At 45.4% G+C, this 279277-nt stretch overlaps 3 protein-coding genes across 7 annotated transcripts; 1 reads left to right on the top strand and 2 right to left on the bottom strand.

Annotated features, from left to right (window-relative positions):
- Positions 1-41245: 41245 nt before the first annotated feature.
- On the bottom strand, positions 41246-74122 carry LOC142777485 (uncharacterized). The gene is made up of 3 exons (XM_075881953.1): positions 74047-74122; positions 49599-49846; positions 41246-46797 (listed from the first exon to the last, which is right to left on the bottom strand). The coding sequence occupies exons 2-3, from the start codon at positions 49764-49766 to the stop codon at positions 46114-46116; spliced, it is 852 nt and encodes a 283-aa protein (XP_075738068.1). The 5' UTR covers positions 49767-49846; positions 74047-74122; the 3' UTR covers positions 41246-46113.
- LOC119175724 (uncharacterized) lies at positions 73492-77182 on the top strand. 2 transcript variants are annotated; one of them, XM_037426677.2, is made up of 2 exons: positions 73492-74742; positions 76128-77182. In XM_037426677.2, the coding sequence occupies exon 2, from the start codon at positions 76214-76216 to the stop codon at positions 76871-76873; it is 660 nt and encodes a 219-aa protein (XP_037282574.1). In that variant the 5' UTR covers positions 73492-74742; positions 76128-76213; the 3' UTR covers positions 76874-77182. The 2 variants fall into 2 exon arrangements, with proteins under 2 accessions (XP_037282574.1, XP_037282573.2); XM_037426676.2 differs by lacking the exon at positions 73492-74742 and having other exon boundaries at positions 76010-77182.
- On the bottom strand, positions 76871-271216 carry LOC119175723 (uncharacterized). Of its 4 annotated transcripts, none has more exons than XM_037426673.2 (32): positions 270828-271215; positions 203778-203841; positions 201078-201124; positions 194887-195258; positions 190399-190543; positions 190202-190353; positions 183472-183663; positions 180488-180606; positions 175374-175635; positions 173948-174157; positions 168260-168469; positions 161286-161495; positions 161012-161221; positions 160742-160951; positions 160026-160235; positions 159270-159479; positions 159000-159209; positions 158679-158888; positions 158343-158552; positions 157965-158174; positions 157497-157706; positions 152774-152983; positions 146456-146698; positions 140979-141197; positions 138231-138467; positions 137485-137742; positions 137015-137236; positions 102022-102269; positions 99505-99727; positions 95771-95923; positions 84212-84370; positions 76871-76998 (listed from the first exon to the last, which is right to left on the bottom strand). In XM_037426673.2, the coding sequence occupies exons 1-32, from the start codon at positions 270856-270858 to the stop codon at positions 76973-76975; spliced, it is 6102 nt and encodes a 2033-aa protein (XP_037282570.2). In that variant the 5' UTR covers positions 270859-271215; the 3' UTR covers positions 76871-76972. The 4 variants fall into 4 exon arrangements, 3 of the variants coding, with proteins under 3 accessions (XP_037282570.2, XP_075738067.1, XP_037282571.2); XM_075881952.1 differs by lacking the exon at positions 270828-271215 and adding an exon at positions 241115-241517; XM_037426674.2 differs by lacking the exon at positions 160742-160951 and having other exon boundaries at positions 270828-271216.
- Positions 271217-279277: the final 8061 nt, after the last annotated feature.

Here is a 279277-nt window from a genome sequence, read left to right as displayed (position 1 = left end):
ACGTTTCGGGATTCATACAGGTTCCTTGTAGCAGACGACAGTCTCCATGTCTAAAAAAGCGACACACGACTCTTGCAACATACAACCCCTGCCTGCTTAGTGTGAACAAGGAACCTTTACGGATCCCGAAACATGTACCGCATCTACACATTCTCAAAGAGCACATCTATTTGGGTGCACGTTAAAGAACCCCAGGTGGTCTAAATTTCCGGAGCCCTCCACTACGGCGTCTCTCATAATCATATAGTGGTTTTGGGACGTTAAACCCAACATATCAATCAAAGAGCACATCTACCGTTCATTTCGAAAACGCCTATAATGACGACAGTTTTCCTCGCATTGGGAGACAATGATAAGGGAGCGTCGCTAAGTGACCATGTGGTAGGAAAGCGTTGGCACAAAACGTAGTATCAAGATTTACGGTTGACCACGGTCAGGGAAACTGTGTTGCAATTACGGACGTTTTCCAAGTGAATGGTAGACGTGTTGTTTGGCGCATCACTTTCGGTTTCTCCTGCTAAATTAGCCATATTTCATCGCTCTGCGGTGATTACGAGTGGTCACTTTTTATGTTTATAGCAAATGTTGAGCTGTCCATGGCTTCTACGGTTAGGTGATTTATTGCGTAAGCGAAGTAACCAATGAGCTTTGAAGTGAGCGATCACGCCCTGGATCCCGTATATTTCGTTATGTTTAATGATGGCTATAAGATGTGTTTTCGTAAAAACAAGAAAAAAAGTAGGGAATTGCAAAACCATGGGCTTACTTTTGCTCGCAGTCTTGCAGGCTTTGTGCGGCTTTCACTCCACTTGGAGGCCGCTTTTCCCGAACAAAGTATAAGTCATGTCCGAGTTAACCGAACGGCCACACTACAACAGCTAGAGCACCGTAATTTGCGAGCATCTTTAGATGCAACACTCATTATATTCATTTAATTGTCACGGTAATGTGAAGCACATTTCTGATAAGCTAACCTTCATTAACATCGCAGGAGTGAACCATATTCATCACATGATAAAAATGAAGCGCTCTTCACAAGTGGAAGTTTTACCAACTCTTTACATCTTTTTTTACATCCGCAACGCAGGTGCAGCTTATTTCGCAACTTCTACGCTAAATACATTCTGTTCGTATGTTTTTGGACCACGTTTTAAGAGAGAGCAACGCTAAATTTTGTAATCACAACAAAAGCACGTGATCTGATGCTAAGGTATTTAACAGCCGATTATCACACACGTGATTTTTTAATTAGATTATACTTGTTCTTTACCTCTATTTAAGTTCATGGTCTTACACCAACTACATTTCCAACAAACATAAACGTCATGCACCCATTGTACAGCGTTTTGTTTTAAAAGTTGTAGATGACACATAGATAATGAAAGACCTCAATCGCTACTTTCAAATCGTCTCTATTGTCTGGTTAACGAATTCCTGTTAACGAATTCATGCTTAGAAAGCATCAAAATAATATCGCTTGATCACATCATGACTTTATGGAGAAAACTGTTTAAACTAAAATGCGAAATAGTTGCAGACTCCTTCGTCTTCAAGCTGTCGCTCTCGTTATCATGCGCCCTCTTGGACCTTGGACCTGGTCTTCTGTGCCGTTTTTTTTCCGGTTTGCGTGACCCGCGTCCTAGCCTCGGCGCCTTAGGGGAAGCGAAGTCCTGCGAGGCCACCGTCAAGAATACCGCCGATTCTCGTGGCAAGTTATCGATCTGTGCATGCATGTCATTCCGCAGATTTCAAGTGCTTGAGGTGCCCGGCTTGTCATCCATTCATGATTCTTATACCAAATGATCACGCTAACAGTAAAGCGCTCAGTACAGGTCATAACAAGCCTTGCAAAGCTCGAACCTGGGAAACGACCGTGCAGGTGAAGCAGCCCGAACTGCTCATGATGAGGCCCCTTGTGTAGCTATACCATTATCAAGAACGGACGCCAGTGCATGGTTTCGATCACTTGCACGAGAACTGACACTCGCTCAGTGGAATTCACTGGCATTCACCAACGTCCGCCTTCATAATTTGGACCCACACCTACAGCTGCGTCTTCCATCAGGAATAACCAGAGCAGAGGAGACGCTTTTGTGCCGTCTGTGGATTCGGGTGGCCTTTACGAATGCTTATTCCTTTCGAATCGGAATGGCCAGAAGCCCGATATGTGACAACTGTGGCTGCGCAGAGACTTTCTCCCATCTTCTCGGCGGCCCCGCCGCGGTGATCAAGTGGCTAAGGTACTCGGCTGCTGACCCGCAGGTCGCGGGTTCAAATCCCGGCTGCGGCGGCTGCATTTCCGATGGAGGCCGAAATGTTGTAGGCCCGTGTACTCAGATTTGGGTGCACGTTAAAGAACCCCAGGTGGTCGAAATTTCCGGAGCCCTCCACTACGGCGTCTATCATAATCATATGGTGGTTTTGGGACGTTAAACCCCACAAATCTAATCTAATCCATCTTCTCTGCGAGTGTCCCCACTTCAGCGTGCCAAGAAAAGAACTGTCGAAAGCTTCAGATGGAATAGGCAATCGCCAATTGTCGGAAGAAAGGGTATTAGAACACTGGCCGAGACCGTCCTCTGCACGCAAGGCATTGAGAGCGTTGTTGCGCTTTCTGCGGTCAAGTGGTCTTAGAGACAGACTGTAAACACCGTCGTGGATCGTATAATGACCTTCTATCTCCTTTTTTTACAACGTCTCTTTTCTCTCATCCTTTATCCCCCTTTATTCCCTTCCCCAGTACAGGGTAGCCAGCTCCATGGTCTGAGAACTGGCTAACCTCCCTGTCTTTCCTCATTCATTCCTCCTACTCCTCCTCCTCGAACCTGGGTTAAAGGAACCGAACAAGACCTAAATTTATATAATTGACAGAAACCATAGAGTAATATAAAACGCGAAGAGAGGACACTTCTATGGGCCCCTGTGGCTGATTTGGTTTCGCAGCGCACCAAGCGGGTGTGGCGAAACTTTGCAGCCTTAGAGATGGCAGACCGCAAGAAATGTCTCGATGGCATACTTTAGTTTTTTTTTCTTTTTTTAGGAGGGGGGGCATCGTTTGCATGCATCGATGAGCTTCGTGTAAGCTGCACCGCTAGAGCGGCAAGCACACGATGCCAATGTGTGTTCATGCACACAATATAATTAAAACTTGAGAATTATTTGAGGAGCGAAAAGTTTTATTTTCAAGTGATATTCTTGGCAAGCAAATGCCCGCTTTGTTCATGTTTGACAAACGAGGCACAAAGAGAGGTTAAGTGCACTGCGATACGCGAAAATACAGGTGCCATATTATGATTATAAATTACACACAAGAAATAAACAAATAGGCAAATATATAACGAGAACTGCAGCTTAATAAAACTGCATTTAACGCACACGACTACTCATACAGTGCATAACGCGACACGACAGCCTCAGCACTTACCTCATGCATGAACTGGAACAAAAAAAAAATGTTGGCTACGTTTTCCTTCCCACCTTCGCACTAATTTTATCTTGCACACTTTACATCGCTCTTTCACGAAAAACAGCCACAGGCAGTTGCCGCAGCAAAAAAAAAAGCAATTTTATGTGTCATGTAAGCCGTTAACGAGGCAGGAGTGGTTGCTCAAAGTTACGTCCTAGCTTTAGCTAGCAAACATTTTTTTAGATTCAGTGCTTCAAGCAATTTACGAACGGCACAGACAACGATACTGAGCATAGCTGCACTTTTCACAAAAGCTCATCCATGCAGTGAATTCTAATACATGCAGCACCTGAACAAAAACCTAACAACGCGAGCGGCGACTCAATTTCTTGAGCCAAGAATTTTCTCGCAAACGTGCTGCGAAGCGTTCCTGACAGTTTTCTTTCGTGTGAAGCAGTCCACGAAAACAGCACGCGAAGTGAAGAGCCCAAAAATGATCTTTGCGCGGAACAGTACATTGCCAGAAACGTTAGGTTAAGGCTTCAATGACAAATGCAGTACGCACTTAACATATAGTATTGATGGCGTTCGTACATACCAACCATCAGCCAAGCTTAGAGGCAGACGAAAACCACGACGAACGCCGGGCACTTTATAGCACATCTTTTGTAACACATCCCTGCTGCTGCCCGTACATACTTCTTCATTGCCGGAAATGCTCACGAACCTGGAGCGTGACAACGTTGCCGTCGCGTCGACGCCATGTGCACTCCTCTCGCGTCCGATTTATGCCTGATCCCAGCTTGACGTTATCGCACCGTACAATCGCAGACGATAAAGACAGATTCAGGCCACTATCGCATACGCAAGAACACGTATAGACGTATGATGCACTACAAAATGTGCTGTAGTAAATAACTAGTGCGTGTGTTTCTTTGAAGCAGTAAGTGATGTGTTGCCATCTTACGGCTGGGCTGAAGCTAAGTAGCTCAGCCGATTTTTGGCCCGTGGGACCACTCTTTTCGTTTTAAATAAGGAACATTTCTTAGTGAACTTCGGTGACTTAGAGCGTATCTATCTATCTATCTATCTATCTATCTATCTATCTATCTATCTATCTATCTATCTATCTATCTATCTATCTATCTATCTATCTATCTATCTATCTATCTATCTATCTATCTATCTATCTATCTATCTATCTATCTATCTATCTATCTATCTATCTATCTATCTATTTATCTATCTATCTATCTATCTATCTATCTATCTATCTATCTATCTATCTATCTATCTATCTATCTATCTATCTATCTATCTATCTATCTATCTATCTATCTATCTATCTATCTATCTATCTATCTATCTATTTATCTATCTATCTATCTATCTATCTATCTATCTATCTATCTATCTATCTATCTATCTATCTATCTATCTATCTATCTATCTATCTATCTAGCCGCTTACGTTTGGGGGCCCTCGTGGTCACCCCCTTAATTTGGCATAAGCCAAAAGTAGCATAGGAGGGTAAGATTGTTTGACGAATATGCCCCGCTGGTCAGGAAATGAATATTGTCACAATCCCATCGCGTACGTCGTCAAACACTTCCCGCCAGATAGTGGCGCATACCCATGGGCCGGTATGTGCCGCTGGTATACGGGTGTGTGCCTCAGGTGATTGACACTGAATATTTACGGGAACGACGAGAACACACATGGGCAATTTGAACGAGCAAGCGTTATGAAATACCCGACATCGGTAGCGTCGACCCGACGAATGTAAGGAATAAATGTTAGTGTCCTAGCTGGAATCAAACCCAAGTATTCTGCGTGGCAATGAAGCATTTTACCACAAAGATACGACCGGTTTCGGAACTAGTTTTCAAATAGACGCTCATCTTCGTGAAACGTCAATAGTTGTTGCAGTGGTGCCTACGCAATTTTATAAACATTACATATGTACTCCTTTGATACAGCCATCACGTCCGGTTAACGTCTATTGGGGTTAGTTGCACTGCGCTGAAGTTGATTTATGGAGCAGTGACCAGGGTCAGTATCCTCGCGAGCATAAGCGCTCCACCGCAGTTACTGGTATTGCTAATACGCGTGTTCCAGTTGGCATCGTTGCGCAAGTGCAAACAACTGGTTATATAAAAATCTGCAACTCTTCAACATATGTCTGTGCGTGCAACATTTGCACATATAATTAGCGTTATTTCATGACGTGTCGCTCAACAAAAAACTGCGACACAGTCACCTTCCCTCCGCATGCTTCGCATAACGTTGATTCCCAGGTACCTGGAATCGGCCGATTTCTTTGTGTTACTCTATTCAGAAACAGTGAAGAAAAGATTGCATACTTAAAATTGCTCGAATGTTACAAATACACGAGACTGACACTTGCGGAGCGCAAGAGAGGGCACCACACATCGAGTGAGCTCAGGTTCCTGAAAAAAAAATTAAAATAGCGCCATTTGCGTCAATGTGCAGGCTCCTCTCACCTCGCGTGCATAGCTTTCGTGAAGGTAACACAAACGCCATATTGTTTGTCAACTTTCGCGAGTGTGCGCTCCACGAGGAGACGCCACCGGCATTCCATTTCAGCATACCTGACGCACGGCCGCACCCTGAACACATGGCGCAGCAGTGGGTGAGCTGCCCAAGCATCTGGCACATCCTGGTTCAAAGTGTCAGCGTGCTTTCGCATTCGTAGTTTCCTGGTGGACACTCTAGAGGCGCTGCTATGGTTGCTGGGAGAGTAGGTAGAGGCGAAGGGTGGTGGTGGTGGTAATGGTTAGAAGAGGAGAAAGGCACCTAATTTCTGCAGCCCCGTCGGGAGCATGGCGCAGTGCGGTTGGCGCGCGGAGCAAGAATACTTTAAGGGAGCGAACGCCGGGCCTATCCGCTGCCCGATAATCTGCTTCGCTGGGAGCTTGGGAGATGGCGCTAGAAACTTTGCCCCGGTAAAAGGGGCTTTACCCCGGCTTCTCCCCCCCCCCTCCCGTCTCGGTGTAAGAAAGCCCCGTGATGTAAGAAAGTAGCGGTGCTTACTTACCGTCACGACAACACCCTCGCCGCATCGTCAACCTCCTCCCTTGTCACCCTCGCGGCGCCGCTCTACGCGTGTCGCGTGGTTGATATCGCGCGATTACCTGCTGGTTTTCTCGTATTTGGAAACCGTCGCTCACGTGCCGGATGTGCTTTGCGGAATTCACAAGCAGCCCGCCACGGTCCTCAGTCCAGCGAGCCATCTATCGGCGTGCCACAAACGAGAACATAATCGGTCCCTCCCCACCAAGCGCTCGCTTCGCGTCGTTCACTAACGTAAAGTATTCTTGCCCTGTGTGTGAGCGCTGCTTCGGTCCTCAGTGTTGCGAGCCATCTATCGGCATGCCGCAAACGAGAACATAATCGGTCCTTCCCCACCAAGCGCTCGCTTCGCATCGTTCACTCACGTAAAGTATTCTTGCCCTGTGTGTGAGCGCTGCTTTAGTTTTTTTTTTCAGGGACTTAAGCGAGAGTGAGTGTCCGTCCCCCTGCGCCGCGTCTGTGTCGGCGCGGCGCTGCATGCTACGTGACTACATCTGCTGACGGTAACAGCCTGACGGAACTCGGTGCAGACGACGCGTAACACCACAACAAGCATAACCATAACAAGCAGGAAGTCGATAAAGTGGAGCAAAAAGTCGCACACACATCGCACACAGAGTTTGTGAGTCTGCCTAACAAGATTCTACTCGTACCGGGGAAACGCTATGCACATGCTCACGTAACACATTGGCTTCATTGACGCTTTTGTAAATGGAGCAGTGGCAACTGTACGAACGGCAATCACTGGGTGCCCGTGCGACGCAAAGCGTCAGGTTTCGCAGCAGTGTAGCTGTGATACGTTTTGTTCAAGAAGGCTAAATGTTCGGCCCTGTTGGTGAATCATATATATAGTAAAAATCGTTAAGCACCAGCACAGAGCGGAATTGGAGAACACCGGCGTGACACGTACGTGTTATGCGATCTTTCTTCACCCCTTTCGACATCTGTCACTCTATGAGGAAAGCCCAAGCCCTGTGTGAAGTATGTTATGGGCACAATGTTCAAGATAAAATAGCGAACGCTGGTGCCGAAATATCCGGCACTGAATTGCGCAAGTACAAGTGAGTGCTCCTTTGAAGCGTAATGAGAGCAGCATGTTGGGCAAGTTGGGGATTCATAACGCGAGTACGACTGCGTAGCGAAAAAAACACGCACACCATATAGGAAGACACACCTTTCAATAACCTTCAACCTAACTGATTGTGCCACTGGGTATGCTTATATACATTGGCACAGTATACATTATTCATGCGTGTACGTACATGGACGCAATAAAGAATGCACTTGCACGTACATTGAATAAAGCAGACAGTTACAAATTGGAAGATGCCGTCACCCAGAAGACACTTTCTCTTTTGGCGAGGGCCAGTAAAAGTGAACTAACACACGTATCACTCTATTTCGTAACCACTTCAGCATCTGTGGCTTCGCGAACCAGCCGCGTTCTCTCACGAGATACAATCATGTGAATATTAAAGTAAGGTAGACAGCCGTATCTCGGCCATCCATTGTAAAAAAACCACCTGTGTCATTCATTAGAGGTATATTATTGACATGTTCACGGGGCGCGTTGTTGGGGCATCACCCGGTTTGCTCATTCTATTGCTTCTCAAACGAAAGTGGGAAGCTGAAAATCACACTTTCGGTAGACTGTTTCGGTGCCGCGTAGTGCACTTCTCCGGCGGAACGACATCTGGATCCGTAAGCTTGCATAGTTTCCCGAGGTTTTTGTGGGAACCGAGAACGCAATCTTTATGTTTGCGTTCTGGGCTAACTTCAAGGTATTGGCAGTGCTCGTATGGTACAACACCTATTTTGAGGTGCCTGCCCAAAGCAGCATTAGCATTTAAGCACTGCGTTGCGCTTCTCCTAAAATTCATTTTGCACCGTTACACGATTAGGATATCCTACCGAGGACAAACGCACAGTTTTCTGCACGAAACTTGCGCCCACCCCGCGGCAGCAAGACTTTCTGAGGGCATTTTGGAAGCAAAAACTGTCAATGGCCCTCTTTATAAGCTTGAAATGTGCAGACGTGTGCAGAGAAAAAACGTGGTTGATCCACCTTTTTAGGAATCTGTACAACAGGAAAGTGAAACGAGTCCTCGCCGAGGTAGTTGAGCATTCCTTGTGCATTGTTTTGCCAGAAGGGAGAAGGAATGAATGCTGCAGTCAGGCGAAGAACGGCAAGCAGCTCAAAACTTGCAGCGTGCACCTCAAGCAGAAAGTACGCATGAAAGAAGCATACAAAGGACGAGCACTGTCACAGCTAGACACTTAAAGCACGCTGCTCAATCCGAAAGAAACACGTACGAAACAAGCGCAAAAGTATGCACCTGGACAGGCGCGAACAACGGTCGCGATTCTTACTTCTTCGTATGAGCAGTGGGCTCTTTTGGTAGAAACGGCTGTGACAGCCAGTGAAGTGACGTTCGTGCTTTCTTTAAATACCTTAGGTTCAAAGCATACTTGAGGTGGAAGCGCAAGAGGTACAGAGCAGGAGCGCGCGAGCAAGCCACTATACGCTAGATGAGATCTACGCCCCGCCGCGGTGGTCTAGTGGCTAAGGTACTCGGCTGCTGACCCGCAGGTCGCGGGATAAAAGCCTGGCTGCGGCGGCTGCATTTTCTATGGAGACGAAAGTGCTGTATAGGCCCGTATGCTCAGATTTGGGTGGACGTTAAAGAACTGCAGGTGGTAAAAATTGCCAGAGCTCTCCACTACGGCGTCTCTCATAATCATATGGTGATTTTTGGACGTTAAACCCCACATATCAATCAAATCAGGTGACATCTACACGTACTACGTACTTGGACCACGCCATGTGGAGGCACGCGAGCACATAACGAGCGGGTGCCCAGCACAACGACCTTTATAGAGCGCGCGTGCCCTACGCGCACTCGTCATGTCATCTCGCTACTGATGACGAAAATGCGCTGAAGCGCCGAGCTCTGAGGACCGCCAATGGTACATGGTGTATATAAATGGCTTGCCGCTTAGCGTAGCGGAAATGGGCTCCTAGGTGGCTTAGTAGTTAGTGTTGCGCGCTGAGGAGTGCGGGGTGGCTGGTTCGAGGCCCCGTTGCGGAACTTTTCCTTCTCGTATTCTCATTGCAATCAGTTAGTAAATATCTTACAACGTCATATCCGTGACTACAATACGTTTTAATGGAGTCGTGGTGGAACCCGGCATAGAACCCTGGCGTGTTAAACTGGTTAGTTGGCTCAACGCTCGTACGACCAACAGGAGTAGCTATCCTCAGTTTTCAGGCTATAAACAAGGAAGCGAATAGAACCTTCCACCGGCAGCTCATGTGTAACCTGAAGAACGCCTTTAGTGCGTCTACAATGTTTTCTTCTAAATCATTCTGCAATTATCGACTGCCCTTCAGACTGTTTCATGTGTGTGTGTGCGTGTGTGTGTGTGTGTGTGTGTGTGTGTGTGTGTGTGTGTGTGTGTGTGTGTGTGTGTGTGTGTGAAAGGGGGGCAGTCATGCTTTTTGCCTGCTTCGTTCGCTGGATGTCCGTATATATAGTGTCTTTTTCCTCTTCAAATACGCAGCAGACTGGCATGTTCTGCGCATCAACAACTCCAAGCCACCTTTCAGGCCAGCGAGCAGAGGAGGCATCCCGCCGCTGCCACTAAACAGCCTGCTCTTCAAGCGTCACGAGGTCTTCAACAACATTCTGTAGAGCACCGAATGCGAAAGGAGTGCTTGTTGAGGAAGCATGGCTCCTCAGCCTGTATGCTGTTACGAAAGACGGGCGACGCCAACACGGACCCGAAGGTGCCACTGCTCCGATCTCCGCCGACACGGTCACCAGCCGTTTGGTAGCGTAGGTTTCTCATCTCGCGACTGCTTCTGCACAGAGCTGATAGACGAGCTGGCGATACGACGGTGAGTTTAAGCAAGGTTTATGTACAGCATAGTCCATATTTCCCCAGAAGTTAAGTTTATTATCTATGCAGATGACACGAGTATATTTGTCACCTCATCATCAGATGTTATTCTTTCTAATAAAGCTAATGACGTCTTACAGAAGTTAGACAACTGGACAAGTAACAATAAGTTAAAAATAAATGCAACTAAAACAAAAGCGGTAGTTTTTCATTCGAAAGGTCAACAAGTGACTTTGAAGAATAATATTGTATTTAGAGGCTCAGATATAGAAATAGTGAAGTCAGTGAAAGTACTTGGGGTACATTTCTCCAGTTCTTTGCAATGGGATGACCACGTAAATAATATTCAAATAAAATTAGGCCGGATAACTGGAATACTCAGCCGTATCCGGTACCTCATCCCCAATTCGGTGAAGTTATTGATATACAAATCGCTGTTTAGTTCTTATCTTAACTATTGCTATTTGGTTTGGGGAACAACTACAGAAACAAACTTAACAAAATTACTGAGAATACAGAAGAAAATACTGAGGCTGATAGACAACGCTACAGCTCTAGCACCTAGTGACCCACTGTTTAAAAAATATAAGATAATCAAAGTGAATGACCTATATCAATACAGACTACTACGAGAGTACTGCCTTAGCTGCAAACGCGCAAACTTTTTGTTTACGGAAATGGCGAATCTTTGCTTAAAGGAAAAGGCGTATGTAACAAGAAATACAGAAATGTGGAACGTTCCGTACTTTCGCACTAATTATGGTTTTCAGATGCTTCGATGTACTCTACCGCGAATTCTGAATACTTATATTAGCAAAGGTATAGATGTGTCTCATTTAAGTGTCGCAGAATTAGCGGCTCTTTTTGTTCTATAAACTATGTAGGAAACTATGTTATATGTTCTATAAACTATGTATTTATTCAGGTGCAGAAGATTGCTGCAAGTTTCTTTGTTGTGTAAGCTATGTATCAACTACGTTTTCAGGTTTCCTTCCTTTGTGGCATGATCTTTACGTAAAACAATGTGAAAGTGTATGATATTGTGATGTCCTTCATCTGCTGCCATTGTTCACAAAGGGGGCGGAGGATCCCTCAAGCCGTCATTACGGCTTTTCCCTCCGCCTCCTGTTACACTGTACTGTGACGAAGCAAATAAAGCAATCAAGCAATCAAATAGAGACGTTACAAATTGGGCACTGGGGCCGACAGCTTAGAGACTCGAAGAGCCGAGCTCTCTTCTCAGACACACAGGTCTACTGCAGGCGACGCGCCGCAGGGCTGTTTTTAAGGCACCGGGTAGATCCTTTGAGTAACCAAATGTCCAACCAGAAGCACCGCTGGCCGTGAGGTCAGAATCCTCCAATGGGGCTGACCGCTGGGCCACGTCATGCTCAACAAATCCGGAGCCGCTGCGCGTGGTTGCAGCCAAGGACGAGTGACGTCGCCACGCATTGCGTAAGACTCGCCAGACTGTAAGGCACCGATTGCTTCAACAGGCTCGTGGGCTGAGGGCTCGCTATGCGCTGCGCGACAGACCAGCGCCACCGCGTGATGACGCCGTTGAGTTGTTCGCGTCAGGTGGGCTCGCGTGCTGGCCTTGGCACAGATTGCCTTTTTCAGCAGCATGGACGTTCGGTGTGGACACGCAGGCGTAACAGCACCCCCGCCGCCAGACAATGCGCTGGAAAGACAAGCTGCTTCCACGTGGCTCAGATGTCAGGCACGCTCGTTCGCCAGGTCCCTCCAGGTTCGCCTTCAGGGCCATGGGGAGAATGCAGCTCCAGACCCCGTTCCGTGAACACATCCAATTCTTGAGGACGGATCCCAGCTCCACTGGCTTGTCGCCACAACTTGCCGTGCAGCTTATCTCGTCTCTTCTGACGATTTTTGGTCTCAGAACTTGTCAATGGTTCTGCAACTTGTCAAGAACAGTTCGACAACACACAACACACGACACAAGCAAGTGCCCTTGGTCACCCGACAAAACACCAGACAAAGTATAATACAACATATACCTAGCTACGTGTCTATCGAAACTTCGTTTCCTCTACATCAAGAGACACATGTGGGACACAAGACTCTTAAACTGAGAACTCAAGTTTTCACACGTACAACAACGTAACTAAATATAATATAACATAAAGTTGGCCCCTTGACATCACTGTGGACGAGAGCGCTCAGCTAAGGCCGTGATGAGGACAAAATTTCGCCCCGAATTACCAGCGAGAAACCGAAAGGTGGAGAAGGTACTAGCTAAAACGCACGGCTCAATGCGTCTGCATTATCGTATAGTTTTCTTTTTTTTTGTAGCGAACGTCAAAGTTGTGCTGTCGGAGTATCATGCTCCACTTCAGTAACCGGCCACTTTTCGGCGACATGTTATTTAACCAAGTTAGAGAACAGTGGTCCGTTTCGACCGCAAACATCGAACCGGAGACATAACAGGCTAGTTTCTAAATAGCCCAAACGAGGCAAGCGCATTCCTTTTCAGTGGTACTGTATGCCTCTTCCCTGCCGCGCAGTTTTCGACATGAATACAAAACTGACCTTTCGTTACCGGCATTGTCTTCCTGGCACATTATAGCTCCCATGCCGCGATCACTGTCGTCGAATTGAATCGCCAATCTCTTAGAGAAATCGGGTGCCATGAGAACGGACTTTTCGCTTAGGGCCTGTTTTAGCTGGCAAAACACATTCTCCTTTTCTGAGTTCTCCTTCTGGACTGAACTTAACGTAGGCACTAGGTTCAACCACTCCAAGATTACCTCCGATCCCCTTTCGATAACATCACTAGAACTAAAATTTCTGCTCCCTCTGTCACTGAAGCATTCAACAGCAGATTTACGATCGCATGACGTTGAACGTATGGTTTCATCAAGCTACCGTGGTAAAGTTTGTTCAGCCGCCTTCCTAATTTCACTTTATAATTGGTATCAGAAAGCTTCGATATTACTTTGGCGGGCCCTTCCCAATGAACCTCAAGCATGTTTTTTTTTTGTAAGGCCGCAGCAGCATTACCTTACTTCCTATACTTCAAAAGCGCGCTTCTTTGCAGATTTGTCATAGTACTCCTTCAACAACAATTCTTCAGCCTTCATGTGGCTTTCCACAAGATCCTTCGTTTTTCCAAGCCTCTGAAGGAGGTCTAGAACATACGCAGCTACATTACGGTCTTCATCGAATCCCTCCATGGACTCGGGTAGCATTCGCAATGGTGTTCTCAAACTCCTGCCATTCGTCATTCGCCATCTAGCCCGTCACCGCTGGGCGAAGAAGATAGGAGTCTACATATACGCTGTTTTCAAGCTAGCCGCTTTTATCTCGCCCCAAGCCACTGTGTAACCATGATTACACTGAAAATAAATAAACGAATAAGCGAACGAATGAACAAGTTGCGTGAAGCGTAGTCGTTCGCCACTGTTGGAGCCCGGTGCAAAGTTATTCCGCGTACCTCACTTTAGGTAAATCGGCTTCTTCTCGCTACGCCTCATGCATGGCAAACGCATTTTCGCACAAGAAACTACGCAGTGCCAAAAACAGTCCGCAAAGTGTCGTGGGAATAGAGCGCATCATTCGCGGTAGCCGCTTGCGCCTCGCTACCGCCTATACACCACAACACGCGCGCCCCTGGCAGCACAATCGTACTACGGCGCCGCTAGTAATCGTGACCGCCACGCCACCCGCGTCTCTGGCGAAGGTTTCAAACTGAGTTTATTCCAGTAACATTGCATCAGAATAGAAACACGCTATTCCACTGTTTTTCGCGGCTCGAAAAAGAATTTCAATCCCGAGCCGGCGCACCGGGAAATAGGTAGTGAATGGCGCTTGTGAACACAAAAAAAAAAAAAGCATTCTGTGACTACTACAGATACTTTGCATTAAAAGTTCGTCGTTGCCACGGAAAATATATTTTGTGACGGAGCAACAATGTCAGAAAGCTGAAAAGAGGTTACCATGGCGTTTAAAGAATCGACACCTAACTAGCGACATAACTGTGGATCTGTACTGCTTCATGCGATGATAGTATAGGGGCGAGGCTGCATCCAATGCGCAGTATCAGTCACCCTTCAAACTTGCTCACGGGACGGCTTTAAGCCCTCCCATAGTAGAGTACGCAGTACTTTAAATCGTTACCCACTTTTTCTAAACGCATGCGCGATGAGGGCTCATCAAGTGAGAGGCTCGCAGGACGGCTTTCCGTATAAGTCCCGTGCGCTAACCAATTGCGCTTTGGGGAATACGCAGGACGGCATTCCGCTCTCCCTTAGTTGAGTATACCCAGTATTCTAAATCGTTACGCTCTTCTTCCTTCTGAACACATCCACGTTACCGGGACAGCTCGAAGCTTTCCCATAGTAGAGTAAGTCGTACTCTAAATCCATAAGCATCAGTTCTAAACACAGATTTTTAGGGACAGTTAACTGATATCCGGTAACGTTTCTAGAAGTGCGAGACATTGTTTAAGACAATGTCGGTGGTCTTGTGAACAAAAGAAATCGTCAGTTTTACTGCATAAGTGAAAGCAGTAAGTCGCAGGAGAAACTAAAATTCATTTGGCAGCGATGTCACGAATGGTCCCCATTGGCTGCAAACGTACATAGGTGGGGAGCTAGTACTGATTCATTGTTGGAAACTTTTCAGCTCGAGTGTGACGGAGCACAAAGAAGAGGACAAAACAAGCGCTGTGACAACTGAAGTTTATTAACGGAAGTTGCAACCACTTCGAACACTAAAAGTGCATGCGCAGAAATTACCTGCAATCAAAGAACTCGTACAAGTTACGTAGTTCACAATCTAAACGGCAAACAGCCAGCTTAGATGTGGAACCTTCTCCCACATCTTGAATGAAGGACTCTTACACGAGTTTCCCTGCCGTTGTATCAATGTGCATGATGACAGTGCTATCGCAGTACACGTTTGTGCCCTCTTCTTTCTGCTCCGTCTCAATCCCGCTGAGAAGTTTGCAAGAATTCATTGGCTGTGTTATCAGTTACGTTGTTCGCAGCATCGTACCCAATCACACCCGCCGTAGTCAGCGTTTTTAGTGACGTCGTTCATCTTGTGTCAGCCGTGGCGTTAAGCGCGCGCTCATCAGTTTCTCCTTAAACCTCCACACCGATACGCCACGAACAATTCTAAAAAACCGCCGAAACAGGCAACGTGAGAGCTCGCATTTGCCGGGCAGATTGTGCAGTCCGGGCGTAAAAACAGGCCCGGGAGGCCGAGTGCTGGCAGCAACTGCGTACCGATGACCAAGCAGCCTTCCAAGCCACGCTGAATAGCGCAAAAATGCAAGCGCTGGTGGCTGGTGACTCTCTCAAACCACGCCATCAAGGTAGGCCGCGAGGTCAAGGGCTTTCAACGTCGTTGCGGTGGCAATGTGGTGATTGCGTGAGCGCATTCACCGGGGTGAACGCCTCCTTTCAGCGGGAGTTTCTCCAGCGGCACTTTGACTTCAGCTGTGAAGTCTGCGACCACCTGGAGTTCGAGAACAACCACTGTGATTAACGCATTTGACCAATCGTCACACTCCTCCATGACCGTGATGATGCGAGACAAAATGTGAGGTATCTAAAAAAAGACTGCGGTAAACCCACGCCAAACGTATGCCTAACCTTATGGACAAGCACAGATATGTAACCAATATTTGTGAAAGGCTTCATTACCACGTCCAGTTGAACCCACCGCTATGCACCGATGCCACACGTTTCAGCATTCGTTGGTTAACCACTTGTACGTAGCGCTTGGGCGTTTTTTTTTTCTCGTATACCATCTATAGATACGCGTGATTCAACCGTCCCGCTTACGCTGGCGCTAGGAGCCCCCAAGAGTTACGGATTCTGCAAAGGCCACCGAATACTTCTGCAGATAACGTAAAATTGCGTAATGATGGCGTTGTTACGTCATCTGGGCAACAGTAATAGCAGCCACTCGTTTTTCGCCCCTCTTTCCCCCCAACTGCAGGTGCCGTTGTTTTTTTTTGTTTTTTTCCCTGCGGGCACGCGCTGTATACACAATCAACATAAATGACCTGAAATAACAACGAAAATTGGATAACCCACTTGTATTCTAGCGCACTGCCTTTTCTGTGTTTTTTTTCACCACCTACATGTCGAAGTAAAAATTTACTCTCGTGCTAACTGATTTTTTTGAACGTATAGGAAGGAAGTAATTTTTTAATCCACAGATAGTTTCAGCGGGTATAGAGAGAATTTTTTTTACTGCCTTCACAAGGTTTTTGAGGTAATTTCTGAGAGTTATTTGAACAGGTAAAGAAAAAAGGCGGCCGCACAGAGTGTCGACGAATTTATTGAATATCAAGTGACAGCTCAATTGATGACACATGGATTCACATGCCAAAAACAAGCAAACGCTACCAGTGCACAGTAAACCCCGCCAGAACAGACTTCACGCGTTACCCGACCATACTTTGACAATCCGGTATTTATACGCACGACATGGTCACCTGCCATGTAGTGCTGGTAGGAAAGCTGATTTTTTGCATTGACGAACAATAACCGTTCAGAGTGTAAGCGTAAACCTATGGTGGGCTGCAAGACAACACAAGTCACACCGACCTTTTATTATAAAGCCACGCAATCTCACTTTTTTTGATTATCCAATAATTTGCCGGCGCCCATCCTATTGGCCTCACTCCTGTTAGCACGGCTGATGCACAGGTCCGCAAAATATGCCTGTGCACACTCAAACGATGGCAGTTTAATCATTTTCATTGCGCGGCGGTGCACAAACACAGTAGCAGCATGTATTCAGGACAACGGGTGTAGGAGACCGGTGCCACGTCTGTACCGATGGCACACTAGGCCTTTTCGAGGAGCACAGCTATACGCTGAAAGACAGCTGGCGATCAGAGAATACACCTTCTGTGCGAAATTCGTTGTCAATTCAGACACAATTGGAAAATACGTGTCCACAATCTGCGGCGTCTTACGGGGCGAAGTACGTGATTCCAACGAAGGAGACGGACGACCATCCGGGTTTTCGCCTGTGCTTACTGGCGGCTGCTCGTCTTCTCCGTCTGCCTCGTATCGGTGCTCACCTTCGCGCTAGATGTTTGACAACGGTTGGCGCATGCAGCGGACAATCGGGGCTGCACTTTACTCCAGCAGACATCGTCTTCTGTGGAAGCAAATCTGTGCGACGATTCTTTCACCTACCTCGGCGACGCCCTCACACTGGCCGACTCATTGCCGATCACATAGTGAACCCTCTTGTTCATCGCTTCGAAGGTTGACTCCAGGAAGCAACCACGGATGATGGCACCAGCTTTGTTACAGCAGCAGGCAGCTCTTCTCGGTTCGGCACGGAAGCGAAGTATCCGTGACGTAGAAGTTCGGAGGCTCGCGTTCGGACGGTCGCTCGATGATGTAAAAAGCACGCGTGATCCGTCGGCTCAACCAAAAACATCAGCACGGGCTTCTTACACAAGCTGTCTCTAGGGCCACCCGACAGTAATAGCCAACGATTGGCGAAAATCTGGAAGACAAATTTCCAGCAGGTGTTTTTTTTTTCTTGGAGCAGCCTCCCCCCCCCCCCCCTTATTTTTTTTTTCGTTCACAGAATGCTTTCCTCGCTCTTTGTGTTTATGCTGTTCCCAGTTCCAGTTAAAGTGCGTTAACTCGAGGTCAACCATCAGATGAGGCAATCCAATAATAAATTTTGAAAAAAAAAATATCTGTGGCCCTCGCATGTCTTCACGATTCACTGAGGGCGCCACTCGTGCAAATGGGGTGAAGGGGGGAGGGGTGATAGAGCAAAACCAGCTTAAGCAGCTGCCGCTTGCTGTCACGTGGTAAAAAAATTCTGAAATGCAGGTATAAAATCACGTGATGGAAAACTCCCCGCGAGCTGAACCTGGATTTTGACATCCTTTTACTACTTGCCCTAGAGGTAACGCTAAAGCTTTGTGACGTACCACCTTTTCCTCCTACACGAGGTAGTAAGTTTAGACGCGAGAGAGTTTTCAGAGGTCGTGAGCCCCAAAAACCCCAAACTCGGATACTTTTTCCTTGCAGTGTACGGTCGCGTCTTCGTGTTTTCCCGCGAACGCCAGCACTTCCCATTACCTGTCGGAAAAAACTTGCAACTGTGTGTTACCACGGCCTGTCTGGAGGCATGTGCTCGCTTCCTTCTAGGAAGGCATCAGGGCGCCTCTTTACTGGTGTTACAACCCTTCAGGTCCCTTTCGTTTTCACGCGTCGGGAAGCGCGCGCTGTGCGTGAACCCGCTCCCCCTTTCCTCGCTGTCACCTCATGGTGAACTACCACAACGGTGATGCATTACGAAGGGGTTGACCCGGATCAAATTTAACTCATTCCCGAACTTATGGTACGAAAAAAGCAGACGACTGGCATGGGTTACAGAAGTGTGCCGGAAGAAAAAGGAGAATTTTATTATTAAAACTAAGCAGGTACGGGATACATGCTTTCAAACGAGAGATAATACTGCGTCACCACTCCTCTAGTCTTTGGAGATATACGGTTATACACGTGTGCATATTAAAAGCGCAAATCAGCATAACATGTTTACCTTCCGTCTTTCAAGCACTGTAAAAAAAATTGCGAATCTATGTGTTTATGCTGCTACTTGTTCTATATTGTTAGGAACGTACTTGCCGGATCTGTGCACACATGTGGTATTTATTATGTCTTATGTATTTTTATATCTACGCGGCACTGAAAGAGTTGTGTGGCCGCGAAAAATTGACTTTAACTTGTAGCAGAATTTTTGTGGGAATCTACAGAGGTGACTCAAGCCAGCACCCTTCTTATGTACCGAGAGCTTTTCCAGTGGATTACAAGAAATAAGTGCCTAACGCATGCAGAACTTGCGAGAAGTACATAGTAAACAGTGAAGCGCATAACCGGGCATGAGTTTGAACGCTGAAGACTGTGAATTGCTCAATTCACGCTCCGCGAAAATTTGTTGCGAGAACGCACATCAAGTCAAACGTGGCTCTTAAACCACCGCGTTTTAAGGGTAATTTTGACAGAGAGCTAGTATGCAGTGGCATAGCCAGGAATTGTGTTCGGGTGGAGGGGAGGAGGGGGGCTAAGGTTGCAGCGCGGCCCGATTGAGTTTTTCGAAGGACTAGGTACATGAATAACAGATACAATATCAGTGCGATTTTTCATTACACCTTCCAATCACTTCTTGAAAGTAGTGCCCATAGATGAACGAGAAAAAATGCGTTTTTTCATGGAGGAATAAGGCATGTTCAAATCACTCCAGGAATAAGTGTGATCAATATTTTCCTATTATTGTATTTTTTCGCGTAAAAGGAACAGAATATATCCCGAATATGACGTAAACTTTGGGACTGCATCCGTTTTAAACTCAAGACGACCTGCATAACAAAAATGATGCCTTATCTGCCAAGTGAATGACTATGAAGGAACGTTCTCCCGGGATTAAATATAAAATAAATGAAGACTTCGTACATCCACTCGACCAACTTAAAAAACTGGGGACCCTTAAGCTTTGCCTTTAAAAGTTGAACGTGATAGCGAAATTCGCCCCTTCAACGAATGGGTGCATAATTATGAATATGTTTTCTTGCACACACACACACACACACACACACACACACACACACACACACACACACACACACACACACACACACACACACACACACACACACACACACACACACACACACACACACACACACACACACACACACACACACACACACACACACACACGCACGCACGCACGCACGCACGCACGCACGCACTTCGGCCGCTTATCAGCGATTGCCATAGGCGGCATTTCTCAAGTTCTAGGCCGTCTAAAGAGAGTCAAGTGTATCTCTTTTGGCCAGGCTACCCTCAGCCCTAATAATAGACAATACGTACGTAGGAGCACGCCACCTATATGCTGCCCGTTCTCCGGCACATGAATGAGAGTGTACGTCACTAGAACATATGAACCTGTCAATAAAAGAATGATATGCAACAAGAATATTTGGAAGCAATGACCATGGCAGAACCAAAAGACACAAGTTATTTCTTTTGTAGCAGTAAACTGAACGGCACTCTCTCCCCTGTACACAAGACAAAAAAGGGGTTTGATGAATGTTCGTCCATCGTGCCCCCACCAATCCCACTGGCCCAGTCAGCCGCGGCGACTGTCCATATACCAATTGCACTCGATCACGCCGACGAGGGAGGCGCCAGAAGCCCTCCGAATGATACGGTAAAGATCAACGCTACTGGAACAAACTCAGTTCGGAAGCTCTGCCGCAGAAGCGGCCGCGTGGCGGTCACGAGAACTAGTGGCGCTGCAGTACGATTTTGCTCCAGCGACCGGGATCGCGCGTGTTGTGATGGGCGGTAGCGACGTGCAAGCGGCTACCACGAATGGTGCGCTCCATTCCCACTACACTTTTCGGACTGTTTTTGGCACTGCGTAGTTTCTTGTGCGAAAATGCGTTTGCCATGCATGGGGCGTAGAGAGAAGGAGCTGATTTACTTAAATTGATGTACGCGGAGTAGCTTTGCGCCGGGTTCCAACAGCGGTGAACGACTACACCTCTCGTAACTTGTTCGTTCGTTTGTTTATTCGTTGATTTATTTTCTGTCTAATCATGGTTACACCATGGCTTGGGCCAAGGTCAAAGCTGCTAGCTTAAGAAAATTGTATTTGTAGACACCGATCTCTTTCCCCCAGCAGTGACGGGCGATAGCAGACGAATAATCGTAAGGAGATTTGATGTCTTGCCTTGCACCTTACCCGAGAAAATTCATGTTGTAGTGCAGGTAGAAATTATATTTCTGTTCATATTATGATTAATTATATTATTATTATATTTGGTAGCAATTGGCGGATATGACACACGGGACGCCATTGAATACTATGTATATTGTGTGACAACTAAAACAGACAGAACAATTACAAAAATTGGAGGACGCTTGAGCTTAGCCTTCAATGGTAGACTGCAATAGCGTAACCGCGCTCTGTGTGAATCACCATCTCAATCGCTAGCCTAGCTTCCGTCTCGGTGTGTGCCTCAACAACCGTGCAGTGAGGGAACCTACGACTGTGCGTGCAACACTAACTGTTTCAAACTATCGAAGAATATCTACTGAGAGTACATCTGCGAAGTGCTGACAGCACCAATATTGTTCCTTTTGCGAATCAGCAAAGGGGCCTTTACGCGTGCGTAAAGCAACACGCGAGCATAACTTAGAGCGGCCTGTAATGGCTGGGCCTTTTTGACGCCCACTCGTTGCGCGTTTCACAAGCTAAGACTTTTGGCGCGATTCTACGCTTATACAACTGAATGTTGCGTGGATTGAAGAAATTGCTTCCACTATATGAACAAAAGAAGTGTAAATATAAGGCCTCGCTTTTTTTGGCTGGCCACAATCATAATGAGAAATGCTTCTAAATGTATTTCATATTGTTTTCTTTCCTAATCAGTTTCGACCATCAGCGTGCCTCTGTGTTATAACACCTGATTGTCACGCAGAGAGCCTAGGTTCGATTCTCAATCGTTCTGAAGTCTTTTGTTATTTAATTTACTGGCACGTCTCTTGATTTTTTTTTTGGCACTAGGATAAGATGATGTCTTGTCACTCATAACCGGCGACGATAACAGCGACGCCCACACAGGATTTTCTGTGAAACGAGCTCTTCAAAGCTATCAAATTCAAATAATATATAAAAGTATGGTGTAGGTGAAGAGACAGCCGTTATCCTACCACTTAAATTGAGGGCATGATCAAAGCATGCACTGAAAAGTAAGTCTAACCTCCAACAAAGAGGAGTTACCAGATAATCACGATAATTTGAGTCCATGTTACTACAGTAGTACTTTAAATCACGTGTCGTAAATTGAATCAATTGCCTGCCATCAATTATTCTTGATTTTGTCGTAAACTAATTACTGTTGACCTTGACCTACCCCAAAAAAAAAATCTGGCACACATCAAAAGGGGGTAACAAGCGTTGCGTCGCAAATATGGAAAGCTCACTACCAAACGCCAAGTCTATGACGTGTATATGTGAGGAGGACGGCATCGTAACGCACCACCATAATGTTTAGCTGAACAAGAAGTTTTGATCTAACGCGGAAAGTGGTAGCTTGCACCCGGTACCCATTCGTGCTTGTTCCCACAAATACCAGCCCATATATCGAAGCCGAAATGTTTTTAACCAAGGCGGCCATTCCCCCCCCCCCCCCCCCTGAACTCATGGCGTCTCTCGAAGGCTCAGTGCCCAGTTCGCAGGAGCCGCTAGAAATAGAACAGCAAGACGAAAGGCACGTGACGAGCAACGCTATCGATACTTAAGAGTTGCATCACAGTGACATTCGATCACTTGTCAACTGTCTCGCTGCCTGAAAAACAGTGGGTATTTTTGCTTTAATGTATTATTACATTATTATCAAACACAAACGTATGCAAATGGTCGGTTTCACCACTGGCCAGGTTTTGTTACCATTCCTTCATATTAGAGCAGTAGATATTTTTTTTTTCAATCGCAGTGTTCTCATTTCTGAACCTTAGAGCAAGTAATGGTGGCACATGTCGGTGTCACTTGACGGTGCATGGAAGCGCACAAGGAACTAGCACACCATGACTGCACTGCATCGGTAGGTGCCTTCGTAAAAAAATTGAATAAGTGACAAGGCGCAAAGAGGGCCTCTAGCTTCTCTCACAAGTAGCGCTGGAGCAGGCACGCTCAAACCACACGAAAGTGCACTCATTCAGATGAGGTGTTTTCAAGAAGGCTGCTTAGATCAGTTCTTACGCGGCTTTCTTTCTACATTAAAAGCTGTTGACAAAAACTGTCTAGAGGTTCTTTACAAAAACCCCTTGGGTGATGACCTCTTTTGAATTGTGCTCGAAAAGGTGAGTGGTTGCCACTGTACCTTCTCAGTTATACCACTCATCATAACAACGTGATGGTTATGTTGTACAAAGTGACGAGAATATGTTCTTTTTTTTCAAGAACACCCATCAGGCGCTTTCTAAGAAGGTGGAAAATGCGAGAAAAGAGGCGAAGTTGCAGTAACATTTTCCACTCCGCACTTGATTGGTAGCCCTCGCAAAGAGCTGTCTGAGTAACAGTGTGAAACATGAGTACTTTTTAAAGCCTTTTTTTTTAACTAGTAGAAAACATGAATACTCTTTTTCTAAGCGTTTCTGTATTCTAGTAAGTCAACTTGTTTGAAGCTTTTACAGACGTTTCGGGCCGTTTTCCGTCTAGGAAAGATGACAATGGTTAACATGGTAGTTGTCGTCATACAATTTTACGCTGAAAATGCTCATTCACGTAGAATTTTAAGTACTTGTAGGTTAAACCGAATAGAGACAGCGCACATGTAGGCAAGACATCGGTCCTTAGCCAACTAGCAATGAGCAACACATGCGGGCCCATTTATACGGGAGACCTTGTGTGTGTCCACATAAGAAGTCCACAAATGTGAGGCGAGAATGTCGACTGAAAGCGCATGATGAATGGTTATGTTCAAAAAAATTGCCCGCAGCTTCTCTCGGGGGAACACTGAGGAGGATGCGGACCATATAATTGGTTAACGGGGTGTTAAAGTGCGACTTACTTGGGTCGATGGCTAAATTGGTTAACGTGGTTGTGAAATGGGGTGTTAAATTGCGACTTACTTGGGTCGATGGCTAAATTGGTTAACGTGGTTGTAGGAGGGGGTGTTAAATGAGTGAACACGTACACACGTATGCGAAAGGGCGGCGCTGGTCGAAGGGACGTCGATCATTGTGTTTGTGGATTCGTTGGAATTCATTTCACCGCGACCTTGGACGTCGACGCGCCGTACAAACCAACCGACGAGCGGCAACTGAGCGAGCGAGCGCCGACCTTGAGTATATATACAGCACGACGGCGCATGCACTGTCAGCTGTTGAATGTTCTCGAAGCGCGACGCCACATGGAAACCGGCGCGAAGAACATCGCGGCGAACCGCGGCACTACGCCGCCGTAGCAGACGATGTACCGAGCCAGCGCCTCCTCTATTTTTTTTTCAGTGCCGGGCGAAGGACCCGATTTCAATGGGAAGCGACCGTCGGTGCTAGTGCTGCGTTACGCCGCCAGACACCGCAACTGGAGTAGAGTTGCTGCCGCGTCGTCTCTCGCGCAAACTAATGCCGCAGCTGCCATAGACTTTCCTAATATACACTAGAGGGAACTCTGGCGCTAGTGTCTATGGAAGCTGCTCCACACGGTGCTTCGGCGAGCATCGAATGGATGGGTAGTACACACATTTGTCTAATTTTCGTACTTCTGGCCTGCTTTTGGCTCCGCGCGTGTCCGTGTGGCTTAGAGCTTTCTTTTTTCAAAAAATAAATTAGTAAATGTTCAGCGTTTGCGCTTCACAACCTTATTGTTTTAGGCTTATAATTTTGAATCGAGTCGCAATGTTGAAAAGGGTTCATTCTTTCCTTCAAAACAAAACCGTAACCAGCAATAAACGAAGCCGCAAGTATGATTCGCCACCCGCGAGTACGAAGACTCGGCACATGTGTGCACTACCCGTCATTCTCATGGTCACTGAACGATTTCAGCGCCAGAGTACCCCTAGATAATTTTAATAAACTCTATGGCGGTTGCATTCGAAGCTGCTATACGGCTCAGGTTTCAGCTGCATTCACATGGTTTAAGATGTAATGGAAACTTGAAAACGAGAATCGTGAAGCACTCGTTGTTCTGGGCACCCAGCTCATTTAAAAGGCATGTGTCGTTCGCTACTACTTGATCGAGGCGCTCGTGCGTCGTCTGCTAAGTCGATACGAAATAGCTGATGCCAGTAATCCGCGGAAGGCGGTTTTGTCACCATGGCGTTCGCTTGACTGAAAGTTGTTTTTAGGCGCGAAGCTCCTTATAGCGGCACCCGTTCGTCCCTCGTAGTCGTAGTAGTAATCGTAGTGATTAACCAGTATTACATTTTGACCTCCAAGGTTGTGCTGGTGAGAGATTTCTTCTGTGCATTGTTGAATAATAAAAGATAGTGCTCAATGTACATGCCAACAGATGCTAAGGGGGAATGAGAGACAGGAGAATTCGGCTTTTAGTTAACGCGCACGCTGCGAAGTTTCTGTTGTTCTACAACGCACAAAAGACAAGAAAGGGTTGCTACGTTATACTCGCTGAGCGTAACCTCCTGGGTTTTAGAAAGGTTTAGCGAGCGTTGGGCCACAGTGCCATGAATACAGTGAACTATTGTATACCATGAACTCGAGTTGGTTAAAGGTGGGAAAAGACACGAAGCGCAAGCTGTGAGAAAGTGTGCGTGTGCCTCATCTCGTTCAGTCCTTGGAATGTCCACTGGATGGCGGTGCTTCTATATGAGGAATATATGATGAAAATATGCGAGATAGTTGTACTTGCAGTGTTGAATAGGTGTATGAACAAAGACAAAGACAGATGCATGAACGGACGCATGGATGGCTGCACGGACGGATGGACGCATGTACGGACGCAGGAGCGGCTGCATGGACAAACGCAGGGACGAACGCACAGATGGACGTGCGGACGCACGAACAGACGCACGCAAGGACGGGCGGTTTGACGCACGGGTGGCCACACAGACGCACGCATGGACGGACGGAAGCAAGAACGAATGGACGGACGAATGCTTCGCCCCACTCTCCATCATTCACTCCGTGGATATGCTGCCACTTTTTCGACTAACCTTAAGCCAATATTTGAGGGAAGTTTTTGGCAGGAGCTAATATTAAAAGCTTGTGTGCCTAATGGTCCCCCTATGCTTGCTTAGTTCTGAATCAATTGACGTAAAGAGAAAAGTCGGCATCATGCTTGCACACAATGGAAGATACCTTGCTACAACGCTATCGTTTCAGGGAGCTGAGTGAAAGCCACGAAAAAGAAAAATGGGAACATTCCGCGTTTTTTGCGCGTATTCAAGTGTTTTACCGCATAAAGCTAGTAGCACAAAGCTAGTTTTATGTGAGGAGGTATAGTTCGGTTGCACGTGCACTTTTGGTTGAGACCAAGTGAACATTTCTCATCAATTATGACCTTGCCCTTGCAGATTGCATAATAAAACCTCTACGATTGGAGTACTTTATTGCTATCAAGTCACAGTGCAACTGAAAGTCTGCCCGAACAATGACGTGTGCAAAATCGTGTTGCCAAGTTTCAGCATATCTTACAAAAAATTACTTATTGCATATCACAAGCATGCTTGGATGCGAGCAGTAAAGTAAAAAAAATTATTCTCTAAAACCTATCACAGCGTCAGGTCTGCTTCACATACAGAGATTACCATAAAAATCATTCCCATAAACATGAAGTCACAAACATTGGCAGTAAGAAATTTGCTCAGCAAAGTAAGCAACACCGACATGTAAATATGAATGTACAAGAACATGCTGCGTATACTTCTTATTCCTCGTTGTAAACAGAACCCTCCTTGACCTGCGAAACGCACTTCGCCCCGATGAGGACTACGCCATCTACGCTTGACAGAGATTAGTGATTAACGATGACTTCTCCGATTGGGCGGGTCATCACAATAATGCATTTTCGAAGACTAGTCCATTCAATGATGCGACGAGTGGCCGTTGCTCTAAACGGTCACTGTACCTGTCGTTTACTGTATGTAGAGCACTTACAGTACTGCCCCGCCTCCGTGGTCTAGCAGTGAAGGTACTCGGCTGCTAACTCGCAGGTCTCGGGATTGAATCGCGGCTGTAGCTGCTGAATTTCCGATGGAGGCGAAAATGCTGTAGGCGCGTGTGCTCATAATTGGGTGAAAGTGTAAAAACCCCAAGTGGTCTATATTTCCGCATCCCTCCACTACGGTGTCTCCCATAATCATGTGGTCGTTTGGGGACGTTAACCCGCAGGTCGCGGGTTCGATTCCCGGCTGCGGCGGCTGCATTTCCGATGGAGGCGGAAATGTTGTAGGCCCGTGTGCTCAGATTTGGGCGCACGTTAACGAACCCCAGGTGGTCGAAATTTCCGGAGCCCTCCACTACGGCGTCTCTCATAATCATATGGTGGTTTTGGGACGTTAAACCCCACAAATCAATCAATCAATCAATTGGGGACGTTAACCCCCATATATCAATCAATCATTCTTACAGTACTTTTACTTACTCTCTTCCCAACCGTACGCACGGGGAGAGGGGAATCTCAGGACTTGATATACATGTATGCAATCTGTTTGAAAGTACCACCGATAGTGACGTCACAGATAATAGCTGATGCCTGTGTCTCCCTCCCCCCTCCCCCGAAAAAAATTTGTGGCTATGCCCCTGGTAGGCGGCTGGATAGATAGATAGATAGATAGATAGATAGATAGATAGATAGATAGATAGATAGATAGATAGATAGATACGCTCGACGTCACCGATGTTCGCTTAAGAATGCTTCGTAGTGAAAAGCATTGCTGGGTTGGTCGTTAAGAATGCCCTGACAAAATCCTGTGCCCACTCTGATTCGTCCAGTATCACCAAACAAGTCTGGCGCTTAGAATGTGCAGACAATCCTCGCAATGTTTTAAAGGGGCGCTAAAACACTTTTTTGAGCGACCATGGAATTCATTCACTGGAAAAGCGTATTGTCTCCCAAATTTAACGCAACAAAATTTTTGAGAATCTGTTCAGTACAAGAGGAGGTAATAAAAATTTGTCACACGCTGAAATCGCATTCTGTCTTTTCTCGTCCCGACGTTAGCGATGGAAGCTAAGCAGGGAGGGATGGAAGGGGCAAACAAAAAGACGTCACGCGCGCCTCGTGACCGTGACCACTTTTTTTTTCTTCGAATACGCGGCTTTTCAGTGCGATCGCGCGAGCACGTGTGGACAAGTGATGGCCTCTCGTGGTGATCTCCATAACGACCGAGCGTGCCCTGTTCAAGTCAGCCAATGGCTGATAGATGGACACTTTACGTGTGATTTTTGAGAGTCTTCTGTCATCTGTGAATAAAAGAGAAAGCAATCTTTAGCTGGTTTTAGTACTTCACTCTGAATTTCAGGCCACGCGCTGTGCTATAACATTTGGGCCTCGCGTTATCGGGTGCCTCTAATAACGATCGGCAGCGTTTTCTGACCATGCTGAAAAGTGTTGCAGGGCCCCTTTATTGTTTCTGGCGCGAAAAACGTTGAAATACATCAAGGATGCTCATGATGCTACAGCAATTACTGGTGAGACAACAGAAGTGTGAAAAAAAAAGTCACAGTAATCGCTTACTTGAATCGAATTAGCCATAAATTGGAGCGCGTTCAAGCGAGTTGGTGTAAGTGTTGTTTTTTAGCACCCGAAAAGCTTCTGTAAAAGCATTATCAGGTGAATTCGAATGCAAAAACCAGAAAAATGTGCACCTCCAACCATAAGTATAGGTATGTCTAATGTAAAGAATGTGTGGTCTATTGTACCGCTGTCACAGTGAATATGTCGGTCGGATCTGAAGTTGTCCTGATGACCGTCTTAAGGAACACAAGTAGAATGTAAATAGGGCTCTCAGTGGGTACTGAGGAATTCATTGCGGAAATGAGGGTGCCAGATTTTTTTCGATCACACACGTGTGCACGCAAGATGCAAACATAGGACAGCGTCCAAGATCAAAGAAAACAGGAAATATTGAACCGGGATAAAAAAGTGCATGAGTGTAGGTTCGCTTGCTTTTTCGAGCAAGAAAAGTGCATTTTTATCACGAGACATGTGATATTGATGATGGGCTGCTCGTCTCTTGATTTAATGTTCGCGGTGTTCGTCTGCTCTGTTTTTTCCGCTTTTTTGTGAGAAGCGTATAACTAATGTAGAGAAATAAAAGCCAGTTATAAGTACAGCACTCTGTGTGGCTCCTCTTTGTTCGTCCTCGTTGCTTGCGCTGTGAAACAAAGAAATTCAACACTGAGTGACCGTATAGGAAGCATCAGGAAAATGACGGAGTATACTCGAGACCAGTCCTGTCTTTTCGTCTACCCCAACAGAGCGTAATTAATTGCCACGGTGATAAAATGATACGATTGGCCTTTAGAAATGTCACAAAAGTAACCCTTGTGGAGCCTTGAGATGCATGCGCTGCCACCCGCCTGTTTGAAAACACTGAATTAAAGGCATGCTTAGGTACTCCCACCATCTTTGTACTGATACCGACATTAGTGCAGCTTCCGAGATTAGGCGCACTGTTTTTATATCGAGTCGTCTTTTTTATTATCCGCGGAAGTTACCAGGCGGCTCTGCTAACAACTGCAATAATTTTTCTTTTTAGCGGTCCTGTCATGCTCTCTCCCTTTTTTCGTTTCACGTATATCTTTAATAAGCAGAAAAGCTCTGATTCTTTATAGACAGAAAGTTAGAAACTGTTTATTGGCTCGTTTGGCACATCGATCGATTCTTCTCTCATAGGCGTGTGCACGAAATGGGGAAGGGGTTCCCTAGTCACCTAAGAGGGGGCGCAAGGTCAACCCCACACATTGACATAGTAGGGGGAGGGGGGCACTGCAACTAACTTCCGCCCCCCCCCCCTTTCTCGATGGGGAACCCTGCGCGTGCCTATGTGCCTTCTTATGGTAATTTTTGGTCAGCTTCGTTGGTTAGAAAATTGGCTGATTACGCCTGCGTTATTAGGCAGTTAGGCGTAACAAAAAAAAAATGATGTGACATATTTCAAGCATTTGATCACGTGATCTTGTGGTGCGTCGGCGTATTTTAAAACTGGCTGGAGTTAGCTGGGGCACCCCGTATGGGAGCCGTACTGAAATGGTGTATTGTAAATGGTCAAAAATTATTTGGCTTGCTCCGCGTGCCTCCAATTTTGTGCAGCAGCAGATGCTCTTTGAATCTGCCGCTCAGTTCACTATGTCTCCACTACCAGACATGACGGAGAATGTGCGCTTCCCTCTTAGATTGAGCGAGGAGTTCGGCGATGACGCCTTCAGCAATTCTCACAGATTTTGCAGCCCTCTAGCAGTAGGGTCATGTGTTCGCAGCTCAAGGCGAAGGCCATGGGCATGCGTACGCCGTCCTTCTCCTTTTTTGTAATTATAATCTCGCGGGATGATTAAAGCTGTGTGGTCTTCCACACACAGTTAATCCCCTGCACTTTACCATGCAGTGGAAAGGGGGAAAGAGGTCGGGGGTTGCGCTAAGGTGTAGCTTCGCTCCTCCTAATTTATTTTATTTATTTAACAACACTGTAGGCCTTCTTCGGACCCATACAGGAAGCGGGCATACCTCATCACAGGTAACCAAGTAGATACAAAGTTCAGGAAATACAATATTTTGAGGGACAATACGCACAACAGTGAAACACTTACAATAGCGCGTATAACAATACTACATTGGTGCTCTTCCCATACACGAGAAGACTAGAAAAAATCAAAAAATAATAGAAACCACATATGCAATAAGGAAGCACCCTGTGCTCCTCTAACAAGCACGACAAACATCGCTGAGTGACTACTGAATTTTTAATTTCTAATCAAATGAGAATAAATAGCATATTAAAGAACCAGAAGACATACAACTATTTCGCTTGAGCAGGATAACAAAAAAGAGAAAACGCCAAAGAAGCGGCTGACTTAACAAGAACAAAGCAAAACCCATAACCTTTAGAATTAGTACGATAAGACAAACGCCTGCGATAACGCCTAAATTGCCTGTGATAGGCCTAACAGATGTTGGCTGATGCTCCTGTCTCCTTTCAGTGACATCTGAAAAGTCTTTATGATTTTTCTTGTGTGCTGATCCCTATGCTGATGCAAAATATATTTCCGATCAAAACGTGGTGTACAAACAGTTGTGCGTTGATGAAGAACGAAAGGAAAATCGGTGCAATGTTTAAAGAAGTGACATTAACTTGACGCATGTCGCGTTTTTTGCGTTAACGCATTGTTATCGATTCCATAGTTAATATTTGGTACTAATTGTGCATCAGAAAGACGAAAAAATATATGTAATATCGGTTAAGACAAGAATCGAACCCAAACTAAAAAGGGTACTAAGCCCGCCAATTTTCAGTGCTGCCAGCGCTGCCAAGCGGCCACTTCCCGTAGCGTCACCCCATCCGATCAAGTGGCCACAAAAAATGGTGGCGCGAGTTTCAGTTGACACTCCATCTGTTCAGCACACACGTGGGTAGACATGTCTTCGCCACACCCGCTGTCGTCGTCGACGTCATCATCGTCCACAAGGGATAGTGGAATCAGTCAAGAATAAGGCTAACGTCAGGAATATAGAAACCTGGCGATTATTGGCGTGGCGAATCATATTCGGTTAGATCCTGTTCTGAGCAGCGATTCTGAAATTAACACCGGATCGAGAAGCTACGAGGCAGCTGGAGACGCACACTTGGACCTTGCTGGATGGTAAGACATATGAACTCAGCGTGCGTGTCGTTTGTTCGCGATGACCGTCGCTTCAAATATTCACATTTGAGCTCAAGACTCCACGAAAAATAACCCGAAGCGGCACGAGAAAAACGCAGAATTTTCACGAACATGCTGCATGAGCCAAGCAAAATAAAGTATGCGCAAAAAAAAAAAAAAAAAGCGGCGAAGCCGTTGCCAGGCACCCAGGCTCGGCGTCATAGCTGCTCGCTCATCGTCACGAAGTATTTGAGGCTAGGAGCTCGCTAAATACGTCAAAATACTGTAAATGTCTCATGTTTGCGGGAACACGCCGTTGATCTTTTAGACGTTCTTCGGGGTCGAAATAAAATAACTTCTATGTAACGGTTGCTATTCATACTTCGCTGAAAAAAAAATTGGGCATACCGGGCGATCGAATGAACGCCACATCTCGAGTTTGAAATTTGGAGTCACTGCTCCCTTAACATTTGGCGCTCAATATGAGATACTGATATTTACACACCGACGTATTTGCCCTGTGTAAATGCTATCTGAAAAGCATAGTATTTTATATACTACTGAATTTGACAATCTACGTATTTTTTCCGATGTCTGGACCATCTTCTTCGCTGTTTCCCACTCCCTTTGGCTTTCTGTGAACAGCTAGAAATATCTGCCGATACTTATTCCCGACAGTAGCGACAAAATCAAGCTGGTATCTCCTTGTGCCAGCATCGTATCGATGTCACCACATCCAGAAAGCGACGCCCTCATTGGATCCAGTTGGTGGTGGCTCATTGAGCATGCATGTAATGGACTATTCCATACTATTGATTTGAGTGGTACGTGGCTGCTGAGAAGACACGATAAAGCTATCGCTGATGACGCGTGCACAATTGCCAGCGTACTGTGTTATCTATAGGGACGTAAATCATGGGAAAGGCGTTTGTCATGGGTAGTCCTGAAGCCCTTCGATCTAGGCTGGGGTGACACCTCATGCAAGCTCGCCCCTTTAATATTTTGCTTTCGAACATCATACTTGAATTCGTCGGTAGTTAAAAGCTCACATGAACATGGAAATCACCTTTCACAGGGCCTTCGTGATCGACCCCAAGAAGCGACGACGTCATGCGATGACGTCATCACGACACGTTCTGTGGCGTTATAGTTACGCCATGATGATGTTCGCGATTTGTGACGTTACGCTGACATCGCATGGCGGAGATTTTTTTTTTATAACTCACGATGAGGCCAACTGCAAAGTGTCTAGTGTGATGAGGCACCTAAGGCTATCGCCTTAATATCACTGAACGCACTCACCGTACCAGCATCTCCAAAATCTGAAGCTTTTTCAAATAGCAGAATCGAAGTACAAAAGTGAGAGCTACTTTCCATTTCAAAAGACATGGTATTGCCGGGGATTTCTAAAATGCGCCATGTGATTTTGACGACCCGCAAAAGTTTATTATCTTTGGCTTTGAAATGCAAAGTAAATAAAGAATCCTCAATCATCTTACACTATTCACCTTTGTCGATGGTATGACGGACGCCAACTGCGATAAGTTATGAATGTGATTGCTTTATTGTGACTGCGATAATTAAAAGAAAATATCGCCACCCAAGCACTGCGTACAAACGGTTAACCAGCGAAACCGGAAACGTGCGGCCCCGTTGTTGAGCAGTGGTTGCAACCCGGCGCAACACGGAAGCCCTTCACAATTATATGTTACATTTTCGTGCTTCTTAATGAGGTTTGACACACGTTCGACTTGGGTTTACCACAGTGTCTGTTTCACACGACACGCATTGTGCCTGACATGATGATGGTGATCGAGGAGTGTGATGAGCGGTTAAATGCGTTTCGCAATGCGTGGTGGTTGCCCACGAACCAAAGGTGGTCAAAGACGTCACAGACAAAGCCGATGTGCCGCGGAAAAAAACTCTTGCCGAAAGCGAGCGTTCGCCCCGTCAACCGCGCTCCCGAAATCATCACGTTAACGCCGCAACGGCGTGGCACGCGTTGGACATCATGAGCTAACTCGTCGGCGTGGTTTGCATGATTCGCCCGCCATCAGCGCATGCATTCCCGCGCGCTGTAGCGCTGCTTGTAATGCTGTCGGATCATTGGTACGCACTTTGCCAGCCGAGGTTGCCAGGTTTGACTGCTTTACGCCAGATTGGCTGCTTTTAAAAGACCGCGGTGACAAAAAAAAACAGTGGCTGTACTTGGCTATGTTTTGGCTATTATTCTGGCACTGGAATCAGCAGATAATATACTCTAAAACCAAGCGCAATTATAAAAGAGTATCAAACACCTTCATCGTCCATTCACATCACGTAATACCAAGCTTGATATATATATGTGAAGCTCTAGGGAAATCGCCGCGAGCGCATCATGAGCGTGTCATGTAGTCATGTTCTTACTTGGAACGCATGTCATGATTATTATGTTTGCACGTGTTAATTATCTTCGTCATACTTTCGCGCCACGTAATACCAAATTTGGTATAGGTTAAGCTAGCGAAACGACCGCTAACGAACCATCGCCGGTAATCATGACTTACATGACATGTATGTCATGATTTCCGTGTTAGGGCCTGTCACTAATGTTCGCCATACCGTCATGTCATGCCGTACCAGTCTTGCAACGTGTCGTGTCAACAAAACCACCGCAAGGGCAGCAAGATCATGACATTTAAATCATGAGATTAACAACATACATGTTCATGCTATAGTATGACTAGTCACTTATGCTTGTCATACAGTCATGTTAAGCCATACCGATTTCGGTATATATCCCATCATTGAAACGGCCAGGAGAGCTAAAAGTCGTAGGTGGATAGATAGATAGATAGATAGATAGATAGATAGATAGATAGATAGATAGATAGATAGATAGATAGATAGATAGATAGATAGATAGATAGATAGATAGATAGATAGATACCCTCAAAGAAGCCGAAGTTTGCTAAAAAAAGCTTCGCACTTAATGCCGAAATAATTGGCAGGCATTGTTTTTCAAAGCTAGAAAATGTAGAGCGTGATGACTTATACCATTTATTTGTGTTCAAGTCTGTCAAAAGTTCACCTTTAAATTTGTGTTAATGCCTTTATTGGGCCCTAGGTGTGATCGCAACTTCACGCGATGTTCGGTGGTGGGGAGCTGGAGAGATATATTTTCGATGCGTCCACTGTCTATTTCATCCGCCGCTAATTGACTGAAGCTTGGCGAGTAGTGCTTCCTATGTTCCCGGTTCTTCCGCGCGGTCATGTTAACGTTAGAAAATTTTCAGAGAATTCTCATTTTTGTCTATCGACACAAATGAGTAGGACGGAACGCTTTTCATGGCAAGGATTGCACCGCTCAGAGGTTCGCTATTGGACGCACATTTCGGAGGTCGTGCATTAAACGCAGCCATCCACCTATTTGTTTGATATGTGGGTTTTAACGTCCCAAAACAACCATAAGAGTTTGAGAAACGCCGTAGTGGAGGGCTCTGGATTGCTGCCGCCCACTTGAGCATCTTGAATGTCGGTATATGCGCATTTCCTGCATAGGGATCGTTCTGAAGCATGTGAACAGATTCATATGCAAGTTCGGATTTTTCAAGTTTGTTTAAGGGTCCTATGATTGTACACTTCGTATTCTTGCTTTCTCTTTCCGCTGGGAAGTGTGCTGGCAGTTTCGGTGTGTTGACGTGGTCTGGAGTGCTATGACGTCACGACTCACTGGTTTTTCGAGTAAGTGAATGCGCTCCTTCCAAGTGGACATGTACTCAAGTTGGGCGCATAGAAAATAGTTTCCTTTGTTGCCATTTCCGTGAACGATAAACGTGAGTCAGAATGAGCCTTACGTAATTAAGGAGGCTTATTTGATTTTGCGGCGCTATCGAGTTTACATATTGATCCAATTCAAGTTGTTCACATACCGTTATATATCAGTTCTACCAGACGGAATGGTGCTCGCATACATTGCGCCCGTACTTTGCAAAAATGATTGACAGCACAGCTATTTTTCGTTGCTCTTCCCACATGTGACTGTCATAAAAGCTTCTACGAACCCCGTGCAGGTATTTCTAGTCTTCTTGTGACGTTTAACTCAGTACAAAACAGCTACTCTGGTGCTCGGCATGCTTCAGTGGCAAGAAAGTTTCCGCAAGTGGTTTCTTTTCCGAGTTGGATTAGCCTGTGAAATGCATGGTGACGCGTCACCGCGTGTGAAGTGCATAAATCAACAGTGTTCCGATGCAGCGTACTCCTACACTTGCTATGGAACAACAACAGCAACAACAAAACAAACAAACAAACAAACAAACAAACAAAAAGAAGACCTGCACCCAGTGCCACAGAAAGGAAACGACGTCGACTAAAAAATCTCGTGACAGTGAACGTTTCAGTATACGGAAAAGCATGCCAGCGTGAAGCTCAACACCTTCGAGAGTTCGAAGCGTGTGCACTAGTGAAATCTGTGTACATCGGAAATTTGTGAAGCTGAGTGCATCGCAACCAAAGTCGCTGTCAAAACAGTATAGAGTGCTGAATCAAAATGATCTTATACCTCCACCAAAGCTTCGCCAGCAGGACACCAAGGGCCAGTGCACTGCTCCCCAAGCAAACCTACGAGAAAACCACCGGCTCGCAAAATATTTGCCGATGGAGGCGAAATGCTACACTCTTAAAAAAAGGCAGTGCTACTTTCTAGGTTTGAGGTAGTAATTTGTTGTCACAACATTCACTACCAAGTAGTTACTGCAGGTAGTAGACCACAGACATTTACTGCCTCTGGTTGCTTCTAAGGTAGTAAACGTTTGCGGTCTACTCCTGCAGTTACTACTTAGGTAGTTAATGTTGTGACAACAATTTACTACTTTAAAAGTTAGTAAGTACCACTGCCTTTTTTTAAGAGTTTAGAGGCAGGTGCACTGCGATTTAAGTGCACAACAAGAAACACCGGTCGGTCAAAATTTCGAGTCCCTCCTCTACAGCATCCCTCATAATCAGATCATTGGTCTGATTATGACCAAAGCCCCAACAATTATTATTAAAGTGTGTGCCTTTCGCTGCAGTGGATGACGAGTCTGGTGTTAGGTGAATTATGTTAACTACCACCAGGGCGTGCTCATTGCCTAATTAAAAGCGGCTATTGTTGACAGTTGGTGTAGATATCGAACAATAAAAGCGGTTTTAAAATAAGAGAACAGGACGAAAGAGGCGTTGGGACTCGGAGCAATAGAGGTGTGTGCAACACCAAGCGACTACAGCGCTGTGTACTCACCGAGCCAACGAGGTCAGCAAGTCGCTGATATGTCACTGCGTGGTTTTATACACAAAGGGTTTGCGCATGGTCCAGCCAAAGCGCAGCTTGCATTGTGAAAAAAAAAAAAAGGTACAGTTAGCTACTTTGATTGGAAAAAGAGCTGTCTAGCGGAGCATGCACACGGAAAGATGTCATCGCCGGGAGGAGCGCAAAGCTTCCCTGCGACCGGCAAAGCCCCTTCGCGACTACACTGCGCGATTTTATTATATAGGCTGCAAGTGCTCTGAAAACAAGAACATTGAAATGACGACAAATGCAAAAGCCGATAGTACCACACACAAACTAACGTATTTTCATGGCGCCACATGTTTTACGATAAGGGTAAAAAACACATAGTCGACAAAACAAGTACGCCGCTTTTCCACTTTTATTCACTTGTTAGGTAAAGCTGCCGAGTATGGTGCATGAATTTTTTACAGTAATAATGTAAAAATCTACAAAAACCTGCTAGATTCAGTTTTATCCGACGGCTGGATCCTTGTTAGGCATGATTATATACAACCAGTATTGATACACCAGCACATAGCCCAGCATGCAATTGGCTTGTGTAGCAATGCATGATCATTACACACTGCAGCATGCTGGGCGTCAAGCTGTCCTTATTAACATGCACTGAAAAAGCTATAAATATAAAGTAGAGTATCATCACGGTCAATATTTCGTTATCACACACAAAAAAAAAAACTTTCAAGCGAGCTCATGCTCGATGTTCTGGAGTCGGAATGTTGAGGCCTGCAGACACACAACTTTCCTCAGTTTTTGTTTCTCGCTGAAGGATACGCTAAAACGATAACTACTGCACGTGAGGCATAACTATGTGGAAAAAGTTTTACAGTGCGAATGAAGGATTTTCGTGGATGGTCCTCTCGGGCCTTGGTAATATCGCGGATGTTGATGAGCACGCACACAGATTAGTGCATTTTCTTACGTGTAGGGGTTAGCCAGAGATTTTCCTCTGGCTGCACAGACAAAAGTAAATTACGCTTTTCACGACAATTAACTCATTTAACCCACTTATATTGGCCAAAGATCTGCATGACTACACCATAACGCAGCAGAAATTTACTCTATCTTTCTATTAGCAAGTTCATTTGTGGGGATAGTCAAATTGATTACATATCCACTCAACATGAGAGGCCAATGTTATCTGCATTCTTTCCGCGAAGTTTGAATGCAGACCATCGGAATTAGTATGCCTTAAAACTTCTTAGCGACAACTTTTTCTTATACGTCCGCAACGCGATGTAACGACGATTCAACTTGTAAAAATGAAATCAATGTACTACAAAAGTCAGTCATCTTCTGCGAAATCGAGGCGTGATAGCATAAAACTGCTTGTAACAGGAATTAGTCGCTGACGCATATTGTTCAGAAAGCATGGCAAAACACAGGGTGGCTGAACAGACCTCGCAAATATAGCTCAAAACTGAATAATAGCCTTATGTCAGCACATATATAGCAACATTTACACAAGAATCAGTAAGGCGAGTATAGGCAACGTAAGCGACTGATCAACGGGTCTCGAAAAAAATCTTTCTTCGTGAGTACCTCTGCCTGCAAGAAGTGGCAGTGTACTTAATGACATCGAGTAATCAGAAATGTGACAATCGATTTCTGCAAAATGCCTTTGCCTTCTTGCTTATGGTGTTTTATAGCTCATCACGCAGACATCTAACCGGAAAAGCCCTGGCAGAAGACCTTTACGCATAACCAGGCCGCTGCGCACGAAGCTGGTTTTATGGGCAAAAATTTACTAATTTGCACGCTGAATTTAATGTATCTAAGAATATGCAGAGCGTCTAAAGTTAAATTGTATGCACAGAGTTTAATTGGTGAGGAAAATGACGAATCGGAAAGTTATACAAGTCTCGTGGAGTAGAGAGACTCCAAGGTCTATAGCTTTATGTCTACCCGCAACGACAATGTACTGACTTAATATCCACTAGGGAGGTACAATAACTTCGTGGGATAAGGCTGCTAATTAGGACCGCGTCTGAGTGCTTTCAGCAAACGGAGGTTCAATGTTTTTCGATGATGATCGAAGTTAGAGTTTCATAACGCGATAAAATGCAAAATCAAAGAGAATTGAAAAGAAAGAGAGAAAATCTGCGCAAACCATCGTTTTTAATGGCCGTTGCTTGGTGAGAGCTTTTCTGCAATTTTACTTTTTTTTTCTTATACGTCACGCCACAGGGCTTATCCCAGAAGTAATAAGTCCCAACTGGTGCACCTTCGCGGAAGCCGATCGCGAAGAATAAAAGGAATGGGGTATGAAGGCCACTGCAAATACAATATACAAGTATACAATGCTGTATTTGACGTGGCCTTCACACCCCATTCTTTTTATTATTCGTGATTGGCTTGCACGAAGATGCACAAGTTGTACTTTACGTGAACTTTATTAGACACATTTAAAGGGTAAGGAGTAACCAGCCCCTATCGGCGGCCAAAATCTTCTTACATTACATCAATTTAAAAAAAAGAAGGGGGTATGAAGGCTATTGTAACGAAACACGTCCGTTGAGATTTGTGCTGACTTTCTCAGCAACGCGGGAATTTTCATAGGAGTGATACGTTGGTTTAGCACTCATGCTAGGTTACGTAAACTTTTGTAAAACAATGTTGGTGCCCCATTTGAACCGGTGGTGACAGGAGAATAATATCACTGCTACAGTGTTTTTCTGACAAAGCCGCCGCTTCGTTACAAAAACAAAAGTGACCACATGAGATTAGATGCAAGTTTCGCAAGAATTCGCGAATTCTGACAATAGGACTATCGCACTATAGCCACAATAAACCTATACGTACTACGTCCGCTGGTAATAATGCTTGCGCACACTATCGCTGAAATATAAACTTACACAGTGATACAGCCATTTAAAGCAAACTACCGCCGCTCTGTCGGGGCATCGAACAGCTGACGAACACAAAGGCAAATCCAGGAAGTTTTGCGCGTGTTGCCACCTCAATGCACTGAAGTGCTTCCTGCGAGCCTTTTTTTTTGTGTGTGTGTGGATAGTTCACAAAACGTAACCTAAAAGAAATGCTGACTGCGATATTTTATGCTACATATATTGTTTCCTTCGGTTAAATAGAGGGTTGATACCTCAGGAATCAAAGAAGAATAATGTAGTGTCTCAGAGCCACCTGAATGTAGTATAATGTACAGATTCGTAAAAACTATGATAGGCATATCTAGAAAACGACTTTTTATTTTTCATTCGAAACTTGCATCTTCCTCTTTCTGCCGTTTTTTTTCGGATTTTTCTTCAATCCCTCTCGGTCTTGTTCTTTAAGCGCATACTCCATCATTATGTCTTCGCCGAAAACGAGATTCCGCGAGAGTGGTAAATTGGGGTGTTACGACACTCTCCCCGGCTTGCTCGGTCACCTTTTGCTCTTGAGTGAGCCGGAGTGATCGCAAAAACACTGCAATGTATACGGCTCCTACATTACCGCCATCTGGGTCGTGATTCTACGATAGACACCCACGAAACAGTAAACTGAAACTCCCTTCTCAAGGAGACATGCTGCAACGGAAATACGAGAGTTGGATAACGAAGACATAACGTTCTTGTAGAACACACCATGTTTACAGCTCACATGGCTGCATAGGATGGACCCCTCTCGTCGACTTCGACCTCCATCCGGACTTTCTCGACTCGAGGCAACAGTGCTTTGCCGACTGCGGCTTGATGTCACTATCACAAATCTTTTGACTTCCGGATCGTCATAGATGACAGTGTTGCTTGCGACCATAGCGGCAGCGATGAAATGATAGACCACGTTGTTTGTCGCTGCCCTCATTACAGTGCGCACAGACTGCCACTAGCTGCTGTGTTGGTCCACCTAGGCGACATACCCTTGCCAACAGTCTGTGCTTGAATGCCGACACGAACTGCATTCGCACCAAAAATTACGTGAAGCGTTATTGAAATTTTTGCGTCGCAGAGGCCTAGCAAATAATCTATTCTACTCCCACTCTATGTTTTGCTTCTTCACTTTGTTCCATGCGTCTACTGTTCTCCAAGTGTTCCTTCCCATCTTTCTTTTCCTCTCACCCTCCCCCTTGTGTAGAGTATCAAATCGGATGCTAGAAATCTGGTCGACCTCTGTGTTTTTCTCTCATTTTGTTCCCTCTGTACTGAATAAAAACTGTTAGATAACATTACTTAACGTATTCTGATGTATGACAACACCTTTAGATGATTTTAGGTCTCGGTCCTTTATTAGACTCTAAAGGTGAAAAGTCCGAACAAAAAATGATGTCACAACCGTATTAACGAACAGGAATAATTGACCCACACACGAGGACAAAAATATATGAATGAAAACAGGGTCATATGCGCTAAACAATGCTGCAGCTCGGGGACATGAATCAGCACGTGGTATGGCACACTATATGCTAACTTATGCTTCCATACGTCATAGCTAGTGTCTTTCTAGCTGCTACCATTTAGTTTCTTCAATAAAAAGCGAAGCAAGAGTAGTTCCTTCCTTACACACTGGATCGAGTCACCTGGAACATTCGTCTGGGCTGTCTAATGCTGAAGTTTACAGCATGAAACTTGAAGCAGAAAATAAAAGTGGACAAGCGCTATCAGGAGAAGTTATATAGCAAGACAACGTGTGTTTTGAAAGACAAGGGGAAAGTAAATCAATTTTCAGCTTTTGGAGTAACACAGAAGGCTGCGCTCCACGCATGTCTTCTGGCTAATGTATATAGAATGAGTCCGCTGTTTTACGAATGGTTTTCTCTACGTACTTCAATGGCTAAAAATTTCAGAATGGGGACCCTAGAGCTTTGGAGACCCAAGAAATTTGCGAGCCGCCATAGCTCATGCGCAGAACCTAAGCTAGTATTGGTATTGGGTTCTTACGTTCGCAATGAATCGAAACACCCCCCCCCCCCAAAAAAAAAAAAAAAAAAAAAACTAGTGCGGGTCGCCAAGGCGTCTCCCGGCACCAGCGAGGTGACGGGGAGACTCAGCGCGCGCCAGGATGCAGTGTGGCCCACGTAATATATAACACGTATCATTTTCCTATGTGTAGCTTCCGTACGTTTCGCCCAGTGCCATTGAAGATGTGTAAAGTTCTACCATCAATTGATATATGCTTTCCAGAACAGTTCGTGCTTCGAAACGTTATCGCTGCATGTGGAACTTGTATGAGGACTTATTAAATTGTACATAAAAATATGAAACGCAAAGCCACATTTAAACTTTAACGACTTTTGAGTCAGTTACGACATACAGCTAATTATCACAGATGAATCTAAGAAATGGCTCCACAGCACCAAAAGGGCATTCATCTACAAGCTAGTAGAAAATGTCAAGTAGATTTTTCAGGGCCAACTTATGCTAGCCAATTATTCTACTGTGTTTGCCCGTAGCGGCAGCAATGAAATGGTTCGTGGCAAGGAAGTCGACATTCCCAATGTGCCGCAAAGGCTGCTCTCTACTCTTGGTAAGCCAAATAAGAAATGCATGCTCTCAGAGTGGATTACTCTCACCAGAGTGGATTACTCTCACCAGAGTGGATTACTCTGCTTGGGTGAGAGCATTAGGAAAAGTTCATAGCTGTGGACTTTTTGCTTTTTCTGGCACATGGTGTGAGACAGCTGTTTCCTATTATGGAGTATTTAGCAAGTTTATACCTTGTGATCCCACCGCACATGGTAGATATATAGTGAGCAAGACGATTCAGCTTTGAATCTTATCAAGACACAACTGAGAATTCGCCTTGAAGAGGTCATTGAACTGCCTCATTCATATTGTTTGGGGAGGACCTGATGTCGACAGCTGCCCATACGATGACGATGTGGTAGCGTAAAAGTAGACCAAGTTGAAGAATCAGCGGCTGCAAGTGTAGTACGTACAAAGTGCAAAAATTGAGTGTCCTGTCTGTATTTTGTGGTGTTGCTTGAACACGATTGTGCCCATACGACGTGACGTATGTCTCTCTCCTATCAGTAATTTCAGTGGCGTAAATTGTAGTACGTAGCGTATTACCGAAGTGTGGGTAGAATTGGAGACTTTTTTATGCTATGCAAATCTGGCTGGTGCACTGGCAACACAAACCAACGTTCATTTTACAACCTGGCAACTGGCTCCCTTTGGAGGCAGCGATCAGTGAGTGCAGCGCAGGCAGTGCACATCGAGAGGTGCCACGGGTGACAGTAATAATGGTACCTGGAGGGATTCTCAAAGACATTTCTCCATGCATCAATTAGCGGCATTTTCTGTAGACGACCCTGCAGGTATTTTATACGAGCAAAAAGGCTGTAGACAATTGATGCCTAATGGCCTGAAGAACGCCCTGTTCCCACACTTAGCACATGGTTTGATTATTGTGCACACTGTTCCCGTTTCTTTGCATATGCGTCCAACAGGACCACGCATGACACAAATAGAGTCCCGTGAACGAGTCCTAAAAGGATAACACTATTCAAGCACCCATGTTTTATTCGTGAGTTGTGTAGACTAAAGTACAGACAGACTAATGTAGTAAGAACGGTAGTGATAACGGCACGCAGTCTGAAGTTAGTCGACTTGGAAAATTCAAAATACAAGAAAAAAATGCTCACCACGTACTCGATTTTCGCTTGGTCACTTCACCATATTTCACTCGCCCATGACGTCGAAAGGCTGCCCCAATGAAATAAGCTGGAAGCGCCTATGTGGGGATCGCTCGCACCCCATTTTTTCTTATTTTTTTTTTCAAAGTAATGTTGACCTCGTGCCTGACACCTGGCTTGCCAGAACGTGAGCGGCAGCTACTGCGTCGAAGTGAGGTAGTTTCTGCAAGATACTGAGTCCCTCCCTCCTCTTATTCTGAGAAAGGAACTTGTGGAACAACCAGGAAAGCGAAGTATTGTTGACCCTTCGCGCGTTGTTCAGTGAGCCGCCCGACGAACAACAATGGTGTATGGCACTTCTTAAACAGCGCACGGGTGCAAAGAGACGGCTCGCAAACTCCCGAAAGCAAGAAAAGGGACGAAAGAGAGAGAGGGGGGGGTCTTTTGTATGGATACCCGACACGCGCTGTACCACGCAAACCAAAAATACAGTGGCGAAATGGCAGCCAGCATCTCTGTTGGGCTTTGTAGTCACAGTGACCTATTTTTTATTGTTGTTGTGGCCAAGGTTCGATGAAAAAACACATAGAATATTATGAAACAGCTTAGTAACACGAGTTTTAATTAGTGTTCTAGTACACTGTAGTTTTGATCCTACACTAAGATCGCTTCTAACTTTACATTTATCCAATCATATGGCGGCAACCTGCCGGCGTAATTTCCTCCCGCAAAGTTCTTGCGAGTGCCAGTACGTGGTGATGTGGTCGGCAGCGATGTAGCCACTTTATTGTGGGATTAAAATACTGAATCATTCGGTATCGGCGTTTAGACCAATGCTAAAATCATCTCCAGCTATAGGTCCATGCAAACCATAAATAAAAAAAAGGTGCTTCAATAGTGTTGGAGGGCTCCTTCAAGGTGGACGTACAACAAAGTAAGCATAGTGATTAGGCTGCGCGTAAAGCTTTTCTTAACTCCGCGCAATAGATATTGAATGATGTACGTTATACACTGAATTAGACCGGCCGGTTTCATTGATGAAGGGGCCTTTCAGTGGCCCTGAGAAAACTTAAGAATGATATTGTTTCGGAAGTGCTGTTGATAAGGCAAGGCAGCGCTTTCTAGTGTGCTATGAACGAAGTGGTGGTGAAGAGTGGTATGGAATATGCCGTTAAGTGGAAGCGACATGACAGTTACTTTGAGCAAATGGGACTTGTTCGGAAGTATTTTCAACGTGTGCTAGCCTGTTTGCGGTGATTATTTAGGAGAAAATTGTAACACTCTCCCGGATTGTACAGGGCACATGAGGGTCACCAGTGCTGAAACGCTGTATTCTTTCGAAGGCTCGTCCGGAGAGTTACCCCTACTAGAAGACTATCGAAATGAAAGCAATAGTAAAGAAAGCAGGTATACAATTACGAAAAAGCTGATACACAGTAGTAAAGCTTGATGAGCACCAATATTTGCGTTAAATGTAGAGTTTTGGCCAATCAGGATTCAAAGAGTTTGTCCCCGTTGGCCATTACACAACTATCATCATTTGATCATATACACGAGCCTTCCTTACAAGCTCCACAGCCTAGAGAGGCGCGTCATGCAAGAAACATAAAAAGAGGTTCCTGCCAAGCATCACTCTATCAGTAACGACGCTTAATTACTACAAAATGTAAAAACTGCCTTTGTACTACAATATCAAGGCGAAAAGTTCTTATCATGACTATCTCCAATAGTCAAATCGCTTCAAAGATTTGCTCCGACAGTGAGCACTCAAGCCAAATCCTTGCTGCTCGCTTGTACGTCTGTACACTATACCCCATTCTAAGGGCATATCAGTCACAGCTACATACAGTAACCAGTCATCAGTGTCAGACCATTGGTGTAGTTGAGGACCAGTTACGCAAACACCCCTCAACAATGATCTGAGGTCATCTGCAGGTTTGGCAGGCACTCAACCATCTCTCTTCAGGTAAGTATGTGGACAGGGCGTTAAACTCACCAAGTTCCACACTTCTTGAGACTCAGCATTGATATCAAACGTGTGCTGCGCGGACTTCGTGCGTGAATATTTTTAGAGGTAAGATGGGCTTTGTCAGTGCAGCCGGACCTTAAAAGTAGAGTGAAAAATCGTTCACAGCCTTTTTGTACTGGCATAGGCCACGGGTTCATTCACAATGACGTTTGTGGACAGGGCAGCCGCGTTGCCATTTAGAGCGCCTCGAAGGTAACAATTGAAAGAAATATACGCACTATTTGAGTCTCCCAAAGAATTTGGATCTCGTATACAGGCGCTGCAAACTAAAAGGAGAGTTCATGCAATGATTTTGGCGATGGAAGCGTTGAACGTGCCGTAGGTGTTACAGCTACGTTATCAGTGTCGCCAGGCCGTGTAAGCAAGGTACTCTTCGACGAAGAACACTTCTCTCCGCTGCATACGTGAATCGCCTGCGCAGGCCGACAGCGCAAAACCGATTCCGCAAACGTCAGTGTGAATGACGATTTAGGCCACAGGTGGATCGGATGATTTGCGTGCTGCAAACGAGGTGCTTGGCAACGTTTGAGTGGCTGATGGCGACTGGTAGCTTGCCAGAGACTCAGCATCCTGCAATGACTCGGCATCCGGCAAACATTCGCAGTGTTGTTTCACTTGAGCACAAGGGCTAACTCCTTGGAGATCCTCTGTTGAGGGCTCTAAGAAGGTGACAGTCTTGGCACCGTCAGCCTCGGAGCGCAAAACGCACAGCATCACCACCTTACTGGAACGGGACTCGTCCTCTTGCAGGCGCTCAGGCGCAAATGAGCGGTTTTCCGTGAAAAGTGACTTGCATAGCTCTACGGCCGCGGAGCTGGAACCGAGGCGTGATCGTGACGTAAGCTGCCCCAGAAAGGATCCACGTTCTTCGCGTGAGCGTTCGGCGGCGCGGCGACCGGCCAGTGCGTACAGCGCCACGAAGAGCAGACCGAGCAGGCCTAGGCCCAACAAAACTAGGCCATCATCACGCACATAGCGTGGCGTGCGCTCCGCCAGCACGGAGCCGGCGCCTAGCAGGCCGGCGCAGAAGACCACCGACGTCGCGTAGATGCAACAGCAGCCGAGCCGCGTCGATCGCACAACGCTCTCCCAGCTCACGAAGACCAGGCCGCAGCAACCGCCGAGGGCGAAAAGCACGGCACCCAGGAAGACCTGCGAGACGGAATGATTAAACGACGCGTACGCACATTTCCGAACCTGTAGCACAACACAACCATAGGCGAAATAAGCAAAACACTTGGCCAAGTCAGCTCTGCTCCCTTTGTTTAACAGCAAGGGTGGAGAAACTGAAAACTCGCGACACGCGCTCTCTTCTTACCGACCGCTTCTGCTTTGATCTCAGAACACGTGCGCTGAAGCGACGGGTAAACGAACACGTGCAGACAAAAATAAAGATAGAAAATAAAGAGAGAAAAGGGTAAGAACGACAACATTAGGATTGAAATAGACAAAAACAAGTAGAGAGAAAAAGGCATCAGTAGAAACAGGCACAAAAAAGGCATAGAGAGAAAAAAAGCAAAAAAAAAAGAAATAAAAGAAAATAGACAGGAAAAAATAAAGAGAAAGAGAAACAAGAAAATGAGAAAGCAAAAATAAATGGATAAATACAGCGACGTTACGAATTTGTAAACTTTAGGCTTAATTTTTAAAGAAAACTTTGTACTCATTGGTAACTTTTGTAGTAAATTACAGGCCTCAAATCCAGAAATCTTTCACTCTGCAAAACAATAAAAATTGGGGGTATATTTACTTCACCTTTAAGACTTGAACGTGATAGCGATACCCTGCACCTAGTGCGTACTAAGTTCAAAATGGCTTGTGTCACTGAAACCTACGTCTGCATTATGTGTAACGAGTAGCATGGTTTAAACGATGGACAATTTCGCGCGTGAATTTGTTTCGGACTTGCTATGTACCCATCAGGTGGTCTTAAGGGAAAATGTGCTGTAACGAGTGTGCCTTTTGTATAGTGGGTGACTCGTTTTGAACCATGAATTCATAGTAATCGCATGCTCTAACTCATGATGGTAATGTGCGCTTGTGCCACGCATTAGCACTTCAATATTACATGTTGCATTGTGAAGCATGTATACAGGCCCGCGCGTGTGTTCGGTAAAGCATGCAAGTTACTTTCACTGCGTTTTAAACCAGACGAAGTTATCTTCACTTTACTCCCAAGCAGACGCACGGCTCTGTGGTAGAACACATACTTGCCTCACAAACGAGCCGGGTTCAATTTTTCTCAGACCCTAAAGTTTTTAGTATTTATTTTATTTCAATCATTGTCGATTTTTCGCACACAACCAATGACGCCGACACCGACGCCGACGCCGGAATTTCTACGAAACTAGCTCTCTAATGCTATCACGTCAAGAATTAAAAAAATAAAGGGTCCCTTTTGCATTCGCCGAAGATGACTCTGCTTTTTCTTCACAGTACTTACCTCGCCACCACGTGAAAGTTTCCTGCCCCTCACGTTGTTAGGACCACCTCAGTGATCAGCCCCACTTTTGGCCAACCTACGATGTCATTGTAATGAAATCGTCATGTGACGTCTTCATGTTGTCATAATGACATTACAAATTTAAGCAATGTGTGCAACAATCATTTTAAGCAACAATAATTTTTTTGGCATCGCTCATCTTGTCCCCGACGTCAGGTCATGCCGACGGTCAATATTCGTGCTTGATGAGGTACCTAATACCTACCCCTTAATAGATTAAGTTCTTTGAACTGAATGTGTAGCACTTCAGTTTGGTATATACCGGCTGTTCAAAATTAAGATTGATTGATTGATTGATTAGTGGGGTTTAACGTCCCAAAACCACTATATGATTATGAGAGACGCCGTAGTGGAGGGCTCCGGAAATTTCGACCACCTGGGGTTCTTTAACGTGCACTCAAATCTGAGCACACGGGCCTACAACATTTCCGCCTCCATCGGAAATGCAGCCGCCGCAGCCGGGATTCGAACCCGCGACCTACGGGTCAGCAGCCGATGTTCAAAATTAAGCTTTTTGTTTTTCTTAAATTTCAGCCCTGGTAGGTACGTGCGACCTTTGCAGATAAGTATATGTATCCAGAAGGACACAAAGTGAGGCAGTAATTATAACTGGACGTCCACCTTCCAAATGACTAACTATGCACCCAATCTGAATTAACCTGGCCTCCTCCCTTGTTGATATTAGGCCTTTCCCCAACTTAGAGAAATAGGAACATTTTGACCATGGGATGGTTTGCTGAAAAAGATCAATGTCTCTTGCACAAACTTTACAAAAAGTAACAGAAGACAGCGATGAAAGACGTACAAAAGAAATCAGCGAGAACTGATAACTGCTTAATACATGTTTATCAGCTGTTTTCAGTTCCTTTTTGTAAAGTTTGCAAAAAAACTTTCATTATGGAGATAAAACTCATGCAACTGAACGTATAACATTCTCAAACCACTCACCGATCAAAATTTAGACATCGTATTGCAGTGGTGCACTGAGTGTGCAACAGACACACAGCCACGAGAATTTTTGCAATGGTGCCGTAATAGCGGAGTTAGGCGCGTTTCATGATACAAAAGTACCTCTCGCTCGTTTCGCTCTTGGGTTGGTCGGCTCTTGGTTGAGTGCTGTGAGAGGGGTAAGAACAGCGAGCACGTGGCCAGACAGTGAGCCCGACCAACAGGCTCTCTCAGCTGCTGACTGGATGACCATTGTGACGTCATGACCGAAACGTCCAGAGCTTGGAATTTGTGGCGCGGCACGTACAACGCTGCGCTGATGATCATGACGGCGTTTTCAACTCACCTCACGTGTTCACTTGGAAGGTTAAAAAAATTATCGGGATTGGTATAGAGGCCCCTAAAGTGTTCCTGTGACCTACCCTAACTTTATTACTCGTCAATAAACAAGAAAACGTCTGTAAAGTACGCATGGTCACAGTGCGTTTTACGGCGTAAATACCTGTGTGGGTGTGGGCGGCGCCCAGAGCGCGAGCACGGCCACGGCGGCGCCGAACAGCGCCAACATGAAGAGTAGGTAAAGGCCCCGGCAGAAGCGACTGCAGAAGCCACCAAGAGTGCGTTCAGATCTCTGCAGAGAAGGCTGCTCGGATGCCTCAACGTCGTCCATGCGGCCAGATGCGGCCGCAGCCAGCGTCTTTCAAGAGCCGGCCGCCGCTGCTGCCACTGGCCGATCCCGGACGAACTCACCTGGGCAAGGCGATGCATGCTGCGCTAAAGAAACTCAAGATATTGCCCAAAAACAAAGAAACGCCGTAAATACCGATAGCAACTCCACAGCTTCGCTTAAACTTATACCTTTTACGCTTCATAAACAATGCTCGACAGTGCGGTGTTTCACAAGAATGTCTTACCTTATTCAGTAACCTTGGGCGCCTATAATGGTCGAACAGTTTGCCCTCACTACACGGTATTTTAGCCTCCAGGTCAGGCGTTGGTCCCACGTTCGATCTCAGGTCATGAGAGTTTTTCTCCAATTGTGCGCATTTATTTAGCAAGGAGTCCGTAAGTATTTCGTTCATATTGACTTGTTCTGCTACGGTCTTGGAAGACCAGGAGGACCAGAAGTGCTGTAAAGGTGCATCTCTTGTGGTCAAGCGCGGCAATAGTGCTGTATGTTCTCGCGCACAAGCCCGCAGCATTCATACTGCGTCGGTGACCTTGAAGCAGGTTGCTCGTGACATTAAATATGACACGCTCTTATCAGCCACCATGTGGAGCAATAGTAATGTAAGAAGCTCTGGGTCTGACGTCATGCATAAGGCGTTCGTAGGTGAGACCACATTTTAGAACATGCCAGCTGTCCCGACACAATATTAACGATGATTGATTGATTGATATGTGGGGTTTAACGTCCCAAAACCACTCTATGATTATGAGAGACGCCGTAGTGGAGGGCTCCGGAAATTTAGACCACCTGGGATTCTTTAACGTGCACCCAAATCTGAGCACACGGGCCTACAACATTTCCGCCTCCATCGGAAATGCAGCCGCCGCAGCCGGGATTCGAACCCGCGCCCTGCGGGTCAAAATGGTTGATTGGGCGAGTTGGTGATACATGACTAATTATGAAATGGAAGCGCACAACGTAGAAGCAGACGGAAAGACAGGGACAAGCGCTAACTACCAACTGAAAGTTTATTCGGAAAAAATATGAAATATATACTAAAAGATGATACAGTGTCAAGGCACATACGATTTTTGGTCTGTGCTTTGGTGTTATCGTATGTGCCTTGACACTGTATCATCTTTTAGTATATATTTCATATTTTTTCCGAATAAACTTTCAGTTGGTAGTTAGCGCTTGTCCCTGTCTTTCCGTCTGCTTCTACGTTGTGCGCTTCCATTTCATAATTAGTCCTGCGGGTCAGCAGCCGAGTACCTTAGTCGCTAGACCACCGCGGCGGGGCCAATATGAACGAGTACGTGAAACCTACAGTTTATGTACGTTCGAAGTCCGCCGGCGCCATGACTACAAGGGGCTGTTGATAACAGACCCAACAAGAGTATATATACATGTACCCATTTCATCAGCATCCCCATCAACGACCTTAGATTTATGACCCTTGCAGGACGGAGTACAAGTCCCGACCATCAGTGCATGCGGGGAGCAGATTCTGCTCCGAAAACAAGGACAACCTACAAGATATTTTTGCGTATGCACAGAAACGGTGCTTGAATATAGCTTGCTGAGATGATGGGGAAGGAGCTACAAAAAAGCTTCTTTCGCTTTTGGTCGGGAACGTGATTAATGGTTCTATAACGCAGGTCTTATAATTCCCGGAAAAATCAGTTACAGGTCAGGTGGTGCATGCGTTTTAATGACAGCGACGACGCAGCGTAGCGCGTAACGTTTGTATGTCGGCTGCGCTAACAGCAGCTATATGAGATCTCCGAGTCAGTTCAGTCTTTATTTTCTAAAGCAAACATACGAAGCACGCGATCTCCATGAAGTGAATGCGTCAAGAGCTGAAGCACCAACAAGCGAAATCGCGGCAAAAGATACTGTAACTTTTCACATGGAATTAGTCAACTTTGCGATCACGGAAAAAGCGGTATTCTAACATATACCACATTTACAATTACACAGACGTGAGTTCATCACTATTATGAGTGACCAGTCCCCCTCATAGGTGCAGTGACGCAAACTTGGCCATGGGCACTTTTGTAGAACCACCGAGAGAAGCGGTATTGCCAGAACAAAAGTATCCAAAATAAAGAGGAGTCTCTCCACTTTACCGGGAAGGGTGCTTCTCGAGCTTCCTCGCCGCGCCACTAATACATGTGCTTACGTGGTGGTATGGAAAGCGCTGCTAGGTCATTGGCTGCGCACTGATGACGTTTCCCTGACGTCGTGTCACTTGCTGAAGTGGGCGGAGTCACGACTATGGCGTACGCCTTCTTCTACGTATGGCTACAGTGCTATGGCGGAGATGAGTGGCGTGGCCATGCGAAAATTTAAAACCAGCTGAAAATGATGTTCCAACCCCAGTAACGGCACGTATTCGCGAAATTCATATGGAAGCATGTTTCCGTAGCACAAGTGCGCATATTTCTCTTCAGCACATTTTTTTGAAACTCGGCGCTGTTTATAGGCCCTTTAAGCCAAGACTGCAGCTTCTGGCCGATGAAGCTGTTAATATTTCGTCATGTCAAGTCTTGATGGGTAGAACACGTTGGCGGGCAAGGTGGCTGAGTGCCGCTGATAGAATGTGTCAGCGCGACTGCGCGAAAACGTAGAATGAAACACACACATAGTTGAATGAAGTGTTCTGTATTTGTATACATCTTCGTGAAGTCACTATTCTAGCTTGCCAGGCATCGCCAAAGTGCTAAGGTTAAGTTTACAAACCAGGAAGTCATCGTAACAAGTCTCGTCATGGGAGGCGTTGAATATACCTTCGCACTTATCTTCCTCATGCAAGAAAGGTTTGAAGATGTATATTTTTTAGAAAGATGTTATTAGTACAGGTAACATTTCCTGACTTATACATAAAATTTAAGAATACGGTAGAATATTTTGAAACTTCCACGAAGGATTGATGCAAACTCCAAAACGTTGTTTGTTATTCTCTACTACCGTGCAAGCAACTGAACTGGCACTTGAGCTGTGAGCTTTCTTAAAGGAAAAAAAAAAAGAACACGTTACCATAATCGTAACTATACAGATTTCCTCACGAAAAAAATTGTCACGCAGGACGACATAATGGCAAACAGAAAGGTGGGGCTAGCGTCAATCCTGTGTACCTATCTGTCCCTGTGTCGTTTTGAGCCGCAATTTTTTTCAAAAAGTCATAAACCAAATAACCCCCATAAAAAACAAATACACAAACAAACAAGTTTCGTAGTACTACACAACCACAGAACTGAATAAATGTCAGAATTGAACATGCTCACACCTTCATCGCAGTGTTTTTATATTCCGTTGCTAATCTGCTCAATCTGCTAATCTGCCCGCTACGCCTCTCTACCATCTACTGACGTAGCCAGTGGGCATATAGATATGTTTCAGTTTATATATATATATATATATATATATATATATATATATATATATATATATATATATGTATATATATATATATATATATATATATATATATAAAGGGAAAGAAGTGTATACGTAAGGGCTCGTGTATATATATATATAAAGGGAAAGAAGTGTATACGTAAGGGCTCGTTTTTCCGTCTTTCAACACAATATTAATGAGATCTAACAGACAGTAATGTCAAGGAATGTACAGGGGAAGTTATTAGAACCAATTGAATGTAAATAAGAAGACAGAAAAGTGGATGAAAAAATAACCAGCCGTGAGCAGGAATCGAACCTGCGAACTTCGAATAACGCGTTCGATGCTCTAACCACTGAGCTACCGCAGCGGCCTTCCCTTCATCCACTTTTTTGGGTTTATATGTGAATTTAGAAGTAGGAGTGACAGTCAGCGCCATCTATAAGCCAAACGACGAGTGTGAAAACACTCTTATGCGCATGTTTGGCGTCACGTAGCACGAGAACCTATTATGAGCGGGCATTAATTGTCCCTCTTATACAACCTAAGAGGGACAAGTAATCAGCTGCCCGCTCATAATAAGTATATATATATATATATATATATATATATATATATATATATGTACATATAGCTATGGGATATGGCACAACGGGAGCGTTGTCAACAAGGATAAATATATTTATTTCCCAACAGTTTCGGGAGGGGTCCTCCCTTCATCAGGGATGAGTTATACTGACATGAACTTCCCCATAATGGGTCGGTCGGCTCTTTACCTTTGATCTTCGTCCGTTTTTCTTCAATGGTCATCAAGTGGTAGGCGACCATTCAAGGGAAACGGACGAAGATTAACGGTAAAGAGCCGACCGACCCATTAGGGGGAAACCCTTCCTTTACGCACGCCGCACACCGACCGACCCATTACGGGGAAACCCTTTCTTTACGCACGCCTTCACGGACCCTCCCAGCACCACGGCGACAATCTTGGGTGGCCCGACACACGTCGAGAACTGAACAGCACGTGATAAGAACCGTATGTGGTTGTACACAGACAGTTGGTTTCGTTCTCAGTGTTGACAGTGGTTCTTCCTCTTTTCTACTGTCTTTCTTTTCTTTCTTTTTCTTTTTCGTCTTTTTTCTCCCCCTTTTTGTTTTTTTTCCTTTTTTCCTTTTTTTGTTCCCTCTCACTCTCACAAACCTCTTTCAAGGCGACAGGGACGCGGCAGCAACGAAGTTTGGAAGTTCATGTTAGTATAACTCATCCCCTGATGAAGGGAGGACCCCTCCCGAAACTGTTGGGAAATAAATATATTTATCCTTGTTGACAACGCTCCCATTGTGCCATATCCCATACCTTCACGAAGACTAACTGGCCCATTAAATTATTACTCCCACCATATATAGATATATATATATATATATATATATATATATATATATATATATATATATATATATATATATATATACATATATATATATATATATACAACATGGAATAGAAAGTTTTGATCGGTTGGTTGGTAAGTCGGTGCTTTGCGTAATTCTGTTCGTTTACCGAAACATGAAGAACTATAATTGATGTATGGACTGAATGGCACTCCGAGGTAAATGATAAAGAGCCTGCCTCACGGATTTGCTGCAGCTGTAAGCCGTTAGTAGCGTGCCATTGCGGCACTGTGCGGGATCGAATGTTTAACGCGCCGATGGCTTGTAAACATATTGCGCCCTCGTCATTACTTGCGCTGTCTGCAACAGGGAGTTGCTTCTTCAATGAAAGACAAGCACTTAACTTCCAATTAAGTAGCGCTTGTGTCACTACCATGCTCAGACTCTTGGCAATGCGCGATTCTCTGCACTCGGATGTTGCAGATTCCATCAGCGCTATCGCAACAACAATATCAAAAAGAATGCACACCTACACGTTTCGCAACGTCGAAATTGTGAAAATTCGCCGAACAACAAGGACGTTTGGAAGGTACCGGTGAAGTGCAAGAGAATTAGCAGAGAGGCGTGGATTATAGTCGTAACTCCACGTTTTATCGCTTTAGCCATTTAACTTCGTTGGTCGAGCTCGAGGGTGTTGGCGGCATGCGGTACTATTACTGTTGGCGGCATGCGGTACTGTTGGCGGCATGCGGTACTATGCATATTATCCACTATAGTTGAGCTACATGCAATGCACCAGAAAAAATATGCTTTCATTTTGACCTTGCCGAAGGTTATCATACGTTATATACAATCAAAGTGACTTACAAGCATGAAAAAAACAATAACGCACGAGTGGAGGTGAAGTGCAACTCGGTACTCGTGAGTTATCAGCTGATCGCTCATTGTCGCTGTCGCTTTCGGTGCCTTCTACATCCAGTAAAAAATCGTCGACGTCAGCATGGTTTCTTTGAACATCACTGCTAACTAATCTGAGGAATTCTCTCTGGCGAACGACTTCGACACCGCCACGGCGTCACTTACCACGTTGATCGGGGCGCGGAGAACGTTTTGCTCTAAAACCCGGTAACAGGATGCTGCCATCTATCAACGAACGTAAAACGAAGTGGCGCAGCGTTGGCCAAGGTTCGGAAGAGCAAATCGCGAGCGTGCGCTACTTTACGCGTACAATGACTGTTATGAGGTTTCTGAACTACAGAAACACTGAATAATACTATACGCACATTAAACAAGGTGAGTTCCAACAGCTAAGGTCAAACGACAACATTTAACTATCCAACGTGGCTTCAAAAAAACTCGTGAAGCTGATACGTGTACTCCGCGGGCCATTACCGGAAGTGCAAGTTGCCATGTATTTTAACGAAAACTTCGCGTTTCGCAAGAAAGAGTAGGATTTATTGTGTCACGGATGGTCCGGTATATATTCACTGATGCACGAAACATATAAGTGGCTTGTGTTCTTTTCTTACTAACGCCTTAACATTGAGGCTAGTACAACCTAGCAAGGCAGCGTTTGCCTGGTGACTATCCTCTAGAGGACGCTCCTAAATTCCGCTTGGCGGCGTGACAGTATATGAACATTGCGGCACACCGCCTAAAATTCAGAATGAATTCAAGAAATCGTGCCCTCTTCTCTCTACAAATAATCCTACAAACCATAATGATGGTGCCGTCAACCTAGAGTTAACGGCCATTGACTTTTTTAAGCGTCGTGTGTGCACAGGTGCCGTGGGATATGCCGCCATGCGCCCACGCTCGCAATCACATCTAGAGTAAGCCGTCAGCTCGAAGAAGAAAAAAGAGAAGCACGTACTCAAGCCCATGACACTCTGACGTAGCCTTGGGGGGACTGCGTACAAGGTCACCAAACAACTGCTGCTTCACTCCACGCATCAGGTATCGCACCTTCTTCTATGCATGACGCGCGCTGGTGAACGAATCCTTTTTTCATACCCCTCCAGCTTTCAGCGCGCTCACACGAAAGGTGAGAGTATTAATATATATAGGGTTTAGTGTACTAAAAGCACCATAAGATTATGAGAGACGCCGTAGTGGAGGGTTCCGGAATTTTCGACCACCTGGGGATCTTTAACGTGCACCTAAATCTAAAGTACACGGGTCTGAAACATCCACACCTACATCGAAAATGCAGCCGCCGCAGCCGGGATTCGATCACGCGACCTTCAGTTTTGCATTCAAACACTATAACTAGTAGACCACCGCCGAGGCGCGAAAGGAGAGAAAGACAGAGCTTAGGAAGTGTGGCAAATTCGAGTAACTCCACTCTTATTTGATGGATTCTAAATTTTTTCGGCTCTTGTCTATTGGAGACCAAATAAAGGTGTTTCACTCGCTCACTAGGATTCGATTAGTGAGGCAATAAACGTTTTTAATGACGCCATTTATTGAATACATAAAAAAGTGTTGCAAAACTTCTTTGAAGGGGCCCTTATACACTTTTTTAAGTAACCATAGAATGAATTCAGTGGAAGAGCTTATTTTTTTACGAATTCAACGCCGCAAAAGTGTTAAAAATCCCTCCAGTGCGAGTGGAGTTACAAATTCTTCTCTCGTCTCGTCGAAAGCGCGGGAAGCTAAGCAGGGAGGGATGGGCGGGGCAAACAAAAAACGTCACGCGCGCTTCGCGACCTTGAGCACTTTTTTTTCTTTTTTTTTCTGTTTTTCTTCGAATGCGCAGCTTTTTTAGTGTGATCGTGCGCGCACGCGTGGACACCTATAGCGGCCTTCCACGGCAATATCTGTAACAAACAAGCGCGCCATGTTCAAATCAGCCAATGGCTGATGGATGGGTCGTTGACGTGAGATTTTTGGGCATAAAACGTGATTTGTCGAGAGAAGGTAAAGCAATTTTCAGCTGACTTTGATACTTTATTGTGAATTCCAGGTCGCGTGCTGTGTCATAACAGTTGGCTCACGTGTTGTTGGGAGCTTCTACTACCGATTGGCAGCGTTTGCTGACCATGCTCAAAAAGTGTTGCAGGGCTCCTTTAAGAGCAAAGGCTCATCCGGGATGCCTTTTGTATAACTTTAGAATAGTTAAAGGAGCACTGACGCAAATTTACTTATGCCAAGATTTTTGCGTTAGCGAGTAGCTATAGACCCTGTAGCAGCGATTAGCGACCTAAAACACAACTGAGGGATGAATAACTATCACCTTTATTGATTTATATCACTGGTATCTAGCACTATTCAAAACGGCCGGCAATCCCGCCATTTTCAGCGCTGGGAGCACCAGCAGTGGCGCTACCTTGCGGTCACATCCAGGTCACGCTACAGCTGAATACTTCTCCACAGAAAAGAGTGACGTCAAGCTCAGCTGCTCCGCAAGCATTTCGTCTGCTAGGCAGACACATTCAGTCACGCCTTGTCACCTGCATTGCTGCTGTCGCCCTACAAAGTGTCGACTCGGGTTCAACGCAATAGTCTGGAGCTTGGAATCCCCGTGATTCGTGACGTCGTGAATTATTTTTGCTTCGATCAATCTTTTGCAGAACAGTGATTCCTAAATGGACACCATTCCAAACAGTGCTACAGAGGTGCCCGCGGATGCACGCTTCGGCCATGTTCACTCGTGTGTCTCAGTTAGTTATATTGGTGTGTTTTGGCATGGAAAGAATTCAGGTATACATATCGCGAATGAGCATCAGCAAAGAAATAGAATACGTTTACTGCTTGCCAGGTTCTTTTCTGCGCCTCCAGATAGCCCCACCTATCCAGCCTCTCACAATTAACGGTATTACTACATTTAAGTAGACGCAAAGTGTACAGATGAACTAAAATTCAACGATACTTGCGTGTTACTTCTTAGCAGAGATATATGACAATACGCTGTTCCACTTTTGATAGCTAGTGGTCGTGTTGATGAGTAACATATGCGTGATATGAAAAAAAAAACACCCTCACTGCGCTTTTTTTGTGCTTCCAACTAGACGACAGCAACTCACCTGCAACTCACATCGATTACCTGAGATGATGACCGACAAACACACATTTAATCATGCTCTTTTTTCAAACCGTTCTTTTAGAGGTAGTTTCTATCTTGATAATTTCACGAAATCATTAAAACCAGTGGGACCAAGATCAGAAAATAAAAATAACTCTATTATTATTATTATTATTATTATTATTATTATTATTATTATTATTATTATTATTATTATTGTTATTATTATGGACGCATCAGATATTTCTCTAACGGGGTAGCTACACCAGAGGGGAGTCAATCTACTTATTTGGAAGGCGCCCTGTGAAAACAGCCTAGGCTGACCGAGGAGCACCGTCAGTGAGGTCATTACCGACGATGCTTAAACGATCCGGCCGCCGCTGGCAGAGTATACAGCTCTTATAGAGCACGAGATAGTGTAGCACATATTTATCAGAAATTAATAGCACGCTATACACTGAACGCGGGTCCAATACAGAGCAATATGTGCATAGCAACATCTTGTGGCGTCTTGTCAAACAACGACGCGTCAGTCATTTTTGTGCTACGGGAAAGTGCTTGATGAAGCTATGGAAAACCAAAATGTCAGCTATGTAGTCGTCACCATCGTCGTGCGGCACACTCTGAAATCGCTCGCAGCTAATTTAGCCGTGCAATTATAATAAATGCTTGCAAATGAAACAGAGCTTCAAGTGTGAGTTCGCTAGTAAAAAGAAAGACGAAGCTTAATGTCAAGAATAGTAAAATACTAATCAATCAATGAATCAATCAATCAATCAATCAATTAATAAATCAATTACTTAATCAATCAATTAATCATCATTTAAAGTGCCCAGAATCAACCATAAGGCCTTGGTGCAGGCACACAAAAAATAAAACATTTAAAATAAGTAATGCAATACAGACAGTCTCCACATAAGAAATCAAATAAAAAGAGCGAATACGCGCAGACAAAAAAAGATCAACGCAAAATGAGAAGGAGAAAAAGACGAGACACGAATAATAGAATGGGAGTGAAAAATAACGGGGAATATACATAACTATGCAGAAGTCTTCTTAAAAGTCTTCTTAACTTGCGTGGAATTCTTAAATTATTACCGCTGTGAAATAAAGGACAGGATATCTTACCGTGAACTAGCCTATAAAGAAATAGCAGGTCAGCGCGATTTAGTCGGCAGTGAAGTGATGGCAGTGACAATAATCTAGCTGTGTTAAAACGAGGTCCAGAATCATTTCTAGCGATACGGTGGCCGTAAATGTTAATGAATTTTTTTCTAGACTCACTCAGTGGTGTTACTGCTGGACTTCGCAATGCCATTCTAGAACACAGATGCATGCTCAGGTTGAGGAAGATATATTGCGGTGCACACTTTGTGGAAGGCTGGAGGAGAACTCAATTTTCAGGAGATTCGTAAACACAGTCGATAGAACGAATGCCTCACGTGGCAGCACGTTTAGCGTGAGCAGAAAAATTACGCATGCCATCGAAGACAACACCAAGATCACTGATCTCATAAACCTTACATAACGACACGATACTGACAGGGTATAGAAATGACATGATGGATGTTTTTCGAGATATGCCCATGAGTTCGGTCTTTGAAGTATTCAGCGAAAAGTCGTTGTCGTCACACCATTCGGAGAAAGAACACAAATGAGACTAAAGCAAGCGACAGTTGTTCATTGAATGATTTTACTTAAATATCTTGTCATTGGCATACAAGAAAAATAAGAATAACAATTAGCAAAAGAAACATATTTATTGTAAATCAAAAATAAGAGTTGGCCTAATACCGACCTTTGAGGGACCCCACCAGTCACTTTGTACAATGAAGCAACATAACATGATCTATTAGGCAGATAGCTCGGCAGGAGATTCACAACAGACGAGTCAACATCGAAGTTTGCAAGTTTCACCAAAAGCAGTGGGTGGCTGACTACATCAAAAGTTTTGCTGTGGTCGCAGTAGATTACGTGAACCTTTCCTCTCTGAGAAATAGGAGAACAGATTTGGGTCATGAAACCAAGATTCATGGTAGTTGAGCGGCCAGGGAGAAACTCGTGTTGATTAGGAACTATTGAATTGTTCACGCTAACAAACAAAATGATGTGAAGAGCCAACTCAAAGATCTTCGACGCGGCACAGAATAGAGAAATCGAACGATAATTAGAAACACCAGTTTTGCAGCCCAACCTAATTACTGGAATAACACGCGCAGTTTTTCACCTACCGGGAAATGTGGAAACGTTCAGACAGTTATACAATACTGTAGTCAGTTGTGGGGCAAATAGACTAACATAAGACTTTTGTATGGCGGAAGGAATGCCCTCTGGCCCATACAATACGGACAGTTTTAAGCACTCAGTGCATGAGCAGATGAGCTTTTTATCCAGCGATAGACCACTAGCTGTGCTAACTGCATTGTGCTGTTGTCCTATCTGAGTCCTATAGAGTCTGAAGTCTTGTGAACGGATGAAAAATGTTTGGCAAAACAGTCTTCAACGGCATGCACTTCGACACCGTCCGAGTACAGTATAGTCTGATGGATTACCCAAGTTTGCTAGACCATTTGCGCACATACTTCCAAAACGCAGCTAGCCTGCCAGAAAGATGTTTTTCTAATAATGAAATATACGAACTTTGGTCCCGTTTATAAAGGCACTTAGGGACAGCTCTAAAAAAGTGGTACTATTCCTGCCAATGGAGAAAAGTTTAGCCTCTAGTGCACGCGATATTTATGCAGTGCACTAGAAGTTCAATGGAGAACAAGTCGGCATATTTACGATGTTTGGGTGTATATTGTGGCATAAACTTACGCATGCTGTTTATTGGAAGCTCCGTAACTGTTTAACTTCGCCATCGACATTTAGTTTGTCGGTAACCTTTGACCAATCAACCGCTGACAAGGAAATAAGTATTAACAACAGCAATAATAATAATAATAATAATAATAATAATAATAATAATAATAATAATAATAATAATAATAATAATAATAATAATAATAATAATAATAATAATAATAATAATAATAATAATAACAATATTAATACCTACACTTTTACTCACAAAGAACCAACGTAATGATAACGAGGCGCGCCATAATGAAGCTCTCCGGAAATTCCAATCAACTGGTGTTCTTAGATAGACGGGTTCCTAGCATTTCGCCTACACTGAAATGCGATTGCGGGGGACAAGGATGATATTAGGCATTTTTAAAATAGCGCATCACGAGCCCTTGCGGTGCGGTCGCTGCCACTGCGCATGCGTTGTAACGTGAGTCGCCGTTCGCGTTCACGGCCCGCGTGCAAAAAATCCGAAATAGCGTGCGGCAATCCGGGTCCCCATGTGGCCCGCAAACGCTGGTTTCGAGGATATACGGTGTCGCTGCGATCGTGCCGCTTACGGTTTGCAGTAGGGCAAACGCTATTCCAAAGTTCATATGGCGCCCGCTACGCCCGCAACGCCCACAGCGCTTGCAAACGCTATTCTAAAACTCTCTATTCTAAAACTACCTATTGCCACGTTCCTTTCCTCAAGTTTTGTTATCGCCCCGTTACACAATGTTCAGCGCGAACCGCGCCTACGGGGTTAGAGAAGCTTCGAGGCTGTAGTAGATCGTTTCGTTAAGATTACGCCCCCTTCATGAACCTTTCAGAATGTTCGGGAACTTACGTCGCTGCCAGCGATAACGCTAGAATGTTCGACGGCGAGTGTAGAAATGCCGTCGCGCTTCACCGCTTGTCAGTTGATCGACGGCCGACGCTGCATTCACCACTATCAGTGCAAGTGTGCTCCTGTAACCCGACTTCCCTTTTGCCGGACACAGGTTCGCCCAAATAAACAGTATTGTCTGACCATCCGTCCGGCCTCCTAGCTGCAACCACGTCAAGATCCCGTGACAGTATGAACATATTGCTTGCCTAATCAGGAATGAAATCCTGTAGTTAAGAATACGAAAGCAAATAGAAAAATCAAGGTTTTTGTTACGAATAAAATAAGCTTTACGTTATTCGTGTCACAGTGTTCTTGTAATCATCATATATGCAGAATCACTGAGTGATTGATTGATTGATTGATTCATATATAACGTCTTATAACCACCATATGATTATGAGAGACGCCGTAGGGGAGGGCTCCGGAAATTTCGACCACCGGGGGTTCTTGAACGTGCACCCAAGTATGAGCACACAGACCTACAACAGTTCCGCATCCATCGGAAATGCAGCCGCCGCAGCCGTGATTCGATCCCGCGACCTGCGGGTCAGCAGCCGAATACCTTAGCCACTAGACCACCACGGCGGGGCTATGTAGCATCACGACGGCGAGGTAATGACATCTGCTCCTGAAGTGTATACAGAGAGAAAGAAAAAAAATCTTGTAGTCTAGCAGTGCATGTAACTATGCACGGCCCTGTACGAAGTTTCTTGGCAACATTACAATTTGGTAGGTTATAATTATATCTCTCGTATAGCATTAATCAATGTTCGACCTTAAAACGTGCGTGGTGGTAGTCTTAAAGCCGTATTTGGTAGAGGGTGTATATCTGTTCATCCAATGTCCAGCGAGCATACGATTAGCAGTTGCGTAGCTCATTCTCAAACCAAACACATACTCTATACACAGCATTTTAAGCCTTAGTGAAAGATACCGCAGGCATGCAGTAGTTGGGTTTCTTGAAATTAAATAAGCGCGTCCGCTAGGGGGTGGGTCTAAACGTCACACTGAAGATGATGCGCAAATAATATATCCTGCCATCTTGACATTTCCGGCTTCAGAGGAGAGCAAGGCGTCATAAAAAGCTGCACAGTCAAGGATTGGGTCCCATTTTGCTCAGACGCAGGTCTTGAAGTACACCTTGTCACGTACCTGCAAAATCTATATTTGCTTGCACGCTTTTAGCCCCGCGGGTTCAAATCCCGGCTGCGGCGGCTGCATTTCCGATGGAGGCGGAAATGTTGTAGGCCCGTGTGCTCAGATTTGGGTGCACGTTAAAGAACCCCAGGTGGTCGAAATTCCCGGAGCCCTCCACTACGCCGTCTCTCATAATCATATGGTGGTTTTGGGACGTTAAACACCACATATCAATCAATCAATCAATCAATCAATCAATCAATCAATCAATCAATCAACGCTTTTAACCCGCTGTGGCAAAATAACGTTACTATTGAGTGGCCATTAATGGGAGTAGCTGACGTTGATTTAAAGTTGTCATTTAGAAAGATATCACTAATCGGCTTTTAACCCCTACTTCAGGAAACCTGCGACCTTTTAAACTTGAGCAAGCGACTCCATAGAATACCTTTGCTTGTAACAAATCTTGGAACCAGCACACCCTCTATGTTCATCTTCACCATCGTGGTAGTTAGGTACACTGTATAACAAAAGCCTCTTCAAGGACCCCCCCCCCCCAAACCCCTCAGAAAAAATTTCTGGCTGTGGACGTGCTCTTGAATCCTTCACTTTTCTTGTTACACGTCCTGTATCCACCACATGCATATCACACACAACTGGGTTCCATGCTGCTTATGTCAACAGCTATATCGGCCACTGCCGTTTTTTTTTTCGAATTATTTCTGCTGTTTTCACATTTTAACGTTACACAAACTTGTTAAACAGTTCGTTGTTCGACCCTTAATTACAGAATAGATGTCAAGGTCGAGGATCGTTGTGTGTTATAGATGGAGAATTGTCGTCATGTACAGGCGTGCTCCATCTTCGTCCGCCTCTTCATCGCCTTGCTCTTCTGCTTCGCAAGACGTGCGCCAATTTGCATAACTTGACGGGCAGAGATAGAGAAATAATGTCAGGAAAAAAGAAATAGAACGAACGATAAAGAGAGAACTTATAGGTGAAAAAAAGATTTCTTTTTCGCTGAGGCGATTTTAACACGCATACACACAATTCGAATGCCTGTTTCCTAACCACTCGGCTATTCATGCATGCTGGCAGAGCAGAGCTTAGCCTTGTATAGTAACTACCGCAAGGCGGTGGGAACGAGAAGTGAGGGTCAGCAGCAGAGATGGCAGGTTAGGTTAGGAAGAAGGAAATGATGATGACAGAACTAAAAAATAGCGAAGCGAAAGAAGGAAGCTATGGAAAGAAAGAAATAAGAACAGCGAAATATATATAGTGAAAGGGAAAAAATAGAGACAGGAAAGTAATAAAGCAAGAGATAAACAGAAAAAAAAGAAGGCAAGAGACCGACTACACATAGAGAGAAATAGAAAAACAAATACATAAAAAAGAGCAAAAGAAAGACGAAGAAATATATATGTAAAGCAAGATAAACAACAAATAGGAATAAAAAAAAGAATATATTGCCATGTAGTAGTACAGTATAACAAAGTATATTTTGCCGGGTGGCTTTAAAAAATGATCATCTCCATGAATCAGCACGTGCTCACTCTGTTATTTTCTTTATCTTTGTTCTGTTCTTCATGTTCTTCTCGTCCGCTATCTCTAATGGGACCAAGCTTAGAGTGACTTCGAGCAGTTGCGCTATTTTTTTTTTTAATTGCACAGGCGTCGATGTAAGTCTCCAAAACTCTGCCTGAAGTGTTAGTAAACTTTTCTTTGATAGCGGTGAGTAGGTGCTATTATCGTACTAGTTGCAGCATGCACTCCTATTTTGATTCTGCCAAAAATATTTTACAATTTTATTAAATGTGTGTAGCTAGTATTGATATTGCCGAGGCAGACTTTAAGTTAAACAACACATCTTCCTCGCAGAATTGTCTTGACCATTAACACACTGTTAATAATCAACGTTACATTCACATACTTGTCAACGTAATTTATGAACCGCAGCTTGTCGAGGTATTCAGAGTTAGACCTCTCTTCCACAATCCTCTCCAGTGTGCTCTAATGCTTTAGGCATGCAGTGAATAGCATGGAAAGACTTCATTGAGCTTGCCTAAGCCAGTCTTTGCTTACCTTTATACGCTTCATCTGTGAATAACTAGGGTGGATTTGGAATCCCTATAGATGTTTTAAAAAATTCACGTTGTGAAGGTGGCGAAAAATCGGACCATACCACAACTGCTTCCGCTTGGCATGATTGTAATGTTTCATTCCGTGCGCTTAAGCTTCGAGCATGCGTGGGGAACTCGTTACTGCGTGAAGGCTCCATGACAGATGGCATGTGTGAATCCCATAACAGCCATTGGCAGGTCTCCTATACTTCTTGTATTACCAAACTCAACGATCTCTGTGATGAACGCGATCAACTGCTGAATACCTCACCCTGGTGTAGCTATGTCGCGGCCGCTCGATCTCCCCAGCGACCGTGGCTGTGTCATGTACAGCCGCGTCAGCCCGACTACTAAGCCGCGAATGCTTCTGACACGCCACGTCAGAGCCCGAAACTGCCTCAAGGTGTCGCCTCGTAGAACGAAAACCGGCTGCTCACGCACTCTATACACAGACGTGGCTGGGGCAGTACATTGACTGAACTACGGCGCTGCATTGATTATATTGGTACTGATTTTGTTGTACACACAACCTGTAGAATATATTGCCTAAAATGATAAGCCTATTATGATTAAGACAAGGGGACACAATCTCCCCAATATTATTTACTGCGTGCTTACGAGATATTTTCAGAGACGTAGAATAGGAAGAGTTAGGGATAACAGGTAATGGAGAGTATCTTGGTAACCGGCACTTCGCCCGTGACATTGAATTGCTGAGCAACTCAGGGGACGAATGGCAACTCATGATTACTGAATTAGACAAGCTGAGCAGAAAGATAGGTCTTAAATTAATCTACAGAAAACAAAAGTAATCTACAACAACCTCGTAAAAGGACAGTGTTTCGAGATAGGTAATAGTGCACTTGAAGTTGTAAAAGACTGCGTCTACTTGGGACAGGTCATAACCGTGGAGCTGAACCACGAGAGTGAAGTAACTAGAATAATAAGAATGGGGTGGAGCACATTCGGCAAGCACTCTCAAATCATCACCAGTAGATTGCCACTATCCCTCAAGAGGAAGGTATATAACAACTGAATCTTGCCGGTACTTACCTACGGAGCAGCAACCTGGAGGATTACATGGAGGGCTAAGCTTAAATTGAGGACGACGCAGCGAGCGATGGAAAGGAAAATGATTGGTGTTACTTTAAGAGACAAGAATAGAACAGAGTGCATCAGCGAACAAACCAGGTAAGATATCATAGTTGACATATCATAGTTGAAATAAACAAGAAGTGGTCATGGGCTGGGCATGCAGCGCGTAGGCAGGATAACCGTTGGTCATTAAGGGTAGCAGACTGGATTCCCAGAGAAGGCAAGTGGACTAGGGCAAGGCAGAAAATTAGGTGGATAGATGAGATTAGGAAGTTTGCGGGTATAAAGTGGCCGCATACAAGCACAGGACCGAGTCGACTGGCGGAACATGGGAGAGGCCTTTGTCCTGCAGTGGCTGTAGTCACGCTGATGCTGCTGCTGATGATGATCATGGTGATGATTCACGATTCCATTCATATCAAACCATACGACGATATTACTCTACTGAGACCCTTGTGCAGTTGTAGACTTGAGGTATTGTGAAATAGCGAATACCGGGTCGAAAACTGTTCCAGTGTGACCCCTCCCCCAGTATTATATCAAACTGACTGTTGCTTCATCTCCTCCCACCACGATTTCCTTGAAAAAAATCCTCGTTAAACTCATCACTAATTATGCCTCAAAGGTTTGCTTTTCGTTCGTCACTACTTCCAATAAAGGTTACCTCGCTGCCAGTATGACCACCATTGCTCAATATAAAAGTGAACTGCTCCAATTATGCAATGCATCCATATTACTTATTGACCGCGCCATGCTTCTTTTCCACTGCATGCAGCATTGAGATAAGCGCCGTCCCATATATGGCAAATTGAATTGTAGTTCTCTATCATAAGAAACGTTCCTTCATAAAAGAGCAAGGAAAACCTGGAGCAGCAGTACTTTTCACAGCGCAACTTTGCATCGCAAATCTAAAAAAAAAGCTCAACCCCTGCGCACAACGCACAGCACATTCACAGCGAAAGCTGGAAGGGCGGCTTTTCAGAGCCTTTTTAAAGGGATTTTGCACAACATTTTGCCACCGAGATTCTCAACCAAGTTCAAAAATTAACTGTCACGCCTAGCGGCCGCTCCGTGAATCAGTGGAGGCAACGTCAGCTCCTTCATCGTTTCCGGTAGCGAACGGTGCTTCCGACTGGGGTAAACCATCTGCGCTCTTGTGGATGGGGGAGTGGGATGAAAGAATAGGTAGAGAAAGGAAGGAGGAGCACGGGAACACGCGCTCCCTCGGAGATTGCGACGTCACGGCTTGCGCTCGCGTGCTGCCACCGCGTGATGACAATCCATCAAAAATAGAGCCAACTGTTCAAAAATACGAGAAATCAACTCTGCTACAGAAACAGTAGCATTTTCCGAGTCCAATTTTGAAGTTTTGTTAGTAGTTTTTTTCATTTTTGTTCAGTATTTATTTAAATATTTCTTGTGTAACTGCAACAAGCACACTTGCAGGGTACCCACTACGCCATAAATCATCATAATTTTGGGTACTAGGCAGACATTCACTATACCTTCTTCTGTCATTATTCGGAAAAGCGTGATACCCACTACACACCTGCAAGGTATTTTGTGCAATTTTTCATGCAATTTCTTACGACGGTGAAGAATTATACGTGAAGTTTCTTTAGTTTTTATTAGATCCATATATTAGATAGATCCCCATAGTTTATTAGGTATTATGTTGTTTTTTTATTACATAACCTTCATTATCCTAAAAGCTAATACTATTTTATAAAGCCACTCATGGCCATGGCCGATTCCCTCACCCCATATACAGTGGGTGTGCGCCACAGTTAATAAGTGAACAAGAAGAAGCTTTAGTAATGGGTTGCAGTATTCCAAATTCACTTTAAATCAAATGCGCCGCTCTATTGCATTACCCAACCGATTACTTACTATTCAACTGTCAAAATCGTCCTGTCGCATCTTTCATTTTTTTTTTCTCGTAGATTACTCTTAACCTGTTATTAGGGAAGTAATTGATGAAAACTCTCTGGTTCTTGGCCAATCTTCCTGCGTGGGTGTGCGCCACACCGTCAAGGATCTTTACTTGGATTGATTCGGCAACCCATGCGTTATGCAATTCACATTATGTGACGCCTAGCTGGTTCTTTTTTTTTTGATGTTGTAAAATGCTTTATTAATAATGCTAAGGCGATTCTTTTCCCTACATCAAGGCTGCCTATACGGCCAGTTTGCAATGGAGTTTTAAGCATAGCCGTGGCTTTGTGAACCTTGATAGATTATTACTCTGCGACCTACACATCTTCTACTGAATTTCTCTCTTGGTTGTTTTTGACAATAGTTTTGTTGTCTTTGTAGCATTCTAGTGTCACCCCTAGATACTGAAAAGGTTTCGTCCTCCACTTAATACTGCGAAAAATTCAGGTCTTGATGGCCATTCTCCGTGCCGAAAACCCAAGCCCTTTTCACAGTTCACCCAACTGCCAGTTGCATTGCCGAAACTCTTTATACAGTGATAGCCTCTGCAACACTCTCTTTGTGCGATAAACTTCGACATCATCCGCATATGCCAGAATTTCAAATTCTGACGACTGCCACCTGAAACCATGAATGCTGCTGTTTTCACTGATTGCTAAGCATAGCGTTTTTAAATACAGATGCTGAACAATAGAGGGCTAAGCGGGCATCCCTGATTGACGGAACGCCTAATGTTAGTGGGGGCACCTGATGAATTATTAACTACTAAACGTGCCATGCAATTTCGATATGACAAAGCCACGTCATCTCTCATTGCCGAACCAATATTCGCATGGTATAGTATGACAAGCAATAGGACATGAGCGACATAGTCCAATGCCTTTTCGAGATCGATCTGCATGCACAAACGCCACGTGACTTTCAATGGCGTTGCAACACTCGAGAACACATCGCAATTTCTGCATGTTGGTCACAATGAAACGTCTCATAATGCCCCATGTTTGGTGAGACCCAACCTGTTCCTTGATACCACCCTGAAGTCGCTGCGCTGGTACTTTCATCAAGATTTTGTAGTCGAAGTTAGCGGGTGATATAGGCCGATATGACGAAACTAGTTTTACCTTTTCTGTCTCTTCGGTTTTCAGTATCCAAATAGTATGTACCTCACTAAATGACCGAGGCAAACTATCTAGTTTATATGAGTTGTTCAAGACTTCCGTTAATAGTCCGGATAATTAACATTTTAACACAACCCTGAGGCCGTCAAGCCCCAGTGACTTATCAGGATTGAGCTTATATCTGGCCTTTTCTAGTTCCACTTGCGATGCAGGAAATCCTTACGCTACTTTTGTGTCATCGGACAACCGCAAAATTCCCCTGAGAAACGACCCTTTAAATACCTTCACATCAACGGGTTCAGTAGCTAATAGTGCCTTGTAGTGTTTAAAAGGCCTTTTCGATGCTATCATTGTCTGTCATCTCGGCGTCACTGAATTCAATATTTTCTATATGGTTCCACATGGAGTGACTATTCTGGAGTCCAAGCGCACGTTGGGTTGTGATCTAAAGTTATTTGCATTGCTTTGTCTTGCACTAGGGCCCCTAGACAGCTACGATGCTACGGTTTGGAATTTGTTCTTCGTCTAAAAACTGTGATACGTAATGTAGGTGTTGCATGGTTCACGGGCTAACATACAAAAATTTCATCGTGTCTTCGGATTGTTTGTGCCTCAAGTAGGGAACAATGCAGTCGAAGAGTTTAGTAATCTGTTTAGGTGAGTAAAGAAAGGTGGTTTGGGACTATCCCACCTATTCAGCAAATCATAAACAGGTTCTTCTGTTTTCGTAACATGAGTGATCCTTTCCTGCGTAATGTGTGCCAGCTGAGGCTCATGAGGGCTTTACCTGATATTTAGTTGGTACAGACCACATGTATGACATGGTCCGCGGATATCTCAGGGAGGTGATCTTAAGCATACACTTTTCGTCTGTCAGATTTCTTCATGAGTACCTGTTTTGGTGACACGCAAGAAGCTGTACAGACAGGTGTGCGATGCAACTTTTCTGTTACAATGTACAGGGCCACGTACACTGGATGTCAAGGGCAGGACGTGATAAAAAAGGTTAAAAGAATGCAAGTGGCTCCTGCCACATCGACTTTTTTTTAGGCTTCACACTGGTACTTTGCCCGTCAAGGTATTTCTAAATGAGCAGAATGTCTTCCTGTCTTGGGGGCCTGACTGTCTCATTTGAAATAAGCCAGAAACTATTGACCACATTTTTTTTACAATGCTGGGAGTAAGTTTAGTTTTTAGATGTATTGCAGAGGACAATAAAAATAAAGGAATTCCCGCTGAACCCATAAGGTATCAGATCTCTCGCGATAAATGATGAGGATGGTTTTGCATTTTACTTAATGTTAACAGGCCTCCACTATTTACGGTGGGCCCATATGGCAGGATTTCACTGGGATCCAGATTTAAGACCCGCAAGAATGTACTTCCGAGCGTGCATGTCGAAATCGGTTGAACTTCAGAAAGCACAGGAGTCAGTACCTGAGTGAATGTGAAGGGTGTAAACCTTGACAGCCCTCAAGAAGTTTTAAAATTGGTGTCTGTCCAGTTGGACTGACGGTGTTTGTTGTTGTGACTCTTACGTCACTGTTGATGTTCAGAGAGTCTGGGATCCGGTAAAAAAAACGAAAAAAAAAAACAGGCACGCCTCTCTTTGTGGTAGAATACTCGTGGCACGCAGGCGACCCAGGCTAGAATGCCCGTGAGTTCTTGTGTTTTCTATTTACTTAGTTTTTTTTCTGATTTCGCTTGGTAGTATATAGTTACGGACACCGGTGGAGGCGGCAGCGGCAACTACGGCGCACACGAATATTGTTGTGATCTCATAACAGCTTTCGCTGTAAAAATGCTGCGAGAATCACCCGCTCCAATTCACCTACCTGACAAATAAATATCTCAAGAAATTCTATTGCTGGCACACGTATTATTGCAAGTTATCTTATAAAACAAAAAAATACACCTGAGATAACAGAGCGTTTCGACTATGTGTTTCTCGCTTCAAAAACTTCAAAGTTCAAAAACTTTCGAAAAGGTTTTTGTAATCTTATGATAACAAATTTGCCACTTCATCGAAGTGCTATTTTTCCTTCTGTCTTTTTTTTTTTCGTAACATTCACGCGCTTTTATCACGATCCCTTGTTGCGGCGCGTTCCCTATATCTACACGATTTCTGTTGCTTATCGGAACAAAATAGTTTCCTAAAAACAAACTACTGGGTCTGCGCGGAACGCCTAGTATACAGTCAGAGCTATAGCTGCAACAGCAGCCTTCCTAGAGTGTTTTCTAAACACTTTTGGGGTGACTAATACAAGCACTCTTGCATTGTACCCACCACGCCATAAATATTCGTAACTTTTGTGCAGTGGTGAAGTGTCAATTTTGTTTGTTTGTTCGTTATTTATTTGTTTTTAGCCCGGATACCATGTCACATACCCACTCTGGAAGATAGGTACAAAGAAGACATATGGTAGCCTATGGATGGTAACCGCACTATTACATACGAAGAACAATATTGTACAAGAAAGAAAACATTACGAAAGTAAAGGGCAAGAAAGTGAGCAAAAAAACGAAAAAAAAACGCCAGTAGTACCGAAACGAAGTGCTATTACAATAACGATAACCTGATTTTTGGAGTCGACCAGACAGTTGAGTCTACTTAACCCGATCAATTTTGGATGTATGTGTTATAATTCATACCATTTAAGAATTACTTCCCGGGTATTTCTTCGAGTATTTATTAAACTAGACGTCATGCTGAAATACGTTTTGTGGCTTGAATCCAATTACAGACCCTATCAAATACATCTTTTCGGCAATGTTGTAAAACGGAGGCATCGAAATATATAACAGTGTCTGCTGTTAAACTTAAACCTAGCTTCACAAATGGAATTGCTAGGAATCTTTTTCTAGTTACTGAATAATTAGGACATGATACAAAATAATGTTCAGTAGTTTCCAATTCCTTGCAGAATGGACAACTGGGGAGATATCTTCAGATCAGCTATGTGTAAATAGAACGGGTAGACATTGCACCAAAACTTGGAAATAATAATTAAAATTTTTTGACAGTACCATCATTCACCATTCTTCGGAAAAAAAGTAGTACCCGCTGGACCCTTGTAAGCAATCATGTGCACTTCGTCGACGGCCGACGATGATGAAGAATTATGCCTGAGGTTTTGTAATGGGTGGGAGCATTCCATGATCAACACATTACGCAATTTGCATTGTGTGGCACCTTGTTGTTGCGTTACTGTTCTAAAACGCTTTATTACACTCGTTAACGCGATTCCTTACCCGACATGAAGCCTGCATAGGATGAGTTTGCAACAAAGTTCCAAGCACAGGCATAGTAGCTCTGTGGTATAAACTGGGCTGCTACGCCTAGGGCTAGGGTTCGTATCCTGGGTTCCATCTACGATATTTTCTTAGTCCTTTTTTATTATCGCATGGTAGTGGTACGGACCCCGCGGTGGCGGATGACGACAAAATCGGCCCTTTAGTGATCTCATAACAGCTCTCGCTGTAAGAGATGTTATACAAAATGCGCACAAGTCTGACAGTCATCAGCTTTCTATATGAACATGACATTGGAAACGTTCGGCAGGTGCCACACCTTGTGGGAAACGGGGTCATGCGACGCAGTTTTTTGTGAGCGTAGTAGCGTTCACACCGTGTGTACCCGACCCCGTACTGTCTCGTTACCTGTCTCGCCATCTGGCGGGAGGCACCCGAGTAGCGATGGCTGACACTCACCGTATTAAAGTGTTCACAAGCGTGACGATATACCGGAAGATGGCGTGGCGGATGTGTGGCAAAACCCTGCAATCAGAGTCCGTTGACTTGTAGAACGTGATCGCTGCCTGCCACTAGACTAGAAACCACGCTTTCAAATTAACTTGCACATCTTGGTGAACTGCGCCGCAAATACCAGTTGCATTCGATAAGCCGAGCTTTCGTTCGATTCATTCTGAGCATCCGGAAGAAAGAATCCAAATAGCGCGTAGTTACTGGTTTCGTTCTTATGATCCCTGTGGCACTTTACCTCGCACCTGTATTATTCACACAACAGCCGCGCAGTAGCTATGAGAAAGCACAAATACAACCGTACAGTAGAGTACATAAGAAGTATGCAACTAGCTATGCTAGCTATGTAGAAGAAGCGCGACCACCGCGTGGGCACTTCCGCATTGAAACTCAAGCGTCCAGCTGCAGTGCGTAGCTTGTTACCATTTGGCTGCATGTCGCGTGCCATCAGCTGAGCTGCGCCTGCACGCGACGCCACTGGGACAACACTGCCTCAAAAATATCGGCCATTGCTGTCCTTCACGATTGCTCGAGCACTAACGTGGGCCGCCTGTGCAGCGCGTCCGCAGAGCAGGGCCTTACCATGAGGACTTTTCGGGACGGAATCGGCGCCGCTCTCCAACGCCTGCTCGGCGGCCATGGCTCGCGTATACCACCGCGCTGCTCCTGTCAAACGCCAGCGCCACATAACCGATCGATGGCGCTTAGATTAGAGCTGCGCTCACGAGAGGGCGTGGCAAGACCATCCATTTTAGGAGTTGCGCTCCCGGCTTCCCGCTGTGAGGGAGCGCTTCATCGAGTAGCTGGACTGCGGCAGCGCCCGTACACCCGATTGAGTCGAAGACGAGTAGCAGGGGGAAAAAAAGGTGTCGCCGCGGCAGCCTGACTGCGAAGCAAAACTGGGCCGTTACGTGATTACGTGATGCCCGTCCACCGTTGATATGTAGAGTGGCGGTTGACGGGCCCGTGTGCGCAGCCGTGGGTCGGTGTTTTCCGCGACGCGCTTGGCTGCGTGCATGACTGCGACGGCGGTTGGTTCGCGCCTCGATCGACTGGACGCCACTGTTCAGGGTCTGCAAGCAGCAGCCGGCAGTGAAGCTGAGTGGTCTAGGCACACGCTGTCTTGACACCCCATCTCGCTCGCTTGGTGGTCCGCTACTGCGCGGGCCGACCGGCAGACCATGTTCCATTGCCCCTATGAAGCAGCACTGGTAGGGTCTGCAGGCTTCGCAGTGGCGCCAGCAGATGCCATGGCTGCAATGCCATGGCCACGATGAGGTGAGTTTTCACACTATTTATGCCCACACAACGGGCTTATGTTGCCGTTGGTGTGATTAGTGATCTGTGCAGCGCCACAATGTCTTATTATCTGTGGGGATGTTCTGGTGTACTGTCTATGACAAGCGTCTTGAGTAAATTATGTTTAGAGTGAAACGGGAGAAGTGGCTCAAGAATACCGTGTGGATAGATAAGGTTGAGGTGCAAGCACATTTCACGAGTCGTTATGGCTGGCTTCGAATTCATTAGCACTTTGCCACCAAGCGCAAACATCGACTCAAGTTCTCCTCTTTTTGAATTGTGGGTGTCCCCATTAATGCGTGTGGCCGCAAGCCTTGACTTGCCTGAGAGTATGCTAAAGGAAAGTGCCTATTGTGAAGAGATACGGGTGTTGCGAGAAAAAAAGAAAAAGCTAGGGATATGACAGGGTTATCAAAATTGAGCTTTTGTTATAAAAAGCAAGACCGGATCATGACATCGCAGGTGAGGAACTGACTGGCTAAGGCACTTGTAAATATCAAAATACTGGAACCAGCCTTCGCACGATACTCCTGGAAGAGACGTTCTGTGTAGTCAGGCTATAAGCTGTATTTCTCGTGACAGGGTGCACGTGATATATTCACGCTTATGACGAAAATGCGACAAAAGTGCCGATGCATTTATAAAGAGTGTCTATAATGCACGTGGCCGCTGCCTTAGTGATCGCGCTCTCTTAACGTATCTGCTGTCTGCGCTCTACCATGTGTCTATTTATTCTTGTTGATGTACCAACACTGTAAACATATTGAAGGGTAAATTTGTTGTCAACATATTTTGCGCTTTTCAACCATTGCCAAATCTTTTGAGACGACGCGCTCGCTATAAAGAACTGGCCGATGAGCATTCATCGGTGATGAATTATTCACCGCGAGTGTCGCTGCGGTGACAGGTGTGCGACGGATCGAAGGCCGCCAGTATGACGCCCTTCCGGTTTCGAATTGCGCCTGCGGTTGAAGACGAGCGAGAAGGAGTCTCTCTCGCGCGTCTGCTGACTGCCTAGGGGGCGGCGTCCGCGCGTCTCCATTGGCCGGCGCTCGGGAAGGGCAGTGTGTCAGGAGTTCTTTGTTTACGCGAACAGGGGAGGCGCTGGAGAAAGGGAGCGCGTGGAGGTGGGATGCGCGGGAGACTCCTATAAACAAGAAAAGGCGCGCGCACCAGGTCATTGGCAACGCAGCCGGCGCACGCATGTGTGGCGCACGCCAGTGACCTGGATTGCATGCTTCCCGCGGGAGACAGGCGCGCGGCATGGTCTCGGCGGATGCTTAAAGATGAGAGCTCTCAAGGCACTGGTACATTTGATGACGTGACACATTTTCTGACGCTATCGCAACACTGGCGACTTGCAGCGGCTCCGGCGGTGGCGTGCGTGCCCTGGGAGATCAACGTGCTGGCGGGCGACGGGTCATCGTGCCGGGCCGCCAGGCATGCGGTCATGCAGCTACCGCGCTGGCTGCTGGCTTGCGCCCTGGTCAGCCTGGCGGCAGGCGTCACGGGCATCGTGCTGAGGCGCTGGTTCCGCAGCTACGCTATTGGCGACATCCTCTGCATCTGCGGCATGACACTCTTCACCACCATCCTGGCGAGCATCGCGCTCAAGTTGCTGGGCCGCGCGCTCAAGCGTCGCGTGGCCTGCTCGCGCTTCTCCGAGATCCTGGGAGTGGTGACCCTGCGCTCGGGCACGCAGCTGGTGGAGCCGCAGGACGTGCGCCTGCTGCCGGCGGGCACGCTCGTCTGCGTCGTGCCACCCACGCAGCCCGTGTTCTATCCGGACAACGCCGGCGACATGCTCACCATCTTCGAGGACTACGCACAGTTCCCCCAGCAGCCACCCAGGATGTTCGACACGCACCGCCTGTCGCCGGTGTCCACGGCCAACCACGCCCTTGAGCGTCGCGCCGACACGCCTCCTGTCGTCATCACCACCTCTTCGTCCGAGGGATCCACGCAAGCCGAACCGCCTACCACTTCGGAAGAGGATGACGACGTGACTTCATCGTCAGACCGACCACCGTCCTATGCCCACCTGTGCGGTGAGCCACCGCCACCTTATAAGACCGACAGCATGTCCACCCTGAACGACGAGATTGGCTAGCTGCGAGATGCCCTTTATTGGTTCACTCCCCGAATCAGCACTGGGTCCCGCCCGGAACAAGGAGCTGCCGTAGTTGAAGACCCGCTGCGGGCACCGACGCTACGCTGATTCCTCGCAGTGGCGACCTGCAGAGCAAATGGTGGACAAGACTGAACTGCGCGCGCCGTGCATGTATACCTGAACACCTCTCCCTTTCTTTGAGAGACCCACACCTCACCCAAACTTGTGCTAAGCGCTCTCATAGGCCACGTTTTATTGTTGTTGTTGATGTTGTGAAGAAAAATATCGGAGATCTCTTCTTCTCGTTTACGAGAGACTCTGCGTTTTATTGAGCACAGTGGACTTCTTGTGGACATAGCGGACACTAGCATTCATTTCTAGTGTTCGGCTAAGTGGCCACAGAAACCACTGCATCCCGAGTGAATTTTAACGAAAAATGAAGCTAAGGTTAAGGTACCTTAATCCCACGGAAAACCTTAGAACACCCTAATGTAAGCTTCCAAACTATACCATCATCATGTTGATCAATCGGCAATATTTCGGGGGTTTAAACTTTGGCAATATTACGTGACAACAGTTGATATTTAGCTTCCTTGATACTGAATTGTCTCAATTAGAGTGCACATAAAAACGGGCATGAAGGCGCCTGTCGTGGTTCCTTCCTGTCCGTCTGTGTGGTACTTTGGTGCTCTAAACTATAGTGCGTTTTCAGCACGACAATAACCAAAATAGTGTCACTGCAGACAGACCCCTGCATCACTCCAATAGATATCTGACTATCCGACTCACACTTGTTCGTTTCCCGTATTTAGGCTCGTCTTACTGTCCCATACTAATAATTTTGGCTATCTTATCGCACTGTGTAATGGCGTACTTGTTGCAGTAGGCTGATGGTTAGGGTCACACACACGGGGTAGATTTCGACAAGAGTTGAATGCATTGATGATAGCTGAGATAAACATAATCTGAATTCATCTTTGAGGCGGATGTCACTGAAGGCCTGGAAAGTATCCTTTATACTGCTTTTACGGCCCTGTTATCAGACTAAATCCTCCTTGTTAAAAATAGCTATTGGCCCATAGCATCCCTGCTATCGAGTGTTTCTTGCCACTGGCATCGTGGCACGCATGGCTGTTAGGCGTGTAGGCCCACTCTGCAAAAAGTCAAGTATATAGGCAGGACGAGCGCCTGTCTCATCCTGCCTGTTTTCCCTTTGTCTCGAGCGCAATACTTATGAAGCCTCTCAGAACTTTCAGACAGCCTCTGATGCTGCCGTTACAAGGTTTATTATACGAAACATTATCAGTGCAACGCGTGGTAACTCATAAGCTATACAGGGATGTGCAATGAGGTCTGATGAAGACATTCACTAGCGCGAAAAGACGGAACACTTAAGAAGACACACACACACAGTGTTGTGTGTGTATATTCCTTCTTAAGCGTTCCATCTTTTTGCGTTCCATTTCTTTGTAAATCTGTAGTGACTATGAACCTATCATCACGAACTCACCCGAGCCGCAGTTTTATCCGAGTTCTGATCACTTAAGCTGAGGTATATGACATCACAAGCTGTGAATGCACGAATTCACTACATGCTATTATTCAATGCTTCTCGCTGCATCAATTCCTTTTTCATCAACGCACAATATTTAAACAGCATATTCGGGGGGTTGTCGCTTCAGTGGCCGATAGTCCGGTGAGCCCGACTGAAGTCCTATACTGCCTGACAACCTCTGATGTGGAAAAAAAAGAAGGGTTCGTTAATAGGGATATCTAACTTACTGCACAAATGGAAGGTGGAGAGAAACTGCACAATAAATTACTACGTGGAAGTTTGGCGAAACTCTACAAAATAACCTTTTCGTGAAAATTAGGCATGGACGTTGAAACTGTTGATGAAGTTTGGCTAATCGTGATTTATCATGCAGTTTTCGTCCGCTTTTGTTTGAGCTGTAAATGAGGGACAACCCTTCGTTTGTCAACAGCAGTGGTCGTCATGCGAGAGAACTTTCGGTCGGGCTCACCGGACCGACACCCACTGTATTTAATGACCCCCCCCCCCACCCCCCGGAATATGCAGCGTTTAAGTATCGTGCTATGATGGGAGGGTAATGACTGGTATCGTGCAGTGATGATTAATAGTAAGTTAAGAACTTTTATGCCAACAGCCCGTAATGCCTCAGTTTACGTGATCGAAACTCATCGCACTTCACGTATAGGCAACGAGTTGCCATGCGTTCCATTGCTGATGTTCCATTACATGGCAAACTAATAAAAAACCTTATAATGACACCATCACAAGATGCTTCAAAGATGGCAAAGAACCAACGTTCAAGGTGTTTATTCACTAGAAATCTCGATAAATAGAGGATATAGGAAACCAAGCATGGCGCAGAGTGCTTGTGAAATGTATTAATGAAAACGAACAGTCAACAGAAGTAACAGGCAAATAACAGATGTCTGTTAGTTCTCATTAGTGTAGTGCTCTATCAAAGAAAAACGAGCCCTTGACGCCACTAAGGTTGCGTAATATTGACGTTTACAAATGCTCTAAAAAAGGAACGGCATAACAATGGCCATCCCAAAAAGCACTCCTAGTCATCAAAAAACATTGCGGGTGCCGTGCCTGTATATACCTGGGCGCTGTAAAAGTTGCGATAGCACCGAATGTTTTCGTGATTCACTTTGTCTAGTCTGATGTCTTATGACTAGCTGGTACAAGAATTTGCCGAGTCTTGCCTGATAAGCAATCAAAGCGGCCACCTGGGACAGTAGCGTTGACAGAAAAAGAAGTTTGAAGGATCCTTGTCATGGTATTTTGAGCACGCGTGCGTGCCACTACACTTGAGAGTGTGCTCGGTAAAATTGACTTGAAATTGATTGCTTGATATGTGGGGTTCAACGTCCCAAAACCATCATATGAATATGAGAGACGCCGTAGTGGAGGGCTCCGGAAATTACGACCACCTGGAGTTCTTTAACGTGCACCCAAATCTGAGCACACAGGCCTACAACATTTCCGCCTCCACCGGAAATGCAGCCACCGCAGCTGGGATTCTAATCCGCGACCTGCGGGTCAGCAGCCGAGTATCTTAGCCACTAGACCACCGCAGCGGAACATAAATTGAGTTGAAATTGCGCGTCTGTTCTGCTCTGTTCTTCCCATTACCCTACTGATCAAACCAACTCATATTATACACCTACTGCTGAAGTATAGTCGACGCATTTGGTGTTCAATGGTTCAGACGTTTTTGGGTTAGGTTTGCTCGTTGTTACTTCCCTGTGGAGTTGCTAAAATATGTGTGCAGTGCGGCCTCATGAAAACGGTATAACGAGCTCTTCACGCAATTGAAATTCCGCAGCCAAACTTCATAAAAAAGGCCAATTACGATGATGAATACTTGCCTGTCACGAATCAGTTATATGATAGTGATAAAGTTCCTCATCAAACATCTTAACAATTTCTTGTGTTTTAATAAAAGTGCCCAACTCTTTCTTTACGCCAAAATGACGTTGAAAGTAGCCTATACAGCTGGCAATTATACATAAATGTAAGGCATGAAATCTCCCCTTGCTTTGTTTGTGCTCGAATATCGCTTGTGACGTCAATCAGGACAGTTGCCACATGCAACTCGCATTTTTATGTGTCACTCACGGGGTGGAAGCTCTTTCATTGTGAAAATTATTCCCTATTTTGAAGCACGCCATCCAATAATTACTCAGCATTCTAACTCTCTTGTGCAACGTTTTCTTTATCTTTACTCATCATTAGGATACCATTCATTGTTTTATTCAATTTGGAAGTCTCACTCTTTGAACGCCCAACGAAACTCATTCTTTATATGTTGGGGGACATTTTCTCTAACGCTTCGAGCACTGGTATGCCACAGCTGCTTCTTGTTGTGCATGTAGTCTGCAGATACTTGTGAAGTGGCATGGAAGGTTTATCACTGAATTCAAATGCACAAATGTAATATGCATTGTAATGTTGTCGTTTATTGATTCGCGTGGTTAGAAATTTCGACAACTGCTCGTAGCGATTTACTGCGCAATTGACGCCATCAATTAGCTTGTTTAGTACGACAACATTTATGTGCTGAAAAGAGGTGGAAGACCACACTGCATATGACGTCTCGCTGCCGAGCCAGTGGATGTAATTTACGGACGCAGAGGCCGCATTCGCACATTTATAGAAATTAAAAAACAGTAGAGTTGTTGTTCTCAGTACCCCAGTTAGTGAACTCGGAGCCAAACACTACGGAGTCCCTCGTAATCATACTGTGGTGGTTTTGTGTCGTAAAATCTCAACATCTATGCTATGAGCAAAATGACCATGCACGCGAATCGTCGGCCTATAGCCGATCAAGTATACCGGCGCTATTATGTTGACGTGTGGTGCCTTTGCAAAGACTGACACGCTGCAGGCGATGCCTATAGATCCACGACCGCTCGTTCCGACGCAGGCACGGTTCTTTAGGTGGGAGCACGGTGGAGAGTGCTGCAATACGGTTGCATGTGAGCGAAGTCACAAAGTTGTATTTCATAATTCGTGGGCTTCCTTTAAAACGTCACAAAAAAAAAATAATCACGCAGCATGTGTTCTGCTACAAAAAAAATTAGATCAGCCGTTTTGGATTTCCCTCTCTCTAGAGGGTATGCGAGACGCACTTGTTCCTAACGTAAATATTAGAAATTTTGCATCAACAATCATTGTTAATTAACTAATTAAGCATGACATACAAATATCCCTACGGGCTAATATACCATTAGTTGGATCGAATTGCGGTTAACTAAATTTATTTCGTTCATGTGCTTCGTTCTTGTTAAGTGAGATAGCCTGTGTATGTATGGACGCTCTTTTAACTCTGCTCAGCCAGAAAGCCTTTATGAGGCATATTTTCGCGCTAGTGCCAAGTGGTGAATGGTAACTACAAAAGGTAGACGTTCTTTTGGTGAAGGACGTGACACGGCGTCATGTGTGCATTTCATGGCGCTTTTTAAAGCCTGCCAGATGCCCCGCCGCGGTGGTCTAGTGGCTAAGGTACTCGGCTGCTGACCCGCAGGTCGCGGGTTCAAATCCCGGCTGCGGCGGCTGCATTTCCGATGGAGGCGGAAATGTCGAGGCCCGTGTGCTCAGATTTGGGTGCACGTTAAAGAACCCCAGGTGGTCGAAATTTCCGGAGCCCTCCACTACGGCGTCTCTCATAATCATATGGTGGTTTTGGGACGTTAAACCCCACAAATCAATCATCAATCAAAGCCTGCCAGATGGTGCAGAGCTGATGCTGTTTGTGTCTCGCTGCCACGAGAGGACATTGATAAACTAGAGAACCTTAAAACACCTGCGAACATGGCCAAACACACCAATAGTTAAATTTTGCACACCAACTAATTTTACTCTCAACGCTTGCGTCAAAATGTCACCGTTCATACAAAAGTAGAAAAAAAACTATGTTCACCACTCATTACTTTTCCTCGCAGTTTGTTGTAAAGCCATATCACGGGCACGCGCAGGCATACTGTTGTGTGAACTTTGTTTGCCTACCGCTCTGCGACCATTCAGACAATGGTCGGTGTTTGTGTTGTGAATTTCCTTTATCTAGTGGTGTATTTGTCTTCACTCCTGTCTTTCTTTTTTGTGTGTGTGTGTGAAGATAAATTTTTCCCAACGATGTATAGCTCAACTTTCTGTGGTTTTATGCAGAGCAGGACGCTTGAGCTGACAGGTGGCGAAATGTTCCATAGACGATAGGACAATCGTGGCAGACGCTGGAGAGAATGCAGCCATAATGGTTCACACCTTGCAAGTTGTCAACTTCGCTATACATGTGCGATGTGTTCAGCGAAAACGCTTCTAATATTTCTGAGGTGTAGGGGCCTTTGTAGACCTGACGGACAACACGACTGCGTGAGCGCGTGTGTGTGTTTGTGTCGTGATGTGTTTTGTATGGGCACTCGAGTGATTTCTCTGTTTAATCACATTTTCCCCGTCTGGAGCAGGCATAGCCACCAAGCAAGTTCAGCATTTCTAGCTTTTATCAAAACAGAATGTCTCTGATTTTCTCAACGCTCTCTCTAGAATCATTTATTCACAGAGGCTGCATGCCTTAGGAGGTTCGTTGAAATAGGCTAGCGTATAGTCATTTAGGACGACTGCCAGTTGGGCGTGTTGGTAAAGGTTCATGATGAAACAAGCGCTAAACATACACACACTCAGAGAGGACACAGACAAGCGCTTACTAGCAACTGAAAATTTTATTTCGAAGCGAACACTAATAAATACATCACACGCATGTACCTCACTCCCAAGTTCTCCTGTCATCATCAACATCGTGCTATAACAAAATATGCACTCCCATAATCCATGGCACACAACCGGAAACAAACACGTGTAAAGAACTAATAAAAGAAAACGTAAAACAGAAAAAAAACAGAAAAGAAAACGTAAAACAAAAAACAGAAAACACTGGGTTATGAGACGTCCAAAAAAGTTTGGACGTCGTATAACCCAGTGTTTTTTGCTGTTTTTTGTTTTACAATTTTCTGTTTTTTGTTTTTTTTGTTTTCTGTTTTGTTTTCTTGATTCTTGACACGTGTTTGTTTCCGGCTGTGTGCCATGGATTATGGGAGTGCATATTTTGTTATATCACGATGTTGATGATGACAGGGGAAGTTGGGAATGAGGTACATGCGTGTGATGTATTTATTAGTGTTCGCTTCGAAATAAAATTTTCAGTTGCTAGTAAGCGCTTGTCTGTGTCCTCTCTGAGTGTGTGTATTTTAAGCACTTGTTTCATCATGCATAGTCGTTATTGCCTTTTGAAAAATAATAAAAAAAGATGATGTTCACGATCATAGTGCCAATCTTTTTCTCCAACTTCAGGGTTTTAGGTGGCTTTATCTGTTTATGAGGCACTGTGGCAGACTGATGTTGAATACCGTGGGATGTTTGACGCGCACCCATTACACGCTACATCAGGTATGAGCAGGTGCATCTGAAGCAACATTGAAAACTGGCGGAGTCCACGTGGTGACATATCGCCATGGGCAGGATATAAAATTAATTCTCTCTGTCATTTTCGATCTTCCTCTCTGATGCCTAAGGGGCCCGCCTTACGCACCGGTACTGCTCATAATGAATGACTATAAATTAATTACCGTCACTTCAGCAAGTTTTCTTGTGATTTGCAAACAACTGGAATTATCTTTCGTTCATTGTTGACCATATTGAGTGAGATGTGGCACGCACTGCTGATACTTCAGTGCGTTGAAAAAGTATTGCAACTCTATTTAGTTAGCGTACATTAAAGAGCACTCAAGCCAAAGAAAAGTGTGTACCTCGATAGTGTTGCTGGCAGAGGCAGGTGTAACCACCCCTCTGTAGGTAGCAAATGCCCTGGTTTTGGCACGGATTCGGAGAGCAGGGTCCGTGCCTCTCGTATAGTTGCCTCGTAGGAGCATCCCTGGCAGGAGGAGGCATGTATGGTCCGCCGAATTCTGAGAGGAAGAAGAGCAGGCATCAAATCTAACGCACTTATTCCGTCTTGGACATTTGTTCGTGGTTCATTTCAAGTCCTTTCAACAGTTGAGATATCACTAAGTCTGCACCGGTGAGCTTTAGCCTTTAAATTCTAGTGATGCACCAAAGGACTTCACGTTCGTGTTGATCTTGAGTCGCTTCGTAGAATCAGCAAGCGTCATAGTGCTTGTTCCAGAAGAGCTCAAATTGAGTGTTAATTTACCTGTAATGACTTTTTTTCTAACTCAAAGGTCTTGACATAGCCGTTTCTTCAACGTGATTGCGGCCATATTTTGAAGAGAGAGTATTTATGAGGTCAACCTCGGCTAAATTTGCCGAGATATTTCTCATAGTCTGTGTGAACAGTGGACTGACGGCGGTTCCAGTGATGACTCTGCGAATCAACACAACTCTTCGAGCACTCTTCTTTGCTCTGGCTGTCGGATTATGCGGAGTGAAGTTTTATGATAAATTTTGCAACGCCTAACGTTTTCCAAAACACTATTATTCGTTATTGGTTGCTACACTGAGTACTTCGCTCACTATTTTTAATGGTGCTATCCATATCCAAGTTGCGTTTCGTACGACTACAGCTGTGAGCAACAGAGCATCCAAAACCCTTTATTTAGGGCAACTTGGGCAGACTCGACCGTAAGCTCTCATAAAAAAGACTACCTCGTCAGCTGAAATGTTTTAGTAACTGGAACGCCAGTGGCCGAAAGCGGTGACCCCAAGGGTCTGACGCGAGTAAATTGCTGCTCTTGGACGTCCCCTACCCCTTCGCCCTTAATGTCGGATCGTCAGTAAAGTTGTTTCACTGCTTCACTTAGTAAGTATGTGCATATTGCGAATCTGAACTATGTTGCCACAGCAAATTAAGCTATTGTGGTTTTCTCGCGCGTTAAATGAAGACATTAACATAGTACAAAAAACAACAAAAAAACTCTAGGACTGTTTTGAATGTATCCAAGAGTGGTCGTGAGGATTCCTTATTCTTCAAACGAGGCAAGAGCAATCCACCTTAGTTAATTGTTGTGAGTAAATCGCCATTTTTGAACCTTTCCAGCACGCGGCATGCAACAAATTTTCGTACCATAGTATAATAATGTCTATACTACTAATAACAATCTTGTCCCCACCCATCCTCTATGTAATGCCCTGAGAAGAGTTTTTAAGGCACAATAAATCATAAGGATGATTGATGAACAAAAAGCAAATACAAATCAAGCGCTGCTGAACTTCGCAGCAAACCGACTGACTGCACCGTTGACACAATTTAATGTTCTGCCACTTCTGGATAGGATCTATAAAGACTTGTCGACTTTCGCACCACGTAAGGTTAAGAATGATCACTGAAGAGTTTATGGGAGAACCAGGACTCTGCTTATGGTGCATCTGTGCTTTATGTAATAGAAAAAGAAAGCATTCATCTGGCTGGTGCCGCCTCTAGTTGAAATTTTAGAATAGTACGACGCACGAAACAAATGCGCAATATGTGCATGTTTCTTGTTTTTTGTCCAATAACTGATCTCACAAGAATTTTGAATCGGCAGTCAGTAGCAATGGCCCTCGAAGAAGACACACGCCTCTGTACTTTCCTGCGCTTCACCCCCTCCCCCCGCGACTTAACTTGCTATCTGTTTGCATATAGGTGACTAGAACATTTATCATTCATGTTTTGCTTAGAAGATACAGTGAGACCTGGTTTATACGAATCTCGTGGGGTCACCAAATATATTTGAATAATTAGAAATTCGTATCACCACAAAACATGGAAAATTAGCATGCGAAGAAAGAAAATTGGCACACGTTTTCGTTTAATATTTCCCGGGGCCACATTAACGTCATTATAGACAGCTCTGAGTCACTGCAATAAAGTTTTTAGATGTAAACGATCTAACGTATTTGTAAAAAAGTTACAGATTTACCACGAAGGCGAAGCAATGAACGCGATAGCAACAAATTGGAAGGTCACGCGCATGCAAAGCGCGCTTTTTTCCCAAACGTAGACTGTGCAATGATTGCAGTGAGCTTTGTGCGCCCGGTAACTAGAACAGAATCGTTCTGATAAAAGCCGAACGCCAGCCAAGACGTACGATCCTCCCTACTGCGAGATAAGGGCGTGCGACGGAGCGCCGACCCCCTTGCTCTTCGCGGGGTAAAGTGCGCGAGGGAGATGAGAGTGTGGCCACCGCGTCGTGACGATGTTGCTACGTGCACTCGTTGCGCCATCTTGCTGGTAATGCTGAAAACAAGATAGACCCCCCCCCCCCCCCCCTGAGAAGCTCGTCAGCAGCGGTGAGTGGTAGATAAAGATAGCTTGCAGTTTGCACAGAAAGAACGTGCTACTCGGTGGCTCAGTGATTAACGCCTCGCACTCACAATTCAGAGGACCGCAGTTCTATTCCGCGCAACAGGGTACTTTTTAGGAACTTTTTTCTTTCTTGCACTTTTCATATATAGATCCGTATACATGTACGGTGAGTGATGGCGGCGCCGACACCGGTGGCAAAATTCTGACGAGAGTGTCCATATAATTGCCATCGTAATAATACACGACACGTGCGCGCACGTGTAATTTGCGAACCAGATGTGTTGTGACCAGTGACATATATACCGGGTGTTCAAAATTAAGCTTTATGATTTTTTTAAAATTAGGCGCTCGAAGGCACGTGAGAACCACTTGTGCAAATAAGTTAAGCGGCCAGGGGGACAGAAAGTTAGATGATAATTATCGCTGTCAGCAGCCCAATTAACTAAAATTTAATAATTAACTTTTTACTGGCTGCGGTAAGTTGGCATGTTTATATTGAAAAAATGTAGGCAGTGGTGTTTGTACACAGTTTCAGTTGGAAGATTTTTTCTAGCACGCCTGTGTTCCGAGATATCCGGCTCCAAAGTTTAATTGTCTTTCGCACGATTACGCATGCAAGAGGGTGAGGGTCCGCGCAAAGCTCCTCCCTAAAGTGACGCATCTGTTGCGTGTGGTGTTTAGTGTGTGAAGAGGGTGGAAGCGTAGGCATAGGTGATAGCAATTACCCTTGCCCTCTTCGGCCGTCGAAATCAAAAATCGAAGAACGCTTGCAACCAGTGTCGTAACACGCAACTGCAGAGCCTCTAACGATAGTGGCAGATACCATGCCGAGATAATGGTGCGAGCGGAGAATCTGGATGCCAGTGCGCGTGCGTAATAATCACTAGAGAAGCATGCGTGGTCGTTGCCTGGGCTACGCGAATAGCGTGACTGCTGATGTCCGAGTACTGTAACTTTTATTGAAACAAGAGCAACAACTCCACCAATAATAACTGAAACAGTTTTATCCTTGCTAACGCATATTTCCTGCTGCTACATAAGCATATTTCGGTCATGCACAAATCTCATCGAAACTCTTCACCTCTCAAGACGTCAATGCCCCAAAAAGTGTTCAAAATGCCTGCCTTCGGCAGCAACGCAAAGCATGAACCGCTGTCGCGTCGACTCGATGACTCGGCGCAGTACTTCTGCAGGAATACTCGCACAGGCAGATGTTATCCTGTCCTTCATGTCATTAACATCGCTGGGCTCTGTTACGTAAACTCGATCTTTAACGTAGCCCCAAAGGAAAAAGTCGAGCGGAGAAAGGTCAGGTGATCTTGGTGGCCAAAACATCGCTCCTGCGCGCCCAATCCACTGTTGTGGAAAACGTCTGTCCAACCAGTTCTTCGCCCTGGTAGAAAAATGTGGTGGTGCTCCATCGTGCTGAAACCATACTTGGCGCAGGTCATTCAGGGAAAGACTGCAGACAAGATCATCAATGACAACACCTAATATTTCTTCTGTGTACATCTTTCCGTTCAAGTTGTCCTCAAAAAAGTGAGGTCCGATGATCCTGTCCCCGAGTATGCCGCACCACACATTCACACTCCAGCGAACTTGATGCTTGTGCTGCCTCAGCCAGTGTGGGTTTTCTTGTGCCCAATAATGGGCGTTGTGAAGATTAACACTTCCATTTCGGCAAAACCGAGCTTCATCAGTCCAAATTATTCTGTGCAAAAAGTCATTTTCTTGATCAGTTTTGATGAGGCCCCAATTGCAGAAGTCAACTCGCCTTTCAAAGTCCGCCTCATTTAGGTCCTGATGAAGGTAAACGTGATATGGATGGAACTTGTGCTTTCTTAAAACATTTGTGACTGTTCCGATGCTGCGACCGCACTGATCGGCAATCTGTCGGATGCTGAGCTCTGGCATCGAGGTTACGCACGCGACAACGTCGATTTCAAAGTCTTCATCGACGATTGCCTTCCTGGTCCGTCTCGGAAGGTGGACAGAGCCTGTTGTGCAGAAGCGTCGAAACAGGTTTGTGAAAGTGGGCCTTGTTGGAAGGGGACGGTGTGGGTGGCGAGACGCGTAAAGCTCCATTGCTAACGAAGCGTTGCCATTCATTTCAGCCATTGCAAGCACCACGTCTACTTTTACTTTGGTAGAATACCTCACGCCAGAAGCAGCCATATTAGCTCGAAAGGACTCCACGTGGATTTCCTTGGTAGACCTTCAATGCAGAGACGCTGTGCTCTAACCGGAGGCACCCTAGTGCAGGACGGTCCTGCTAACGCGTTCACAAGAAGATGTCTCAGTGTGATCTAAAGTCACGAAAAAACGTCGCGAAAAATGGTCTCCTGTTATCGCGTTCATCAGGATCATGCGTAAGGCTCATGGCGCACCGCGCTGTCACATTTTGATTTCGCCGGCCGAAGAGGGCAAGGGTAATTGCTATCACCTATGCCTACGCTTCCACCCTCTTCACACACTAAACACCACACGCAACAGATGCGTCACTTTAGGGAGGAGCTTTGCGCGGACCCTCACCCTCTTGCATGCGTAATCGTGCGAAAGACAATTAAACTTTGGAGCCGGATATCTCGGAACACAGGCGTGCTAGAAAAAATCTTCCAACTGAAACTGTGTACAAACACCACTGCCTACATTTTTTCAATATAAACATGCCAACTTACCGCAGCCAGTAAAAAGTTAATTATTAAATTTTAGTTAATTGGGCTGCTGACAGCGATAATTATCATCTAACTTTCTGTCCCCCTGGCCGCTTAACTTATTTGCACAAGTGGTTCTCACGTGCCTTCGAGCGCCTAATTTTAAAAAAATCATAAAGCTTAATTTTGAACACCCGGTATAGCAGCCCCCTCCAAAGCACAGTATAGGCGGTTTAACATGACTCCAGAACACTATAAGAAATCGACCTAAGGAGCGATTTGCACGCGATTGTAGAAGGCCAGAATATTTAGAACCACTGGCATTTTTTGTTATTTTCTTATCGGGGTGGTGTTAGGGATGTTTTTCGGGAGATCTGTGCCCCCGGAGGTTTGCTCGAAATTTGGTAGTTTCCCGTGCCAATCAAAGTGTGGGCAGGTGCTCGTGCATGCCCGCGCTTGGGTTCCCGTGCATGCGCGTGATTACTTTGTCATCCGTGCACAGCGCAGGCAGCGCCTGTTCGTACGTACGTGGCAGCTTAAGTTTGTATCAAACGTCTCAGGGTGAAAACTGGTTCGCAACCAACCGTAACAGCAGCCTAATGGGCCTTGAACGCGACCACAGAAAAATTCGGATCCCCTGAAATTTGTACGAGCCGCGATCGTATCGCTGGGCTTCCTCTATATGTTTCTGCTTTACTGTTCTGAAGAAGTGGAAACTAAGAAGTAGAGGGGCGTATAGAAACAATATGCATAATTTTTGTCGGTTTGGATAGTTGCATAGCTATGAATGTGCTACACAAATTAAGGAGTGGTATTACTAATTTCACTAAAAAGCAGGTTTATTACTTTGTTGAATTGAAAGCGTCAAATGGATGAACGAGCGATAAATCCGGCGTCTTGAACAGTGAAACGCTACCTTAATTACGGTTGTCTGCGCCCCGTCAGAGCAGAGCGAGAGGAACGTTCACTGTCAGCTTGCACTCGCTCGCAATGCTGTTATTCGTCCGAACAGGCTCACCTCAGCGTTCCAACTTAGCCATGGTCTCGCTAGAGTGAGAATTTTATATACCAAAAGAGTTGGGAAATTTTACGCTGTCAATATCTTGTGCAGTGCAAAATAGTAAAGTAAACATGTTGACTCAATCGACCGCTGAAGCCGAGGGTACAATCCAGCATGCGCCCGCAGGTGTGCATGCATGCGTGCGTTTTAGACAACATAGATCGTTACAAAACTACAACGACAATCCCGCTCATGTCGTTCTCGCACACAAACAATACGTCGATGAGAAAGCACGTTGCTCCGGCTGAAATGACACTGAAATGATTAATTGGAACAATTTCATTCATCAACACTTTATTTATGAGATTTCAGGCACTTGTTTATATGGGGATGTGTAAAGCCGTCCCAATTAGCCACATACATATTTTAGAAATCATAAAGAAAGGGATTCATTTGAAATATTCATAATATTTTAAGGCAGATGTCGAAACTGTCCGGGCCCGACGCGCAGAAACCACGAGAGCTCTGTTTCGTGAGAACATATCATCTTGATCGGGATGAGAAAGTGGCGGCATTTGAATTCAGGCACGTCGAAGGAGAAACTGGTCAGGAGAAACGGCAAGTCGTCTGACGAGCACATTGAGACCGGAGATTCTTTGCGTGCTATGTGTAGCCCTTATGTCTTTGTTTCTTAAAAAAATACACGGGAGCAACATTTTCTTTCGCCTGTATGCGAGCAGAAGCACTGCAGTGGCAATCAGTAAGTTTAATGTTTAAGAGGGGGAAAAACGTTTATATTGCGGTCTTCCTGCGCACAGCTCGAAAAAAAAAAAACAGGCAACATCACCCATGAAGGTAAATCAATTCGTTGTTCTGAGCGAGATGAATGGCCGCTCTCCACGACAATTTCCAGCAGTGGCCAAAGAGATTATTTTAAAAAATGGTAGAGTGAAAATTTCGCCCCGAAAGTGAAGCCACTTCTCTCATGTTACCGGTGGGACGATAAAACGTTAGCCTACAACAAAGAAAAAGGCAGTGATTATTCTCACGACACACCATGTCACGGTGGTTCTCAAGTGACTGTGTAGCGATTTGGGGGGGGGGGGGGGGCGGGTCCCATTTTTAACTACCCCTTACATCCCCCCTTCAAAAAAAAAAGGTAGCCAGGCTATGTCCTGTGAATCGTGACAACAGCCCCTTCCAACTTTTTTTATACTTTGCCTCATAACAATTCCGAATAACGGCAGAGCTAGTTTATCTTTCTCCTTCAAGTTGTATAAACTTTTTTTTAAGCTTCACTGCACAACAAGATTTTATTGCGGTAAAGCTGACTTGTGTTTTCCTCTTTCGTTATGAAATGGTTGTAATGCTTTTGTTGTAGTTTTCGGTGACATATCCACGCCGTTATACTATTTATAGCCTTGCATAGTTCAATAGAAAACATAGCTAGAAATATGTTAAATTGTGGCTGAAGACTGAAGAAGTCATCGACAACCAATTAAAATCGAATTGGCGTGGTACTTAGTTTGACCATTCCTTGCCAGGAAGAAACGAAATGCCCCCATCTAACATGGCAGATTGTGTTAATTTATGACTCATCACCACCTTTTCTTTTTCTCTCACAGCAAGAGGCCCCTGAACCTTCCATGGCTGATAACCACTGTCCCATAAACTTTAAGATGCGTTCCGGACAAATAGTGCTCAGCATCTCTTTTGCCCCGCTGCGGTGGTCTAGTGGCTAAGGTGCACGGCTGTTGACCCACAGGTCACGGGATCAAATCCCGGCTATGGTGGCTCCATTTGCAATGGAGGCGAAAATGCTGTAGGCCTGTGAGGTCAGATTTGGACGCACGTTAAGGAACCTGAAGTGGTCGAAATTTCCAGAGTCCTCGACAGCGTCTCTCATGATCATATGACGGTTTTGGGAAGTTAAACCCCACATATCAATAAAAGCATGTCTCTCTTTGTTACTAGTTCCCTTAAAAGACCTGGAATTCTTAGCAAATGCAATTCGTGAGCCCGTTATTACACCCCATACAGATAAAACACTTTCGTCGGGAAAAGTGACCTCTCATTTTATAATTATTTGCAATGTGTGGGATTGTGACCGTTGTTTTCTTAATTGGGGATCGCTTGAAAAATCTATTTCGAAGGTAAACCAAGTCTAGTACTGCCTGCACACTTACGGCGCGCCTTATATAAAATTTCACCTCTTTGCCATCGGGCATCTGATGTAACAGAGTGGCCCCACTTTTCCCGCACCCCATGTGCGGTAAGCTTCGGTGCCGGCCTCAAGATTCGCTTATAAATGCCTCTAAATAGGTCCGTGCAATTTTAAGGGCTAGTTTTTTTAGACACAGTATTAATGAGAACAGTGGTGCGAGGGAAAGTATAGGAGATGATATTTGAAGTAATTGTAGTGTATATAAATGTGAAGACAGAAAAGTGGACCATACCATAACTTGCCACCGGCAGGATCCAAACCTGCCACCTTCGAATAGGTCCAACGCTTATGTTTGCTTAAAAAAACAGGCATGCTATAAATTGTTATAGCCTAAAATTTTGAATTGTAAACGATGAGCCCCTCGAGTGAATATTTAGGAAGTTTTTATGAATTTTTGTTAATAAGTCACTTTTTGTCAGTTTACCGTCGCCTATATATTTCCATCATGACGATGAGTTCGCGCGCAAAGACGACAGAAGCGTGGCTGTCGTAGCATTTTTATAAAATATCCATATGGGCAAAAAAAGTTCATGCGACCCTGTGTAGGTCGCATGAGTGCCTGTACACTCTGCTTCATCACGGTGCTGCTACTTGGATCTCTGTTTTGGCGTCACAGCTATCGTCATGACCAGCTTGGCAATGGAAATTTCTGTCCATATATATAGGACGACGAATATAGAACAGAGTGCTCAGGCCTAATGTCATCTGGCAGTGGTCATAATGTTTTTCTCCCAAGCCATGCAGCTTCATAGGCGTTGATGGCCATCTGTCGTCGCTAAGGATGCCGGCGACACTAGTCGTAATGAAACACTTGAAGAACCACTCAGCGGCATTCAATTGGGCCCAATGTTTTTGCACTCACAACTCGGGAAGTTTTTTCCTCACATTTTTCGCATTCTGTACTCGAAGACTCCTTTCGCAGCATTGTGGCTTGTCTCACTATGCAACATTCAATCACGTGTCGTGACCCTTTTTCGCATGAGAGGGCTCACTCTTTTTTCATTGTGTAATCTGCAGTGTACTTGTAGTGTTAAGCGTTTTCTGCTATGGAGTCGTTCGCAGAGTTTATGTTTTCACTGCACGGATTGATTGATTGATATGTGGGGTTTAACGTCCCACAACCACTATATGATTATGAGAGACGCCGTAGTGGAGGGCTCCGGAAATTTCGACCACCTGGGGTTCTTTAACGTGCACCCAAATCTGAGCACACGGGCCTACAACATTTCCGCCTCCATCGGAAATGCAGCCGCCGCAGCCGGGATTCGAACCCGCGCCCTGCGGGTCAGCAGCCGAGTGCCTTAGCCACTAGACCACCGCGGCGGGGCTTTTCACTGCACGGAGATGTTGTATCTGAACTGCATAGTGATGTTCGTTGAATTATTTCATACCGTCGCTGTTGTGTCGTTCTGCTCATTCTCTCAGCGTGATGGACCAAAGCAGTCGTATATCCTACTTAGCTGTATGAAATTTGTGAAATCTGATTCAGCACTTAATGTTTTCCCATTTTTATTACCATATTCGCAATTTGTTATTATCTAGTTCTACTCATGGTTTCATTTCTAAGAGTTTTTTTTTAATGCGCTGTAACAGCCAAACCTTTTGTAGAACACATTACGAGGCTTTCCTAATCGGACAAATCAACAAGCGAAATTCACATATGCGATTAAGTCACTCAGTGCTTGTGGACAGTTCCTTTGTGTTCTCCGAAATGCATTAGGTGTGACCAGGGCTCAGCTACAAATTATGATAGCACCGTCACTTCCGAGTGTGAGGAGAATGCACAGTTACGTTTTACTGGTAAACATGTTTTTGAACTTTGCTATTGCATGTGTGTACAGAATGATGCATGCAGTGTTCCACTTTAACATTAGCAATTTTAACAGAGTAGTGAATTCACACCCGCTACTATGGGGCATGATCATAGGTGTGTTACATAAAAACAATGATAAGCACTGTGGATACGAAACTTTAAAACTTCAGCGTTGTCGCAAAAAATAAGAAATATACATGCCAAAGAAACGAAACTATTCAAAGGAGATTTGATCACGTTTTCAATTTTGCGATGATAGCTTGAAGAACTTTGCAAGTCATATAAGAGAGTGAAAAAAATCAGCTTTCCTATCACCTTACAGGGTCCATCAGAACTGATTTGTATAAGAAACATAAAAAAAAGTGCAGGCATTTATTTAAAGCAATAAAAGAAACAACCTATGGGGACATCGTAATACCTCTAACATACGGAATAACAACAATGGACACATTCCAAGAAGACATAGTGAACACTAGAACATGGGAGGCTGAATATGTTGAGCAACCACCGAATAACCTGGAGCTCAAACGTGCCCTCATCTACACGAACATTAGCCACTCTACACAAATACGGGATACTGCCTAAAAGTTACCGTGTGCAAGGGCTGATTATTGTGACTTGTTCTTCCAAAGGTCATGCGCGTCTAATTCTAGCGTAACATGAAGTTGCCGTGCTTCCTATAATCTGTCTGTATGTATCTTCGTTGATGAAGAAAAGCAAGTACAATATAGGTTCGTTGTATAGCACGAAGTTTCTTCTACCCGATAGGCAGAGGCAATCTGTTTCGCTGAATCATGAACGCACTTGTCCGGGTGCCCTGGTACTGTTGCTGAATGATTAAACGCCACATTCTCGCGCGTGATTAGCGTTGCATAGCCTGCCGGCATCCTGTCGTCATCAACGTCCGACTCTGCAACTTCTCCCTACATAGGCAAAAACAATGCTACGAATGAGAATAGTTGACGAAGGACTTCGCATATGCAGAGTGAATGCATTCCTTTGGTTCAAGTTAACTATGAGTTGCCAGCAGTTACTAGCAATGTTTGCTTCAGTGTTACTAGAACTTTCTTTTATTCAATGCCATAAAATCATATTATGTTTCTGTGCTTATTGTATTAGTATACACAGATCAGTTTATTTAGACAAAGCAGCGCCAAAGAACTTGATAACGAAACAAAAATGACACAGGGCATTGCATTGTCAATGACACCAAACACTTCGCGTCCCGGCAGAGCCATAGCATTTGATAACCAAGCACTTGAGCTTGTTTACGCTGTGGTCCATACGTATACAACATGTCGTTTTTCTTTCTCTATCACTGCAGCCCTTTCGGAGTGTTCATTCTGTTTCTAAGCGAGTGTGAGAATGCTCACCTGTGCAGTCCTTAATCATTTTGGCCCCTTTGAAGGAGAACGTGTGCTTGGGGCAAGGCTTGCAGCTTGTCTGCCCCTCAGAGTCCTGGTAGTGGTTTTGGGGGCACAATGAGCACGAGCCGTGCTCCTCGAATGTGCCACTCGGGCATTGCACTGCAACATGGAAGGCAGCGAATATGACAATAACGCAAAAGGTAATGCCCAATGTGGGCAATGTACTCAGTAGCCCACAGATTTAAAAAAAAATGATATCAGTGGACTTTCTTTGCAACTAAGAAATTTATTTCAGATTTCTCGGAGAATCTGAGGAGCCAGAAGATACCACCCTCCATCCCCTCCCCTTGACAAAGAAACAAATGCCTGAATGGTGTTTTTAATATTAAATTTGTAGATACACGGCACAAAAAGGAAATGTACAGTGATATGATTAAAAAACTGTTCAAAAAATAAAACATGCAAAATTTCCCCTGTATATGCCTTTTTAAAGGAGGAAATCTGAACACAGACCAAAATTATTAAAAAGCAAAGGTATTAATGTTTCGGATACCCCACGAAAACCTTGTTCACAGTAAAAGAATCGGCCTAGCTTTTTAAGGGGGGCGAATGACGTGACGAAGACACTTGGCATACACTGGAGGAAGATTACCATCGGTGCGATTTAGATAGTGCGGCGTGGTTTGTAGTATCAACGACTCGAGATAAAGGTGAGATAAATTTTCCTCCCTGGCAGTCACATGAGCGTTTTTCCAGCTGGTAGTTTTCCAGTTAATTATACGACATGTATGACAGCTTCTAATAAATTCAGATTAGGCGAAGGCAGCCATACGGCAGCATTACCAGGTGATGAATATTGCCGACGTATTTCTGAATTCTTTGGACGGCACACCCCTAAATCAGAGAGAGAACATTATTGTCAAAAGGTTTGAAGCGCTATTTTCTTGGGTTGTCGTGATGCATAATGTTATGCAGGTTGGCATTTAAATCTAAAGAGTATGTTTGGGGTCGGGGCAAGCCAGTATACCCGTCGTTATGGTTACAGCTTGAAGAAAACTACACTTGTCTGTGCTGTGCCTTTTCATCCTGTTTCTGCTTTCACGCTGTTCTTGTCATCATCATCGTTAAAAAGCTGTTTACAAGAGAAAAGGTTCTCCTCCACTAGCTGATGCAGTTTCGTGCACTGCTGATAACCAAATTTTTGCTTGTAAATTTTGCTGCTTAATGAGTCGGTTTTTGTCTGATAATAAAGTATCGAAACGTCATATACTCAGACGTTTAACTGCTTGTGTCATTATATTATGATAAATTGTGGCGTCACTTCAAGACATGCGCCATAAATTTGAAGAAACTGGTGCCCCACCATCGACAGTCACAGATGACCGGCGCTAAAAAGGGCGATTTCAAGGAGCACCCTTGTTCAACTGGGAGTTTGCCACTGCACCATAGAGTACCTGTCATGAAGATCTAGGGACCTTTGAACTTCAAGCTGAAAATTCCGATAGAGTGATCGGGCCGAGCGCGCATCGTTTTCTTATTCTACTGTAGTCTCGGAGGCGCCATAACCACGCTGCGAAGAAATGGACGTGTGTGCGTGTAACATTGGACGTATTAAGGAATGAAGTGTAAATTTAAGTACTTGTTTTCTTTGTTAGACGCAATAATAATGAGCACTAACAGACGTATTAAACTCTCCCAGAATGCATGTCTATAGGGCAAACCCACTACGCGATAATTAATACTACTGCGAATTGTCAAAGTACCGCTACGCGTCCATGAAATGATACGCTCAGGTCCACACTTCGTTGATGCTGTTTGTGAGGATGATCAATTATGGATGAGCACTTTGAAATAAACGCGCTTTCAAACCACCCACTCGTTGCGCGATTCACATGATGTGACGCCTTACGCTATCCTCACCTCCTACAGTCCAACCCCACGATACCCAACTGGGGTGAATCAAACTTTCCTGTGTATCTAATTATTCGTGAACAAAAAAAAAAGCTTCATCATCAACGCACATGAAAATATATGGCTGTACGAAAAAAAAATTGCCCGAATACATCGAGCATGGGAGGGCGCTAAACGCCTCAGGGAGTTGGCTTTCCCTCCGAATACGTTGGCGTGTGCTTTTCATGGGTGCTTCCTCTCATTCGTTCTGATAACGCCAGGGGGCGCCGCGCTACAAGAAACGGCCGCTTGCCATCCCGCGTTTTCTCCCATGATTCCTCATCGTGGTTGGTGCGCGGAAGTGGTTCGCTTCTCCGCAATTCTCCGCTCCAGTTTGTGAACGCAATGGGTGCCGCGAAGTACCTATCGTTACTCGCGAATTCGGCGGTGATCAGCACAGTTTAATGAGGAGAATCTGAGGTCACCTGTGCGCACAGCATCCCAGCAAGCACGCCGAGTACAACTTTGGAGAACAATTTGGGTTATAGAGTGCACCAGAGGCTTCCGGTGTTTGACGGATACGCACACGTGCGTATCGAAATAGGCAGGCGTTGTTTACACGCGATATTTGCTCGCGCCATCGCTCTACATAACCTGCACCTTAACTACAAAGCGCAAAAAAGCAAAAAGGGTGGAGGGGATCTGACATACTGCCGTGAAGCCACATTCCTTCCATCATCGGAAAGCAGTGCCTTCAACTCAACATGCGCACCAACATTTGCATGCAAAATATGTTAAATTCTTCCAAACTTTTATCCTCTGACTTGCTGCTAAGTGTGTTAACTCGCACTGTAGGACGACTGTATGTTTTTTTACTTTCAAGCACTGCCGTGGCTTTGTGGTGAAACTCCTGACTGCCACATAGCAGGCCTTGATTCTATTCCCTCTCGAACTCAGGTGTTTTATTCATTTACATGAACCTCAATCTTTCGTCACCTTCGAAGGTGCCGGCACCGGCGCAGGAAACTATGCGATGTGGTGTCTTTCACGGTAGCGAGTTAAAATAAGGCGTTACGCACCCACGGTTGAGCCCCAAAATGACGGTAAAGAGTGGTGTCCCCCTAATACTGTACTAGGCTAGGCCACCAAGATAGCGAAGGGGAAGGAAGGAGTACAGAGGCTATTCGGTCATGACTTATTCTTACACCGTGCGTCATGTCCCACGCAATACAAGTATACTGGTGACGTTGAGATTTTTCGTGAAACCGGCGAAACGTCACAGTGGGACGATAGTTCTAGCGCGAGAACAAAACGACGACACAGAGACAAGAAGGACACGAAGGACTCTGTGTCTCTGTGTCGTCGTTTTGTTCTCGCACTAGAACTATCGTCCTGCCATACCAACTAGCCCAAGCTGCCACACTTATAAGTCACAGAGGGCTCATGTAGTCACTAAACGGGCCATGTTGGTGTCACTGTCGGTATGTGCTGCCTGCTCAGATGAGTAACACCTATCACCATTAATAATGCATCAAATATGTAGATGAATCGAACGAAAACATGGCGACTTCAGAATTTTGGTGTCAGAGGTCTTTCAAGACTCCAGCGTGTGAGATGCCATTGAAATGTTGAAGCACTTTTGACGCTGCAACTTTACGCATTTATTTGAAGGAGCAGAAAACGCATTTTTTATGCCCTTTGTCGCAAATGTTGTAGATAGGAAAGGAAAGAATGTGTCACGCCAGCCTGAAAGTTTCGTTTAGGCTATGTAACGCACGTGACGAGTACTGCTGTACGATAGCTTTCGGCTTTTTTTGAGCTTTCTGATATGGAAAGAAGAAGATACCCACCGCAGTGAGCCGTGTGATCATCAATGGTGAAGCCACGGCTGCTGCAAACCAACTTGAAGTCAGACTGGTGAAACGAGTCCCGCCAAAGGTCACCACCGACCTTCGCGATCTCTTGATAGAAGGTTGGGTCCGAAGTCACTATGTCGTGCGTGAGCACCTGAATCTGTTCAATCATGGTCTCTGCCTCGGGAATGTCGTAGCTTTCGTTGACATTGTGCCGTGCCTGTCAGGTAAAGTGTACATAGCGGAAGCAAAAACAAAACAAAAAAAGAAACATGTTTATTCCTCCGTCATAGGAATCGGTATAACACAAAAGTGAGACGTCCTTACAGTAATATAATGTTTACTGTACATTAATATAAGCTTGCACAATGTATCTTGACGTTTGACAAATATAGCATCGTTTAACATGAACGCACCCCCATTGGTCTAATGATATATCTCCATTCCGACGACTAACATCCATCACCATTGATTAAACTAACCCTTGATTATATGAATAATTGCAGTAGCTGCAGTAGTTAATGGTGAGAGCGGAATCGGAGACAGCAGTGTGACAGCTGGGCGAGCCGTCACTGAATGGACGCCGAACTTAGGCTAAGTGGCGAGTCTCCTCCTCGCGGCGTGTATTGAACACAACTGCCCCACTAAAGAGAAACGCAAAGCGCACCGTGCCTATGCTGTTGGTCGGGCGCAATTTTTCATGGGGCAAGCGTAACTGGAGAACGCGAAGTTACAGCCAGGCGACACACAAATACGTTTGTTATGGATGGATGCTATGGGCAACGCCGAGGCTAAGGGTGATGTCGCCACCTGGCGTTGCGCTAATGCATCGACCATATTGCACTTCTCCTGCTGGAAGCGCATGAAATCGGGCGGACGTGCAGAAACAACGCGTTGAAGAAGTTATCGTGAATGACAAGCTCATGATGCATTACTTAATTTTAACAAGAGCCCTTATAAAACACAGTTTTAGATATATAACGCGCGTCTCTAAAGCTTCTAGAATGTGACCGTGGCGAAGTGGGATAGCGTGCCCGGCCTCGGTTGTCATGGACCAATGTATCGTGGGTTCTACTACAGATGACGGAACGTTTTTCTTTGCTTTTTGTTGCTTTCTGATTTACGTATTTTTCGCCGTCATCTTCGTGAGGAAAACGTGTCACTGAAGTGTTCGTGAACGTAAAACACTTTCGTGTTAAAAAACTTGGTATACGTTTGGCTTGATCACTATACGATTTTCTGCGAAGAAAAACAGGATGAGAACCTCACTTCATATACTGACCGTCAGGTCATAATACATCAACACTTTTGCATGATTTAGGGTATACATCTGTTATTTAATGTCAACATAATAAAGTTGTGTAGTTAGCCAACAAAAAAAAAACATTTCAAGTAATGGTTGCCATTGGTAGTGGACAACACTTCGCGCTTAGCAGACAGGGCCACTTTATTCTGTTATGCTATAAATTTTACATGTACTTGAATGAAGACAATAAAATTTAACGTCTTGAAGTTAAAGTCTTTCCATGCTGTTCTCGTGACTGCATAAATTGCTGCGGCAGGTGCAAACATGAAAGGCTTATAGATCGCAATTGACAGCATTATTTACACTTCAAGCTTGGCGTACACAAAAGGGTATTTGTGGTATTGTGACCTGGAATAAATGTACCAAGGACGTTTAGGTACAACAATGTCACCATGGTAGCTGGTTGTTTTACAACCACAACGTTTGTTACCCACAGATTTTGTTACCAAGTAAGTGCAGGTAGTATTCAAAAACATTATTCGGTACACCTATTTCGTCTGTTTCTCGCATCTTGGGACAATATGGCAAGGGGTATTTGCGAGAGCGGTTGCCAGAAGGGGCCAGTATGACAGCAGCCGTTGTTCGAATTGTTGCTTGGCACGCATATGATGCGCCGAGTACTGTTCGAAAGCAATAGAACGTCTTCAGTGCCTTAATACAAGCAGCCTAATACAATAAAACCTGTCATGCATTTATGAAAGAAAATAAGAAAACTAAGCAGCCCGTTCTCGCTCTGACGCAACTTGCCAATATAGACCATTGTAGGCAAATGTAGAACCAGCGCGAAAGCAATGCCATCGCTTAAGCCTAAAAATCGGTCATCATAGAGCAATAGTTATCACGTATGCATAAGTGCCCCACCACGGTGGTTTAGTGGCTAAGGTACTCGGCTGCTGACCCGCTGGTCGTGGGATCAAATCCCGGCTGCGGCGGCTGCATTTCTGATGGAGGTGGAAATGTTGTAGGCCCGTGTGCTCAGTTTGGGGTGCACGTTAAAGAACCCCAAGTGGTTGAAATTTCCGGAGCACTTCATTGCAGCGTCTCTCATTATCATATGGTGGTTTTGTAACGTTGAAACCTCACATATCAATCCATCAATCAATCAATCAATAGCATAAGCAGAACTCATTACGGTTCCGCAGTCATTAGTAATGAATACATAATCAGCATTCATGAGATTGCTGCAGCAGATTGTATGGCCGACTGACCTGAACAGTCCAGACAACCTTCATAGCATCCGACGTGGAAGTAGGATCGGATATATTGCGGCGAACGCCGGTCTCGCACATGAAGGTCACGTTGTCGCAAACGGCTTGCAGGCACACGTCGGCCGCTCGGTCCAGAAGTGCCTCGGTAAGCGTGGGCATGAAGTCCGCGTGCAGTTCCTCGAGGGTGCAGCTCGGCAGACCCACGTAGAAGGTGAGGCTGCTCTGGAAGTAGGTGGGCGAAGGAAGGCCTGCGCCGAAAAAAGGCCTCGCTCACTACCCACTGCTTGGGCCAGCAAGGAACATTCCGAAAGTCCGACTGCAAATAAGCGAACCTCAATTATTACTGTGCTAAAGATTAATTTAACTTCGTGATTCACCTTATCTTGCCCTGTACAGGCATTATCAGAGCGTGCAACTTGTGTAAGCTCACCATCCATATGCCGCATGACGTATGAATTCATTTTTTGCTATACGCGCAAAGGTACAGCTCTTCTGTATACAGGGTGTACCAAATATCACGAAGCGTGATTTGGAAAAAGGGGAACGTCGTTGCGCGAAGCTGATCTACTGCATATTGTTGTTAGTGTAACGTAGTAATAATTCATCATCATCATCATCATCATCATCATCATCATCATCATCATCGTCAGCCTGACTACGTCCACTGCAGGACAAAGGCCTCTCCCATGTTCCGCCAGTTAACCCGGTCCTGTGCTTGCTGCTGCCAATTTATACCCGCAAACTTCTTAATCTCATCTGCCCACCTAACCTTCTGTCTCCCCCTAACCCGCTTTCCTTCTCTGTAAATCCAGTTAGTTACCCTTAATGACCAGCGGTTATCCTGTCTACGCGCTACATGCCCGGCCCATGTCCATTTCCTCTTCTTTATTTCAACTATGATATCCTTAACCCCCGTTTGTCCCCTAATCCACTCCGCTCTCTTCTTGTTTCTTAAGGTTACACCTACCATTTTTCTTTCCATTGCTCGCTGCGTCGTCCTCAATTTAAGCTGAACCCTCTTTGTAAGTCTCCAGGTTTCTGCTCCGTAGCTAAGTACCGGCAAGATACAGCTGTTATAAACCTTCCTCTTAAGGGATAATGGCAATCTACCTGTCATAATTTGAGAGTGCTTGCCGAATGTGCTCCACCCCATTCTTATTCTTCTAGTCACTTCAATCTCGTGGTTAGGCTCTGCGGTCATTACCTGCCCTAAGTAGACATAGTGTTTTACAACTTCAAGTGCACTATTACCTATCTCGAAGCGCTGCTCCTTTCCGAGGTTGTTGTACATTACTTTCGTTTTCTGCAGGTTAATTTTAAGACCCACCTTTCTGCTCTCCTTGTGTAACTCCGTAATCATGAGTTGCTATTCGTCCCCTGAGTTACTCAGCAATGCAATTTCATCGGCGAAATGCAGGTTACTAAGGTGTTCTCCATTAACTCTTATCCCTAACTGTTCCCATTCTAGGCTTCTGAAAACCTCCTGTAAGCACGCGGTAAATAGCATTGGGGAGATTGTGTCCCCCTGCCTTACACCCTTCTTGATTGGTATTCTGTTGCTTTCTTTATGAAGCACTATGGTAGCAGGTGATCCCCCGTAGATTTCTTCCAGAATGTTTATATATACTTCATCTACGCCCTGATTCCGCAGTGTCTGCATGACGGCTGATATTTTTACTGAATCAAACGCCTTCTCGTAATCTATAAAGGCTATGTATAGTGGTTGGTTATACTCTGAGCATTTCTCTATTACCTGATTGATAGTATGAATGTGGTCAATTGTTGAATAGTCTGATTGAAATCCTGCATGTTCCTTTGGTTGATTGAATTCTAATGTTTTTTACTCTGTTAGCAATTACCTTTGTAAATAGCTTGTACACTACAGAGAGCAAGCTGATCGGCCTGTAATTCTTCAAGTCCTTCTGATCTCCTTTCTTATGTATTAGGATGATGTTAGCGTTCTTCCAAGACTCTGGTACCCTTCCCGTCAAGAGACACCTCGTAAACAGGGTGGCTAGTTTTTCTAACACAATCTGTCCTCCATCTTTCAGCAGATCTGATGTTACCTGATCCTCACCAGCAGCTTTGCCTCTTTGCATGCTCTCCAAAGCTTTTCTGACTTCTTTTATCATTACTGGTGGGGCGTCATCTGGGTTACTGCTAGTTCTTATAGTATTAAGGTCTTGGTTGTCTCGGCTACTGTACAGATCTCTGTAAAACCTCTCTGCTATTTTAACTATCCTATCCATATTGGTAGTTATTTTGTCTTCTTTGTCCCTTAGTGCTTACATCCGACTTTTGCCTATCCCAATTTTCCTCTTCACTGCTTTGAAGCTTCCTCCGTTTTTCAGAGCGTGTTCAATTCTCTCCATGTTAGACTTTTTTACATCGCATACTTTACGTCTATTAATCAACTTCGAAAGCTCTGCCAGTTCTATTTCGTCTGTTGTACTTGACACTTTCATGATTTGACGCTTCTTAATTAGGTTCTTCGTTTCCTGGGAAAGCTTGCCAGTGTCCTGTCTAACTACCCTGCCTCGAACTTCCACTGCACACTCCGTAATGATACTCGTCAGATTATCATTTATTGTATCTACGCTAAGGTTGGTTTTCTCAATAAGAGCCGAGTACCTGTTCTGCAGCGACACTCTGAATTCCTGTACTTTCCCTCTCAGTGCTAGCTCATTGATTGGCTTCTTGCGTATCAGTTTCTGTCGTTCCTTCTTCAAGTCTAGGCGAATTCGAGACCGTACCATTCTATGGTGACTGCATCGTACCTTGCCAACCACTTCCACATCCTGCACGATTCCTGGGTGTGCAGTCATTATAAAGTCTATTTTGTTCTTATTTTCGCCATTAGGGCTCCTCCATGTCCACTTGCGGTTTTCTCGTTTTCAGTAGAAGGTATTTAAAATCCGCAAATTTTTGCGTTTTGCGAATTCTACTAGTAGCTCTCCTCCGGCGTTTCTAGTGCCGATGCCATAATCTCCTACTGCCTGGTCTCCAGCCTGCTTCTTCCCTACCTTTGCATTAAAGTCGCCCATCACTATAGTATACTGTGTTTTTACCTTACTCATTGCCGATTCTACGTCTTCATAGAAGCTTTCAACTGAAGCGTCATCATGGCTGGATGTAGGCACGTAAGTCTGTACTACCTTCATCTTGTATCTTTTATTCAGTTTAATTACAATACCTACCACCCTTTCATTAATGGTATAATATTCCTCTATGTTGCCAGCTATGTTTCTGTGAATTAGGAACCCCACTCCCAGTTCTCTTCTGTCTGCCAAGCCCCGATAGCAAAGGACGTGCCCATTCTGTAGCACCGCATAGGCCTCATCTGTCCTCCTTACCTCACTGAGCCCTATTATATCCCATTTAACACCCTCTAGCTCCTCGAACAGTACAGCTAGACTGCTAGACTAGATAAGGTTCTAGCGTTAAACGTTGCCAAGTTCAGGTTCCAATGGCGGCCTGTAGTCCAGAGATTCTTAGCACCCTCTGCTGCGTTGCAGATCTGACCGCCGCCGTAGTCACTTGCTTCGCAGCTGCTGGGGACTGAGGGCCGTGAGTTATTTGACGTATGCATGTGGGAGGTAGTGGCCAGATACTGCCCCAGAGTGGCCAATCCTTCTCTGGTGAGGGAGTGCGTTCCCGGCGGTGGTTACCGGTGAGGCCGCACCCCAGGCCTCTTAATGTAGTTCCATCAACACGCGGATTTTTTTTCCGGTTGGGAACTGCGCGGCACCGGGATTTAAACCACGGTCCTCTTGCATGCGAGGCGGATGCTCTAACCACTACGCCATCGCCGCACCCGGATTGTTATGTTCTAAATGTAGGTTTCAGCGGTGTCTCAGTCAAGTTTGTGGTTATTTTATAAAATGTTTTAATGAAATGAGATTTCTGCTGATTACCCCCTTAATTAAGGGTCTAGAGAGTACGGTTTTGGACCTCCGATTATCCTATGGTGTGCTGTTTATCATTATATTAAGCAGACAAAACTTAAATTCGTTTGTGAGGTGATGTTACCAAATTAATCTTTTTAGTGATTAGGCCTAATTTTGGTCACGAAATAGTTCCGGTACTATTACTCCTGTCCTGATGAAACCTGAGCGGCGACAGGTCTACAACTAGGTCTCTACACTGTATGAGTTAGAAGTTTACCGGTAGGTTACTAGCAAAGTTAAAAACAATCGTAAGGAAAAAAAAACACGTGGTTCAAGACTTTGATCTGACGGGCGTACCTTTCTCTCGAGCAGTGAGCCACCCTCCTCCTCTGAGCGAGGGAAGACGCGGGCACCACACGTTTATTAGCGGTTCTCGTTATATTCTTTCTAACTCTGTATCTTCCGGTTACCTTAAGCTATCAAAATTATTCTTACATGGAAAAAATCGGACTGTTGTGTTCGAAAAGTAGATATTAGCTATTTTTTCGGTGGCATTTGTAGCTCCTTTTGAAAATTTGTTTTAATAAAATGAGCTTTTTGCTGATTACCACCTTAATTAAGGGCCTAGAGTGTACGGAATTGGGCCTCCTGGTAGCCTATGGGGTGCGGTTTATTATTATATTAAGCGGATAAAATTTAAATGCGTTTGCGAGGTGATATTACCAATTTAATCTTTTTAGTGATTAGGCTTAATTTTGATTGCGGAATAACTCTGGAACTATTAAACCTAGCCTGATAAAACTTCAGTAGCGTCAGGTCTACCCTAAGGACTTTCAACTTTATAAGTAATAAGTTTCCCGGTAGAATATTAACTAAGTTTTTGTTAATTACATTCAAACAATAAGATTTAATTAGGAATTTGACTCGACAAATCATCATCTAAACATTGCGATGTTAAAAGAGGAACATGCAGGCATGTTCAAATGACAGCTGGCAAAGCGAATTTCAACAGCGTACTGACTGAATCCTCGTTCTTTGTTTTCCTGATTAAAAAAAAACTCGCGAAATCTAAAAAATGACACGTGACCAGACTGAAGCGCCCTCAAACAGGATGACTGTGAGGTAGCAAGTTCAGAGTATTGGCTTGCAGCTTCTGCGGATGGGAGCGTAGTCACGTGCAATTTTTTTAGATTTCGCGTGCTTTTTTATCAGTCGCGCATTGCTGAAAATAGCACAGTTAGGTGTCGTTTCAACACACCTACGTATGATTATTTAACATTTTAGTATATACGTGAGCATTTGTCGAGTTAGACACTTAATTACGTGTAAAAACGAAACCTAATTAACGAAAGATCAGCAGTGGTACTACAGTAAACTGAGAAGAATATGCACTGCGTGATTCGCGCAACGACGTTCCTCCCTATTTAAATCATGCTGCGTGATATTTGGGACACCCTATATATGCGGCACACACACATAGGCATTGCAGCACACTTAGAAATAATTTTGACCATCTGCGTCTCTTTATAAGTACACGGCAGTTGTCATGCTTGGCACCATGAAAATGACGCCGCTTTGGCGGAGATCGAACTCCCGACCTGGAACTGAAAGCGTGTTGTGAAAAACGTCTGTTTCAATATATGAGAAGGGCCCGATATGATATCGGCAATAACGTCCGTTACTTAGGCAATAACGTCCGTTACTTAGGCAATAACGTCCGTTACTTAGATAAATGTACCTATAAGGCTACGCAAGCTAGTCGAAATTCATCCGCCGTTGCTGGCTATGGTATGCTTCATAATTGTATAACTGTTTTGGCTGGTAGAACGCTCCAATTATATGAATTTAAAGGCAATGATGCAGCAGTAATGAAGGTGAAGGCGCGAGAAAGACTGCTTGCAGACAAGATGTCCTCTGACCAGCCATGGGGCTCTAGTAGTTATAGATTACTGACCTGAAGGTCACGGGATTATCCATGGCGCATTTTTGATGGAGACGAAAATGCTTGATGCCCGTGTAATTAGATTCAGGTGCACGTCAAAGAAACCCAGGAGGTCAAAATTTTCTGAGTCCCTCCTCATTGACGTATATCGTGGTTTTCGAAAGTCAAGCAGCTCTGTCATATATAAGATATCCACCCGACCACATAGGCGTCAAGATGTATGCACTGCTGAGTATAGGAAGCGCGATAAGCGGCGCTGTATGGCGAACGGTGATTTTTATCGCCCCAGCGGTGAACGCTAAGTGGTCGCATAGAGGCAAAGTTCTTCAATACTTCTTCTATATGCACGAAAGTTTGCCGTCACACTATGGGGCAGTTTTATGCACTGCCCAAAGCTGCCGCAATGCAGCTTGCTGTGCCAAATAGGGCTAGGACGCCTCAATGTGCACCTCCGGTACAGGGTGGAGACAGTGCCTTTGTAGGCGCCATTTTGGTTCCACCGTTTGTTGGAATTGCCTGGTTTGCTCTCATAAACAGCTTTCAGTGAAATAAAAAGTATTTTGGCTCTGTTTATCTCTTCCGATGTTAGGGCTTTCACGTATATTGTTAGTGACCACTAACACTAATTATTAAAAGCCCTATTACGCTCTAGTTATTAAAAGAGCGTATCTGTCAGTTTACCTATGAAACTGGCCGCGTAGGCCTTAGTGGTCTCTCGGCTGATTGATGTAGACCAAATTGGCGTGGTATTACGAGAAAATATGCCGAACATCAATAATTGGTTATTACGTAAAAACAATGACCTCCACGTCATGTGAGCCTTGAGGTACAAGATGAGGTCAATGAACCCTAATAGCCGTTTTATAACTTGATGCGCACCGAAATTGACAAGGTGTGATAACAGTGCGTGGTGAACATAAATGACTGCTCATAAATAAAAATCTCGTCATGGATGTTATGTGTGCCATGACATACTTGACCCGCAATCATGGAGTTCTAACGGCATTAATATTAACTTTCTGCGTACTAAAACTTATTCTGCATGATAAACGAATTACTAACATAAATGACTTGCCATAAAACTGACTCAATTTGTATTGGCTTTATTAGGGTACGTGCTCGTACTCAGCCACACAACTGGCTACGCTATCTCATTGCACTCAAAATTCAGTTGTTCCATATTTGTTCGATTCGCATTAGCGAAATTCCGCGTAATCCACATGGGCCTATTATGGCCATACTGTCATTCAGCTGGCTATAGGCAATCTCAGCTTACTCAGAATTTACTTGTTTAGTGTTAGCTTAATTTGGATTAGCGTACTTCTGTCTACTCCGCGTGGTCTTATTTAGGCATAATCATTCAACTGCCTAGGCAATCTCAACTTACCCAAATTCGCTTGTTTAGCTTAGCTTGAAAATCCGCCTTAATATGGAATGCCTTCACTTCGTTTCAATAAAGCATCCAACTGCCTAGGCAATCTCAACTTGCTCAAAAGCCACTTGTTCGCCATTTTCTTATTCCAGATTAGCTTAATTCTACTTAATCTGCATGCGTTTAATGTTGCCATACTCAGTGATTCAAGAATAAGAATGGCTCTTTGGAATAGTTGGCTGAATTCCATGTTAATAGGGTTGCAGCGCAATGTAAGTATTGAAAGAAAAATTATGCTGTTCCTGAAAGTAAAGTATCGCATGCGCTTGCCAGCAACATGGCTGAAGCATCGATGAAACAAGCTGCCCATATCCATCGCGCGGAAGGGGCATGCAAACACATCACTCTGCGTGCGATGCCGGCCGTCAGTTGCTCTTCACCTAGAAAGGAAGCACTCTCTGTCTTTCGCTGGACGAAGGAGTGTGAAGAGGCGCTGAGGTAGGAGGCTGCGTGGCTCGATCCACAACTGTGAGCTTTGAATATGAGGGCGGCTGTGCACGTGATACTTCAGCAGGCATCAGAAAACCGCTTGTGTACTCGCCTACCCGCTATGTTATCACTGCATGAAAGCTGATTTTTCCCGGTAGCGGCCGTATTCCCATACACCAACGTTTTGCAGTTTCGCGATATCGGATGGAAAAAAAATTAGCTGCAGCCTTAGTTTCTTATGGAGCTGCGTGCTCGTATCGCATGGTGTAAGATGGGAAGTCATCGAAGGATTTTCTGACCATATAGCTGTTGAAGTTGCCTCGAACTTAACGTGTTCCTTCCCAATGTTTAGTCATCATTAGTAAAGAAGGAGGTCCCGGAGTTACGAAATTGCCGGGTGTTTTCCTTAGCGACCTGAGATAACAATGATCTGTAGGTGGGTTTTAAGCCCCGAAACCACGATATGATTATAAAAGACGCCGTAGTCGACGGCTCCGGAAATTTCGATCATGTGGTGTTTTTTAACGTGCCCTGTATCGCACAGTGAGTCATATACCATTTCGCCTCCATCAAAATGTGACCCCCATGGCTTGTAGCAAACCCGCGACCTTTGGATCGGCATCCGAGCATTCGATAGCTACTGATCCACCGAGATGGGCTGCATAATCTGAGTTTAAAACTGTTTTGAACTATTTCTAATTCTGATGACACTTCCATAATGGACACTTTCACCTCATCTTGTAAGGAACATTTTGAGAAATCGAATGTTGTAGGAAATTTCGCAATGTAGATGCGGTGCTTTTTGAACTTGGGACATTGTGAGTGAATGCTAATCAGTGTATGTGCCTTAAAATATATTGAAGGGAATCGATGACACGCGCGGTATAATAGAGAAATGCTTCATCTCACTCGTCCCATAAAGCAGTTACGGAAGAACCATGATTTATAGTGTAATGATAATGCTTATTCATTCAGTGCACCGAAAAGTAAATTAGAAGCTAAAATAAAAGGGGCTAGGAACTACTGATGCAGCAATTTTTTGGCTGAATTTATGAAAAAAAAAATATCCATTCAGGTTCTACACATAGATTAGCCCGGCATCATCTATGCCTTCACTGTTTATTCTTGATGACCAATTCTCCTCATATCCAAAAGCTATAGAAAATGCCTTTACCAATTACTTAAAATCTATTTTTTTCTACCGATAACAAAATCAATCCTTCATTTTTCGCGTGCAGCAAACACCCTCACCTTCCTAATCTTGAATAAAATCCTCCGGAGTGCGTAAACTTGTACTAAATCTTGATCTTACGGAATGTTGTGCTTCAGAAGGCATTTCAGATATGTTTTTATAAGGGTATTCAGAATGATGTGCTAACTATCTTACTGTATTATTTAAAAAAATTAATAATCTCTGAAATGGTTTCACAGCAGTGAAAATTAGCAAACTTCGTGCCCATATTTAAGTCTGGAAACAATAAAATAATACCAAATTAGCCTATAGGTCAATGTCTTCGCTTTCAACCAGCCCATAAGTTTTGGAACATATCATTGACAAACACACTGTAAAATGCCTAAATGCACAAAATACACTTTTCCTGTCACAGCGCGGCTTTCGTACTGGCTATTCTATACTGTTACACAGTTGCTTGAATTTGCGCACAACATTGCTTCTTCTTTTAATGATCGAGAAAGATTTGATTCCATATTTATTAACTATTATAAGATCTTTTACATGATTTGCCATGCTAAATAGTGAGCCTCTTCACACATTGTTTGGCGACAACAAGCTGGTTGATTGGATAGCAGATTACTTGTGGTCGCCCTCACAATAAGTTAAGTTTCACCACGCGAAGTCATCCGCTGTAGAGATCCCATAAGGGGTGCCTGAAGCCTCGGTGCTTGGGCCGCTTTTGTTTATTATTGATATAAATGGCGTATCAAAAACTATAGGTGAAACCCCTATTAAACTTTGAAAGTATGCAGACAACTGCGTTAGCAATAACGCCATCTCTAATTCTCAAAGTGAATATCCGCCAAATAGTTATTTTTCGTTGTTTCGTAACTAGAGTGAAACATGGCAAATGTCTATTCAATTCAAAAAAGTTGGTAGTGACGACCTTTTCAAATACACAAAAAAGCCACTTCATTTCACATATAATAATGACAGTGTGAGCCTAGCACGTGTCATGCATTTTAAATATTTTGGCTGACTCTCACAAAAAATTTAAACACGCACGTCAAAACACAAGCTCTTCGAAAACTTTAGTATTTCGGACGCAAACTAACAAACTCGACAAAAAAATGCAGACAGGGCATACGACTTTGATCGGACTGCAATATGTCTCAGTTGTTTGGTCACCTCACCACTGATAAGACATAGGTACATTAGATTCTGTTTAAACGAGCAATAATGTTTATATTTTCTCACTTTAGGGCAAGCGTTTTCCGCCCGCTTCACATGCGCATGTTTTATCGCTGCAGCCCCTCTCGAACATCGACGCACTTGTGACCCTGCATAAGATAGTTCACACCAGTTCAAGTGTTCTAGCAACCACATCTTTCATTCCATCTTCTGCATATTATAACCGGCGATTTGATCCGCTAAATATTGCGCCCTTTACATTTATTCTGAATTGTTTTCAGTGTTTTTTTTCCTCCGCAGAACGTGGGTTTATGGAATAAGCTCGGTGAGAGTCTGGGCAGACTGGGTACTCAGCAATTCGAAACAGGATTGCGTAAACATGCATTTTGTACAATTGTATTTTTTGAAGGGTCTGAAATTTGTACTTGCACCTGCTATCTCTCAAAAACTGAGACAGCACAATTTGTAAATAAATAATATAAAGACATGTTTTCCCCTCGTTAACTGCTTAGCCCTTTCGAAGAAACAATTTTTTTTTCGAAATTCAAGGCACAAATTTTTATCCTGGCCAACCCTTGAATCTCCCCCCTCTCCTCCATTCCCCCCCCCCCCCCCCCCCCCCGTGCCGCACCACCTCCAATCTGATGAACCACGCGCCATTGACGCGCTGCCACCGAAAGAGGAAACACCGGCGCGCCACCACCGGTGATTTTGGTAACGGCGCACAGGTGTGCCTCCCATATTTTTCTTGGCTAAATGTTACGAGGGATTCGGACAGAAACGTAACATGTCTGTTGGCCTTTCGTATGTGAACTGGTGTACAGTGGTACACAGGAGTCTGCCATTGACTGATCTCAGTGAGTTCAGAACAACGTGTTTGCACCCCGGTTCCACGCTAGCCACTGCTCTCTGCCTGACACTCTTGAACCAAAATGGCTGCCTACGAAGAAGCGGCGGCGCGGAGTGGGCCAAAAGGTGTCTCAGGCTGGAAGCGGATGCGCGCGCATTGATGTACCCTATAGAGAGAGGGCAGAGAGTGCGTCGTTTGAGTGCGGAAACCCTTGTGTGAGAGAGGGAGAGAAAGAGAGAGAGAGAGAGAGAACTCTTTGATGAAAGGCAGAGAATTCAGCCGACGTGGAAACGCTTGTGCGGTGTGACACGTTCTGATGGGTGTCGTGCTTTCTGAACATCTCCCACATTATTAGAACGTTATAGTTTACCCTTATAGTGTGATAGTGGGGGTTAAAGTATTAGCGTTACCGTGCCACAAATGTTCATTGCGGACAGTGGCTTATAGTTCAGCGCGATAGCGTTTACGTGCCCCAGCTGAGATGGTGGCGCTACCTAGCGGAGGGCAAATAAGTTAAACAACAGTGAAAAGGAAAATAAAACCAGAATGTTTGCCTGTGTCACCATGAAGAGCAATGTTACAACTTTCTTTTTTTAGTAATGATGAAAGTAAATAAGTATGAACCACGCACCAAACACTAGTATCTATGTTGCCGATTTGTTTACATGTTTTTCAAGTTAGGCCTAGGGACGTTCGAATTGTGAAGCTATATAAAAACTACGCAAACTTATCCATATTACTCAATGACCGCAGCTAACTGAAAGCAAGCAAGGCCATTTTAAACAGTTGTTTGCTGCGAACAAAGTGTATCTTACAACTATGCCAAAATCACTTCAAAGCGGGTGTCCAAAACCACCACCATGTTTCACATACACTACGTAAACCACGCTAACACAGTAACGTTAAATCCGACAAATAGCGAGCGTACTACAGTGTGCACTTTGATCCCGCTATCGTGGTAAGCCTGATATCCGCTAATTCCGGTAAACTATAGCTGTCTATTTTGGAAACAGCTGAAGTATGAACGTGGGACGATGATGCCAAACACGTCTTGCGTGTCAGCGGGCTATTCTGTTCACAAGAGAACAATTAGAAGGCGTGTTTGGTTTAGCCAGTAACAAGGAGCAGCGCGAGATATCAAAGGGCCTTGGTGGAGCCAGACAGGGATGTTTCCAATACTCAATAGATGTACAAGCGTAGGGGCACAACGCACGTTGATGCTTCTGACAGCGTCGCTCAGTGGCGTAGCCAGGAGGTAGCACACCGGTCCCATAACCCCCCCCCCCCTCGATTTTTTTGGTCATAGCATACTCTGCCCAAAATGACAATCGAACACATATGCCTGCCACGCCTCCACTTCAAATTAAAGTGCCGCCCCCCCCCCCATCATCTGACACCCCATGCATGGCTACGCCCTGCTGCGCAGTCAACGAATCGCAAATTCTTAAGCGTGAATGTGGATGCAACAACCTAGGCGCTGACCTCTTTGAAAGTTCCACCACTGGGGCGTTCTCTCGGGTGCGCAGCATTTCGACTTAGGCAAATATTCCAAAAATGGAACCTATGACAGCATGGACACTAAGGGCGCTCACCAGGCCTCGGCGGGCTCATTTTGCTGATGGGAAAAAAAGTAAAAGAAAATGATCGTGTATTTTCAATAGTTTAGTACTTTAGAGCAGGGGTCTCAAACAGACCTCGCACAGCGGGCCATAGTCACAGAAGGGTCGGGGCCTCGAGGAAAGTCGAAGCAAGGAGGGCGGAGTGTTCTTTAGCATAAGCAAGGTGACAGCTAATTTTGTCATTTCAATGAACGCCTTTCTCAAATTTCATATATTGGTCATATCTGAAGCGGTTTGGAGTCAGTAATCGGGAAACATATCGATACTGATCTACAGAATGACCGAAATCTGTACACCTGCTCTAAAAGAGAGTTTTTATTCCCAGGTTATTTTTCAGCGCATGGTGATTGCTCGAGATGCCTCAGAAAATGAAAAAAAACGCTACAGACCAGTCATGTCTGCATAGCTCATGAACCTACTTAGTAGAAAATTAAAAGAAAAAGTTACGAGGACGGCTATACGTGCCGCGCGCCGCATGTTAGGAGACCGTGGAACCGTATGCGGACCGCAGGCTGTGTGTTTGAGACCGCAGTCTTAGATGATAGATCATGGATCTACTGTCTCCCAGTACGCCGTGCCTCATAATGGTGTAATGACCATGGTACTTTGAATTCAGAATTGTTGTGTGTTTTAGGTTGACACCACAGTATGCTACTCTATTTGAGCGGCTACTCTTTTCGCCCGGGTGCTTATTTCAAGACTTACGACGTACTCAGGCACTCATTTACGGATGTTGCGCGCCAAAAGTAGCTACAAGGTACACGTAAACTGGTAGCGTAACTTCAATAGAAGCCCATGTATCTAGAAACTAGTGGCACGTTGCTACCGTTGTCATCTATATGTGTATATGAAAGAACTGACAGCAAACAAAAAATAAAAAAAGAAAATATGATGTCACAACCAGAAGTGGTAGCAACGTCGTGCACCTGCTTTACATGGCACAAAAGTGAATTTTTTCCTTATGGCTCACCTTTTACGTGCCGTTATAAACACAAGATTTTATTGGGCCTGATGGCTCGCTAATAGCGTGCGCGAGAAAAAAGGAAGACAACAAGAAAGGTTGAGGAAGCAAGGTTTTTTTATTAGCCAATCAGTGTGCTTGCAATATACACCGATTACTTTGAGGATGAAATTGTGACACAACTGTTCACGAGCACAATAGTATATAAGTTCGGAAACTCACTTTACCCAGTCGTGGAAAGCCACTGCAGAGAGACAGCAGCCCTGAGACTATCACTTTGGCAACCGTATAGTACAGGGTCTAGTTGCTTGGCGTGTCGCATTCAGCGTCACCGAAGGCGAGGGCACGCACGTCATGCGCCAGTAAAGGCACTCACAGGAGCGCTCCTATCTACGCATTGTGAGCTAGTTGAGCTCGGAGACGTCACGCCAGTGAACAGCACATGAGCAAATAAATAAACCATCCCGCAAAAGTGAGAGATGTCTCGTTGACCCGGCAATGCACCGAACTAAACACAAGCCCTAATGGCAAACTATATCTGTATACACCCCCCCCCACCTCATTCATTACACTCAGCCAAAAAATGAGGCAATCAACCAATCAGCTAAGTGTCAGCTAAACAGTAAATTTATAGTTAACTTTGACATATATAAAATCACGACTATTTGAGAAAAGTTTACACTGAGTTTTTGGCTATCCCCCCCCCCCCCTTATCATCTAGTCACACTTCAATTGTAGGCGAGCGTTGATGCCTGTGGCAGTAGGTTCCAAGTTTCATGACCGATATAATTTGACCATGCATAGTATACGTGAAAGTAAAGCGACCGTCGTGGACGTTTATGAAGCTAGAACACCCTGGCTGTTCCGCACAGAACCACAACGATAGCAGCGTTTGCAAACGCTCTCATGCAGAGCTGCGCCTCTGGCGGCGGCCGCTGGCTTTATGTGAAACGGAGGAGACAGTTTCTGGATCGTAAAAAATAATTATTGAATTTTCAGCCTCTGAGGGACTAAGAGGGACTTTTCAGCCTCTGTTTGCTGTCTTTCAGCTGCTCTGAGCTACGGTTTCATTTAGCTAAATCGCTACATAGGCAATAAGAAACAAAAGTGGTTGTTAGTATTACGTGCAGGGTTTTAAGCAAGTCTCTTTTGAACGCGAAATCTGCCGTGTCCGTGCTTAAACTCACTCGCTTATGCCGATTTCTACCGTCGTAATAGTAAATGCTACAGACATGGGCCTGTTCAAGATGATGCCAAGATCCACACACGACCCGGCGCGCACATGAAAACCGTAATCGCGTCGACGCGAATGGTGGACCTGTTATGGCTCTGACACTGGCACGCAAGTTTCAGTTGAACACGCTAACCTGCGAACTTGTCTCAAGGAGGTCTTCATTCCAGCCCGATCGCCGCTGTTCCGAGTTGCTGATGGTGAAACACCGACTGATACTGGCGGCTACCCATCTCGTGCACGTGCTGCCGGACATCATGCCCATACATTTTATTTTAAGTTGCATCTTGGAATTCTGTCTTTACAATTTAATACTGGGGCTTGACTTTTTGTCAGCACATCTGGCACAGATTGATTGTTTCACAGACAGCCGCGCAGTACTCTAGTGGTTAGACTCATATTCACAAACCAACCTTGGTCTTAACTCGGATTTTTCGCAAGTTCCTTTACTATGTACTTGCGCTACAAAGGCACACAAACGGTACCAGGGTGAAATATAAGAACAATACGGGTTCGTGTATACTTGCTTACTTTGTTCATTAAGTGCAACTAAAGTTTAAACCAATGGGAAACTCGAGGAAAGTATGTGGTTGATTGGTGATCACGGGCCTTAGTGTTTGGGTGTTGTATCGAAAAACGCAGAATTGATCCCGTCCTCGATGGTGGCGTTTCTATGGAGGCTATGGAGACATTTCTATGGAGGTCTGTGTCATTGCCCAGCATACCAGTCTGAACGACGTATTATGGAAGCGAAGCTCCGTCAGCTGGATTCACGGCCGCTTACAAAAGCGAAGATTCTGGGACCTTGGCCGACGGTCTCCCATACACGCAACGCCACGAAAGCCCTCTTGCACTTCTTAAGGACCACCAGACTTTACGACCGCTTGTGAAAGAACAGTGTGACACCATGCTGTGTAGTCTCGAGCTGACTATTCATCTTTCAATTTCTTACTCCTCTTCTTTTCTACCTCTTTCCTTTCTGTTTTCTCTTTTTCCCCCACACCAAGTGTACGGTAGCCAACTGAACCAAGCTTGGTTAACCTCCCTGCCTTTACTTTCTCTCTCTCTCTCTCTCTCTCTGCGGAGGCAGAATAATAGGGGCACGCATCTACTGTGCGTCCGGATAACTTCTTGGGCAAGTTGGTGTTTGCAAAACATATCGTAGTACCAGGCAGAAAGATAAATGGTTCACTTTAGCAATAATTTACAGCAGGATGAAGCAATTTCTTGTGGTGTTGCAAAAATGAACTCTCTTCACGGCTTTTACATGCCCATTCCTAAAACGACTAGAAGCAACAGCCTTGTGGCGATAATAAAAATGATCACCGCATAAGTGTACTCAGTCACAGCTGCTGGGATTGAGGCATGAACTGCATTCACTCCCACAATCATGTCTTGCATGATGACGAAGTCGGAGCTGCCAACATTCCTTTATCGCAGTTCGTTCATGATTCAAAGAGATGGCGCAACTTCGTCAAACATCAATGAGTGCAGAGTTCTGTGAATGTGTAGCGCTTTCGATTGTCCTGTTCACTCCTAATTTTGCTTTAATGTCACTTTCTAATGTAGCTGCGCTAAAAAAAAAGAGGACAGGACAAGTTGTGTGCAAACTTGTCCAAAACCTTTTTTTTTTTGTTAGATAATTTTTCGTTAGATCATACAGATTTTGCTCCGCGCAACTACATTAGAATGTCGTACCAACTAACTGATGCTGAAGCATTTCTGGACGTCATTTTTAGTCACGTCGAGCAATAGGTGGTCTGATAAATTATTCCGCGTGCAGAAGATACCATAGGAAAAAGCCAAGTATCCAAAACACTTCTTTTGTGTTGTTGTACAAATGCCAAACTCGATTTTATGAGCTTCAAACGTCATTTGTCCGCCATGTTTTGATACAACATAATCGAATTTCAATGGCTGTGACGTTATAAGGTATTGATAATACAGCTCAAACAGAGAGGACAAGAAAGTAGCCCAAATCCAGCAAATTAGCAAACGCACTTTTTCTGCCGCCGCAAGCCTGAAAAAGTTCCCTATTCGCGCAACGTAGCAAAGCTTGACAACCTTGACGCACGAGCAAAAGCATCGACTTCATCGGCTTTGAAACCCGAAGCTGATAGCCATGGCACATAGTAAAATTAATGTCTAAGAGATCTGCCTGTTGCATAGAGCTGTCGCATGGGCGCGGGCTCATCATCGAAAGTCTTTCCACGCCATGCTTCATCTGGTGTGACGGCGTTACTTTTATGTTTACCGCGTTTATAAATCGACGTTTGCCTTGATATAAACGAGAGCTAGAAGACTTCCGAGGAAGTCCATGTGCACTCCGTTTTGTTCTGACAAAAAACTTTGCTGCTGCCATCACGAAACTTTGCCACTACCTCCTTTATTATACTCTCTCTGGCAGCAATCTCGAGTTACTGAGGGTCTGGGGAGGGGGGGGGGTTGCTCGGAATTCCACGGTAATAATAAAGAAAATGAAAATGTTTAAAAACACTTTTTTGTCCATTACCGGTGTCCCCACTTCTACACATCGCAATCCCAAATAACGATGTGTCTGTAGTTTTCCTGTTACATTTTTTTTTCTTGGGTGTGGGCTCGGTGGCACTACCATGATGCGGTCTACTAATCAGCTTCTGTTCATCATGCAGATTATGACGTCCTTCCTCATGCGAATGTTGCTGCCCTTTCCGCGGAATCAACGAGCGCTTCGATAGCCCAGGTGAACCCGTACCCTAGCCGTGTCATCAATTTGCACGTCGGAATCGGCAACCAATCGTCCCGTTCAATAGCGCCACCAGTCCAAGCATGGATCCTTAACAAGGAGCCGTTAACCCTACCGCCATCGTCAACAACCCGCCAGCCGCCTATAAAGGAGCAGCTAATACCCCCCGCTCACTGTGGACTCAGTGGTACTGCCAAGATGCGGTCCACTAATCTGCCTCTGTTCATCATGCAGATTATGGCCCGCTTCGTCATGCGAATGTTCCTGCCTTTCCCGCGGAATCAACGAGCGCTTCGCCAGCCCAGACAAACCCGTACACCAGCCGGTCATCAAACCGTGCAAAACCCTGCTGTAAGGTTCATGCACTCAATATTTATATCATGTCAGCGTGTCGTCATTGCGAAGGGACTTGGGCGTGCCGACCCTTGCTTCTCGTCGCCGTTTATAATCCCAATCTCTCTTTCATAAGTTTTATCATTATTCACTAAATCTACCGTCGTACATTATTCCCGCCAGCAGAAAGTCGCATCGAACAGGGCACATCAACCAAGTGGGCCACCCCCAAGCTCATACTACCACCTTTTCAAGTTTTTTTTTTTCGTACAGCCACAGATTGGAACAGCCTGCCTCACCGAAATGCCACCCTAACCAGCGCAGCCGCATTCACACAAGAAATATCTCATCATTTTTCAGAATACAAATCACTGAATGTCATTTTCACCATTACAACTTCTTGTGAATATCACAGATACATGTACGCATGCACCCATGTCCTGTTTAATAATGCTAATGGAAATGTTTCTAAGAATGTGTAATAAACATATGTAAACCCACCCCTTATGTAATGCCCCAGTTGGGCTTTTAAGGTGATAAACTGAAATAAAACATACTACATCAGGCTGAAATGCATTAACGAAAATGAGTGCGTCCAACCTCCCGAGTGCAGGTGTTTTACGTTTTCTCCTCTCATCTTACCGGGTGTAAGGCCTTAAACAACATCCTCTTATTTATTTATTTAAATTATTTAAATATTTATTAATTTTTATTTTAAATATTTTCAGGGTTCAAACGTACATTGAAGAGAGGAGGGGTAAAAGTTAGTACAAAATAACTACTTGATTATAGGTACAAAATATAGAAGAGAAAAAATCATGGTGGCACTTGACAATTGTGAATCACAAAGCAAAGGCAAAAGTAGGCGTAATATTATTGCAACAATCGAAACACCTAATTATCCCGGGTGTGTTAGAATAGAAGCTCGTTGAATATACATACGCTCAATAAACTGCCGAGAGGTAAAAACATAACGCGAATATAGTAAAATCATGATAATGGTGAAAAACATAATGCGCACAATTAACAGTTTTTAAAACAAAATTTCTTGAAGCATAGCACAAACATATAACAATCAACGATGTAAAACAGTGATATGAATTTGAGATGAAACTCTGAAGTGCGATTTTGAAGTTTTTCGTGTTATTTATGCTTGCGAGTGTCGCAGGTAGGTTGTTCCAATCCCTTGTGGTTTTGGGAAAAAATGAACAAACGTTCTTGGACAAACGTCTATTGTTAAAGCGTTTGATTAACGCCGGTGATGCCAGACCAATCCATCGGCTGCCCTACTGCGTCTCTAATGCTGAGCGACTCATCATCCAGAAAGATGACAAAACGCTTTTTGGGAATATCATATATTTTTCCAGAAAGCCATGGAGACTTCCTTTTGTACTGATTCACTAAGGACCACCATCAGCGAGGTTGCGTTAATTATCAGCCGGATCACGAAGGACGTCCGCCAAGTTTTTATGACACTCTAGATATCCTCCATAGAGAACATTATTGGGGGTCACTAGCTAAAGGTCTCCTTGGAGGAGGATGGAGTTCTGTGTGCAGTAACCGTACTCGTCCGCAGCCGGGCAGACAGAACAGAATCCCCAGTTCTAATAAGACAAGAATCCTTTACTTACACTCGTGGATCGCAGAGCCGGTCAATCAAAACGCACACTTGCCTTGGAGGCACGTAGGTCTTCAGTATATCACACTGTCCAGCCATGCGCATGCGCAGTTCCCATTGCTCATATCTCCCTTTAGACGGCGATTAACAACTTTCCCACAGGCGGGTGACGTGTGCTACATGCATTTTACTGCAATGCCGAGCCACGTCAGCTGGATCGATTGGTACGCGACCTCTGTCACTTGACGCGAGAAGTGGTAAGCGTCTATAGGCATCGTGAAAGTAGTGTTTTCGAATGGGGTGCGGCGACCGGGACCAATGTAGTATCTTGGTGTTTAGTGGGCGTTATGGTGGTAAGAATTCATGTACCGCTGGTTGTATCGTGAATCAATAGCCGATGTCGAGTAATGTAGCGTGCTTCTTCGGCCTTCGCTCTGGTTTTACTGGCGTACATCAATGTTCGCCACTTCCATCAAAATGCGGGCCAACTGCCACGTCATTACGTCGATGAACTAGATGACGGCTAGCCTTTTTATCAATGTTCTCTATCTCTCTGTTTAGAGACACAAGAATGCACAGATGGCGGGATTCTTTCAAGGCAGAAGCTAGCATTGATGTACACCCGTATGGTCCGAATGGCATGTCATATTATCCCACGTCGGCCTGCGGACTCGCAGGATAATCATCGACGCCTATATGACGCCCACCATTGTGAAGTCCAGTACTAACAGGTGTTCTACTTTGGTCCCTGATGCAGTACCCGAGGGGAGTGCCGCGAAATGGCTGTCAGAAAGTCAAAGGCGGTCTCTGTCCACATGTTGCCAGCGGGAAGTCCCCTATAAAAGCAGACGCCAACGATGTCGATTGGTGTGGAATGGGCACGGCAGTGTTTGCTGCTGGCAAGAGCTAAAGCTGCGCTTTTATGACACTGGCACAGAGTACAGAAAAAGTCTTACCTTATTACGCTATTTCAGCGACCAGGACAGTAGAACTGACTAGTACATCAGAGTTGGTTTTGTCGAAACCCTAGTAGCCAGCAGTGATACAGTCGTGAAGTGCCTCAACGACAAAACCATGAAGGGAGCGTGGTATACGGGATTCAAGCACTGACCATAAAGATGTTTCGACAGAAGATGCATTTTTAAAGCTTAATTTGCGTCAGATTCCAATGAAGCGAGTAGTACACTGGTGGGAAACGCCACGCCAATGCAGAAAAGGTAAACGAGTTGGCAAGATGCATAAACACTTTATTTAGTACGTCAACGACGAAATAAGGGGAAAACGTTAGTCCAGGGCTTCGCTGGTACCTTTTCACCATGATGTTGATGATCTCCACCACTCTTGTGTTTGGAAGACGGCTCTGTCGGCGATGCAGACGATGCAGCATAGGGCGCGGATGGAAGAGAAGGGGAATAAACAAGGGGGAAAAGGTGCCACTCTGACTGCACTGCGGAATGATCGTGAAATGTAGGAGTTCATAAACGAAAGCGTGACGAAGGCGTGGTGGTGTCAAAGAGCGTATATCGTTTAGTGTTACAAGTGGTACGGATGATCAACCGCAACAGTGTTCAGTGTTTACAGCGTCCGCACCAGATACTGCGTTCAATTCTGAGTGCCGCAAGGTGAGACCCAACCTGTCACCGCCCTGTCACTCGGTGTTGTGGGAACTCTTTTCACAAGAGGGCCTTTCACTCCCCTCCAACGAGGGCTGCGCCGTGCTCCCTTATGTGTTGCATAAAAAAGCGTCTTTCTTTTCCTCAGACCTCAACTTATACCACTTAATAGGACGCAAAAAAGCCTGCCACAGTAGTACAGTTTTAGCATGCCCTTTCGTGCGATTGAAGGAGACGGGAATGCTTTCAAAGGGTTTCTCCTTTAACCTAAAAAACATTCCATTTTCCTGCGACGCTTATTGCATTTTCCAGTTTTAAAAGGAAGCCAATGGGTTTACTCTCCACTTGAGCCACGGCTGTCGGTGACTAGAGCAAGCTTTCAATTGCACATGGAAAACGTATGGCGTGCGGGGATATGTTACCAACATTCATACGGGACTACACAACGACGGGCGACTACAGTTCCCCTATAGAGTGTCCATATGATTGCTTCGCAGTTAAAAATTATCATATGATTGCACGTTGAATCAGTACGGTCCTACAGAACCTTTTTGGCATAGGGTATAGCGAGGCTCATGTAAGGACGCCGTCTTTACCTAATTAAAAGTGTACGGACAAACTTTAGAAGGATGGACAACTTGTGGGACATATTTGTCTGAACACACACGCATCATTGACGAGTTAAACGAATAATATAGCTTAGAACATATTTGAAATTAATTTCAATGCGCGAGTCGCAGCACGCACGCTGAGCAGTCTTTCGGTTTTTCTCGTAATACGCCAACCAATCAGCACCTGCGTCATGAAGAAGTTTTCGTTGCAAAAAATTTGTCCATGCGGTGCTCATGTGCACGCAGTTTTTTTTAGCTCACGTAGCCAGCTATGTTGACACGAAAACCACTCCTCTATGTATACATACTGGTTGACCTCGGTAGATCAGCGGTGCTAGGGTGACCTGCTGCTGACCCGAAGTTCTGCGGATTTGATCCCGGCTGCAGTGGTCACATTTCGATAGAGGCGAAATGGTTGATGCCCTTGTACTGCACGATGTCAGTGCACGAACACCAGATTGTCGAAATTTCTGGAGTCCTCCAATATAGTGTATCTCATAATCATATCGTGGTCTTGGGACGTAAAGCTCCGGATAATAATATTCTTACTCTGCGTACCACCTCACTCAGTGCTCTCTGAAACCGAAAGTGCGATTGGGCGGAATGAAACCATTTCCTAATCATTAATCGTCTCCTACTCGAACAAACGAGTTTTCTAGCTGTGATAAGTGAATGGTTAGCGACTTACTGCAACAAAAAAAAAATTGGGATGCCAATTTTTGTGTCAGTACTGCTATGAGACAGTACCAATAGCAATTATGACGCCTCGTATAAAGCCTTACTCAGGTGACCACATAATAGCTTCCTACTGTTCATCGGGATATATCTATACAAATACAAAAACAACAGCTACTGCGAGTTCTGGCTATTCGTTGCTGCTTTTATAATACCCTCCAAATTGCATAGAAACATTACCTCGAGATTCAGCGCTGCGTATGCTATAGCTTGCCGCACACGCCATCGAATCAAGGTCATTCTCAGCTGATGTGGCCTCTCTCGATAAGCCTACAAAAAAAAAAAGCATCTCTGACTCATGACGAGTGGGTGGGTGAAGCACGGGGTTTCATGAAGGCATGTCACCACACGTGACCTGCGCGTTGCTATACTGTGGATGTAGCTTGAGTGACATAACGTTATGAAATAAATCGAAGAGAGCGTAAACACCTCCCACATCCCCCTCCCCTATGCCCATCCATCAGAATTGTGATAGCTATTGATTTAGGGAACATAGTGCCTTCAGTTAATATTTCATTTCATTTTCAGTAAGCTACTTTAGGACTGTTTCGAATGCTGCATACGATTTATATGATACCTCATAATGGTAATCGCAACGTTTTTCGACTATACCAGCTGTTTTCAGTATACATGGTCTCAATTTGCGTGGTGCTGTGCCGTGACACCGGACACCACGGACAAGCTTCGACTCTAAGGTGCTTCGCCCCCGAAAGAAAAGTGCAGTTTCAATCGACTTTCAATGTCTCAAAGGCTCATTAAGCGGCGGAGCAAGTGGCATCTGCTTTAGCTTGGCCATTGTCCAACATTCCAGAATGAATCCGAGACCTCAGCCTTTCCGCGATGATTATGAGTCGGTTCTACTCTTCACACCACCTGCTTCGTTATAATGTGTGCGGTTTTACGTCCTAAAACGAAGATGTGATTATGAGAGATGCCGTAGTGGAGGGTTCCTGAAATTTCGACCATCTGGTCGAAACGAATGCAACCGCCGCGGCCGGGATCGAACACGTGACCTCCGGGTTAGCAGCAACGCACTGGAGCCCACCGAGGCGGACTATCTCCTTCGTTTCATGCATCGTTTCGCCTTTCCTTTCATGCTCTGCCCAACTTCACCGTCTCCCCTACGCAACCGTTTGCCCAACTGCGCAACGGTAGGTTTCCCTCTCTCCCACTTTAGCCATGCTCTTCCTCTCGTCAGGCTCCGGTCTCACAGCTTGGCTATAGTGCCTATTCTAGGCACCATAGCTTGCCTATTCGGCCTTATAGAGCTCGTCTGCTTTTAAAAAGAAGGAACTGATCTGGTGTACCGCGCGCAATATAGCCTTAAGTCGAACAATCTTGATAGACGTCTAAACAAATGCAGCCACCAGTAAACAAAGAAAAAAAGGGTAATTGGCAGTGGCGTGGCTAGGGCGTGGAACGGGTAACTGCGCATCACAGCGGTGGTCATCGCGCGAAAAATTGCACATTTGAAACGAAGCCGCGTCTGCCGGTCGCGATACCGCTTGATCAACACGCTGTCGCTTGCATGTGAAATAGCTGTACGCAAGATTTGTTCATCCAACTAGGCATTGTACGCCCTGTGTGGGCGAGCCAGTGCTGGCTAATACAGATATTCTGGGCAGGAGTGGGAATGTGCTTGCCAAAAACTCGTAAAAGCTCAAGACATTCGAAACAAAAAGGTCAACGGTGGTAATGTATGTCTACTGCACTGTGCAGCGAAGAAAGACAGTTTTTATGAACTTCTTACGCTGCAGATAGTGCCATCATTTGTTGTTTCGGTGACGCAGCGATCAAACACTCAACAAAGCAGAGTTACGGTGGCATGCAGGGCAATTCCGTTTTCTGCGCAAGCCATGGCAGCGTTCGTAGTGAGCGCTAACATTCGCAGGTTTGCATGCACATACAAATACTCGATAAAAGTCGATGAGAGGGCAAACCAGCGCCGTAGCATGGGGTGCGCCATTCGATAGTAACAGGTTTGGTCCCTGTGACAGGGACTGAGCTTATTACCACAATACAATTAAAACAGTACAATTAACGTACCCCACACTTTCCCTGGTTTCTTTGTCAGTCCGTTTTCTTTAACTGCGTAGTGCGACTTCTCGTTTTCAATCCATATGATTTTCACAAGCTCTCAGCTGCTCCTCGCTTCACTTTGCACACGATATGTGGTCCTGACAGAGCACCGGTTAACTGCCCAGCTCCACCTTTTTCTCGTAGTGTCTTAGCACATTTTGTGTTATAAAATTAAATGAGTTCGCACAAGACAGGTTATAACAAGAGAAAGGTGAGCTAGTTCATATAATTTCAACGTAGTTAAGCGTATTGACACAAATGCAAGTCGGGACAGATAGAGAACAATATATACGTGCAACGGGGAGTGATGGAAGAGAGGACTCGTTCGTCTAGTGGACATAACTGGACAGCTGAAGGTGATGAGACGCACTTTCAGGTTCATTGAGTAGTCAAAAATACCGACGCATGCTTACGACTGCATGTGCAATTATTTAAAGAAAATGTGCAACGTAAGCATAGCAAATAATGAAGCAAAGTCTGAACAGAGCAGCATATTGCTTTGACAGGTTGGGTCACGCTGAAGCAACGTTTATAGAACTAAGTAAGAATTGCAAAACTCCCCGCGTCAGACGACCCGTCACACAGCGCCGAGACAACTTCCGGTTTGGTGGCGCTGGCAGCGCAACAAGCTTCCACTATCAGACGAAAGCGCGCAGTCGTCGTGGCAAGACGCTGTGGCGGCTGTTCTGAAAGAGCTTTGCCAACAGTATATTATCGGGATTCCTTGTTGTGCTGCCGCAGAAACTTAATACTGCGCAATATTTAGCGATGTAAGGCAAATACAGTATATTTATGGCTTTCTGAACTGCCCACCGTAAACGATGCTTGATAGTATAACATACGAGCCTGTCCGTTGGTTGCTAGTTAGTGTACGTTCGCAATGAGTCTTTAGGCGCGAAAAACACAATTACAATGTATTGTATCCCCTCTTGTGACTGTGTTTTTCGTTCCTTAAAATAAATTACAGCTCTGTTGCGCAATCCGGTGGCTTTCGTGTGGTTCCGTAGTCAGCATTTTTTTTTTTATGTCAGTCCCATTCCTAAGCAACTTGGACCGTCGAAAAGCTGCGCGTGTGGCGCTTTTCTTAAGCATGTCTTCCCTCTGCTTCTTCTTGAGTTCCTCTAATGAAACTTGTTAACAGAGCTGAAGCCAAAGCTTCGAGCAGGTACCGCACTTTGAGGTATCGGTGAGCACTTCGTTGCCATTACTCACGAGGCTACCTGCTGACGCATTGGGACAACAAACACACTTTCAGTTTTTCTATGTCCTCCAGATGTTCAGCCAATTGGGTGATGATATCTGCATTGCCGGGCGACTTGGCTAAGCGATGGTGACGGCTGCTAATGGTGACTGTCGTGTCTTCTGCGACGACTACACATTTCTCCACAAATAGCGCTCTTTTTTCTTCTTTGACCTCTAGAAACACTACAAGGCGTCTTGTCTCGCCATTCTTAAATACTTTCGCCAGCATGCAACAGGCAAACAAACGTTTTCTATGTCTTGAAGTGAAATTATGATGCCACTCTTTGACGACATGTCGGAACTTAATTCACCGTCTTCGAGCTCAGTGCTCGGAGATAGTCTATTCTTTTTCGCCGATGATATTATGGAAAGTACCCCACTCCTATCGGGCAGTTTGCGCTTCTTTGTCACTGGTTTTAAAAGATAAGCGGGCCAATTCGGGAATATCCATGAAACGCATCCTTCGACGAGGTCCCACTTTCCTCTGGCAATTTGTACCTTCTTACTATTGATGACGTTAGTGAAAGTCTTCCGGATATCCTCCTCATGAAATTGCATATCACACACGTGATGTGCTGGGCAGTTTCTTATCCGCGAGGAATAGCGTGGTTCCATGCCTCCCGCTGCTCAGGTACACGCGGGGCACAAAAGAAATGTCGTGGTGTCTCTTATTTTCTGTAACCACTCGTACGGCCGGGAACGCCACATGTGGACATGATGAAAACGCGCAACACATACAAAGCAGAACAGGGCACACTAAAGCACAAAACTGTTCTCGCAGAAAGAAGCCTACACGAATAGCGACGCACTACAACATGCACAGGTGACGGAGGTTACGGGAGTGACACGAGCGAGCATGCAGTGAGTGAAACCGAATGCGACAGCAGTGCCACATTTGTCGCTTGCAGCGGCGGCGGCGCGCAACATCACTCAGTTTTGCAACTTACCTAGTTATAGAAACGTTGCGCAGAAGTGTAGGCCGCAGCAAACTTGATAAATAGGTGATGAAAAAGGGATATTTTCTCACAGTTACATCGTAGCGCGTGATAACATGAAAAATAGAACAGATTGAATTGGCTATTGATGATATAAACGACGAGGGGAAGTCTGAACAAAAACATGCATTTTATGTAGCCTGCCTTTCGCACCTCAGGCATATGAGCCAGGAGTATATCACTTGAAAACTGTACTATTGTGACGCAGTCACAGTGCGAAATAAACAGCGGAACAGGTAACACTACTACATGAAAGAGTAGCCCCGCCGCGGTGGTCTAGTGGCTAAGGTACTCGGCTGCTGACCCACAGGTCGCCGGATCGAATACCGGCTGCAGCGGCTGCATTTTCGATGCAGGCGTAAATGCTGTAGGCCTGTGTGTTCAGATTTGATTGCACGTTAAAGAACCCCGGGTGGTCGAAATTTCCGATGCTCTTCACTACGGCGTCTCTCATAATCATAAGGTAGTTGTGGGACGTTAAACCCAACGTATCGTCATTACATAGAGGAGTGTAAGCAATGTGCAACACAGCAAGATCTTGGGTTGCTTGGGTGCATATGGTCTGCGGCGGTGGATCAGTGGCTACCCCAGCCGCAGCGGCCGCATTTTCAATGGAGGCGAAAATACTAGAGGCCCGTTTGCTTAAATTTAGGTGCACGTTAAAGAACACCAGAAGGTGAAAATTTCCGGAGCCCTTCATTACGGCGTTTCTCATAATCATATCGTGGTTCCTGGATGTAAGACCCCAGATCCCACGCCTTTCTGCACCGGTGTACATCGCTCAAGAAAACAAGGCAGCCCATGCGTCGTGACCGGAGCCAGGGTGGGATCAGAGATCTCTAGCAGGAAAGGAAAGATCGCACATGGCCATCTCTGGGCACAATACAAACCGTTCGAGCAACCAAGCAACACCGCACGAGCTGGACAAAATGACCAGCTTTATGCTAACGGTAGGCAACGCCTCTTTCACCGTTTATCATTGTAGAAGGGGGGATGATAAAAAGAGGTCATCAAGCATATTTTTATATTGCAGATGTAACAGTTCTTTTTCTGCATGCCTAACACATAAATTGTTTATCTCACACCGTATATCGCGCGGCAGGGCACAAAAGTGCAAATATCCAGGATGATAACGGGTCGGCGGTATGTTGAAGGTGTGTCGACAGATTGATAGAAATTTGGAACTCATGCTTCGCTCTTTGAGTTCTTGAGGCTTGCGAATCAGCAACCTATCGATACTCCCACATGCCCTGTGAGTTCGTCTCCAAGTTTGTTTTGCACACGAGACCACTTGATGCCAAGCTGTGATTGACTGATCACGTGTTAATAAAATGGTGAGCACGTTATATCGACTTGGTTACGGTTACACTGCATAAAACTTACGAGTAAGTATACGCTGAGACGACGGGGCTGAAGTTTGAAAGATTTCATCACTTCCGAAATAAAACCTGTACTATACGTACAATGGCGGCGAGTTGCCACACCTCCAAGAAAACACCCTTCAGTAGCAGCCAGTACCCAGACTTTCTTAGATATGTTGGTTATCGCTGTGGAATGGGCTTACTTAAAAATGAATCTTGATCACGAAGTGCCAGCTTTTCTCCTGATCAATGATTCACGTTGGGCTTGGTAATATAGAATATTGTGGGATAAAGGTGTGACGCATTCAGCATAAGACGCAAGGAAACATGAAACGGACACACACTTGGCACGTAGGAGTGTGTTCTATGTTTCCCCTTTTAATTTTGCTCATATAATAAATAGGTAGATTAAGAAGAATGAAATAAATGGGCACACAAGAATACAACTAAAGGTGTAGTAAGCCCAGATTATCTAAAATTGTCTTGCGTTCTACACCCCCTAGCATACGTTCATGCTTATTCTATACGAAGTGTACCTAAACACCACAAATGATTTTCCGTGGGTACATGTTCTAGGAAGTACCTGAAACATCCTGCACGTGTTTTTCTTTTTTAGTGTAGGATAAATCGTTCCGACAAAAGAAACATCGCTCAGCAGATGCCTCTTCTAAACGTGGAACCTCTCCATGGAACATACATCCTGGCTCTCCGTTCAGCCATGAGCTGCCTCAAGACAGTTAAGCTTTTAGGCATTAGCTTGCTACTTGACGACATATGTCGTTCTGTGTGTCCAACCACGTGCGCATAATGAACATCTGTTTTTTCAGTCTTTTTCAGAACCATTTCTTCTTCGTCTTGATTTAGAGTATGATGTCCTTAACACACGTTTGTTTTCTAATACACTCTGCTCTTTTCCTGTGCCTCTGGGTTACACCTATCAATTTCCTTCACATTTCACGCTGCGTCGTCCTCAACTTGAGTTAAATCTTCTTTATAATCCTCGAAGTTTCTGCTCCGTAGGTAAGATGAAGCTGTTATATACCTTCCTCTTGAGGGGTAATGACCGTGTAGCATTCATGACCCTATGCTTATTCTTTCAGTTATTTATTCTCGCTTTTCGGTTCCGTGATTACTATCTGTCCTCAGTAGACGTACTTCTTTACAACTTCATGTGCACTGCTACATATCACACAGCGCTGTTTTTTCTGAGGTTGTTGTACATTACTTTCATTTTCTGCAGATTAATTTTAGGACCTACCTTTTTACTTTCCTTGTCTAATTCGGTAATCATGTACTGCAATTCGTCGCCTGAGTTACTCAGCAAGTCAATGTTATAGGCGAAGTGCAGGTTAATAAGGCACTCTCCACTAACTCGTATCCCTAACTATTCCCATTCTAGGCCTCGGAAAACTTCCTGTAATCATGCGGTGAATAGCATTGGGAAGATTGTATCCCCTTGTCTTTCACCCTTCTTGATCGGTATTTTGTCGCTTTTTCTATGAAGCACTATGGTGGCAGTTTACCCACTGTAGATTTTTTTAGGAGGTTTACATACGGTTCCTCGACTCCCCGATTCCGCAGTGTCTGCATGACAGCTGATATCTCTACTGAATCAAATGATTTTTCCTAATTTATGAAGGCTATTTATAGTGGTAGGGTGTATTCTGAGCATTTCTCTATCATTGAATTGATAGTATGAACGTGGTCGATTGTACGAACCCTGCTTGTTTCTTTGGTTGATTGAATTTTAATGCTGTAATAATTATGTCAGCGATTACCTTTGGAAATAGCTTGCATACGATGAAGAGCAAGCTGATCAGCCTCTAATTCTTCAACAAGTCCTTGTCTCCTTTCTCGTAGATTACTACAATGGATTACGACGAATTTCTTTTGAAAATCTGGTACCCTCCCCGTCTGGAGACACTTCGTAAACAGGGCGGCCAGTCTTACTAGCACAATCTGTCCTACGTATTTAAGCACATCTGATGAGCACACCTGATCTTCACCAGCAGATTTGCCTATTTGAATTTCCTTCAAGGCTTTCCTGACTTTTTTCATGACTAGTGGGAAGTCATCTGAGGTACTGCAAGTTCTTACATTATGACCTTGGTTGTCCCAGCTACTGCACTGTACGGGTTTTAAGGACATCGTAGTCGAAATCAAGAAGAAATAGTCATGAACAGTGCAAGTAGCACAAATTCAGTATACCCGCTTGTTGTAAGGGCCCTGCAACACTTTTTGAGCATGGTCAGAACACACTGTTGATCGGTTCCCACACTGTTGATCGGAACACACTGTTGAAGGTTCCCAAGAACACGTGAGTTAAATATTATGGCGCTGCATGCTGCCTGGAATGCGCAAGAAATTATCAAAGTCAGCTAAACATTGCTTTCTCTCTTCTCGACAAATGACGGAAGACGCTCAAAAATCACTCGTAGAGGCTGTCAGCCATTGGCTGATTTCAACATGGTGATTGGTCGTTACAAGGATTGCCACGGGAGGCTGCAACTTGTCCACGCGTGCGCCTGCGATCACACTACGAAAACCACGTATTTAAAGAAGAAAAAACAAGTGCTCAAGGTTACAAAGCGCGAGTAACTTTTTTTTTGCCCCTTCCATTCCTTTCTGCCTAGCTTCGAGCGCTTTCATCGCGTCGAGAAAAGAGAGCGCGTTTGCAGCATGCGACAAATCTTTGTAACTCCACTCTTACTGGACCGATTCAGATATTTTTGCAGCGTTGAATCCATGACGCAATAAGCTTTTTTTTAGTGAATCTATTCTATGGTTACTTGAAAAAATGTGTCAGGGCTCCTTTAATGATCACAGACCAGATTCCAAGAGAAGGCAAGCGGGTGAATGGGGAGATAGAAAGCTAGGTGGGCAGATGAGACTAGCAAGTTTGCGGGCATAAAGTGGCAGGAGGAAGCACAGGATCAAGTTGACTGGTGGAACATGGGACGGGCCTTTGTTCTGCAATGAGTGTAGTCAGACTATTAATGATGATGTCTAAAACCGTAAGGGGAGGTGCCACTACATTTTGTGTCCGGTCTCCTTTATAGATGTCATGCGCGTGCACGGTGTATGGTAGTGTGGAAGTAATTTAGACTATTTGAAAGTGTGCGGCCAATTGCGCGTGAGTGCGGTGTGATCCTCACCAGGATCACACCGCACTCACGCGCACTCACGCGCATTAGCACAAACGGGGCCTCGCATTCACGCAAAAGCCGGCTGTGCCGTCACCCAAGGCTCGTGTTCCTGGGAGAAGTATTCACCCGGTGTCATTGTGTTCCTATGCAGCCGAGCTGTGCCCTCGGTCTATGCTGTGCTGGGCGACGCCTCGGCTATTACTCGGCCAAAAACCACGATAAAGTCGTCCTGTGGCCCAATGTACAGTTGCTGTGCCGTCGCCACAGCGATAGACGCTAAACAGGACTTTGTTCTCTGTGTTTTTGTGCAACAAGCCCGTTTGTCCTGGCCCGCGTCGGCATTAAAGCCTCTTTGTTTCCAAGAAGCATTAATTGTGTGCAAGAGGCCTGAGCCCACATCATCCCAGACAGGTATTTGTTGGATATCCAAGGCTTCGCATTTGCACTTCCCACCAGTGCGTTTGAAGATCTCGTGGAGTTGAAAGTATGTAACAGAAAACCTGAGGACATACAGCAAAAGGAACCACTAATGCAGCCTTACGCGCATTACATGGTCCATAACTTGACCCAAGATGCAGACAGGCATTACAGCGCTGTTTTTGGCACCTAAAACAATGTCGAATCTTTGCGGCCGCATTTAATCTAAAAAAGCCAATCTTTCGCACTAAAACACGCTATAGGCCAGTTGAGCCGCGAAAAAGTTTACATCAGCCAGGCGTTGTGTCAATGCCAGCCTCACGAAGCACGAATTATCCATTGAGAATGGCGTGGGTTCCCTCCTGTGATTTCCCTGCGGTTGGGTATCTCCGCTCGCTCTGTGTTGCTGTGTGTCTCTGTTCAGGGACATACGGGCGATAGGAATAAGCGGCGAATCATTAGAACATGAAGTTCTTAGAGGGTTTTTCTCTCGCTCAGATTCATGTCTATAGCAGCTCATCACAATATGAGAGAACAAGTAGTCAGCACTTCAGGAGCCATGCGCTACGGCGTCTGTCACAATAATATCGTGATTCTCGGACGCGAAACCCGAACAATAATTATTATTACAATATGGTTTGTTCGCGTACCGTGCATCATATGTATCTCATCCTCTTCTTCATTTTTCTTATTTTACTTTGCACACATCGCTTAACCAACGGTTTGTGGCGCAAACTCTTGCGGCATGACACCATGCTAAAAAACATATTCCCAAGGCCCAATTTCGTGACAACTATCTGCGCTAGTGTCACTGCGAAACCACTTCCGTAAGGCCGTGCATGGTCAAAGTGTGAATAGGGAGTGTGATCCTATGTTTAGGCTTTTGAAAGACCACATTTTTGATGCACTTAAAATGATACCTCTGCTTGCGCAGAAGCTGAAAAAAAAGCAAAATCTAAAGGACTCAATGTCTTGCATGAAATACCGCTCTCATAGCATTTACTGTGAATACGATTGGTACTTGCTTAGATGATGAAGCTCAAGCAGAAATACTCGCAAAAGACAGACTAGATATTCTTATATAGCGATAAGCTCCTATCACATATACTACTATTGATAAGCAATTATCTATATGGATATGCAACGCCAAATCGAGAACATCATTAAACTTGATCAAATGATCTTTAATGTGATATTTTGAACAAAGTGGCTTATTCTCTGAGGTAAATTTGTAGGCCGCCGCTGTTGCCACTACTTTTGAAAGTCTATATCTATAGAGCGACGCCTGCAATGTAAATCTATTCATTGGGATAGAAGATGAAATTGAGGTGGAATGTATACAAGATTTATGCTAGGTATGTATGCTAATTTTGATGTTAGTGCTGCCATGTGAGGGCCTTCAGGCACATTCCAGCTGCATGATGCAGCTTTTCGCCTGACGAACCCCTAACGATATCGTTGGATAATAAGAACCTTTCTAATTCTGAAGATTACGCATGTACAATATGTCATAAATATTGGCCGATAAATGCGAGATAAGAACGGTATCCAACGCAATAATAAGCTTGTTGGTGAGAAAGGTATTCATTCCACTGTGGTACCCAAGCTTATGTCTACTATGCATACTACTGGAAGGTGCTCAAAAATTCCTTTTATATTGTATACGGCTTTGCGGTTATCTAAATCGTTAACGGGCTAGAATTCTAAGCATAAACCCGCATTCGCTGCCGGTTAGCCTATAGGATAAGAAGAAGTGAGGATAACACTTCCGGCCGATCCCTTTGGTGCTTGTGTATAAGTTTCCTTTGTAGCCTTTCTCCAGCGGATATCATTAGATAATAGAAGCATCAAGAAAGGGCACTGCAACGATCGATGTTTGGGGGGATGCTTTCTTATAGCCACCTTAACTGCATAAGTTAGCGAATCTCACAATGCTCTACTACCGTGATGATTAAAGTGTGTGCAAATACCCTTATTAAACATGGTTGAAGAAAGTGGTGGTGGCCTTTATCAGTTTCTTGATTCCTGTCGTGCGCTTTCAATAGGTGAAATGTCCATTCGCACCTTTCTCAGTACGTCTTGTCTCTTCGTGCTCACGTTCCTGTTTGTGTACTTGACACGATTGTGCGAAAATCATGGGCCATCAACACATAGGCTAGTCATAAATGTTGTTGAAAAAATTGTCAAAACTTAATTTAACGAAAAAGGTAATTCCATAAAAGTTATTTCTTGCTGCTTTTCCAAGAACACTTTCATTTCGCCCACATACGATAGCGTTGCTGGTGAGACACCATTGTACAAACTATGAGGAAGTTTCACCTTGAACTGACCATAACCTTCCAAGATTTTCGACGTAATCGCAACAGCTGCTGAAGATTTCATCGTTCTCACCTATAAAACTACACTATCATTTCACAATTGCTATTTTTCAAGTCTCCGCGAGTTGTGTAATCAATTCATTCAGCTATAACTGCGAGCCACGGAAATATACAGACGCAGTGCGCTCTCGGGAAAACATGAATGCTATACAGGGTTTATAAACAAAATTGTGTCCAATAATAAAGAAGTACAGCACCTATGTATCTGCGCGCTACCTGTGACGTTACCTTTCCTGTGTATAAACATTAATTACGGCAGGGATTATAGAACTTCAATAATCAACTTTTTAACCAGTGGAAATAAGCGGTCGAGTCAAATGGGTGCAGTCCTTCTTGTGAATAGTCGACAGCCACATTGAAAATTCTAAAAGGCGTCCATGTGTAATCAGAGCGAAGCGGGGAAATCTGACTAATTTAGCAGGCGAAACCAACGCACCAAACAGCGCATCTATCATTATCAACCGCCAATCTTCATACATGGTTTCATGGCAAGGGCCATCTGCCACTTATAGACGCTCGCTTATCCTCCTCCTCAATGCGAGAGAAGAAGTGTCATCATTATGGGCGTTTTCGAAGTAAATGATAGATGCACCGTTTGGTACGTCGGTTCTGGTTTCGCTAGCGAAAGTAGCCAGATTGCATCACTCCGCGGCGATTAGCAGGGGCTGTCTTTCAGAAATTGCAAAGTAACTATGGACTAGTCGCCAGAAGTCCTTTTGTTCACCCATTGGACTCGACCGCTTATTTCCACTGGTAAAAAAGTTACTTCTATAATTACTACCGTAATGAATGTTTGTACAGATCTGAAGATCCCTTCTGCCACAGTAAAGGGAACGCCGCAGGCAGGACGCCGATACCTCCTTTCTGCAACTTTTCAATAATAATGGACACATTTCTTGAAACACCCTGTATATGTATATATAAATAGCTATGCGACCACTGAAATGGCAATACAAGGAAGAGTCGTCGTGAGAGGCAGGGTGCAACGGTGTTGCGCAAAGCCCATCGGGGAAGGTGCACTCACGCGTGCATGCGGGCAGCTCGTCGAGTCCGTACTCCTCCTGGAAGTCGAAGCGGTCTCCCTGGGCGCGGTCGCAGACCACGTAGCCCCTGGCCAGCAGGGGAAGCGACTTTGTGTTCATCACGTGGTCAGTGAGGCACGAGAAGCGGCACGTGATGAGCCCCTTGCGCCGCTTGCACTGGATGTTGCCGTTCGCGGGGGCCCGCAGAGACAGACACTGCGACTCTGGAAACGACGCGCCAGGTTCAGTGCGGGCAGCGAAGCGCGCGCGCGCCCCGAGAGACGACCATCGGTCTGTTTACGCCGCCAAGGGTCAGCCAAGGCGCACCCCGGGAACACCAAGCCAGAGCAGGCCCGACAGTGAAGCGCGACGTCGGGCTCAAGCGCAGGCTGCGCCTGGAGCCATGCGCAGGCGCTTTTCGCGGCAGCCATGAGCGGCGGTGCAGCCATGCAGCCAGAGCGGTTCTACTCACCCCTGAACTGCTCGATCTGCCTCGCGTTCACAACATAGGAACATTGCGTTTCTGCCTGGGTTTTATTGTCTCTAGCCGTACAGGTGACGTTGCACGCGCCGGGCCCAAGCAGAGTGGCCGGGTCGCAGGTGACCAAGGCGACGCCGCCTGACGCCGCCTCAAAGGCGGGAAGCTTCACGTGGGCTGGATACTTGTCGTGAACCTCCTCAACGTCTACACAATCTTGGCCCGGTCGAAGTCGTCGGGGTATAGCGTCACCTGCAACGACAGATACAGGGCCATGAAGCAGCCATACACTCGACGCGGGCTCCGCAAACTTCTCACAGCAGCGAAGGTGTGCTGCTGTTGGCCAGACGTGGGCGCTATGCCATCCCTGTAGCTTAGATGTGCTTCTACGCCGTTCATTATGTGTACCACAAGTGTCGGTTGCGACTAGCACTCCTTACCTCAACAGACTATATTTCGGCAAGTTTGGGCGAGAAGCGAAAGTCCCCTTTTCTGCTGATATAAATGTGACAGTTGAGTGCGAGTATGAAGGTAGTTAATTCGAGCGAATGTGAGCCGTTTATTTTAAAGAATCCACGCGGATGCTTTGTGCTTTCATTCATCATTTACCACCGCGTGCCAAAGTGGAACCGCCTATATGCCACGATCAGCACGCGCAAGGCGTTAGCATCACATCTCCGAATGCTGGAAGAAAGTTTGCTAGTAATACGTGCCGTGGTAATCTACGCGCGAGCTCCTACCTTTGACTATTACCTGAAACACGCAGGGCGTCGACGGCGACCTCAGCTCGGGGTCCTCCGCAACGCAGGTGACGTTGTACTTGCCGTAGTCGGCAAATATCTCCGGTGTGCAGGTGGCGTTGACTAGTTGTCCGGAACCGGTGCGGAACACGGGCAGTGGCACGGCCGTGTTGTTCGGCTGATTGGTGCTGGTTTCGAATTTTTGGCAGCCACTTACCAACACGGGTTTCAGTTGCTCTGCATAAAGCAGGGTGCATTCGAGATCAGCTAGGCTACAGGAACAAAATACGTTCTCATTCAGAAGTACTAAACAAGCTGTACTTTCTGTGGACTAGAGCTGATGTCGCTACGAGATATTATGCTAAAAAATATGTGGATGTATCTCAATATCGAGGCCCACAGGGCTAACATTATTTACCACTTTAAAAATGTCGCCGTAGTTATTCCCCATAACAACATTCCTAACTCATGTTGAAGCGTACTACTACAGTTGATGAACTCACTATTAATCTAAGCTGCGAAAGATAAAAAGCAGTAACCGTTTTTATGTTCAGATGACGGCTAAAATACAGGGCCAATTACTAAAGCTGACACATTATCGCTATAAACAGCGCAGCAGAGTTTGTATAGTTCTGATAGATTTTATGAGCCAGATAAATCTCCAGACACAATGAGCTAAGGTCACAATTAAGCAGCTCATTTTAATGAAAGAAAAATAGAGAGACTATTCGCCTGTTCATTGCGTTCACGAGACTCAAACAGTAATACCGCATAGTGGTCATGCCACAAACACCAACCGCGAGTGACTAAGCTGCACCGAAGTAGAGAGGTCAATGAACTGCCCAGCACAGGAGTTGTACGGCTGTCTCATGAGGCCGGAGTTGTAGAGCACCGGTATTTCCTGGGAGCTTACTTATTTAGTGCTGCGCTGCGGCAGTCATTGTAGTCTACAAGCGTGTTCCAAGAAATCCGTCTGAAAATCCGCAGAGCCGAGGGTAATGGAAGAAATGGCTGCCACCTTCATAATTACTTTTTCTGTAGCGGTAGACATACCAAGATATTTGGAGACATCAACCAGGCCAACATTAAAGAAACTTGAAATAATTAGGCTTTCAATTAGTCTAGATACGCAGTTGAGTCGAAAGAGAAAACTGGAGCTTTTTCTGTGTAAAGCCCACTGCCGCTTTGAGATGTCCGAAAAACCGACCGCTGGTACTGATGTTCGCCGCCATCTTGGGCTGAGAAGCGATCGTTTGGCGGTTTTCTACGTTGTAATATCAAACTATCATAGTCATCAAACATGAAATATGCACCGGCCCAAGCATTTTCGTGCCTCTGAGTTCGCCGTAGCACTATTTGTTTATCTGATAAGGATACAAAAAATGCGAAAGTGCTAGTAATACGGATACAAAAGTGCATACCAGCAGTCCAAGATGGCAGTGCTTGAGCGCGTCAGGAAAATGGTGTATAGCAGAGTAATGAAATCTGACGAACAGAAGAAGCCGAAAAGTGGGACAGTACAGCTACAATTTGTTTCCGAGGCGCTCATAAATGAGCTAGCGTAGTTATATCAGCATCGATGGACTCGTCCCGTTGTGTGTGCGGGCTGCACTTAGGGTTGTGGAAGAAATGTATCTCCGTTACCGTGAACAGAGATCTGGTTCTTCATTGGTGCTTTGGTTTCAGTTTGTCCAGTGAATATTGGCGAATTTCTTTGCTCATAAATGATTACCATGGGTCACTTTTTTTTTTCGATATTTCAAAGCAGCGATGGTCTTTTCCCAGGAAAGACTATAAATATTCTATATAAGCCAACCACTTGTCTCCACGAATGAAAATTGTAATTATATTTACTGATGTAATTGATGTCTCTGGCCATCTTTTTCTGTAGTCTGCCACTACAGAAAAAGGGCAATTATAAATGAAAGAAGCAAATATTTCATTTTCCTCGAATTTTGAGGGTTTCCTTGCACATTTCTTGCAACACCGTAAGGCAATTCTGACTAATAGTTTAGTTTCGTTCGTCGGACAACTTGTATAGCTTTATCTGCACTCTCTCAAGAAGGAGTCGCTAGCGAGAGAAGGTGCGACAAAAGCCTGTGCGTGCAAAGGCTCGTCTACCAACTTCCCCGTGTGCTTAGATTTAGGTGCACGTTACAGAGCCCCCCGGGGGGGGGGGGGGGGGGGGGCAAATTTTCCGTAGCCCTCCACTACGATGTCTCTCATAATCTTATCGCAGGTTTTGAGACGTCAAGTACATCAATTATTAGGTCGAAAGAAATAAATACTCTAATCACTTTTTGATTCTGTTTTCTCAGCAGTACACACAAGCCATTGCCATCTACATATTCCAAGGCGCTAGAAATATTGCGCATGGAGTCATCGAGTCATGGAATGAGGAGAAAAATTATAGTGAGCATGTCAGCAATTTTCACCGTTACAAGAAGGTAAATGCAGTGCACACAGCGTCAGGGAATGCGTCATTCTTCGTGTCCATTCACGTTACTCGAGACGTACAAACCATACCGAGAAGTGCATCAGTCACCATACCGAGAAGTGCATCAGTCTGTTTTTGAAGTTTTCACGAAAGAAAGAGCGTTGAGAAACAACTTTATAAGAACCCTTTCCTGCATTTTGCGGATTGAAATTTAGTTCCAGATTACGTTGCGTGCGACAGTCAGCTACGCCACTCAGCTATTCGTAGCGCCGCGTAGAAGACCGACACAAAAGGAAGGTACTCCTACATACTCTGGCACAGATTGAAGTCGTCGTTACTCCAGGAGCCGTTGGGCATGCATTCCTTTACGGCCGAGTCAACCTTGCTCTGAGGAATGACGTAGCCGTGTTCCTGGCAGATATACTCGCACACGTCACCCACTGGGTGCAGCTGACCCTCGGTGACGTTGTGATCGACAGAGCAGGACACCCGGCTGTACGGGTCGCTTTGAAGCGGAGGGCATCCGGAGGCTGCATCAATCACGAATACTGCCACGTTCAGGCTACACATGCAACGTCGGCTGCTGTTCTTTTAAAGTAGCACGAACTTCTTTAAGCACAAGACAACATACAACTCGACTTGAATGACAATAAACGCTACTTATTCTACAACATCGTTAAGGCTTTGGTGAGGAAAAACATGCCTAGTTGTTCAGGGAATAGATTTGTCTGATTCTGCACTGAAAAAAAAATCTACCGAGAAAAGCTGAAAACACCAACGTTGTTTACATCTCCTGGGAAAACGCTATATCTCTGATAATCGTAATAAAAAAATCTTTTCTGAAACAGGCGTCCTGATACAACCAGCAAGCCATTTTGCAGAATTAAATTCTCGTCATAACCTCATCTCTTCTAATATTCGTAGAATGCAAAAAAACAGTACAATGAATATAGTGAAACTTATAGCATTAAAGTTCTCAGAATGCAGTTCATCAATTTAAACAAAGTAATCGTTGATCTTTAATGTCCCTTTATATACATAGTAGTTTTGGAAAAAAACAGTTGGATAAAACAGAGTAGAACTTTCAGAATACTTGGTTAAGGTGTCTTCTCACTGCGCTACATGCTCCAAAAGAGGTGTTGGTGTAGCCTTATTTGTAACTTACGTGGTTGCATGGGCGACTTGGTACGACACGATTCACATAAATAACAGCGCCAATAACAAGGGACATTTGTAAAATCTGGTATATCTTGCACTGTTATTGCTGATTACTCAAACTCGTACTCATTTCAGCTTGAGATCATTGTTTCTAGATGTCAAAACGAAGTAATAATAATGGTGTACCGCACCCCCCGGGAAATGTTATCCGAATTCATGCATCATTTTGAATGGTTACTGCAAGTCTACAACACATAAATTTGCTCAAGCAATAAAATAGTGATCTTCGGTAACTTCAACCTACATACCTTAAAAAACAGCCCATTCAGAGTATTCAATGTATTCAAAGTATCGTCATACGAGTTTCATAACGTTATTTTTGCACCAACACGTGTCACACCAAACTCGTCCTCTTGAATTGATCCCATTTGTGCAACATTGAGATTGAAGTAGCATGGTGTGCTAGTCATGCAACAACGATATGTGTTCACTCCCCTACAAATATTTTATTCGCCGTCACAGAGTTTCACCGCATCAAGTGACGAGACTCCAATAGTCGTATTTTTTTTCCAGCCTTTTGTGATTGCCCACAATGGGCTGAATTCACTTATTCTTCAGAACCTTTGCAGTCTGTTGAATTATCTATTGCAGATGTGAATGCTTACTATTTCATTCTATGTAAAACTTCGAGTGAGGCTTTGATGCAATTAACAAGTACTAAGGTAAGAAGATATTATAGAACAATTTTCTCGTAAGTGAATTGGCACATTTCACAACAAATCAAGAAGAAAGGTTTTTTGTATCGAAGAATAAAAAAAACATAAAACGATGACTGTTTCAGCAATTCAGAGTGACTTGCATTAATGTAACGACACACATTCGAATAAGAAAAAAAAGATATCACGAAAACCTAATAATGAGAAATTAGAGTGCCTCACGAATAGTTTGGAGTAATACAAACTCGATTCTTGAACGCTCTGCAAACTATGACCATGCAAAGAATACATTGAGAACCCTCCTCTCAATCCTAATACATTCAAGTTTACCGATAAACAGCTAATGGAATTGTAGCTATAAAGTTGTACGCCAGTGAAATTTTCAGTCAGTTGCGGTAATATGCCTTCTTTAGTGGCAAAGAATGCATTTATAAACTTTAAGTACCAATTGAAAAATCTTTGATTTATTCTGTTATACGTCTACGTACCCTGACTTTCTCAAGTTGCAAAAAATTATCCCGATTTACAAGGCCAGTGACAAAAACATCCCAAAAAACTACCGTCTCATCTCCATTTAAAGTATCGTAAAGACATGTTTGGAAAACCAATAGTCAAACGAATCCTTGTCTTTCCTAGAACACCAAAATATTCTTACACCCTGTAAACATGAGCTAAAAAAGGGTAAGCAATAGACACATCTGTTTTGTCACTTTCCGAACCTATAAATTATGACCATAGAACAGTTGTAGGTATATTTCTTAATATAATGAAAGCTTTTGACACTGTTAACCACAACATATTATTAAATAAACTTGAATGCTATTACTTTAGTGGAAGGTGCCTGGAGCTCTTCCACAAGTTATCTTGAAAACCGTAAACAGACAGCACAGCTAGCCGATACCCAATCAGAGTTCCCTAAAACTACAATAGGAGTACCCCAGGGTTGAGGCCTTGAACCAATGTTTTTCTCACGGTATATTAACGACCTATCTAGAGTGGTAAAAACTTTCCGATATTTATCTGTGCTGACGATACAGCTTTCATATGCGCTCAAGGTTTTTTAGACCATACCTTAGTTTTTTGCAAACTAAGAGCTTGTTATACACAAGTGGTTCCCTTCAAATAAAAAACCTTCAAATACACGAAAACAACTACACTGTGTCTACTTCACCGCGCAAAACCCTTGAGGAGAACACATGCACACCCACAATGAATAATTTAGCGCTAGAATGAGTTCATTCGATAAATAGGCGTTATCCTTGTTGCAAATTTTAACTGGTACCTCATATTGACGATGTGTGCAAAAAACAAACAAAGTAAAGCTTGTTTTCTTTTACACAAATCTCAAAACATTTTTGACACACCAACCGTGCGAGTAAGTTAGCGTATTTAATAGCCCCTTTAATAACTGTGCGATTACCTAAGGTCACACATACCGCACATACCTAGAACCAGTAATGAAACTTCAGGAGAAAGCAACCCGGTTTATAAAAAAATCGGACTATACGGCACATGGGCTACCACTCTTCCGAAACCTAAATATCATGCCGTTCCGTATGCTAATAAATTATAAAACAGCACATAGGGTCTATTCTAGTATTAACACCAACTATGCAGTTTGCTTTAAACTTTTCTCACGTTCTAGCTGTGAAAACCGCAACAAAGTAGAAAGAAACTGTCGCACTCAGCAAACAAAAGACGTATGCAGTACCAGAAAACTTAGAGATAATGCAGTCGCCGTGCGGAATAACCTTCCACAAGAAATACAACAGAATAGGAATTTCTCTTTTGCACTGTTGTATTTTGTTGTAGTACGCAATTAGTACTTTGTTCAACGTAGCACAAATAGATGTCGCATGAACATACGCACGTCTGCTTCATTGAAATTTATACACCTAGGCGAGCACGTCTTGAGTTACAAATATAAAACTTACTAACTAATTAGTTGTCAATAAGGAAAAATTGTAGTGGCTCCTACAGCATACTGGGAGCAATATTCACTACGTTTGGTTCAAGTAACATCATTGGTCTTTTTTTATCGTGCTACGTGCTAATATGCAGGGTGTCCCACGTAACTTTAGCCACAATTTATAAATATGCCGGAACACGTAATTACGACGTGACTAAATGCATTTTGCTCACCGTTGCCTCGAGTTAGACTGTTTTTTGTGTTCTCAAATATTGTTTAATGAGATCTGTTTATTTAACTTTTGAAGGAATGAAGATGGATAACAAATTTCAGTGAGGATGTTGTAGATCGGTTTGCAAAACGTCCAATTAGACAGCTTTGAACTTTATATATGTTCAGTATTGGTGTTTTTCTGCTAATTACAAATGCCCGCGAAATAAAAAAAATACCACGTGACAAACCCGCTTGCGCGTCAGTGAGCACGATGATTCTAGTGCTCCCTAACGTTCCGCGTACGAACGACACGCTTCCCTCGCAACGGTTCATGACAGCGATAAGCAGTCACAGCAGTTATCATTTTCGTGGCCGATAGCAAAACGTGTTCGTCATAAAGCCACCACCATCGTTGCGGCCCTGCCGAGACAGCACAATGTGGCAAACGCTATGGTCGTTCGTACGCGGAACGTTAGGGAGCGCTCGAATCATTGTGCGCTCTGGCGCGCGAGCGGTTTTGTCACGTGGAAATTTTTGTATTTCGCGGGCATTTGTAATTAGCAGAAGAGCGCGAATACTTAACAGATATAAAATTTAAAACTGTCTAATTGGGCGTTTCGCAACCCAACCTACAACTTTCTCATTGAAATTTTTATCCATCTTCATTTCTTGGAAAGTTACTTAATTAAACAGATCTAGTTAAACAATATTTGAGAACGCAAAAAAAGTCTTACTAATTCCAGGCAACGGCGAACTACATGTATTTGGCCGCGTCATAATTACGTGTTTAGGCTTGTTTTAAAATTCTGGCTGAAGTTACGTGGGCCAGCCTGTATAAAGGTGACTTGTGTGACTTTGCACATTCGGAAGCCCATGTTCAGCAAGGCAGTTTCTATTAAACAGTTGCAATGATATTTTTCCAGTGATAACACCACAGTACCTCAAATGACGGGCTTCTATTTAATTGGCCAGTTTAACCTTGTGCGAATGTACCGACTTCGAGCATTTATATTTTTACAAAACTAGTATTTATTACACAGTATCTCTATCACATCTCTTACTTTGCCAGAAAAAAGCTATATGCCTGCTATTTGCCATTATGCATGTCTAACATTTTATATGGTGAATTTAAATACGTAGCTCGCGTAGTTCACCCAATAATTATAAAATGTTCGAAATTACGTATACATGCAGTTTTGAGTTTCTTGCATACATAATCTTTTGCCGAACTTAGTTGGTGCACTTCGCACTTAGATCACGTTTCAAGGGTGTATTAGATGTGACGCAACAACGTTTCAAGGCGTGTGCAGGTGAAGAATCTCCCTGTCCCTAACGAGCACTTCAGTCGAAGTGTCACACGCGTTGTGGCATTTAGACTCCACCGAATTGCGGCCACCATGATCGGGGATGAAACATTAATCGATTTCATAAGTTGTCCCTAAATTTAGTGGAAAAGATTACCGTGTTTAGAGCCCAGAGGGCACCAGCAACCGTATACCTCGAAATAAGTTTTAAATATAGAGAACGACGCGATTTAGGTAATTATTTGCACAGGTATAGTTAGGCCAAGAACCTGAACGTTTCGCCACACACACTATCTCTACGATTATAAACAAATATGAAGTATTTACATTGCAGAATTGTGGGCTTAAAAAAACGCTGGGGTTAACGTGCCTCCGAGCTCCAAAAAATTCAACGACACTGCCACAGCTTGCCGAGTGTATGGTGCGTTTGTCGAGGTGCGCGTCAAGTAGTCACAAAATTATCGATGCAGGTAACGGAACAGACTTACCAACCACCGTAAGATTGTAGGTGCAAGAGGACATAGACAGTAGCTCCGAGTCGAAAGCGTCGCAGACGATGATGTGCGTTCCGTAGGTCATCACTTGTGTGGCGGAGCAATTGACAACAGCGTTGGTGCCGTTGAACGCTTCGAACATCGGTGCTTCGGCGACGACCGGGAACGATACGTTACGTCCGTCCACGACAACCACTTCGTGCTTGCAGCCTTGAGACAGCTGGGGATCCCGAAGCTCTGCGTGAAAGAAGATTTTCGCAAGCAGCTACACCCGCAGAGCAAACGGCCACATCATTTTGGGCAGGATGTGACGCGACACAATAATCCGCCTCTTTAGGAATTGCCTCTACGAAAAACTATCCCCCGCTATTTTTACGCTTGAATAAAAGACTTCTGTGAAAGCGCATCTTCAGTCTTTGACACGAAATGAAGGGCTTTCAGTTCATTTTTGTTATGTGCTTTATCGGACACCAAAAGAACTTGTATGACTACCGTTTGCTGTGCCAACGCACCAATTAGACAAGTGTATAGCTACTTAATTTCAAATTCATGGTACATGTGTGATCATAACCACTTTGTGCTGCAAGAACGTTCTCGTGGCTCACGCAATGAGACATTACCAAGTTAGAACTCTGATTTATTTTTGCTCTATTGCTGAGACATAGCATTCGTTACACAGGTTGAAAACAAGGTACGTGCAAACGAGTAACTATAGGTACTTCAGCGTTGAAGTGGAATGAGGGTCTTGAAAGTGCTTATTATTCTACGTTAGTATAGGCAGGCATGTTAATTTATAAATGGTGATATCAAAGTTTTGATTGAAGAAAAAAGTAATGACAAATTTCTACATTGTAGGAAAGAAGTGTAAAATTAAGAGGTCATTGTTCGTTAGATGCAGTATTAATTAGAACATACAGACAACGTTGTCAAGGAACGTATAGAGAATGCTATTAGTAATAGGAGCAATGTAAATAAGAAGAAAGAAAACTACCCGAAAATATAACTTGCCGCTGGCAAGGACCGATTTTGCGACCATCGAATATCCCCTCTGATACTCTACTAAGTGAGCTACAGTGGCGGTAATTCCTGCATGCACTTTATGGTGTATGTCAGTTAGCGCCACTAGGTGCCATGAAGGCGAGTATAGAACACCCTTTTTGCGCTTGTTGGCGTCACGTCGCACGTGATGTTATTAGGAGCAGGCAGATGACCAATAATCTTCCGCATACTACCGAAAGGCATCAATTCTGCCAGATCGAGACCCCCGCTATGAATGAAGGAAATGAGTGTACATTTAAGGGCTCGTTCTATTTGTTAGACACAATAATAATGAGAACTAAGAGACAATAAAGCTGTATAGGGGATGTTATAAGTTTTAATTGTAAGATGATGTGTAGTGTTTTGCGGCGCAAGGGCCATTTGACGACCAAAGAGCGCCAGATTATAGAACAAGAGATGTGAACATTGAGTATATTGAATGGCTATATAAGGGACTTAATTCCTCGCGCTAAGGCGGGTAAAACATAGAAGTAATAAAATCATGACAGTGACGTAAAATGTGTAGTGAGAATGGGTGGCTGAAGGTTGCAATAGTAAACGCATGGTGAAGATATTTGGCACTAGCACAAGTGCCTCGTCAGCGTCTTTGTGTTGTTGCGTTCAGCGCCTATAGGCTTACAAGGTAGCGGCGTTCTCTTGATCTCCAATCAAGTCGCCGATAGGCTGCCGGCCTATATTCGCCATGTACTGTCCCTACCAGCCGAAAGGTGAGGCGTCGTACCGCCACGACGCCTTAAGCCGCCTCATGAGACGACGACAAGTGCAAAATCTCCCTAAGAGACAGCGGCGACCGACAAAAATTACCCCGCTAATTGAGCGAGCAGTCTGGTCTACCTTTTCGAGCTTCTGCGGCGGCCCCTTTGATGTATACGCTGTCGTGAGCTTGGGACCCCTCGCCCAGTAGCACACACACGACGAGGAAGAGCCCCGTTGGTGACACATTGGAGTGCAATGACCATGCCTCAATATTGGACGTTTACGTGGGCCCTGTATGCTGGCCACTCTCGCAGCTTGTGTGTAATAGTGTAACACGTGATTGGACAGCGCCGTCTACACGTATTCCCCGATCTAGGGATCTGGGGAGAATTTACTCATTATAATGAGCCACCCGGCTCATTCGAAGGAGTGTCACGTTCTAGATAGTGCGATGTAGAGAAGGTCGCCATGTAGAGCGCACCACGTAAAAGAGCTCGCCATGTAGGAGAGCTCTTCATGTACGAAAACTCGCTAGGTACATAATGAAATCAAACCCTCTTTAAGTCTCCTTTCCTCTTGCCTCGGCGTCTTCATCCCAAATATCGGGTACCTGGAAACCACGGTCGCAACAACTGGATGGCAGCGTTGGGATGGGACTCAGCGACGGAGAGCGACATGGACCGGAGGTCAGCCGAAAGCCCCAGCCCTGGAATTTGGCGGGATCAACGCGGCCTACCACGACCGCATGTAATGGGGTGAGTGCCTGGCTTTGTGCTTGAGATGAATCGAGTCCTTTAGCCTAGACCCGTTAAAAGATAGATAGAGCCAACAACTGTCAAGCCGCTGTGGTTGTTATCTCAACCCGGAGCAGCACTTCATAATTATCTGAGCGAGTAGGTTAAGCAAGAAAGCTTAGGTAATTCAGTAGGAACACGCGCAAATTTTCCGGAAGTTTTAAGGGCACGTTGCAGCAAGGTTTTGGGATGTTCGACAGCGCAGAGGAGTGAAAAAAGGGAAAAAAAAGAAAAAAGAGGGATGTTTGCTACGTGGTGCTACTTGTGTGTTTATGCCTTTGGTCACCACTGTGGGATTTGTCAGGCTTCAGTTTTTCCAGACCCAGAATTGAAATTGGAGGGTTTATGTTTTATTGCAGCTGAGCCAAAGCAGAGTAGTCACAATGCACCTTATGAGATCGACGTGAGATAACCTCCTAGTCTTGTGTTGAGATCTTGATTTAGAATTTGATGATGATATGCCTGCATTTAAACTCCGTGATGTAGTTCTCCAAAGCAAAAGTAACAGAGCTAATGTTGAGTACTTCGGAAATAAGTACCTAATTGAACAAGAACGAACAGAAAATGAGAGGACAAGGCTTGAAGAACACAGGAAGGCGATGCAAGAAACAAAGGAGGAGATTAAAAGAGTAGAACACAGGTTAGATACAAAACAGCAGAGTTGCCAATTTGTAGAGGTAGCACACGAGAATTGCGACGAACAGTTTCGCGCGGGGCAATTCAATGCCACAAAGGCTGGCACATGTATAGGTAGTAGCAGGTTCACGATTGAGCAGAGGTTCACAGCAGTGAAAGAAGCTGTGCTAAGAGGAGAGGCCGACGAAGGCCAGAATGAATGCGGCGAGTTGCTGTGCCAGCGAAATTTTAGTAAAAGAGCTAAGATAGATGGATCTTGCCTGCGGAGTCCAAAAAGATTTCGACCCACTAGGCAAGAACACTGGCATTAGGCCAGCAGAGTGTGAAGAAGTAGCAAAGGGTAGAGTAATTGTGGGCAGCTCCCAGGCATGTAAGCTGGGTTCACGTGAGTACGTCGCCACGGTGGATCCTGCATACGGCGTCTGTCCAAGAGGATTTCGGCCCACTAGGCAGGAACACCGGGGTTAATACAGGAGATGAAGCTCTGGTAGAGATTATTGAGTGCAATGCAGGTATGGACTACTCTCAAGATTGCGAGCTAAGTTGTTTGGAAGAAAACAGCTGCACTGTTACTAGTTGCGTTGAGCTGTACGCCAGTCGTGATAGTGAGGGAAAGAATGATTTAGGCGCAAATCTTTTAGACTGCGCGAGCGAGACAGCTAATGAAAGCAGCCAGAGTTCTCGCGAGAAAGAGAGGCGAGTGGAAGGGTCAGAAATAGGCCCCAAGAAGAAGTGTGGCAGCTTGGGCTAGTTGGTATGGCATGACGATAGTTATAGCGCGAAAACAAAACGACGACACAGAGACAACAAGAAGGACACGATAGACACGAGCGCTCGTGTCTTTCGTGTCCTTCTCGTTGTCTTTGTGTCGTCGTTTTGTTTTCGCGCTATAACTATCGTCACCTCAAGAAGAGGCGTAGACGGAAGCGGCGTCGTAAAGGCAGGAGTGCGACAAAGAGCACAGCCTGCTTGAAGAAAGGCAGTAGACATTTGAACCTAGTAAGCCGAATAAGACGTTCTTCGTTGGCGCCGCAGGTGTTTTGCATGCGTCCGAATCGCCGGACTTGGAGAAAAAGGGCGCATTGGGCGAAGATGCGGACAGAAGGAAGGGGACAGTGAGCTTCCCGTCGTTCCATCCACGATACGTTGGATGGGGTGCGGGAGTACAAAGTCAGCGGTCGTCAAGAAATAGCCGAACGAGCGCAAGAACTCGATTTACCAGCGACGGGCTTAGTGGGGTTCAGAGACAAAGCGAATTGCTTTCGCGATTATTTAGTCCCCGCTCGGTAAGAAAGGCCCACAGAGCGCAACCACTGCGAGTACGGCTGAAAAAGGAGCGAACAGCCATGAGCTTTTGAGAGATGATCGCTTGTGAATTTGTGTTTTTGGTTTTTAAGTTCTGTTTTGACTGTTTAAGTTGGTTTTGCTTTTGGAAAGTGTTTTGTAAGTATTTAGGCTACGAGCTGGCGTTTAGGTAACAAGTGCTAGGTTTTGTTTATTTCTTAAGCTTTGTATGTTTGGGTTTGAAAGGTAAGCGTTGTGCAGTTGCATACCGACGCGCACAGGAGCGTTTGTCCAGGAAAAGCGACGTTAGAAACTGATTTTTAGTGAGCGCGGAGACTCAAGGAAATGCCTTGTGAGATTTTTCAGGGCTCGTGCGAAAGTTTTTTTTTGTTATTTTAATGTTTTGTTCGCATGTGTTCAGTGTGGACGTAAGGAAAGTTAGTTCGTTAGACTACGTGTATGTTTTGAGAGTAGTAATCACCAGGGAAACTTAATTAGTAGTTAATTTACACAGGAGCAATATAACGTTCGATTGTGAACGTGTAGAGTGAATTTCCTGGTACTGGTGCAGCACGACCGTTATCTCTTCGTCGGCTCAAAAAAAATTCACTTCTAGATTTGGGGGCACAACATTTTTGGGCCTAAAAACGGCAGCGTGAAGCAAAAAGTTTGTTCTTCGGTATAAGCCCTGGTAAACTGACAGCGTGTAACTGACGCTGGCACACAACTATGACACGGAGAGTGCATCTATTGATAATTCATTTTTTAAAGCAGTTTATTAGGAAGATTATTCGCGCATCGGGATTGGGAGCTTCGGCGAAAAGTCAATGAAATGTTCCGATCGCTGCTTTGTGTTTGATTATAATACTTAAGGAAGGTTGATTTTAGATGATTTTCGAACTCGATGTGTCTCAGTGCGGGCAGGGCTTTCTCCCATGCATGTGATTGTGTGTATGTGTGCGTATTCTCAGGAAGAGATCAACAAGGTACGAGCCGGTGAGTCCTTGGCTGGGTCATCAGCAGTGGCCTGGAGGACGCCATGAAACAATGACGCATCGGGCAACCTGCAGGTCACCCCCAGGTCGAGTCTTCCGCCGGCGGACGAGCTGTTGCATCCGGCGCCTAGGCTGACAAGGGAGCGGCGTTCTTTAGATCCTCAATCAAGTAGCCAGTCACCTGCTGGCCTATATCCGCCATGTATTGTCCCTCCTATAGCCGGACGGTCGTACCACCGCGACGCCGTGAGACGACAACAAGCGCAACATCTTCCTTGAAAGAAACAGCGGCGACAGCCGCAAATCACCCCGCTAGTTGAGCGAGCAGTCCGGCGGACCCTTTTGAGCAACTGCGGCGGCCCCTTTGATGTATACGCTGTCGTGAGCTTGGGACCCCTCGCCCAGCGGCGCACACACGACGAGGAAGAGCCCCATTGGTGACACATTGGAGTACAGTGACCACGCCTCAATATTGGGTGTTTACGTGGGCCCTGTGTGCTCGCCACCCTCGCAGGTTGTGTGTAACCGTGTAACACATAATTGGACACTGCGATCTGCACGCTTTTCCTGATCTAGGGATCAGGGGAGAATTCACCCATTATAATGAGCCAGCCGGCTCATTCGAAGGAGTGTCACGTTCGAGAGAGTGCGATGTAGAGAAGGTCGTCGTGTAGAGCGCGCCACGTAAGAGAGCTCGCCACGTAAGAGAGCTCGCCATGTAGACAATAATGTACATAATGAAACAGCAGATTGCGTAGATGCACGTTTAACGTTTTGTTCCATCGCGATGGTAAGTATAAAGAGAATACGCAAGCAAGCACACTTTGTTTACGATGATGAGTTCTTACCGACGCACTGGAGGTCGTCAGTCTCGTTCCACTTTCCATTGTCATGGCAAATAAATTTGTTCAGATCGCGTTGGCTTAGTGGAATTACGAATCCTTTATCACAGATATGCTCGCAGGTTGTCCCGGCTGGCCAGTTGCCAACTACGTTGACAGTTTGAGAGCACTGAAGGACGGAGTTTTGCACAGCGCGCGGACTCTCACAACCAGTTTCTGTAAGGCACAGAAAGATTCTTTATTAAAACGAATCTAGGTGAAGTGCTATGCAAATACTGATTCCAATAAAGCGTAGTAAACTAGCACTGCTCGTGCAGAAATCGGGTAGTACGTTTTCACAAAGGTTCTAGTTAAATGTATCCTACAATAAGACTACTGAACATATGATAGTTTCAAGGAGCAATATTCATTATATTGGTCCTGCCGTTCCCAAACATATCTAGTAATGTCATTATCAGAAAACATATTTTACTTCGGCTGTCTGGGTTTTCTATTATAGATTTTAACATGCCAGATTACTCATGCTATTAGAGACGCTGTACTGGAGGGCTTCGGATAATTTCGACCACATGAGGTTCTTTCATGCGCGCTGAAATTGTACATAGGCCTGTGTTTCATGCACACGTGATTCTGGTAATGGAGATAAAGACGTGCAGTTCCTGAACAACTGCTCCCTATATAATATCATATAAGTACATACTCCACAGCATATCTCGTGTAAAAATGAAACACAAATATACCCTGCCTCAACAGGACAATACCAGAGACACTAATGGCCTGCTAGTTATGTTTATATCAAATTATGCACTTCTTTATTGAATTATCTACCAAGTCTCATTGCTGCATAATTTTCAAATAAAAAGGCTGCCGCATACCAATGTTCTTAGTAAAAATTTAAATATAATATAGTTTCAGTTAGGTTTTATGCACCGAACGATCAAAACAGAAACAAATCTGTTGAAATTTTTTAAATACGCTGCCTAAACCTCAATTTATTCACGCGATGTCTCCAGTTTCAACCAGGAACTGTGTAATTCACATCGTGCAGCCTTATCGATTCGTAGTACCTGCTTAGAGCTATGGCCAGTGCCTAGATGCGACACCTTCAAGAAGCTCTACAGGTAAATAGTCACATGCATGTCACTTCGCAACACATTTCTAGAGGCAGTAGAGCTATGCGCTGCTTCTTGGCCATGTACAGAAATCTACATTCCCTATTTCATCAAACGTCCGATGTATAGCGCATCTAGAGTTGTACAGAGCAAAGTGTACATAACCCCCCCCCCCCACACACACACTGCGGTAGCTTTTAACAATGCAGTTCACTCCGCGAATCAACAGTACATATACTCTAACCCGATGCGTTACAGGCAACGGGCTCAAACAAACAATCGTACATGTAATGCATATCATCAGGCCATACTAAAATTTTCTACTTTTGCAGTTGATAATTATACAAACGTATACGGTGACTTCAACAGTGTGAAGGGCGGGTCGAACGAAAAGGGAGCAAACACACGGCGCTGGAATAATGCACGTGCTACAAAGCTTGTTCAAACAACTCCGCTCGAACAAAGCCACGCAAGCGTGCCCTCTACGCGGGCAAGTGTAATTGTGATCCCCTACATGCATCGCGTTTCACATAACCTTAAAAATTGCTTCCATGGCGTTGCAACGTGCATGTTTTCTCGGCGCCGAACAAGCTAAACAGTCTTTGCCAAAAGACGAAACCGAGGTGCGCGGGATAAGATGTGTGCGCGATAAGAGAGACTTTTAGTTTAGTGTACGCTAGGCTGTAAGTCCGCAGCATGCTGGGCGATGCGTACGCTACGTCTAAGGCTGCCTCTTACAGCATTAGTTTGCCGTGCGCAACATCCGAAACATGTACTCCACCTGAGTTAAAAAGGCTTAGCGTTGCCTCACGCCATCTCGTAGAGAAGCGAAAAGATGCAATAACCGATAACTCGTTCATGCAATACATGGCACAAGTCAAGGCATGAGACAATTCGATCTCTTCCGAGGACGAGGGGTAGTTTTGGGGTGTTGAAGCTAGGTCGACTAGCAGATCGAGGGAAAGAGACGGCGAAGGAGATCGCTTAGTGCCAATCTAACATTTATTGATTGCAGACATTTCCTAAGATGACGAGAGAAAAAAAGAGAGTTCAACTGGGATTGCTAAACGCTAAATAAAAGAATGCCCCAATTGGCCGCGGCGACTTCATTTGGCATTTTTCACGTGCTGTGAAAGCTGCTTCCACAATGATGAGGGTATCGTGTGCGAGAAAAATCATCCAAGCTTCGTAGAACACGGACGTGCATCCACCCGCATGAACGCTAAATGGATGGTTATCTTTACTTTTATATCGATAGCAATATTATAGAAAGTCTCAGCTGGTTTTTTGCCGTCGCCGCCGCCACCGCCAGCCTTCACCGTATATGTATACATATCTACATATACGAAAGCTCAAGAAAAAAATTGGCCCCGTATCTGGATGTTACACTGCAAATGTCATCGAAAGACGATAGTCTTGCGTCTGGAGAGAGTGAACAAGACGTTTGTTTGATGTTCTGTGCAATAAAATCAATGAATGGTATTCTGGAGGCGCTGCATGCATCAGAGTGCCTCTAGCGTGTAGCGGAGGTGAAAGAACGCAGCATCACGTCCCACGTGAGACATGAGCGCCATCTGGCAGTTATCTTGGAAAACGAAGTGCGCGGCATGTGCGCCCGTCTTGGAGGCGATAAGGTGTAGAACGCAAGACGATGGGTAAGTGCCGCCACCGTGTCGTTTTAGCAAAGCGTCGGAAACACTTTCCTTTTTGAGCATCGTGTTGCGCTGTCAGCGCAGCGTGATAAACGCTACGGTCGTTAGAATTACTTATGTGTGCCTTCTCTAGTATAAAGCCACACATAGAAATTATCAACGTGCTATGGTGCATCAGATATGCACAATAATTGCTTCCAAATTGACAATCGCACAAGTACGAACGCTAAAACTTGAGTAATATTGGCGGGCGCTGCGGATGGGATCCACCGTTTGGGGAATCATTTGGTGTCGTTTGGGGTACCGTTAAGGGTGGACAAACAGACAAATGTACAGACAGACAGACCAATTTTTTTGCGTCAAATGTCTCGAAGAAAGACTATCGTCTAAAAAAAGGTGCCCACGCTTCGCGCCCAGCTCGTCACGCTGCGCTGACGCGTGCTTATTTCCCTCGCGTACTTTGCCCCGCGAAGGAGGGAGGGGGTACATGCTTGTGCGCACGCTTATCTTTCAGTGGGGAGAATCGTCTGCCTTCGGCTTTCACCCGAACGATTGCGTTAGTTGCTGGGCCCACAAAGGTTACTTCGCTCGCTGCACAGGCGCGAGCGCGCTTTTCATATACAGCGAAGTATAACAAGAGGGACACTAGTTAGTTTGCACTCATCTGTACTTGTGATTATGTTTCGTGTGTCATTTCTGCGTGAGCAGCGTGCTATAGACGTTTCAATCTGCTTGCCATTGTCAGCGTCTTATTCCAAGTTGTTGCTATCGCATTAATTGCTACACCCTTGTGACAAAACTGACTTTTTTAACACTTCGAATGCCTTTTCAGGCAGTTATTGAGACATCTCCCAGTAAGACACACGCAGCAACCACCAAGTTGAAAGGAATCACACGCACGACGCCTCATACACAATTCACAGATGCGTCGCGGTGCTTCACGTCATCATTGGGTTCCTGCTTCTTAAATGACTTAGTCCGGTCGTCCAGCGTTGTGCTCCAGCGAAGCACCGATCACAATGCACTGCACCTGTTCACTTATGGGTTTCAGGTTACTTAAGTTCCAAATCTACCGAAATTCACACAGACTTCATTCGCTGCCACGACGAAAGGTAGTATTGCCGGTCGCAGCCATTTTTTCTGTTTTTGTCTCGGCAGTTTGAGATCTCGTGAGAGCTGCCGGTAAGGTAGACAACGGGAGTAGTGGGTGCGACGCAAGTGCCGAGACCTAGCGCACGCATCCTACGCATGCGCAAACGCACGCATCTCTATTTGGTTCAGCGCATGCGCACTCTTGCTCCTTTTCATGCATTGCGTACGCTGGCCGTTGCGCACGCTGAACTAAAATTTGCTAGGAACCATCGTAACAGGCTTGTAGCGTGCCGCACAGGAGTCATCTACCAAATCCCAAAAACTTGTGGCGCATGCTATGTGAGAGAATCCGGTAGATGCGTCAACGAGAGGCTCAATAAGCACAGGAATAAAGTCGTAAAGGCGCAGCCAGAGGGCTTTTTCTCAATTCACTGCAAGGAGTGCGCATTATAACCCCTCTTTATTCACACTAGCATCAATGGAAAGAGCAGTTACGAGATGACAAGGATAATTATCCAAGCACAATTCATCGCCAAGTTTGGCAGCACGTGCATTAGTAAACCCTCTGTATATTTATGAGCTAAAAAAATAGAATAATTGAGTGTGACATGATGATAGGCATCACATGTACGATTGTTTGTTCGAGCACGTGGTTTGTAAATCCCAGGGTTAGGGTATATGTACTGTTGATTCTCGCAATGAACTACATTGTTGAAAGTTAGCGCCATGTGTGCTTGTGTGTGTGCGTGCGTGTGTACGTGCGTGCGTGCGCGTGCCTTGCTCTGTACTGTCCTAGATGCGCTATACATCGGATGTCATGGAAAACCAAAAAGCCCACCTGCAACTCTAGTTGAATTCATCAAGCATGCTTACTTAGGCATAGCAACTCCTCCTTCTGACTCCAGGAACCGTCTTCGGAACAAACAAATTGGTTGTGTTGTTCTAGGTCCACAGGAACGGCAAATCCTTCATTGCACACGTATGAACACACTGTACCAAATGGACGCTTCCCTAAAACATTAAAATCGGAGGAGCAGTTGATAACTGAGTGTGGCACTTTTCCTGGTTCTTGACAACCGGTTTCTGAAAGAAGGAAAGCCCGCCGTTTTTATCACTGTAGAAAATGAAATGTTCAGAAATAAATTAGAATTGTTTCAGGTCTGAGTGCATTATTCCGGTGAACGTGAGAATTATGATTTTATGTAACGGACTGAGATCCTGAACGCCATTCTTAATGAAAAACTTTAACACTGTTCTTTACGATTCTATCAAACCCTGACCATTGCCTTTCGTGCAGTTACTCTGAGGCCTATTGAAAGTAAAAATACATTTAGCACTTACCCCGACAATGAAGACCCTCGGTTTGATTCCAGGTACCGTCATCAAGGCAAATAAATAAATTGAGGTGAACTTCATGGCGAGAAACTGCGTATCCTTCATCGCAGACATGTGAGCATTCAGTCGCCACAGGCCACCGTCCTAATGTATTAACGCTTCCTGAGCAGTTTACCATAGAGAACTGGACCGCAGAAGGATCCTCGCAACCAGTTTCTGGTGAAGAGAAATATACAAGCGCACCACATAGAAGCTTCTTAGCGTGATGAAATTCAGAAAACACACGTTAAAACACAGCCATTTAGTCTACTGAATGTCATTAAACTGTTTAATTCTTCCTGTTCTCACTAATGGCAGCTGCTATGCTCTAGCACAAATACGTACTTTGACAACGTAGTTTTTCAGTATAGTTCCATGTGCCATCATCGTGACACATAAAGCGGTTGAAAAGAAGCTGGCTCTTTGCGAGGCCATATCCTTCTTTGCAATCATATGAGCACATCGTGCCTGCTGGCCATCTTCCTAAACTGTTGGCCTCTGACGTGCAGTTGAGTATAGCGTCTTCCACCTGCGTCGGGCTTTTACAGCCTGCTTCTGTTGAGAGGAGAAAGATAAGGCGCGATGCTCTTAAGTCGCGCCACAGTAAAAAAAAAGAAAGATGTGATTCTGACACATAGGGCTACTTTAATGAAAAGGAAATTTTGAGTAAAGTGCACTCACCTTCACAGAACAACTGGTCGGTTATGCTCCACGTGCCGTCTTCGCTACAGACAAAAGAGTCAAGCCCATCTTGCATTTTCGGAAGAGTATATCCATCGTTACAAACATATCGACACAGCGTGCCCACAGCCCACTTTCCATCTTGGCTGGTGCCGTTAGAACACTCCAAAACAGCATTCGCTCTGTTCGGTGGGTTATCACAAGTCACTCCTGAAACGCCAGGCTTCTTGTTAAAACACACCGGCACAAAGGTTGGTGCACCGGAAAGAAACAGATTACACTGAACGTTTCTATGGTTGACAGATTTGCCTGAGTACTCACTGTGACATTCTAAATGCGTATCGTGGTCCCACGTACCATCCTCTTGGCAAACAAATTCGCTAAAAGACAGCTGGTTCGATGGAAGTGTATATCCCTTGGAGCACACAACTTTGCAAACTGTGCCAGCAGGTCGATTGCCGAAGCCGTTGGCCTCGTTGGAACACTGAAGCGAAGAGTCACGTGCCGGATCCAAATTGGCACACCCGCTCTCTAAAATGCAACGTATATACAATCACACACTTTTAGAGCAAATGTTTTACGACCACTCACTGAGGCAGTCTAAGTGTACTGTCTGGTTCCACATGCCGTCCTCTTGGCAAACAAACCGGCTAGATGATTGAAGGTCTAAAGGGAGCGTAAATCCTTCATTGCATTGTACTTCACATAGCGTGCCAGTTGGTCGATTTCCAAGGTGGTTGGCGTCATTGGAGCACTTCAGTGAAGAATCGGGCACCACATCAGGATGAGCGCATCCAGTTTCTTTAAAGAAAAACGGTTATTCTCTCTCTCGCATTTTTCTTTACAAATACTGCTGCTGGTTTATGGAATACACTTCCTACAGAAGTAACCTTATCATCAATTCAGCATTTATCTAATTCACTGCGCCAGTACTTACTGTGCAACCGCCTAATTAAAAAGAAGCTTAGTTTCCCTTCATGTATTGTGCACCGTCCAGCCTTTTGTACATTTTCTTCTTTTTCACATCTTTTCTTTCACGGTTTGTATAGTCTAGTTTCCTCTTACATATTGCATAATAAGTTGTTTTCCTTAGTATCGACCTATGCGTAAGACCTTTTCACGCGGATATAAATAACACCATTTGTCATAGGGACCCTTTCCATGACTCAGCCGAGTTCTGGGGGTCCCAACTAAAATATTAGTCGCTGTCCTCTATTTTGTTATGAATAATGAACTGATTGACTGATCTCTCCACCCTCTAAAATGTATGCAAATATAATGTAACGAACGCATAAATAATATTCCATGTAGCGTGCCGCATCTTAAGATATTATTTAGGGTACTCACCACGGCATTCTAACTGTGCTGATTGGTTCCACGTTCGATCTTCCTGACAAACAAATGAGCTAAAAGACTGCAGACTTGGCGGAAGTGCAAGCCCATCGTCACATACCACATGGCAAGTTGTGCCTGGGGGCCATTTTTCAAGGTCTCCAGCATTTTCAGAACATTCAAGAGAGGCGCCAGGCACTGCGTTTGGACTTGAGCATCCACTGTCTAAAATGCAATACATAAAAATTAAAATTGGTATAACAGCAGTGCAAAAGCCATACTCGACCACTGACATTGAGAAACTGATAAGTGCGTGCCTTGCTCACAATTTAGTGGCGGAGAACATCCCTTCAATTTAAGCAGGTTACATACAGCGTAGCAGTGACCAAACATGCCGCACTATTACGCGGTAGTGTATTCACCATTGTATACTCACTGGGACATTATAGCTGTGCTGATTCCATGTTCCTTCTCCCTGACACAAAAAAATGGTCAAGGGACTGTTTGTTGTCTGAACGGAGTTGGGCATTGAATTGGGACTCGGACATCCGTTATGTAATGCGTTAACATTGAAATGGTTATAGAAATGGTGTTCCTGGGGCTAAGTCATCCGAAAAGGGTTTGTTCACTGAGAACCTGGATAACAGCGCTCGTCATGTACAGGACGGACTTGACGTGCTGGTCACGAATCACAGCCGTATTCGCAGAAGCAGACGTACTGGTGTACTCACTGCGGCATTCTAGCTTATCCGTCTGGTTCCACATGCCATCTACGTGGCACACGAATCGATTAAGGGATTGAAGGCTCGATGGAAGCGCATGTCCGTCGGCGCACACTACCTTGCAGATTGTGCCTGCAGGGAACTTGCCGAAGTGGTCCGCGTCCGTAGAACACTCCAGCGAAGCGTCACTCACTGGGTTCGGACTTGCACAACCGACACCTAAGGTGCGATGTGTTTATTTAGAGTAATGGAGAAACAGAAAGAGTAAGTTTTACTTACTGGAGCATTCAAGAGTTTGAGTCTGGTTCCATGTACCGTCCTCTTGGCAAACAAACTGGTTAAGGGACTGCATGTCCGGTGGAAGAGCAAGTCCCTCTTTACACACAACTTTACACAACGCGCCAGTCGGGTAGCGGCCAAGATGGTTAGCTGTCTCTGAGCATTCCAGCGATGAGTCAGGTACTGGATCTGGACTTGCGCATCCGCTCTCTAAAATAGTAAGCACACCGGATCAGAAAATTGCGTGTCGGTAAAACCTACCTTAATAACTCACCGTTACATTCAAGTTGTGCCGTTTGGTTCCATGTTCCGTCCCCTTGACAAACGATCTCGTTGAGGGAGTGTTGATTCGGCGGAACTGAAAACCCTTCGTCACACATAATGTTGCATGTAGTTCCCGTAGGCCAGTTTCCGGTAGGATTGACGGGGTTTGAACAATTGAGCACGGAGTTTGGCAGAATGGCGGGACTGGCACACCCGCTCCCTGGAAAAAAAAATGTATTTAGGAAGTCACAGTGAAGTTGACTACATTAGCAACACGCAGACGGGTTGCACATTCATCCCACTTTTCTAACAGTTTGACAAATTTCTACTTGCTTTACAAACTTGCTCTATGAGCATTCTCAAAGGTTCTTTTGTTGATCAGGTCTCAAGAAATGACCAAGGTAACTTAGTCTTATATCGTGGCCGAGTAAAGGCACGAACGCCGGAACCAGACAGGAACAAATATGTTTATTTTCAAAAAAGGCTTCAGTTTCATAACGCTGATCACGACATTATTACTTAATAGCTAGCTTGGTAACCCATGTCACACCTGGGTTCTATTTGTTGCTACACTATGTATGAAAAACAAGTGGTGCATCAGCATTCATGTTCGGTGGTTTTATTTTCCCTAATGCGCATGGAAAGAAGAAAAAGTGACTAAGTTCCGATTGGGTAACAAACGAGGTTCTGCCTAACACATGCACGCACGCTCACACAGCACTCCTTGGAGCGACCAAGTATTTATTTTAGTCGTTTAGGTTTACGAAAAGAAACAGCACGAAGGGTTTTCTTCGCACACACACACAGTGGTAGTTGCTGAGCAGGTACAGGTCGGTTCGCTGTTAGAGGGAACACGCGAGCACGTGGCGCAGCGCCGTGCAGCGCCAAGTGGCGAAATCCAAACGCTTGCGCAAACCGACGCGGAGGCGGCACATTTCCCGCGTCGTCTGCTATACTAAAATGCTCCTGTCATAGCTCGCGTGCGGCCTCACCGACATGGCTCTGCTCCCCGTGCAATCGCCCGTCAAAAGTCGCGAAGTGGCGTGACAGCACGCGGGAGCTATTCGACGGCGTGGTGGGCCGTAGAAAAATGTTTAGTGACACATTTCTATTTCTAACAAGACGTGCTAAACAGAGAACACAATATTTATTTAGGCCTCTCAGTACAAAAAAAAAACGAAATGCATTCGTACTGATGAAGTGCTGCACATTCATCGCACTTTTCTAACAGTTTGACAAATTTCTACTTGCTCTACAAACTTGCTCTATGAGAATTCTCAAGGATTCTTCGGGGAAAGGAAGGACGCAAAAATTTTCACCAAGCCCAAGATGAGAGGCAGACGACAACAGCGCTACACAAGTGAAGAAAAAGCGCTGCTGTCATCCTGTATACGTCTTTTGTTTCATTATCTGTGTCACACTATTTCTTCACCTGTTGCAACCATGCACCAACCAGCCCAGGACTGAACCCGAGCAAACCTTATCCTTGAGTGGAGAGATCCATATGTAGTATTTCACGCAACGTTTCCGCGCGGCTGTTGACGCACGATATCTCGGCAAGGCCTAGACAGCGCCGCCACGCTTTGGCGAAGGAGTGCTTTAGCAGCGGACGACGTGTCGCATGTACCGCCAATGCGTCACATTGCTCATGCGCTTTGTTTTCACCGCTTGCTGTGCAAGGCACTGCGCAGAACGAGAGCCAACGGGCTGACGTGTTCCCTCTAACAGTGGAGCAACCTGTACATATACAGTGGACGGCTCCGGAAATGTCGGCAGCCTGGTGTTCTTCAACGTGCGCCTAAATCTAAGCATACGCGCCTCTAGCATTTTGTTCTCCATCGAAAATGCGGTCGCCGCAGCCATCATCTCTGGCTCCTTGTAGCATAATCCCAACAAGGTAGCCCAACAGGACGTGCTTTTGGTGTACGAAGACGGCGTGCCTCATACTCATATGATGGTTCAGAACGTAAAAGCACACATATTATTATTATTATTATTATTATTATTATTATTATTATCGTCATCATTAGAGAGAAGGAAGTAAGTGGTATGAAAAATTCTAGCGCGCAGTGTACGAAAGTGCACCGAGCCGCATCTCTTGATTTCAAGCGTGTAAACACTCGCGCTTACGGACACAAATCGGTCGAGCTACGCTTCTGAGGCCATGGCTTGCTTAGAAGCTGAGTTGTAAATTTGGCACAACATATTTTACAGCAGGCCACCTTCTTTCGTTCCTTCATAGCGAGGACCTCTTCACACTAGACTTGATGCGACTCGATCGAAAAAACAGCGTTTCCAGTGTCTCTCTGTGCGTTTCAGTGCGCTGGGTGACACTGGAAACGCTAAACAGTGTGTTCCAGTGTGCTAAAGCATGCTGGAAGCCACTGGGACCCACTGTACAGCGTGTCCCAGTGTCTTAAAGCGTGCTGGCACGCGCTGGTCACGCTGTACGGTCTCTGCCGCGCACTGGGAACATTAGCGGCAAACTGGAAAAACTAGGCGCGATCCCGGTGCACTTCCTGTAAGATATCATATTGAATCACGAGATGTTGAGCGTAAAATTTACCGAATATGATGGTATTTTTATCTATGTGCTGCACATATATAGCTGAAGGTTTAGTTAAGCAACGGATGTGCGAGTACGTTAAAGCAATCATCTGTCAAGCTCGCGGGTCAGTGGGCGGAGCCAGGATATTTTTTCTTGGGAGGGAGAGGGGGCAGGCACCCACGACAATTGTGTTCTTTCAGAGGAGCAGGGAGGCACAGAACTTATGCGTCGTGTTTTCACTATGCTTGATCTTCGTGAGGTGGGGAGGGAGTGGTAGGCGAAAATTTTCGGGAGAAGCTCCAGCCCACCCGTGCCCACCTTGGCACGGGAGCGCTTTGCTTGAAGTGTGACTGAGTTTCGTCAATGTATTTCATAAACCGCATCGATAGAACTGATAATTCGCAACACAGTATGGCAGTATAGTATTAGTCTGATAATCAAGATGAACCTACTCTTGCAGTCAGTCAATTCAGATCGTACTGCAAAAGTCCACACGTCCCCGGTAGCAATTAGCCACTGAAATGCCCAATATCGGTGTTTTTAGCATATGACTTGTGTAGTAGAAGGTGAAAATATGACCTCTCGTGGGCCAGTTATTATCTAAACTATATTTTAACGGTTATTAGACTCTCCGTAACTGAATATCCACGATGTTCACAACGATAGTGGCACACGAAATATCCGACCCTAAGCCTAATGGTCGTTTCGGCTAGAACTACTGCGGCTGTTGTACGCGGAACGTAAACCAGGAGGACAGAAAACACTTCCAAACGAGTGACGATATCTACAGTGTTCAGTGAGCAGTTCAGATTCACGCTGTTTTCTATATTGATATGACTACCTCATAGCGAGTCACTGTGATTACCGTAACACATCTGCGGTTACGCTTACAAGTTTTACGGCATAACGTGCGAGATAGGCGTGATCCACGGGAACCCAAAACAAATCGGCTAACAATCACCTCTTAGGTTGGCGTGAGCACAAAGAGACGAAACTCTGAGTTTCTAAGCGACAAAATGAAGGTCTTGTATACCCGAACTAGGTTTAGGAAGAATGAAAAATACATCTATCTCGTCTTCAGGTTTGGTGTAGTGGACAGCGTGTCGGACTCGGTATGCGTGATGTGATAAGGTGGTAGGCTCCACACCAGCTCACTAAGTTTTTTGTTTAAATTTTTTTCTTTTTCTGCTGTGCTCGTGTTTCAGCCTTTATTACAATGCGCACATGACCAAATTGAAAAAAATAATTTAAAAGCTGGATTTTGGTCGATAACGGGTGTCCCAGTGTGCAGCGCGCCAGTGTCCAGCGTGCGTCCTGCACTGGAGCGTGCCAGCGTCCTAGTGTCCAGCACCTCCCTGCTCCAGTAATCAGGTATGGTGCTGGGACAGTGCCACTGGGTTTTGCTATAGCGAAGCATTTTCTGGTTAGCTGCCGCCTCGTGAAAAGTAGACGACGCTCTCTTGCAAAAAAAAAAAAGGTTTCCACACTCGCCATCTAGACAACGAAAGCTACTGGCCAATAATAATAAAATCTGGGGTCTTACTCCCAAAATGATTATGAGGGACACTTCAATGGAGGACTGATGGCATTTAGATCATCTGGTGTTCATTACCATGTACTAACATCACACAGAACATGGGCCTCTAGCAAACGTGTGGAGAGCTGGGCTTGTTGGTATAAGTACATAATTAAAAAACAGCGCGAAATACCACACTACGCATAGGAAGGGCACGCATACAGCACTGACAGTGCGTGACAATTGTGTCAGCACCTCGTCGATCGCATTATTCCTTGATGAAATAGAGTATCTACGGAAGCGGAAGCGGTTTTCGTAATCTAGCTGTCTTGGTTATGCTGTTGTTGGCCTATCTTGCTATGTCAGGTGATGTAGTGCTATGCGTGTGGTTATCGAGCGTATTTATAGGCGATCAATTTGTTTTTCGCAACGAGTTTTGGAGCCAGCGCTGTGGGCGTCCCCTTTTTGTGTGTCCTGTAGTTTTCTGCATTGTTTTCTGATCAGTGCCTCTACCATTTCGCCCCCACGGAAATGTGACCGCCACGGCCGGGATCGAACCAGCGGCATTCGGGTCAGCAGCCGAGCACTGTAACTACGGATCCACCATGACGGACAGCCGCTGGCTATATTAGTCTCAGGGTTCATATACACAGAAATACCCCACAAAGTGAATAAATAAGGCGGGTGGGTCGCCCGTCATCGTAACTGAATTGGCAGAGTATCGGATGCATATTTCGGAGGTATTCGTTCGGTCACCACGAGCGGAAAGGGTGCTTTTGTTTTTCGTTCCATTTATTCCTCTAAATTTACATCATGATGTTCCCTGTGCTTTCCTTGGAATAACTGTCTGTTGTTTTTAGTTGGTTGTGTCTAACACAGTAGCAATTATCACGAAACCCTAGTGTACTGAAGGGCAACACGATCAATCTTCCAAACGACTGAAAAAAACTTATGATTTAGCTCAGCGCACTACTCGGCTCTTGTTTATGAATCTCCATTGCATATGTAGTGTCACAGGCTCGTCTTGGAGTTTCATCATTTCAAGGCTTCTGTTGCAGTGTAACACTGCGCGATATGATAAGGTGATTTCGAATAGGGGCTCGCTTTGGGTCATGCACTTGCATGCGCTCGCTTTGGATCAGGTAGGGGCTAAGAGTTTTCGTATAGTGTCTGGGCGCTTTCTACAATTCCCGCGCTCTAGGTCACTATAGTCTTGGCCCAGAGGCGTCACTTCAGTGAGTGAGTGTTTGTTTGACGCGAATCTCTTGGGGCAGGCTTCGGAGCCCCCACAAAGTTTGAGAAATAGTGTCCCAGTTACTCGCTTCCACCAGCGAACTGACGACCTCAGACATTTGAATCGACTCACCCGGAGAGTATCTGGCGCTGGTGGTGCTTACGCAGATTTTAGCTTTCATTTTAACGCTTGAGCGTTAAAGACCTCATTTCACCGAAATTACGTTGTCCGTGTCAGCGACCTTGGTCGTAAGTGAAAAAAAAAAATGGCCCCGTATCTGCATGTTACACTGCAAACGTCGTCGAAAGGCTATAGTCTTGTGTCTGGAGAGAGTGAACAAAACGTTTATTTGATGTTCTACGCAAGAAAATCGGTGAATGGTATTCTGGAGGTGTTGTGTTAGAGTGCCTCGAGCGTTCAGCAGAGGCGCATCAAGTCACGCCACACGTGAGACATGAGCGCTATCTGGCCGTTAAGTGCGCGCGCCCTGCGCGCTGGTCTCAGAGGTGATAAGGTGTAGAACGCAAGGCGACGGGTAGGTGCCTCCACCATGTCGTCTTAGCAAAGCGTTGAAAACACTTGCCTTTTCGTGCAAGCGTTGCATGTCAGCGCAACGTAATAAACACTACGGTCCTTAGAATTACTTATGTATGCCTTTTCTAGTAAGAGACACACATGCAGAATATAACCTTGTTGTTATGGTGTCTCAGATATGCGCAACAATTGCTTTTTAATTGACAATCGCACATGTAAGAATGCTAAATCTTGAGCAATATTGGTGGGCGCTGCGGATGGGGTCCACCGTTTGGGGAATCATTTGGTGTCGTTTGGGGTACCATTAGAGGCGGACAAACAGACAAATGTACAGACAGACAGACAGACAGACAGACAGACAGACAGACAGACAGACAGACAGACAGACAGACAGACAGACAGACAGACAGACAGACAGACAGACCAAAACTTTTGTGTCGAAGGTTTTCAAGAGACTTTAAAAAATCCACGAATCTCCACAAAGTGAATGACGACGAGTGGGCGAAGCTTGGTCTGAGGGTCGACAACGTTTACGTTAATGTCACCGATTAGTATAAAGGACGAACAGACAGTGCAGGTGATAATCTATTGTGCCGTTGTATAATACTTGATTGATGTACACATGAAATCGGTTTTCTACACAGATGTTTAAGCTTTTCGTTGTGCAGGTGTTCAGTTTCGGTTTAGTGGAGCGTGGCGGAAGTCGACAAGACTGGGCCCTAAAAAGCTTGACTTGTAAAAGCAGCGTTGGCCACGAGCTGAAATTCGAGCTAGATTCAATAAAGACATAGGTGCTGAAGGGCGTTTGCACTTTTGTGTCCATGCGGTTCAGCCTCCACCGAGACGCGAAGGCAGGCTAGCGATTGGGAGGGTGATAATGTGCGTGTGCGTCGGTGAGCATGCGTGCGCGCGTGTGGGCGCGTCTGCATGAAAATAGCAATCACGTTCAATTCTTAAAGACGAATCATAAGGGTTCCCGAATTTTTAAAGTATTCTCCATTTTCAGCCCAGCAGTAAAAATTACGATGGCCAGCAATCATGAATCACATTAATGTTTGTTAGTCAATGAAGTTTAAAGTAACGAAAAAAAATCATTCACCTGTGCAAACCAAATGCTTTTTTTTTGGTGAAATACAAAAACTTAGGACTCACCGACACACTGGGGTTGATCTTGGCGGTCCCACTGTCCGTTGGCGAGGCAACTGACTTCAGCCAATGGCAGTTGACTTGGGGAGATCTCGTAGCCGTTGTCGCAAATGTGCCTGCAGATGGTGCCGACGGGTCGCATGCCCAGTGTGTTGACATTGGCCGAACATTTAAGTGCAGCATTCAGCCCGGGCTGTGGACTGTTACATCCACTCTCTGCAACAGCACGCGAAAATGCTCATGTCGTACGCAGAAAACTGCTACTGTTACACATATGAAACATTTTGTGCGATGCTCTCATTAAAAGAAGGGGGAAATAAAATAAACAGATGATACAAAAAACAAGCACCATTTATAATGGTGATGTACGTGTCACAAGAGGTGGAGACGATCACTTGTCTGCAAGAAAGCTGATATGAAAGTAGGGATAATGAGTACGAGCCCTCTCCCCCTGCCCCCCCCCCCCCCCAATGTAATTCTAAGTAAATAAATGATGGCATCAACGGGCCTACAAACCAAAATAAATATCACACTCCGAAATTGGCCACTCCAAAATTGGCATGACTCGGAATCATTCCACATTTTTGCAACCCAAAAATGGAATTGGAATAGAATAGAAATAGAGTTTGTGCACTTTTCAACGAATGGAATGAAAAATGAATTACGTCTTTTTCCGAAAATGTAGCACGTTTTTGTTCATGCGTTATTTTTCAAACATTAGTAAGCGAAAACCTAAGTTAAGGGTAGGCGAGGTGTAAAAGTATTAAAAGAGAGAATGAGTCGTTAGTTGATTCATTATCCCGGCAGAAACTGAAAGGAAAAACAAAGGGTTGAATGCTCTATGCACAGCCTGATCTTTATCTAACGACCAGTTCAGCACCTAACGCACGTGAATACATTTTTGACAAGGAAGGCATTGCATTTCAACGCACAGGCGAACAGAGAAAGTTCTGCTTCCTTTCTCCAAGCTTCCGAGACACGCTGGACATGCGCGAGTGCTGATGAGCAGTGCGACCCACTTTTCATTATTCGAAGCAAAGGAAATGCCCGAGTAGCGCATCGTTCCAACTAATATCAGCAGATGCAGATGGTTTTGTACCTCATACACCAATCTTAGTGTTCCCCATATTAACGACCGCACTAGAAGCATAGTAAAGCTGTGCAGTCTTCTCAAACACTACTTTTTTTAGGAAAAAAAATACGATATGTCATCATTTTAGCATTAGAACATATAGGCTTAAACAATATAAAACATCACCTTTCGTTCAAACATGCTAACCACGCAAATACTGGAGGTAGCGCGAGAACAGCCCCTATGAAAGTTAGTAGGGTGCTTGTACTGCACGAGATATGTTAAGTTACTATGCCTCGACCTTGGTAACGTACTTTGCGCGCTTTTGCAGTTAATTCTTAATACAAACGATGGCATCATCTTTATGGGTCGTTCATTCTTAATCTGATAATATCATCAAGATTTCTCTCTAAAGTTGAGGAATTACCGGGATGGAATTGAACTACCTGGCAATTCCAGGAGTGAGAAAGGGCTAATCTTTTCATTCCGAGGAATCGAAAGGAATAGGATTGCGGAAAGCTCGAATTATCCGGAATTAAATTTGATTGAAAGCACCTATTCCGCAATACTGCTGACAACATACGGTCGAGACAGGCAAGCTATGTGCGTTTCCGTGAGTTATGTACATCACGAAGTAATATGTTGATACATGTAAGAGGCTAATTTTTTAATTTTGTTAATGATAAAAATCTCTGCACAAAGTACACACTGCCAAAATCAGCATCAGTGAAGTCATAAAGCTGCTGTCACCTATAAAGTAAAGCGCTACAATATTAAAACTTTCTAATATTCATATCAACCGTAACAGCAGAATAGGAAAAAAATTCACCTATGTAGCGTTACCAATCCCACGCCACATCAATAAATACTACAAAGATATTTCAAAAATATTTGGGGAGCCCCTAAGCTTTGCCTCTAAGAGTTGAACGCGATAGTGATGTTCCGTCTCTATAGTGCGTACTTCAGCTTGTGTCAGTGAAGCTTTCGCATATGACTGTATTCCGAGTATTCAGTAGCATGCTTTAATGAACACATGTTTTTGAATTTGCTATGCACTCACTACTTGGTCATAAGTGAATACTGGTAGTAACAATCTCAGTTCTGGCTCCCGATCACTTGTGCCACACAATTTCACTGCAATATTACACGTTTTATTGTGAAGCCTGTATACCTGATTCGTGTGTTTGTAACTAATGAAAGTTATTTTTTCTGCATTGCCAAGCAATACCATTATCTAAGGTTTAATGTCCCAAAACAGCGACATGAATATGAGAGACGCCGTAGTGACGGGCTCTGGAAATTTCGACCAGCTGGAGTTCCTTAACGTGCAACTAAATCTTAGTACACGGGCCTAAAACATTTCCGCCTCCATCGAACATGCGGCCACCGCAACCGGGATTCAATCCCGCGACATGCGGGTGAGCTGCCGAGTGCTTTAGCCACTAGACCATCGTGACCAGTAACTTGCGGTAAACTAAAATTAATTTGAAAGCGTAGAATAGTCTTGCTGGTCATGACATGAATAATGTCACAATCCCCTCGTGTACGTCAATAAACTCTTTCTGCAATGCGTGTGGCACATACACGCCGGCGAATATCTGCCACAGGTATGCGGGTATGTGCCACAGTTTATACCTACCCAAGAACGGCGAGAACACACAAGGGCAATTTAAACGCGTGAGCGTTAGGAAAAAAAAAAAGAAGCCGACATTGGCAGCGTGACCCGACGATTGCAAATAATAAATGTCAGGGTTTTAGCAGGAATCGAGCCCCAGCGTTCTGCGTGGCATTCAAATATTCCACCACAGAGCCACGCCAGTTCTCTGAACTACTTTTCAAATATACCCTAATGTTCGTGAAACTTCCAAGTTGATTGCAGTGCTGGCTAATTTTATAAACATTACGTATGCAGTGCAAATTTTTATGAAAGGAAACACGCAAGCGCGTCACCCGTGCTTTGTCGGGGCTGCCTACAGCACCGTCAACCGAGAGATAAGAAAGCATGACCGATTTTAGCGTCATCTGTTAGCACACGAAACAAGCCATGACCATCGGACAAGCGCTGCTAAATTATTGCTCCCGCTCTGGTCTCGCAACGAGCAGTGCCGCCTAAAACAGACGCGCTTTACTTATCTGTCGGCTGATGCTGCTGTATGCGCAGCCGCTGCAGCGCACAGGCCACGCGCTCGAGCGTTTCTTATCATAAAAATTGATACTGTACTCCTATGATACAGCCGTCACGTCAGTTTAACTTCGATTGGAGTCGGGGGCGATCCGCTGAAGTTGATTTATGTAGCAGTGTAAGTCACATCAGCTTACCGCTTCTGGTGTTGCTAATATCGATGCTGCTGTTGGCATCCTTATACAATTACTAAACATTAGTCATAAAAACGTATGCGGCTGCTTAACGCATGTCTGCGCATGCATTTGTGCACATCTTTAGCGCCACTTCGTAGCGTTTCACTCAATAAAAATTACAACACAGTCACCTTCCATTCGCATGCTTCGTGTGACATCAATTCCCAACGTATGTTGGATTTGCAGAGTTTTTATTAGTTATTTTATTTGCATATTTATCAGTTTTTCGGTCATGGACAAAATTTTTCGCTCGCAACTAGTGACGCCGATGCCGAAGCCAGAATTTATGTTTTTAGCGCTATCACGATGAAAAAAAAAAGACAAAAACGCCAGGCCTGGGCGGAACGCGCCGCGCAGTCAGAGCGAAAGCTAGAACAGCGGCCTTTCAGAGCCTTTATGGCGAAGCTCCTCTTAGTCTAACCTTGTCCTGCGTCACGCGTAACCGAGAGAAGAATAGACGATAAAGAAGGCAGTATATTCCGAACAGTATATAATAGACGGCGCTGTGTCATAGAATTACATAAAAACTGCAGTTAGGTCAGGATATTCTAGATGGCGCTGTGCCGCTACTCTCCCATTGGCTGCTGCGCGGGCTGTGCTTGGGTACGCGGAGAACGAACGCCTCTCTAACCCTCGTATTCACAAACGCTCCTTCACTCAATGACTCTCCTCGACTTGAAAAAGTCGATGGGAGCGCCGTCTCATGGCAGAACAAGTCACTGCATATCGGCAATATTCTGCAGCGATTCTTCAGAAGCGCAGCGTCAGTTTCAGTCGAGCAATGGCGCAGTGCTCAACTGAGTCAAGTGAAGGATGGAATTGAGTCGAGGAGCCTTTCTGAATACGGGGGTAAGTCTCCTGGATAGCCACCGTACGTGGCGGATCGTTGGTGACACATGGACGAAGCAGAGCTGCGGGCGTGTTGAAGACGCTTGCGCTCGTATTCCTTGGCTCGCGTCCAGATGGTGTTACCCGCGCGCCATCTGCATTCTCGAACGTGATCCAACGCTTGGACGCATGCACGGACGGACGGACACACGTACGGATGGATGGGCGGGTGCTTCGCCCCACTGATCATCATTCACTCCGTCGATATATTGCGATTTTTTCTAAGCACTCTTTGGGTAACTGCTACAAGCACACTTGCTGGGTACCCACTTCACTATAAATAATCACAATTTTTGTGTAGTAGGCCTGCACTCACAATGCTATTCTTCGTCATTCTTCGAAGAAGCGTGGTATCTGCTACACACTTGCTAAGAATTTTGTGCAATTTTTTTTGTGCAGTGGCTGACGATGAAGCATTATACCTAAAGTGGGTATGCACCACAGTCAACAGGTGATCAAGAACAAGTTTTTAATTGGTTGGAACATTGGACAACCCACTCGTTACGCAATTTACGTTCTGTGATGCACGGTTGTTCATTTGATGTTCTAAAAAGCTTTATTACTCATACTAACGCAATTCCCTTCCCGACATCAAGCCTGCCTCAAGCCAGTTTAGAAGTGATTTCCAAGCACCGGCATGGCTCAGTAGTAGAATACTGCACGGGCACGCTGTGTGCACGGGTGCGAATGCTATCGTGTCCTTAATTTTTTTTTAATTTACCGAGTGTTTTTTGTTATTTCTTGCGGTACTGCAGATGCACGCTGTAGGGTTGTAACGGAGCTGTTTGCAATACCATTTCTGACTCAGAGGAATGTGGCCTAGAGCTACTTAGCGAAGTCATCAGTACTTGAGACGGTAGGCCCGAGTTTTCTATTGAAACGACACAAACGCAGAAGTGGGTCACCCGAATATTACTCGTGAATCGAATGGGCAAACAGCGTCCATGTCGCCTATGCCAAAAGAGAAGAAAACAACAGCAGCCACCAAAGCCGTGGGCGAACAGAGCCTCGTCATGTAAGCGCCAATTATTTGGGTGGTTTTATGCATGACTATATACTCTCGATATGACGGTATAGACTTGTAACTCGTTTTCTTGCTCTTGAGCAGAGTTGTTCAACCGCAGATGCCATTTGGGCACAGCTAATGTAAAACGCGAAAGGGGCTGGCACAGTACAACGGTAGGCCATCTACTTCCCTGGCGCTCCACGCACGTCGCACTGCGGTGTATACATTAGCCACTGCGGTGTATACATTGGCGTTTTTGTACATCGCGCTTCAGTGATCGCTTGAGAAAGGGCCACGTGTCCAGACGATCGATATGTTTGAAGAGGTGTGTACAGAACAGCGTCACGTAATGGACGGCTAATGGTCTTACTCTTACAGACAGGCACCGCCGTGTGGTTCCAGTGCTCCCCGAGGCAGCGCCTGGCGAGCTGGGCGGGGTTCTCGGCGACCGGCTGGTAATCCTGGTCGCAGACGAACGTGCACTCGGCGCCCGGCGCCACTAGCGGTCCACCGTCCGGGCAGCTCCAGCGGCCGCCCGGAGTCGTAGCCGGAAGTGCGCATCCCCGGGGGGCTGGCTCCTCTGGAAAGACGCCTCATTAAGTGATGCGCTTACTCTTGCTTTTTAGGCCTTTTATGTCTTGCTTCTTACACCTATACGCCTGCGTGGTGAGCAGCTCAACTGGCACCTCGCTTTGAGTTTGTGTTATCACTTAACAGAACGTGAGCTTCAGCATGTTGGTGTTGCATCTTAGCATAAGTACAAGGTCAGATTTTTAAGATCGAAGCCACGTGTGAATTATGTGCAGCCAAGGATAGCATGAAGGGATGGAAAAGAAATGTTGACATGAATACCATGTCATGTTGAAGAGCACATTTTCAATTCACTAGTCCTCTCCACGAGGCAAAGTACGCGTGGGAGGTGAGGGCGCGCGCCGCCGCGCACTCGCTGCGCCGTCTTGCTGTTAATTCTAAAAACACAATAGTTCCCCTCCGAGATGCCCATCGCCAGCGGTAAATGGTAGATATAAATAGCTTCCCGTTTGCACGTACAAGGATGTGCTTTCTGGTGGCTTAATTGTTAACGCCTCGCACTCACGACTATCTTGTTTTCAGCATTACCAGCAAGACGGCGCAATGAACGCACGGTGGCGCGTGATCTTTTCTTCTGCGTGTACTTTGCCTCGCAGAGAGCAGAAGATGTACGCTCGCTCGCGCGCCCTCATCCAGCAGTGGAGAGGATCGTACGTCTTGGCTAGTTTGTGACTTTCACCGAAACGATTCTGTTGTAGTTACCGGGCATACAAAAGTCACTGCGATCATTGCACAGTCTCCGTTTGCGAAAAGAGCGCACTTTTATGACACATAAGTAACAACTGAGACGCTTATTCAAGTTCGTCAGTATCTGTCAGAACGTTTCAGGCGTCATTTGTTGCTGAAAAACACGGGGCACCTTTCGATCTGCTTGCTGTTCTGCGCGCGGCCTTCCCATTTGTTGCTATCACGTTCATTGCTTTGCCTTGGCCAGTTGACCAGGTTGTATGACATAAATTGCGATGAGAGGCATGGGAACTTTTTTTCTGTTATCTTTAACAAAGTTGTGGTCATTTCCCACGAATATGCAATAACATGCCATTAAACGACGCTCGCTGAACCGCATGCGGCACGTCACTTGCATGCGGTTGCCAATTTACACTCCTGAAAAACTAATTGCGGAGCAGTTCACGGTAGAAGAAAGCACAAAATCTCGGCTATATTTAGCCTTTCCCGAAAACTAGACGTGGGTAATTAGGCCCAACCTGTTGTCTGGGGCAGCTCCGGTGGTGTCGCACAGTCCAAGACTTTCCTTCCTTGCCATACACCCTCGACGCAGGAGAAGTGTGTCACGACGTTCAGAGGGGCCCATCGGCACCCCTGGCGACAGCGGGTGCCTTCCCGGGCCACGACCCGGGCCTTGCGCGTAGCGCCGCGATCGCACCACACCCATCCGTGCGGCGGCGCCTTGGGCCATCGACAGGCCAGCTGCTTCCGGCGCTTCGGCGGCCGCGGGGTACGGGTGGACTGCGGCGTGGACGACGAAAACGTGCAGACGTCAAAATGGCTCCCCGAAGAAATCCACAAAGCAACTAATGCACAGAAGGCAGACATGCGGTACACGCCCAGTTGAGATGAACGACTTCATTGGCATGAGTCCACTCTTGACAAGAAGCCTTTTAAGATAATATATTGTTTTTTTTTCTTATCTTTGTGCTTGCTGTCAAGATTCTCACGTGGCGGCGATTGCTCAGTTCATCTGGTTCACTTTTCGTTTCTTTTTATGTTTCTTTATTAAACTTGTAAGTTGCGAGAAGGTATTGTTTCTACTTTGTGCCTTACAGTTTGCGCGACTTTGATGATGATGTTTGATGTTTAGCGGCTCAAGGGCCATTTCACGGCCAAAGAGCGCCAGTTCATCTTACTAAAAATATGGACAATTATTGTGATAAGCGGCTGTATAAGGGCCATAAAATTCCTCGCGGTGAGGCGGGTAAGGACATACAAGTAATAAAATCATGACCATGCCGTGAAGGTGTGTGTGGTGTGAATAGATGACAGAAGTTGGTGATAATAAAAGACGATGGTGGATATGTATGGCATTAGCACAAGTGCCTCACTCGTTCATACCCTTGCGTCCAAGGGCCGTGAGGCAAGTGCTTTCTTGTGTAGCCACAGTTTGCGCGACTTTAAATAATATAGAACAATACCAATTAGCCCAGCTGTCGTACTAATCGCTCCACAAAACTTGAAACTCCCTGACATGGTCCATTTTCTCTTACCACTAAGGAAGTCGAAAATCCCAGAAAAAGGCGCAATTCATTCTTTATAACATCACTGCGCCTGTACCAGCGTCGAGCGTCTGCATGCACCTCATTCGTCATCAACAACAAAACGAGCAACAGGAAAGGACGAAGGTGAACCCCTGTTTCAGGAAACTGCCCTGTTCAAGATTAAGAATGAAACAAGCCCAGAGATTGTTGATATGTGGGGTTTAACGTCCCAAAACCACCATATGATTATGAGAGACGCCGTAGTGGAGGGCTCCGGAAATTTAGACCACCTGGGTTTCTTTAACGTGCACCCAAATCTGAGCACACGGGCCTACAACATTTCCGCCTCCATCGGAAATGCAGCCGCCGCAGCCGGAATTCGAACCCGCGCCCTGCGGGTCAGCAGCCGAGTACCTTAGCCACTAGACCACCGCGGCGGGGCGGCCCAGAGATTGTTGAGGCGTATCATGCACACATATATCTTGAGCAGAATGTCTATCACATCGCACCGAAAAGAAATAGAATTTCTAAATGGCTTGTTCCCTCTTTTCTCTTGCTCATCCGGCACGCAGCATGTGACCTAAATGTATTTGCTTGCGCGCGCAATAAGTCCAAGTCTGTTCTTCATTTGTACCAAACTAAACGTTTACTCGTAACTCGCCAACTCACCCAGCTTGTCGTGGTAATGAAAGTGAATACAAAGCGCTCCGAGGATGTCTAATGGGAAAAGAGGCACCACTGAAAAAAAGCTAATCACCGCCACCGAGATGTCACCAGATAGTATTAGATTGTATATGCGCGACGCGAGTTGTGTAGTACTGTCTGGAAGCCACACGAATTGTCTCGAACCTTCGATCATCCGCAAAAATTTTGGAAATACGCGCTATATTAAGGAAGTTATGGGGGTTAGAACATTCGTTTCAGGCGGTTTCAAATTTTCGCGCGGCCACTCGCCACGCTTCTCCGCCGTCGTCGTTACTCCACTCACTTCGGCAACGTCACACGACGTCTGTGATACGCCATCAGCGCGCAACTAACGGCCGAGCCTTCGTCAGACTGCGCGTACGAAAGGCATTGGTCAGACGGGGAAAACAGGCGCGGGATAGTTTTTTGAAATGGAAAGTCTGCGCAGCGCCGAGCGTTGTGCCTTTCGACAAATGTGATCTGTAGGAATTGGAGATCTTGTTTAGGGGTGTAAAAAAATTCGGAGCCTGTTTACTGGCACATTAGCGTCCCAAAACCACGATACGATTATTAGGGGGTGGAGGGCTCCGGAAATTTGCACCACCCGGGGATCGAACCCCAGCTGCCGCAGCCGGGATTATATCCCGCGGCATTGTGGTTGTGGACTGACGTAGCCCTCCGTGGAGTTCGCACAAATTAGAGAAAAGCTCATCGCCACCGAGGGCCCCAAGAAATGAAATCATGCAAACAGCTGTGCTGAAATTGTGCATTAGGTAGTGTTGCACAGGCTGAAATTTTTTTTGCGTGTGTGTCTTTCAGTGGACTTAAAATGCATATGCAAGTCGCCTTCAATGTATATCGTCTAGCTGTTACTATTTCAGGAGCTCTGAAAGGTGGGAGAGTGAAGTAATTTTGCACGCTGAATTTCCTTCTAGTGTCTGCTTTAGCACTGTGGCATAATATTCTTCCATATACATGTGCATAAATGTCTCGGTTAACACAGACAGCTTACTTATACTCCATCGCAGAATGGAAGCCATCAGTAGTTATCGTTTTTCGTGGTCTCCTATATTGAACTGAATAAGCACACTACTATACCCTGCTTCTGCAACATATCTACAACAATCGTAGTCATATTCATCAGTATACAATCATGTTCAGTCTTGATTTCACTGTCCAGTGGCCGGCGAAGGCTTCCCCAGTGATATCCATGGTACCGTTTTCACGAGCCGATCCCATTTTATTCCAGCGGACGTCTTAAGTTCATCGCTTCATCGAACACGCTGCCAAACTCAGCTTTATTGGCCACCTGTTCTAACTATTCTGTTCTAACTGGCCACCAGCTGTTTCTCTTACGCATTAGGTGGCCGGCCCAGATCCGTCTGTTTCGCTTAATCTCAACTAGAACATCAGCTACCGCTGTTCGCTTTCTGAACCATTCCATTGACTTCCAAACTTTTACTTTTACGCCTAACATGTTCTGTTCCGTTGCGCGTTGCGTGGACCTCAATTTTTTTCTCGTTCTTTTCTAACACGGAAGTGTTTTATGCCTGGGTCCACCATAGCACAGCTGACGTATCTCCATCACGGATATGATGTAAAATATACAATAACAGATTGCAAAAAAAACGAGACGGGAAAGTTCCGCAGCGGGGTGTCGAACCAGTGACCTCGCGCTCTCCAGCGCGGGACGTTAACCACTACGCGGTAGAGCGAGCCTTCTTACTGTTAACGGCAAGCCATTTATATGCACCATATACCTTGGCGGTCTTCAGAGCTCAGAAGTTTTAGCGCGTTTTCGTCATCAGTAGCGAGAAGGCACGAGGAGCGAGTGTTGGGCGCGCGCGCGTTGTAAAGGTCGTCGTGCCACGCCACCACGCGCGTCATACACGCGCGCGCCTCCGTATGGCGTGGTCAAAGTGCGTGGTAAGTCCTAATTACGTTCTGTAGCGTGGTGGCTCATCCGCGCACGCGCTTATTTCGGGATCCGGACGCTTTGTAACTCGTGCGCTTCCACCGCAAGCTTGCTTTGAAGTTACAGAGGTTAAAGAAAAAGCGTAAACGTCCCTTCGCTCGCTGCCGCGGCAGCGTTTACGAAAGGAGCGCGCTGGTCGCACACATTGACATTCACATGCGGAGTTTGATTTCCCATAACCACCATATGATTACGAGAGACGCCGTAGTGGAGAGCTCTGGCAATTTTTACCACCTGCAGTTCTTAAACGTGCACCCAAATCTGAGCATACGGGCCTATACAGCACTTTTGTCTCCATAGAAAATGCAGCCGCCGCAGCCGCGTGCACTGCTCGCGCACGAAGTAGGAATTGTCACAGTTGTTCGCGCTCATGCCTAAGGGTTAATTTCGTGCGTCTTTTTTTCTGTTTAAGCAGCGTTATCAAAGTGTCGAGCTGTGACAGTTGTTTGTACGCGCTCGCCTTTTGTATGATAATTTACCGCATGCTTTCTGCTTGAGGTGCGCTGCAAGTTTAGAGCTGCTTGCCAGTCGCGCGACATTGCAATTTGTTGCTGCAGCATTCATTCCTTCGCCCTTGTGACGAAACGATACAAAATTAACGCTCAACTACCTCTGCGAGGAAACGTTTCACTTCAGTGTGTTACCGCAAGTCCTAAAAAAAAGATAAGCTGTGTATTTTTGTACTTTTTTGACGTTCTGCCCTATATGTTAGGGAATTAAGCAATGATCGCATGCTTTTCGTCTTATGAACAGTGGCAGATTGCCATGATTTGAGAATGACGGCCCTATGCACTCTATAGTATCCTTATTCGTTGGGGATAGACCCACAGATGTGACATAAGATATATCTTGCTTAAGCGTTGACACGCATCAGGAGGTATACATTCCTCAATCTTAAAGAAAGTGTGATAGCATAGTATCTAACCATATCACGCTACCAGTTTGATTTATATGTGGGGTGTAACGTCCCAAAACCACCTTATGATTATGAGAGACACCGTATTAGAGGGCTCTGGAAATTCGGACCACCTGGAGTTCTTTAACGTGCACCCAAATCAGACCACACAGGCCTACAGCATCACGCTACCAGTTTGAGCATCCAGGAATAGAAATATGAACACTAACTTTTTTGCTCTGCTTTATCATTTTTGCTCTAGTGTAAATTATACCTGTGACAACTTTCTTTGGTGGCTGTATGAAGCAGACAGCGTCGTAAACATGGAAAATTTCAAAAATCTAAGCGGTGTGAATGACTAACTGCGGCCCGTGATTGAATAGTGATTCTCGACGGCAGCACATTCTGCGAAGCGTCTAAGGGACTTAGCAGCCATGTTTAGACTATGAAGCAAAAGACCAGGTACATTATTCACTGAACAATCTACTATATTACAGTATGGAAGAACGTATAGAATAAACAAACGCTAGTGAATAGTAACACAAAACTTACGGGAAACCTTTTAATCGAAGTCGTCGTGGGCACGCTAGGCTCGGTTGTGGGCCGAGTCAACACGACTGTAGATGGAACGACGGCGTTTGTGACAGCGTTTGGTGATGAAGCATTCTTATCTGAAAATTTGAGGAAAAATATGAAATTAAGTAGAATATATTCTACTGTTTCTACTTCTGATAGCATTTTATGTAGCCTGAACGAAGAATCCAAGAAGATAGCACAATATATTGCTTGAGCTTTACGCCTTAAAACCTGTGGGAACCGCGCTCATCAAGACAGTGTCACGTGTTGCGCAGTGGCAGTACGCATGGCCACTTGCACAGTTTAAAAGGGGCAGCCTGCGCAATGCCCATGGGCGAGGAGGTTGGCCGCCTGGAAGCGCGGACGCTGCCACCCGCGCTGGCCAATGGCTGCTTCCCGAGACAATGGTCGCCGCCTCACTGCCCCGAATACCTGGACCCACCCAGACGCATGAGTCGTATAGCTTTAAATAAATCATCGTTTGTTGATACTTGAAGCCTCCACCGTCCTGGCTTAACTATACGGACGGGATGCAGAAAGCCCATCAACCATGAAACAATTACGAGGATTGCCAAAGTGCGCGACTCCTAATTATTTTTTTCCCTGCTGGGCTAGGCGCATAAAAGCTTTATCTGCAATAATGTACCAAAACTAACACACAAATTTAGTAATGTTATGTCTAACAAAGAAAAACAGCCCTTAAATTTCCACTCGTTTCCTTCATTTATTGTGTACGAATGCGACTCGTGCCATGAGAGACCCCTTAGGTCCGTATCCACAAACGACCCTCGACTTGAAACCCGACCTCAAGGGATCCTTGAGACTGTTCACGTTGCAGAAATCGCAATACGAAACACTCCTGAAGGATTCCTTCTAGTCAAGTTTCGAGTCGAGGAGCGTGTGTGAATACGGGCTTTAGTGAAGGTTTTCTGATGATTCCGACCACCTGGAGGTCTTCAACGTAGACTGACATCACACACTACACGGGCCTCGCATTTCGCCGCCACCGACGTGCGACCGCCGTGGTCATGCACCGATATACAAGTATGCAGGTGTCCTTGCATTTCGTCACGATTGGAGTGCAGCCGCCGTGGCCAGGAACGAAATTCGTGACCCCAAGCGGTACTGATGGTAGGTTGGCCCCAAGCGGTACTCATGGTAGCTTGGTAGCTTACTCACGGTAGCTTGGCCTTACGGGCCTTACGGGCCAAGCTACCATGAGTAAGGGAATCAAGCTTTATTGTCAACGATGGTCACAAAATTTATTTCGTGACTTACGTGACCAGTTATCGCTATATTCTAGCACACGATTATTGTGAAAACAAGCTTAGGAGCCAGGGTGCAGCTTACAAGTCCACAGTTATGTGCGCGTAAACAGCAGCAGCGCAAGTACTGTGAATATGATTATCAATAAAAATATCTTGCTCCACAAAAACTACCATAAAAACTACATACGATGCATGAAGTATTGAGATAACAGAATACAGTACGTAGAATACATTACAAGCACAACAGAATAGTTAAGATTAGTTAAGATAGTTAAGAATAGTTAGGTTAAGAATAAGTTAAGAAAGTAGTTCAAAATAGTTAAGATACGAAAGTCCTGTGCTATAAGCGATGAATAAGACAATGGTAAATATAAAGTGCTTCAACAAATTTACCCTGCAATCCGTAAATGTTGATTAAAAAATTAGATGAACCCAGTACTCTCAAACATAGTTCCATTCGTGCGAACGAAGCAAGTGAGCGAGTAGCGGCGCGATTTGTCGCGTTTGAATCAGGTCATGATCTTCGGCCCCAGTAAATCCTGCGTGAGCGTGCTACGCGGCAGAATTTAGGGGGATTCTCCAATGTATTCACCATTGTTAACCACACCTCCGTTAATTTGCAATCTACATTTAAAGTTTGAAAGATACTTCTAGCGTCAGCGCGAACGCTGTAAAAGTGTTAATGATCATATTTAAAGCAAGCTTCTGCTAATAGGTGAGAATTTAATTGATCGTACCCTTTTCTTTCTCTCGTTACGCTCTATCGCTATTGCGTTGACGCATCTGCACACAATGCTTGCAGGTATTGTTGTGCGATATTGCTAGTCAGTGCTCTTCATGTTTCCTTGTATTGGCCTACCGTATTATCATTTCCAACTTATTTTAAATATGCCCTGATTTGATTGATATGTGGGGTTTAACGTCCCAAAACCACCATATCATTATGAGAGACAACGTAGTGGAGGGCTCCGGAAATTTTGACCACCTGGGGTTCTTTAACGTGCACCCAAATCTGAGCACACGGGCCTACAGCATTTAAAGATGCCCTCTGCAGAATGAAGGCGCGTCCCAATGACCACCACTTTGTGTGCCATATTACGCCTATTTTTTGTCACTCTTTTCAACCCTCTGCCATCCCTGGCTATAGTTCCCCCATTCTGCTGCTCTGACTGACCAACGGTTATCTGTCCTTCGCATTACGTGACTTTCCCAGCTCCACTTTTTAATGCCATGGCGGCAATCCTTCGCGTTCTTCAATTCATTGTTTTCTGTTCCCATCTCGTAATGCTATGCCTATCGTTTTTATTTCCATTCCATCGCACTCTGCGTGGTTTTCCACTTGTTGAGTTTGTCCTTGAGTCCATTTAACATTTTTATACAATCGCGTGCCACAACACATGACGCTCCCCCCCCCCTTCCTGCTAGCCAAATGAGCATATAGCTTGCTGTTAAATGACGTTGCTACGCTATAATAATGTCCCGGATAAGTCAGCTCACTTGAATTAGTGACATCATTTTTGTGGAGAACGAAGAAACAAAACAAACGCACGCAACGAATTGAAACAATAAAATCCGTGGCTATGACGAAGCTTTCGCAGTGAACGGTGCATGCTTCCAAATCTAAAGCTCATGACCACGGTGCATGGGCATAGAAAACTGCCTAGACAGCCAACAAAATTACGCAATCCTCACCTCTGCAAATGGGTGCCGGGTGAGGAGTCCATGTGACTTGGACGCCGTCATGAATGGCACAGCGAGTAGCCACCCGCTGTTCGAGTTTGTAGCCCTTTTTGCAGAAGAAACGACACCGGCTGCCCCAGTGTCGGCCACGGCTGCAGCGCACACCTCCGTGCTGCGGTCGCCGTAGTGCTGGACAGCGACGCACTGCGAACAACAATGAAAAAAATACAATCATAAACGCAGAAGACTGACTGGCCGCAGAGCTGCTTAACTTTTATAAAGCTTGCAACAGCAGCGGCCTCGTCAGAAACATGTTGTGGACTAATTTAGCTGGCGAACATATCAAAAACACGGCCGAATAAGCATCTGTAAGTATGCTTTTTTGATATCCGCGATGAGGACCACCGGGTTTCATCGAAAGATGACCAGCAGTTGCACAATATCTACTCCCAGACTCGTACCCTTGAACAAGACATCATTCAGGCAGGTATGGCCAGGCTCTTGCGAGGCAGCGTCAAACACCACCCGAAGTTTTGTCGTAACCGCCTCTCTTCGTATGACGGCATGATGAGGCATATAATACACATTTTCTCTTGGTAGTGGCTCTCCTTCAACTCGCTCTGCGTGCTCCTCGTTAAAGTATGCCTTGATGATCCTGTCATACTGCTTCAGGAATTCGGGCTGTGGTTTAGATAGATTTGTGGGGTTTAACGTCCCAAAACCACCTTATGATTATGAGAGACGTCGTAGTGGAGGGCTCCGGAAATTTCGACCACCTGGGGTTCTTTAACGTGCACCCAAATCTGAGTACATGGTCTTACAACATTTCCGCCTCCATCGGAAATGCAGCCGCCACAGCAGCCGGGATTTGAACCCGCGACTTGCGGGTCAGCAGCCGAGTACCTTAGCCACTAGACCACCGTGGCGGGGCTCGGGCTGTGGTTTGAACCTATTTAATTGTGCTTGCAGCCAGCGCTCCGCCATCCATCGATTGTCACCGCCGGCAGGTATTCCTGGATCTTTTAACATCAGTGGCACCTGGTAGCGCCCGTTTAGCTTGATAATTCCCTATTCAAATGCCTCAAGTTCTGGTGGATGCTTGCTCTTTTCCTCAGCAGGCGCCTTGATCCCCATGACGTCGAGACGCCACATCGCAGAAAGATCACCGTCTGGAACAAACTTCGTGCTACAGTGCAGAATTGGAGCGCTCGTGGATGCTGAAATTCTCTCGCGTTCCATGGTACCCTGAACGGTCCAGCCAAACTTGATTTCGACGGCCGTTAGGTTGCTGGTTAAATGATCAACCCTTCCAGTCGCGACCTTCCAGTAAGCGTCGGAACCAAGTAAGACGCTTACTTTCTCTGGGTGCCAGGAGTCGGGATGAAAGATGTTTGCAGCATCAATAGTTCTTGTCACACAAAAGCTGAAAAACATCAGAACTGAGCGGCGGGCTTGTGACTGCACACACTTCGGGTACCTCCAAGGCCTCCACGGTTATGGCTATGTCCCTACGTTGGCCTCATAGCGTCAAAGCTACCCGTCGACAGCGTTTTACTTCGCGGGGCTTCGAGTAGCCGAACGTAACAAAGGAAAGTTCTTCGGTTCCGATAACCGAGCACCTGAGATCCTTTGAAACATCTGCTCGGATAAATGTGCGCTGACTGCCGCTGTCAAGAAGAATGCGCACGAGACGCTTTCGGGACCCACACTCGATCCAGACTCGTCCTGTTTGAAGAAGAACAGCGTTGATTCCGCTAAGGACGCTTGGAGCTGATGTTACTGAAGGCGTGCTAGTGCCTCGCCTGGCGATGCGCGGGTCGTCCTGGTTCACTGTCGTCGCGTTTGTACAGCTTGGGGCTGCCTGTGTGAACAATTCACAGAGGATAGTGAGGTGTCGTTGGTTGCACTTACTACAGGTGATGCTGCGTGCACGTCGACAAAAACGTGCCTTGTGGTTTTGCAAGCCGCAATGGTACCAGCATTGAGCCGTGCGCAACCGAGCCCGTTTTTCCTCAGCCGAGAGTTGAACAATGCAGTCCGCGATGGTGCGCTGACAACTGCTGCGTAAAGGGCAAACCTCATCCGTAACTGTAACATATTCGGCAGCAAGTGCGGACGCCGTAGGCAAATGTCCCATCGGTGCCGACGGAGGTTCGACCTCTTCAGGTCGCGACCGTGAGAAACCAGACGCCGTTTGTTCTGGCCTGCTTTCCTCCCGAACCCCAATCTAATGCACAAAAAAATTGAGCAATTCAGCAGCCTGGTGAGCTTTCTGTTGAGGTTTCATGATGCCGGACGTTTCCTGCGGCGCTTCCTGCACCTTCTGGCGGTAGAGAATCGCAAGATCGACCGGCAGACACTTCATCAATACGTGGTTGAGGACCACGTTGTACTGGTCAGGTGGGACGCCCAACCTGATCAACGCGGCGACTCGGAAGTTGACCTTGTCGTAGAGCAGGCGAAGCTTCTCCACGTCTGCCGACGACTTGACCAGCGCTAAGGCAAGCAGGTGGTCAACGTGCTCGTTGACAAGCAAGTCGCGTCGACCAAATAGTTCTGTCAAGATCTTGATCGCGATGTTGTAATTATCCTCGGTTAGTCGGATGTCCTCGTTTGCTCTCTTTGCTGCACCGCTCAAATACGACTGAAGGTACTTGAACTTCTCGATCTGTAAAGGGTCTTCATTCATGTGAATCGTGGCACCAAAATGGTCCCAGAAGGACTGCCAATCGCGAAGTGCGCCGGAAAACGTGGGGATCTGTAGTTTGGGCAGGACCACCGTGCGATGACGCGGCATCGTTCCTTGACTGGGTATCGTATCGGCTACTCGAGAAGAGTCACTGACCTGACTCTTGGCTGTGGTGCTGGCACCACCGGCGTCGGCGTTGGGTGATCTAGCCATTGACCTCACAGCATTCGTTACTGTCGCCTTGTTTGCGGCCTCGCGGAGGAAGAAACGCCCTCTGGACGCGGCGTAAGAGACGCTTCGGTCGTACTCTTCCGCTACCTCGAGCTCTTCCTCGTAGTCATTGTCGTCAGTCGCATTGAAGATTTCTTTGTTTAAGGTGACGAATTCAGCGTTCTTCTTAGTGAGGTAGGCAACGTGGGAGTCGACCTGACTGGCATCGGGAATGGAGGCTTGCAGCTCGTCGGTCAGGAGCGTGATAGTTCGTGTGACGCTGTCCCTGACGACGCCACGATTCTTGCGCAGCCGCTCCAACGACGCCATCGGAAGTAGAAGTCTTGGAAGGGCGTTACCGGGGGGTTTTCGGCATCAAAAAGATGTCGCGTGCTGAAGACCCGAGCCCTACACCAAGAACGTCCTTTTATTCCGACAGCTCATGCCTAACTTCCTCTTCCGTTCTCCTGCTCGTTGTCGCGCGGCCGCAATCATCCGCAACAGGCCTCTCACCAGTTCACATAAAAAATTGTGATTGCACAATGAAATTTCTTGCGTGCCCAATAAACAGCGTTGTACCAGAAGAATTTTTTACATTGCTTCATTGTATACGAGCCACGAAACCATAATGCGATGAGGCAAGCTTGAAACCCTTGCCATTCACGCTGTGTAGCCAAGCGCCATTCCTTCCATCCCCTCTTCGGTGTCGAAGCAAGAGGATCACATGATGAATACGCATCAACACGTCGCGCGCATGCGAGGTCCCATGACATGTTGGCATGTCCGCGCATGACATGTCCGAGGCTGCTTGTGCACATACGTCATTAATGTGTTGTCGTTTTGACGTTCTCGGTAATGTATTGCCTGTTTTAGTTGCGAAGCAGTCCCCCGATGGCACGTTCACGTTGCTCTTCTGGAACTCGTTGCTCGACTCGTCGCACTAAAGCGAGAAGCTCGGCTTTTTTAGATGCGAAGCAGCTTATGGTGGAGTTCAATCCGGTGCTGTGCAGCGTGACCACACGTACTGCACATGCGCAACAGCTGGCCCGAGCAACGCCAAAGCGCGCTCACGCTCCCGCCTATGTAAGGGGCTGAGTAAGCCGCTGTGGCGACTCCACCTGACACTTTCTCACCAATGAAGCAATGGCGTCGGGAAACGAGATTCTGCAGACGCGCGCTGAGCCAACGCGCTATATCCTAGTCAGAACGCGCTGACACGCGCTAGCGCGTTCGGAGTTGCGTAAGTGGCCGTGTAAAAGAATGCGACTTTTTTCTCTTACACTCTCTCAGCAATCACGTCATGGCGTCAGGGAACGAGATTCTGCAGACACGCGATGAACGCACGCGTTGTATTCTAGTCAGAACGCGCTTACACGCGCTAGCGCGTTCGTGACCGCGTAAGTGACTGTGTAGAAGGTTGTGGCTTCTCTCTTTTACACTTTCTCAGCAATCACGTGATGGCATCAGGAAACAAGGATCTGCAGACGTGCGATGAACCCAGGTGCTCCCGCGTGGCGAACTCCAACAAGAGTTCGGGACGAGTAACAGCAACATAAACTAGAGTGAATTCATGGTGTGCTCCCCTTGCAAGGATGGGATAGCATTGGGCAGGGGGCCCGTAGTGAACAGAACTTTATGTCTACCCATGCGCTACTTCGCACGCTATTCATGGTTCCGCTTAGTGGGAGATGGTGTAACATTTGAAGGACAGAGCCGCCAGGTTGAATATCTTTGGAAAGACTGGCACAGATCATGTGTCTTTACCGCGATATGCCGCGTCGCACCAGAGGTAGCTGTCAGAGACAACGCACCAGAACATGCCAAGCGTTGTCATGGCTGGCGCCGGCACGACATGGAACGGGGAGAAGACGAACGCATGTGAAACGCCGGCCGATTAGTGTATAGCGCATTGTGGCAATTCCGAAAAAAATAAAAATATCAATAAAACAGCCACATTCCGTTTTACTCACATATATACCCTGAAATAGTTCTCGCAATGCCGCGTGCTACACTCTCAATCAGGTCCCGTTTAAAGTGTTACGACACGGGACATTTTTCGTCCGGTTTCTGGATATAGCCAGCATTTAACCAGGACCCAATTAAGAGTCTGCGGTGAGCGACGACAGAGCCCCAATGTATATATAAAGCAGCGATATAAGAGCAGGATTATTATTTGTTGTACGTCACCCCTTCCACCTTGGGGTGCGACCCCATGCAAAAAAAAGAAGGAAAGCGACGTTCGTTTTGAAATTTCACGTCTTTCTGCAACGTCTAACGTTGCAAATACTGCCATACATTATCGTGAGCACCCAGTGCATGCACCACACTTGCGAGTTTCAAGCATAGTTAGAATAAAGCTAGTTCACGATAGGAGAGAAATAGGCACTACGCGATTACAACCGGCTAGCACGAGACATCTCTCACTTCTGATCTTTTAGCAGTATGCCCATCTGCTCCTGTGCTGACCTTCTCAACCACAACGAAAAGAAAAAAAAAGACTAAGGAGTGAATAGGGTTGATTCGATGGTGAACAGTTGACTAGCCATGCAAAAGGAAAGGCTGTGATCTGCAAACCGTGCACGAAATTGACGGCTACGTTGAATCATTGGCGCCTTTGTGCTGTCATAAACAACATTTTTTTTTGCTTCTTGTCGTAGATATTTGTCACGCACGTCTTTGTTTGAAATTCTTTTATGTAAAAATGATTGCGCCTATATGATTTAGGAAGCCTCAAACGGCGTTTTACTTGTCTGTTTTCAGCGCCTAAAGTGCGCTTTCAAGTTAGTGCCAAGAAATAGAGCCAGAGTTATCACATAGTGTCATAGTTACCAGCTGCAGGCGCACTTAAGCGACGAACATGCCCCCATGTCTTCTGCTACATCTAGTGCTAGCCTAAAATTTCCCAAATAATGCTTTTTTCTTCTTTACAGCATCTTTACAAATCATAGTCGGCCAGATGATGCACAGCGCACGTATAACAATAGTGGTAAAAGATCATTACATAGATATTACATGAATAAAAGCCAAATGCGCATATTTTTCGCCCTCGTCGCTTCTAGTTGTTGAAGCACAGTTAACCGATTTTTACCCCGAAACTGCGAAATGTGGGGTCGTAAAACTTTGTGTTACAACCACACGCACTAAACAGGTTATTGCTATCTTAACGTGCCACTTAAATGCATGTGTTTGTATACATTTTGACATAGCTTCACAACACTTGTTCCCTTCGGCTATTGGCACGCAAACGAAAGGAAAAAGGAAGTTATCGATTGCCACCGACCATCATTTTCGAGTCTTAATTATGCATTATAAACTGCCCATTTATTAACTGCAAATTTTCCACGTGCCAAAAAAAAGGTGGGGGTTGATAATGCAAACAAGGTATCTGCCAAATTCTTACGGACTGTTGCTATGCTGATCACATTCGATTACTTGTGCCAGTCACGAAGCACTGTGGTCTTACGCACAGGATGCCAATGAAGTTACCACCACACCCGTGCAATGCCTGTTTGAAGATACAACTATACGCGCTTCATTCACTATGCTTTTGAGCCATCGCTTATCGTCACGTATGATAACTTCGCTGCCAAAGGGCCATGGCTCGTGCCAAATGAGGCGCCATGAGCGAGGATAGCTTGAGTGTTAACGGCTCATCACCTATTGCGCAAGCTACCACACAAAAGGATCTGCCAGAATAGCTACGCCACGCTGCGTTTACCATAAACAAGTCAGCCCCTTCACGACGGCCACAAGCAGGACATGATGGTATGATATGAAACAAATAAAACCAGCGTTTGCTCAACTGACTTCACAAACGAATCCACGGAACTCACGAGAGCTCACCTTTGACCCTTAGCTTGTAGTGACAGCTCTGCGGGGCCATGCCTGGCGCCTGGAGTGTAAAGCTCATCTGGTAGACACCCTCCATCACAAGTGAGCCCGGCTGCGGCCCTACGGTGGCTGTAATGTGCACGTCCCCTGGAAGAGACATACGCCTAGAGAATGGAGCTCAGCGCTGCTGCGCCCTCAACCTGACCCACCTGGAGCATGGACGCAGCCGAGGCTTGGGCACCTCGGCGCACGTGAAGCCGGGCCCCACCCACACGGTGCGGTCCTTCGGGCAGCGGAAGCACGGCCGCAGTTGGGAAGGTGTCACGGCGTTGGCCGGTTCCACAGCGATTAGCACTGCACGCACACAAAGCCTGTCTGAAGGTTTCGCGACGGCAAAAGCCTTTACTGTATGACAGCTGAGTTCGGGCACATGTACATTTTAACGTCAGTGAGTCTGATTGAAGTTGCTGCGAACTGATTTAGGATTCTTATACGGCGTATCTGCAGCTTCGAAGCTCTTAACTTTGAAGGTGATGGTTGTTCTTCAAAAAATTGCGAATTTTGGTACGTGTCATTTTCTATAACGGGGTGTTAGTTTTGGACTCAGGCCGGCTGCTTTCGCTACAAGGGTTTGACAGTGAGCATCAAATAGGCTGTAATCACGACTGGCTCTGAGGGGCATGTGTCCTTGGCGCTGAATGTTCGAACGTATACGACCAAAACAGATAAGAAAATTTTGGAGCCAGATTCCTTGTTAACACTTCTATATTTCCCGAAAAAAAAAATAGCTCATGCTGACTCGCCAGCGAATGCGTAAGGAAGCAAAACGCGTTTAGCATCGTTATAGCTCAACACGAGGTGGTAGTTTCAGTTACGGCCAACCGAGGCGTCATCCCAGTGGGTTGAAATGCAAAAATTAATTTGTGTACAACACCACGGGCCTGTCAAAGAAATACCGCTGCTCGATTTTACCCGGAGAAATAGTGGCGTTTTTCTTTGCAGCAAGAACTGAAACAGCCCAGCTGCAATTGGAGAAATGTCTGGGATGTATTATAAGTGTAAAGTGATCATTATTTTGTAGACTACTGCATGCCCGTATGGCGTGCAAAAAAACAAAAAACAAAAACAACGAGTTGCCCGCACCACCACACGAATAAGGCGGTAGGGCTACTATTTGCCTGATGGATACTTGTTTGTCATGTGTTATTTGTTACACTCGTTGTGTGTACAATAACCTTTACGTGAATTATATGTACACATATATAAGAAGTGCTCGTTAAATTTACATGTCAAACAGCAGCGATATTTACTTAATTAGCTGGCTCTCTGCATATGTCCACATATCACACAAAGAAATGAATTATTTCTGAGGTTTTACGTGAAAACCACAACATGATTATGAGGTGCGCAATAATATAAGACATGGGACAATTTTGATCACCTAGGGTTCATTAGCATGCATTGACATCGCATGAGTTCTTTGCATGTTGTATCCGTATAAATGCGGCCGGGATGGGATTCCCGTCTTTCGACTCAGCACTCAGGCGCCACAAACACACCACGACAGTGTACCACGAATTAACAGAGATCAAAGCGAACAATCTTTTGAATTCAGCAATATCGAGCTCCTTAACGTAAATAGGTGCAAATATTGTGGTCTCTCAAATCTCACTAACTCGATGCGCTTGGAAACTGTAGCCACGAAAGCTATGAATAAATTATTTTCCCGAAGCACACCCACAATGCCATGCTGACCATCACAAACGTAGGGTCATCACATATATAGCATAATATGTTGCATGTGACTTCACATACAAGTTTCGGCATACGTCACACATGCCACACTGCTCCTGGAATACGCCAATCTGGTTACACAAAAAGTTGATTGAACGCAATTGAACAGCACATGTCGGGCTTCTTGGTTGTTCATCATCACAAGGTAAAACAGCTCGCACATCACGCGGAGAGAGGAAAAAAAAAACACGGCGAGGCACGACACTGTGCGAGTTCGTGCTCCTTTTCTTCACCCCCATCAAGTGCTTCCTTTGTCTTGTGATGATGATCGATGAGCTTGAAAACGTTCAGCGGGACGCGGATAGGTTAAATTTGAATTAAAATGTTGTAGGCCCGTGTGCTCAGATTTGGGTGCACGTTAAAGAACCCCAGGTGGTCGAAATTTCCGGAGCCCTCCACTACGGCGTCTCTCGTAATCATATGGTGGTTTCGGGACGTTAAACCACACATATCAATCAATTAGGTTAAATTTGAATTGTGGTCGACTTAAAAATTTCGCAAGAGAGGTATTCATACGAGTAACATAAGTCATACACAACGTTGTCAAAACTTTGCTGTCTAAAGTTTTTATATATGGTACTACGCAACTGCTTTGATATCGATCACACGAAATACACCGGAAATATTAAAACAAGGCAAGCACGACACACAGATAATCTCGTTCTTCAAGAATAATATGTTGTAGCAGCACAATTTTTAGAAGGTCTATAGGAAAATAAAATATTCTCGACTGGCAAACAGTATAGGAACGTTCAATAGATGACTTTTTAGTACTGGTAAAAAAATGTGGTGCTACCTATCATTCATTTTACACATCCTCATGAGATACTTCGCAAACGCATGCAAACTTGTTCTGTATTATTTGCAATTCGATAGAATAAACAAACTAACAACATAAATCATAAATTTAGTTATTGAGAACGTTGGTAAGAGATTTTTGCACTCCTGCCCTCACACCAATGATGTCCAAACTTGAAAAAGCTTAGAAAGCTTTTCTAACACCGTGAAATCACCGCCAGTCGCTGGACCGGAATAATTCCGCGTTGTGATGGCTGGAAATGCCAAATCGCAACATGGCAAGATACAATGGAATCTCGTTGATACGATCTGCTCGGGAGGTAGTAAACAACACACACCATCTGAAAATCATCCAAACCAAGCTAAAAAAAACAGTGTCAAAATGGGCGTACTCACTAGGAAATTCGATAGCTTCGCGAGGCGATTCATATTGACGCAGGGGCAGTGGCTCCTCTACGGTGGAGATTTCTCGCAGTTGCTGTTCAAAATAAGCAGGGCCGCAGTGCGCGGAACGTTGTTCGTGGGCTGTGGAAACGTTCTTCAACCCTTTTGCTACCGAGTTTTTCGGCCTAAAGCGAAACAAAAATAAAGTTGTTTTTTTTTTCCTTTACCTATTGATTCTACGGGTCTTGTAAGATAAAAAAAAACTACTCAAAGCCATTTTATTCGCAAGGTACAGGCAAAATACTTTTTTTTTGTCTAATGCGCAGAGGATGGCCGTCACTGCAGTGCGCCACGCACAAGGCCCTAACCTTTGCAGTCTTCGGTACTGAAAGAGTTTCTTTAAAATTCAGAAAATAAAGTGCATGTGTCCATGAAAAGAAACCTTGGACGCCCAGGTGGGGTGTTTGCCTACATCTAAGGGCATTCACTGCCGATACGTCGAGACGTGGTCGTCGTCCTAATCTGATGATTAACAGAAACTATGCTGCTTTGTGTAGTCACGCTGTCGCACACTCAGTAGGTCTGTAATTTTTATTTCACGGAATTTCGGCAAACGCAGCCCCCCCTTTTTTTTCAACGAAGCTTTTTCGGCACACGCTCACCGCTCACTCACAAAGGAGGGTGCCATTTTGACTTGATTTGATATGTGGGGTTTAACACCCCAAAACCACCATAAGATTATGAGAGACACTGTAGTGGAGGACTGCAGAAATTTCCACTACCCGGAGTTTTTTAACGTGCACCCAAATTTGAACACACGGGCCTACAGCATTTTCGCCTCCATCGGAAATGCAGCAGCCGCTGCCGGGATTTGATCGCGCGACCTGCGTAACTGCAGCCGAGTACCCTAGGCACCGGACAACCGCGGCGGGAAAGGCTGCCATTTACTGATTTCGTTTACTATAATGAAGTGCTTATCGACCAAGCGCATGCTTTCAGCGTGTTTTAATTACTTTTCAATTACGGCGCTGTCTGTTTAAATCACCGAACACTGCAAAATGAATCAGGGTAGCTTAACGGCGGTGCCCATCAATGCTTGTTTCATGGTGGACGAGCCCAGCTTGTCTCCAGTAGGAGTAGTGCTCTTGTTTAGACGAGCTCAGCTCGTTTGTGGTAAGGGAAAAAGTTAAGCTAATATGAAACTCCAATACAAAAGCTAAGGGCTCTAGAAATAAATTGAAGGCCCTTCGCAAACGAATTATCGGCAGGAAAGCTGCTGCTATGGGGCTTCAATTGGTCTAAGAAATGAAAAAAAAGGGGGGGTGGGGGGCAGCTTCGCTTGGCCGACACTGATGAAACAGCGAATCTGGTGGCGTGTTATGGGGTTGGACGAGCTGGTATGATAAGGGTGGTGGAAAGAGTGGCGAGAGTAGCATTGGGCGTAGTGGTTGGGAGTAGTGAATTAGTGGTAGAGGTGGGAGGAGTGGCACATATCCGCGGGACTTACCCACTTCCTGTGGAGAAATACCACGATCCCCGACGGTACGCGAACACAAAAGCCTCGACCATAAACAGCTTCATTGTTAAAAGAAACGTTGCGTACCAAAACGTATATTTCTGGTTCTCATAAACATCGAATAGATAAGATTCCACAGTATACTTTTTATTTAGAACTCTCTTTCCGTGGTTCTCCGACGAAGCGAAACGGTATGGTACTGTACCATTGGCGAAGGCGGTTCCCTCCGAGAAGTGCTCCTGTTGCCGCTGGTGACGTGGCGGCGAGGGTGGTGGCGTCTCTCGATGCCCCAGCAGAGGCCGCAGTGGAGAGTGGCGCGGTATCGTCCACACGTCCACGTAGCCGGTGTAGGGCCCCACGCGGTACCCTTTTCCCGGGTACAGCTTGGCCGCCGAGTGATTGCCGAAGCTGTAGATGATGTCCGGCACCCTGCGACTGTGCAGCCGCCTCCGATGCCGATGTCTTTGGTGTCGCCTCGTACTTCGTCCCGGCGGCGTGCTCTGGGCTACGCCTTCGTAAGGCGTGGTGTGTTCTGCTGGGCGACCCAAGCCGATATGGCTGTCTTTGCCGCTCGTACCTGCGCATACCCCAATCACGGAAGGCATGAACGCGTCACTGAGAAAGAAAACATATATTGATATTCTTTATTTATAGTCGGTATTGTAGATATCTTTAGGTGGTTGTGACAGGCTATAGTGAAGGTAATAAGGACTTGTCACCTGATAATCGGCTAACACGCATAGTACAACGGCGAGCACTGCTCGTCGCTCACTGATTCTAGAGTCTGACCATCGGTAAAACGCGTTGGGCTTTACAAGTGCAAAATCGAAGATTTCAGCAGTACCGTTGTCGCTCGTGTTAGTTGCAGAGTAAGCTCATTTATTCGCGTCGCGCGTGTTACATTATCCGAGAAGGCTAAAAAATTGTTGGGAAGGTTACCAAACGTCCCAGTGGCCACTGTGCCGAGTGCTCATTACATGCGTATAAGGTCAATCACACACACACAAAAAAAACACCAGAAAAAAGCGCGTGACCACACTAAACGAGCACAACAAATGTGTCAGAGAAGTCATTGATAGGCGTACTTGCAAAAATTCGTCACTTTTAACGTACAAGTGTTGTTGCCATAATATTTCTTGAGTGTTGTGAAACTATGCGTCCTGGGCAGCGGCACTAGAACACAGTGTAGCAAGATCTGAATAAAACTCCCTCGAACACTTCCCTTTTATTTTATGTCCAGAGACTGTTTCGAAATTCACGTCCTTTCGCTGCTCACAGGCGCTAGATAAAGAAGCAAGCGCTACATTAAAGAAGGGATAGAAGTGGCACGCTACGTGTTAAGCAGGTCACACAAACTGCAGTGTTTCTGCTGTATGTCATATCAAGCGAAAGCGGGAAATCATCCTGGACATCAACAGCACACGAAAGCATAAAAACACCTGCATCAAGAGAAGGAATGCACAACCGGGAAAAAAAGTACGAACGATTCTCCCGACTGTGAATTGATTTACTACGATAGTAGCCATTTCCCACACAGTGGGCAACCTTATTTTTGTTTCTTTTATTATTTTCTGACGATGTAAGGTATATGCGTCATTCTTATCGGTTACAGTAACGCTTCTTGCGGCTCCCGATACACGTGCGCTTCCAGTATTTCTGCACGGCGAGAAAATATAAATTAGTAATCAACGAACTCCACGATTAGGGCGTCCTCTTTTTCAATATACACAGAGGCACAGCAGACGTGAGTTGTAATACCAGATGATAGAAGTTTTGCTTTTACCTTGTAGAGAAGGTGAAGCTGCGGTGGTGGACTGACGATGACGACACTTGCCGATAACGTGATCTATACACGATATTTTCTTTTTCACGCTGACCGTAAATATAGTGTTGAGTTCTAACTCCTTATGCAGTGACTTAGACGCAGCGACTTTGTCGGTATATAGGCGGTGCAGCGATTTAATTAGCGCACTTGCAGCCCGACACAAGTTGTTTCACGTCAGTTCTTATGTGCTCAAAGTTCGTAGTACATCCACGGAAAGGCAATCTCGGCCACTCTCAGCGATAAGCTAATGATACGCTTTAAGCTCACTAATTTTTTCTGTGCGCAGCAGGCTATATTAAAATACCTTAATTTTAAAAAACGGACACTTCAGAGGATGTAGATCTCTGCGTGGCGTAGAACGCATGAACTTGTAATGTCTATTTATCCTAACAAGCGGCTGAATGTTTAAAACTCTGCACGGTGAGCACTCCAAATTTCCTAGCACAATCTGTCTGTCTTCCTTTCTTTGTTTCCGTCTTTCTTTTTTCTTTTTTTCGTTTGTTTGCGTTTTTTCTGCGGAGTATCGACGTTAAGGTCTTCTTCGGATTGCGTATTCATTTAACCCGGATATTAGGATGTTTGTATAAAAAGCACGCAATTCTAGCTCTTTGTGACGATTAAACAAATTTACATGGTACGATAATACAGCACTGCCCTATACAATAAAGCATAAGTTATTAAATCTGCATCCATATTCCCAGCAAAGCTGGATAACTTACGCGAATTCTGCACACTTTATCGGCACGCTATAAAAGTAGCTTAGGTGAGTGTAAAAAAACACCGACGCACCACGCTGACCAATGTGAAAATTAAAACACACAGAAAAAAAAGGGAGTTTCAGATCCAACAAGAGATTGTTCAGAAGTAAAATTAGGCTTCTCTGTGGGATTCGAAACACTATTTTCTGTGTCTATTCATTTTCACTTTGGTGAGCGCACAGCCTCAAAAATTTTTTACCATCACCATTATAATCCCGCCCAGACGGGCTTACGACAAACTTTATAGTAGCATTGTTTAACAAGTGATTAATTAGAATTTCAGATGTTGGAGGTTGCCGGCGAATCTAACCTAGCGAAATTTGCAGCCGATTGCTTCGCTCGGTATCTTCTTGTCTCACTGTATCGAACTAATGTTCTTTCCAAAGCGACGCGCGGGCATGCTTTTAGAAAGTCGCGCGCAGCGCGACGCAGCTCTGCACAAGCCGGCAGCCTGTGAACCATTTTGCATACAGTGTTGTACCGGATTCCTATATAACGACACCACATTCCAATATAATTGTCACTTATCACCAGTCACATGCGAGGTCTGCAGCGATTAGAAACTTCAAGGGTAGTCGCGACACCCGCTTCCTAAAGGTCCACTGACCATGCGGAAACAATATCACACTGTCACGTGGCGAGCTTGAACGTTGTAGCTTTTATAATAAACATCGACTTTCTTGAGCTCACGACATTTAGCAAATAATGTTTTAGATCTTCAGAGGTATTGCAAATCGGGCTCAATATAGCGTCGCGTAGAGGCTGATCTTGTGGAGTCAAGCTGGTTTAAGCGCTTACCCCTTCCGGGTGTAATATTAGAGCCATTTTTCTCTTGTTAGCCCTTTTGTCACAAATGACTGGTGAGGTGTCAACCATAAAGAATGAAAATGCTTGTTGACAGCTTCTCTCAAAGGATGCTCGTGGTCTCTTGGATTATTCTTCGTTGGCGTAAGTTGCAAAGCAATCTGGGTGAGTCTGTCGGCCGTCTCATTACGCGCTATACCGACATGCGATAGAATCCACTGGAACTTTATATATAGTCCAACATTGTGCAGGTCTTTAAAATTTATTGCGGTCTTTGAGTGCACTGCTCCAAAACCATCTCATGATTTAGCCGCTGCACAGAAGGCTTTGTCCGAAAGCAGCTCGACTTGTTGCTCTCTACAAAGCTGCACTTGTTTCAGGGCTGCCTGAATTGCCAGGTTTTAAATGCTGTCGACAAAGCAACGCAGTCGAGTCACACTGCCCAGGACACCTTTGAAGACGGGGTCACAAGCGCTGCTGCGCTCGCTCCGCGCTCTCTGTCAACCGATCCGCCGGTGAAAACTCAGATAATTGGCGTACTTTTCTTCATTGTATTCAAGCACCGCAGAAAGTACTTCCACTGTGGGTGTGGAGCACACGCGATTGATTAAATGTCGGGGCTTGTTTGCTCAAGCGCAGAAAAGCAGTCCGTGCGTTTTTCATAGAAAGAAAGTGCCATTAGGTCATATAAGCTGATTTGCGTATTAAATGCGAAGCAATTCTGAGCAAAATTTGGCGTCTTTGAGCGTGCGCATCCATGCCATTTCATTCCATTCCATTCATTCCATCCATTCCATTCCGTCTATTTCGTTCCATTCCATTCAATCCATTCCATTCCATCCATACCATTCCATTCCATTCATTCTATTCTATTCCATCCCATCCATTCATCCATCCATCCATCCATTCATTCCATTCCATCCATCTAGCCGCCTACGACTTTCAGCTCTTCTAGCCGTTTTGATGATGGTATCGATACCAAAATTGGTATGGCATGACATGACTGTATGACGAGCATAAGTCGTAAGTCATAACATGAAAAACATAACATGTATGTCATCAATGTCTTTATTTTCATTTAATGATCTTGCTGCTCTTGCGGTGCTCAGTTCACATGACATATTCCAAAACTGGTATGGTACGACATGGCTGCATGGCGAACGCAAGTGACAGACCCTAACGTCGAAATCATGACATGCATGTCATGACTATACGCTCATAACGTGCTCGCGGCCGTTTCGCTAGCTCCACATATACCAAATTTGGTATCACGTGACGTGAATAGACGATGAAGCAGATTTGGGTGCACGTTAAAGAACCCCCGGTTGTCAAAATTTCCGGAGCATCCGCTACAGCGTCTCTCACAATCATATGGTGCTTTTGGGACGTTAAAACCACACATATAAATAAAATCGACGACGAAGGTATATGACACGTTCGAACATAATAATCGTGATATGAAAGGCATGTACGGCATAATTAACGTCCACCTCGTAACGTTGTGCTGATTTCAAAGTGACACATCAACCTTCCTCATTCGTGAATCGATCACCTATCATCAATTTCCACTGTACATGGGATCTGCCAATTTTTCAAACGTGCTGTTGTCACACAGCGAGGATTAATATATATTACTGCAGGCTGTGCAAGCAGCCATCGTAAACTAATACAGCACGCAACTTATTCATGTTTACGCGTACCATTGATGACCATGTCCACGCAACTGAACATTTATACTTCAGTCCGTCTGCCGGAGCAGCTTCTGTAGGGTCGCACACATCATCTTTCCCTGTCATTTCCGAAGCGTCTGCTACCAGAAATACCCATGATTTCATACTTGTTTTTTTTTTTTGCTAAAGAATAGGTTGTGCCTGCGACATTGAAGTACGCTTATTTAATGTTTTTGCCCTAGTTGAAAACAGCTGCTACTCTGAACATTTGTGACGTGGGGAGTTGCTTTTTTTTTATTTGTTCAGACAACGGCCATACATTAGCCACTTAAATTTTGTGGTCGAGTGGTAAAGATACGACGAAAAAAAGAACAAAAACCTCACCACAGGTGGTTGTATTATCGGTCTGAGGAACCGTAATAACTAACTTTGCTTTATTTCATTACAGCTAAACTAGTTCTATTCATGTAAGCAAAGATCATCTAGACTAAAACACGCAAGTACAAGCGCTTTCCCGAAGGAAGTATTTTTTTTTAAATTTTATACCAAAAGAAAACAAAATAGGTTTCAAACGTAATGGCTAAAATGCCACGAAATCCACGAAATGCCACGGATGGAGGGCCACTGTAATGGCCCTCCAACCATCTAATCAGTACGAATGTGTATATAGACACGAATGGCACTCTCACACGACTGCTTGTCTGTCGAAATCCAGTTGTTTTCAACACCACACGACTACCGCAATTGATACACTTTTGGCGGAAGGAAGTACGGTGTCCGCATTGATTATGGAGAAGAGCACAGGCAGCGTCACCTATCTCCACAGGTGGGAAACCTCGATAAGTGAAGCGTCTGCAACACGCAATGACATTTATTTCTTGCTCTTTTTTTTTCCGGGTTACTGCTTACACAAAGCAAGCAAACGCTGGCATGTGCTTGCCAGTTTTATTCCAGTTTCCTCTTGCGGTCGCATTTGTTTGTATTCATAAAACGGCAAACGGTGTGCGTGCGCACACACACGCACACGCACACGCGCACACGCACACACACACACACACACACACACACACACACACACACACACACACACACACACACACGAGCCAAGCCGGGTACTTCTTTAGCAAAAAGTAAGTCGGAGTAGGCCTGCTGCAAATGTATGAGCCTCTAAATTGCATCCTAAAGATACGCGTTTAGTGATACGCCGTTTTTATACACTTCAAACGCCTTCAGATAAACAGCTTAGAAGTGCTCCGCAAAGATAAGGATTACACGCACTAAATCTGAAATGAGTGTGAGTTTCGTTTTTAATTGCAACTAAACACAGACCACAGCTTACCATTAAGTAGAAAATTGCCTAGGAATGGGTGATGCTCTGCATGGAACCTGAAAAAGATAAGCAAAACTTTTATTCCAATCAACTGCTGATAAAATCTCGCTTTCCAAGGACGAAGCGCCTGACACCCGTCGATTGCAAATGCGCATTTTTATGCGTCTCTACGTACGCCGGAAACGTGAGACGAATAAGCAGAAGGGGGAGCACATGTTTTTTTTCTTATTGTTGCCTGAAAATTTTATTGCACCTAACAAATTTTCGATCCAGAACACGATTTGAGTTGCTACAAAACAAACCAACACCGAGTGACAGGTAGGAGAGCAGCTTTTTTTTGCGTTGACTAATATTATTTTCTTTCTCTTTGCGATATTGTGTCACTGAATTTTCATTAAGGTCGGATACCGTTTCATCTCTTATCATTTAATCTCTTATGCTGGAAACTATATAAATTCATTATGTTGGAAGCAAGCAACGACAGAGCGGAGGGATACGTTCTTGTGCTGCAGTTGGTGTTTGATTACAGGCATAATTAACGCAGCCGAAAGTCACCACTAAAAATTAAAAAGAACACTCGGAAAGGCATTTTTATTGTGATTGCGCCTTCGTGCTGCTGTAGCAACGATAAAGGCCTAAACCTAGCGTCTCCTAGTCTTTCTTGTACGCATATGGGTGCTTTGAAGTTCGTAAAATCTCTGCAGTCTTAATTTTGTGATAGCATCGAATGCACACTGAACAACGTAAACCATAAGTGAAGTCCGCGTCCCAATAAAGTCTCTGTAGTAGTGTTGTAGCTAAAGTGCGGCAGCTTAAATTGCTGTAAGTGTTGCAGCTAAAGCTAGGTTCTTCCTCAGCGCAAACAACATTATTCACTGTGGCGGACATGATAAACGGTCTCGATTATCACCGATAAACCTGCTGGTGCATATTGCTTCACTATCACTTTTTTTTTTCATTTCCTGCATGTTAGTGGTGTATGAAGGTTGTACACCGCTCAAATTATGTTTGCTGAGTAGGATTAATTCAAGTAAGAGCAGCAGTTTTGAATATTCAGATTAGCGTAGAAACGGCCGGCTCATTTAACTTCGGTTTTCCAAAAAGCAAAATTTTTTACAAACTGTTCGAGAACCTTATGCAGAACGCGTAATTATTTTCGGCCAGGTTTTCAAGGCAAGCACTCGAACACCTTGGCATTCTTGAAAACTGCAGAGAGTGAGAAACGCCCCACAGTAGGTTTTTACTAAGCAGTTGAAAGATATTTCTTAACATAATTTAGATAATTGGTGAACTATGACAAAGCACACATATCCACCAGTGCAAATTGCGTGCATAGAAAACGAACGATCTCTACTGTACTTTAACCCTAGTAATTAGTTGCGAAGGCTAAACCTCCGTAGAAATAGCGTAGTCAAACACGTTCGGACACATAGAGAATTGAAGAATATCACTCCGGTGGACCTTACCTTCTGAGCTATGTCACTGTGACACACAACACGATCATGCTTGGCTGAAAATACTTCGTTAAAAAAGAACAGACATCTAACAAAAAGGTAAACACTTAGACCAGGAAGGTAAACAGGTAGACGAAAACCGTATAAAGAGACATTGATAAGTAAAGCATGAAATATTTTAAGGCATCCATAGCAACTTTTCTTCGCCTCGCTAAGTTACTAAAACTGAACATAGTGAACCTTTGCGAAATACACTTATTGATGCCTACACGCTGAACATGTTTCTTAGATAGGGTTGAATCTTTCTCCTAGTGCAACCTTTCTCCCCCCCCCCCCCCACACACACACACCCACGCACTCACGTTCGCAAAACAAAAAATACCCCAAAATAACACACGACAACTAAAACAATTTTTTGTGCATTATTAACGGCCCATTTATTATGATTTCCTCATTTTATGAAAGCCTGCCATGTAAAGCTGGAATCATAACAGCAAAACACCGAGTCCTACGAGATTCGCTTAAACAAAGAAATAATGAACAAATTACGGTGGTGGCTTCCTCAATTATTTTTTTCTTCGCAGCGCCCGATACGAACGAGAGGAATGAATTGTGAAGCTCGCCTTGACAGTGCAGTAGTTTGAACGGACTCAAAGTAAGGCGCATAATACGAATATCACTGGCATGCTATAGTGTCTCGATGCACCTTACGCAGCCGATGTGGAACCACGGGCAAAAAGATGAATATGCCGTCGTGCACGTGGAGGTTGTCGTAAAGAATAAAAGTTACTTTCAGTCAGCTCCCTGCGTGTTTTTTTTTTCTTGGGGTCCTCTCTTAAAAGCGTTTTCCGAACGACCTGTATTCATTAACGTTTTTCCAACGGCTTCATTTTCAGGTAACGGTGAGCGATTTTAGCAAACAAAATTTATACTGTATAGTGCAACAAAGAACAAGTTGTCATATAACCAAAATTCCGGCGAGATATAAATTAACAGCCATTCGAGTACACAATTCAGGTAACGGTAGAGAGAATTTCGGGCAACCGCACGCATTAAGGCGATCTTATACCGACGGGAGGCTTTCTTAGAATGCGATGGTATACATAGGCAGAAAGACTTGACAACCGCTGTTTGTCGCCGCACTGAAGACTGACATGCCTGCAACCTAAGATGTGCGTTCTGCACCATGCCAAAATAAGTGATGGTAAACATGGGTAAACATTCTCAACAAAAGTTACACAATCGAATGGCTTACCTTCTGATGTGAGCGTGGCGTTCATGGCGGTAAGGGAACGACACTGCCACCATGGCGGTTGCCACTGCAAGTAAGCACGGAAAAATCGAATCAATGTAGCATTAGTAGCAGTCTTTCGATGCTAATGGCCTCTTTGGCGAGGAAAATAACGGAATCATAACAGCGCCAGACTGTCGCCAACGGCGACCGATTCGTACCGGTAGAACTTCGAGAGAGACCTAAAATTGATGTATTTTACGCCTGGCGAGTTGCTTGGTTTTTAGTTGCTCATTAACTCTTAACTTTTTAGTTGCCGATTTTTGCCGGGAGATGCCCGACAAAAAAAGGGCGCGATGATTATGATTATGACCTCAGAAAATGGCAGAACCCCACTGCGGCATTACTCTGAGAATGAGAGCTATTTAAATCAAAACACAGCGATACAAAATGAATAAAAGAATCCATGAATGAGTAGACCCCCTTGAAAAAGCAAGACAAAGAAAAATCTGTTGTAAGGCAGCAACATAAACTCCTGCAGTGTCTAAAAGTTTGTTCTTGTCAATCAGAGTGGCATCGTTACGTCACAGCCTGATTTTTTTTTTTTTGACCCGGTTGTTCGTGACACAATATGGTTGATCATGTGTATCGACGTCACGGTCGGTGAATCGCAACTGCAGATTGGTGCTATTCTTGACTTATGTACTACGTTATTTACGTATATCAATCATTACTCGCTGGTATATTTATTGTAAGATATAAATAAACATACAAAGTTATGCAAACATCAATAGCACAGTAATGCTTGGTATTGATACAGAACAGCCGCCGCAGCTTTGCTGCATAAGCGAGAAAGACGACGGCGGTTGCTGGTTGTTGTTGGTCTTGTCTTCTAGGCGACAAGACTAGACTGGCGCCATCTTGTTCACGCAGTACACTGATTAATTAAATAACCTAGCCGTAACAATATTGGTAGAGGTACCTACACGTAACAATATTTATTATCGAATCCATAAAAAAGTAAGGATCTCATATACTTAACTACTACTTTAACGGCTTGCCTTATATGAGACACTAGAATGGTAAACGTCCCAATCACTGGACACTTCGCACACTTCGCCTAAACATAAGCATACCTTCCGAGAGTGCCAAACTTTTAGCTTTTACAGCCTTCGTGAGACTTGCTGCCGAATATGCTGACACAGTGTGACTTAAGCATATGAAGTTCGGAGATTATAGAAAGTGCTCAAGTAAGCGCCATAGTCATTATGCTCATTCACAACGAATAGTTTAGTTAAGATTGCTTAAAAATATTTATCAAATTTACTGGTATAAACCTATTGGCATTTGACATTCGTATGAGTAATCATAAGTATGAGCTCTTGCATTTTTTTTTTGTCTGCAGTACTAGAACTGAATACATGAGACAACCACCGCCTAAATTTCTAACAAAAATAGCGGCTTTCACTATCGATACGCAGTCTGTGTAACAGGCAAACATTTTGACACGCTCAGTGTTAGGCTCAATGAATTAACTTTTTTAATGCGTAGCTTTCCTGCCGTGATTTAAAGGTGTTTGATGATTGATTGATTTGTGGGGTTTAACGTCCCAAAACCACCATTTGATTATGAGAGACGCCGTAGTGGAGGGCTCCGGAAATTTTGACTACCTGGGGTTCTTTAACGTGCACCCAAATCTGAGCACATGGGCCTCCAACATTTCCGCCTCCATCGGAAATGCAGCCGCCGCAGCCGGGAATCGAACCCGCGACTTGCGGGTCAGCAGCCGAGTACCTTAGCCACTAGGCCACCGCGGCGGGGCGATTTAAAGGTGTACATATGACAGACGTATTACAGAACATTTAACTTATTGATGTTTATCATTGACGTGTGCAGCAACATTTTTAGTTATGCATTGGTAGGCATTATACACGCTAGCAGTACTACATTTTAATGCCTAATTCGCTTCGTGCACCGTTTTCGTTGGACTTTGTAACCCCTTTATGGCAATCTGTTAGGCTAGCAGTCGATAGTGGCAGTAATGTAAAGAAAAATAAACAGATAACTACATAAATAAATAATTTAATATGCTTTAAGGGCCTGAACACATATTATTAAGCATTGCTTGGGCATTATTTCCGAAACCAAAGTGTTATGCAGTACTTTAACGGAGGGCTCGGTGTCTACTAATGTTCAGGTCTACACCTCTGTCTGCGATTGAACTAGCATTGAATCGTCTCGAAGTGCTGCGAGAAGGCATCAGTCGCTATAAGTTCTGAATCATTATTGAAAGAATGGTACAATATTATAAGAAGAAAGACACGTAGAAAGAGATCGTCCACCATACAGTTATTCGTGGCTCTTTATTGCATGTTATTGGTCCAACTCCTACCTTGCTTTTCCTTTCTTTTTTCTTGTTCAAAAGTGGTGTACTTTCATGGGTCACGAGCAAGGTTAGTCAAGCCAAAAGAGCTTGCTGCACTATGCAGATTTCGCTTGCAAAATGAATGTTGGCACCTTCGAAGGCCGCCAAGTGAAGCGTCGAAGTAGCGCCGCAGACGTCATGCCGGCGTGCACTTTCCTCCTGCATGTGGCAATTTAGTCGCCACCCGGCTGTTTGTGCCAACGGTTCTTCGAAAATTGCGTTTGATAACTCTCGTGTGCCAGTTTAAAGATAATTATCCTCCACTGAAAACACTAATTTAATGAAGCTTTTGATTGTTGACACTTCATTTTTGTAGTTAAATAACACGGCGTCGCAGTCGCTTTCTTGGCGGCATTGAGTCATCTCGAGACCAAAGGACCACGTGCAGCAAAAGCAACGTATTCATTTCAACGTAGTGCGAGGTAAATAAACTTCAATTGATCACCGATAGGTTGACGAAACTTGGTGAGACCAGCAGCGCTCGCAGGACTTGCAGATACTACACGCAACGGCTTTACGCACTGCCACGAAGCGTTACCTCCAGGTCATTGCCACCGGCAGCAATTGGTCGGCGACAGAAAATGGCCCATATACTGAAGGCAGCCCTTCAATGCGTGCGAAGTCTACGACGTGGAAACTACCACCAGATGGTGTATCGTATTAATGAAATTTGTCATCGCGCTGCTGATCAAGGACACGACATTGTTTTACAATGGTTGCCGGGCCACTGTGGCATCAGTGGTAACCACCTCGCCGACGACGCTGCCCGATGTGCCCACGATGGAGCGCCCACACTGTTAATACCCTTGTCAAGAGTAGACGCAGCTAGAGAACTTCGTCACATCGCGCATAATGTCACGCTTGCGCACTGGAATTCTCCACCTAACTCCGATACACGCCCTAAGAATCTGAAGTCGTTACTTCAGAAACAACTGCCATCCAAGATTTCTTGACGTGACGCTACAATGCTGTGCCGGCTGTGGACTGGGGTAGCGTTTACTAAGTCATTCAGCCATCGCATGGGCATGGCGGATTCATCCATGTGTGAAAGCTGCAACTGTATAGAGACTATTGAACATCTGTTGTGCTACTGTGCCCAATTTGATGAAGATCGCTGGACTCTCCAGTGTGCCTTGAATAGACTCGATGACCGGCCATTTAATGAAGCAAAGATCTTAGGAGCCTGGTCGCGCAGCACATCAGCACAGAAAGCCACACGAGCCCTCCTGAGATACTTGTCAACAACTTCATCGAGGGACCACCTGTGAAACTCGGCATTGTGAGTGTGATGTGGCATGTGTCTATCCTTCTCTCTCTCTTTTACTCCCCTCTCCCCCTCCCCATGTGTAGGGTAGCAAACTGGTCGCATAGTCTAGTTAATCTCCCTACCTTTCCTACATTCTTTTTTTTTCTCTCTCTCTCTCTGGTCGGCGACTGCAACTTGAATGAAGGTGTGAACCCACATCCGACCCTCTGAGCACATCGAAGCATCGCTACCTTTTAATGTTTATGATTGTTTTCAGTCAGTTGACCTCTTTATTGCTATGCTTTCCAGCCCCTTAATTTTCGGCCGAGCCGCCACCGAGCGAGGAAAATACTTTGTCAGCTGTGGTGAGGTACGTTTTTTGCGGCACAATGAACGCACAAGATTGCATTCATTGCTGATCAAAATAAGGCTGAAGTGCCCTAACCTAAACGCCGCCGTTGATATGTGGGGTTGAACGTCCAAAAACCACCATATGATTATGAGAGACGCCGTAGTAATGGGCTACAAAAATTTCTACTACCTGCGGTTCTTTGACGTGAACCCAAATCTAAGCCCACGGGGGGCCTACAGCATTTTCGCCTCCATCGAAAATGCAGCCGCCGCAGCCGGAAGTTGATCCCGCGACCATAAACACCGCCGTACAAAACAATGCGAGAAATACGACGTGCACTGTACGAATATATTAGTCTGTTTCGGAAGGCCCCTGGAGGGCATGCATAAGCAGTGTGCATGCACTATAAAATACCAATGTCAAGGAAACTAACAACACTTGCAGGACGTAACGCACGCTTAAGTGCATACGCTGACCTTGACAAACATACGAGGTATAATCTAGGGCTCCCACTTTACGAATTACCCTCGTCGCTGCGTTCTCGCTACCACTTATCCGCAGTGAACAGCGAAATAGGCGCTTGCGTTTTCTCAACTCGCATGAAAGGCTGGTCATAGGCTTCTAATAACTTTACTATATTAACAGCATTTTTTATTATTTTATGCAAATGACCTTTGCTTATATTTTTCAGACCGCAATCTACGTAAACTACCACGCAATGTCAATAACACACTCGCATTGCTGAACACATGATGCGCAAATAATTTTTAAAAATTAATAGCTTAAAAGATGGAATTTACCCTTTGCTGGTCAGAAAATGTGTTTACACTGGACATTTTCCTCCAATTTCCTACATCTACGATCGATGCACGCCCGTAGTAGAAAGTGTGCTTGTTCATTTTTGACAAATTACGCTTTAAAAGTATATGCACAACACATTCGTTTTATGTTATTTCTTGCACCCTTATTATTTTAGCGTGCCTGTTTCTTTAGACACTGCATGTTCAACTTCCCTTAACTAATTCTAGTTTACCCTAAATATTTACATATTGCACTTTTGCAGTAATACACACTTTGCATCATTTGTGAGATCTCCAAAAAAAAGCTGTAACAACTCCAACCGTACCATAGCAACTGACTCCACAGTGAAAACAAAAAACCAATTCTTCACTCTTTATCTCCAGACGTTTTCTGACATCAATGACACGTACACTAAACGATGTCATTTTCGTTTTAAAAATCCCGATTCCTTCTTAGTGGAAATAATGAATGAACTAGAGGCACATCTACAAGGCACGCCGCACACACACACGCCCACTAATATATATATATATATATATATATATATATATATATATTATGTATGCAGGCCTTTCTGTAGTCGTATTAATGCTTCGTGATTGCATACCCCCCCCCCCCCAATCTATCTTGCACCAACCTTATTGTGTCCGTGGTGAAATAAAGTGACTAGAGTGTTAGTAAGACTGAAGCGCAAAAGAATAGAGAAGAAAAGGGCACGTGTCGTGCCCGTCCTGTCATTTCAGTTTTTTTGCGCCCTAATTGTATTAGTTAATTTTTGTCGATCCACGAGCCCATAGGGCTAACAAAATGCGTTGTCATAAAAACCACAGGAGCTGTTTTAGTGTATTGTCTTGACTTCGGCAGTTTTGGTGCTTGGAACGTATCCCCTCTTCTAAGAACGGTTTAGAGAGCAGTAAGATATGGCAGAGGAATCGGATGCAAGTATTACACAACATCTCCCCTCTAACCTCCCCCGAGTGACTTACGAGATATTGAATCAAAAGTGAAACATGTTTTCATTTCTGAAGCGACCTGGAATTGAAGTCAGACCTATGTAGATCAAAAGGTCAACCTGATACTATCCACAAGAACACGTCTCAATTAATGATGCGCTTGTAAATCAGAAGCAAGCGCTTGCAATAATCGGAGGCCGAGTGTGATCACAGATATGAAACGAGAAAATGTCATGTTGCCTGGGGCAGTTAGAGTGTTCTTTTCAAAGAGGAATGATGTGCAGTAAGCGCCAGAGCAAAATAATTTTTAGAAGCTTAGAGCTACGCGATAAATAAGATACTAACCGATCAGGATTCGTCATTTCGAAGATTTGCACGCCCCTCGTCCCCGCTTCACATGTTGCGATGAGTTCCTGTACACGGCATCACCGTTTAATTGCAATAGCATTGCCGGAACGAGCGACTTCGAACGTTTTCTCTACATTATCGTCCTCACGCTTGAGATGACGAAATAACATGTGCCATTGCTTCCCGAAAAATCATCACGTCGAACGTATGCAGAGCATGTTCCACTTTTTTGATGTCTGTATTAAAAACGTAATATTTGCCTTTTTGGCAAAATTGCGCCCTACGTTCAAAAAGTTAAAAAAAGAGAGAAAACCAATTGCCATAAACCAGGACGTTTAAAGGGCGTTGTTACTCTTAAGGCTGTAAAACAATTTCTCTAATGTACTATCTTGTCACGCACATCAGAGTTTCGCAAACCATGCGAACTTGCAGAATGTGGTGAAATCGAGAGCCATGATATTAGGAGCTGCGTGATACGTGGAACTTGCGCTTATAGGCTACCACATTAAAAGGACCTGTTCAAAATAAGTTCACTAGTTCAATCGGAGGCTCTAGCTTTATTTTTATTATTTTTTAATTTTTTGAAAGAGGGTTTGATAGATTGATATGTGGGGTTTAACGTCCCAAAACCACCATGTGATTATGAGAGACGCCGTTGTGGAAAGCTCCAGAAATTTTGACCACCTGGGGTTCTTTAGCGTACACCCAAATCTGAGCACACGGGCCTACAACATTTCCGCCTTCATCGGAAATGCAGCCACCGCAGCCGGGATTCGATCCCGCGACCAGCGGGTCAGCAGCCGAGTACACTATAGCCACTAGACCACCGCGACAGGGCTTCTGAAAGGGGGTTGGAAGGGCAGAAGTTTTTAGCTGGGAAAAAAAGCGCAAAAAAAAGGTGAGGACACAGAAATGCACTACACATACGAGCGCTCAACTTACAACTGAAATCTTTATTACACCGACCGCTCATTTTACATCGCACCAAACTGCGCTGTTGTTTTTTCAGCTAACAATGTACCAACTCGCCCAAACCAATAGGGAGTTTTAGAATAGCGCACCGCGAGTTCTTGCGGTGCGGTCGCTGCCACTGCGCATGCGTCGTAACGCGAGCCGGCGTTCGCGCTCGCGGACCGCACGCGAAAAATCCGAATTTGCGTGCAGTGATGGCGGCACGCATGTGGCCCCGCAAGCGCTGGTTTCGAGGCTACGATGTCGCTGCGATCGTGCGTTGCGGATTGCAGTAAGGCAACCGCTATTCTAAAGGTCATAAGGCGCCCGCTACGCTCGCAACGCCCGCAGCGCTTGCAAACGGTATTATAAAACTCCCTAATGTACTGCTCGAGGAAAGTGTTTAGCTCAAGTACACGGACCTTTTATCGGGAGGTGAAGTGACATGTGGTGCTTGATGCGCAATTTACGAACGCTGATTCACTCCTGCGGCGTTTGTAAATGCGAAGAGTGCAGCCGGGAATAAAGTGCAGAATGAAAGAGTCTGCGCTAAACCGGCGCCTGCTCACTATGCGGACGGATCGCGTGACGCCTTCTCGAGAAAAAGCGGGTCGTAGTTGCTGCGGTCAGGAAAGCGAAACGTCTCCCGAGCCCCGCACGACTGGAAAATGCACCCGGCACTGTTCGACGCGGCAGTGACGAATCGGCGCCGCGGCCAATGGGAATCGCCGATGGTTCGCGGCTACTGCGATGGAACATTCCACGGAGGAGAAAGAAACGCTCGCATTCCTTTCCGCGCGCAACAACGGACCGTTTGTGTTAAGTTGTAAGATCTGAGCGGCGAGAGACGCGGCGATTGCCGCGTGCCGTGTGAACACAGAGCCTGTGAGCACGCTCTTGTCAAGATAGCTAGGGTATCACACGACGACAGGGAAATTTACTCGAGGGGTCAAAATAACAATAGGTGTGTCCTATAAGAAGCGTGGCAAGGCATGTGCTTTGTTTTTAGCCAAAGGCGAAAGGCTGCACGTGGTCAGTAATATGTAGCGAAACGAAAAGTATTCATCGCACGAAAATTCAGTTGTTACACTGTAAGCAAAAGTTAGCCGAGATGGGAGTTTCTTTAGCACATGAGCCCACAAAGCTCCCCTGCCCCAATTATTTACTCCCTGGTAGGGAGTGAACTCGGCACATGTCATCGTAAAACGCCCCCTGCTTAATCACAGAGTTTGTGAACGACATGACCTTGTTAAACTCCGCAGGGAGCTTCAGGTCACGTGGTTACAAACTCTCTATAGGAGCTTTAAAAACCCTCTTTGGGCGTGACGTGTGTGTGTGTGTAGGTGTGTAGGTGTGTGTGTGTGGGGGGGGGGGGGCATATGTTTGCATGTCGGTGTGAAACACATGTGCTTTGTGTGGCTAACCGTGTGAGCATCTGTCAACAGGCAACGAAGTTTTAAGTGCAGCGAAGAATAGCAACGACCGGTTGGTATTTACTGCGAACATTTCAATATATTTCACACCGTTAAACCATGCTGCACATCGGTCCAATTCTTCAACGACACTCCGTGAATGCCGCGCTTCAAAGGGCCGAGTAACAAAAAACGTCGAAGAATAAATTAATGGTAGCAAAAGTAAGCCATTACGATCGTCAGCGGCTGCTCCTGGAGTTTAACCGTCAAAAACATCGAAGCGGTCTGAAGTAGGCTTCGCTCGACTACGGCAGGCTGGCCGGCGACCGGTCTGAGAGTTGTACCGGCGACATGCTCGCCCCTCTCCGCCGATAGTGGCTTCTCGGAGTGTCACCGGTATTTCACCGGCTGTAACATCTAAGTGGTAAGAAGGCCTCGCTATGCCTTCGGTATCAAGCCGGCATCGTATCGAGCTCGCACTGCGCGCCGGCCACCGCGGCAAGCGCTACGAGCTAGCACCGACCACCGGCGAGGCAAAGAATGTGTTTCACAAAAAATAAAGGCTGCTGGGATGTGGAACAGTCTTCTGCGCCTTGCGATCGCAGCTGTCAATGACTAACTACAAGGTGAGCGCCGAACGAGGCGGAGTACGATCGTCAGCGATTGCATCGTAAAACTTCGAGGCGGTTCGAAGTAGGCTTCGCTCGACCACGGCAGGCTGGTCAGCAACCGGTGTTAGAGTTGCACCGGCGACGCGCTCGCCCCGTCTCCGCCGATGGTGAGTTCTCGGAGTGTCACCGGTATTTCACCGGCTGCAACATCTAAGCGGTAGGAAGGCCTCGCTATGACGTCGGTATCAAGCCGGCATCGTATTGAGCTCGCACTGCGCACCGGCCGCCGTAGCGAGCTCTGCGAGCTATACATGCAATGCATACGAGCAACGGGAACAGCGACTTCGAACCGTCTCATTCGTTTACGTCTATCGCTCCGTAGCTTAAACTGCGTGGATAGCGGACACCTCTTTTTGTGAATGGGAAAAACAACGAGACGTAAACTGCACATCAACAAGCATTTGTGATCGCCAGCTGTCATTCATCGAATCACCGTGCCGTACTCGTGAGTGAGGCCTATAGTCGTCGAACGCGGTAGCGGCGGTGTACCTCGGTTTATCGCTGTAGCTGCTGAATGTGCCTCGTTAATGTGTTCATTCAAGGCCGCGCGCACTTTGTGTATGATTCAGTGCATTTTACCGCTCCACAAACAGTACTGCTAATGCTTATTCACCCCGTATGACAGTGTCAACTGATAAAACTTTTTGACTGTAGTAAAAAATATTGAATATTAGGCAGTATTAGGATAAAAGGCATGTGTGCTGAAGTACTTACATCAGACCAGCGCAAGTTCATACTTACGCCGTGCGTATTTATTGCTTAATTATTAGAAAAATAAGGCTTTCACCAGGGCTACATGGGAGGTCAGAATGTGGTGCCTATATATACCCGGTGACTATATGGTAGGTGTGTACTGCGTGTGGCAAGCTGTGGTGAGTGCGAGTGCTGTGATATTACGTGAACGTTGTGATAATGTTTGTGTACTGTAATGATTGTTGTGCGCAATAAATGTAATGTAATTAAAGTTACGCTTGCGCATGGTATGGCTGCTGACGTAATTTTTTTTTCGGTCGATGCAAAAACTTTACTCCCATACTGACCTGAAAAAGTTCCCCAATGGATGTAAATAAAAACCCGCCTGGCACCATGCAAAAACCTCCTACTGATGGGGAGTAAATTTTTTACTCCCTCCGGACGGTGTTTATAAAACTTCCATCGGGGCGCGCGCTAGAGCACAAGGCCATTTACTCCCATCTCGGCTTATTTCTGTTTACAGTGTACGTTGTCATTTCATTATTATTTTCAGCTAATATTTGTTACTAACTCTATCACACTTTCTCTCTTTAGCTGTGTGAATGGAGTAATTGTTGCGGGCAAAAGCATGTGCCACGCCAGGCTCACTGCTGCGCACAAAAAACATCAAAAAAAGTTAAGGCAGCTTCTCCTTAGAGGGGTCAAGCCCGCAGTAAGTGGCAGCCGGGCAGCCTTCCTTGTTTCTCTTTTGTTTTCTTTCCTGCAATCTTTTTTATTGTTTCCTTTTTTCAGTTTGCTTCCGGGTTTTTATCGCTGTTTACTACTATTTGTTTTCCTATTTTTCTTGCTTCCTCTCTCTATTCCCTGTTTCCTTCCTTATTCCCTTTTTATGCGTGGTTCGGGTTGTGTTTCCTTGCTTTGAATGATTGATATGTGGGGTTAAACATCCCAAAACCACCATGTGATTATAAGAGACAACGTAGTGGAGGGTTCCGGAAATTTTGACCCCCCGGGGTTCTTTAAAGTGCACCTAAATTTGAGCATACTGGTCTGCAGCATTTCCGCCTCCATCGAAAATGCAGCCGCAGCATCCGGGATTCGATCCGTCGTGTTTCCTTAGCCATAGCAATAACGTCAGCGCTCTCTATCGCCATCAAGGCGATCGAAGAATGAAAGGTAGAAGACTTCTTGGCGCGAGCGCACGCTCTATATTCTGCAGCTGGCTATGCTGTAGATCTAGTTTTGCCTGCATTACGCCAAGAGACACCGACAGCATACAACAGCAAGGTCCTCTAAAACGTTCCACGCTTATTTCGACGTCACATCGAACTCGCGTGACTAGTGTGAGAAAGTAGAGGTTTTGCAAAAAAAAAGAGACGAAAACAGTGTCAATCCTATATGTTCTGTACAGATTCTGAACACACTGAATCCGGCAACATAACTACGTCACCTATCGACACGCCTTGTAAAATGTGTTCAGATGCGTTTACTGCTTTAAATTTGAATCAGCTATGTGACTCACGTGTGTATCGCCGTACGTAAGTGCGTCCGTACGAATGCACCGAAACGCGTTTCCCTCACCACAGGTGTTGGGGCAGCACCAAGTAGGTCACGCCGCAGCTGCGCGTTGACGTCATGCTTCCCTCGCAGGTGCGCGCTGACGTCACCCTCTCCCTCACCCGCAGCACGCTCGCCACAGCCCCTCACCTACAGGCTCTACCACCCGCTCGCAACACACTTCTCTCTCGCTTCACGCTCTCCACTGCTCGCAACATTCGACCACATGTCGAGTGGAAACACTCTTTCGGCTCGTCTATCTGCGATGAAACTTACAATAAACCCAATCCGCTGCCCAGTCTTGGCGTTTCAAACAAACGTTTGCTCGGAAGTTTCGCTTAAACCATTATTCCAGCACCTGCGTCAACGCCCGTTTCAACTGGGTCAACACCGTGCGCACCGCTGCTGTTTTGCATCCCATGAGGGTTTCCTTCGGAGAGATTGCCCATAATATTTATTTTATATAAAAGTGCTTTCATTTTTACATAAAGCGTCTTGAATATAAACAGTCATTTTAGTTGCCTTTTAATTAGCTTATAAAAGTGAACTTCGTGTCATCATCACTAACTGCCACCTAAGTGAGCTTCTGCTCATCTATTCTCACTCAGTTTGCGCAGAAACCTACTTAACACATACGATGGCAAGTAATGTGTTACGGAGAGTTTCGTACGTACCTCACGGTAACGGCTATGGAGATAGCGTGAAGCTTCAGAATCTACAGTTGCCGAAATATACTCTCCCTTACAGATCAGCCTTATCTTTCAGACCAGTTATATATGCTGCGGTTGTATTCGAAAAAAAATATCGACACATTAGTTTGGCATCACTTATAAATGTTCGCACACGTGTTCGACTTATCTTGGGCACTACGTCACAGAAAATGGTCTTGCTATAACACGCCTATAACACCTAGAGTTCTCCGCCTTCAAAAAGGACGCGAACTTCAGGTGGAGATACGTAAAGTCAAGTGACGTCAACCACAAAGATTTGGAGTAGTGGGGCAATGTTCGATTACCTGAAGGCATTCAAATATCACTGAAATTTGCGCGTCAGAAAAGAACAAGCTTTTCTCCTTGTGGTGAACGTCTTTCCCGGTATGGAATAATGTTGTGGAAAAAAGAAATAAAAAAAAGGGTGGGAACAGGGACTTGTGTAAACGACAGTGTGATGACAAAAAAAAAATTCCATAAATACGGGACGTGTTCTCGAGCACGCACGCCTTGTATACGTTTTTCTTTTTCTATGGGAAGCTTCCATTTCCCACTTTCTGCCATTTTTTTATTTAGCGCGTAGACAGGCCATAGTACAAAATATGGACACTATATTGCAGCAGACTCTGTAACTCGCGCTTCGTACGCATCAGTGCTTATTTTATTCAGTGTTGCACCATGCACCCGTCACGGTGGCCCTGTAGTTGTAGTGCTCGAGCCTTTGTCAGACTTCTGCTTGGAGCTGTAACTATCGCAATATATTTACACGGACATGTTTCAGTCTGCTTGTTGAAAGTGCACGCGTTAAATGAATTGAGAAACTCAATACACGAGCAGAATCAGTACTGCTTCCTATTAATTCTGAAATACTGGGCGTGCAAACCCAGATACAAGATGTCCAGACATCACAAACGCGAAATTTCAAACACCGAGTTTCTGTGATTTTGTCTTTTCCGCTATTGTGCGCCTTTGGAGTTGATGGTGAGCGTTTGGGGCGTGTTCTGTTGTGTCCGTGTTTTTTTTATAAATACTTACCATCTAGCTAAGTTTTCGGTTACCCTGGCTCCTAAATGTTCACGTTTTTTTCGAACTACTTTCCTGTCGAGTGTAGACGAGTGGCACTGCTATTGTCAAGCGATTGTCATTTACACCACGTGATGACGCCATCACCTCATGGACAATGTTGTTTTTTGTATGTTTTTTTTCGAAAGGCCGTGCCGTTTGCGTTAAGTAATTGTATGCCTCGCTGCATCGCGGCAGGCATGCGCTTTATGACAAAACAATTGACGAGCATTCCTCAGTATTTAGTTCAAGCCTAAACGGCAATATTGAGTCGCTGTTGTTCCACAATGTGCACATTTTAACCTTTAAAGTGGCTTAATTTATCTGCGGAGTGTTTGTACACGCTTTAGTTCTAGTCAATTAGTGGGTGGTTGGGAGGGTGCAAAGTTTTATTGGTGTCCGGCAAGACGCACGTTAGCGTGCACTGGGTGACTGCCACGTCGGGACCACCAGGCAGGGCTGTAACTCGGGCAGAGTTGAGGGGGTTCTGACACCCTCCCCCTGAAGCTTCTTCATGCTCTAACTTTTCCGGTGGCTTTAATGTATTTACACACCTTCACATCGACTACCAGTGCCTAAAGTTAGCCGTTCTACACATAAACACCGCCCGCAAAAAATTTTCTAGATACGGCCCTGCCTCCAGGCCAAGCCTCTCAGCTGCTCCAAAGGCCTGCTGTCAGACCAACTCCTTGTCGAGTAGTGTTCTCTTAAAAATGAGTAATACTGAGGTTGTACTTCATTAGACGAGATCATTGCATAAGTGACACCACCGTTTCGCTTCTAAAACAGAATTCGACAAGATAAATAAGCTTCTCTCGGTGATTTGGCGAATGCGATATTTCATACGCAGATGCCTCAAATTTTTAGGGAATGTTTCATTATTAAAAGGCCAATTTATAAACTTTAATCCAAGCAAGGGCGTGTATTTTGGCTTCCCTGCTCACAGCCTAATTTTGTCCTCCCCAATAAGTGCGTATAATAACCATGCTAACAACGTTCGTTGCTAAATTGCCCTCTTTGCTAATATTCAATGAATTGCTTTTCACCTTTCAGTGCGCGTGGTCCACTATACACTAAAGGGACCATAATGCGGCGAAAAGGGACTGGACTTATTTCAGAAAATGATTGTTCTTCCGCGTCGATATGCGGCTACTATTCAACGTGACCCCAAATCAGTTATCCGCATGACGCTTCTATGCTCCGTCTTTTTAAACGTATGGGGTCATCATGGCGTCAATCGTTTGTTTCGGAACAGGATAGTCTCCGGTAGAGAGTTTCTTAAAGCAGCACACAACTCATTTAGCAATGCACGCAGCGCCGACGTGACCGCGATTGCACACCGCGATTTCGCTAGCCTTTTGAGAGCCATGGACCTCGGAGTACAGCGCGTGCACGGAGGAGCGCGCGGCGACGCTGATGTAATTATACAGGCGCGATCTGCGGCGCCAGCCAGCCAGACTCCCGTGTGTACGAGCAACGTGGCTGTCCGAGCTCGGCCGTCGCTGACTGCGACGCCGATAGGCAGTAAATAAGGAAGTCATTTGTTCCACCGAGCGTGCCCATTCGAACGGGCCTTCTGGGACGTGTGCCCAAAGAATTCAATGCACGCGTTTATATAGGAAAGAAAACTCCTTCTTGTTGAGCCACTGCAACTCTTAACACGACTGCAGGTGTCACACGCGCCACGCTGGCATCGTCCAGGTTTTCGGCATGCACGACGGCTCCAAATAAGTGCGTAAAATATGAGTAAACGAATATTGATTAACGTCCAAGCTTGCAGACTACGACTGGTCCAGACAATGGAAACAACTGGCGCTTGTTGGCTTCCATGGATTAAAGTGAGAAAGGCTCGAACAGCTAAAGGAGTGAGATAATGCACAAGGTGAATACGGAACACCGGGGGCAGAGCCGTTCCAAGCTGGCCGCGGCCGATAGCTTTGTTAACCACTTACAAAGCATGACTGTACTAAAGGATTGAAAAAACGGTCAATATGGACTTGTTGTATTCAGTAGCTGTGAATGGCCATTGTTTGCGACGATGAAACTTTCCCTCATCCCAATAACCTAATAATTGTCCTAAATTGATTTGTGGGGTTTAACGTCCCAAAACCACAATTTGATTATGAGAGACGCCGTAGTGGAGGACTCCGGAAATTTTGACCACCTGGGGTTCTTTAACGTGCACCCAAATCTGAGTACACGGGCCTACAACATTTCCGCCTCCATCGGAAATGCAGCCACCACAGCCGGGATTTGATCCCGCGACCTGCGGGTCAGCAGCCGAGTACTTTAGTCACTAGACCACCGTGGCGGGGCAATTGTCCTAAATTACTAAATAGAGTTAAGAGAGAGAGAGAAAAAAAAACATTTATTGAATTAAGCTTGTGAGTAAAGGTGGGAGGGTCCCTTATTCCAGCAACCCTCTGGCTTGGACAGCCTGCCAGGCTCGAGCGACAAGTTGACGCTGCTCGATCAGGTCCAGCTGGGAGATCGCAGCCTCCCACGCTTCACTGAGGAGGTCTTGGTCCGCATCTGGCGCTGCTGCTTGTAGCCGTGGGACGCTTACTTTGCACTGCAGTAGGAGGTGCGCCAGAGTGTCTGCCACATTGCAGTGAGGACAGATGCAGCTGTGCAACGTTGGCCTCATATGGTGCAATAGTACGCCGTGGGTGAACGTGTTGCTTTGAAGACGCCTGCAGCTCTGTTTATAATCACAAAACTCTCACGAAGTGAAATATGGGCTTGTGAGTTATTAGGTGTCCGTACTTAGGCAATGAGGAGCAGGAGGCCACACGAGTGCAGTTACTCCATGCGTTATCATTTCATTGCGCTCCTTTCCCAAGTACAAAACAGTGCTTGCGTAATTATAGACTCTGAGCTCATGCATCACGCTTGCCGTGCGGACAGTGAATCCTGCTGCTGAACAAGACCTGACAAACTAATATACCAATCACAGTTGCCTCATTATGATCCTGATCGGGAACGGCACACAAGCTGTTTCACCGCATCTTAAAGAAGCAAAAGAGTTGCTAAGTTCAACTTGAAAACCGCTACAACAGGGTCTTACATTGTCCTGTATTGCTTGCGGACCCTTCGGAAAGGGAGTCGTGATTTTGGCATGGAGTAAAGCAAGACCTCTCTCGCTGCTGGGAATGTTGTGTTAAATGTGGCATCCTCAAACGCGTAAATTTTTAATAATTAACAAGGTACAGCGTTAAGCAGAGCAAGACATATGTGAAAGTAGGGTCACGAGATGAGCTCTGACTCGCAAATAAACGTTCATTTTGAGAAGCGATACGATTACAGACAAAAGCAGACCTGCAGGTACAGAAAAGCAACCGTACTGCATGCGCATCGTAAGCCATCCGTGTGACACAAGTCGATACACGTGGGACCATCGTTCATGTTCGTCTTTTAGTATTGGCGTTGACTATAATTTTTCTTGTTTCTCACATAGTGAATCTATACAAGGTGTCAAGTCTGGCGTGGTTGATGATAATGGGTAAGCTAACTTTGTAATTGCAGCGCACCCGTAGAAAGTTTCTTGCACATTATGATTTTGTTTTAATCTGCAGTATTAACTTGTTTAATCAAAGGAAACAAGTTTGTGTAAACTTCACGTATTAGTTTAAAGTCAAGAATGGTTCCAGACTAGAAATTTGTTTTCCTTAACCACGTTGGCAAGTGTGGGTTGTGAAAAAATTAAGGAGTTCGACATTTGCTGCGTTCAGGTATGCTCATATTTTTTTTCGTCATTACTGAAAGAGTGCATGAATATAGATAGCTAATATTTTAGAGTTATTCACGGAATGCGGCAATGATTTAGGCTTTACTCTTGAGCTACCTGCCGAAGGAGAACTTGAATTCGTCGATATCAGAAAGAGGTTACGGGAGGACTAATTAAACTGGATATACAAGGCCGCTCCTGTTTTGATCGTGAACGGTTTTAATCCACCTGTATGGGGCAGCGTTAGGACGAATACAAGAACGAGAAAAGACAAGACAGGTTCTCGCATACATCCTAACGCTGCCCTTTACAGTTGACTACGAACCCTAGCCAACTAGGATACCTTTCTGTTATTCTTAATACATCTGATGTGAAAAAGGAGAATTTTTCAGAGTGTCAGGTCTAGGGTGGTTGATGATAATGGAGTCTGTAATTATGTATATAGACTTTAACGGGGAACAATTGACGAATTCCGTCTGGTTTGGAAAGAACTTATGGGTGTTCTGATGGTGCATAATTAGTATAATCCGTTCGATTTGAACAAGAAAAAAACGTATTAAACTATAAAGTTCATTTATTATAAAACTACTCCAAAAATTATATTGGAAATACTCGGCAACCTACCAGAATATGTTCAAGCTTCCTTGGAATTGTCATGACCGAGTTATCTCCGCACGTCTCGGCCTATGCATCCATAAACACGCCGAGGCTGTTATCACGTGTGTGCGCTGACGCTGTGAGAGAGCGAGCGAACGCGACCAAGCGAATGCCGATGCATTCACGATGAGTTGAGAAAGCACAAAAACCGGACTGAAGAGGCGATCTGTATGGCGACAATTTGGCGCTCCGCCCGTTCTGCACACTTCCTCATTGAGCAAAGAGAGGCGCAACGCTGAGGCTTTTCCATCTTCATTTTTAACTGCACATGACACCCCAAAAGGGGAAAGCCTTCAATTATTGGCAAGCAGAGGGGGGGCCTTAGTGCCACGCATGCATAACACCGCCTGTCAATGTCTCGCTTAACGAGCTGCTTTGAAGCCGGTAATTACGGCGCGGCGCCGTCCTTTGGCAATTAATTACGAGAACACACCTCGTGGTTACAGAAGTTAGGGGTGTATGTTTAATCGTTTGTATTACCTTGACGCGCACGCCTCCTCGCTCACAGGTAATCAGGCTCTAACTGTAGATAAAAATTCGATGAGCAGTTATTGAGATCAGTTCCGTGATAACGAAGCACGTGTACTATGTTACCATGCATCATAGACCTGGAGAAAATTATGTGGATTCAATTCTTAATAATTATGCTGGATTTCGTGCCCAAAGCTCACAGCGTGATATTTTTAAGAGTGCCCACAAATCTACGTCTTCTCCGCATTTCGTCGTTATCTCAATGTAACCGCCAACGCAGGAATCGAGCTCCACAGCCTCGAGGCAAGAAAGTAAAGTGTAACGCCAGTGACACGTATAGCTAAACCGCGCCTGGTGCAAACTGAAGTTTCACCCATAAAAATGCAATAACGAATCAATGGGCGCAGCAAGCACAAAAATTAAACACCAAAACATTTTCAACGTCCTTTGCCACTATCACGTCCTGACGCCAGTCAAGAACATAAAGAAAGACAAAGTGGGCTAAATGCCGAGAGAATTAACTGCGAAGATAGCATCCTGGACCACGCCTCTCAAGGCCTCTGGATTGCATCTATCCCTTTTCTGAAAGCCTCAGTTTATAATCGGGGTCGATGAAAGGAAGTGTTGCTAGAAACAGGACATGCAGGAAACGTTTCTGCAAACTCCGTGCGCCGTTTTCTTACACGAAGAAGAAACGCCGCGTAAAGAAATCGCGCTTGTCGGTTAAACTGCCCAAACACCTCGAAGGCGTCATGGGCACGTTGGCTACGGAGAGCCGCTCTCCGTGTGACACACCCGAACGACCCCGTTGGAAGCCTCCGCTTTCTCTATAGTCCCGCTGCGAGAGAACCGGCGCTTCTTGCTTATTGACCCATAGCATCACTGTTGCTAAAACGCCGGTGGTCCCGACCGCGAGAGATTGTTGTTTACCCAGTGCGGAGGAGAAAACCTCTTTCTCGGCTCCCACGAACCTGTTGCGATGGAGTCGTGGCTGCAGGCCGCCTCTTTGGATCGACGATCGAGAGCCGCCGCGAGTGTCGGCTCTTGTCTCGATGCTCGTTACTCTTGCCAGCACTTACCCGCAACCGCTCGCGTGGGCAGCCATCATAGACGCTCATCTGGCTGTCCGTCCCCGGCTGAGTGCATTTGGACAGACGCGCCTTTTTTTTCTTTTTTTTTGGAAGCGTGCACTAATCGCATATTGCCGTCGAACGGAAGGTTACGCCAGCAGAAATAAGTTACTTATTCGTCCTTGCAAACCACATATCCATTCCCCATTCACTTACTTCCTTGCCCTGCGCCGACGAAGAGAAAGTGGGCCCGCGTTTCAGGTCAAACTGTTCGCCCCACATCTTTTGAATACGAGTGGTTCGATATAAACGAAGTGTCATTCCAAACTGCCGTTCATGAATTCTACTGCCGCACATTCCCCCCTTCGAATCATGATTCTGTATTCACGCTATACCTGACCAACCATAACTTGTTTTTTCCCCGCATAATTCATCTCAATCGTCAGATTCTACTCGCGACAACTAAAGCAGCGGGAAAGGCACACGGGGTTTGGCTCATAAAGAATGTGCAAGTGTAAACACGAATCAATTTGGCAACAAAGCGCCCAGCCTCCATGTGTTCGCTGCCCGTGTACTGGAATGGCTGCCGTTGTCGACGCCGTACGTCGGATATCCGACCCTATTTTCGTCCCTTTTATTATATTCAGACGAAATTATTTTACCACTGGGAATGTAAACATATATTAAGCGCCCGACGACACTCTTATCGTGCAAATCAAATTACTCGTTGCCTCGAAAGCCACAGCTCACAGGACACATCACTTTGTACATTCGCAAGTGTTTTCACCGCAATCTTCACAAACAGGTACATCTGAGGATTTTGTCAGCCACAGTGTTGTCTCATATAATCGCAACGGCGAACCTGATTCTTATGTATCGGCCATTTTGAGCCTAAAACCATTGCGCAAAATTTAACACCGGCGGCAATTGGTCGACACATTCGACGTCTTAAGATTTTTTCTTGTTTATAGAACGTAATAAAACAACCTATTTCATTTATGTAGTTTTACGTGGCTAAACCACGACTGCACGGGCCAATTTTCCCGGGTCGAGCTCAGCCCGGCCCGAAAACATCATGCTCCGGCCCGCCCGGACCAGCCCGGTATTTTTTAACTCCGGCCCGTACATAGCCCGAGCCCGAAAGGTTTGGGCCTGGCCCGGCCCGTTTGAGCCAGTTATGCCTTGAACATAAACGAGGCACTGCCCACTCTTCGGTTATTGTAAGGATACCTGCCTCACACATGATAGATTCTAGTGTTTTGTAACTTCTTTCATTGTCACGACTTTCACTATAGTATACTCTGCATACATTCGGTTAATTACTCTCGTAACACTTTTGCAAAATATTTGCAGGGTAATGTGAGATATAATTGTAGATATAGCTGGCTGTCTCGTGTACGCAGTGCTAACCACACAATCTTATTTTTACATATCAAAGAACAACTACAAAATATACTACCATCATGAAGTGAAAAAAAAATGGCAGAGATTGATAGTTTGAGTCTGCATGAATTGCATGCGAGCTGTGGTTGCTGCGTAGAAGTAAGACGTCTCCTGCAAACGTCATTTATTACTCCCATGCAATAAAAAAATAACACGCTCTAGCTACTTCTGAGAGAAATACACCAGGTTGGGCAGCGTTACGTAAATTAAAGCTGTCGTGCCGACTCCTCGGCTGTCTCCAACGTACACTGTTTTCGTTCTCAAAAGAAGGTCATTTGCCCCACCCTTCTTCCCCGAGTCGCCGCCAAGTTGCGTACATCTGTCAAAGCGAGCCACAGCCATTAGCAAGCGAGCCGCCGTCCTCGTTGTTCCCTGAATATGCCTACGACGTCGTCTTCTTGTTGCGGCCTTCGATCGTTGAGAGGGTGATGCCTTTGTGGGAAAATATCTCGGAAGCCTTTATTGGCGCTCAGTGCAGTGCCGTCCACCACATGGCGCACAGTCAAACAGCCCTCAAGAACAAACAAACCTATTTGGGAAGTAAAAACAGCGCAAAATTATAGACTTCCCAAGTAACAACCACCAACTAGCCCAACTTTCGCTATTACATAAACAAACCTATGTGCCATTGCCCTTCTTCGTCTCTTCAGTATATCTCACATGCAATTTTCTACTGTATTAGAGCAAGGTCGTACTCAAAGTTTTCAAAGCAACTGTCAATTAAAGCGCCGAAGTAAACCACCCGGCGGCTTTTTCAGCACTCCGCGTTGAATACGGCGTGTCAGATGTCCGGAGTGCGACCCCCCCCCCCCCCTCAGACAGACCGGAAGCAGAAGAACGGGTTGCCCAGTCGCCGACGGTCGAAGGCCCTGGTGCGAACAGGGAAGTGAAGTGCGGCTGTTGTCGCAGGCTTGCAGCTCAAGGCAGCAACCATGTAGGAGAAGGAGATGCACGGCAGAAAGGAAAAAGCAGCGACTATAGCGGGGTTGAAGAGGTTGAGTGTAAACAAGAAGCGGCATGTCCGCCAGAGATATTTGCGAAACAACGCGACGCAAGCAGGTTGGTCCTCTGCAGACACTATGGAAAGATAAGCTAAACGCGTGTCATTTGTATACGCAGTAGGGGCTCATGCCTCCATTTTCGATGTGTGTTGCTTATCCGTTTATATGCAAAACGGTAGAAATTCGCGAAAGAATTCTGAAGGGATGAAAAATTCCGGAACTCTGGGTGTCGCAGGAGCCATCAGACATTTATGCGGTAAAAGGTACCAATACAAGCGTTGCCTATACATCACGCCCTTCTTTTTTTAAAGAGTATACTGCAGTATATGAGCGTCATAATCATAACCGTCCTTACATAAAGCTCTTACTTCTTCCGTGCGAGTGCCTCCACATTTTTTAGTGCCATAAGACCACTTGCGCTTGGATAAATGAGGACGCTTATGAATTGTTGTAGAAACAGAAAAAAAACACGAAGGTGGTCGTACAAATAAGGAAAACATTGTTCTTTACGAAGCGTGCTTTTCTCGTTTCCAGTTAAATGCCAAACATTTGACTTATTCACTGTCATCATCAGCCTGACTACGCCCGCTGCAGGGCAAAGGCCTCTCCCATGATCCGCCAGTCAACCCGGTTTTGTGCTTTCTACTGCCACTTTATACATGTGAACTTTTTAATCTCATCGGTGAAGCTAACTTTCTGTGTCCCCTTCATGCGTTTGCTTACTCTGGCAATTCATTCAGTTACCCTTAATGACCAGCGGTTATCATATATACCTACGTGCTACGTGCCCAGTACATGTCCATTTCTTCATTTCTACTATATATCTTTAACCCCGGTTTGTTCCCTTACCCACTCTGCTCTATTCTAGTCTTAGGGTTACACCTATCCTTTTCCTTCCCATCGCTTGCTGCGTCGTCCTTAATTTGGACTGAACCTTCTTAGTTAACCTCCAGGTTTCTACTCCGTACGTATGTACAGGCAAGATACAGCTGTTATATACCTTTCTCTTGAGGGTTAGTGGCAGATCACCATTCATGATTTGAGAATGCTTGTCGAATGTGATCCGCCCCATCCTTATTCTTCAAGTCATTTCACTCTCATTGTTCGGCTCCGCGGTTACTACTTGTCCAAAGTAGACATATTTCTTTACAACTTCCAGCGTCTCTCCAACTATCGCAAAGTGCTGTTTTATGCCGAGACTGTTTCACATTACTTTAGTTTTTGTGTATATTAATTTTTAGACCTACTCTTCTGCTTCCTGTTTTGCGTTCGGTAATCATGAGCTGTAATATCGTCGCCTGAGTAACTCATCAAGGCAATGTCATCCGCAAATCGCAGGGTACTAAGATACTCTCCAATAACTCTTATCCCTAATTCTTCCCAATGTAGGGTCCTGAAAACCTCCTGTTAACCCGCAGTGAATAGCATTGGAGAGATCGTATCTCCCTGCCTTACAACCTGCTTTATTAGGATTCTGTCGCTTTCTTCGTGGAGAACCACGGTGGCTGTAAATCCGCTGCATATTTCTCGCAGTATGTTTGTATAAGGTTCTTCGATGCCCTGATTTCGCAGTGCCTGCATTACTGCTGATGTCTCGAGTCGGTCAAACGTCTTCTCGTAATCCACGAAAGCTAAGTACAGGGGTTGGTTGTATTCTACGAATTTTTCCATTTCCTGATTGGTAGTATGAATATGGTCAATTGTGGAGTAGCCTCTACGGAATACTGCTTGGTTGCTTAGGTGATTGAACTCGAAAGTCACCTTAGTTCTATCACCTATTACTTTGTAAATAGTTTGTAGAGAACGGACAGTAAGTAAGCTGATCGACTTCTAATTTTTCAAGTCCTTAACATATTCTTTCGTGTGGGTCAAGATGATGTTGGCATTCTTCGAAGATTCTGGTACCCTTTTTCTCAAGAGACAGTTCGCATATAAGGTGGCCAGTGTTTCCAGCACGATTTCTCTACCATTTCTCTCCAGGTCCGCTGTTACCTTACTCTCACCAGCAGCATTCGTTCTAGCGCTTTCCTTACTTCCCCTGTCGTTACTGGTAATATGTTCTAACTATTCGCAACTGCCTTGCTAACACAGAAAAGTGGAAACATTTGCATTGATTGGCGTACCTGTGATAAGAGTCACCGCACATCTCACACTTGAATTGCACCAACAACAGCTCCGGAGATAATCATGACTCACGAGTCGTGTTGAGTCTACGGAGCACGCAGACGGAAAAACGCGTGGCAGGCATGCGAGCGTAGCATTCTTGAATTTTTTCCCCTACATACAAGCGCACACATCTTATATACACTATATAACGTTAGCAATGTACTGTTGCTGTTCAATCAGTACCACCTGGCAAACCTTTCCTTGCAGTATGCAAGAGCGTATTTCACTCAATATGACGGTGGAAAATTATGTTACGAGCATCTTGAAATTACGTGTAGCATATACCGGCGGAGAAAAAGGCTAGACGTCTTGTTCTTTCCGTTTTCAGTGCATGCTAGTGCACCCCACGTGGTCTAAATTAGCCGAAGCACTAAACTACGGCATCTTACGTAACCTGGGTCGCTTCAGAATGTTAAATCCAACATTAAAACCAAACAGCGTATATAGACACGTCATTATAGCGATGTACACGGTATTTAAAAAAGTGTGTGCAATATTATTAAAGAAGTACAAAAGGAGGCATTTGCGTTCTACCAGCGGCGTTAACTTTACTTTGGCAGAAGACACCTTCAGATGAATAGAAACATTAATTAAGGCAATAATTAAAACAACTAAACAATTAACGTATGAACCAGTGGAATAATAAGAAGAAGGTGTTTAATGAGAAGGAGGAGAGGTCGGCCTGGAAAGCGGGTTTCTAGCCTACTAATCTTCACGGGGGTAAGGGGAAACGGGAAATAAAGAGGACAGTATGATAAGGCTTGATTGTGGTATAGCACAGAGTCACGGCATACAATGTCTCGATCGGTGTCAGACACGCACATGAGTTTCTACATTAGCCGATGCTCTGAAGACGGGAATCTAAACCTATCTTGCTTAGAAATGCGAGCATGCCCTTTGGACTGCGTTAGGCGTGGTCCACACGTTCCCAGGCACCCCAAATTTTCTCTTCCCAAAAGGGTCGGCAGTCTAGGTCATCTGTGAAGTGCTTATGAGATTGTCTTTCAACTGCGTATAAAGGACACACACACAGGGTGTGATTAATAGTCTCTGGCGAGTTACAAAATTTGCCGTTAGGATTTAGCTCTTGTCCAATCTTGCATAAGTATCATCGCATGTATGCAACACCCAGCGGCAGTCTATGTAGTAGTGTTTCCCGGTCTCTCCTCATTCGGAACAGGAGGCGAAAAGAACGACAAGGGTCAAGCCTCTAAATGTGCTCATGGCGATAATCAGGATCATTTCATAGTCGTTGCATAAATGTCTTCATACCTTTCGATCGCAAGGCGTTGATGTCATATCGGAAAAAGTGAATTGATATCATTTCGCCGCATCAGCTTGTTCATTCCCAGCTATGCCACAATGACCAGTGAAAATAGTCGGTAGACTCATATGGGCGAATCGAAGTTCTTCCTACCCATAGTCTATATCAAACATTTGGAAAGGCAGGCGCTGGTGATAACCGTAAAGCGATGAAATCTGGCGAATTTAGCTGGTGGAACCAAAACCGACGCACGAAACAGCCCACCTACCATTCCCTTCAAAACACCCTATATGAAAAGTCATACTTTTTTTAATTTCTTCAACTATTTCTGTTATCAATGTTTGAAACTGAAGATGCCTTCTGCCAAAGTAAAGGGAACGCCCTAGATAAGATGCAGATGCCTCCTTTCTGTAATATTAAATGATATTGAACGCATTTCTTCAAACACCCTGTAAACGAGACCCCAGCATAATACGGGCCTGACTCAGGACCGCGTCCGATCTGAGCACGAAGATCATGAGCCTGAGCCCGATCCAAAAATGTCTTACCCGGCCCGGCGCGGCCCATGGGCCGGGCCGGGCTCGTGCAGTGCTCTCAGTCCACGACGCTGCAGTGGGGGACACCGAATTAATTCTAATAACTTGCGATTCTTTAACGTACGCCTAAATAAAAATACGATCAAACCCACGACATCGAGCTTCGCAACGCGACCCCTTATCTGCTGAGCTATCGGTTGATTCGACAGCACCGTCCTTATTTGTTATTTCTGAAAACTTTGTAATGTCATAACTGAAAGAAATGAAATCCCGGTTTGTGTTTGTGGTCACAAAGCAAAGAGATCAATTATTTATTCCTGTTCAATCCCACTACCGCATGCCATTCTGCATTACGAATCTTAGTCGCTCTTTTTATTAACCCCTACAACAGCACTATAGCACAGCATGTTTCAGCGTTAAGCTAGAAAATAAGGTATTTGCGAAAAAAAAAAAAAAACGCAAGCACGACGTGAATGTTCTTGAGTGAATAAAGTTGAAGACACTTTCTGTAAGGTATAGTAAGAGAAATATACGAACTTTTTTTATTAAAAATAAACAAAAATATGTATAGTGCGAATGAAGGAGAAAATAAATGAGAAAAAACACTGATTCGTATGTAACGACGACATGCACTATGACAAGATGTGTGGTTGTACATTGACTGAATGATTGATTGATTGACTGACTGACTGACTGACTGACTGACTGACTGACTGACTGACTGACTGACTGACTGACTGACTGACTGATTGATTGATTATGTTGATTGATTGACCATATGATTATGAGAGACGCCGTAGTGGAGGGCTCCGAAAATTTCAACCACATGGGGCTGTTTAACGTGCACCCAAATCTGAGCACACGGGCATAAACATTTCCGCCTCAATCGGAAATGCAGCCTCCACAGCCGGGATTCGATCACGCGACCTGCGGGTCAGCAGCCGAGTACCTTATCCACTAGACCACCACGGCGGGGCGCATTTACTGAATGCTATGCGGATCTGTTCAAATTTTTGGTAATGAGAAAAAAACTAAAACAAGCACGGTCATTACAATAAAATGCGAAACTATGCGCCTTTCCAATTGTTAGCATCATTAGAATGTACGAATAAATTCGACTAGAGTGAGACGGGATAGCATTCAAATAAATGCCCTAAATTTGGTAAAGTGTTTGTACTCCTTAATATCAACAGACTACTTCGGTAAACTACGGATTTTTCGGCACCACATTCTTAATCATCTTTTCCTTGATAATGCAATTGTTTAGTCTGCATATCACCTCGGTAGGGCTAGGTCATCGTAACAAGGTTTTGGTGTTCCGTTATGCAAGCGTGGCTGGTTACTCTTACAACGCACACTCGAAGGCAGAAATCACCTTCCTGCGCACACAGCTCCCATAATAATCCATGCCCTTTTAATGAAATCTTTAGCTCATAACGCGTAGCATAGCCGCTTATACAGCATTCCACTTCCGACGCCTCGCGTTACGTTTTTTTTTTTCTGTGCTCACCTGCTTCAGTGATGTTTTAGCTGACATTGTATGCCAAGCTACGTTATAGTTCGTATTAATTTAAACATTCCCCTGTATAACGCATCTAGCATTGAGAGATTTTCATACCGCATGCTCGAGTGAACAATACAAAACGCTCTGCGGCACCAATTAGTTCACAAGTTTGCCCTTTTTCAACTAAAATACGGCGCAATATCACTGCGGACGAAGCGTAAAATGGCCGTAATTTCAACCACAAACTATGCCACGATCTGAATAAGCCATGCAAATGTTTACAAAATGGAAAAGTAATGATCTGCCCAGTGGTACTTAATTCAATTCGGGTTACTGTCGGGTGAACGTAAACCACACTTTTATCAAGTTTCTTTAATCGCGCGGATTTCCACAGAAATTGTTCTCGCCTTCGACGTTCGTGCGCGTCGAGTTGTCGGTTAATTAATTCCTGCCTACTAGGCTTCCTCGTTACATCGACATATAAATGGACTCATCCGGAGCAGCAGGTTTCATTTCACACTTTCATACATGTCAGTACAGTCCTAATGTAGTTCTGAAGGAGAAGGTCCAGCTGATGGTTGACAAAAATACCAGTTTTTTTTTTTATTTTCTCGCTCACACTATAGGCCATAGCGCAGTAGGAGCCTTATGAACGTAACTCAAATAACCAGCAACTTGAATACACTAACCCTGTGTAGTCTTTATAGAATAAAGAGTGGTATTTCAGCTCAACTTCAACGATGCTTAGAACGCGCAAAAAGCGTAACTACAAGTATTCTTTATATATGTTGAGAATTCATTTTCCTCAGAAAATTCAATCCATTTTTTAGTATATACATGCTGGATGGCTTAGTTTGGTTATAAGCTACATTACAGATCATAAAATAGTCAATACTTCACAAAAAGTTCATGTGGAAGGATGTCTCTTGTACACAAAGAAAAACAACGATTTCAACTGCAGGATGACCCAGACGTACGACCCAGTGACGGATGACCCAGAACGCGTGGCTTGCCGGCGTGCCCTCTCGACTACGCGGTGGCCACCACCACCAGCGGAACACTGATGACTCTCCAAGATGACTTGCTTGGAGTGTTTTGATGTCCGCTGACCACCAGGTGGTCACGTCACCTGATTATATGTTTTGTTTAACGTCTGCTATTAAAAACATCACAAAGTAATCTATCCTGAACCTTCGCGAAGGCTGCGTAAGTGGAATATGTGTAACCATGTCGCGCAAAATGAAATTTCGCGGTAGTTTACCGGTAGTGTCATAAATGGTAACTACATAAGAGGCGGTGTCAAAGGGCTCCACTCTGATTGGGATGTACTGGGATGTACTGGTATACCTTAGCATGCGCCTAAGTCAAAAATTGTTTTTTTTTATTCTAATTATACTTCTACACCAAAGTGCGGCGCCGCGAATTTAACCCACCATGTCATCGTTTTTAGCCGTTGAATGCATAGCGCAGACAACCGCCGTGGCGGGTTTGTGATATTCAGCGCCCAAGCTCAACGTTCGCCGCTGCGATTCCAGGTCTATCCCTTTGCTAACGCAACGAAATAAGAGGGGGGGGGGGGATGGCAAACCTGTCGAAAAGGGGACCGATGCGGTATATGCCTCGCGTGACTACATACAACCGCTTGAACACCCGTGCATTGGTCTAAACAAATGTTTTCCCACGGGTGTTGGGAGAAATAATTGCCCCTGGTGCATTATTCATACGGCCCCCTAACGATACGCGGCCAGGCAATGTTCGAGGAAGCAGCTGCTAGACTGGCGTCCAAGAGAAGCAGAAAAAACCGGTTCGCGCCTCGGCACAATGAGTCTTGCTCGCAGAAATCCGTTTACAGACATGTCTCGTACAGCATTTACCATCTATCTTTCAGTTTGTCATGACGGCGCTCTAAAACACTGACGTCACACGTTCACTCTGCTACTGCACTGATAAACTGCCGAGATAGCCGTCAACTGTAAAGCACTGATAGACGACGGGTTGAAGAAGTATTCCTTACTGGTTCACGGGCCACACACTTTCTTGGTAAAGAGCGATTCATAACTGTCAGCACACGTGGCGCATACAACGCAATCATTCACCATCATGCTAGATTACTGGCCTTGAAGATTTCGGAGTCGTTAGGAGGCGAAGGCAAAGTGGGGCAGTACGTTCACCTGCTCCAACCTCCTTTGAAGAGCACTTTCTAATTTATTGCTCTTTTCGCAATACCCAACTAGCACCTAAACTTCTTCGGTTCCGAGAAAACTCAACCGATCTCCTTCTGGCGTGCCAAAAGATGTGCATGCTCACGAGTTCACTCTGCTTAGTGCGTCTGGTTAAACACTCGTCAGGACCAACGCAGTGACTCCTGAGGTCATTCGAAGAACCTTAAAAGTTTTTGTGGATGCCCGCATGTCACATACTTCGTGCTGTGACAGACCCATTCATCGTGAGATCGCGGAAAGTGAATTAAAGCCACTGCACACTCAGTTCTCTCAGTTCACAAATTTTTCCAGTAACACAGTCCTAGGTCACTACTGAAGTGTCAAAATAAGTGGTTGCGTGTCTCATTGAGAAAGGCCGCAACCCTGTTTGGATGTTCGCCAGTGGAGAAAGGAGACGTTTCGCAAAAAAAAAAAAACATCTTTGAGCCATCGCACATGACCCCCAAAAAACGCAAGGGCAATGTTTCAGCCTAAATAAAGCTGCACGAATATAGGTGAAGTAGCAAGGTGGGTGCCTTGCTCATGTACACATACACAAAACAAAAGAAACTGCTTCCTGCACGTCGGCGGCTCCAGGCAAACTGGCGCAGCTAAAGAAGGACGGTCAGTACTGGCGCAAAGTAATCGCTGACAATTGAAAATATGCACAGCTATCCTCTTTCCCACTCGTAGTGTGTATACATAGTACAATGAACCATGCGAGAGAGAGCCAGCAAGTAGTATCTGTATGATGCCCCCGCCGTGGTGGCCTAGTCAATAAGGCACTCGGCTGCTGGTTGCACGATCAAATCCCGGCTGCGGCGGCTGCGTTTTCAATCTAGGCGAAAATGCTGTAGGCCCGTGTGCTCACACTTGGGTGCACGTTAAGGAACCCCAGGTGATCGAAATTACCAGAGCCCTCCACTACGGCGTCTCTCATAATCCTATGGTGGTTCTCGGACGTTAAGCCCCCCATATTATTATCTCTGTGATGCTCATGGATATTTGCAGCACGTTCTCGAATGTACCAAGTGGCCTGTGACGCTGCTCTTTAAAACAACAACAACAACATCAACAACTACAACAACATCAACAATAGAATTCACATGCTTAATCTTCATTAGGTCTCAGGTTTTTTTGTCATTTTTCTTTAATACGCTTCTAATGCATAGTTAGAATTTAAGCAATACAAGGAGGGGGTGATACAGATTAATATTTCTAGCCCTTGGTTCCTTGAGCGTGCACTGAAATTACACGAAAGCTATTGTACTTTAGCCATAACGAAGCGTGGTCACGAGTGCCGTAATCAAACACATGACCTCGAGCTGAGCCCCACATGTTTGGCACATGGCAATGCACTACAGCACCTGATGTCTCTGAAGCACACAGACGCTAACGAAAGCTTGTCAACATAGTTACTGTGTATATGCGTATACGTGTGGCACTATGTGCCGTTTCGCGTGTTTACGTGATAACTGTTCATACAACACTTATCACCCAGCAACAGGAGTAATGTGATCAGGCATGCTCACATATCCGCTCTATTATTCGTGTATCTACTTTTCGCATCATCCACAATTTTTTTTTCCCGCTGTGACCAATAATCCTGTTTCTGCTTCAGCAGACACAGAGCGAGCCATAGAAATGCGTCTGAGGCCACACTTTACTTAAAAGAGAAAAAAAAAAAACAAGAAGAGTGACTGTCTCCTCGTTAAGACGGCCCCACGACTAACTTATTTTACAATGACTGCCGATCTTTCTTTTGCTCTCTTCTTGGACTACACGTATTCTTCAAGGAATGTAGACGCATACTTTTGTGTCTCGGACGACTGAAGCACAAGCTTTGCATGCTTACAAGCCAATCATCAAGTCATAATGACATGTCAAAAGCAGCAGTGTTATAAGCTCCTAATTACGAATACAGAAATGTCTTTGTTTCGAGGTTTTCAATAATATTGTTCAGTTCGTTTCAAGTGCCCCAGAAATTAAACCGTTTTCTCAGGCTTAGGATTGTTACAAAGGAAACGTCATGGTAACAACGTTGCCTGAAAATCTGCACGTGCCCGCTGAACCATGGCCGGGAGACAAATGCACTTCTGCCACACAACTTCGACAAGAGGGAGAGCACTTGCGAAATTAGGCAGACCGCGAATATTTTGGTTGTTGTCAACGAATAGTTCACATCATCTACGTAACGTCGGTGACTCAATTTACACAACTAAGAATTTGAAAATGAAGACTTTCGAAATTGAAGATTGAATAGTCTACGGCGGGTGCAACATTGTACATGCGGGCCAGTATCATGGTCCCAGAAAAGCTCGATGCATTGCTCAAAAGAAAGAATAAAATCTCATTATAGCATTTATTATGTACACTCTTTAAAGAGCTTGCACAGAACAACATCTTTCGACGTCGAGCGTTGCACCCAACCTCGGAAGCAAGAATTTTTCAACTTGGTCTCGCGCGGATGAAATTCACCAGATACACGAAGGCAAATCAGAGCAGCCCGGAAAGGGCGCGCGTACGCGAGTTCTGCGCCGACGCAGACACGAGGCGGCCGGCCCTGCACACTCGAGCCGAGATAGCAGTAGGCCTTGACACCTGCTAGGCGAAGACGGACTGGCGACAAGCATTCGAATGTGCTTGTCGCGATCACAACTCGTTCGCATTCAATGTAGCTACATGCGGGCAGACGAATTTTCTCCGAGGTGGTCCCTCCTTTTGTCCGCAGTGCGAATGCTCCTTGGGCGCTCGCTATTTCTCACGCGTGTTATCAAATAAAGTGCGCTGCCGCGCTACCCCTCCGACGGACGCCCCTTTGTCGCCATCGCGCCAGCGAGTCGCGCCTGCTTGTGGCTAGCGATCGACAGCGCGAGCCTCTCGCGCCGGTATTGCATTCGCTCCGCACACTTGTGCGAAGGCCGACCCTCCCCTCCTCCTCGAGTGCCCAGGTGCCGCCGACATAGCCGCGCCGATGGTTTCAAGAGATACGTGCACGCGCGTCGTTTTCCCTAATTAATGGCCCACCGTTCCACCACCGACTTTCTCCGGTATCCCGGCCAGCCGCGATCAGAAAAAAAAATGGCCTGCTTCCTTTCTCTCGACCCGACCCGGACGCCTAAGAAAAACAACCGCCACCACGTTACGGAGAGATCAGGTGCAACGAGATAATGGGCGCGAGGACATTACACCGCCTGCCGCAACGACGTGAAATGTTGGACGACCGTGCACGCACCCTCTGCTTTGCTCCGTCTTGCGAGGTAGTGACACAAACTTCCGGTGTACTCATCATCGAGTGTTCTTTCTTCATTATTTCTGTGAGAACGTTTCTCATGCCCTAGAAAATATCCCACGTTCCTGAGGGTCGATTGGGGTCAGTGTTTGTTCTGTGTGTATACCATAGCATAAGTAGAAAAGTATGGCAGCTTCTATATGCAGAAGCACAACGACCGTCAAAGGTTGGAGTCAGAATGTTAAAGAAAGTATGCAAGTTTCAACTATCCGAATTTTCCAGATTAAAGCAAGTATATGCACATACAGCCTAGCGAGCTCCATTTGCAAGCCGTCCAATACGTGTAGCAAAATATACGTGTATTATAATAAATTGGCTCGAACAGCGACATATCGCCTAAATATACAGCCACTAGCTGGTTTCAGCACCCGAGCAGACCTTGTTCAATCTGAAGATACTAGCGGAAAAACACGAATGGCTGAACGGAAACTCCGCAAACTGTCGCGAGGCATGATTTTCGCGCCACGAGAGCAACGGGTCCGTCTTCCATACGAAGGGTATACGTTTACTCACCAGCGGCAAAAAACGCGCGTGACACGCCGCGCGGCAGGCGCCTTCGTTCTCTTGTTTTGAAGCGAACATAAAAAATGGGATGGAAACGTCGCAAGCCACGTCAAAATGAGGCATTCCCGTATGGTACACATTACGCTCACAAATTTTACTCAAAATAGAAAGAGATCACCAAATATGTAAATAAAAAAGAAAATAGTTGATATGAATTATTCAATAGGCATTTTATTAAGTACATTGTGAAATTGAGCTAGTCGGTATTTTATTGCTCTGCGTAAAAATAAAACACAACACACATAAAAACACAAGGACTAGCGCCTTCAATTAAGCGATTTCCTTTCAATTAAGGAGAGTGCATTCACTTGACGTTGATAGCTGCAGTGACAAAGATCCCGCCGCGGTGGTCTACTGGTTATGGCAATCGACTGCTAACCCCGAGGTCGAGGGATCGAATTCCGACTGCATCGGCTGCCTTTTCGATGAAGGCAAAAACGTTTGATGCCTGTGAACATCAATTTAGGTGCGCAATAAAGAACCCCCCGGTAATCTGAATTTTTCCAGCCCTTCACTGCTGCGCCTCTCATAACCATAGCGTGTTCAGCATTTGTGTTTCTTTTTCTTCATCGTCGTCTCGTGTGCCCTGCATCAGCCAAGATGGACGCATAGCTACTCGGTCTAGCTTCTAATCATATCGTAATTTTGAGACGTTAAAGTGCACATATTATTGAACACAAATAAGACGCATGAAACGAACGTAGAAGTACACACAGGACCTCACCCGAGAGCATACCAGACAGGATTTGTTGCCGCCATAGCTCGATAATCTGATGAGAGTTAAGATATACCAATCAGCTAGGCCACCATATTGAAACACTCCCTACTGGAAAGAAGACACTATTCCCTTCCTCATCTAAAGTTAATCAAAGCAGCGACCGCACACCGCAGATTGTGCAATGTTCGCGGTACAAAGCATTGTTTATTCCCCCTCCTTTTCGGTGCAGAACGGCTTGAGGCGGCCTGTTTGTAACAGGCACTGGAAATCTTTGTTTGTCTCCATTAGATTAAACGGCTGCTATATCTACCCTCGAGCAACTTTGGAATTGCTATTCGCGATCTGCTGCTCTCCACAGCCTAGAGCTGTGTATATCGTTTTTTTTTCTTTATTACCGCTTATAATGCATACTTATAGTGCGGAGAGCTAGGATTCTCGGTTGTACATGACAGACAGCACGAGAAAGCACAGGACGCACAGAAAGCATATAGTCTGCGTTTCCTTTCTATAGGTGTCCTGTGCGTTTTTACGCTGTTTTCTGAACACATCATAAACGAGACATAAAAAAGTAAAACGTTAAAAACAATATCCTCTCTTACAGAACACCCTGCTGAATAAATCTAATATACAACAGCAATTATACATTAGGCAACCAATCTGGCGCATTTGTGACTTGTTCGACAAATCTGCGGATGCTCTCCTCGGCGTATTACCGCACCGCCCTGGCGTCAAGGTCTGCGTCCATGCTGCCATACATCTCCGCACTGCGAGCGGCATAAAGAGCATAACAGAATCGTAAAGTAGCCCACCTTACCAGCCTCCCCATAGGTTGAGCGAGAGTTACCCTCGTGATCCAGCTCAATGCTTTCCAGTTACTTGATCTATACAGATGCAAGCCAGGTTAGAGTTTACGTAAGTGCTTCCACCCATATAATCGGCCATATATTGTAACTGAACGACAAGACACGCGTGAAATTGAGTGTTTGCATCTCCGCTCTGAATGAAACAGCCCACGAATCCACGCGCTGTCGGCTTAAAGAAAATATTACTGCCAAAATAAAAAACCCCAACCCCCGTCGCGCTTCCCTTCGCGCTGGCGCCTGAAAGTTGAAACGCAGCGTGCACGTGATTGCTGCCAGTTCGCGCTCTTCGCGGTGACGCTCCGGCGATTGTTTGTGGTGTATCTTCGGCTGCACGACACGCCGCGCGACCCAGACAAGGCTCGACGCCACGATGGTCGTTGAAGGACGTCTCGCGACCAGCGAGAGAAAGAGAGACAGAGAGGCGACCGTGCGAAACGACAAGATATAAAAAATTGTTGTACCTATATCAAGTTTCGGGAAGATAGCATGAGAGAGCTGCAGTGTTCACTGACACACGCTACACGTTCTCCGCCTCGGTTTCCCGGCTCTGTACAGATTTCATTTCACGTCATGTTCGCGGACACTTTCCCTCCGAGACTCGTTTTGTTAGTCTTGCTAGACAAGTCGAGTGCTGGAAAGTGTCTCGTACGCCGCTGATTTATGCTGCAGCCTTTTTCGCGCTGGCTGCATGCTTCGAGATGGTGTTCACGCAACACTCATCTATAGGTTCGACGCACAGTGCATTTTTCTCATGCGAATCATTCCCACATTGAAGTAAAAGTGGAGTTTTCTGGCGCCCTACTTCCCCTCCGACCTGCCCCCCCCCCCCCCCCCCCGCTCTCTCTCTTTTTACTTACTTTTACAACGCTTCTGATCTCCGGCAAAATCGAAGCTATTGCCTCAAGCGTGTAATGGGAAGGTATACATGCTCCGTACATCAAGTTGAACTTACGTTACTCGCAAACAAATATATTAAAAGCAAGAATGAAACAGCTTTTTAGCTACATCTCCAGGCACTTAATATAACGCGAAGTTGGGAAGTTTACACAGTGTGTGCAAGGCCTATAGAGTTGTGCAAAAATAACAAATAGAAGAACGAAGATAAATGTTTTTGTTATTGTCAGGCGTCATGAATGGAGCGCGCGAACTTCCCACATGAAACGCCCGCTCAGCGGGACAGCAATCAGTCATTCGTACCCGGTCGTTTCCTCTTCTATCACATTTCACACAGCACAGACCCGGGATGTTTTTCGAACAACAAGCGACGCCTTTTGATGTCCAATTTGCTTTCGCCGACGAATCCTCATAGTGCACTGTGGCACAAAATGTTTGGGTAATACAACTCTCATCGGCCTGTTGTTATAAATTAGGCTTTTTAGAGTTGTGTTTAAATTAGCCCCAACAACACTTGAAAATTATCGTTAACAGTGATTTCATTTTGCCAAAAGGCTGTCCTCAGTGTTCGCTTGCACTAAGCAATCGCAAGTCAAGGAAACATTGTTTCGTGACATACGTGCAACAAAACGCATTCGAGGAGCTACTACTTGAAGACAGATGCTGAATGGCTCGTTGCCCAAGCGTTCACGTCCTACAAATTTGGCAAAACCTCAACGAAACGTTTTGCTTACCTTTTACGTGTAGTAGACCTGTACCGCTCAGTGAAAGGACTCGGCGTCTGCCAACTAAGAAATCTGAGTTGCAGAACGCCCTGCAGCCCACGGAATGATCGTGTTAAAGGCGCCATTTCGTACTATTGCACTGGTTCTTTTGCTGGCGAGCTTCACGAAGTCAGTGCTGCAAACAGAACTATAGCGCTCAATGATATATGAGTCCGTATAACCGCATTCCGCTTAAGACGAACTGAAATAAACGTGCGTGAAATATATGTGCGCAAAACCTACTGAAAACAAATCTGCTTGAAAATGCAGCCCGGAAGTGAGGTGTAGGTGCCGCCCAAGAAGGACCTACACAAAACTAAGGGCAACGTGGCCCCGTGTAAAGCGTGCCTTGATTCCTCAGGTCGGTGCCGAAGGCCGAGAGAGGCTGTCGTCGTATCATCCAAGTTTACCTGTGCGAATAAGGCGGGCGAATATTTGTCAAAGGCTTGTACAGTTATTCTCATTGTCATCACGTGTAAAGTAATGAATGATGTGTGCGGTTTAACGTCCCAAAATCACCATATGATCATGAGAAACGCCGTAGTAGTGGGCTGCGGAAATTTCGAACGCCTAAGTTACTTCAACGTGCATCCAAATCAGAGCATTCGGGCCTACAGCATTTTCGACTCCATGGAAAATGCAGCCGCTACACCACGCGTAAAGCAATACTGAGAGTAAAATTGAGTCTCTACTTTCGCGCAACAAAACAACCAAGTAGTATCAGAGTCATTTAAAGCATTGAGGGATTTTGGTAATATTGATGCGTGTCGTGTAGGGGGCGGTGGTTTATTTTGGTCAGCCCGGGATTTCAACGACCTCGCACATTCTACAAGAGTAACTTCGCGTCCCGGCTCTGCCAAAACTGGACCTCATTGGCTAGAATTTAACGCACGACGTCGAGCTGCATTGGGATGGTACAATAACGCTACCGCAGTGAGGAGGGACGAATGAACAAGGCCAAGACACACGTGTTTGATACAAAACAAAATAAATATACGCAGACGAGCGAGCACGCTACCACAAAATGTAGAGTAAGCCTACTCACGCGGATTCAAGGTTCACTGCCACACGCGGAGAAAATCTTCGACGTAGCTGCTTCACTGCTGGAGGTTTTTCGTTTATGGCGCTCTCGTCTGCACGCGCTGAGGACTCGCGCTCTACATGCAGATATGCGCGGGGTCTAGTCGGCAGTGTGCCAAGTCAACGCAGTGTATACGCCATGGACGAGCAGCCCTCGAACACGTCCGCCAAGACAGGACGTGTAAGGCAGCGTAGCGACCTTAAACTTTTGTCACACGCGAATTTTCGGGGCCGTTCAAGAGAGATCTTTTTGCAGTGTACCATCAGATAATAATTGTTGGGGTTTTACGTCCCAAAGCCATCATTAGTGAGAGACATCGTAGTGAAGGGCTTTAGAAATTTTGACCACCTGGGGTTCTTTAACGTGCACCCGAATCTGGGACACGGGCCTACAGCATTTCCGCCTCCACCGAAAGTGCAGCGGCCGCAGCCGGATTCGATCCCGCAACCTGCTGGTCAGGTGCCGAGTACCTTAGCCACTAGACCACCGCGGCAAGGCGTTGAGCCATGGCGTCGGTAATGTTTGTAACTACGGCTTCAATGGTGCCCTATGCCAAACGGGGAACATCCTGCAATCAAGGACAACCCTGGTGTGTTACCATAAGACTATGGCGATCTTTTACCAGTATACAACAGAACAATGACACCTGCTTGAAACTCTAATGTGAATTGTTTGCACAATAAACCTCGTGAATCAGGAGTCTAGTGTACGCAAAAGTGACTGCAAAATTTTAAAGATAAAGGTAGACAGCAAGAAGCAATGAAGTGTCGGGAGGTTCCACGTTGTGCTACTTTGCACTGTGAGAGAGGGAGAACTTTAGGAACTGCTTTCAAGCGTTGCTTTACATGAAAGGACACACAACCTCATTTAGAACTGATAAGTCACGTGGCCAAAGCACGAGAACCACAACATTTATCAACTGAACAAAAAAGAACAGTGAACATAAAGAAAATGCTGCCAGCATGTGCACGGCCAGGGAACTGAGTGCTCGTCGATGAGGAACCACAAAGTAATCATCTCTATTCCACCGGTGCTTTTGATGCTAAGCACAAATTAACGCGTGGCCGCTAACAGAGCTATAGCGTATATCTTATTCATTATTACTTCTCTCGACGAGGAAAAAAAACATGTAGAAAATTCAATGTGCGCAACAATAAAAATATCGAGTAATAGCTTGCCTTACTTTAAACTATCAGGTTAAAATGCAACTTCGCTCGAACTCTACCAGGCGCAGTATCTTACATGATAAAATTTTAAACTACTGTAGAAGTGTATACGTGTTATCGTGCCCTGTTTATATATCGTAAGCCTGATCACGCCCCATGCAGGACAAAGGCCTTTCCCATGTTTCGGCAGTCAACTCGGTCCTGTGCTCGCTGCTGCCCTGCCACTTTGTACCCGCAAACTTCCTAATCTCATCTGCCCAGCTAACTTTCTCTGTCTGTACCCTCACCCGCTTGACTTCTCTGTGAGTCCCGGCAGTTACTCTTATTCACTAGAAGTTATCTTGCCAACACGCTGCGTGACCGGCCCATGTTCATTCTTCTTGATTTCAACTACGATATCCTTACCCTCGTTTAGCTACCTGACCCACTATGCTATCTGCTGGTCTCTTAAGGTTACCCCTGTCATTTTCTGTTCTATCGCTCGCTGAATCATACTCAATTTGAATATTATATATATATATATATATATATATATATATATATATATATATATATATATATATATATATATATATATATATATATATATATATATATATATATATATATATAAATATATGAAGGTATGGGATATGGCACAACGGGAGCGTTGTCAACAAGGATAAATATATTTATTTCCCAACAGTTTCGGGAGGGGTCCTTTCTTCATCAGGGGATGAGTTATACTGATCAGGGGAGGGGTCCTCCCCTGATTAAGGGAGGACCCCTCCCGAAACTGTTGGGAAATAAATATATTTATCCTTGTTGACAACGCTCCCGTTGTGCCATATCCCATACCTTCACAAAGACTAACTGGCCCATTGAATTATTACTCCCACTATATATATATATATATATATATATATATATACAAATCATAGCGAGAAATAAACGACCCTAGAGGTTTTTCTAGTAGTAGAGTTGTTTAATGATTAATTATATTCTCCTAAGTTACAAAGATCAATACAAACGTATATATGTTGCAATTGACGCCTTCAATTTACCAATCACCTCTTCTCGGCTCACCTGGACACCATATGCCGGCACGAGTATAAAGTACGACTTTCTCCTCATTCCAAGGCATCCTTCTAAAGTCCCGTACAACAAGATTGAAGGAAAGAAGTGTACATATAAAGGCTCGCTCTCTTTGTAAGACACAGTTTTAATGAGATCTAACAGACAATAATGCCAAGGACTGTATAGGGTGTATGTTTATTTACTTTCCCTGGCATGATTGTCTTTTAGGTCTGAATATTACTGTCTACAACAGGAACGTTACTTAGTAAAGCTTGGTTGAGGGAAAAGGCTATGTTTGTATCTATCATTGAATATTGTCTGCAATATGTACCGCAAACTGTAACATTGCTGTGTTAGCTACAGAGACGCTACAAAGGAGGCAAAATCTATTCATTTAAACCCTGGCGCTACGACATCTTTTCGATGTCGTAGCGCCAGGTTCGATGTCGTAGCACCAGGTACGAATTTCGTAGGCGTGTATTGTGTATTGTATTTGTCTTCAAATTTGTCGTCTGGCGAGCTTGTTCACCAATTACAGACATGTACATGGCCAGTCTAGTTACCATGTATAAATTTATACACGCAAGTTCTGTGTCCTGCTGTGCCGAGTATGCACTTGATGAGTCCAATATTCGGGCACAGTCGAACATTCGAACAAGTAGCGACTTGCGAGGCCTGAGCGTTCTTAGTTGTGCAGTATAACATTGCTGATATACACGCACCCATTTTACGCGTGTACCACGGTTAAAGCTTAACCGTGACGAATCCCCAATGTCAGTGCGACTCGTCCTGTCAGAAGCACATACCGCGATCAAGGTATGGCCGATCAACGTAAGCTGCACCCCAGAACTTTCGGTGTGGCCGACACTACACTATACGACGTCCCGCAAGAGGCCTTGCGTATGAACGAGCTTTAGTAATAGTCACTCTTGGTTGAGAGTACGTAATGAGCCTATATACGTACGCTATGGGGCTGCGGGAAAGAAGAGCGCATGCGCAGTACATATTTTGGAGATGCGTGCGTACTCGCAAAACAATACGCTGCGTACGCAACGCAACGCTTACTATGTTGCGTTCTCGCGAGACCTCGAACAAAACCTGAAATGACAGCCCATGGCGAATGCAGCGGCGCTCGACACGGACAGTCACAGCAAACCCGCGATACAAGGCTTGTGTACTTCCCACATCCGTGACTCCACATTGAAAGGCAATGTTTCCGTGCCAGACAAGGTACAATCAAGCGGTACGTTCTGTCATCCTGACGAGGTGGAAGACATGGCGTCTTCGGCAGGTTGTGTGCGAGAGCGCGTTCGTCTTTCTGTTTCGCCTCTCGGCGAATAACCCCGTACAAAAAAAAGTAAGCTCGTTAGCATGTTGCAACATGACGCACGTTAAGCACTGTGCGAGTTTTGACGTTTTGAAAATACTGCTATAGTATAAATTGCAGAGTCAAGGCGGCCTGTATACTGGGACCTGTTGCTGCAGGGCATGCTTAGCATGTCCGCGCTGGATAAAACACTGTTTTTACTACCCTGGCCACGCCCCATTTAACGCCATTCTTACATAATGCATCAAGCTTCTCCGATGTATACACATAGTATGCATAATGTTGAACGGACACGAGTAATCATAGCGCGCAACCAATTCTCCCGAGAACGATGCTAAAAAAAAAGCGCACAGATAACGCCGCGGCCTGACTTGTAAGCTGTTGTCCGTTAACATGCGTGCATATCACAGAAGCCACGTTAATGATGGCACCTATATCATACTTCGGTCGTCGGTGGTGCTGATAAGCATGCAAAGACACTCGCGTACGCCTTATCTATAGTGAGACGCATCGAGGTACGTTAAACTAAAAGTGTTGTAGCACGCTTCGCATGCAGCGTACACAACGTGCTGTGCACGGCGTGCGCCTCAAATAAGCGTAGCATGCACAACTGCGTTGCGTACGTAAAAAAAAAGCTACGTTTCGTGTTGAGCGCGTGCGCAGAAGTTCTGCTCACGCGCACCATGCGAAGCGAGCTTGCTTACATACGGAAAGCCGTTACGGACGGTGCACACGCATTACTAAAGCTCGCAATTCTCGGGAAGCGGCGCAAACGAAGCCTGTCAACGACTCAAACGTCCGGCACCTTTGCCTGCGGCGATACCGCCACAAATAAGCCCCGCGAAGCACAAAACAGCGTGAAGGTGACCTTCTACGGGCCCGGACAGCGCAGCCTTCTTATACGCACGAGAATATTGTTAATGTGCCTTGCGCGTGAAACGCCAGTGTGCTGTTCTAAGCGTCTGCATGTTTCTAATGAGCGACCAAACAAATGCGCCATGATTCGCTTCCGCCTCCTTCCTTGAGCTGAACCGCGCAGCGAGCCCCGGTGCAGGTACGCGTTGCACGAAGAAACGAAAAGAGCTCGCCATCGTCGCGTTGACTAGGCATATTTTTTTTTCTTTTTTGCTCCCATGTACTGTCGTAAGCATACAGGGTGCGAAGAAAGCCGACAGCCAACGCGCGCACACGATACAGCTAGCGCTCCGGCAGTGAAGGGGTATGCGAGACGTGCTGCACGCAACTGGAAGATCGGCTCCATGCGCCAGCAGATACCTCACTTTGACGGCACCGCTCATCGCAGAGAGCTAACTCGATGCGCGCGACACGCGCAACGGGGTTAGCCAGAGTAGTCTTAGCATCCAGTTTGCCATTTCAGTGCATGTATAGGCTCTGTCATAGTTTCGAAATGCTCTTTGGTTTCGCCATCGCGTGCTAACGCACAGTCTTTCGAGGAGAGCCGGAATTTCAACTGTTATTTGGTGAAATTAAAGAAAACTCCTTGTAGTGGGTACACTTCTCTAATAGTTTCTATGGCATGGCATTCATTTCCCCTTCTGACGTGCGCAGCGCACATCGGGAGAAGTGAGTTTGTGCTTTCCGACAACTGCATATAGTTCCGTTCAGTGAATAACTAGGCTGCGTCTCTTGCAGTTTTCGATGTTTAACTGGAATCTATGAGAAATAGGCATGGCACGCGCATTGCCTTCATCCTCCTTCTAGCCCGATCTCCCGGATTCCCATGCGAGAGGAGCGCAGCAGCACTTGGTAGCCATGGTTGAGAACGTACTGTGCCCGCTACATCAACATCAACCAAACAAAAGCTGCCTTTAGAAATCTCCCTTAAAAAACACACATGCACGTTTCGCTTCTGAACTGGACTCAATAGACGCTGAACATTGTACATTTGACTTATGCATTAGGAACAAGCGAGAATAACCCCTGTATTCTAGAACGCCCCTTCACTCAACGCTCCACCTTCACTTGAGAAAGCCGATGGGAGCGTCATCTCTAGGCAGGGCAAGTCACTGCATATCAGTGATAATTTTCTGCTATTCTTGAGTAGCGCAGCGTCATTTCCAGCCGAGCAGTGGCGCAGTGCTGAACTCTGTCAAGTGGAGGGTGAAAGTCGAGTCGGGGAGCGTTTGTGAATACGGGGGTTAGCCTCCACAAAAAATAAAGAAAAGAATGTACTATCTTGATATTGTGGCCTTAATCTGACGCGCAATATGCTCGCAGTGCCCTGCGCATACAGTCAATAATATGCTTCAGAACGCCCCGAAGGCCCCGGATATGAGAGGTGCCGTCCCTATCGAAATCCGGAATATTGCTAAGGATTCGAACAACAAGGAGCTAAGCCGGCGTATATATGTGAATGAATTAATATCGTAATAAAGACATAACTGCTTAGACAATAGAACATTAAATTGACAGCGTTTTGCCTGAAATGAGATTATGTGGCCAGATATGTGCTGACAACCTATAGAAAATATGCAATAATAGTAAATCGCACAGGGTCTCACACGCGCTCGTGACGCCGACTGGGTGCCATGGACACGCTTGGTCCACTTTTTCGGCGGGCCTCGGGGACCCCCAACTGTTCGTGCGTCCCTATAGGTGCGCCTTCGTGGTGTGCACCTTTCTGCCAACCAACGTCGAACTCTGCGTTGGCGGATATTATATCGGACACGTGGCCACGCCTGCACGCGCCTGAAGCTCGGCACCGATTTGCATGGCGGTGCGCGACCACTTTGCGCTCTGCCCACGGTGGCACAATTAGTGCAGCTGTCTTGCGCCGCTTAGCACGCGTATGCAACGACGCCTTCGATTTGCCGCCTGCCGTCGTCCGTGGGAACACGACGTTCCCAGAAGTCATCCATCAGTGGTGGCGGCCGTGCGGAGCCGCCAGTTCTTTTCGAGACGTCCTGCCACCGGGCAGGCCCCGTGGCCCGATTTAGCGCGGCGAAAGTTTCGGATGCCGGCGGATGAGCGACTCCGCCCCACGCTTTCCCTTCGGCGCCCTCGCGGTCCTCCTCCGTGGCGACCCAAAGCAAGCCGCAGACAAACTGTGCGTGATGAGCGCGAACGATGAAGCAACTCTTATTTCTTTTTTTGGAGTTGGAAACGTGAGCATGAGACATAATTTGTAGCACTTTATTTTTTTATTTGTCTTGTGGAGCATTGATTGCGTCCAGTGCGACACCCTTCGCATTGCCTTACAGCAAGTGTGGGAGGATCAAGGCAGAGCATTCAACAAATCACAAAAAGCTCGCCCAGAAGCCAGTCTTTTAGCTGGTTGCTGAATTGTGCGGCATGCAGTGTGCTTCAATGAACTGCTGCTGCAATGAACATTGCGACAGGTCACTCTTTCACGCATCGCCGCTGGTTGGCCCCGATACAGTGCCGCGTAGCTGAAACGGAGCGCTCAGTTCGTTCCCGCACTTTCAACGGAAGGTGCAAGGCTCTGCACATGTGCTCCTGCGCTCTCCATCATCTCGCGTTCCTACTTGATGGACGGCGATAGTGAGCGATCGATAACTAGCTGGCCCTCAACAGCGGCTCATGCGGCATGCCGTTCCTCAGACCTGGGCGTGCAGGTCGCTTCGAGGATTGCACACTCTGTGTATGGCTATTTTTCGCGCTGCGGCGGCGGTCTCCCTGCGTGGCACGCTGCCAGGTTTGCGCAGCAACACGCGGCGTCGATTCGTCGCTCCGTTTCTTTCGCGAACACTTTCTTCGTTCTTTTTTTCTTCACAGCTGCCTTGTGGTGAGATGTCAACGCCAAGTCTCCCGAAGGAAGAAAGCGTGAAAACGTAGATGAGCGGAACGAAAGATGTCGGCGCGGGAAACTGCATGCGACGCGGGGCTCCCCCTCCTCCTGCGGTGTTAGCGAGTGAACAGCGTTCTGGCACCCACGCCAGTGCCGTGCACGCAGAAGGCGAAACACGCAGCGTCACTCCGATGTGCAGCGCTGCGCGCAGAAATGCTGGGCGACAGAACATGCCGCGCTACCTGTAAACACATCACGCCGTGTTGTGGCCTGGAAGAAAAAAAGTTTCAAATATGCCGCGTCGTGGTTGTACATACGACGGAGACGAATAAAAAGGAGGGTACGCTGGAATCGTGTTTTCATCTTCTCTCACATATGCTTCGTATTTCGTAACCAGGGCATCCGGCAATGCGTACATGGCCTCAGAATCGAATAGCGCCATGTCGGCGGCTGCCTCGACACTGAAAAGTAGGCCAGCGCGACCTTGCTACGTCGTTTTAATGTGAAAGAACTCCACGAATGGCATCGCGGCTGGTACGCAAAAAAAAAAAAAGCTATTTGGTATGCTGTTTAAACATTTAAAAGTCTGGGCTGACGCGATGTGTCGGCGAGGCATGCAGTCAGGAAAGACCGCACAGTTTCTTTTTCGTGCGTCGTCGCCCGCACTCGAGATATTGGGTGTGGCCATGTGTAATTTGCTACTCGTACAGGACACGTGGAAAGTCGTTGGAATATACGATTGGAGCAAATAATGAAGAAAAGGCTAGACAATGTGCGTGCTGTTAGCAAAAGGAGCCGCTCAAAAGTAGGTCACACTGAGAAAGCGCGTGCTCCGGTATTGGCCTGGAGGACATACCGTGGCTCCGCCTACGTGATGACGTCCCTCATAAGATGCCGGGTTATGTTGTTTGCTAGAACACCGCATTTCCTGCGTTTTTGCTTTGGACACCCTGTGTGCTTCCCCTTGTTTTGAAGCTCAGTGCTTAAAGAAGCGGTAAGACCTGATAATACGGGAAATCAAACTACGTATCAGTGCCACCAGTGGCACTGTCGTGTGTAATTTGAATCGTAAAATCGCGACTAAGAACCAGTGCAGTCATGGGCAACGATGCAAGGGGTGTTGCGAAAGCAAAGCTGCTGTATTCCACAACTACTATCCTATCTGTGACGTCAAAACGATCGCAGCGCTGGCCTCTCTAGTAGACGCCCTCGCAGCCAATACTGCTGAGGAGACTCGGCAAAAAAAAAAGGAAATATTCACGTGACAGGTCTACATTCATGTCAACACGTGCACGAATGCCCATAAACGGCTCAAACCAGAGTCTTTGACGCATTACACAACACGAAATCCGCTCCTGCTTTTGGTCTGGCGCGCGTATCATTTTCGTTCGCCTGTTCACTCGCTCATTTCTTGTGCCCCATCCACCAGCTGCTCTGTTGACCGGAAACAGGCGTGACACTTGACGCGTGCAAGATTTCTCGTATACTTGCAGGGTAGGCGCTGCCAGCCGGACGAACTCAAGATGCCATCGCACGCTGACGATGTCACTTTCGCCTCTGCAGAGAACTCCGACATAGTAACGGTTGGGGAGTGCGGCGAAGCGTGACAAACAACAACACCCCTCACTTTTACGTACTTTATATGCAAAAAAAAAACGAAGAAAGAGCCTCACAGCTGTGGCAGCAAAGAAAACCGCTGAATGCTGGTATGGTAGGATGTGCACCAAATGTTTTGCACGTATACGCTTGTTAGCAGTAGAAGGGCATCAGTGTATCCTAGTCTTCCAGCCTCGCGGCACCTGCAAGTGTGTCAAGGTTGCTCAAAGGATTAGTTGATATGTCAAGCATGTTGAAAGGAATACAGTTTCTGCCGTTCGCTAGAAGGAATGTGATTCGTGGTCAAATGTTTTGGCAAGTGGCCAAATCAATTCGTACGCGTCAATACCAACTGCGCAGTTTTGGGACGACGTTAAAGCTCCCAATTTTTGAACAGTAGTATCGTTCCCACAGACGCCGCGAATGCACAGGTAAGTAGATGCGATTACCGAGGATAGGTTAGGACGGCACCTGCTCATCCACACTATCTGAACTTGCTTTTATGGGTTCGATCACGGCCGTGGCGGTACCATTTTAACGGAGGTTAAATGCCAGAGGCTCGTGTACTGGGCGATGTCAGAGAGCTTGTTAAAGGCCAACTCCGGCGATTTTTTGACCAAGTCAAGGCTATGGTGTTTCTATGTTCCTGAGACACTCTTGTCACGAGTTCAATAGCTGAATTGCTCAGGAAATTAGAAAATAATTTTTAATAAGCAAAAATAAGCAATACCGTAACCCAAACCAGTGCCCTGTCTGCGTATGACGTACTATTTGGTAGAGCCGAAAAATGTATACTGGTTCTGCCGGCGCGGAGTATGAAAACTGTAAAAGGCAGTCCTGCGAAGCACCGGCCAAACACCCCACAGGAAGGAAGAACGCATTCCCGTGCTATAGCCGTGCCAAACACCATTGCCGTCGCCTTGTGGAAAGCACAATAGACGCTGTAGCGGCCAAAGTAGCGATGCCATCGGCTGCGTCACTTCCGTTGACATGCCAAACATGACGTCACACAGTGTTGCCAATAGTTTTGGCAAATGAGGTCAGATTTTCGAGACAATCTTCAATATTAATTTGCAAACGATCAGTGCATCACTCAAACCTGCGATTTGGCATAAAGGACTAAAATGTGCAAAGGAACGTACCCAGCGAATTTCATTGATATTCATTGACCTCGAACAATCGCCGGAGTTGGCTTTTAAAGAACACCTAATGGTCGAGATACCCGGAGCCCTCCACTGCAGCGTCCCTCATAATTATATCACGGGCTTGCGACTATACGCCAATTAATAATAAATTTACCGTGACAGCACCAAAATATTTTGCCATTTAGGGGCCGCCCAGATGCGTAGGCGTTACGGAAAACTCTTAGCACGCGGTTTCACTCATGTACCGATGATTGCCTAAGCTGATGGGTTATCGCAGAGCCGAATATAAACACATGAAAAATACAACCTTCTATCGGGCTAACCAAGCGGGAGCAGCCAGAAAATTTATTTCTTCGAGGGGTGGAGGGGGGGATTTATTTTGACGTCTCGTTTTGTATAGGATGATGCATTCAGGTTCATATTAATTCACCAAGATCAACATCACCCGGTCGATGATGTTGCTCTGAGCCAACCTGCATATGTGGAAGCGCAAAATGTTCTGCCGCGAGAGAAATGCAGAACCGAGAGCCTATATAACCAGTCATCTGCGTGTCGTTACGCCAAAACCACCGCAGAACGCTGCGACCATGGGTGCACGTCCTAGGTATATGGTCGAAGTACCGACACTAATTTAAAGACTCGAAAAGGAAGCACTCCGAAAGACTCGTAAAAAAACAAAAAAGCGGGCTTTTACGCAAGCGTTTGCGCAAGTCTCCTTACTCGCAAGAAAAAAAAAAGCACGAAACTCGAGCACGCGCAGCCGTTCGTGTTGCAGACAGCTCTGCATTTTCGCGCGGTGTATCAATAGCCAGGCTTGCACAGCTGGCACGCTGCGAGCACTGTCTTTCCGATGTCGCAACGCTGCTCCGCGAGGAGTCTCAAATTTAAAGACCAAGCAGGCACAGCCGAGTGACTCAAGCGAACCTCGGCAGGACGAGACGCAGTCGAGAAGCGAGACGTGTCTCTCATTTGAAGCGTCGCACAGATCATGACCGGTACGACGCGTGCAAACATCTGGCCGCTCGCACGGCTACTTTGGGAATCGAGTCACGTGCGAAACGGGGTTTCCCCCCCGTCCCCCCGTCTCCTTCTCCGCCATCACTGGATGAAAGGAAAATAACGCGCATGGCGAGCCACGAAGAGCGTTCAGCTGTCAGCGCGCACGCTCCGACGATGTGTCGAAATGCACGCCTTCAATTTCAAACCGATCGTAGGCAGTCTTTTGCAAAGCAGTGATTACGGCACTTAGCCGCGTTGACACGCATGTTCTCAGAAACCATGCACGCAATACGCCCGATCAGCAGCAGTGCAAACGTGTGTAATTACCAGCTGTCGTAGTTATGGACTGCTGACCTGATGGTAGCGAGAGAGCGAATCGCGGTCGCGTTTTCAACGGAGGTGAAGGTTCTATAGGGAGCCGTACGCTTAGATTAAGGGGCACGCTAAAACAGCCCGAGGATTTTTTCAGCACTTCATTTCTGGAATACACTACCATCTACTTTAAAATTACTAAATGCTGATAGGTTTCGTCGTGAAGTAAAAACATATGTCCGTAGAATAAATTGACTACGGTTTTCGACTGCTCTAGTTTTTTTCTCTCTTGATACTTTTGGTTTATTTTACATTTTCCCGCGTCTTTGTATCCCATTTCTATGATCTAAATTATGTGTCTATCTTATTTTTTTCATTGGCTGCATTGTTTTATCTAGTGCACAGCAGTTTTGTTGCAACTTTTGAATATGTCCCACGCCCTACCCTTAATTCTTACTCTTCTTGACTAAGCGAAATTCCCTTATCATTTTCAATGATTTTTGTTAATGCTCCTCATTGACTTGCTGCTTTTTTTGCCTGTATCATATTAGCTTTTTTAATTGCCAGTTTGAGTATAATATTTAGAATGTTATCATGAACAGGAGGTACCATTGCAGTCTACGACTATAGGACCTCCTTTTGTATAATATGACGATGTACCTCTTTGTTTGAAATAAATTGTTATGATGCTGATATTGAGGTGGTTGAAGTACCCGGAGCCATAATGGTTTTGGGACGTTAAACGCCACATATAGATCGAAGTGTCCGGGGACCTTCACTACGGCAACTTTCATATCGTGGCTTTGGCACATAAAACCTTAACGATTATATTGTAAACGTATGTAATCGAGTGCGTTCTAGCCTATCCTTCCCATGCCTTGCAAACCGTGCACATTTTAGCAACCACGATAAGTCCACATATAGGCGATTAAGTTTATCGATTTGTATATAGTTTCTTTTTTACCACAATTTATCAAAAGATATCTGCAGTTGCTTGATGTAGTTTAGTCAAAGTTTGCCCTTTCTTGAACAAAATTCATGCATGTTTACTGACATAATCGTGGTCTGTGTGTTAAGATAAATCAATCCTTTACCCACCTATGCCCCCTTCCCCACGCCTCCACAGAGTTTTCCTTTGAATAAGCACGGGCACATTTATTAAATACTATAGCTTCTAAACTGGTACCTTAATTTTACGGCATGCATGCGGTCGCTGACGTTGATTTTGCGCACGCATTTACCAAGACTTTACGGTTCAGATATTTGACGGCGTGTTCTGAGATCTCTCAAAATAACGTAAAAACCATGCTATAACAGGCTGCTAAGACAGCACCTATGAGAAACATATACACGACATCGCAATAAAAGAGAAAAAAAAACTATGAGCCACACTGCACACGCGACTGAGAAACGAAATCTTTATTGCGCAGTAACGATCCCGCAGAGGCAGCTAATTTCGCCAGCGAAAAATGCTGGTGTCCATCGCCTTTAGATAATCTGGTTTGAGTTTCGTAGCGTGGTCCTTCATATCTATACGATAAACGCTATCAATTCTCGTGGGTGCCACTCAGTTTTTAGGGTAATTTGGCCCGAAAAGCTGGGCATCTCTGAAACAAAAACGAGCAGCCGGGAAAAAAAAAAAACACTCGCTGGGAACACTCTCAGTGACGCTCGTGAATCGCATATAGGCTTACACGCTTCAACGTCAATTTACTCTAGGAGAGAAAGATTCTAACGAGTCTTTTGGAGAATCCGCGTCACAGGCTCGCCAGCACTGGCGGCACCGGCCACGCTGTTTGCACGGCACTCCTGCCGCGCTGGTCGGTGACTGATGACGGTCGCTCGTATCAGCGAAGGCGAGGCGCTGGCAGGCTGCTATCGCCGTGCCTGCATCCCGTTACCAATGTAGTGCAAGAACATGTGCAGTGACGTTATCCACTTCCTCATTATCCGGACGCAAGATTCCAGGCATGTATGCGTTTAGAAAAAAAAACGAAAGCGCGCTTTCACTGCCGTAGTTTTACGCTACAGTAATAAAGAGGGTATCTGCTCTTGACAGCCAACCGCAAGAGTTTAGGGGACATGGAACTTGCATAACAAAACTGTATTCCCGCAAGTCCTCTGCATTCTACGGATTCTAAAAAAAGGGCATTCTGTAACTGGCTCGTACGCTTGCACTTCATGCTTTTTACTTGTGTCTACTTACTTCAGTTCATAATTTCAAAGTGTGTAGTAGTTTGCATTTATTTCTTTGCCATTGTTTTCTGACCGAAAGTAGACCAGCCCCGCCGCGGTGGTCTAGTGGCTAAGGTACTCGGCTGCTGACCCGCAGGTCGCGGGTTCGATTCCCGGCTGCGGTGGCAGCATTTCCGATGGAGGCGGAAATATTGTAGGCCCGTGTGCTCAGATTTGGGTGCACGTTAAAGAACCCCAGGTGGTCGAAATTTCCGGAGCCCTCCACTACGGCGTCTCTCATAATCATATGGTGGTTTTGGGACGTTAAACCCCACAAATCAATCATTACCAGCCAATTGTCAAGACTGTACTTTTTTTACCGTTACTCTCTCTCCGTTATTTTTCCAATTCATTGTTGTATTCCCCCCTATGCAATACCCTCATCAAAGACTATTTATAATAAAACAAAAAACATCTCGTGTGAGTCATACCTGTCAATGTAAAAGGCCTTAGTGGACTTCATTCACTGATAACTCGTATTTATAGACACGAGAACAAAAGCGCCGAGTAGAGCAATTATGCGAAGTATCGGAGCGAACAAGTGCCGATACTTTGGACGAAACATGTAATAGTTCGATTTTCGAAGTTCATTCTTTTTCTCGTACTAGCGGACTCGAGATTTAACTCAGACTCAGATAAAGAGGTGAGTTTGAGTCTAAGTGAATCAAAGTGAGTAATGTTTTCGAGAGTGGGTCCAAGTGTGTCCGATTCAGTAAGATTTTACCAAGTGTAAGATCGAGTGAGGCCCAAGAGCGAGGTATGTTATACGAGTGAGTCTGAGTAAGCTTTAAATTTTTCTGCCGACCTATAAGCGCAGCATGCAGCCTGGAATTTACACTAAATTTTGATGCCACTCCAAAAATCATTCTGTATCCTTTCTACAAATGATGCCATCCACTTAAATGCCCACGCCATATACACAATTTAACGGCCAATTACTAATTTGAGCATAGTGGGCTGCACAGTTTCTGAGGCCGCCGCGGGAGGCCGCAACGTGCACTTGCCATATCGCGATCAAAGACAAAAAAGGTGCTCAAGGTCATAAATTTACGTAATTTCTTGCCCCCGTGTCTTCCTTCTCTGTCCAGCTTCCAGCACCCTCGTCGAAATGATAGGAGAGAGAGAAAGCGATCACAGCACGCGTCAAATCTCGAACTCCACTCGTGCTTGACGGATTCTAAAAAAACTTTTGCAGCAGTCAATTCGTGACCCAACAATCGCCTTTGGTGAAACCATTTGATGATTACGTGTAAAAGTGTTGCAGGATCCTTTTGTCATTCGGGGGCCTTGAGCCACGTTCACGTTGTGAACAAAGTCGCGAATGACAAAAATTACTCCTTTATACCCTAATCTTAAGCAAAATAATTACTGAAATTGCGCATTATCAAGGAAGTGAGAAAGCAATGATGTAATCAGCACTTGTTTATTGTTTTCTTTATAAATTCACGAATTCGGCAATTCGTTAATTAGTACATTTTTCCAGTCCCGTGAAATCAAATAACGAGCTTCTATTGTACTATCTATGGCTATAGAAGCAGCGTGAGTGGGTACTGAGTCGCATAAAATATAACAACATGTGTCGGGCAAGCGGCCAACCAAGAAGACAACGTTGGATACTTTGCTCAACCTCCTGCTTGTTTATTACTTGAAGCATCTGACGATATCGAGGATCTTGAACCCAACACGAGACTTCCTTGTGCGATACTAATTAGTTGTCAGTCAGCTGCATCACGAAAAAATTGGGGGACCCTTAAGCTTCGTCTTTTAAATGTTGAACTCGACAGCAATATACTGTATCTATGGTGCATAACTTGAACCACTCAGTGAGTTTTTTTATCGCGTGATGTTACTAAGGAAGATTAAATTGTAGATTACCACGCGGTAATGGATAAAGTTGAAAGTCGCTTATGTCAGTGCAGCTTCTTAACTTATGGCTGGATTCTGCGTAATGGGTAGGACGAGCAACTACGTGCATGAAATGTCTACGAACTTGTCCACTACGTGGCTTTAAAGGAATATACGCAGTAACGTACGGGTGTGCCTTTTGTAATCGGTGGCTGACTTTAATCCGCAAAGTATATATAATAACCAAGTTTTGTCGAACAATGGGAATGTACGCTTGTAACACGCAACATTACTGCGTTACCAGGCACAAGTTGTATTGTCTAGCCTGTATACATGACGCATGTGTTTGTAAAACATGAACGTTATCTTCACTGCATTTTCAAGTACCGCAAGTTATTTTAACAGTATTTCCAAGCAGTCATGGCTGTGTGGTAGAACGCATGCTTGCTACGCAAACGGCTAGGATTCCATTCTCACTCAGACACGGAAATTTTTATTATTTTTTGCATCTTCGTCGATTTTTTTCGGTCACGCATAAGATGATTTTTTCTCCCACAACTGACGACGCCAGCACTAACACTGAAATTTCTGTGAACGAGATAATTTAACGCCATCGCGCTAATATTGCATTCAGCTGCTCCACGCTGATCACTGTCTACGAAAGCAGGCGTATAGTAGCTGAAATTCCTACACTTTGCGCGGCGTTGTATAGCGTGTGTTAATGCCCCGGGTATAATTTGAATCTACCAAAAGTCACAGCTCACAACTACACACTGAGAAGTTAACAGCATTCGTTTAGGCCCACAGTTTTACGCTTAAACGAATACGCATCACTGCATGCCTTGGTTTGACATCTTCCTTCTTTTACCTGGGCTGGGCGTATGTGCTTGGAGGGCTTTTTAGGCTGAAAGGCTAATTACCTTTCTTTTTTCTCCGCCGCGGGTCGACCGCGTATGACTATCTTAGGTGCCGGTCCGGATATTTCGGCAAAGGCTGAGTGGGTGGATTTTTTTTTTTTGTAAGGTTGTGCCAAATAATAATACCCATGATTATTTTTACGTCATCCTCGGGACACATTTCTTGATTTCATCACCCCACCTCATATTCTGCCATCTGCGTTTTCTCCTCTGTTGGTATCGATTCTGACGCCCTCACGGAGCATCAATTATAGGTCCTTCCTATTACGTGATCTGCCCAATTCACGTCACCTCGAAAACTTTGTCCTCTGGTCCACTGTATTATTTTCCTTACAATTTTCAAGGTCACACCGCTTACCATTAGGGTCTAAAAATGGCCGTTTATCAACATCGAATCCGGCAGTTTAACGCCCTGTGCCACGGAAAGGCTTATCTGTCGCGGTTTTATAGAAATATGCCGCCTGAGTGTATACGTTAATTTTGTGTATCGAATTGACTTTCCTTGGCATGCCTTTCTTTGATTTGGCCTGTTACCGTTGAAATTGGCGTGAGCAAAACAAAAATGATTGGCGCAGCTATCAGAATAATTGAAAAGAAAAGTCATGAATCTCAACAAAACTTACCACATCAGCTTATATACATATCAAAAGTAGCAATGTAAACTTTCATACGTTCTCACATCGTCCTCTCACTGCGGGCTCTCTGGGACGCCGGCATTATCCCAGTCTCGCCTGTTTCCTTTGGCATGGACGCCTTGCGACCTCGCAGCTCATCGAGGGGCCTCTCAAGGCGAGTGCGATGAAAAGCAATAATTGCTTCTACCTGAGCATGCAGTATCGCGGCTGTACAACGCGGAGGTTAAGCAAGACAAGGACGAGCAAACCACTACACATTTTACTGCACAACGCTCCGATATTATATCGAGACACTTTCGCCATTTTCGAGCACAGCTCAAAATTTTTCCGCCACGCGCCGGCAGCCAGTTTTGGAGGTTTGAAGATGTACCACGATCACTTTATTTATTTATTTATTTATAATTTGCAAGCTTGCAACGCCAGGTTTCGCTTGGTTCGTTCCTCTCGCCACACATTCGCAAGTTATACCAACCCGAAACAGGTTCATAATGTTCACTGAATTCCATTCGTTATCCCCTCCAAGGCGGCAAAGCATTGGGTATTCTGCTCAGCTAACGGCAGCTTGCACAACGAAGGTGAGGAAATCAGTCTGTGAAGTCAGTATGCTGGCCGTCCATAAACCTCTCAAAATGAACAAGCTGCTATAGGTCGCAACTACGCCAACTGCAATACTGCCACCTCATTTGACTAGAGGCATCTCCTCTTTAAAGCCGATATTGTAAGAACTGCCTTGGCCAAGAAACATTCGTCAATTAAATCTGAGAGTCATAAGGCGTGTGGCTAGAAGGCGGGTGCTGTGCCCTTGTGGCACTAAGTTTCCCTATCGAACTTGATGAAGCAAAATCTCTACAAGACTCACCATGGTGGTCCCGCGGTTGCAGTGCTCGAGAGCGGACCCGAAGGTGGCGCGACAGAATCCAAGCAGCCATTTCCATAGAATCGAAATGCTTGAGAGGCCCGTGTACTCAGATTTATACACACGTTAAAGAACACCCAGTGGTCGATATTCCCAGAACCCTCCACTACACTGCATTCCTCATAGTTATATTGTGACAATACTGATTGTGTGCCTAGTTGGTACTTGCTTACTGACAAGATTTGGCCGCTAATAATACACACGCTTGTGCTTGTCATTGAGTGTTTCTTCACTTTGTGTGTGTATTATTTGCGGCCAAATCATGTCAGTAAGTTATATTGTGGTTTGAGACGCAACACCTTACACATCAACCCTCTCCAAAGCATTGGGCGACAAGGCGATCAACCAGTGTTGAGTGGTGGTGGACGCCACTTGTGATTTACAGTCTAGTAGTTCATAAATCTCACAAGTGTTTCACAAGTCTCGAGTTTCATAGACATGACAATATTCATGCTGGTTTCCTCGCTTATCAAAATTGGTGCGACAAGCAATGCAAGAACACTGCACCTCATTTTAAAGACGTTGCATTTACTCACACGCTGCTTGAAGAAAACGTTATATATACATTAATGTAGCAGTGATTTTTTTCACCTGTCGCTATTTTACTGCCCTACACTATCGCAAAGACAAACGAAGAAAAAAATATTGAAGCTACGCAGCAGCCGGCAGGGCAGGTGTTTGGAAGGAACGGAACATTATTTATTCAATAATATATGCTCCACAGCGCCAGTGTAATGCTAACCAAAAGACTTGCCGTTTGCGTCCGCAACTCACATCGTCAAGCTTCGGCTCCGCCATAGATAACAAGAAGGATGTTGCTTTCAGGCAGTGAAATCAGACTGGGAAAGTGTCGAGTTCTGTCCTGGTTGCAACGAGCAGACGCAGACGACACGGATGAGGAGGCGCAATATCCGACACGGCTCGCTTTTCGAATTGGCTGCGTACCCGCGCAAATGACCGCAAATAGTGTGTCAATAACGCACCACCCTATACACACGTAAATCTGCCACGTCGGCGTTCATCTGATCTGCTAACCACAAAAAAAAACTGTGTTGGAGTAAAATCATATTGTATACTACACTCCTAAATCTACCTACGGCTGTTAATGTACAGAGAACCATTGCAAGAACGCTTCCTCCAACGAAACTTTGCGATGAACCTCGACTGAAGTCGCTTGTACCGCTAATGTATACCGAATAGTGTCACGTCCATAGTATAGCCACTATGTAGATTTTGGCATGGGGCATGCTCCGGAGCACGCCACATTCTTATCATACTGCAAGTTTCGGATAACCATATGTCTGATATGTTATCAGCACGTTGATAAATAGTATCTTCATAAGCCCCCGACATGCACTTACATAAAAAGACAGAAAATCAGCAGCATTTGTTGGAGTGTAAAGAAGCACTGAGACGAAAATTTCGCATTTTTCTTGATGTTGTTGCCATGAGTAGCTTCTGACCCACTTGTCACTGCTGGAAACCTCGTTTTGAATTAGTGCGCGAGGTTTTTTTTTTTTAGAAACAATCTTAGAGCACCCAGCCTAAGTATCGGCTTCAAGGATCACCGAGCTAGGAAGCAGCACTTCCAGAGGCAAGGTCAACGCAATGGTCACGTGACCACGCAAAACTGTGACGTGGCGTCGCGAGCGTGCGCGAGCGGGCGCCGCATTGACAGCCAGCACAGTCAGCACACGCGAAGCTGCATGGAGGAAGAAATCAAAGGTAGCGCAAGGCGCGTGCCAGCAACCAGCCAACACAAATTCGTGGCGTACGTTTAATTTACGTTGCCCCTGCGTTAATGCCGGTGTCGATCGGGACTCCGCATCGCGCTAAGTCGGGTGGAGTGTACTTTAACATTGATTTCAAACATAGGCTATATTTGCCTTTGATATTTCGTAGACGTTGGGTTTGTGTCCACATAAACCTATCCCACTCATTATCTCGCTTTTGAAAATTTGTGTCAGTGCTCCTTTCAGTGAGGCGGAGAAGTCAGAGCTCCACTGAAACGTTTCGATTAAATATGCTGTTTCACGTAAGACATGACACGATGAATTTTCCAAGTGCACACGTATTTTTAAAATTCTTGTCAGATGACATATCTTTACGGTCGTTTCGTTTAGTTTTCTCGCTAATGCGCGTGACAAGCACAACAGCATAATAAACACAGGTTTTGCCAACAAGGCGCTTCTCAGCTTTAAGTGTTCGCCTCCTTTGCGCATCACATGAGCAGGAAGCGCAGCTTTATAATTGTCATGATTTTTTAAGGAATTTGTCAATTTATGCTATGAAGTGTTTCTCACAATTACCTGAACATACATCCACCTCTGCCTTTACCCCCCCCCCCCCCCGTTTATTTTTATATACGGTTCTTGGCGTCAGCATTGTTAGAGCTTCCCAGGATGGCTGATGCACTTCTGGTCAGCCGATGTCAAGACTCCAAGTCTTGGCATCGGCTTTGACATTAACATCAAGACTTGACTACTCCAAGCCGAAATCCATCCTCTGTGGCCCTTTTACCGCGCACTGTATGTCACGCAAACACCGCTTAATTTTTTTTGTTAACGAGAACGTGGTAAAAATTGGGTTAACGCACAGCTCATGCACCTCAATTCATGAAACGCATGGGTGGTCGTCATTTTTGCGCGTACGCCGCGGTGGTGTAGCGGTTAAGGTGCTCGGCTATTGGCCCGAAGGTCGTTGTTTCGATCCCGACTGCAGTGGTCACATTTCGATGGAACCGAAGAGGCAGTAGCCCATGTACAGTGTCAATTTTTTTATGAAAGGGAACACGGGAGCGCGTGGCCTGCGCACTCCGGTGGCTGCTGGAAGCGCGCTCAAGCGGGAGCGAGAGCAACCACAGCCTCTTTTCGTGTCATCTCTCGGCGAGCAAAACTAGCATTCGTTGCTTCAATGTAACCCGCGGAAAGCCCACAATCCCTTCCCTGTTCAAGGCTATAACGCAAGAGGCCATTAATCGCCTTGAAGGGGGAGGGGGTAGCAATCTTGCTGCTGGTTCCATATGCTTGTTTTGCTCGCCGAGAGATGACGCGAAAAGAGGCTGTGGTTGCTCTCGCTCCCGCTTGAGCGCGCTGCCAGCAGCCGCCGGAGCACGCAGGCCACATGCTCCCGTGTTCTCTTTCATAACAATTGACACACTACTGCGCGATGTCCGTGCAGGTTAAAAAACACCAGATGGTCAAAATTTCTGGAGCCCTTCTCTCCAGGGTCCCTTATATTCATATCGGGGTTTTGGGTCGTAAAATACGAGATGTTACTTCTTGCGCTGGCTTTCTGTTGAGAGACCCTTCTCATTGAAGTCTTTCGCCTCGATAACAACCTCCCCGTGCGTTACGAAAACAAGGTCCCAGTCCTACTTTCATGCTATAGTACACGGGGTGTCCCAAAAAAAGACTTGTCAAATGTGGGATTAAGAAACTTGCCTATCCGGTCGTCAGTATAGTCTATCCTGTCCTGTGGTCGACATAACTTGTTGTTGTCGACATAACATAACTTGTACTGGGTTAACCAGGAAATCTGGTGAAAGTAAATTGGCAGGATCTTTGCTAACATAGGCCGCATACCTTATAGACCTTTGCATGGGGGAGAAGGTCCGGTCTGGCAACCAACGCATTCCTCCTCTTTGACATGCGTGCGACAGCTTGGAGTGTGTGTGTTGATGCTGGTACGTGTGGCGTTATTGAGCAATTTGCCGTGTATTAAGCCAACCTGCAGATTTTGTTTCTCTTCATTGCTATGACGGGCAAGAGTTGGTCATCAGAGAACCACTTCGTTGCTTTTGGGTGCAGTAACAACTACAGAAAAAATAAACTGCTGTCGGAAGAAACAGGTCGTGTTCATCCGCAGACGCCGAGTTTTTGTGGGTGTGGACTCTTCAAGTTGCATCGTTTTCCTGTTGACGAGGAGCAGCGGCTTCTATGGCTTGCAAACAAACAGAAAAAACTTTACCTTCTGCGAATACTCGGGTATGTCCAGAGCACTTCTTATCAGGCGAACGAACCGCAACAATTTCGACACCGATGCTGAACCTCGGATATGAACGGAAGGTACGCAGCCTATACAGCTATCCCAACAATAAAATATTTCCCCGATAAACAGCCTCACGTAGCATTTCTTTCTATCGCAGGTCAAAATACCATGGCACCGAGAGTCACTCAAATATCGCGATTAAAAGAAAAGATAAAAATAGGACGCGCAGGCACGTCGGCATCGTTTGATGTAAGAGCTGCATTCAAGTGCACTCCCGTAAAAACAAACCAGCGAGTAAGACACGGTCACTTCTTCAGAGTTGAGAAACAACTTAGACAGCAGCTAGTGCGCAGTTAACAAGAACAGTCAGTGCCACGAAATAAAGACGAATCGCTACACTCCAACGCACGCTTCATGCAAGAGTGGTAGCCGAAGCGACGGCGTGACGTAAAGAAATCCTGTTAGCAAAGCGGATGACCACAGCTCAAGATAGATATTCACTATGCTCTCGAAGTGTTGTTGCTCATTCTGGAAAAGAAAGACCTGAAAATACTGCGCATTCTTCGAGCAGAGAGTCGGTGCTGTGAATATACTGCATCGACAGAGGCGGACTGGTTTGCGGCACTGTATAACAAAACAATTGACCCTCACCAACTTGAACTTTGTCAGAACATCTAATAGACTCATTTTATGAAGAACATGCATCACGTCAGTCGAAATTCACTGCGTAAAAACTACAAAAAAACGAGAAAACTGCACCCACACGCTTGCCTGCTATGCTAACAGCCAGCTTCCCTCAGAGGGTTAGCCAGATCAGAAAAGGGCCGCCCGCTAGCAAGATGGCAGCGCCCACGAAAAAAAAAAAAAAGGCGTCTATAGACCCAGCCCTTTGGCGAACAAACGATACCCAGTCTTTCCATTTACGAAGAAATTTTGACCTTTTCACTTTTAAAATCGGCTATTTCTCCGAATGGACCACTTTGTGTACACTTTCCGAACTTTAGACCCTCGCTGTCAATACTGTAGCCCCAAAAGAGCGAAGCGACGTAGTTCCCCTTAGCCTAATAAGGCTGCAGCGACAAGGGAGCCACCTCGCGCACGCAGTGGACAGCCCACAGTCTCACAGTGGCGGGAGGAGTCACGACACGCACGCACCAGATCCATCACGTGCAAACGAGACGCTCGTCCCAACTGGACTGCCCCAATCGTAATACGACACACGCTGCGGCCAACGCCACATCGACCGGGGTAATTGCCTCGTGGACAACGAGCACGCCGGGCGACTGTGCACGGCCTCTCTGGACCGTTGACTCGGGTCCCTTCCGTTCAGCCAGAGAGAGACTCTGCCATCTCGGATTCCACTTCCATTCTTCGCAATTTATTATGGAAGTAGTAGAAACCAGTTGCACGCACTCTCGGACACTTTGATTTGAGTAAATAATGCCATATCAATCCCTCAAGGCTCGATGTCCTTGCCGTCCTGGTAACGGATACGTGATAACCACGGCTGCCCGACGCCCCTTGAGAAATAAACGAAGCGAGCCATCTCGATTCTATTAGTGACTGTTTGACGTGCTATATGAATACGAATGCTTGTTCATTATTGAGGTGCTTGACCACAAGACGTATATTTAATTGTTTTGGTTCAAACATACGAATAGAGCCAGCCTGTCTTGCTATGTAGTATTCGTTCTGGTATCGTCTTCGCGTTAGACTACTCAAATGATACTGCATGCAGAGCGACACGTCTTTTCCCAGCATCCTGTAATTAATGCTGCGCGCCTTCTCATCCAATATTTATTCCTTTTAACTTATCTTCGCAATGAAGTTTAAAAATAAACAATTTCTATCCCACTTTGCTTGGCTATGCCATTCGTTTGGGCACTTGTGACTGTAGCAGAAATAGGGCTCGTCTGTTCTCGCATAAAGTTTCGTAAAGTTAACTACGGGGGACTCTGGCTTTGCGATAGTTCAGCTACCATCGGAATGATGGGTAGTACACAAGTTTGCCCAGTGTTATTACTGTGTTGCGGTTTTGTTTGTCATAAAAAGACAGACCACTGTGAACTCCTTGACCTGATTTGGAGTGGTGAGCCTAAAAGGTTAAGGTGGCGAGGTGCAGCTGCTAAACATTTGCCGATTGTCGTTCCGTGACAAAAACAAACGGAACTAAAAGTAGGAAGATAAGACAAGTTAGTGTGCTATATCATTCCCCTGCTGGATGCAGCTCCCATAGACACTAGCGCCAGAGTTCCCCCTAGTGTATTTATTATAGAAAACTCTGTGGGTTCCCTTTCTTCGAGATTTTTTTACACTAATACAACTGTCGCTGTAACGGCGGTGGATTTCGCATGGAAGCAGCGGACAATAACATTCGTGTACCGTGCCTACGATGAGCGTTAGAACAATTTCACAGCCCATTCGTATGAAATGCCGCACTATGCCATTTCATGAGCTTCAGCCTATCGGAATAGACATAGTAGAAAAACAGAGACATCCCGAAATGCTTTCTCGCAGTGTCTAGATAAGAGGGCACTAACTTTACATGAAAAAATGCGTTCAAGTAGATTAGAAGGAGCCAATACTTTGAAGGATACGTCCACGCTGCAGATTTCTGGGTGCTGCGAGGTCGCTTCGTGAGTGCAAGTGCGCGTAGAAAACTCGCTACGCTTTAAAAAGTGTTCTAAAAACTCTGCTTTTTCGCCTCGACCAAATGGCCCTGTAAAGGCTGTCACAAGATGAACGTTTCAATGCGGTTATATGATGGAGATAACATTTACGAAACATTAAAAAAAACACATCATGAGTGGGGCTCTGCGGAGCCCCGCTCTTGACGATCAAACCTGGGCGACCCAGCACGCCCGTGAGGCGGCATCGAGGCAAGCCCTTGACGCCCCCTCATGGGAGGCCTAGACACGGCCACCTAAATCTGCTAGTTTCTTATAATAAAGTTTACTCCTCCTCCTGCACGATTTCTGCAATAGTAGTATATATCAGCGTACACGAGCATATTCGTTTATTTTTGTGGAGTGAAAGAGACTGTAGGCATCGTAACTACCCGGCGGTCTCGCAGTTTCTACAGGATCTATTTTCGAGAGAAACTCGCCGAGCGAAGCCGGCCGTGGTGCATCGATATCCTTCAGAACTCGGAGGCTGAAACATCGTGGCTAGAACCACAAATGACGAAATACAAGAGAGGCGCCGAGTTAACAATTAAGGCGTTACTGATATAAAAGTTGAAACCTGGTGGCGCCAGGATTTGATGCGAATCCACCTTACCCCTATTGGCTACCACAGTGCTCCGGGCGCCAATGTTTAAATTCTCAGAACTGCTGGGAACGAACGGAGAGACACACTACGAGGGGAAATCTAAAAAAAATGTTGATTGATTTGATTTGATTGATATGTGGGGTTTAACGTCCCAATGAAAAATATTGCCAACTGCCCACCTCGTAGCACGAAGCTGAATAGAAAACCCGCGCGTAATTTTCACGCACACACACACAAAAAAAGCTGTTGAGGTGTACAAAAATTCTCGCTGGTTCGGGAATTTTTCGCGAAGTAGTAGGGTGGCCGGCAGGCTCAGCTTGCCGGTCCTTATACGTGGGATTGAATCGGGTAGAGACCCAGTCGTGTTGCTCAAGACATTAAAGAGATGTTTTCAGTTCATTCCAACTAGGAAGCTTTCTAAGAACCCAAAACAGCTTTCTTTCGTAGTTTCGAGCTACAAAATATGGGGCGACATTTATTTCCTATGACGAAACAGCCTCCACCTTGCGGGCTTCTGCAGAATTGATTTGCCATAGCCACTTTTATTTCGCGTGCGTTGCCATATATCTGAGTTCTGGTAGCTGGAAGTTTCCAAAAATTGACGGAAAACCTATTTGCCAATAGTGCAGCCAAGCCATAAACCCCCCCAACCGGCAGCGTACAAGCCGAACCCTATAGTGGCAGGCGTTGCACTGCCAGTACAGTGTTCTCGGAGGTGGCACCTCTGTTCGTCGATTAACGAGGTGGCCCGGAGCACATTTGACGGCTCCACGCAGTGCGTGCACTTCACGAGCAGACAGCTAACCAGGTGGGGCTCCCGATGGCAGGGGCGTAGCCAGGGGGTAGCACATCGGGCACGTGCCAACCCCCTCCCCCTGAACATTTTTTTCGCCATGGCATAGAGAGTGAAAATTGCTCCCCCCCCCCCCCCCCCGAAAAACGTTTCTGGCTACGCACCTGCCCGATGGCGAAAGTCGTTTTCATCAGTGAATCTGCTGAGGCGTAAAATGTCTGTCGTGATCGAAAACAATCATCATGAACACGCTCTCCCCGTCATTCCTCTTCATCTTCAGCTTCGCTCCCCACAACAGGTGCGCCGATTTGTCCGTGGGAGAAAGAGATTGACAGTTAGGGAGAAAGTCTCGACGAAAAAACGATTCCTCGCGAGGCGGCCGGATTCGAACCCGCGTACCTACGATCCGAAGGTGAGCCACTCGACTATCCAGCACGCCGAAGAACAGCGCATAGCCTTTTGTAGCGTCATACAGCAAGTGAAGTGAGGTTGAGAAGGGTGAAAGGGAGGAGGGTAGAGAATAAACTATAACATATATAGAAAGATAGAAAGAGGAAGCAAGCGAGAAATAGAGAGAGAGAGAAAGAGAAAGGAAAGAAAAAAATAGTAAGAGTCCTAGAACGAGAAATAGAAAGGGACAGAAGAAGTAAAAGAAGAGACAAGAAATGAGAAATAAAGAGACAACTAAATCGAGCAAAGAAGGCCACCGAGCTTTGCACTTCGGTTAGGCTCGGCACCACTAGTTTGATGGAGCAAATGAGCTCCGATGGCTCTTTAGCACTGCGCCTCCAGTCCAAGCTACGCTAATTTTTTTCATCTCTATCTCAATCTACTTAAATAGAAAAATACAGGCTTTCTACAGACAGTTGCCTACTTTATCACACTCTCCTTGGTTTTATTGTTTCTAATTAGTGGACGTCATGAAGGTTTAGAGAGGAAAAATGAGTTGTCTCCGCTGGCATAATACCAAGAAAGATGAACCAAGCCCATTTACACATATATTTACCCAGCACTTCAGCGTTACGCGTAAGCTGAATGATATATCATGTACAGTTCAAGTAAAATGAAACCTCAGCAGCGACAAGCATTCGCGATGGTATTCGTGTCAAGTTTTCGTGTCAAGCATTCGTGTCAAGTTTTCACTACGGGAGGAACGCATTTAAATATGCGCAGAGCTGCTGAACAGGATGCACGCGCCTGTAAATAGTGATAACTGAATGGTGCGCAGTGCAGCGTAGCGAAGGCTTGCTGCTGTTCGGGTTTCATTTGACGCAGATAGTTCATCATATCAAAACCATATTGTTCAACGTTTCCTCATGGCTAAGTATAGTGGTGTGGGAAAGATTAACAATAGTATATATACTATGTCTTAGGCGGATTGGAGTATTGAGGCCGACTATATATAGTCGGCCCCAATACTCCAATCTGCCTGCCGTCCCGACATCGAGCAGTGCGCAATCGAACACCACGGTCACTGTCGCGCTGTTGACGGGGCCTTATCGCATAACATAGGCCAAAAATGACTTCATTGAAACATATCGCTCTACGCTCCTTATCTTGAAGGATTGCATACCTCCACTGAAGAGTTCGTTCGCACGAAGTGCAGCGCAGGAAGACAGTTTCATTGTCGTTCATTACTGCAAGAGGGTGTGGTGGCAACCTTTTTTTTTAAATTGTAGCTTTTACGAGACAAAATTTTGACATGATCGCAAACCACACTGTCGTTGTGCCCTTATTTCAACTGCCTGGAGATCTTTGAGATGGCTTCAACTCAGTTGAACGTACGCAAAGAATCTGTACTCAATGGACTAGCCACAGTTCACTAAGGGTTTTGGGTGAGGCTATTTCAATGCATCCTGCACTCTCATCTGTGCGCAGTTAATAACACCCCATTCTATGTTCACTGTAGTATTCATGACTCTTCTTTGTATCAGATTTAATGTCCCCTTAAACATGGCTGAAAGTGAATGTGTTATAACGCAAAGCACTGTGTTTAACTAAATTCATCGAAAGGTTTACCTTTAGCTTATCGATGCGTCCTTGTTGCCCATTCGAAGCGCGCTTGTGTAAAAAAAAGTATCAATTGCACAGTAGGCCACTGTGCTCAGTCTGCTACAGCGGTCGCGGTACCCTGCTGATGACAGATAAGTCGCGGGTTCATTTCTATGGAGGCGAAACGCTATATAGACCCGTTCAATATCAGTGTGCGCATTGAAGCACACCAGATGGTTCAAATTTCCGAAGCCCTCCACAACGGCTTGCCTCATAATCATGATCGCCGTTTCGAGAAGTAAAACGAAATAAACAATTGTTTTTATCAATTACCCACAGAAATCATAAGTTCTCGATCGCATATACTCCAAGCCGCAATGTTAATTTCCATTTGGTTTATCGCCACGCGGCAGACCAGCGGGGAACAAAGCTGCATTTTAGGCAAATGAAGAAATTCGCATATGAAGAGGCTTCAAAACACGCATAACCAAAAATGGAGCTCAATGTTTGCAGTCATTTAGAAGAAAGAATATTGAAGGAGGGTAGGAGCGAAAAATTGCACAATTGTTACCAACGTTTCGGGAGGTCTCTGTGCGAAAATATTTCCGAAACGCCAGAGCAACATTCCCGCAAAGCCACAATAACCTCAATGGTGTTTCATACATGGTACGACGGTAGACGTATATTTACCGTTGCTGAAACCACACGCATCAGGAAATTCGTGCCCAATTTGCACCTAAGTAACGGCAAGACCCTTCTATCACTTCTTGGAAAGGAGCCACAGAGACACGGAATACTTGATTCATTGCGCCGCGTCTCGCTATCGGCCGAGTGAAACGGCCGACAGCGATGCGCAACGTAAGGAACCTCGCCCGCCCATTCACTTTCACCCGTATGCGCCGGCCGGCTGCACGCGGTAGACGTGCTATCGAGCACATCACCGCGCCGCTGGATAGCACAGCGTGCTTCGCCCTTGAAGAGCCGTCAATTGGCGCTTTGTGCTTAGTATTTTCAATGTTTCTTATTCGGTTGCTACTTTCTTTTGTTTTGTTTTTTTACGTACAGCGGGTACAATGTCCGGTGCTGCATTGCTGAAGTGTGTAGCAATAGCATAGCCACACCGGCATTTGAGGCCACACGATAGTTAGACCTATGCCAGAGTGTTCCAGACGAGTAAATGTCTGGGCCGATCAGTGATGCATACTTGGTTAAATTGAGCGCTATAAACGGGACATATGAACGAATCGAGGAGACAGACAGGACGAGGCGCTTTTTTAGCATCACTAAACAACGAACAACAGATCCAGGCACGAGACACACCCCCGTGGCCAGGCTAACATGTGAAAAATGTGGAAGCGCCTCGTCCTGTCTCAACTTTCGTTGTCCCGTTTATTTCGATTCATTTCTCCAAGTGGCTAGAGTGCGTTGGCTGGAAATTGTAAATACAAAAAATAAAGGTGCCCTAACACAATCTTTTATTGCAAAATATAAAATGTTTTCAGGATCTATGGTATCACTGCCTTTATACAATTAGCTGAAAAAAAAAAAAGTGAGCTCGTACAGAAATTTTTTTAAATGAGCGTATATGTTCCAGACGCCACCACTCACGGCCCTGCGATGACCACGTCGTTCATCCCTCGTCAAAAGTGAATGCATGCTCGTGATTGCCGGCTGCGGACGCCGGGGTAAAGCCCATCGAAGGTTGGTAGCTCACCGTGCAGCCAGAGCCAGAGCCGGGGGGCCATGCGGAGCGCTAGACGACGGCGGCGACCACGACGGCAGCACGAGTCCGACTAGTAGACACGCGGTGGACGCATCTCGGGAGCAGTGCGGTGCTGGCAGCGTGCGGGGCCTCGGACAGAAAAAAACACAGTGCCTCCTAGCAGCCGCGTCGCGCTTTCTCAAGCCCGCCGCGGGCGGTCTTCAGCAAGAAAGCGCGTGGCCCAACTAGCTAGCAGCGAGTGAGGGAAAGGAAAGAAGGAGTGGGGCGGCACCCATCCCAACCGGCGCTGCTCGTTTGCCGGCTTCCGCTGCTGGCGCCCAGACACGCGGGCGAACGGGCGCTAGACCACAACTCTTGGGGTTCCTGCACGGACACACCTGCCCCTTCTGGCACGCACGCGACGGCTGACCGATGGCTGCAAGGCGTTGCTGCCCATGCAAGCCGTTCATCCACGATAGCGGCGGCGCCACAGATAGAGCGGCGGCCGAAGGCGAGGCGCGTGTCGCCCGCATCGTCGTCGTGCACGCGTTCACCGGCCGCCCACGCAGTCCGGCTGCGGTGACCATGACAGACGGGACGAACTAGAAAAATCCGCATACCGGATTCGAATGAACCTGCTGAATAAAAAAAAGAAAAGAAAGCCTTGCGTAACGTTTCACACCCGCCACAGCTGCTGCGTCGAGTAGTCGGCTGGACTAACGCAAAATTCATGAGAAGCGTCGACAAGGACACGGGTGTCGCGCAGTTAGCGACGACTTCATTTGATGCCGGTGGCAGCGCAAGCCCTGCAAAGTGTCCTTCGTCCCTGTTTAACGAGTGAAAATTTCTTGCCAGAAATCCCTGTGTAGTCTTTTATTCATGCTAGTGGAATCTATATGGGGAGTGGGGGATATAGTTATGGTTGTTAGCGAGTATGACGATATCAAATTTCTTTAATTTTCACATAAACTTGTTCGTCTGTTTGTTCACTTCTTACTGAACACATACTAAACGCAGAAGCACCTACTGTTGGACTAGTCGATGTTAATGCGGCCGCAGCGCTACCTTGAAAAGGAAGACAACCGTCTTTGTCGTCTTTCTTGTGCGCGTCGCTAAAGAGATAGAATTACAGTCCTAAAACAATCGGTGGCAGATAGCCTTCTGACGGGAGCCGCAGCTTTTGGATATGGGCCCTGAGGCACGCAGCCCAATACTTCTAGAAAAATTTGCTTCACACAACTTGAAGCTGATTTCTTCTGAAAGTTCTCCTCCACACGCCACTTCCAAATAACTGCTGTAACAAGCACCGAAACGCATTCCACTTCGTTTGTCATAACGTACAAAGTGAGCTTCGTCAGCATGGAATGACGGTTCCTTCCTTTCTCTGAACATGCCGATATGGCGAAAACACTTAAGATTACATTGTGCATGCCACTGCATACTTCGTGATAAGGCTCGAAGCTTTCGAAAATAGGTGTCGCTTGCATGCTCGCTGATGAGGAATGTTACGAATTATAGCACATCGTGAACGAAAAGAAGAAAATAAAAAGCGACGAAGGGCACTTTGGGTACTATTCGTTTCTGTCTGTTGGCATCGTTACAAACATAATGAATATTAGAACGAATAAATCGGGGTATTTTGCGTGCCAAAGCCTACTTATGAGGCGCGCAATATGGCGACAAAAGACGCCATGTTGGTCTACTTGCTTCGCTTCCTCGGCTCGTCACGCCATAATAATATATGGCAATTAGCGTTCCAAAACCAGGATATGATTAGGAGAAACGCTGTAGTGGAGGGCTCCGGAAATTTTGACCAGCTGGGGTTCTTTAACGTTTACCTAACTCAAAATACACGGTCCATAAAACTTTTTCACCTTCATCGAAAAAGCAGCCGGGTTTTGATCCCACGACATTGGGGTTAGCAGTGTAGTGTCATAACCGCTATAGACTACCGTGGTGGGGTGGTCACGCCAACGGCTAGGTTTATAGTGGTGTGGTTAAAGCCGGCTAAGTTTTAAATTAATGTGTCTACAGTAACAATAAATTATAGGACCGGATTTAAAATGAAAAATAAAGATGCAGCAGCATTTTGATTTCCCAGAATATTACTATGAAATACATTTTAACTTCACAGAGACCATCGTGAAGTGCGAGGTAGCGCGTATAAAACAATGAACAGTTACAAACTCTTTCTTGGGGACCTCCTTTTCACACATCTCTATAGCTTTCCACATTTATGTTCAACATTTATTTCCACATTTATGTTCAAAATGAAGTTCAATCACCGAGATTAAGCCCAAGGCATTATATGTTCTAATCAGTTTACCACTAGTAGGGCGATGTTCTCTCACCTGTGCCTAGCTAAATTTTAGAGGGGCCATTTTTGAAAGCAACGCTTCCCCAGTAAAAACATCGCTGACCTCTACGTCGCGAGCGAGTCGCCACGTATCTTCAAATGTCTTTTTCTAACCGCGTTCTTAAAAAAAACTTCAACGCCTGGATAAATTAGTGATCATTATAGAGTTATGTTTTCCTTTAGAAGTAATAAAAAGTGGCACTTTTTCATGTCGTGGGGATTTCGAGCCCACTTTCTACAAGAAATAAAAACAGACATATGTTTTGACGTATTTAAAAAAAAACACAAAGCCCTCTCATGGCGTTCCCTCATTTTTTCGTTCACCGAGGCTCGTTTGGGATTGTACGGCACGCATTATGTCCCGTATAGCTACACAGGTCGTCTGTAAAAACGTGAGCGTTGAATCAAGCATGGTGCGATGGTGAACAGGTTTCGCTGTGGCGCTGTATCTCCGGTCGCCTGTTTGGCTGCAGTGTATACTGCTCTTATTGCGCCTCCTCTTCAGTTTGCACGGCCTGTCAAATGTAGGAGCAGAGATGACACGAGATAACCAGGAACGTTGCGTCGTGTTGTCTTTTATGCTCCGCTGCATTCGTATACCTTCGTCGGGGCGCTTAAGAAGCCGTGAGAGAAAGAAAAAAAATTATTAAAAGAAGGGTTCACGTCTATGGGTGGGTAAAGAAATTACGAGACTTTGCAGCGAAAGCGAAATTGATAAAAATTGCTCGGCGCATAGCCTTAGACACATTTATCAAGAAAGATGACCCCTTCGAAGATCGCATGCCGCGGCAGAATATAGCGGCATCTATAATCAGAAGCGAACACACCGCGATGGTTGTTTCTTTTATTATTTTTCTTGCTCGTAACAATTCTGTGCGGCCCCTGTACGACATCACTTTTACCTTCTTTCGTATAGTTTTAGAAGAGGGGGGGAACTTGACATATGTTCGTCCAGTTAAGTGGTTTAGTGACTTCGCTTTTGCTTTTAGCCGCAACAGAATAAATCAATGGCAATGTGTGAACGGCAATATATGCGTTTATTAATTTACAAATTAATAATATGTCTGGTTAGCAAAAATTAGAACGTTCAATGGGGTTAACGCACCAACTACTTCTCTCTTCAGAAAGGAGCTGCCGTGAATGGACAAGTATAAAACACATCAACTACAGCGGTCCGCCGCGGTTGTGTATACCGGCTGCGGTGCGCCGCCCGCTGATTCGAAGGCCGCCGGTTCGATTCCCACTGCGGTGGTCGCACTTCGATGAAGGTGAAATGATAGAGGCCCGTGCCGTAAGTGATGCCAATGCGTGTTCAAACACACCGGATAGTCAAAATCTCCAGAGCCCTTCAGTGCGACGTATCCCATATCGTGGCTTTGGGGCATGCATAAGAACTCAAGATGTTATATTATCAAGCTATAACAATCCCTTTCTGCAGGATAAAATCAAACAAAGTAATAGGAAATAAAAGCTGAGTGTAGGCCAATTTCTAAATTAAATATTTAAAGGACCCTGCAGCAAAGCATGCCATAGAAAAAATTACAGGGCCGAAATTTTAGTTTGCACATAAACCTTTTCTCTGCAAAACCAATTCAGGAAGTGCGGAATGAGAAGCTATAGGTATTGCTTTACATTCAGTACAGGCTTGGTCGATCAATTCGATACCTCAGGCGAAACGTGTAATAGTAACAATTTGTTTGGTTTTACGTTCTAAACATTGATATGAATATGAAGCACGCCGCAGCGAACGGAAGCCATCTGGTGTTTTTTTTTTTTAATGCGCTCTCACGTCGCACAGTAGATGGGCTTCGAAGATTTCGACTCAGTCAAAGAGCGACTTCCGAGGCCGAAATTAAACCGGCTACTCTCGGGTCAAAAGCCGCCCAGCGCATTAATATATGCTGCTGCGGACTGTAGGTTATTTGAGATTTAGTAAAAATACTTTGGAGCTAAATTGACCACTTATCATTTGTCTTACGTGAACCGGAATTCACGAACCCAAGCAGGTTACAATAGGTCTTATTGAGAGAGAGAGAAGGAACTTTATTCAAGAGGAAGAAAATATTTTTCACATAGGCATGGCGGTCAGGCCATGCCCGGCCGCCACTTCCTTGGCTCGGTGTATTGCCCGTATACAGCTCTGGGCAATGTGTCTTATTGAGAAGAGTCTAAGAGATGTGATGTGGAGCTTGTGGCTTTTGCTTCAAATTAGTATGTTATAAAAACGATTTCGGCACCAACACTCGTCGTAGGTACCAGATGAGTGAGAAATCATTCCACTATTTTCCCCCAGAAAAATGGTAACTACTACCCAACCTATATTGAGTAGAAAACACACTTGATGGTATGTAATTGTAAAAATATTTTATTGGTCCACAACTTCTTGGAGTATCGAAATGCCGCAAAAACTAAAGCACTTTTTCATCGATCATTTCTTACTCAATTTTTCTTCACTTCTATATGAAAGCTGCCCAGCAAGAGAGGCCTTCAAACAGAATTGTTTTCGGAATTCCCGCATTGTGTACCTGAAAAAAAAAGAGCCAGACTATTTGAGAAATGTTTGGCAATCAGAAGACGGGTAGCGAGAATGTCCCCTTACAGCTGAATCACATCGAGTGCTATACAAAGGTCGCACAATTTGTAGCAGGTGCAGTGTTTATGTACAACCACTGAAACAAATACTCGGACGCACGGATGCAACAGTTTCAATCACAATACATATCGAACTCGCCAAAACTCGGCACAAGGCCAACTCTGAGAATTCCCGTTAGTCACACAAGGACTAACCTCCCTACCCCTACAAGGGGTAGGGAGGTTAGTCCTTTTGGGGATGAAGTGATGTGCTACAACTATTCGTTCTTTTGGGGATAACTGCAAGAGGATAAACAATTAGTCCTTGAAGAATTAACTACAAGAGGACTAAGCGTTGCTCCTGAGAGGGCTAATGGTTACTCCTGTAAGGAATAACAGCTGCTTTTCGGAAATGATCCCTAACAGAGGAAATGTTACTGTCGTAAGGACTACCTGTTCATCCCGAGAAATCAACCCTACGAGAGTGAATGTTACTCCTTCGAGATAAACTGCTAATCTATTGAAACAATTTTTCAAGAGAATAATGATAACTTTACTATTCATTCACCTGGCCATCTTCGCCAAACAGGCATGATAGCTCAGGTCGGCTGTGATTTACTCAGTACTACAATCGGTGACTATGTGTAGGAACGAAAAATTGCAGAGACTAATTCAAAGCTACAAACATTCATTTTCCTCAAACAGTGCGCCATGCACACCAGCGGTGTTGGCCGTCGGCTGCTGTCCTCCTCTTACATGCGGGAAATTGAAGAAAAAATTGTTATAAAAATAAAGTAGCTAGAGGGTCACAGCTTAATCACTTAAGTCCCAATAATTAAGCGATAACATGCCTATAAAATACGCTGAAACGTACTGCGCAAAGGGATTTTTCAGTTTTTATAATATTTGCAATATAATGTGCGAAGGCGATGAAAATGAAAAACTTAGCTTGAAAATTAACAAATGCACGTGATTTCCAGAGCCAGCTAATCCAGAAAATAGTGATCACACTTCCAGGTGATAGCATGCATTCTTGAAGCTTTGCACAAGAGAGAGAGAGAGAGAGAAATAGAGAGGAAAGGCAGGGAGGTTAGCCAAGCTTGGCTCCGTTGGCACAAAAGAAACCGCGAACGAGTCTCGCATGCAAGCTGGGGTGTTCAATTCTTCACAGGAACATTGCGGCATTCCCTACACTGCACAACCGGTGCTACACAGATAAACACATGCACGTGCGTCTACAATTGCAGCAGATGCAACGAAGTATGTTTTTCACAGCTACACTAATAGCTTTTGAAGCTGCACTCACTGCACGAGCCGCATTCCTGGCTGCAGTGACTGCGAGCGATTCCGAATGAGTCCAGCGCAGATGGATACACAATATACGGGCTCAAATGTCCGTCAGACTTGCAAGATTGTCACCGATAGTAAATATTGTGAAGCTCATTGAACTAAATTTCGAATTTTTATGATGTACGGCGCAGTATTAGCCTCCGATAAATTAACATTTTCAAGCGGTATTAGGGATTTTTGGAATAGGCTCCAAATAAATAGCGTCAAGGTCACTGCGCTTGCGCAAAACAGAAACCACGTTTGGGTTTTGGGTTGGGGCTGCTATTTCTCGAATTTAGCGGGAGCCCCAAGACGTGCCCCAAAAGTCTTTGGTCAGACAAACGCGACGGCACCCACTGAAGTGACGGCTCTTGGCCAACACTAGAGTGACATAGAATGAAGAGAGTGTACAAAGCACCGCAGACCCTATTCCAAAACTCATCACTCCTGCTTGACCCAAAGCGCTCATACGCAGAACGCTTTTGGGTCCCAAACCTTTGGGGCTCCTATTTGAGAACTCCCAATTTTCTTGATCGTGTTCCTTGGTGAGCTGACGAGCCTTTTAATCGGTTCACTGAACCCTGGTCTGAACATGCATTTGCCACATTCTTCACCCCCCAGTTCCCCGTATTGCGCAACCACCAGTACACCGTCCCGACAAAGTATAAACAGAAGTTTCGGAAAAATAGGGGCGCACCTGACCGAAACTGCTGAAAGGCTGCTGACTCGTGAACCCAACAAAGGCTGTAGAAAAGGGGTTTTTAAGTCCTACCCGAGGGACCTAGTCCTACCCGCGAGACTATGTGAGCCGTTTGTTCACTCGTTAGTCCTTCAAATATGTACACAACACGCACTTCACAACACTTGGTCGTCTGGTGGACTAATGACACGATTTTAGGACTGAAGTGGACGTTACTCCCCCTCTGAGGTGTTTTTTTTCTCTTACAGTGTATGGAGCACGGGCAGAGCCACACGCTGTGGGATCTTGAGGTAGCTCGCTTATTACAATATTTCCCTCCCCCCAACGCACGCATCTCGAGGCGTAGTGAGAGCTGACTGGTAAAATGGGAGATAACTGCAACGTTCCTCTCCGAAAGTAGGCCCCCTCTTACATGGCCTTGGCCGAGTGTGATACAACGGTGGAGCAAGCACGGAGGAAACGCAGCGGATGAGTTGCTTCCGCCGTGGCGATAAGACGCGGTGTTCGCCCGGCCACGTTACAAAGGTTCACGGCGGGAACTGCGCGGAGTCTCACATATCCTGCGGAGCTCAGGCCTCGATAAGCTTTGCGTGCGCCTGCCGTAACACTCGTTTCACTGGAATCAGAGGGAGGAAGACGAAGTGTGTGCCTAGCGGTACGCTGTTCGAGTATCTCTTGCGTATGAAGTGAAGTGGTGTCTTGTGGAATGTGTTGTCATGTATTCAGCCGTGCTAACTGGTTGTGTCGCTGTAGTGAAGGCCGGCTTGAAGGAGGTGACGGGAGCGTTCCCGCTGTAACCCTTGACATGCCCATATAAGGTGGTATGCATCTGCTTGCACCACTGTACTTAATACACAAAACCGGCATAACGGCGCACATTTAGTACACATACACGCGAAACATTTTATGCCTTAAAGGCAAGTGTATGTCGCAATAAAAAAATAGCATCTCTTGCCATGTTAGCGCTAAAACATGTGCCCCTCATGAACTCTGCGGCTGAGTTCATCAGTGATGTACAAGAACCAGTTCGGATATCTAGCAGGTCCTCCGACGTCTGCGACGGCCACGTCCAAGAAGCAGACGGGACCCGACTGCGACAGCGAGGACACTGATTTCTACTCACTGACAAGTGAGGGGCCATTAGCGATGTACACGGACCAGTACAGATATCTACCAGGTCCTCCGGAAGGTGAGGGTGACGACGACTTCAAAGTTGTAATGAGCCGAACGAGAAAGAGACTTAACGCCGGGGCCACTTCATCCCTGAATACACCGAATGAAAGAACTCTGCGAGGGCCAGATGCCAACACCATCATTTTAGTTCCTGAGTCCAACGGCAACATGAAGCGCCTCAACAGGCAATCTGTTTCGGCGTGGCTCGAGTGACTGGTGCCAGATGAAATCATCGACATCAGAGTGAACTCGCGTAAGAATGTCATGACCATTGATGTTTCGCATACTGCCGCACTGAACGTTCTACGCGACGTCACAGGAATGGGTGACATC

The sequence above is a fragment of the Rhipicephalus microplus genome, chromosome X, assembly GCF_043290135.1.
Source record: "Rhipicephalus microplus isolate Deutch F79 chromosome X, USDA_Rmic, whole genome shotgun sequence".
In the NCBI taxonomy this organism is placed as follows: Eukaryota; Metazoa; Arthropoda; class Arachnida; order Ixodida; family Ixodidae; genus Rhipicephalus; species Rhipicephalus microplus.
This window is presented reverse-complemented; position numbering and strand designations above follow the sequence as displayed.

Excerpts from the sequence above, each read along its gene's own strand:
- LOC119175723 (XM_037426673.2), bottom strand. The coding sequence starts at position 270,858 with ATGGCCCCCCGGCTCTGGCTCTGGCTGCACG. Across the intron at positions 141,198-146,455 it reads CTACAATCTTACGGTGGTTG|CCTCCGGATGCCCTCCGCTT; the intron begins GTAAGTCTGTTC and ends TGATTGATGCAG. Across the intron at positions 137,743-138,230 it reads GTTTCAGGTAATAGTCAAAG|GTGACGCTATACCCCGACGA; the intron begins GTAGGAGCTCGC and ends CTGTCGTTGCAG.
- LOC142777485 (XM_075881953.1), bottom strand. The coding sequence starts at position 49,766 with ATGGACGACGTTGAGGCATCCGAGCAGCCTTCTCTGCAGAGATCTGAA. Across the intron at positions 46,798-49,598 it reads CGCCGCCCACACCCACACAG|GTCTTCCTGGGTGCCGTGCT; the intron begins GTATTTACGCCG and ends TCCGTCTCGCAG.
- LOC119175724 (XM_037426676.2), top strand. The coding sequence starts at position 76,040 with ATGCTTAAAGATGAGAGCTCTCAAGGCACTGGTACATTTGATGACGTG.